The sequence below is a fragment of the Mirounga angustirostris genome, unplaced genomic scaffold (genome assembly GCF_029215605.1).
Source record: "Mirounga angustirostris isolate CCGP_5_RB_7025 unplaced genomic scaffold, mMirAng1.0.hap1 SCAF_17, whole genome shotgun sequence".
Classification (NCBI taxonomy): domain Eukaryota; kingdom Metazoa; phylum Chordata; class Mammalia; order Carnivora; family Phocidae; genus Mirounga; species Mirounga angustirostris.
Window position 1 is genome coordinate 2,962,871 of NW_026991725.1, and position 222,228 is coordinate 3,185,098.

Consider the following 222,228-nt stretch of genomic DNA (forward strand, 5'->3'; position numbering starts at 1 on the left):
GATCTATTTTAGTACCGTAAAAACTGCAAAAGTTTGCCTGGGTTCATACACAGTACTATACTATCTTACAATTTACCTTTAGGTTCTGAGTCGGCAAGCCGGTGAAGACTTTAATTTCACATACTATAAACGTGGCTTTCCAGGGCAATGTTAGTCCCCCATCACCAATTCCACTGACAGCAGCAGCTGGCTGGAGTAGCAGCCCCAGCCTTGCGCTCTCCATCTGGCCAGTCGTCTCCACCTCCCACCACCGTCCCTGATTTTTCTTATACTTGGCTAGCTTCGCTCATTTGTTCACTCATTTGTTGGGTCCCTTCTCTCTCCGCAAAGGTTTAACTGTCAAACAAAACATATACTGCATACATTTACACCACGCTTTCACGTTTATTTACAAAGCACCTTCCGCCATTGACCTCCGTAAGGAATGCTTAGGCTGGAAGGGCAGTGGCGAGGCGCGTGCGCCCCCTGCCGTGGCCCCGGAGCGCTGCAGCCTCGCGGGCGCGCTGCCCCTCCCCCCCGCCCCGCGGCCGGGAGCTCCGCGCAAAGCCTCCTGGGAAATGCGTGGCCTACAGCTCCCTGTCCCCACCGCGCTGCAGCCCCGAGGAAGAGGGCGCTTTCTGGTGACTCTGACTCTTGATGCTGCACGAGCCTGATTCGGCATTCACAAGAGGCTTTTGGGGGAACATCTCTCTTTCGCTGGATGCACGAACGGACTTTGCTGTCGCGGTTTACTGGACTTGTTCGTTGTGGCGAATCTGCCGTTGCGGCGCGGTGGCTAGGCGCGCAGGGCCCTGACGTGAGGCTCGCGGAATCTGCTGCGGGAGGAAGAACGCCAGGGTTTCTCGGGCAACTGCAGTCATGGCGGCCACGGCCCCCAGTGCGGGCGCCTCCGCGCCTGAGGCGGCGGCTTCCGCCGAGGCCCCGCTGCAGTACAGCCTTCTCCTGCAATACCTGGTGGGCGACAAGCGTCAGCCCCGGCTCCTGGAGCCCGGCAGCCTGGGCGGGATCCCGAGCCCGACCAAGAGTGAGGAACAGAAGATGGTCGAGAAGGTGATGGAAAGCTGTGCCTTCAAGGCAGCGCTGGCCTGCGTGGGAGGTGAGGCGCGACTCGGGGGGCCGTTGGGAGGCTGAGGGCTTGGACGGCCGCGGGGTCCTCTGCCCAGAAGACCACGCGCCTGGCAGGCGAGGAGCCTGTGGACCTCGATCTTGACCTCACCCCTGCCTCGACCCGTGAACTCGAGTAACCCTTCTCTAGGCCCTGAGGTTAGTTTTCGCCTCCGGAAATTGGATCAGAGAATCGGTACTGTACGGGTCGGGGCCTGGAGGTTGTTATAAAATGGTTGACTTCATTCATTCGTTGACTCGCTTTTAAATAAGCACTCTTTGAACAGATTGTTACAAGTAGCCATCACGTGCTCGGCAGTGGAGGGACGGGGTAAGAGACCAGAGCCTGGTTCTCGTGAAACTAACATTTTAATATATGTAGAAGCAACAGTGTTGGGAGGGAGCCTGGCAGGAGAGTGGAACATAGGGGAACAGCAAGTGCGAAGGTCTGCCAGGAACCGGCTTCAGGTTTGGAAAACAAAGGCCAGTGTGGCCAATGTGATCAGATGGCGGTGAACAAGGGGGAAAGAAGTCTGGAGCACCCCCCCCCCTTTAAACCTTTTGAAGGCTTAAATGTATGAATGTATGGTGTCCCTCCTGTAAAGAGGTTGGCCGCATTTGCAGATGAGTTGAAATCTCAATGAGAATGAAAGACAATCAAGAAACAAATATAGTGAGTGCAGATGTGAAGTATAGTAGAAAGGAAAGAGAGGTATTTTTTTTTTGGTTTGGGGAAGGCTACAAGAGGTGGGACTGCAGCTGTATCTTGAAGGATTGAGAGAATGGGGTAGAAAAGAGGATGGGAAATGCCCTTTCAAGTTGGGGGTGGAGTTGCGGATTTGGGCTTTTTGCCTTTAGGCATTAGGGCAGTAATTGATGCCCATGATGAACCAGCATGGAGTGTGGGAAAGGAAGAAGTCTGTGGATAGGGAGACGGTACAGGGATTTTGCTAAACCGAACCTCGGTGAGGCCTGGCCTGGGTCTTTGTTCATCATTGTGTCTGACCCTAATAAATCACTTACATATTTGATGAAATGATGAATAGGTCTTTGTAATGCTTCAGAGTGGAAGTGATAAAGGTCCTAGACTAGGATAATTGTGAACATAGGGTTGTGGCGCGGGGAAGCAAAGCAGCAGTCAGAAATGCCCTTGAGGTTTGGAGCTGGAGTGACTAGAAAGAAGGAGCCATAAGTAAGAAAGTCTGGAGGGGAGGTGTCCACGATTTCATTAAACATATATTGACCTTGAGGTGGTGAGAGGGCATCTATATGGAAATGTCCAGCAGGCTCAGGAAGTTGGGGACAGCAGTGTGTGGTTTGCCATTTGGTAGCTTTGTGACCTTAGGGAAGTTACTTAACCTCCCTGAGCCTCAGCTGCTTCAGCTACAGAATGGAGACGATAATAGTATCAACCTCACAGGACTATTATGAAGAATAAAAGAAGCTGTGACTATAACGCGTCAGAGTAATTGGCACATGGCACTCACTAAATGACAATTATGAATGTCACCATCGTCAAGGGAGTGATTTGCAAAGTTGATAGCTGAATATATGAGTATAGACAGAGAGCAGAAGGTTAAAGATTGAATCTTGAGGAATGTTAGAAAATAAAAGGAGGCGAGGCGCCTGGGTGGCTCAGTCGGTGAAGTAAGTGTCTGTCTTCTGCTGAGGTCATGATCCCAGGGTCCTGGGATCGAGCCCTACATCGGGCTCCCTGCTCAGCGGGAAGCCTGCTTCTCCCTCTCGTCCCCTGCTTGTACTCTCTATCGCTATCTTTGTCTCTCAAATAAATACATAAAATCTTAAAAAAAAGAAAAGAAAAGGAAGAAATCCAAAGGAAGACAGAGAAACTGTCAACAAGGTCTGGCTTGTGTGATGTGGAAACCAGCTAACTGGAGGGTCTGAGTGGCAAGGTGGAGTGGCGGGGGTAGGTAGGGAGTGTCCTCTTTGCTGGTGGCCATCCAAAATGTGTATTTGAGTATGATGACCTCATTACAGTAACCTAGAAAACATGCCAAAGAAATCTTCATTTCTGTGTTTGTTTTTAGGATTTGTCTTGGGAGGTGCGTTTGGGGTGTTCACTGCCGGCATTGATACCAATGTGGGCTTTGACCCTAAGGATCCTTACCGTACGCCGACAGCAAAGGAAGTTCTTAAAGACATGGGACAGAGAGGAATGTCCTACGCCAAAAATTTTGCCATTGTGGGCGCCATGTTTTCTTGCACTGAGTGTTTGGTAGAATCTGTAAGTGTCTCTGCCTTCTGAAAAAGCCCTGCCTGTACCACCTTATGACTTCCTTTTTTTTTTGAAGATTTTATTTATTTGACATAGAGATAGAGAACAAGCAGGGGAATGGCAGAGGGAGAGGAAGAAGGAGAAGAAGGCTCCCTGCTGAGCAGAGAGCCTGACTTGGGGCTTGATCCCAGGATCCCGGGATCATGACCTGAGCCGAAGGTAGTCGCTTAACTGACTGAGCCACCCAGCCCCCTCCCCCTCCATCTTCCGACTTCTAAAGAGAAATGTTGATTAGAAAGCAGATCAGAAATGTCTGATACTTGGTAGATTCAATTTTCATTAAGTAGTCCCTAATGTAGGGGCGCCTGGGTGGCTCCGTCATTAAACATCTGCCTTCGGCTCAGGTCATGATCCCGGGGTCGTGGGATCAAGCCCCGCATCGGGCTCCCTGCTCAGCGGGAGGCCTGCTTCTCCCTCTCCCACTCCCCCTGCTTTTGTTCCCTCTCTCTCTCTGTCTCTCTCTCTGTCAAATAAATAAATAAAATCTTAAAAAATAAAAATAGTTCCTAATTAAACTTTTTGGGCATTTATTGCATTTATTTAGGCTTGCATTATTTTTTCTCCTTGTAGGCTAGAAGTTGGTTAATGATTTTATTTTTTAAGTTTTTTAAAATTTTAGTTAGCATACAGTGTTATATTAGTTTCAGGTGTACAATATAGTGATTCCACACTTCCCTACAACACTTGGTGCTCATCACAAGTGCACTCCTTAATCCCCATCACCTATTTCACCCATCCCCCCACCTACCTCCCTTCTGGTCGCCATCAGTGTGTTCTCTATAGTTAAGAGTCTGTTTCTTGGTTTGCCCTTCTCTCTCTCTCTCTTTTCCCTTTGCCTGTTTGTTTTGTTTCTTATATTCCACATGAATGAAATAATATGGTATTTGTTTTTCTGTGACTGACTGACTTTGCTTAGCATAATACTCCCTGGCTCCATCCATGATGTTTCAAATGGCAAGATTTCATTCTTTTTTATGGCTGAGTAACATTCCATTGTGTGTATATATCTTTATCACATCTTTATCCATTCGTCAATAGATGGACACTTGGGCTGTTTTCATAATTTGGCTATTGTAGATAATGCTGCTATAAACATCAGGATGCATGCATCCCTTTGAATTGGTATTTTTGTATTCTTTGGGTAGATACCTAGCAGTGCGATTGCTGAATTGTATGGTAGAGTTCTTTTTTTTTTTAAGATTTTATTTTTGAGTAATCTCTACACCAAACATGGGGCTTGAACTCATAACCGTGAGCTCAAGAGAGACACATGCTCCAATGACTGAGCCAGCCAGGCACCCCAAGAGTTCTATTTTTAACTTTCTGAGGAACCTCCATACTGTTTTCCAGAGTGATTGCACTAGTTCACATTCCCACCAGCAGTGCAAGGCGTTCCCCTTTCTCCATGTCCTCGCCAACACCTGTTGTTTATTGTGTTTTTAGCCATTCTGACGGGTGTGAGGTGATATCTCATTTAGTTTTGATTTGCATTTCCCTGGTGATGAGATGTTGAGCATGTTTTCATGTGTCTGTTAGAAGTTGGTTAATGATTTTAACCGTGAGACTTGTTGGGGAACCAGAGAAGAGATTTTGATTACTCCTCAAATGGCGCACTTGGTTTCAGCGCTCTGGTACCACCTGCAGGAAGCATCTATGAACACATTCAAATTTTAGGAACTATATTTTGGAAAGTGAAAAGGATTAGGTTTCCTTTGGGGAGGGACTAAATTAGCCAGCTAGAAACCCTGTGTTTTTTTCCCTTAAACATCTTGTCTGGCTTGTTTCTTTGGCTCTGAACTGCGTTTCTCCACCCACAGCACCGGGGAAGGTCAGATGGGAGGAACAGCGTCATTAGTGGCTGCATCACGGGGGGAGCCATCGGTTTCAGAGGTTAGTAAACAGCTCCTGCTTGGTTTGCTTTGTGGCCTTGGACAACGTGCTGTAGTTGACATTCCCAAACACATGCGTGTTCCAGGGACAGCCCAAGGCATATGTGGACACTTGATACTCTTCTCTTCTGAAAAGTAAATCAGGTTTACTTTTGCATTAACATACTTTTGGAAACTTCTAGTATCTAGATCGGGGTTTTTCATCTTTGGCACCGTTGGCATTTTGAACCACATAAATCTTTGCTGGATGGAGAGTGGGGCTGTCCCGTGCATTGTAGGATGTTAGCAGTATCCCTGGCCCTCTACCCACTAGAAGCTAGTAGCATCCCTTAGTTGTAACAGCTGAAAGTGTCTCTCGACATTGCCACATTCCCCCAGGGGATGAAATCACCCATGGCTGAGAACCACAAAAAAATCAAATTTTACTTATTTTTTATTTTTTTTAAAATATTTTATTTAGTCATTTGACAGAGACAGACACAGCGAAAGAGGGAACACAAGCAGGGGGAGTGGGAGAGGGAGAAGCTGGCCTCCCGCTGAGCAGGGAGTCCGATGCGGGGCTCGATCCCAGGACCCGAGCCAAAGGCTGGGATCATGACCCGAGCCAAAGGCAGACCCTCAACTGACTGAGGCACCGAGGTGTTCCCCTTCTTTCCTTTATTAAAAGATTTATCTATTTTTTTTAAGATTGTATTTATTTATTGGAGAGGGAGGGAGAGAGTGAGAGCACAAGAATAGGGGAAGGGAGAAGCAGACTCCCTGCTGAGCAGGGAGCCTGATGCGGGGCTCAATCCCAGGACCCCGGGATCATGACATGAGCCGAAGGCAGACACTTAACGACTGAGCCACCAGGCGCCCCAGATCTAGATTTTAGAAAAAAGAACTGCCCTCACATTGAAAAGATGGGAAGAACTTCCTCCCAGTAAGGAATTCCTGAAGTGTATTGATCTGTAGGATAGGACAGAAGCACGACTAGGTCTTGTTCAGCCCTGGAGAGCCCATTGATCCAAATGGCAGGCGCTGCTGAACTTTCAGGTCCGTGCATTTCAAGTAGTTCAGACATCTTTCTTAATACCATACAATTGTCAGTTTTAATATTGTGTGTAAGTTATATAGTAATGTTTTTCTGCAGTTGAAGATTCTTAGTGTTCTACCGATTGAAAGCCAGACAGGGGTATTCTGGAAATGTGGGTTATCCGCAAGAAACAACAAAGAAAACAGTTCTCTGCACTTCTGTCAGTGTGCCCATCAGGAGTGCGGTGTGGGGGGTCAGTGACCTGACTCCTCCGAGGGGCCATTGCTGGGCCACTCGCCCTCTTCCGTGCCTGATTTGCCCAAAACAAAAAGCCTGTTTTCTCCTTCTCGGAGAAGCAGGATGATTTGCCATCATTAAAAGCTGCTTCTGCTCCTCAGACAGCCATTTGTGATTTATAGAGTAACTTTTCCTTTGGTCTTCCCATCGCTCAGCTCTGTCAGGGACGTTGAGAAGCTCAGCTCCCTCCAGGATTGCTTTGATCACCTTCCCAGGAATTTAGTTCATAAACAAGTCAGGGTAACAGGCCATATGCTTTCACTTGCTTCCAAGGGCTGATTCTCTTAACCAGCTTCCTGCCTGAGGGGCTGTTTCGTGAAACTGGAAATCATAATTTTTTGGAATGAGAAAAGTTGAACATACAGCTAGATAAAGCACACTGGGGTAGATTGTGGACTTCCTGGAAGTCTTAGAGATCCGACGGGTCGGTTGGACGACAGAGTGTCGACACCGGTTTCTTCGCCGCCGTGGCTAGGCAGACTTCTGAAGGCAGCCTGACTCGGTGTCTGTCACCCCAGGTAATGTCATTTCTGCTTGCTTTACAGCTGGCTTAAAGGCCGGGGTCATTGGGTGTGGAGGTTTTGCTGCTTTCTCTGCTGCCATTGATTATTACCTACGGTGAGAGTTCCTGCCTCCAGGGAAGGACGCTGCCAGCCCAGCATCAGAGCTGCTCTGTGGAGGCCAGTTTTGTCCCACTGCAGGGCCCTCGCTTCAGAGACCGCAGACCCTTGTTTTCCCTCCTACCGTTGGTGTCGTGAGGGAGCCACCTGGCTGCCGCCTGCCTCCACCTCTGAGGAGCCACATTCTCTGCTCCTGGGTTCCCGCCACGCTGTGTGGGGGATGTGCCATGCATGCCAGCCTCTCTCGGGCAGATCAGGAGTGTGGTGGCTGGTAGGAATGAAGTTCCCTAAGGGTTCCGTCCCGACCACGGCTGGCCCTCCGGTGGTTCTGTGCGGTGGGACCAGAGGTGACTGGACACGTACCAGGAAGCTCGTGTACTTCGGAACTCCACGCGGTCGTCCGTCCCACATGGCAGGGCAGAGTAAATGTAGACTGGCCAGCCCATCATGTCATTTTGTTTAGTGTTCTGCGATCTTTGTTTAAAAAGTTAGATTATAGTTTAAAAGGTTGGTTGGTTTTTCGGGGGGAGGAACAGTGACAGCGTGGTCCCATCCCCTCCTCCTCCACTTCCCATTACGAACAATAAAGGCTTTTCATACCATAAAATAAATGAATAAATAAAAGGTTGGTTTATTTTTATTTTCAAATTCCATGAGTCCCCAAAATGGTGCCAGGTGGCCCAGAGATTGGACATCCAGAGGGGGAGTGAGAAAGTTCCTGAGAAGTGTGGGAATGTTCGATTCTCAGGGTTTGCAGAATAGCGTTCTGAGATTGTTACTTCAGCCAGGGCCTGCCCTCCAAGACGCCCAGCCCAGCCGTGTCCTAGGATACACTGAAATTCCATGCTTAAGCCCTGGCCTCTTCTAAAAACCCTCCTGTGGGCTGGCTGATGGGAATGCCTGCGGTCCGGGCCACACTGGCTTTAGGCTCTGACCGCTGGACCAGGCCCAGCTCAAGGACACGCTGTGTGAAGAGTCCTGCTGTGGTCCTCCTGATGAGTCCATCAGCAGCGGCTGGTGAAGATCGGACGGCGTTGAGGGGCCGTTCTCCACTACCCTTGTTCTCTGGTACCAGGTTTTTTTGTTTGTGTTTTTTTTAAAGATTTTATTTATTTATTTGACAGCGAGAGAGGGAACACAAGCAGGGGGAGTGGGAGAGGGAGAAGCAGGCCTCCTGCTGAGCAGGGAGCCCGATGTGGGTCTCGATCCCAGGACCCTGGGATCATGACCTGAGCCGAAGGCAGACGCTTAACGACTGAGCCACCCAGGCGTCCCTGTTTGTTTTGACACATTAGTGTTTTTTGACCTAAATGGTCTTTTTCTGACAAAAGACTCAGCCTATTGTGTGCCCTGGAGCAAAAAAATAGGCTTTTATGGTTGGGATCTGCTGTGAGTGCTTCTTCACTCTGGTCCTTTGGTGAGGACACGAAGGGAATGAGCTCAGGCTTTCCCACGTGGGGAAATCATAGGCTTGGTGGGACCGTGTAATTCCAGCCACCTTCAGCCAGCGGTAATGTCTCCTGTTCTGCACACTGACTCCTTCACCTTGTTTTGCTTTCTCCCCTTTTTTCTGCTGTCTTCTAGCTTACGCCGCCCCCCCAACCAGAATTCAGACTTGGCTGAGACGTCCAGATGTCCAGGGGTGTGTGTGTATGTGAGTGAGGACGTCAAACTCAGCCAGTAACCCCTTCCTCTGGCCAGGCCTGCTGCTTCCTCGGCAGTGGACGGGAGCTGACGCGCAGGGCTTATGTCCTTGTGTGGTGGAGTCTTGTAATATCCAGCCCAGTCTCACAGGTCTGAGGCTTCACTGCTCCTCAGCTAGCTGGAGTATCCTCAGAGGCCTGGGGACAAAGTCAGGAGTGTTTCCTATACTGTCCTAGGTAAGTCACTTCTAAGCCCTTGGAGGGCAAGAGCAGACGCTCCTAGCTGGCAGCTGGCAAAGCGCCTGGATGCCTGGCGTCTTCCACCCGCCGGCCTAGCAGGGAGGGTCCCAGCAGGGAGGGTCCCGTGTGCTGAGCGAGGCCCGGAAATGCTGCCTCTCTGACTGCCTCGGAGCAGATGAGCCCTCGGGCTGTCAGTAGCCATCATTTCAATAAGCCAAGCGTCCACATGGACTATTCAGTCAAGAAAGGAGATGAATAGTTTCCTGTTTTAGATGGCTAAGGAGTCAGTATGAGCTCATAAACCAAACACCAATTTTCAGAGACATCTGTTCCTGATCTCCAGAATAAACATAGTGTCCAATGGCTTAGGCTGGTGGGAACCTCTATCAACCCCACTGGCTCTCCTAAAGGGAGGCCGGGCCCCCCAGGGGATCCAGCCTCTCCAACAATCAGACTGGGCCAAAAGGCTGCCCCAAAGACGCCCACTTCCGATGAAACTGTAGAGAAAAGTTTGCATAAAATAAGAAGCCTCCACTTGGATCGACACCTTTCTGCCATCTCTCGGAGGGATACTGATGGCCAGGTCTTTGGTGGGGCGTTTGTCCTTCATGAAAGGAATCTCGCTGGTGACCGACTTGGAGGCCCCTGTGAAGCACAGGCCGAAGGGAAGCTCAGGGGACGTTAACTAGGGGCATAGCTTTCTGGAAACTCACATCTGGAGACAGCTGGAAGAGTTAAATATTTAGATTGGTGGTCTTCCTTGGACTACTGAGTATACAAATGTCCACACCACAGGGCTGAGTTGTGTGCAAATGTTGGGGCTTTGCATTTTTTTTTATTAACATTTTCCTCTCACGTGGTTTACATCAATTTATAATAATCTACATAAGTTGAAACAGAACATAGACCAAAAAAAAAAAAAATACATCCTTACCAACTTATTAAAGTCAGATATTAATGAAGGTTCCCACCCTACTTGTATCAGCAAAAATTGGCAGCCCACAGCCGTTGCCAGCAGGGACAGGTGTCCCCGTGTCCCCATGGCCTGTCTGCTGGGCTCCTGTCAGCACAGCCTGCCCTGCTGGGCACAGTGGTCGGGGGTTCTGGGCTGCACGGTCCCTGACTTTTGGGACAACCCCATGGGCTCCTTCCTTGGTGCAGCTTAGTCCATGTCTGGTACCTGCCCCTCCCCACCCTGGGGGTAGAATTCATAAATATTCTGAGCCGTTTGCATTTCTCAGCCCCTCCAGCCTTCCTCCCTAAGCCAGCTTGGGGGCTGCGGTAGCTACCTGATGCCGAGAAGCAAACTTCTTGTTTCGGGGAGGTGGGAGACACCCATCTGGGGCTGTAACTAGCTCTAGCTGGGCCTCCAGTTCACTACCATCAATGGCTTTGGAAGCAAGAACCTTCCATGCCACCCACCAACTCCTGAGTGCTGAGCAGAGACTCCAGGGATGATCACAGGCTGGGATCTTTAGACTCAAGTGGTGGTCTTTCTCCACCTCCTGTCCCAGGCCGCAGGGCTCCTTGCTAAGCTGCCAGCAGACGGCTACGTGGTCAGAATCATTTCCCTCCTCTTAGGCATTTCTTTCCTCGGATGTGCACAGAATGTGCACCATTCTGCCCAAGACTGGGCCACAGGTGTAAACACCTTGGGAAAGCGCCCTGCCTCTCACGGAGCTGGTGCTACGGCTTTAGGGCCAGCAAACCCTTCTTTAGAACTTAGCCCCGAGCACAAGCTGAAGGAGCTGTTCTCTCCGACCCGGAGGGCCTAGAATCTGCTCTCTGCCACCTAGGAGAACCAGAAAGCCGTGTGCTCAAGCCCCCGCCACCCGGGAGCCCTTGCCCTCCCAGGCCAGCGGCTCAGATGGGAGGAAACTGCGCTTGGGGGATACTTCTCATTCCTCTCTGGCACGGAGAGGTGGGCCTCAGAGTTGGGACTAGAACCTGCTGATCTCTCCTCTGGAGCAGGGTGTCGACAAGGAATGTCCCCAGCAAAACCCAGTCCCAAGAGAGGCAGGTGTTCGTGACTCCCCAACGCCTGGAGTTTCCGAGAGTTCACCCTAGAGGCCGCGTCTGGAAGCTGTGGGCGGGGAGGCAGCACCATGGTGGCTGGCTACCAGGGCCCGCGCCGGTCTTTGCCAGGCCCCGGAGCACATGTGGCCGTGGCGGCCGTCCCGTGGCAGTGCGTGGCTGTGGAGGACTGTACAGTCTAAGGCGAAGGCACCGCAGGATCCGCGTGGTGCCGGGAAGGGCTGCCTCCTGGGCGGAGCCTGCCTGTTTCCCGACACCTGCTTCAGCCATCTCGCTGCCCTCCTAGAGACCGGACTCCCCTAGAAAAGCCACTATAACGCCTTGCTGCCGAGAGCCGCTTTCCCCCAACTTCGGGCCGCAGTGCTCCGTGGCGCTCCTCCGCATGTCCCACCTGTCTTGTTTGCTCAGTGGCCCGACTCGCCCACCTCCCCCCGTTCGTGACCCTCTGGCTCTCTTGATATCAGGTCACTTGTGAGTCTTGACACTCAAAGGAAACAGAACACCAGGGGAAAAGGAACTGAAAAGCAGAAGAAACAGTCAAAGATGCCTCACTAGGAGGCAGGAGATAGAACAGATAAACCCCAGAAATGGAGATTGTCAGGTGGAAATTCCGGGTCGGCTCTGTAGCTCTGCGCTAAGCTGAGGATTAGTGTGAGGCTGTCTCCCTGTCCAACGTGGGCACAGGCAGCAAGGCCAAGCAGGTGTGCTTCCACAGGCGGCGGATGGGGTGGGGGGGCCGGGGGGGGCAGCAGGCACAGCCTCGGACGGGCCACCGCCGCCGCCGCCCAGGGCCTCCTCAGCTTCCAGTGATAGAGCAAAAACCAAGGCTGCACATGCATGTGGGCAGGCCGGGAGGAGGGGAGGGTGGAGGCAAACCGAGGGGACGCTGCCCGGAGACTGCAGTCTGGGAGCAGGGCCAAGAGAGGATCAGCCGGCCACAGTGACAGAGCGCAAAATAAAAGCCCTTGGACTGGACCGGGTGGGGCGGGGGGGAGAAAGTGTCGGAGGGACCGAAAGAACAAAGCAGGCTGTCCGTATGCCCATACTGGGCCGGTCCCTGCCATTTCTGCAGGACAGACAGACAGGAACCCGTTCCCCAACGGCACGGGGCATGAGACACAACGCGAGGGACAGAATGCAGGGCCCAGGGCGCGGCGCTGAGGCTGGGGGCTGGGGCGGCTGCTTTGTACAGGGCGGCATGGGAGATGCACGGATTCCAGTTCGGGGAAATCGGTGTCCCTTGGAGGCTGGAGCACTGGGGTTGGGAGTTTTCGATGGGAGTCTTTCAAGTCTGTGTTGGGCCCCCGGCTGGAGAGGCCGGCCTGGCTCGCCGCCCGCCCCCAGCGGCTCCCGCCTTGGGCTACACGTCGGTGGAGAAGTACAGTGTGTTCCGCTTCAGTTCTGCGAAGGAAATGGGGGGGTGCTGCAGGTAGTAGAGGAGGACCTGGACCTGTGGGGGGGACAGGGGAGACTCAGGCTGGGCTCCTTGGCCTCCTGGCCCTCCTCCCATCTGCCCAGAAGAAGCGGTCGCCGGGGTCCCCTCTGTGCCACCCTGTCCCTGCCCCCAGGCCGTCTCAGGCCGCTGCCCCCCCCGCCCCCCGCCAGCCCGGGGGTGTGTGCCCATTGGCAGCAGTAGACGGCACCTCGGGGCAGAGGCTGGGGAGCCTGCGGCCACCTCCCCAACCTCAGTCGGAAGCTTCCGACCCGCTCCAGAGGTTGGCTTTGGCTGGGCAGCCCTGCCTCCGGACCGGACTCTGACCTGGATCTTGTAGGGACTCCAGAGACGTTTCCGCACGCTGGAAGCAATCCTAGAGCTTCCACACGGGAGGACAAGGCCCCCAGAGGTCTCCTCGGCCCTGAGCCTGCCGTCCGAGACTGCGGCACTCCCACCCAGGACTGCAGTCAGCGCCGGGGGCCCCTGGTCCGGGCTCACGCTTCTTTTTTTTTTGTTTTGGTCTCGGAGGCGGGACTGTCCGGAGCCCTGCCTCCCCGGTGACATCCTACAGACCATCCACCCAGCAGCTCAGCAGGGATGGGCCGTGGGACTCCGAGCTGCTCTCTCTCCGCCCCGCGGGGAAGCCCGTTGCGCGACCCGAGCAGCCCAGGCCGTGCTGGTGGTACCTGGGCCATGACATCATGGGACCAGATGTCTGCAGCCGACGTGAGGTGTGCTTTGCTCTCCACTTCCGACGGTCTCAGTAACGTGGGGCCAAACACAGTAGCCAGGTTGTGAAGGGACATTTTGTTGATAGGTTCCTTCTCAGCAACCCTGAAAGGGGTGGCGGGGGGAGAGAGGGAAAAAAAAGGCATTTCTCAGCAGCCACTCGGAGCTCCAGACGCTTGGCCTGAGCTATAAGAACTCCTGGGACGATTCCCAGAAGGTGGGTACTAGCCGCCCTCTCCTGAGGGTAGAGACCTCTTGGTCAGGAGAGACTAAGCCAGCGGACCACGTCTCCAGCTCTGTCCCAGGACGTTCCTGTATTGGATTCCTAGCTCCCGGGGCCACCCCTTGACGGTGAACTGCCAAAGCCAGAAGGACCTGCTCCAACTCCTTCCCCTCGAGGAGGATGATGTTCCTGACTCGAGAACCTTCTCTGTCCCGCTCATCACAGCCCCGTAAGACCAAGACTCGAAGTACAGAGGTGGGACGTGACTTGCCCGAGGTCACACGGCTAGCCAGTGGCAGAGCTGGGGTCTGACCCCACGCTGTCTGCCTCCAGAGCCTGTGCTCTACCCAGGGTCAGCCGAGCTGCCGTGAGTGGCCTCGGGGGGTGGGGGTCCCAGAGGAGGGGGCCGCGGCTCCAGCAGCAGTCACGAACTAGACCCCGGGCTCTGCTGAGGCAAGACAGCTCTGATTGCAGATGGAGCCCGGGGGCTGTTCTCCTGTGCCTTTCCAGAAGGGTCTTCCTCGCGAGACCCCAGAGTTGCCTCCCTTTGGATCTTTCTCTGCTTTTCTTGCGCAACAGGCCCCATGCTCAGTAGATATTTCCCTGGAGTGACAGTGGGGGCTGCCATCTGGCTGGCATCCAGGCAGACCCAGTACCACCCAACACTATCACAGAGGCCCTGGGCCTCCATTAGGCCCAGGAATGTTTCTGGGGCTGAGACCACTCACCCCGAGCAGTGCCCCCCACTCCGACTGCTTTGGAAACGGGCAAACACTTGCATGCCAGGAGGTAGCTGTGCAGCCAGCCCAGCCCCCCTACACACACACACAGCCAGCTCAGCCCCCCTACACACACACACACACACACACCACCCCCCCACCCCCAGCCGGGGGCCCAGATGTGGGAACAGAGAGTGCCCGGTTCCCAGGTTGGAAAACCTAATGAACTCGCCCTTCCCAATCCTCCTCTGTGCATCCTCCCCACAGCGCTCGCCAAACTATGGGAACTGGTTGTGGCTCCAGTTCCAGCCAAACCAGAGGGAAAATGTCTCATGATGGGTGAAATAGGACCGCGGCCGCAGGCATTGCCAGGTCTCCACTGGCCCTCGAGAGCTGGCCTGGCTGAGCCACAGCCCGCAGCATGGGCCCGAGGCCTGGAACTGAGCTCAGGGAGGGGCAGGCCCCAGCTCAGGGGGCTCCCTGGTCCCAGGTGGCAAGTGGATTGAAGGGACACCAGGAGCTTTCCCTCCCCACTTACACCTGGATCGGGGCTGGGCTCAAAAGCGAGAGGCGAGGACACCGTGGGGGCTGGCTTCAGTTTAGCAGCTCGAGCAGCTCTCGGTCAGACCCCATGACAGAAGGGGTGGGGGAGAAGGCAGGAGGGGACTTAGCTTAGGACTTGGGACATGTGCCTTCCAAGGACAGAGCCGTTGCCAACACCAAGCAAAGCCCTGCTGGGCTGGGGCTCAGTTTCCCTGTCTGTTAGATGAGGTGCAGGTTGAGACCAGCGGGTTGCAAACTTTGGACTGTGACCCACAGCAAACACATTTTATGTTATAACCCAGGACACGCGACTGCGTGTAACCGAACCGAACGACACGCACGCTACGGCTCGCAGTGGCCCCTAGGCCGTCCGTTCCCGTCCGTTTCGAACTGTGAAGTGGACTGAAGGACCACGGACTGCAAGATCCACCCACAGTCCATGGCCCTGGCACTGCCTTCTAAGCAGCGTATGGCTGATATGTGAGGCTGCTATTAGGACCCAAATATTTCTCAAAACAGAAGAATTTGAAGGCAAGAATTTGAAAAGCAAACTCTTACCCTGTGATGGATGACCCAGCAGAGGCGAGCACCCACGAGGAAGAGCCGAGGGGCTGGGACACTGGGCGATGTGTCCTCCCCTGCCGGGGCCTGCGCTGGGCTCCCTGCCCCCCTCCCCCCGGCTGGGCCCCAGCTCATTACCTTTTCAAGTGTTCCAGCAGGAAGAGGAAGGTGATGAGGTTGGGGTCGGGCAGGGTGCGGAGCAGGTGCATCATGCAGTTTTCCTTGGCAGCAGGGTCTGACAGGGCTGTGGGGAGAGCGGGGCTAGGGCGGGGCTTGGCTCCCAGGTGGGGAGGCCCGAGCCAGCGCCCCCATGGTCAGGAGGCTAAGGGACACCGAGGGAGAGCCCAGGCTGCAGGGGTGAGGGAAGCAGACCCTGCAGGGAAGGAAGGGCCTGGTATCTTCCCAAGGGTGGGCTACGAACAGCTGGTTCCTGTAGAAGCCCCCACCCGTGACCTGCAGCTCAATCAGGAGGCAGGCTGGCGGGGAGCGGGCACCCTCCCGCCCCTCCCGCCTTGCCATGCCCCCCCCCGGCCGGGGTCTAGGGGGCAAAGCTTAGGGCAATGAGGACACTGCTTTGAATGCTTCCTCTCTTTCAAATGCCTGTGATGCTAGAGCAGGCAGTGAACAGCCTTCCAAGGGGCTCCTCACTCCCTGTGGTGGCTGAAGCCCTGATCTGCCCTGGGAGGAGGTGGGGGGGAAGGAGGCGGGGGGGGGCGTGAGGAGGCAGGGGGGAGGCAGGAGGGAGGTGCCCAGAGCCCCGCCAGCAGAGACCCTCAGCTTCAGCGCCCCTAGGGCACCCGTGAGAGTGGGAGGGCGCTGCTCTGGAAGGCTGGGCGCCGGCCACCTGCAGCGCATTCCCGCCAGGCTCGGCTGGCTCTGGGACGCTGGCCCTGACCACCCCCCTCAGGGCACATTTCCCCGGACGCCCGGCTTTCCAGGCAAGAAGGCCGGTATTCGAGGAGGAAGCACAGAGAGCAGCCCACGGGGCTAAGAGGGGAGCGAGGCAGGCGACAGAGGGTCCAGCCTCTGGCTCAGGCCCCAGCGGGTCACACCCCACCCTCTGGGCCACTCGGCCACGCCGCCCCAGAGCACTGGGCGGCTCCACAAGCCAGGGAAGCCACGGGTCTCCTGCCCTTCACTGTCAGGGAGGCCCGGCTCGGCCCGGCCCTCAGTCCCCCAAAGCCTCACCGATGCCTTCCATGAAGGCTGGGTAGAGTCGGTCTGTGAGGAGGGGCTCGGGCAGCTCCCGGAAGTAGAGCTTCAGGGTGCCGGCAATGGCGTTGATGTCCGTGTCACTCAGCATCAGCAGGATGTCCTTGTTATCTGCGGGGGAGGTGCGCGATGGGGACTGGGCCCGCCTGAGCCCCCTCCTTCCACACAGTCCTCAGCCAGGCGGGGGGCGGGGGGGGGCGCTCCATCCCTCACGACCCAGCCACAGCCGGGGAAGCCCCCTCCCACCCCCTCTCCGCTCTGGCCTCCCCAGGAGAGGCAGGATGTAGGCGGCGGCCACAGGTGGTCGGTGACTCAGCCCCACGGGGGAGGGGAGCCCCGTGCGCCAGTCCAGAGTTCTGCAGCCACACTCCCACCACACGTCACACCCCCTCTCTGGAATCTCCCCGCTGCCAAGCCTCTCTCTGGAAGGCCCTGCACACTTTTTTCCACGTAAAATCCGGTTCCGACAAAGCCTCGGCTTCCAGGTTGCACAGAGGCGCCGTCCCCAGCCCCGCGCCCCAGGCTTCCCGAACACAGGCCCTGCCTCGGCTCCCATGGAGTCAGCCCTGCCCAGCCAGTTCAGGCCTCCTGGCTCCTGCAGCCTGACCCAGCCAGAGGGGGAGAGAAGCACGGGGAAGGGCAGGCCCCCCCACGGAGGGGTTTACAGAGCTAGACCGCAATGCCCCTCCCGAAGGGCGCTCAGGGCTCTGGAGGCAGCAGAGGGGAGCCCACGAGTCAGCCCAGGTTCGAAGCCCTTCAGTCTCCTCACCGCCCCCCAGGCACCAGGGAGCTAGCGAGAAAGCCAGCAACACTGGAGTAAGAAAGATCGGAGTTGAAAGAAGGCGCAAAGCCTACAAGCTGGGCAATCCTGAGCAAGGGACGTGGCCTCTCTGAGCCTCAGTTCCTTATCTGGACCAGTGGGTAAGGGACTGGAGGGGAGGGGGTTCCACGAGCGAACAAGGCAGGTTCCTTGCATCAGAGGCTCAGAGACGGCCCAGCGCATGCGACACTGGACCGCCGTTCACAGAACAAGGCCCCTCTGCCAGAGGTGACTTGGGGCCTCTCCGGAGAAGGCCTCTGGTGCTCCCGGGCTCCCGGGAGGGGGGCACCCTCTCCCCACCGCTGCCCCGGCGGGGCCTCCCTCACTCACTGGCATCGAAGACGGCCTTCAGCGCCTGGATGTCCGTGGCTACCCCCGATATCCGGTAGATGCCGACCTCCTCGATGCCTCTCTTCTCCACCTCCTCCACACACTGCCGCACGATATAGGGCACCTTGGAGCGCTCGCGCCTGGGGGGGAGGGGCTGTGAGGGGGGGGCGGAGGGCCTCCCCTCCCCGCGACCCGGAGGCCTCCCCTACCCCCCCCCCCCCCGGCCGGCTGCAGGACAGAGGGGACAAAGGCAGGAGGAGGTTTGGGAGACAAGCCCAAAGACTCTGAGACAAGAATGTTCCTGAGAACACAGAGCTCAGCTTCAGATGCTTATGCAGGACCTACACATGGTCGCCTGAGGCAGGTGGCTGAGGTCCTGGAGGCAAGAGCAGTGGAGAGGGCAGTGGGGAGCGGAAGGGGACAGCCCCCCCAGATTCCCGCCTGCTGTGGCCAAGCCTCAATGTGGGCCTGCGTCCCCAGAGTTTCGCATTTACTCTAAGACACTGCCCATCCGGATGCTCACGGGCCATCTCCCGGCGATTAAGTGCTGGCTTGTTTACTTCTGAAGCATGTGTGAGACGGAGCCCTACCTCTGCGGGCCACTTCTGGCCTCCGAACAGGCCGCCCCTGACTCCCGAGCTGGGGGGTGACTGCTGAGGGGCCAGGCGGGCAGGGAGGGCTGGGCGGCAGGGGGCTGGCCAGGGCTCTGGGTGCTAAGACCACCACTCCAGCGCCAGGGGGGCACCTACTTAGTCACCACGCTTATCTTGACGCCAAAGACGCCAGTCTGCTTTTTGGACGGGGTCCTCTTCAGGCTCATATCCCGGCTGGTGAACTTCATGGAGAACTCCACTTTGATCTGGTTGGGGGTGAGGCAGGCACAGGTCCCCCAGGGTATGAGTGCCTGAGGAGAGCCTCCAAAACATGGGTCCCCTCCCCAGGACGGCCGCCGAGGGCTGCCTCTACCACCCAGGGCTCCCTGAAACACCTACGGGGAGGGGGGAGTGGGAAGGGCGTGGGCACAGGGGAGGGGAGAGGGACTGGGCTGAGGGGACAGGGGGCAAGACAGCCCCCCGAGGACAGCAGCCTGGGGCCCACCCACTGTGCGGACATTTCCTGTCTTTCCCGGCTCACCCCATTCATCTCAATCACATCCGTGTGCCAGTTCTTGGTTTCTACGGTCTGTGGATCCAACTGCAGAGAAAGGAAGAAAGAGGACGTGAGCGCGAGGGATGGAGATGGCAGCTCGGGATGGGGGGGGCCTAGAGCCGACGGCTGCTCATAGCGGGCTCAGTGGTCAGGAAGGCAGAACTGGGGCCCGAGGCTTCTCTGGAAATCAGCCCTTCAGGGTGGCGCCAGCCCCCAGCCCCTCCTGTCCTGGCTGGTAAAGGATGCCTGACTCCGTGAAGGAGCTGGGGCTCTGGCCCACCCCCCTCTGAGATGGGTATTCTCACCCACTTCACAGATGCACACACTGAGGCTCACAAACAGGCGGCCACTGGCTCAACCACCAGGATTGGAGTCGCCAGGGGGCGCTGTGGCCAGTGCGTTCGGAGGTGCTGAATGGGGGCCAGCAGAGGTCAGGGGCCTGTCTCAGGAGTCAGGCTGCCTGGGTCCGAATCCCAGCACTGCCGCTGCCAGGTGTGACCTTGGGAAGTTCTGACCGTGGCTCAGCCTCCCCTGTGTCTTCTGCTTCCCGCAGCCAGTAGCAGAAGCTGCCCGGCCGGAAGGCGCCCCGAGATAACTGGGGGTGAGCAGCTGGCCTCCAAGGAGTAAAACACTCTGGGGGGGAGGCCCCCGGATCGGGCGGGAGCCCCAGGAAGTGGGGAGAGCAGGGGAGGCTCAGAGGCATCCCTCACAGGGGACCGGACGGGACTCCGCTCCTCTGACTCAGGGGCCTTCAGACTGTTTTTCCTTGTGCACCCACATAATGATTTTGAAAAATTATGCACTCCCCAGCACATTTGCAACTCGACATCTGAATATTTCCAAAGCAAGTTTAAATAGTTGCAAGGAATATAACTTCCAGGATAATGTAAATATTTACATCTTAAAATAAAACTGTGACATCATTCTTTTCAATATATTCCGTGGGATCCAATTACCACAGCGATCTGCTACCCACCATCGTTCATGAGGAAAATACAAGCTCTCCTTTCCCTTGTAGACACCCTGCATTGTTTCTTTTTTCTCCCAAAGAATTTTGTCCTACTTTGTACTTTTCTGTCCTAAAGTCTTTTATTCATCACCCTATTATATTTTGCCTCAACAAAAATATCTGTAAGGGGCGCCTGGGTGGCTCAGTCGTTAAGCGTCTGCCTTCGGCTCAGGTCATGGTCCCAGGGTCCTGGGATCGAGCCCCGCATCGGGCTCCCTGCTCAGCAGGAGGCCTGCTTCTCCCTCTTTCACTCCCCCTGCTTGTGTTCCAGCTCTCGCTACCTCTCTCTCTCTAATAAATAAAATCTCTAAAAAAAAAAAAAAAATCTTAAAAAAAAAAAAAGAATCTGCCTATCCTCCCAAGCAGACTGAAAAAAAAAGCCTTAAAAAAAAACCTGTAGAAATGGCAATAAAGTACTTCCTGAGACCACAAGGCTCCAAATATCCAAGACGTGTTCAAGATTAGTTACTCCAGTGATTGGCAGCACACAATAAAAACACTAACCAGCACGTTACAAATAAGTATTAATATTCAGTAGCAAGGTACCATCTTGGTGGACTCATGTCTCTTCACGACACAGAGAAAGTAGAACACTTTTTCTGTTTTAATTCATGTATTTTTTTGCTAGGGGAACTGGGTGCAGTCTCAATATGCTTGTGTGTGTGTGTGTGTTTTTTAAGTTGGTTATTTTTTTAGTAATATCCACACCTGATGTGGGGCTTGAACTCACAACCCTGAGTCGCAGGCTCCACTGACCGAGCCAGCTGGGCGCCCCTGGTTTTGCTTTTAAACAGTATAGGGTGAAACATCTTGTTCATATAAGTAACTAGGTGGGGCTGAAAATAGTTTTATTATAGCAATGTTATATGATTCTTTAAACTCTTTCCTCTTCGTTTGCCTTAAATTGCATATATACCTATTAGCAAAATTTATCTTATTTTTATTATTTTTAAAAAAGATTTTATTTATTTATCTGACAGAGAGAGAGAGAGCAGAAGCAGGGGGAGCGGTGGGCAGAGGGAGAAGCAGACTCCCCGCTGAGCAGGGAGCCCGATGCGGGGCTCGATCCCAGGACCCTGGGATCATGACCTGAGCAGAAGGCAGACACTGAACGGACTGAGCCACCCAGGCACCCCTGTTAAAATTTATTTTAAATGATCTCTCAGCTGACAATGTCCACCAGTTCTGTGGCGAGCAAAGAACTGGAAAGCACCTGACTCGTGAACGGATTTGGAACTCGGCCAGTGGGGCCTTCTACTTTCTGCACACCTACACCCGCCTTTCATGAGGCGCCGCTGTCAGCCACCCAGGGGGCCTAGGCGCCCCGGGCCGTGCCCCGCAGCGAGCCCTGGGCTCCCTGGCAGGGGAATGGAGCTGAAGGCGGAAAGCCCTTCTCAGGCACATGGCTTTTTGGCAGCAGCACCTATGGGGGCTGAGAGTCCACAGACTGATTCTCTGAAAACTCTCCCTGCCCACGTACGCCCTGGAAGGCCTCTGTGCGCACCCCCAAGAGCGTGTGCACCACAGTGTGAAGAGCACTGTTCCAGCAGGCCCACAGTGTGAAGGAAAACGGTCGGGTCAGCCCAGGGTGGCTGGGCCCTGGGGCTTCCTACAGCTTGAGCTAAGTCCTTCCGCACCTTCTATCGTCCGCACACCAGCTGGGCGCGGGTGGCAGGGGGCCTGGGGTTTGCATGTGGCCCAGCCTCCCGCAGTCCGTTCCCTGCCCAGATGAGGGGTGGAATTAAGAAGGGGCCGAGGGAGGGCCGTGTGGACAGACCCCAGCAACCCCCATGCTCCCCACCCTGCCCCGGCACCTCCTCCAACACCCAAGGGAAGCACGCGGGACTCACCAGCCTGGCTGTGGCCCAGCTCCATACTCCAGAAGCCTTGGGGCCAAGCGTCCCACTGGGTCCCAAAGGAAGCCCCTGAAATGTCCCTCTCCCAAAATTTTTCTGTCCCAAACCCTCGCCAGGTCTGTGGCACAGGCCGCCCCTTAGGTGTCCTTGCACCTAACGCCCCTCCTGGGCCCTGGCACCTCCTGGCAGCCACCACGGACTGAGCCAGGGGGTCCCTCCCTGGGTCCTGGAGTGGCGTCTGGGCACAGCCAAGTGGGGAAGGGCAAGGATTGAGAGTCAGGCCTGCCTAGGTCCAAATGTCCACTCTTCCACTCAACTGTGTGAATTCGGGCAAGTCACTTAAACTTCCCTGAACCTCAACTTCCTCACTGGGGCATCCATACCACCTCAGAGGATGGTTCTGGAAAATCATCACAGAACTAATGTATTCTGAGCATTTCCCAGGAGTCTGGCATGAAGACAAACCTTCACATACAGAATCTCAATCGTCATAACAAGGCTGTGAGGTTTAGCCTTTTTATTCTCCCATTTTATGGACGAGAATACTGAGGCTTAACGAGACTAAGGAACTTGCCCAATGCCACACATCTAGGAAGTGAGAGCTGGGGCCCAAGACTGAGTCTCCCTGACCCGCCCACTCTGCTAACCCTGCAAGAGAAGGTGTAATGCACCTTGCCTGGTGTCTGCGCCTCTCAGTGACAAGGCATCTGCTCTTTCTGGTATTTATTTAGAAAGGAGACATCAGGGTCGCCTCCAGTATAACTCTGCCACTCCTTCCCTCCCCACTGCTTCCGTCCTAGCTGCCGAGCAGCAACCTTACACTTTCCTGGGGGCACGTGAGATACAGGAAAAGCAACTCCTGGTGCTAAGGCCCGGTCCTCGGCCTGCTTCTTCCAGGAAGGCTTCCTTGGAGAACTCCAGGCCTCAGGCCTTTGGTTCTCCTCAGCCTTCCTGCCGCAAGGATGCTGTCCCTCTGCAGCTGGCTGGCGCCCTCCCACCTGTCTGGGGCCAGGGCTGAGTCAGGTGGCACGTCTGTGTTTTACTGTGAGACCCCACCACTGCCATCTCCCGGATCCCCTTGGCAGGTGCGGCCCTGGTGCGCTGGAGGGAGGCCTGCCTAGCCCCTCAGTGCCCCGACCATGAAGTTCTGTCTCCCAGCAGACCAGCAGCCTCCAGAAACCAAGGCTATTTTCAGGATGTCACTTAAATACAGAGAAGGGAGGGTGAGGAGTGGAGAGGGACATGGCACATTTTCCAGAGAAATGATGCTGCCTGAGCTGCTGTGGCTATTTATAACCCCTGGGAAATGTGGACTCTGCTATTTCCTGATTAGATTAGCGCTGGGGGCAGAAGAGTCAGCCCCCAGGATGTCCGTGGACAGAACACCTGACCGCTGACCCTCCAGTCCCAGCAGATAGGTGCCACCCCCCCGCCTTGGGCAGCGGGTAACGAGGCAATGCCAGATTGCCCGAGGGAGGGAGATGGGGCTGCGAAGGGCCAGGCTGGGGGAGACCCCCTAGGGGGCCCCTCCTTCACCCCACGGGTAAGACACACACAGTTGGGGCTCCCCCAAGGTGGGGCACGGGCAATAGACAGAAAAGAGCCATAGGACATCCTAGAGAAAGTTCTGGGTGCGCCACACACCGCCGCGGGGAGCGGCTCAGTTATGTTCTGTTTGCTTGTGTCTTTAGACTCGGTCAGGTCATGGCTGCCAAGAGGACACGGCTGACCTTGGGGACTGATGTCCACAAGAGAACTGCCAGGTCGTCTGCAACAAAATCCTGAGCTCACGTAAGGAGACGGAGACGCATGTTCTCAGAGGGAATCTGGCAGGTGGTTGGGGAGCTGCTTCCCCAGCCTTGAACCTAAGACAGGAAAGCCCAATGGCCTCGAGGGGGCGCTGGGAGGATCCGAGGACAGGAGGGCAGGGGAGGATGCTCTGTGCTCCCCCTGGGCATCCTCTGGTTGGTGGGTGCACCTTGCTCCTGCAGGAACATCCTTATGGGCCTTTAGGCCTAAGCCCTTCCTCCCAGCCTGTTGGTTGCAGGCGCATCTCCTTCCCTCTGGCTCAAGGGCTGTTCGTCACCACCTGCCAGTGCCTGGGGTTTCAGCGGCACCAGTGAGTTTGGGGTCCCTGTTCTCACTCCCCTGGGTAGATGACACGGTCCATGGTCAAACCTGGGTCCTTCTGATGGTGGGGCCACAGCCTTCCCGCTATACTGCACTCCTGCAGCCACACAGCTTGCCCCAAAGTCTTCTGGTGATTTCTGCCACGGCCCCTTCCCACACGCCCTCCCGTGGGGCCTGTGGTCGTACCGCACCGTCTGGGCTGCGAGGCAGAGAGCAGTCCTCAGCATGCTACTTCGAGCCCTCCGCTTCCCCTCCCGCCCAGAAGCCTCTTGGCGTTGGGCCCCTGCCCTCAGAACCTCACTGTGTCACCTCCCCAGCGCAGGCCTGAGGCCCCGAGGAGCCCACTGATCCCTGACCTCCTGTCCCCGCGGGCCTGGCTTCCTGCTTTCTGTCGCTCCTCCGAGGCCCTTCCCTTGGCTTTCTGAGTCCGGGGCCTGGCGTCCTGGGCCTGACCGGGGAGGTGGCACGGACTTGTCTCGAAGCCAGAGCCGTTTCTAGGGCTAATGAAAACGAAGTGCTCCTTTAACAATAAGGGCAATAAATCCAGTCTGCTGGAGCCGAGGCCCTCAGAGGTGAGCGGGGCTCTGAAGGGAAGGCAGAGATGGCTGGCCGTGTTTCCGGGGGTGCCTGCCAGAGGCTGAGTGCTGGGCAGTGGAGAGCAGGCCCCGAGCCTGGTGTCCCGTGGCTCCCAGGCCGGTGGCCATGGTGGCGGTCCTGGGCCGGCCTTTTCCTGCCCTCCCGAGTGTGTCCACATACTCTGGGCTGGGTCCCCTTGGGACACCAAAGCCAGTCTGTCATTGGGACAGACCACAGGCGTGAGAGGCACGGCAGGGCTGGCAACAGGGGGCCTGGGGAGCGGCCGAGGCCTGCCTCTCCTCCTTCTTGGGAAGGGTACGGGAGGATTCCGTCGACGTGGCTGCTCTGAAGCTCCCAGAGAGGCAGGGGTGGAGTGGGGCGGGGAGGGGGGTGCCAGGGCCTACAGCCTGGCTTCCAGCACAGCAGCTGGGCCAGGGGAGCGCACGGTCAGGCTCGGTGAACTCACGCCAGCCCAGAGGCTGGCTCCCGCACCATTAGGCCAAGCGAGCTGGGCCCCCCCAGCCCTCACCCTACAGGGCCAGGTACCCTCTCCCAGGGCAGCCACACGACCCCAGGCTTGTGCTGACTCTGCAGGCAAAGCACCCGGATCTTGCCTCCCCTCCCCCCGCCCCCCTGGACTTTGAAGTTCTCAGAGGCCCACATATGGAAAGGGTTTAGCAGCTCTGAATGAGGCTTTTATTGAAGCCAGGTTAGCCTCATAGCACCCACTGCGACCTGCCTTCCCCAGCACTCAGCATTCCAGAACCCAGTCTGCCCTGTGCCTGCCCCATTTTTAGTCCCTGGGCTGGGCACGGCTGCAGGGAGCACTCAAACCTGGGCTGCTTTGGGAGGCCCCCCAACGCTGGGCGCATCTCTCCCCGAGCCCGGGGGCCCTGTCCTCCTCGGGGCCGGCCCACGCCCCACTGCCTTCCCTGTTCCTCAGAGCCTGGACACTTCACCCCAGAGCCAGGCCTCAGACAAACAGCCCGGAGGCTGCCTCGCCTCAGCTCAGGGCCACGCTGGGGGCACCAGGGTAATGAAGGGAGGGTCACTCTGGCTGCGGCCCGGGGCAGCCTCGTCTCCCAAGTCGGGAGTGACAGGCTGAGGTCCTGAGCAGGAAGCTTCCTGCTAATTGCCACGGGAAGGCTAAGGGCCGGCCTGTGGGACCACGGTGGGCTCAGCGGCCCACTACTTTGGTGAGCCCTGTGAAAGTCCTCCTCTGAAGCTGACCTCATCCTCCCTGCCCAGGCCAGGAACGCGGTCTGGGCACACAGCCTGTTCCTGAGAATGAGCGGCCCCTGCGAGTCCGCTGCCCGTGCCCGCTCTGAGGGGCTTCTCGGCGGGCTCCTGCCCGGCCCCACACTCACTAGATAGCACCAGAAGGAACTGCTCATGTCTCTGAACAGCGTGCTGGGCTGGGTGCTCCAGGCAGGAAGGCACCCCAGGCAGGGCACCCCGCCCCGCCCCCGACAGGCTCCATGAGCACCCAGAAAACCCGGCAGCTGAGGGGCCGCCCCAGGCCCCCATGGGGCTCTGGCTCCCCACCCCGGCAGGGCGGCCCGCTGGCTGTCACTCTGGGTCACTCTCGGAGCCTCAGTTTCCACATGTGAAATGGAGTAGATAACAATAGCCCCTCAGAGTTTATTGCACAGCACGGGCTAAGAATGACGTCTGGTCCTCAGCCAGGGCTCAAAACGCGACAGCATGGCTCAAACCGGGCTTACGCTCCCCCGCGGCTTCCTGCTGCACTTAAATTAAAGGCTGAACTCTTTGCTGGGGCCTGCAACGTCCTATCCCAGCTGGCCACGGCCTGCTCCGTCCAGGGTGCCCTCTTACCCTGTCCCGAGCCTCTGCTTCTGAAGATGCCACGGCCACCCCACCAGCCGCAGGGTTTTCACCTTGCCAGTTCCTCTGCCTGGAATGGCACTGTCTTGGATCTTTCCAGAATCTTTTTTTTTTTTTTTAATTATTAATTTATTTAAGAGAGAATGAGAGCGTGCAGGGGCGGGCAGAGGGGGAGAGAAAGAGAGTCTAAAGCAGACTCTGCACCATGCACAGAGCCCAACACAGGGCTCGATCTCACCACCCTGAGATCTGGACCCAAGCTGAAACCAAGAATCGGACACCCAACCAACTGGGTCAGATGCCCAACCAACAGGCGCCCCCAGAATCCTTCTTGTCACTTAAATCTTAGCTCAAAATTACCTCTTCCAGCATGGCCTCTCCCTCCCCATCACTCTCTAGTCCATTACCCAATTTTATGTTCTTCCCAGCACTTGTCCAGCCTGAAACAATCTTATTTATTGCCTGACCCCTTCTGTAGACAGAAAGTTCCATGAGATTAAGGGCTCTCTGACTCCCGCCTCTGGAGTGCCCGGTACATGGAAGGTGCCCATCAATATTCAGGGACCAAATGAATGAAACGGAATGTGGGGGATGGAGAGAGCAAAGCCTTCCCACCGAGGCTCCTTTGGGACAGGGGTCAAGAAGCCCTACATTCCTGCTCACCTCTCTTCTCCTGTGTCCAGTGACTGGCTGGCCGTGGCCCAGAGGCAGCCCTGTGACCTAACCCCCCAGACTTTCCCAGTGTGTTGAGAGTTTAAGGCTTAGGAACAGCAATCTTGAGACATGGCCAACATCATCATATGAGCTGGATCTAGGAGATCATCCTGTTCAGCAACTTCATGATACTGATGCCAGAGAATTAGAAAGGTGAAGAGATTTGCCCAAGGTCACACAGCCAGTAAAGACAGCAGACTTGGGGTTAGAAAGATAAGGCCTCTTGACTGCTACTAGCCTGGCGGAGTCTCCAGCACCCTACGCCGCATGAGCCCGAGGGGCAGGGTGCTCTAAGGAGGAGGCCAGGGCACGGAGAAGGCTTCAGGCGTGTGATGCAAGGTGGGCTGTGGCTGTCACTGCTCGGGCGGGGCCCATCCGGGGCACCAACCTTGGCAGGGATCACTGTCCAGGACAGAGATGGTTCTAGCTCCTGGCTGAGGGATCAGTTCCACAGTCTCTCAGCCAAAGCAGAGCTGAGATCACCGCGGGGTTCCGGTGCCCTCCCAGCCTCTCTGCAGAAGAATCCCAAGGGCAGCTCTCATGGTGGCCTCCCATCTCTCTCGGCTCACCCTGGGGACAAAGGACAATGAGGCCTTGATCTAAGGCTTGCTGGGATTCTGGACTGACTCTGGTTCCTCCCGGGGATCAGGCATGCACGTTCCAGACGTGGGGGCATGTATGTTCCTCTAGGGGCTCAGGAGCGGGCAGAACACACATATTCTTCCCGTCCCCAGCACGATAGGGAAAAGGAAGCCAAAACAGTACCTGCCGACCAGCTCCCAACAATCTGGGCAGCTAGCAAGGCCACTCGGCAGAGGGCTGGGCCTTTCCAGACTGGTGCTCCCTCATCAATGCCTGGGAACTCCCCCAAACCAGCACCTGCAGAAGTTTCTGGGCTCTTTCCAAAATGTCTGCCCTCCTGGGGCCTCACTGCCTCTGGAAACTCTTGCAGCACTGGGCTCCCCCAGCTCTGGCCTTTCGGAAACCACCTTGGTTGGCAGGCTTAGCTTCCCCTGGTCTGGGGCCATCTAAAAGCTGGGGCACTAAGCCCAGCATGGCTGCCTGCCCAAGCCGCCTGTGGGCCACAGAGATGTCAGAGAGGGCCAAGGCCCTTTCTAACCTCCCCAGGTGCAAAGAAACAGCACTCTGCCAAGTGCACTTAGAGTAGGGGTTCCTACCTTGGGATCTGTGACCCTATCTAAAATGGCACACCATTTGTGCATATGGGTGGCTCTGCGTCTGCATGGGGGCTCTGTGACCTCCATCAGGTTCTCAGAGTTGAGGTTTCCTGCTTTGTGGAATCAAACAGGCCTCTTGGGAGTCAGCTTAGTAGAGAAATAGGGGCACTGGCAGTCAGGAGACCACCCACGTGGCACCAGGAGTAAGGTCCTCTCCCTCTAGGGAGTGAGCTAGTGCTGGGACAAGCTTTGTGGCTGTGGGAATGCAGGGAGGTCACTCTGCTCCCCCTCCCAACTCTCCAGCCAGCCTGGTCACAGTCCTGGCTCTCACAGAGGACCAGGGGGAAATGGGCCGGCTGCAGAGGTCTCTGGCCCAAGAGAGAGGCACTACTGTCCCTTTCCTAGAGCTGAGGGATCGCTATAGGGGCACGAGTGGGCATGTGGATGGTTAAGACACGGACAAGGGTCCCTTCCCTCCAGCAGATAAGGCAGACAGGGGCGGGGCAGGGGGAAAGGGGCAATGCAGAGTGCGGGCAGCCAGGGCAGGACAGATGTCTCCTGCGCAAGGTTTCAAGATCCTTCTTGATGCCCAGAGCCAGATTATGAAATAAAGTTAATGAGCCCAAGACATATCTACGTCTGGTAGCCTAGCACCTTTGTACCCTCAACGCCTAGAACAGCCAGTGAATGGCTGTGTGAGCCTGGCGGGGGGGCGGAGGGGGTACACACGGTTTGCGTACCTGGTGCTACCTGTTAGGGAGAACGGTCAAGTTCAACGACAGACTCTGGGAGGGGCTAGGAGCTGTCCTGCGGTCGCAATCAAGATGGCAAAGAAAGGGACCTTCCCAAGCCCTAAGGTTCCCCAGACAAGTGGCCCAAAAGGGGCTTCCCACCCTCTCCGTCCTCAGTAACACCTCTGACTGTCCCCAGAGCCAGAGGAAAGCAAACCCCATCATCACAAGGCAGCGGAGTCACTGCGGTTCACTTGCATTCACCTTGCTGGCCTCTAGCTCCCGGACAGAAGTTCTTTTGAGGCAGGGAATTCTCAGCCCCACGTGGCAACCCCTCAAGCAGAGACAAGGTCATCAAGAACTGTCCTCCACTGTCCCCCACTCCTCTGGGCCCTGCCAGTCCAGCCTGAGTTCCCACCTCCGGGCACCTCCCACCCCAAATGCTGCTGGCTTGGCCTCTGCCTCACGGCAGTCCTGCTACCCTCTCCGTGGCTCCCCAAGTGATCCCATTACAACCTTGGGATACTTCAGGGGGTGGGGGATGGGACTCCTCCTTGAGCCTCTCAAGTGCAACCTCAGGATCTAGAAGCAGGTGGGAAGGCCGGAAGAGCAGGCACCGAGCCTAGCCTCTGTGAGTGTGATCTGAAGCAAAAAGTTAAAACATAAAAACTAAAGGAAAAGGAAAGCAGAAATGTGTAATGCCAAGAGCGCTGGCAGAACCCGCAAACCCCAGTGCCACGTGTCTCCTCTGCTAAATGCTTGCACAACAAACCAACTGCCAAGTCGGAGGCCGGAAGGAGGCTTCAGCCCCAGAACTCTCCTTGGGGACAAGAACCACCCCAAGCACAGCTCCCTGAGACCCGAAGGAGAGCCCCTTTAAGCAACTGCAGACCGCTGGGGCCAGGGACCCCCCAGGTTCATACGAGGACTCTTCCATCGGAACAGCTTCTCCCGCCCCAGCATGGGGTCCCCAGATGAGTCACACACGCCCCCCTGGCAGCCTTCAGTGAATCTTTAGTGAAATGGGAGGAGGGCCACAGGTGTCTTGGCATCCACAGCATCAGATCCTCAGGGCAAAGCTGGGGAGGAGCTCACGGGCGACCCCTCCCGCCAGGCTGGGCGGTACCTGGCACCCTTCCCCCACGCCACCTAAGCTGCTGCCTGGTCCCAGCCCCCTGGCTGGCAGGGAGCCTGCAGCACTGACAAAAAATAGGTTACTGCAGCTGGGGAAAGAAGGGAAGTGGGCAGCGGGCCTGGGCCCGCAAGTCCGCCCGCTCACCCGCTAGCAGGGCGCGTGAACGTGCCAGCGTGCAGACCCTTGTATTGGTGACACGGACATAATGTGTCACACAGCAGGAGCTCGGGGACCCCGCTGCCAGAGCCACCCTGCAGCTGCCCTCAGCAGGCCAGCACCTGGCCGGCCCACCGCCCTTGCCCAGAGGGCACCATCAGACTTGGAGAAGCAAGAGACCAGTGGAGGTACGGCTGGCTCAAGAATTCCTGAAGTGGATTCTTGGATGTGCCGGTCACAAACGCACGGGGAAAGAACACAAAGTCTGGGATTTGGGGGTTTAAAAATTGTCCCCTACTTGCCAGGCCCCTCCCCAAAGGGACAGGTAAATTGGAAAGCTTTGCTTGCCTGATACCGGGCCAGGAACCCGTGGGGTCAGTTTCTCGGCAGCCTTGAGGTTTGGGAATGGACAATGAGCCTGGGGCTGGTGTCTGCTGGTCTCAGCAGGGGCTGGGGGGGAGGGGGGTGTGGGGAAGGGCCGGCTCCGTGCTGCCGGGCACAGACAGCTGCCTCAGCACAGAGGGGCTCCAGTAGCAGCTGAGGCCAGCAGGGCCCTGCGAGCTGGGTCCCCGGAGATGCTGAAGGTGACCTGGGGGCCAGGGCAGGACAGCTCAAGTTGCTGCCCTGCCCGGCACTTTCCAGGACTGATGTCACCTCTGGGAGGTCAAGTATGCCCCATTGGCAGGGGGTGAAACGAGACAAGGAGCCAACGGGCCCGAGATCGCTTCCTCCTGGCAGGTGCTGGCTGGCACCGAGGACTTGCACAGAGGGATCCCCCTCTTCTGAGCTGCAGGATGGCTTGCAAATCTCCATCAGCCCCATGGAGTAGCCAAAGCCTCCGTTGAGGGATGGACACGGCCCCCTGCCAGCCAGGACAGGCCCTCTGTGACATCTTGCTCGGGTGGCGAGTTCAGGCTGCAGTTATCAAGCGCTTACTGTGTTCTAGGTGCCAGGCCTGGTTCTTCCTCGGACACCCGATGCCAGGGCCCGAAGCCAGCCCCAAGGCAGCCTGCCCAGCTGCAGGACAGTCAGCTTCTATCTCAGATTTTCATCCCCACCAAGGTCTGGGGCTGCAGGCAGGACAGCCAGTCTGCCCTGGCACGGCTTGGGGGCTGAGCTGCCTGCTGGGTCAGGAAACCCCTGGCACACTGGTGCCTCCCTGGCATGGGGCCAGCCGTCACCTGGGTGGTCCCCGACGAGGCAGCCCCCTGGAGGTTGGAGCCCCCAGCCTCAGCAGCACCACCACCTCCACACGACCCCCACCTTCCTCCCTGGTGGGGCAGGAGGCCCGCAGCCCACACAAAGAAGTATTCCATGGCCAGTGGTGTTGAGGTGCTTCTGCCAGTGTCCCCCCCCCCCCATAAAGGGGCAGCTAGCAATGTCCACTGGGTTTGGGAAGGGGGCTCAGTCGGGGCTGGGCACCCTGGGTGGGGGTGACTGAGACCCAGGAGACCCCTTTCCCAAACTACTCGCATTCCTGCCTGTATAGACTCAGAAAGGAGCCGGGCAGTCCTCTCCCACAGGAGACAACCCCCTTTTTCCTGAGACAGGGACAGATGCAGAGAAAGCCGCTGGGGTCAGGAGTGGGGGTGGCAACAGCATTAATCATCAAATTAAGGCCACTTAGAGCAGACCCACACACATACCCCAGCCTCTGTCCTAGGACTCCATGATCAGGCAGGAACTGGAATGGATCTCCAAGGGAGGGTGGGGGAAACGGAGCGGCGGCAGTCCCCAGCCCTCCCACCCACTAGGGTCCCCCCGCCCCCCGCCCCCCCACCGCTAGCACCTTTTGGCGGAGCAGCTTGCTGCGCACCCGGCCCCAGAGCCGAGCGCCGGTGTTGGGGGGCCGCCTGCTCCCCGGCTCCTCCAGCCGATCCAGGCAGCAGCGCTCCAGGGGCTCGCACACCGCCTTCAGGCTGCAGTCGGGCTGAGGCAGAATGTCGGTCATGCCGGCGGCGGCAGAGCCCTGCCCGGACTACCACCGGCCTGCGGTGCCGGCTCCGGGGACGGGGACGCGGGAGAGGCCGCCGGAGCTCGGCGGGAGCGGCGAAGACCCAGGGAGCGTGCGGAGTGCTCGGCGCCCAGGCCGGCCGGACTGTTACTCGAGCCGGGCAGGGAAGCGCATGGCGGGAGGCTCCGCTTTCTCCTCCCCTCCTCGGAGACAGCCTCCCAGAGGAGCGCACGGTGGCAGCCGCGGGGGCCTCTCTCTCCTCCGCCTGCTGGTCCCAGTTCGGCTCGCAGGGACGCCCCAGTGCGTGCGCCACGGACCGCCCGAGACGGCACGGGGACCCGCCCCCACCGAAGGAAGTGACTCAAAGAAGGCACTGGAGGCTGCCCCTCCAAAAAACCCAACCTCCGGGTTTTAACTCTTGGCAGGCTGGGGCTCCCGCTCACCGACCCTCAGCCCAAGTACTAAATAAAGTTTGACAAGCAGCTAAACACAATCCAGTCCCTTCCCCTCTAGATCCCCGGTTAACCCCTTCACCACCAGGCCGCTCCCTGGCGGCCCGGGGTGTCTAAGGGAGGCCTGGGAGGAAGCCAGAAGGGGTCTGCAGGGGCAGGAGCCGCGTTTTGGCCCTGGACAACCGCCCTTGTCCCAGGCAAAGGACCCACGCCGCCCTGGAGTTCTGCTCCCCCCACTCCTGACTCCTGCCCCAAGGCCCCTCCCTGCATGCCAGTTTGGTGACAGGGCCAGACACGTGTGGAATGGAACTCACAAACCTCCTCTTGGGAACATAAAGAATAAAGAAGATCCCCAGTGGGGCAGGCTCCTGGGCTTCAGTGGACCGGGAGGACCTGGCCGCTATGGGCTGTCTCCAGGGACGTGAGCAGAAAGCCAAGAACGACACTGGTTACAAACACCCAGCAAGAGGTGCCTCTCCCCCAGCCACTTTTAACCGTGGCCCCGTGCACCTCACCAGAAAAGCCCAATATAGGTTGTGCCACCAGGGGCAGAGGACATCCAATGGCAAAGGGGCAATCAGCCACCCTGTCTGGGCTGGGTGTGGCTCAGAAGATAGAGAAGAAAGACCTTGCTCTTGATGCTCAAGTTGGTAAACATTCTAACCAGAGTGAGAAATGAAGCATCCAGTTAGAGTCTGGTGTCTGGGGAAAAGAGAAAGGCCTGAACCCCAGACGGTTAGGGTACACAAACCCCAGAGGCACCCAGGACGTCACGTTACGCATTGCTAGGCTCAGAGTAAGGAAGGACATCAACATTTTCATGGTACCATCCATGAACCAGGTCCCATACAGAGAGCTTTCAGATATCCGATTGCATTTAAGACTCACAACTTTTGTGATACTTGGGTTATGTCTCTGGGCTCAGGGAGGTAAAGTTCTCTCCTGAGGTCAGGCCACTGCAGCCGGGGAGTGACAGGTCTCTTCCACAGCTGCTGGTGCTCACGCCCGCTCAAGTGTGGCTGGTTCTTCAGAGTCAGGAAAAGGCGCTGGGTCTGCACATTTCTTGGATGACCCCAGGGCCGTGGGTCAGGGCACAGAACCAGCCCTTGGCATCTGGAATTCTCCTGCTGGATCCCCACCAATATGTAGGTCTTGCGGCTTAACATCAGAGACCCTCTGTGTTTTGTTGAGCGAAGGGGAGCTTCACTACAAAGTAGCCGAGACCTGATCATAGTAAGAGCCGCCCTTAATGAGCCCATAATACCTTGCCCAATACTCCCTGAGGGGGAGGGAAGGAGACCCACAGAGGCAGGGACACACGTGTGTCCCCTGCCCAGTCAAGGCCTGAGCCACCCTTCCTGACCTATTCCCCACCTGCCTCTCCCAGGGCACCGGGTGCTACCTCTGAAGGGAGTCTCCCTCCAGTCCCCTGAGGGGCCAGGCAGCCTCCTCACCCTGGCTGTCACAAAACCCCTTTTCTCCAGGAAGGCTTTGCTTGCTCCTGCAGCCTTCACTTCTCCAACTCATTCGTTTCATTCAAGAGGCACTGACTGAGGGCCTGGCTCTGTGTCTGACCCTGGGTGGGGGCTGAGGAATCACAGCCATGTATCAAAAGCCTGACAGCCCAAGAAGAGAGCAAGACGTGGGCTTAAACACATCTTAACAGTAAACAGAAAAACATTCGTGCACTTGGCACATAGCAAGTGGGCACCTACCATGTGCATACCCAGATGGACAAAGCATCGTCTCTGCTCTCAAGAAACCCAGTCTTAAGCCATAAGAACATACAGATAAAGTACAATGACAGCTGAGAGAAAGGAGAGAAAATTTCTATCCAGAGGAACCATGGAAGGCTTCCTGGAGGAGGAGGGGTTGGCATGGGCCTTAAGAGCTGTGGAAAAAGGCCATCCACCCTGGCTTTCTTCTGCATTCCTCTGGCTAATGTGCAATTGCTGGTTGTGTAACTGGCTGGTAAGGGGTCATTATAATTGCTGACCATGTCAGTGCGCTTGGCACGACCAGCTGGTTAACTTCAAAACGGGCCCCTTGCTGGCTTTCTAAGGTTCTCTCCCTTCTATCTGGATCATACACCACAGGGTGCAGGTTGGGGGAATGCACTGCAAGGTGTGCCCCCCACACACACACCGGGTGTGTGGGAGAAGGAGGACAGTACAGATCCTGTTCCCAAAGGCCCGTGCTTGTCTGTCTTAGGAACCCCAGGCTCAATACTTGTCTGGGTAAAGCAAGCTCCGATTGGGTGAAAGCTGGCCAACTGGTCTCCATGGTGACATAAGCGCCTTAGCAGATGGGTAGCTGAGTTGGGAGGCTCTTCCCTTGAGATGTTCATCTTTCCCTGCCTCCCTGTGGGCTGGGGGCTCTCTCTGGGACAGCACAGATTTGCCTTCTCTTCCCTCAGCCTGACTCACTCCTTCCTGGAATCAATGGTCTAGGAGCAGGCTGGGGGGGGGGAGGGGGGAGGAGGGGGGTTGGGTTGTGCAAGACAAATGTTCCCAGTCAGTTCCTCAAAAGCAAAGGTCCGAATTCTGGTCCCTCCAGCCCACCATGGACCCTTCCACATCTTCGCTGGATGGGCTAGGCTCAGGCTGTCCTGACCACCCAGGAAGGGACCGCATCCCCTCCTCCCTCGGTTCATCCCTTCCATCCAGCCACACCTGGCAGAACCCGCCTCTGAGGACAGGCAAGAGCCCCCTGTCTGGATAAACAGAGCCTGGGCGGAAAGGCCCACAGGAACAGATGTCGCTGTCTTTGGAATTAAAAACATTCCTAGTAGACTGTCCTGTCCTCCCTCATTCCCGCTCCCCCCACCCCAACCCTGGCTCTCTGCAGGAGGAATGAGAAGGGCCATCCTCGGGGAGATGCATGGTCCCGGGTTCTACCTAGGGAGGGGTATATACCCGGGCCGGCTGGGACTGGGCACCAGCCACAGCTGGGGCTGAGGCACAATCAGGTAAGTGATCAGCAGCAGCACAGAAGGAAAAAAGGTCAACAGGGAATATATGCAGCCTGAGGTGTGTGGGCGGGAGATGCAGGGACGGCCACCAGGGCTGCCTTGACGACAGCTGGGGGTGGGGCTAGCTTCCAGGCAAATCCTCCAGCCTGTGAACACGAGGAAGAAGGTTCTTTCTCAGAACTTTTGAGATGTTGCTACCACTTTCTGGAGTGACCTCCTTTTTCCCCCTGGAATGACTTCTGCCTTCTCCCCAGCCCAGACGGGAACCCTGATTCCCTTTCCCTGTCCTCTAGCCAAATGACCCTAAGTCAGGAAAGGGCGTTTCTGTGCAGCCAGCTAGACCAAGGCCACAGGCACTGCGGTGCACAGCCTGGGAGCGAGGAGTGGAGGGGAGAGCCCCACGAGGCTACCCAGAGAGTCCGGGTGCAAGAGCTGGGAGCATGAGAGGAGCCTAGGATTTCGCTGAGGATGGAGGCCAGGAGGTCTGCCAAGAATGCTCCTTCTCAGCCCCAGAGGAGCACAGCATGGGGCAGGCCCCACAGGAGCAAAGCTGGGGGGCAAGGTGGTGGTGGAGAGCAAGGTGGGGTCTGAAGCTGGAGGCTGCAGAAAGGAAGCTCACAGCAGTCCCTGCCCAAAGACAGGCACGGGAGTCAGGCTGAGAGGACCAGCAGGGCCAGCAGGGCCGGGGAGCCCAGAGAGATTGGGGCCCTCGTACAGGCTGTGCAAACTGGTGGTGGGGGGGTGGCACGTTGCAGGGCAGCTGTGAGAAAGGAGGATGGGAGACTCCCCTTAAGATTCCTGGCTCCATAGTCCCTGCATCCCTAATGCATGTTCTCACCTCTTCTGGTACTTATCCTAACCCAGACCTGTGCATTGGAGGGGCAGAGATCTCCAGAGGATGAGAAAGTGAGACCCATTTATGCTTTCCTATCTATCCATCCATCTTTCCAAATATCTGCTATGTTCAAGGCCTGCATTAGGCCCAGGGACAGAAACACTTTGCTCAAAGTCACAGAACAGCCAACGGCAGAGTTGAGCCTAGATGCTATATTTTCACTCACTGACTCATTCATTCATTTATCATTGAATAGATACCCCCCCCACACACACACACAATGCCAGGCGGGGAGGACCTTGAACAGGTCCCAGTCTAACAGCCACCCCTGCGAGGAGGTAACAGCAATCGGGACTCTTTCAGGCAGTCCAGGCCAGAACTCCCTGGGGCCTGGGCCCAACTCACTGACCAGCCGTGCATGGGGCTGCAGGCTTCCAGTTCTGGAACCCCAGCCTCCAGGCCCGCCCCAGGTGTGGCACGGTCCTCCCATGTCCCAGGGCCCGCGCCGATTGGCAGCACAGGACAAAACATGCATTGCTCCCCACACAGCCTCGTTCCCCACTCTGCCTGGCTACCCTGGGCTGGTGTCTTGAGGGCGCTTGGTGGCTCTAGGTAGGCTGGAGAAGCTGAAATAACCACAGAGCTTGTCCACGGCAGAAGAACTATCCTGATGGCACATCCCTGGCAACCCCTAGTGATTCTCACAGCATATTTGGTCATGGAAACGGCTGGAAAATCCACTTGAGTCTTTGGGAACATCTTGCTTATCTAAAACAAAACCCACCCAGGGACAGAGTGGGCAGAGCACACCCACCACATGTCCTTCCATTCCTTCCCCATAAAACTCATGGCCAGACCAATACCCAGACTCCCTTGGCCTCTTGCCTGCTCCTTCTCACAGAAAGGAGGTGTATGGCCAGGGTCTCCCAGCACAGTGGAAGGACGGGGGCGGGGGGCAAGCAGAGGACCAAAGGGGGCCCCCCAGGCCTCATGCTGAAGACATTAACAGCCTCAGACAAGAAGATTTGAAAGTAGGTCAGGGTCCACTGAGCCCCCATGCCTTTCTTCTCCTTCTCTATTACCCAACTCTTTTTCCACCCAACTCTGAGCTCCAAGTGAATAGGAGAAAGCTCCTGGGAGCCAGGGAACCTGGGTGAGAGTCCTGCCTGGTCACTGGAGACTGAGGAGCCACTTTCTCCCTCTGGGCTCAGTTTCCACACCTGTCAAAACAGGAGCCTGGACCAGACAAAAGGTCATCAATGAATTTTTTTTTTTAAGCAGAGGACACTCTCTTTCTTTCCAAATGAAATGTTATGCCAAAGTCTCCCTGCCCCCCAATCAGATAAAAGCAGAAGCAGAGGCCCCTGGTTGAAGGTGCCCTCCCAGCAATCCCCAAGCTCTGTGGGCAGAACCCGGAGCCCCCGAGCCTCCTTCTAGGAGACGGTTCTCATGAGAACTGCTGTTTCTCTTGACCACAACCACAGGCCCCCGCTCGCCCTCAGGGTGCAGAGATGTGGAGGCCAGGGAGATTAGGGGCTTTTTAAGGAAACTTCCGGGTCAGAGTCCTGGATCTGAAACTTGTGCCTTATCTCTACTTTTCCCTCTGTTTTGGGAAAACCGTGGGCCTCTGCTTTGCTGGTGTGGGTTCCCTTCAGAGGTCTTACAACTAGGGATAATGCTTATCGAGTCGTTCAGGCTGGTGTTTTCTGGGTCACCTTGGCCCTGACGCCAGCATGGCTCAGTCCTTGCCTGTAAGGGTAGGCGCAGGCTGTGCCCCGAGGTGAGACCCTCACCGCGGGCCACCACTGCTCACCCCCTCCATGCCATGGCAGAAGCTGGGCTGCAGTGAGGGGCCGCGGTGGGGTCTGCAGCACCTGTGGTGAGGAAGGCTGGCAGAGCCCAGGCGAGGTGCCCCCTCACAGCATTCACATCCGTCTCAGCCCCCCACTTAGGGATGTCCCTGGCAATTCTTCTACTAAGTCCTTTTCTCAGAGGTTTAAAAAAAAATCAAAAGTGAGACCGCCCTAGGGACTGGTGTTTTGGATTTCTAGGAGGATACAGTTGCAGCCTCCCCCTGCAGGGAGCTTAGCGGTTCCTGAGAGTGTGCAATATGCCGGGTAAGGTCACCTCTGTAATCTCATTTGATATTGACACGGGTTCAAGAGGGAGCACTCCGAGAGGTCACTGGGGCCACTTGCTATCTGGTGGTGGAGCTGGGGTCAAATTCGGCTCTTCCGCCTGAGTCTAGGCGCCCCCCAGAGCTGGGAAGAGCGCACCCCCCTTTTGGTTGGTTGAGAAGCTGGGTATTCTCAGGCACTGAATGAGTCAGTCCCCAGGGTCCTCTCCGGATCGGCGTCTCTGCTCAACACCCACCCCTGAGAGGTGGGCCTAGGGAGTGGGCAGCCAGCCTGCCCCTCAAGGGGGCATTCCCAAATGGGCCGGGAGAGCAAGAGGGAGACTTGAGCATCCAGCTGCTGCTTCTTGAATGCTTCCTGTCTCCAGAATCCACTGGGCAGGGTCGGCCTCCCCAGCTCAGGAACACCTGGGTGGCCGGAGGCTGAGCAAGGGTGGGGAGAGAGAGGTTGTACAAGTATGGGGAAGTCCTCGGGCAGCAGGGCGGCCCTCTCGAGGGGTCCTGCCTCTGGCTTCCCCCCATCATGCTGCCTGCTCTCCAAGTGTCACCGCGGCATCTGGACCTGTCTTGCAGAGGACGAACAGCGATCCAGCGGTGGGGGGACAGGCCAACGGCTCCAGTCCCAAGGCCCCCGGGAGGAAGTAATGTCGGAGGCAGGGAGAGGAGCCATCCTGGCGCTCACCCTCCCCTGGCCTCATGTGCCCCTGGGTTGGCACAGTGGTGATGGCAGCGCTGAGAACAGAAGGCAGCAGGGATAGGAAGCACAGACTCCAGAAGCAGACGCTTCCCCTGGTCACACACATCAGGCCCGGGCTGGTGGGGGGGGGGGGGGCGCGGCGCTGGAGAGCCACACCCCGCCATGGCCACCACCACGTCCCAGGGTAGGGGGCTGCCTACGGCTGTGAGGTGCCAGGCCAGGGGGGTTGGGGCTGGGGTGATGGAATGAAAGGGAGAAGCCAGCCCCCAGGCTTTCTCACAGCTGCCCCCACCCCATCTAGTCAAAACCAGGCCATTCCCAGGACCCAGCGGCTCAGCTGTGGTCACTGTGGCCTGAAGGACATTGGGAGAAGGTGTTAAGGACCCACATGAATGCCCCTCTGTCATCCCACCCAGGGAGGGACCCGGCACCTCCTGGTACCAGCCATGAAGAATCAGAGTGGGCAAGAAGTAAAAGTGTTTTGGGTCGACCAGAAAAATGCCCCAGAGCCCAGGCTCCCAGAGCAATAAAGCTGGCATGCTGGACCCCCCAGCAGGGTCAAACAGGGACAACAGACCCCTTGGGGGCCAGAGAGAGGGATGTGGGGTGGGGAGCCCTTGACTCCTGCCCTAGCAGGCTCCTGACCCACGCTTACTCTGAATTTCCTCCTGCTCTGAAGAGTAATTGAAAGCAGAAATGACTCCGGGCCAACAATGGCCCCTTGTTCCTGGCTCCTCACTCACTTTGTGCTCGGGCCTGACCACACCATGCCAAGCTGAGAGCTGCACCAAGGGGGAAGAGCCCAGAGCTGCTCAAGCCAGGGTTAAGGCAGGGAAATCTTGGCTGGCAGGTGGTGAGGGCCCTAACCTTGACCACCAGTCTACTTTGAGGTCAGTTCATCCAAGCTGGATCTGACTTCACCAGCCTAAGAAAACAGATGTGGCCTCAGCCAGCCTAAGGCCCATACACAGGGGTCTCTTGCAGGTGACGGCCTTTGGGGCGGGGGGCTGCTTGACAAGCTACACTGGAGTCTCACAGGAAGGTGGAGGACAGTATACCTGGACCTGCCAGTTTGAGCAAAGGACTGTCATCGTTAGATGAGTACGGACTCTGTGCCGCCCTGTGCCAAGGGCTTCATGGACTTTCACATTCAAGTCTCATGAGGACCCATTCTATGAGTGAGGAAACCGAGGCTCAGAAAGTAAAGTAACTTACTCTGTTCTCTCAACTAATGAATGGAGAAAGGTGGACTGACCCCCAGATCTGTTTGGCCTCAAAGGCCCATCGGCACTGATGAATCCAAATTCTCTTCTGTCTTCTTTCCTACATGGTGAGGTCCTGTTCATTCTTTGTATCCATGGCACAGTGCCCAACACTTAGACGGTGCTCAGCATGTAGGAATGCATGAATAAGCCGGTGACAGGATGAATGTGCACATCATAGTTCTGACTGGGACATTCTGTCTTTTGAGCCTCACAACAAGCTGGTGATGAAGGTTGAGTGGGGATAATTATCCCCATTTCACAGATAAAGAAACTGAGGTTCCCAGAGATCAAAGGACTCAGATGGTGATCTTCTGACCCCCTTCTGACCTTCTGACTCCCTCCACACTCGATATATATAAACCATAACCAAGGGGAAAGCAGAAGAGATCTGAGGAAATATGGTCAAGGAGACAGGGATGCCTAACTTGGGAGAGAGAAAGCCAGGAGGCAACTGTTTTAACCCAAAGAAGCTAATAGTGACCAGTTGTGTCCTCTGCTCATGAAGCCCTGCTCTCTGGTCATAGCTGGAGACCGATGAGCAACTGGGTGGGGGTGGGGAACCTTGGGTTTGGAGAGAAGGAGGCTATGAAATCTCCATCCTCAAAGACCAGGCTTTTTCTCACTTAAAAGGAAGAAAGTCTAGAAAACAACCGAAACGTCCATTGGTGCATGAATGGATCAACAAAATGTTGATGAGTAACATACAGTGTTACTCAGCTTTAAGCAAGGAAATTCTGACACGTGCTACAGCGTGGATAAACCTCTAAGACATTATGCTAGGTGAAGTCACAGAAGGACAAATATTGTAGGATTCCTCTTCCATTACGTCCCTGGAATGGAATAGTCAAAATCATAGACAGAAAGTCTATGGTGGTTGCCTGGGGAATTACTGTTTTTTTTTTTTTTTAAAGTAAACTCTATGCCCAACGTGGGGTTTGAACTCAATACCCTGAAATCAAGAGTTGTGTGCTCTACCGACTGAGCCAGCCAGATGCCCCTGGAGAGTTACTGTTTAATGGATATGGTCAGTTAGGACGATGAGAAAGTTCTGGGGGGAAAAAAAAAGAGAAGAAAGAAAGAAAGTTCTGGAGATGGATGGTGGTGATGGTTGCACAACAATGTGAATGTACTTAATGCCTCTGGATGGTACACCTATATTAAAGTGATACATCTTATGGTATGTATTTCTTACCACCATTGAACAAAAAAGTAAGGATCTAGGGATGCCTGGGTGGCTCAGTCGGTTAAGTGGCTGCCTTCAGCTCAGGTCATGACCCCAGGGAACTGGGATCCAGCCCCGCATTGGACTCCCTGCTCTGCAGGGAGTCTGCTTCTCTCTCTGCCCCTCCTCCCACTCATTCTTTCTCTCTCTCAAATAAAATCTTTAAAAAAAGGGACTGGCCTTCATGACCTCCTCCTGAGTGTCATTTATAATAGTTCTGAACCCTCAACAAGCTTCCAAGAGGCCAGGTCAAGACTGTTACAGAAATCCCCCCTTTCCCCTTCAGACATGGGCTCTGAGCTTCAGAAGGGAGGAGGATGGAGGCGAGGCATCCCATTAGGCCTGAACTTTGCAATTGGGGGTGCAGGGCCCCGGGATGGCTGGAGTTTCCTTTCTGGCCTGGGACCCTGCCCCTTCCCACGCCAGTCTTGAGCACTCCCAAAGTGAAGCTGCCTCCTACTCCGGGGTATGTGAGGGGGACAGAGCCGAGGGTAGGGGTTGTCCCCAGGCTCGTGGCTGAACTGGGGAATGGCAGGGAGCAGGGGCATGGAGGGGTTCCTCTGGTTTAGGTGGCTTCTAGGTCTCAGACTCCTCTTTAGTCTGGTGTCAGTGGCAGGAACTGAGCTGTGGGGTCCTCAGGGAGAGCTCTCCCCTCTGGCCCAGCCAGTCAACAAGGGCTGGGCCCTGGGAATATGCTAATCAGCCAGTGGGTAGGTCCCAGTTGGGGATAGCACATCTAGAGCTGGGAGCAGCATGGTTGGAAATAGACTGGGATAAATATATGGGAGTCCCCTGGGGCCAGGGAGCCAAGGCAGACAAAGGGGGGGGGGGTCTCCTGGCTGAGAGGTTCCCGGGCTAGGTGGGGGGTGGGGCGGCAAGAAGGAGGCGGGCAGTGGGGGTGGCCTGGATGGAGAATGTGGAGATACTGGCCCCTTGGGGGAGGAGGGAGGATGACAAAGGGAGGAACTCCAGAGCCTAGAAGAGGAGAAACACATCCAGCTGGGGGCGGGGAGGGGAAGGAGGACTCCACTGAATTTGTAATGACAAAGGGCAGACCCCTGAGGGTCACAGACTGACTTTCAAGTCTGCCCCTGCCCCACCTAGGAGCATTTTCTTTTACTCATTTGTCCAGCAGCCAACCAAAGATCACCAACCTGGAACTGGAACCAGAAGCAGGGCGGGAAGCAGGACTAGAACTAGGACCAGAACCAGGACCGAAAGCAGGGCTAGAAGCAGGACCAGAAGCAGGGCTGGAAGCAGACCCAGGCCTTGTCCTCTACAGAACATTGGCCATGGTTCTCTACAGAATAAGATGGAAAAGGGGATGCTGGGGTGGAACATCACCCTGCCTCTTTCTCCTGAATTTAGAACCCTTGCTCAACCACTGTGGCACGTCACTTACCCTTTCTGGTCTTAGTTTCCTTCTCGCCCAAAACAAGATTGGATTAAATGGCCTCTAGGATTTCCTCTGGCCCTCTGACCCTACTGATCCTCTTCTTTCATTCATTCCATCAACCTACCTCTTACTTGTGTGACTCACAATTCCTCCTGCTCAGGGCAGGCAGGCTCCTTAATTTCCTGGGACACTCCCGGCACGTTCCTGCCTCCCTGCATGGCCATGAAGGCCCTTTCCCCTGAGTGCCCACCCTGCTCCTTTTTGCTGATCCAGAGCCTGCCCACCTTGCTAGAATAACACAGAGCCTTAAAATGGCAATTAATGGCTGGCCATTATGTAAAATGATTTTTATGAGGTATAAGAAATACTTTTGATAATGTAACAAAAAAGGTCATTATAAAGACTACATACAGCCCTAGAAAAAAGGGAGGTTTATGATACTATTACGTGAAAATAGAAAAAATACAAAATACACACTTGTGATTAAAACTATATAAAATTTCTATGCCTGAAGAAGGAAAAAGGCACAAAATCAAATGGCTGTTTCAGAGGAGTGGGAGTAGGAATAGTTAGTGATTATGTTTCAAGTCTCTTTACTATAATTGCCATTTTCCTTCTAATGTAAACATTGCATTTGGAATTTAAAAAACCCAGTGCTCTCAAATCCCTCTCCCTCCATCTCCTCCCAGGAGCCTCCCTAACTCCAGCCCATGATGATCTTGCCTTCTTTGAATTCCTCCTGCACACTTTTCCATCTTATTCTGTAGAGAACCATGGCCAATGTTCTGTAGAGGACAAGGCCTGGGTCTGCTTCCAGCCCTGCTTCTGGTCCTGCTTCTAGCCCTGCTTTCGGTCCTGGTTCTGGTCCTAGTTCTAGTCCTGCTTCCCGCCCTGCTTCTGGTCCTGGTTCTGGTCCTAGTTCTAGTCCTGCTTCCGGTCCTAGTTCTAGTCCTGCTTCCAGTCCTGCTTCCAGCCCTGGTTCTAGTCCTGCTTCCAGCCCTGGTTCTGGTCCTGATTCTAGGCCTGGTTCCAGTCTTACTTCTGGTCCTGCTTCTGGTCTTGGTTCTAGTCTTACTTCCAGTCCTATTTCCGGTTCTGCTTCGGTCCTGGTTCCAGTCTTACTTCCGGTCCCGGCTCCCTCCCCACAGGCTGCCTGGCCTTGGACAGGTTACTCACCCCTTTGGTGCCTCAGCTTTCTCATCTAATTGTGATCACTTTCCTCCCCCACAGCGCACGGGAGGACGCCCAAGATAACGGCTGTGAGCATCAGCCCAGTGCTGGGCTCCCAGGAAGCTCTCGGGCATTGTCATCATCGTTACTGGCATCTTGTTGTGCTTTCTAGTGGCTTGGCCTGTCTTGATACACTTGTCTCATCCTGAAGCCAGGCGCCTATGGCCCTTGGAGTGGCCAGTGCGTGATGGGTACACTGCAGAGGGAAGGTAGGTCTCCCTCCCCTGGCTCACTCCCGTGCATGCAGGCTCATTCTGCTGCCCTCCAGGTGCACCAGGCCGTAAATATCCCCCCCACCCCAGGGTAAGAGGACTCCAGACTAAAGAAGGCTCAGGCTCACTTACACCATAAAATGGGATGCTGGGGTGGAACATCACCCTGCCTCTTTCTCCAGGCCGCTAGCCATGCCAGGGCCTTGTACCCGGGCTGAGAGAGTCCCTGACGGAGGCCTGGGGCATAGGCATACAACACAGGAGAGAGGGCATGGCTTCCCTGCAAACGGTCAGCAGAGGCAGCGGCCTCAGTGTCCTCGTGGGGAGGATGTGATTGTCATTTTCCTTGCAGGGCCACGGCGAGGATCAGAGATGACGTTTGGGAATGTGCCTCCAAGAGACAAGCGCCGCACACACATGTTGCTGATTAATGCTGCCACTTGCCTGCCCCTAAGTGCGCCCCCCACCCCCAGCCTGCGGCTCCAGATTCCCTGCCCCCACTGCCACATCAGGCAAACCCAGAGAGAGACTCATTCTGGAGCAAACACCTGCAGCTCAGGAAATGGGGTCCCGTGCTGTTCTCTAGATGGGCTAAGTGACAAGGGGCTTAGATGGGGACAGAGGTGGGCCTTCTTCCCCCTGCCTCTCCTCCAGCCCACCCCAATGTCAGCAAGGATGGCGCCTACTGCAAGGCCACCTTACGCTCCATCCTCGGCGCCTGCTTTAGGGGAGCAGAACCAAGTGCCAGAGGCTCGTGCCAATTCCCTTCCTTGGACACGTGGCAGAAAGGGAGGTGGGAGCAAGCTGTGGGAACAGACCGTTCCGTGGCTCCGGTGGGCCTGGCCACATGGGAATGGCTCAGTGCAGGCTTCCCACCCAGGCTGGTCATCCTCAGGGGCTCCGAGGCGCGTCGCAGGGCAAGCCGACTTCATGAGGGTCGGCACACCCCTCGCGGGACACCCCCATCCCTCCCTGACCCACAGGAAGGCAGGCAAGATGGCTCCACAGCTGAGGGCCAAGGGCTGCACCAGGGCTGTGCCCTGCGGAGGGCAGGGCTGGGAGCTTCGGAGTCCTCTGGAGAATGCGGGCCCCGAGCTGGCCACTCATGGCCCAGGTCAGCTGGCAGCAGGAAGGTCTGTGTTTCTTTTAATATCAACTCCCAGGCATTTAACATTCCTCGAAGCTTAAACACAGAAACATTTTCCTTACCAGACTGTGCTTTCTGCTCTGCCAAACATAACCTGGCTTCCTCCCCTTCCCCCAAAGCCTCCATCTGCTCCTGCCTCCAAGATGTAATGATTTATGGTGTGTTTCCCCTGGGGCTTGTGCGGCTGACAGAAAGGAGGAGGGAAGCAATGGGGCTGGAAGTCCAGGTGGGGAACGGTGCCACGGGGCCCTGGCATCTGTGTTCTGGAGGAGTCAGGGCCCATGGTGCTCCCTGAGCGGGCTGCTAACTCGTCCATTCTATGGCCACCAGTGGCCCAGGGAGCATGGCAGTCACACACGTTTCTTGGCCGGATATCCCCCCGGGGCTGGGCGGGCAGCACCCCTTCCCTGCCTGGCCCTCTGGCCAGCCCAGCATGTGGAGACAGGGCTCCCACCCCTCATCCCTGCAGGAAGTAGGGTCCCAGGACTGACTTTACAGACCTCTCTCTTCTAAATGACGAAGGGCTGGCTTAGGGTTGCCTGGCAGCACCGTCTCCCTAGCGACAGTGCTCAAAAGAGCTGGTCCCGCAGCATTAGGAAGGGACGGGCACAGGAACAAGGGTGACACAAGGCAGACGGCTGGGCGCCCAGCAAACGATGCCATTCCCCTGTTCAAACACTCAGGTGAAACAGGCGGGGAGAGGAGGAGGCCCACACGGGTCCCCGAAGGGCATTACCACCAAGAACCCTGAGCCAAAAGCCAGATACCAAACTCCGCAGCCTCCACAGGGCATCAGAGAACAAACACTTCCTTCAAAAAAGTGCTGTTCAGCTCCCCTGACTCCCCCCACCCCCCCAGCCAGATCATATCTGGACAACTGTTAAGAAGCGCAGAACACCGAAGGCTCATGGGCTCAGTCCCAGTGCCAGTTTCCCTTGATTTCAGGGTCACAGAATTCACCCCCAATGAGGCCACTTGTGTCCCAAGGACGAGGCCACACCTGTGTCAGATGGAGTGTGGATAGCTCCATGCTGAATGTCAGCCCCCCAGACCTGCATCCTCTTGATAGGTAAATGAAGAGTAGTCATCTTCAAAATTGGCAGAATGTTCCAGAGACACAGGCTACAAACAAGGGCTTCCAAGAAACACAGCCGAGGCATGTATACTTTTAACCTGACTCAGGACCTGGTTCTACCAATACCTTAAGTCAACGAACTCTCGGCTGAGTAAGGCCCAGCAGCCCTAGCAACAAGTCAGAGACCAGCCCCCAGCAAGCCAGCTGGATCCTAAGCCCTTCCAGTCCAGTGGCAAATGCTCAAGGCCTCACTCCTCCAACGCCAGACATTGCTAACCAAACAGGGCATTCATGGATATATCCTCAGAATCCTTCTTAACACAATGTTCCTGGGAAAAGCCCCCAGTAGACCAGAGTTGGGATGTGAAAACAAAGGTAGTCGTCATCCCTCCCATCCATCATGCAGGAGTGTGCATGATGCACCTGAACCAGCCACGGAAGATGGAGGAAGCAGCGCACATGGGCTTCTGGAGCTAGAATAAGACACCACCTCCAGCAGGAGAGAACCACCACCTTGGGGAACTTTTCTCAAACCAGTTTTGAACCCAAGTCACAAAAGGCCAAGCACCTTAACCAAGAAGGCAGGTGAGAAGGACTCCTTCCCAGTAGTACCACCTCCTGGCAGCTCCCAGAGGCCGGCCTTGGTGCCCCAGCTGCGTCTGGACCCTTACCTGGATCTGCCCTTTGCCCATGATCTTGTCCACAATCTCGTTGTTGTCCTTGTTGACCTTGGTCTTGTCATAGCACTTCTCGTAGCACAGGATCCTCAGGGACTGGGAGCCCTCTAGCTCAATCTCAAACTCCTGGGGAAAGACGGTACAACGATCCTGAACCTCCAAAGCTGAGACACATAGCTTCCTGGTGAGTGTGGGCCCCAAGTTTGCAAGGGGGTGACAAAGGCCCAAGAGAAACACGTCATAAGGCATGGAGGAACTTCCTCCCTTGCTGGAGCCCCAGAGGCCTCCGAGTTGCTGGCATAGTGGAGTCTAGGCCTGAGCTGAAAACCCCACACCTAAATGAGCAGGGAGTGGAGGGCAGAGGGGTTAGGGAGACAGAATTCACCTAGCCAGCAGGCTCGGCCATCCCCAGTCAACAGCAAGTGAGCACAGGGAGTGGGGTGGGTACACTTGGTGACAAGCTCAGAGGTCCCTGTGGGGACGCCAGCCGCCTCCACTCACCTCATCCCACTTGGGCTCTGTCGTGTCCCGGAACACCCTGGTTTTGGCTTTGCTGACAAAATAGCCAAAGGAATCCACCTCCAGGGTACAGTACAGGTCTGCAGCGGGGACAGGCAGAGACACACTGAGTGAGGCCCGAGGCTCGGGACCTCAGGAGGGAAAGGGGGATAAATGCCTCTGTCCCCCCAACATCCCTGCAGGACACCCTCCGTGTTCTCCTTCCCACAGCCCTACATGCTCTGGCTCCTTCCCACTTCTCTGCCCTCTTCTCAGCTGGCTCTGCCCCCTCTGCCTCATTCACCGCCCTCCAGCTACACTGGCCTCCTCCCTCTGACCTGCCCCACTGCTCCCACCTGAGGGCCCTGTAAGGCCTTGCAGTCCCTCCATCCCTGGTCCTTGCCTGGCTGCCTCCTCACCACTGAAGCCTCAGGCCAAGTCTTCACTGGCCACGCTGGCTAAAGAAGTTTTGCTCTCCCCCTTCCCTTCTCCCACCGATCCCAGGTTCCTCAGCAGGGTGTCTGGCATCTGAGGTGGAAGTCTCTGGAGGGCATCTGGCCTCTGAGTGCTGAAAATCTGGAGTAACCCCTGCTCACTGTGACAACCAAAAATGCTCCCTGCATTCCAAAAGCTTGGTTTGCTGTTTTCCTCATAGCACTTGACTTTAACTCAAGTTCTCTTTTCTGCCTGGTTTCCCCTCACCACATCAACACCACATAGGTTCTTGTGGTGTTCTTAGCTCCTTAGTTCTTAGGTCCACTTGTGTTCTTAGCTCCTGGTGAGACCCAGCTGACGTGGCCACAGCCCTGGGTGGCCACCCCAGGTGCTCTGCAAACCCACACCCTCCCTCTGGGGCTCAGACCCTGACACCTGCCCCCCTCCACGGGAGTGGCCGGGGTTGCATCCCAGTGCAATGGTGCATGGGAGGTGCCTTGAGGGTATCAGAGCCAATCCTCTGCAGTGTGGATCAAGGGGCAGAGGTCAGAGGGTGGACATCCATGCCCCTCCGAGGCCCCGTTAGAGGGCTCTCCTCAGTGAGAAGGGAGAGTGGATGGAGCAGCCCCCGAGCTGTCTCGGGCTGGGCAGGACACAGACCAGACAGAGCTGGGTATCAGGGCACTCTGGGAGGTGGGCACAGATTAACAGGCAAACAACACCAGAGGCCTTAAGCACCCAGGCCTCTGCCAGATCAGAAAGCAGGTCTGGGTGGCGGAGAGATGGAGGGCATGCGTGCCATCCCCATTTATTGATTTTTGTGTGAGTGAGCGCTGTCAGGGGTTAGGGGAAAGTTCATGAGATAGAAGGAGGGCTTTGAGTCTGTCTGGGTTCAAATCCCAGCTCTGCACAAATCACTGAATCTTTCTGCCTTAGTGCTTTCATCTGTAAAGCAGGACTAACAATGGTGCCTACACCCCAGGCCTGACTGTGCAGATGTAATGAACGTATTAGGACAAAGAACCATGGTTGAAGATTCACGGGGCCTAAGCCCGCTGAGTCAGAGTGAACATGTGAATGGCGCTGGAGGCCGGTGGAGGGAGGAGGTGAGGACCATACGGAGGTCAGGAGAGATTTTTGTAGTAGCAGCTCACCTCATGTCTAACCCCCCTGACCCAGTTTGGGAGGCAGAACACCTGCTCTGAGAGAGGGGGCCATGCCACCCCCACGGCTCTGCTCCCTGAGGCCCATCCCAGCCAACAGGGAGCAGGTAAGGAGGGTAAGGCATCTGGGCATGGTGGGCCATGGACTCAGGTATGTGGAATAGCCTTCTAGAACTTACCAACCAGGAATATTCCTAGGCAGTGCCCACTAGGAAGGGGTTCTGTGTGTCTGGGGAGGGTCCAGGAGGCTGCCCCGTGTGTATGAGCAGCACGGCCTGAGTGGTAAGCACAGAGCTCCTGGCCATACTGAGAGAAACGCTGCTGTAAAGCGAAAGGGATGGGCTTTGGCAAATGGGAGTGATAACAGGGACCTGTTATGCCAGGAGGGATGCCAGGGGGATCAGAGCAGAAGATGCACTTGAAAAGGCTCTGAAACAGGCCAAGGCATCATCCACACGCTGGCCACGTTTGAGCTTTCTCCAGCACCTAGTAAGGTACCCAGGCACCCAGCAGTAAGGTACCCCATGAACTTCACAGTCAATGTTTGTCGAATGGCTGCTGGCGAGTCGATACCATGTTCTCTGCGTGGTGCAGTGCAGGTAGAGGGGCCCAGGGCAGACCTCGCCCCCCAGAGACAAAGAGGAGGGAGTGGGAAGGGGCAGGCGGAGAGAGGAGTCAGGAACCCCGGGTTTCTGGTGCTCTGTGAGGTTCAGTCCCTTTATGTGTCTGTGACTCAGTTTTCTCATCTGGCAAATGGGAAGATAAATTCCTACGGGGGAAAATTAGATAAAAAAGTGTAATCGTATCTTGTCAGATGCTAAGAACTGCACGGATTTGGGAGACGGTGAAGAAGCAGAAGGAGGGAAATGTGCGGCCATGTGCTGGCAGAGCACATAACTCAGTCATCGCCAAGCCTGCTCTTAGGTCAGTATTAACAAGGGTGTTCGCTTTTTACGGAGAAAGAAGCTGAGGCTCCGAGAGGTTAAGAGATTTACCCGAGGTCACATAGCTTGTCACTGGCAGATGTGGGGTTAGAGTCCAGGATTTCAGACACCCAGGAGTTGGGGAGGGCTTGGGGAAGACCAGACCTCGGAGACACAAGGCAGGAATGATCCTCCTGCCAAGAGGAGCTGGTTCCTGACCGTTGGGGGAATGGCCACCCACATGTCAGGGCACCCGGCAGGGCCCCAGCCTGGGCAGACCACAGCAGACTTGGTGGACCGTGGGAGGCCCCATGCAATGGGTTCATAGGGTCTTCCTGTGAAGGGATGAACCATGGCTCCCGCTCTTCCTAGGGTTGGGGGTCCGGGGCACTTACTGGCTGACTGCTTGAACCCCTTGGCAGAGTGGACGATGACATGGAGGAAGCCATAGAGTCCTGGAGACTCGTCATCTGTAAGAGAGGAAAGCCCCCCGGGTAGGGGTTGGCGAGAGGCCGGCTTCAGCCCCTTCTCACCCCAGGCTCGCAGGAAGGCCAAAAGGGTGGGAGGACACAGTCTGAGCCTTGGTCTCGCAGCACCACCTGGTGGCTGGAGGAAGAAGTTTCCAGAGCCCTCTGCTTCCTGGAATGTGAGCTGGTGCCCCTTCTCCCTCCACTCAGCCTGGAAGGCCAATCCACACCTTCCCTACTGGGCCGGGGATTTCATACCATTCCCCCAGGGGCACTTTTCCTCCCCCTCTGAATCCTGCCTATCCCTTGGCTGTCTTCCTCAGTGTAGCCTTTCAAAGTGAAAATTAACCAATACATGTCTGCCTCCTTTTGGGACAGGAGGCAGATAACCCCATATGGGGAGGAGAGCCTGCCTTCAAAACCCCTTCCCAACACCCACGAGCAACCAGATTCTACCCATTCTGGACCAGCCCTGATCACAGTTCTCCGCTGCTCACAAACCTCCCATAGGCTCCTTGGCTTGAACAAACTCCTTTGCTTGGCATTCCAAGATCTGATCCCTGGAAACTTCTAGCCTTATTTCTCATACGCTTCCAGCTACCCTTTCCCCCTCCACCACCACCATGCCCCATGCTTCGGTCTTCCGCTTCCATTATCTGACTACCTCACGAACATATTAACAGCATGATTCCAGGGCACGAGGGTGCCAGATTCTTCTCTCAAGCCAGAGGGGGCCGGGGAGGAGTTGGGACCATCTGGGAACTCAGTGGAGAACAACCCCTATTCAAGCTCTCTGTGTACCTGGCAACTGAGTTGTTACAACCATGTGTCTGGCTAGGTCCTTATGGAAGGTTCCAGCAATGCCCTGGGGGCTTGGGCCCGCTGATTAGACAACCTTGGGTTCCAGATCTTACCGTCTTTATTGCTGGTGACGGGAATGTTGTGTACAGTCCTAAGTTTGAAACAGGATCCCGTGAGCACCTGGAGCTCCACACTGCTCAGGACAAAGGCCTGGAGATCTGTAGGAGGAGCCGAGAGAGGAAAATGTCATCACAGATCCACTAGGACCTGCTACTCTTCTCTGGGGGCTACTGCAGGAAACAAAGCTTAGCTCTAGGGGCAGAGTTGGTCACGGGAAGGGAGGGAAAGATTTGTAGGGACATGGGGACAGTCACAGGTGGCTTCCAACTGTGTGTGTGCAACACGGAGAGCAAGAGAGAGACAGACAAGCCTGGGCTCTGGGCCCAGGCCTATCGCTAATTTATTCTGTGCCATATGCAAATCACTTAAATTCTTTGGGCCTCAAGTTAAAGTAACATGAGTTCAATGCCACCCGCCTTGGCACCTTACAGAGTGACCGGGAGGGCCGAAGAGAAGACCGTGGACATCAAAGTGCATGGAAACGCAAAAGGCCACTCTTGCCACGGACACCCTCAGAGCAGTGTAGAGGGGGGCGGGACTTTACCCTTCTTCTGTAGCTTCTGAATGGCTTCTCTCCACTCTGACCTCTCATAGTCCGAGGACAGTAGGAACAGGTAGCTCTGAAGAGAGGAGAAGAGAATTCAGTGGGGTGACCGTGTGGCCAAGCACATCCCTGGCTCCTTCTTACCCAGGCGCTCGGAGGCTTGGCCAAGGTGGGAGCTGGGGAGAGCCTCCTTCCCTGGAAGTCCAGGCACCGGGGTGGCAGTGCCGGTGATGGCCAGCAGGGGGCACTGGCTCCACACCAGCAGGGAGAGGGAGTCCGGGGAAGGAGCTGGGGCAGCATCCTCGAGAACTGGGCCCGAGTCCCTGATTCCCCCAGATCATGGACAGGAGCCCTAGAGAACGAGCAGCCCTGGACTGAAGAAGGGGGCCGCCTCTGTCCCATCACCACCCCTTTCTGACCTTTCCATTCCGATTGTGGATCCGAAATGGGATCGTGGGGGAGTTGAGCAGCAGCAAGAACTCATTCTCAAACATCTTCTTTTTCAGGCGCTCGATGGCCCGGCTCTGTCCTTTGTTGGCTTTCTGTGGGGGCCGGAGGGCACAGGTGGTTTCCCTCACCCACTCCACTCCTCACTCGGCAGCTCAAGCACAGCACTTCTTGTGCATTCATCGTGTCTTTTTCTTTTTTTATATTTTATGATGCTTTGACATCTCGGGGGTGCCTAGCTGGCCAGGGAGAAGGCTACCCCTTCCCAGGGCAAGCTGACCCCTAAGCTGGTACATACGTTCCTGTGCACATACCTTTCATATACAAACCAACCAGGCCTGAGTTCATAGCCCCATTCACCAAGCCAATATTCCTCTGCCCGAAATAACCCAGGGCCAGGTAGCAGACAGCTAGGGACCACCCGATAGCCCAGAGTCTGCTGACGTTTTTCTTTTTTTCTTTTTTTTTTTTAAAGATTTTATTTATTTATTTGAGACAGAGAACATGAGAGGGAGGACGGTCAGAGGGAGAAGCAGACTCCCTGCCGAGCAGGGAGCCCGATGCAGGACTCGATCCAGGGACTCCAGGATCATGACCTGAGCCGAAGGCAGTCGCTTAACCAACTGAGCCACCCAGGCGCCCCTGCTGACATTTTTCAAACTCCCAGTCCTAAGCAGTTGCCTCTGCCCTGCTTTCCTTTCCTGCAGGAAACACAATGCAGGCTCTGAGCCATGCTTTCCCCCTGTGCATTCAGCATCCTGACCAAACCTGGTGCTTCCCCTGTGGTCCTGTGTAGGATGATGCACCCCTTCCTCTTGGAAACGGCATTAGCCTAAGCGTGTCATCACTCAGTCAATTCTATAAATCAGATCCTGGGTACCATCAAAATACCTGCTTAAAAACCTCAGACACCTTTCAGCAAAAAGGCCTAAATGCTGGCCTGGCACAAGGGGCCTCCCAAGGCTGGGGCTGGCCTCCGTGCCCAGCCAACTATCCTACCATGCCCCACCCTGCACCCTCCACCTCAGCTGCACCGTATTACTCCTTGTTCTGAAACAAACCCTTAGGTCTCAACCCATGTCCCCCTTCTCCAATTTTTTCAAGTTTATATTTTGTGAAAGATCCCTTCCCTTTTAGTAACTGCTATTATGCTTCAAGTTTCAGTTCCAGCGCCAACTTCAAGCTCCTCGATTAGAATTCATCTCTACTGCATTTTTTTACCTACTAGACTAGCAAAATGGTAACAAGTGCTCACAGCCAGTGCTGTGACAGTGTGGGGGAACACTGACTCTCTCACGCTGCTGGGGTGACAGCGTGGGGGAACAGTGACGCTCTCACTGCTGGTGCGGGGGGGTATATAATTGGACACGACCTTTCCAGAAGTAAATCTGGCAATTAGAGCAAGCCCTCTGCCCCAGCCATCCCACTTGTAGGGAAGCTACCAGAGAGAAATAGGAACACAGTCAGGTGTACTGCAGTCTTGCCTGTTAAGAGTAAAGAACCAGAAACAATCTAAATATCTCGTACATCATTGCGCAGCGAAGTGACAGAATAGGACGCAGCTGTTAGAAAGAATCTGATAGATCCAAAGAACTCTAAAATGCACCATTAAGTGAAAAGCTTAAGTTGCAAAATGGCACATATAGTCTAATCTCATTAAAACAAAACAAAAAAATACACACCAGTATAAGCATAGAAGAGTCTAGAAGAATACACGTCAAACTGTTAACAATGGGGGGTGGGTGATAATTTGTAACACTCTGTATGCTTTGGTATTATATTTCTTGTGATAACAAGCCAGTGTTAGGTTGGTGATGAGAACAAAAATAAGCTTTAAAAAAGTATTATTAAAAAAAATCAATCACTGCTTCTTCTGTGACTCAGAGAACAACAATGTGCCTCCCCGGTGACCCTCCTCACATCGTACCACATGCTGAGGTCAGTCATGGGCAAGACAAGGGACTCCTTGAGGTGTCTGGCACACCCCTGCAGTGAGCAGCCAATGGAGCCCAGGAACCGTGGGCTGGACTGAGCAGAAGGCCATGTGTGCACAGCTGGGGCAGGAGGGAGGGGACGAAGTCCACCAGCAACCAGGACCGGGAGAAACAGGCAGGCAGGATGCCCTGGGGTGGGGCCAGTAGAGCTGGGGAGACAGGCTCCATTAAAAGCAGGGTGGGGTGATGCCAGTCAGGAGGAGGACACCTGCGCCCCTCTGGGCAGATGTGCCCCCAGGGAGACCCTCAGTCCTCGGTCATCTCCCTGCCCCAGACACCCTTGGGGTCATTCCTGTGGTCTTCCTCTCCTTCAAAGAGGGATGTCTAAGCTGAAAGGATTCTTAGAAGCCATCTGGTCATGGATTCCTCAACAACTGCTTATAAAGCACCTACTATGTGCCGAGTCCTAGGGACATAGAACTGAGGAAAACAGCATGGTTACTAGAGTTCAAATTCAAGTGGGGAAAAGAGAAAGTGGACTGTGCAATTACAATTCAGGACCAATAACGCAAAGAAAGAGCGGACCCCAGGACTGGAAAGCAGGGTGCCCAACCCAGACGCAGTGGGTACACAGCAGGGAAGGCTCCCAGGGAGGTGAGGCCTAAGCTGAGCCCTTTGTGACATGCGTGGGGAAGCCACCTCCTGGGGGGGCTTTCCTCTAGCCACTGTTTTCAAATATATGAATTTAAGGCTATACATTTTCCTCTAAAGAGTGCTTTGGCCACACCTACGGGTTTTGATATGAGTGCTCTCATTTTCATGCAGTTCTAAATAGTCTGTAGTTTCCATTAGGATTTCCTCTTTACCTTGCAAGTTTTAATTTTCAAGGCATATACTTAACTATACTCCAGTTGTTGATTTCTGATTTCATTGCACTGTGGTCTGTGAACATAACCAGTATGCTATCAATTTTTTTTAGGGGCGGCTGGCTGGCTCAGTTAGTAGAGCGTGTGACTCTTGATCTCAGGGTCATGAGTTCAAGCCCCACGTTCAGTAGAGCTTATTTAAAAAAAAAAAAATTACCAAAGAAGTGTTTTTTAAACTTCCAATTTCCTTCTCAGCTTAATACATGATAAATGTGTGTAAATGTTGCCTATGGGCACAAGCTTCTGTGCATTTTCAGATCGAGCAGGAACATGTTAACTGTATTATTCAAAGCCCCTCTCCCCTTATTTGCCTAGTTGATCTGTCAGCTTCTGAGAGGCCCCTCAAGCTCCTTCTCTTGCACTCATCCTGCTTTTCCTTAAGAAGGCCTTCTTCTCTTGCTTTCCTTTTCTGTGGTGCTTGACATACACTAGGAAGCTCCCCGTGACTAACCCTACTAAATTCTGAACATGGACTTCTTGGCCCTCCTTCCATCTGCTTAGTGCTAATGTGCCACCGCCACTCTTTCCCCGAGCATGTACTTGAGGCCTCCTACGCCTACATCCTGTCTCCCTTATCAGACTCTCAAGCCTAGCACCTTCCCCTCCTTCTGCCATCCTGCCACACCTGGTTCAAACGGCCCCAAGGGAAAGGGCCACCCCACCCCCCATCTCAGCTCAGATACCAGGCTCTACTCACCTCCTTCTGGATTTCACTCTTGAGGGCAGAGATCTTCATTTTCATGTCCTCCAGCTCGTGGTCTGGGAAGGGATGCACCTGGGGGCTGGCCTCAGACTCCTCGGGGGATGGAAACACTAGGTCGGCCAGGGGGATGTACCATTTGCAGTCATATTGCTGGTGCTTCCTGCAAACAAGCCAGAGAGAGACATGAGCGAGAGAGAACTTGGCTCTTCAAGCCTGAACTGCCAGAACCAGAAGAACAAACACCTGAGAGGGATTTTTAAAAGAACTTGTCACAGGCAAAAATGATCCGTGTCCTTGAGGAGTCTGAACGGGAAACCCACATGTGGAGAAATGACAGTCAGGGTCTAGGGTCAGGTGGCAGTGAGGGCTCTGGGCCTTGGCCTTGCCAATATTCAGGCCCAGCGGGACTGATGTTTTTAACACTCCAAACCTCTAACACTTTCCTATTCCCCATCCCATGCTCTCCCCTCCCCCTAGCTGATCTATACTTAGCTCATAGTCATTGTCCTTTGGGATGGAGATGGAATACACATGTTATTTTTAACCCTGATCAATAGAGGTCACGTGGGGGTACTGGGTGGAAGATTATAAAGCCACATCCAAGCCCGGTGGGTACTAGTGCCGTGGGTCGCTAGTAATGTCTGTCATGGGCAGAGGACTAAAGGCATAGATGTGTTTGCTCATTATGACTGCCATCTGTGCTCTAGAACGATCTCATTTGTGATCTCGTTCCAGGGAGTCTCCTCCTTTACTGAAGCGCATACTAACCTCTCCTTCCCTCACCTTCCCCCAGGACGTGGGTTCACCCCTCTCACGCTGGCCTCTTAGTGCTGAGGTGAGCATGAGGCTTGTCCCCCCGGTCAGTGTACTTGGCACACGATAGTCGATAAGGAAATGGAGGTGGAACAATGCGGGAATGAGTACCGCATGATCTTTTCTGCTCGTGGCACAGGGCGGACCCCACTCGCCGGGGGCAGGGACGGAGGTGGAAAGCAGCACTCAGGTCTGACTACGGTTCAGATCCCATCTTCTCTACCTCTAGTCATGCGACCTTGGGCAACTGATTTAACTTTTCTAAGTCTTTCCTCTCCTCTGTGAGTTTTGGGGAAGACTGGAAATCATAGAGTCAAAGCATTTGTCATGGCATCTGGAATGGTGTAAGCACTCAGTAATGACAGCAGATTTAATGAATAGTCACAGAATCGCAGCTAGCAAAAATTTAGAGATGTCTAATAAAAGGAGAGTGCTTAAGTAAATTATGGCATATCCACTTGTAACATCACGCAGGAAAGTAAAAGGATGATTACAAAGATTAGGCAGAGCCTGGGAAAATGCTTATGACGTGAAATGGAAAAAGCAGAGACCAAAATTGGGCATTCACTCTGATTACAAGTACATGAAAAAACATAAGAACATTTAAAAAAACTGGAAGGAAATATAGCAGCAGGAGACCGATGCTTATGTTCAGGTGGGTGATGGGTTTTTCCCCCTATAATTTGGTTATATTATCTTTATAATTAAAAACATGATTTATTTTTAGAAAAAGGATATGTAGTAAAATGAAATTAATTAATCGATTTTTTAAAAGGAAAAACTAAATGCCGATTGCCCCCCATGATAGGAGGCTCCTCAGGGGGCAGAGTCTAGCTCCCTCCCACCCCGCCCCCTGGACTCACCCTGCAGATGTCTTCTTGAGCTTGGCACACAGTAGGACATCTGTAAAGAGGAAGACGTGCCGCAGCTTCCGGGAGCTCTCCGACACTTCCACCAGGAAGCCGTCCTTCACCAGCTGCCGCGTCTGAGGGAGATGGCACACCCACCCCCACCTGCTCAGGGAGAGTCAGTCAGCCCAGGGCCCAGCCTGCACTGGGGGCACCATCCAGCTGGGAGGGGCTGCAGGGAGGGGCCGTGGCACCTGGTGCTTAAGGTCACACAGACACGAGCTTTCTGGTTGTAATCTTGGGCAAGTTCCCTGACCTCTCTGAGTCTCAGTCTTACCATCTGTAAAATGGGGATAATGATGGCTGCCCTGTAATGTCAGATTCATCAAGATGGTATATGTAAAAGAGCCCAATGCCTGGCACACAATATGTGATCAATAAATGGTAGATTTAAGGGTGCCTGGGTGGCTCAGTCGGTTAAGCGTCTGCCTTCGGCTCAGGTCATGATCCCAGGGTCCTGGAATCGAGCCCCGCATCGGGCTCCCTGCTCAGCAGGGGAGTCTGCTTCTCCCTCTCCCTCTGCCCCCGCTCCTGTACTCTCTCTTCCTCATTCTGTCTCTCAAATAATTAAATAAAATCTAAAATAGTAACAATAAAAAAAATTTAAAAAACGGTAGCTTTCTATTTTCCTGCAGTGGTCAACAGCTCTCACCTGGATAGACCCTAGTCCAGAATGACTTGGTTCGTCCACGCTGGGCCATGACCACCGCCCCCACCCACCCCGGGGAATCCCCCCAACCCTGCCTAAGAAGTTGATCTTGTTTCAGTTCAACCTTGACCCATAGGCCCTCTCGGTCTGTTTCAGCGGCCCCTGAGTGGATTCTACAGCTGCCCTCAGGTGGATGGGAGACACGGGCTACCTTTGGTGGGGCTGTAGCAGCTGCTGGAGGACCCTGCAGCCATCTCTAACCTGGGTCCTAGATGGATAAGAGCATTCTGCTCCATGCAGAACCTCCAGAGTTTCTGCCCTGACACCCTCACAGCCAGCAGGCTTCTCGGGGGCTGTCACGATCCGTGTCAGCCTTCCCTGTATTATATGTCTTGTGACCTACATATGCTGCAATATGTAGGTGAGCATGGTGGAAGTATCCAGTTAACATGATCTGAAACTGACAGTGCTCTAAACCCTTCGGAGATCTTTCAGATATCCTCGAGTCAAACAAACCAGTGACATTCCAGGCCTTGCCAACCAGGGCTGGGAGTTGCATACGGGGACAGCTCTCTGTGCCCCATTCGTCATGCTCCAGACCCCGTCCCTCATTACTTCCCTCCCCAGGAGACACTGGAGGCTCATAAATGTAATAAAGGAGCATAAACCCAGCCAGTCTTCACTCCTAAATGCCACTTAATTACCTTTCCTGGACAGGAAGCACTGTATAAGCGCCAGGCTGCTGACCCATGTGAGTAACTGTCCCTCCAATTCTTCAAATCGCTTCCCCTCTCTGAGGTACCCCCACCCTTCCACCAAGAAGGGCCCCCAAGGAACTGGAGCTGCTGTACCACATCTGCACCTGGGACATTTCAGCAACCTGGCAGCCTTAGCCACCTCCCGTTGCAGCCTTAGCCACCTCCCGTTCCAGCCTTTCTTACTGTTGGGCTCACTCCCTAGCTCTTACCCCACCTGTTCATGCAGGCTCAGAGCTCCCGCTCTCAGATTCCCTGAGCTCCCTCAGGCTGAGCCATTATCTTCCAGGGGACCCTGAGGGCATCATACCGCCCACAGTGGGGGTTTGCATTCAATAACGCCATAGCCACAGCCCCTGGTTTCCCTGGTCTGGGGGACAATGCACGAGGCCTGCAGACAGATAACCCCAGCTAAAGAATCCAGTTCCAACACGTATGGCCAAGAGACCTTGTGTCAGATCTGCAGAGACTCTAGGCCTCAGTGGATTATATGAAGATTAACGGGACACTGAACGTAAAGCTCCCAGGGCCTGAAGACCTTCTCTTGGCTGGGCATGGGAGATGAGGGTTGGAGAGGCACCGAGGACGGGACAGTGGTGCCCATCTGAGCAGGAGAGCAGGGATGGGTGATGTGGCCTGCTGCGCCCTTCTCAGCCTGGGTGAGAGGCGGGTCTGGGTCCTGAGCTCACCTCCCCCTTGGGAGTTGTGACCGCGGTCCGTCGGGGGTCAATGTCCTCATTGATGCTGGACAGGAAGTTCTGGGAGATGCGGAGGGCATCCTGGAGCAGCGGGTAGTCTGGGTGGTCCACAGGTGTGTGCTTCAGCAGGTCCTGGGAAGGGGTGGGGTGGTGAGTTGGGGGCAGCAGTTCTGGGGCTCAATGAGAAGACAGTGGGGACTCAATCTTCACCAGAGGAATTCCAAGGCGGGGCACTAAGGGACCCATGCTCTAATCTGGTCACCTCTGTGAAATCTGAACTCAAAAGCAGGGGTGAGGGTGAGGGTAGTGGTGCCCCTTTATTACTACTGAGTCATTACTCTTCCCCTGGCGGAGGGAGCCAGGTGGGGTCTCATCTCCCCAGGCAGCTGGGAGAGACACCACTCCACCCACCCACACAGCTACTCCAAGGACCCTGGAGACCATGAGTCTCCACGGCAGCATCTGGCCAAATGTGTGTCGAGCTTCATAGCCAAGCTACACTGGGGCCCTGGCCCGCCAGCATGGTTACCGAGGCCAGGGAGGTGCAGTCAGGGCCCAGGGCCACTCTGCCCAGCTCCCCGAGTGGGCGGTTCTCAGTGACTCCAGTGCCCCCACCCTGGGCTCAGTCTCCCACTGAACTCCTAGCCCCGCTCTGGCCATTCAGGGGCTGACACTTACATGGAGGACCAGGGTGCTCCTGGTGACGCGGTCAATGGGCTTGTAGAGCAGAGCTGTTGGCAAAGGCAGGGAGAAGGACACAGGACAGATGAAATACAGGGAGCAGCTTGACACCTCAGGGATGAGCCTCATCTCTCCACCTGCCTCACTGCCCCAGCACTGGGATGCCAGGTGCAGGCAGCCACAGACCCGTTCTTCCCCAGGGCGGGCCGGACGGCAGCCACATGCAGATATGCAGCACTGGCAGCCCAGGTCCCCTCCCGCCTGCCTCATCTCATCTCCCACCAGACGTGACTTCTCGAAGGGCCATACCACAGGCCTCTCCTTGTCTGACCAGGCTCAGAGCGGATGAAGATGCTCCTCCGTACCCTTAGCCCTGCATCATACAGCTATACCTCGCCTCGCCCCACAGAGCTCTGGCACACTTTGGTCACGCCTGGCACCCCAGAATGCGGGAAGGAGACATGACGCTTTTCCGGGGAAGGTGGCTCCCGCACACCCAATCATTCTTATACTCCTCTGGCCCAAGGTCTGGCATCGCCAGCTGGGACCCGCAGGCTTTGTTCTGACTCACACGGGCGACCTCATCTCCATGAGAAGACCCCCCTCCATGCCGTCAAACTCCCCAACAAAACAGGACAAGCTGAGGGCTAGGGAGGCAGGCCAGCTCCTCAGACAAAGCCTCTGCTCTCAAGCAAGTGGCAGCTGAGGGAGCAAAGATTTCCCGAAGGAATTCAGGTGGGGCCTCTGGGAGTGCTGAAGAAGCTGGGGAAAAAAAAAAAGCAGATTCGGGGGGGGGGGCATTCCCCATATCCCTTGGCCAACCAGGACAGCAAAGGAGGACTGCTGGGGTTCAGTGGGGACAGGTGGAGCAGCAACTGGCTGACCACACTTCCAAACAAAGCTTCCTGCAAGCAGCTGTGCCTTGCCCCTCCAAACATAGGTGGTTCAGCCTTGGTCCTACCCCTGGATGCCTCTGTCCGCAGGGTCGTGACCTCCATTCTCCTGCCACAGGGGCAGGAAGAGGCAGGATGCTGGTTGTGACAGTCGCAGAGCCGACACTCATGCCCTAGCCAGTCCCCAAACCAAAGAGTCCCCTGAAGCCCTAGATATAAATACCCCATGCATTGCTAAGCAGACACTTCGGGGAACGATCTGCTGGCTCCGGAGAAGATAGAGTCTCAGTGGTAGGCCATGAGCCTTATCTGCAGTCTTTGCTTGGCTGCCCTTTAGAATCACTGGGGGAGCTCTTAAAAGAAACAGCTGCCTGTCCCCCTCTCCCCACCTCATCAATTAAATCCCAATCTCTGCTGGGTGGAACCTGGGTATCAGCATTTTTAAAAAGCTTCTTTGCAGATTCTGATATGTAGCCATGGTTGAAAACCACTGCCTTATGCCAACACACTTCCCATGACTTATCTGTAGCCCCTTCTTAACGTGACAATTGCTAGAGACCCTCCCCATGGTCTATGGGAGCTCAAAGGAACAGGACCAGCCTTGGGGTATCCTGGGGCAGTGAGGGTAGAGCCCAGGGCGTGGGGGAGGGGGCCCGTACTGACATTATTTAGAGCACCCACCTGTGGCTTAGCTCATGTTCAGGGAACCCGAGAACCCCAAAGACCCAGGAGAAAGTGCAAGTTCAGCAGGCTCCTTCCAGGGTGGGCCCCGGAGTTCCAGCTCAGGGCAAAGCTGATACTGCAGTGTCAGCTCCCTCTGTCCCTCTCTCAAGTCCCAGGAGGAAGAGGTTTCTGACTAAGCTCAGCGGTCTGCACAAATGGTGGGTAGGGTTTCAGACGGGTTACTGATACGCCTGCGGTCACCTCGAGTCTACCTGACTGGGGATGTGGAATGAGAGCCCACGTTGGGGGAGAACAGCTAGGAGGAAAGGTAGGGGGGAGGGGAACTCAGGGAGAGGGCTCTGGGGCCACAGTCAGATAGGCAGGGAAGAAGGGGAGGAAGAGCCACCCCAATTGTTCCGTCGGGTCCCCCGGACAACGCAGGGTGAGGAGCCCACCCTTCCCCCTTCATCTGTCCCACGGCTCCAGCAGTCCGGGCTGCTTCCTGCCCCCTGCTTCCCCTACCCTCCCTTCTCCTCACCATGCCATTCCTGTTCTGGGAGACAGACACCATTCACCAAGTTGCAACACCTGTCTCCCCACCTCCTCCAGGAAGGCTTCCTGCAAACAATACCCACAGTGCCTGAAAGTCAGGCCACTGACATGAGCAAGCTGGCCTCTCTGTAGTTTGCTGGGTACTTAGTCTGTGTCCAGTGGCACTAATATGTGCTATTTCCTCTGATTAAAAAGAGAAGCAATTATCACTAGCCCCATTTTACAGATGAGGAAACCTCTCTAAGGCACAGAGAAGTTACATAACTTGCTCACAATAAAAAAGCTGTAAATGGCGGCTGGGTTTTGAATGTAGGCCTACCCGTGCTCTTAACTTTGAGCTGTCTTCTTTGGTATGGGAGGGCAGCATCTGCAAAAGCTCAGTGACTCTTGGGAGGATCCTTGGAAAGATTCACCATGAAGAAGTGGGTAAGCTGGCCTCTTTTGCTACCAAGGTGAGCCCCCTCCTTGGGGGCCTGGATCACACAAGACTTCCTTTTGCATGCCACCCCCAGCATCTGGCTCAGAGACCTGCAGAGTGGGTGCTCAGCAAATAACCATTAAGCCAGAGTGAGCCCCAAGTACAGAATCCCCCACCCTGGGGCCCCCAGAAGCAGCATCCCTTGGAGGGGCTGAGAAGATTCTAAACAGTGTGGTTGGTAAGGGCTTGTTCTCTCCTCCCTCCCCACTTTGAAGCTGACTTCAAAGACAGTATCACAGGGACCAAAGAAACACTAAACTCCAGTCCCAGGTCTGTTTCACTAATACTAAACTCCCTTTTGGGAAGGGAAGAGGAAGCCAAGGGCCAACCGCACTTCTTTTTTAAGGAGGCAGAGTTGAGACCTGACCCACTCCTAGGCCAGACCAAAAAGAGCATTTCTCCTCTGATCTTCGAACAGGCCCATTTCAAGTCCATCTCTCCTCTTGAGCCCGGCCTGTCAGAATCTGAGCCGACAGGTGGGGGCACAGGCCAGCTTCTGGCCAGTAACTAGAGTTCCCACAGCTGTCCTGCTGGGGCAGCTGGAGAGGGGCTGCCTCAGGGGTTCCTCCATTAAGAGCGATCCTCGACCTGGGAGGGCCTGAGCAGGTAAGCAGACAACAGCCCCTCCTGCACAGTGGCCTCTGAGAAAGAGCCTAGGAAACCTCATCATTTCTTCTCCAGCAAACTGCCACCCCCCTCCGTTCAGCCTTCACCAAGGAGCTCCAGGTTACCACGGAGATGTGAAGGCAAAGTGACTGAGAGGGTGCAGACAAAACGCCTGGTGGGAGGGAAGAAGGTCCTAAAACCAGCCGCCTGCCACTCCAACACACCGGGGCCCAGGGCAGCCGGCCCCTGGAGGCAACACTTGACCCTCCGCCTCTGCCAAAGACAGCTTGGGTCATCCCTAAAGCACTTCTTGCCTCAGAGGGCAGGGTCCGCTTCCAGACACCTCCTTGCTTAGGTATGCTTCGGCCCCCGCTGAGCTAGAGCCCGGCCGACAGCACGCACCTGTCCCAGGTCCCCCTTGCTGAGGTTGCTGCACAGAGGCCGCCCCAGGTCCCTTCCACTGACCGGTGGGTGTGTGACCTTCACAAAGCAGTGGCCTGCCACGCCCCCCTCTCCCACCAGCATGCACCAAATGCCGGGACCTTAGCTTGAGGGTCTCCTGTGGCTACAAACAACCCCCTGGGAGCAGCCCAGTTCCGTCCTGCTCCCCCAACCTCGGCCACCTCGGTTCTGAGGAGAGAATGTCTCGAAGGCACAATACCCTGGCGGCTCAAGCTCCTCTCCTCTCTCCGGAAACAAAGAAACTCCCAACTTGTCCCTCCAGCAGGGGCTAGCGCCCCCCTGGGCCGAGACCCCGCTGCCCAGACCAGATGCCCTGGTCTGACCGGCCCCTGCTGACCCCCCTCCAGCCCCAGGGCTGCCATGCCTGCAGGCACAGCCTTGTCACTTTCTCTCCTTAACAGCATCTCCAGGAAGTTGCCCACTGCCTCCCAAGCTAAGCCTTGGGGAGGGGGTGCCTGGACGCTTGCAGCCTGGCCCTTCCATTTCCAAGCCACCCTGCCCCCGGCGGCCCCAGACTTCAACTCCAGGCCGGAAGCTGGCCAGAACAGGGGCAAACACAGGTCCAGCCACTTGCACCCCCTCCCTTCCCTGCCGCCCCCCCCGCTCCGCCCCACCTTGCCGGCCACATGCCAGCCTACTCCAGCCAGCCCCCAGAGGTGGGAAGCTCTGGGAAGCTACACCACCTCCCGGGAGAGGGGGCCTGGGTTACCATAGGTGCAGTTACAGCAGAAGCGAACGATGAGGAGAATTTCCATGGCAGCCTCCGTCCCAGCGGCTGGAGCTTGTGGCCATCGCTCGGTGGCTCCCATCAGCAGCCCGGCCACTCAGCCACCTTGCCCGCTGCTGCACAGCCTGAACCAAGCAGCCGCACAGCCTGAACCAAGCAGCCGCTTCAGAGCGCTCCTCTAGCAGGGGGAGGGGCGGGGAGGGGAGGCGCGCGGGGAGAGGAGGAGGGGAGCGCGCTGCCTGCTGGCATCCTAAGGAGGAGCACGTTTGTAGCTGGCCGGCTGCCTAGGGACAGAGGCTGGATTCCTCGCGTTTGTGCACACCACACACACACACACACACACACTCTGCCATGCACATGCTCACACAAGCAGGGCACCATAGTCTACAAAGCAGACAAAGGAAGGTGACGATTATCCAGCCCGCTCCCCAGAGTACCTTCCATAGTGACTGACGTGTGGCTGTCCTTGGAGTCCTTGGGACCTTTCACTTTGAGTTCCTGCCGAGCAGAGGGGAGGAATCACTATATGGCCCGTCCCTGGAACGTCCCCATCGCCCATTGCCCATCACCCATCGTAGGCAGAGCAGGAAGAAGCGCTCTGAAACCCAGGGTGCAAACAGGAGGACAAAGACCAAAGCACAGGTCTCCCCCTGACTCACTGACTCCAGACTCCCTGTGCCACACCCATGATCTCCTGGACCCCCTGCAGTACTGAGGAGGCTGGGGGTAGGCGGGAAGGAGGGGCTCTGGGTACCAGAGAGGTCTGGAGCAATGGTGCTCCTCGGACACACCCCCTAACGCCCCTCCCTGGTGACTCCAAGGGCCTTAGAGAGAGGTGGCAAGAGCGGGATCCCCCAGCAGCAGCCAGTATTTAGGGGTCTGTCCACCATCAGCCCGGGGTACATGGGATTTCAGAGGACAAACAGCAGGTGTACCAGCACCTTATGGTGTGAGCAGCCCTGGAGATAAGGAGCAAGGGGTCCTGCGCACCTGGGGCAGAGACTGAGCTCCACAGGGCAGTCCCACCTAGATCCTACCCCGATTGAGAGGGATTCACCCAGCCCCCAACCCCACCTGCCACCCCCACCCATAGCCTGTGCTAGCCTGTGCTAGCTAGCATCAGGGAGGAAACTGCAAGCGAGGAAGAGGCCACACCCCTCCTGGTCCCCAAGCAAAGTGACCCGGAGTGAGCACCGGAAAGGGACTCTAGAGATTGCTTATCTGATCCTCTTTTCTCTGTCTTTAGAGAGGTTCCAGCTCTAGCCCTGTCCACAGACCCACCACTAGGGCCCGCAACTGGAGCTCTAACGCAACCCCCACTTGCAGGGCAGAGTGCACGGAGGGGGCCTCCAAGTGGGGCGTCAGCAGGGAGGCCAGGGTGAGGGGAGGCCAAGGTCAGGAACCCAGGGGATGTTGCCTGCTCTGCCTGGGAGGGGGGACATGCCCAGGCAGCAGGAGCTCCACATTTCCTACTCCTGCCTCAAGCTGTTTCTGGACAGAGAAAACCCTAGGGACTGAGCTTGGGGGTTGGGGTGGGGAGAAGGGTCCCTGGCGGGTGTGTCCCTGGTGGGTGTCTGGATTCCTGGCTTCAGGAAACTTGCCTCCGTGCCCCCCTCCAGTGTAGCCTAGAGGTATGACATCGCTCCGGCTGCAGAGAAGGGCCCTAATTGCAGTAATTAAGTAGAAATGCCAGAATGAAGCGACAGCGTCAGCACATGAGTCAGGGTGAGAAGCCACCTGGCAGCAGGCCAGGGGGCCAGCTCTGCCGCTGGGGCCAGCAGGCTGGGAGAGGGACTTGGGAGGAGTGCAGGGGTTTCTGCCGACCAGAGAATGGGCAGTCAGCCTAGGCTAAGAGGAGGCTCACCACTCTCTGGACCAGACATGACCCTGGGCAGCCTTGGACACATACTAAGCGGATCCAGTTTGTTCCCAGGGAGGCCTGGGAGCCAGGAGGGGAAGCACCATTTCTCCGCCCTTGTGACTCCACGTAGAGGGAACTTCCCCACCCACCTCCGTCCGTCCTCCCAGGCACAGGGTGACTCACCTGATGGCTGCAGCTGGGAGAAGAAGAAACAGAGCTTAACTCCCTGTTTCCATCCCCGGTAGATGTGTTTCATTGTGGAGGGCAAGTGTTAGCAAGCCCAGTGTGCCTACAGATCCAAGTCCACATTTTTCCAACCTGGCTTTTACTAGTAAGCGAGCTGACATTTTCATCTCCCTCTGTCCAACTCATGTGCTGCCTCTCAGCTGATTCCAAACTGGAGCAGAACCCATAACCCCAGGAGTCTCACCAACACTACCCTGCATCCCACCAACTTTTCTAGCATCAGAGCGGAGATGGGAAAGCAAAGGGTCCGGAGAGGCCCGTAAGGCCAAATTTCCAAAGCTGCACAAGGAGCCCTCCCTGCCCTGGAACCAGAGGTTCTCTTGCCCCAAGCTTGGAGCTGGGTCTGTGACTGCCAAGGCCAGCAGCTTGGGGAGCTCACGGAGATGCTTTCGGCCAGGACGGAGGCTGGGCTGTGCTCCTGGAGGAGATTAGAGCTCCTCCCTGCCACTTCCTGAAGAGGCAATGGCAGCCAATGACACAGCTTTGCCCTGCAGAGGAGCACGGGGAGGAAGGCTTGGCTGCACCAGCAGGGACAGGCAAGCTTCCAGCCAGAGAGTGTAGGGCTGCTTCTCCCAAACGGCCCTGGTCCTCTCTCCGTCGTGCAATTGTAAGGATCTTAAACGACCACCTAGTCCAGACCTCTTCCAATCTTTCTGATCATAAAAATCACCCGGGAAGGTTGTTAAAAATATAAACTCCTGGGTCCCACCCCAAACTCTCTGAATTAAAGCTCCAAGGAAGGTGTCTGGAGATCTGCATTTTAAACAGTGCCCCTGGTGGTTCTTATCAAGCAAGCTGGGGGTGAGCTGAAGAATCCAGATACCCCACTTGACAGAAGAGGATATAAGGCCACGAGAAGGGAAGTGACTGGCTCAAGGTCACCACAGTGTGTGAGAATACTGCTTTTTTTCTTTTTTGTCTCCTCTGTTCTAATACAGAATAACCTAAATAGAATAACAAAATCAAACACATTGTTATTCTTATATTAAGAGGGAAAATATCAAGGGGCGCCTGGGTGGCTCAGTTGGTTGGGCGACTGCCTTCGGCTCGGGTCATGGTCCTGGAGTCCTGGGATCGAGTCCCGCATCAGGCTCCCTGCTCGGCGGGGAGTCTGCTTCTCCCTCTGACCCTCCTCCCTCTCATGCTCTCTGTCTCTCATTCTCTCTGTCTCAAATAAATAAATAAAATCTTTAAAAAAAAAAAAAAAAGAGGGAAAATATCAAGTGTGAGAAAGCAAATGTCAGTCTAGGTTGTTACCCTCAGGGGAACCATTTCCCTAACCGGCAACAGGCCTGGAGGCTGGAAGGCAGGGGCTGTGCAGGGAGCTGCCCACCTCAGAGATCTTCTGGAACTGGTTATTGGATTGGCTGCACTTCTCAGCTGTCTCCAGAGCGACTTTGTAGTTATCCACAAACGCTTTGTACACGCCAAGCTGGCTGGCCTGCAGGGAGAAGAGGAGAGAGAAGGGAGGGCAGTGGGATGGGAGAGAGGATTAATGAATGGATGAAAGCGTAAGCAGGGCACCTGGAGCTCCCTTAGCACTTGGAACCTCTAACTTTGCTCCAAAGGGCTACGCTGGAACAGAGGGGAAAGGCAGGATGAACATACTACAGTATCCCTTTGAACTTGACAGTTTCCATGGAAACCAGCTCAGCCAATAAGGTTAACAAGAGGGTACTGGGGGTTGGGGGGAGCAGGGGGGCAGGGCCTTTGTTGGCACGCTAGAAATTCAACAGCATTTGGCTTTATTTAGCATCATAAAGGTCTCCCAGGGTTTGAAGCCCCTTAAGGCCTCACACGTCTTTCACATCCTGGACTTAGCTGGAGCAGGGAGGGCACACGTGGCCTGCTCAGTACCCCACTCCCCGTGCTGAGTGTAAGGCACAGCATTTAAAGGTGCAGTCCCGGGGGCACCTGGCTGGTTCAGGCAGTGGAGCATGCGACTCTCGATCTCGGGGTTGTGGGCTCGAGCCCCACGCTGGGTGTACAGATTACTTAAAAAAGAGGTGCAGTCCCCACTTCCCTTGGCCTCTCTCAGTTCCTGTCCCCTCATCCTCAGCCTCTTAAGGAGCCAGAGACCCTACCTGCCTCAGTACACATTTACATGTCGCTCTGAACCTAACCCAAATTTAATTCCTCAAATATTTATGGAAAGTCTTCCTGTGCTTTGCATATGCATTTCCTCTTGAGAGAGTAAAGGGTGGAAATGTGAATTAAAAGCACAGTGAGATACTATTTCATCCCCATCAATCTGGCCCAAATTTAAAAGTCTAATGATATCAAGGGTTGGCAAGAATGCAGGGGAAATTAGAGCTTTTATAGACCGCTTACGGGGATGTGAGGCCTGTTATTTGGACAGTAATTTGTCAATAAGTGATAAAGCCGAAAATATGCACAGCTTGGCCTACTCCTTAGCAAATCCACTTCTACATACAAACCCCAGAGCTCTGGGGTCCCGTTCAGGAGTCAATCACTACCTGTGGCAGGTGAGCACCTGAAATGTGGCTAGTCCAAATTGCGATGGGGGGGTGGGGGTGGTGTGTGTGTGTGTGTGTGTGTGTGTGTGTGTGTGTGTGCGCGCGCACGCGTGCGCTTTAGAGAGGGAGATGGGGCAGAGGGAGAGGGAAAGGGAAAGAGAGACTCTTAAGCAGTCTCCACGCCCAGCTCGGAGCCGGACACAGGGCTCAATCTCACAACCCCAAAATCATGACCTGAGCCGAAATCAAAAGTTGGACGCTTAACCGACTCAGCACCCAGGCACCCCGAGTTGTGCTCTAAGTATAAATACACACTGGATTTCAAGGGCTTAGTATGTAAAAGAGAATGTAAATTATCTTATTAATTTTTAAATATTGATTACGTGTTGAAATGACAGCATTTTGGATCTCTTGGGCTAAATACACATTTTTTAGAAATACATTTCTAGGGCGCCTGGGTGGCTCAGTTGGTTAAGTGACTGCCTTCGGCTCAGGTCATGATCCTGGAGTCCCGGGATCGAGTCCCACATCGGGCTCCCTGCTCGGCGGGAGTCTGCTTCTCCCTCTAACCCTACCCCCTCTTGCGCTCTCTCTCTAAAAAAAAAAAATAAATAAAATAAATAAAATAAAAAATAAAAATACATTTCTAAAATTAATTTCATGTACTTATTTTTACTTTTAAGTATAAGGCTACTAGAAAATTTAAAATTATATATGTGGCTCACATTATAGTTCTGCTGGAAGCACTTCTCTAGAGAAACTTGCATATGTATGTACCCAAGGAGATGTGAGCAAGGGAATTCACTGCTTCACTCTTCCTCCTGTGGAAAGACTGGTAACAGATGCTCACAAAGAGGGGAATTCATACTCACACAGTTAAATGAATGAACGAGATCTATGAGTAGTAATACTGACCAGTTCCTAAGCAAATGTTGATCGAATTGCAAAATACATAAAATACATACATTTAAAAAGTACATGTAATGCCATAAAAAGATACAGATACATAATAAAAATACAAACTGCAGCCCAAGAAGGCAACACACCAAATTCATTCCAGTAGCTGCTTCCGGGCTAAGCAGAAGGGCACAGGGAAGGGAGAGAGACTTCATCTATAATGCTTTGTTTCTTGATTAAAAAGTCTTTCTATCTTCAGAACTTAACAACCCTTAATTCCGGGAGAGGAGGGCACAGTTGTTTGCTACATGTATTCTCTAGAATTTCTGGTTTAAATATTTTGCAATGAAGCAGCAAAGGAGGTTCAGCTGCTATTGGGCTTCCTCCGGGGATTCCACCACAGTGCTGGGGAAAGCAGGCTGCCCGTGAGACCCACCCTGGACCACTCTGCTTTTTGCAGAATCCTTGTGCTCCTCCAGATCCCAAAGAGGTGGGGCAGGTGGAAGATGGCAGGCAGGAAGGTGGCAGGTGGGGGGCCAGGAAGGCCAGAGAGGAAAATGAGAACTGGGATGCTTGCAGAAAAGCCAAGGCCAGAGCTGTGCAGATCTCAGCCCCAGATGGGCCAGACTTGGCAAAGATGAAAAATCTGGGGGGAAGTGCAGGAAGGGATGAATTCAATTGCTTTTCCAGGGGGAGTACTGGCCCCCCGGTGTCCCAAGCTACAGGGGAGGTGCTAGACAGTTGCTTCCTAAACCAAAATAAAAATCATTGCTTTTCTTCTTCTGGGGATGTGCTCTCCTTGTCCCCCTTTCGCATAAGAACATAAGGGCTGGCTGCCCAGGTTGGAACACTATCTCCCATCCCACGGCCCAAGGGGGTAGCAGGAGGGGAGTCAGCGCAGGAGCCACCTCTGCAGAAGGCCCGTGCACAGGGTCACTGACCATCCCAGGCGCTGCCATCTCCGCGGCGTAGCCCCATCTGTAGAGCCTGAGGCCCGGCCTGCCACGGCCATTAACTGCCAAGTGGAGGTTGCTTGGAAAACAGCAGCCTGGCACTGGGGTGATCTCATAAAACAAATAGCAGAGATGCTAATTCCCTTCCCTCAGTAATGGAGACCAGCTGAAAATAAACTACCTCCAGATGCCTGGACCGCCTAGGCTCCTCCCCGGCCCTCCTAGGCCTGCAGTTCCAGGGGCTGCGGGTAGCAGTTCACGCTGCTGGGGGGAGGGAAGGGAGGTAGCAAATTCACGACCCGGGGCCTGCGTAGCTGAATGGGGGACCCTGGTGACAGCAGGGTCCGAGTGACCAAGATAAACTGGACAGCCAGTGGAAAAATCCACTGTGCTCTGGCCTATGCGCCCCACCCCCGCCTCTGGTTTGCTCCCTTATGCCCTCCCGAGGGCTGATCAGCTCAGGCTCCTGGGACCAGGCCGGGAGTGATGACTGGGTATGCACGGTCCCTGAACTGGGGCAGGTACTCCGGGGCTGCTGGACCCAGGAGCGTGGGGTTCCCCTGCAATACCACCTTCTGGGGTGCCTCTTGCTAACCACAGCAACAACGACGACGATCGTGGCAGTAGTGATGGAAATAACAGTAATGCTAATGGCTGACTATTGAGTATTTACTAAATGACTCTGTTCTGGGCCCGATTCCAAGCACTTTCCAGGTATTAACTCACATAGTCCTCACAACAGTTCAATGAGGTAACTACTATTATTATCCTCTTTTTTTACAGATGAGGAAGCTGAGTCACAGAGAGGTTGTGCCCAAAGTCACAGGTTTAATCTGTGGCAGAGCCAGGATTCAGTCAGCTGTGGCCGGGGCGCCTGGATGGCGCAGTCGGTTAAGTGTCTGACTCTTGCTTTTGGCTCAGGTCATGATCTCAGGGTTGTGAGATGGGAGCCCCGCTTTAAGCCCCACATCGGGCTCCGCACTCGGCGCAGAGTCTACTTGGGAGTCTCTCTCCCTCTCCCTCTGCCCCTCCCCACCTCCGTGTGTGCGCTCCATCTCTCTCTCTCTCTCTCAAATAAATAAATAAATCTTAAAAAACAAACAAACAAAAACCCCAAAGTCAGCTGTGGCTCTAGAAGCTATATTTGTCCCTACAACACTGCTGGCCTCTTGGGACACAGACCTCAGGCCCTGTGATGTCCCCCTCAATGCCTTCCAATTTCTCCCTAGTCACAGTGGTCAAGGTCATGGTGCGTTCGTTCATTCGTTCGTTCGTTCATGTATTGACTGCGGGGCTGGTTCTGGGGTCTACTGATGAAGAAAATACAGTCTGTTCTCCCAGAGCTTATGGTTTTAGGGACACAGGAGGTTACTGGGTTCACTGAGGGGATAAGCATAGGGGCTGCATTTGAAGGTTGGGGGAAGGCTTCTCCAAGGAAGTCACTTCTAAACTGGAAGCAGTTGGGGAAGGACATTTCAGGCAGCCAGAGCTGCAAGAACAGAGAGGTCAAGAGTGTCTGCTCCATGAACTGAGAATAGAAAGTTCAGGGTCAGGAAGCACAAGGACAGGGGAAGCAGTAGCTAGAGGCAGCCAGAGGCCTGGACAGAGGCCAGCATGCAAAAGGTCTCATAAGCCATTCCTGGCATTTATCCAACAGGCAAGGGGGAGCCACTGAAGGGATTTAAGTAGGGGACAAGCAAGGTCTGGTCAAGGGTTCGGATAACTCTCTTCTGCTGCTAGGTAGAGGTCGGGGGCTGATGGGGATGAGGGCCTGGAGGTAGAAGCCACTCCTGAGGTGAAGGCACCAGAGGCGGCGGGGAGAGGTAGACAGCAGTGAGCATCCTCTGGAAGTGGGGATGGGGAAGGGGGTGGGGCAGGGGAGGTGCCAAGGACTAGTCCAAGGGAGTCATGGATGGACGGGGGTTGGGACGGTGGCAGCACCCACAGACACAGAGGCAGGAAGAAGAGCAAAGAACTTCCAAGACAATAAGTTCAGTTCTGAACATGCTGTGAGCTTGAGGGCCTAGGAGTGAGTATCCAAGCAAGAGTTTTCTCCAGTGTAAGGAAAGTACAGGCCTGTCCATTCAACCAGTCCCACCACTGCAGAGGAGCTAAAGGAGAGGGGCTGCTCCCTGCCCACCACCATCCACACCCAGAGAACAAAGACCACGGACCGGCAGTCTCCTTGCTGCCTCCTGGGCTGGCAGAAGTTATGGGCAGGGAAAGATCAGGGAAGAGTGGAGTTGGGGGCGCCATGGGTCTGACCTAGGGGGTCCTCCAGGGGACACAGCCAGAGACAGTCTCAGAGCTAGGCCTAGGGCCCCACAGAGCAGAGGCCCAGGCTTTCCCCCAGGACTCAGAAATGACCCAGGCCTTCAAGGAGGCCAAGAAGGCTGGGGATGCCTGGACGTCTCCCAACACCACCAGCTCCACGGAGGCACCGGATAAGGACCGTCCGTCGACGGAAGACTCACCAGCTTCTGGAAGAGGTGGCCCATGGTGACCTGGCTGTCCCACTGCTGCACCTTGGGGCAGAGGTTGTCATAGAACTCCTTGTGGATCTCGTAGATGTCCTGGATCTTGTAGAAGATGGTCTCGATCTGTTGGATGGTGAGCACGGGCTGGGAGGTGGTGGCTGTGGCCTTCAGGGGTTTCATGGGCTGGGAACCAGGAAGGAGAAAAGAGAAGGTGAGGGGCAAGAAACCAGATGGGCCACTGATTCGCCCTTCCCGCGGCTGGAGTGGTGCCCAGACAAGGCCATGGAGGGCAGGGCACCTGAAGTGTGGTTTGCATCGAGTTGCTGCTGTCATAGGCTCCAACGAGCCATGCCCTACTGCAAGGAGGGGGACCCTGACACCCAGGGCCTGGTCCGGCCGCCCTCCCAGGCCCATGGGTTAATGCCAGGACACGTTGCCCCCACGCCTGTGTCGCCCAAGGGGTCCCTGGCCCCCAGCCTGTACTGGGTCCGCTTATTGGTTTAACAGGATCCATGCCTTTCTTCCATGGTGGCCTCATGTCCTTAGTTACGAGCTCTCTTGTCACACGTCCGTGGAAGGAAGGGTTGACTGGGAACTCGAGCCCTAAGCTATTTCCTTCCAAGAAACAGAACATGATTCTAGGATTTGGCGGCAGAGCCTCAAAGAAACTCAAGACCAATCTCAGCTACAATGACATTTCAAGTTCCCATCCCAGTATAGGGAGAGCGAGCAGGCGGCACGGATGCCACCGTCCTACCTCCTGCACCCACAGCAGACATTACTAGTCAATCACAGTGCTCTTTCTCACTGAGCTTATCTCCACCAAGATGCTCCAGGGGCTGCAGGTGGAGTGGATGCAGTGACAAGCAGTAACTCAGGACCACTCCCTAACGCTGGCGGGGAGCTGCAGTTGTCCTCTTTTTTTTTAAATCTTTTTTTTTTTTTAAGATTTTATTTATTTATTTGAGAGTGAGAGAATGAGAGACAGAGAGCAAGAGAGGGAGGAGGGTCAGAGGGAGAAGTAGACTCCCTGCCAAGCAGGGAGCCCGATGCGGGACTCGATCCTGGGACTCCAGGATCATGACCTGAGCCAAAGGCAGTTGCTTAACCAACTGAGCCACCCAGGTGCCCCTGCAGTTGTCCTCTTAATGCCCAACAGGATTGTAGGAGACTGTAGGAGAATGGGACCTGGGTGCATTTTCTTCAGTGTGATTTTCTGTATTTTCTAAATCACCTAAAATGAGTAAATCTTAATTTTATAATCAGGGGGAAAAAAGCTATTAAAATTCATAGTTGAAGCAAAAAAACATCCTGATGTCAAAAGATGAGGAACTCTTCCTTGACTGGCCTTCCCTCAGCCCCAAAGCCCCCCGAAGATGCCTAGACTGCCCTCTAGAGGCCCTTCAGTGGACAGGGTCTGGACACCTGCCACTTAGAGAAAGTGTGGGACGGGCAGGCACATTTACGCAGAAGAGAGAAGCCTGAGTCAGACATGGTTAATGTTCTTCCTCTAGCTGAAGGGCTGTGTGGAAAGAGGCCTTTGACTTAGTCTGAGTCACTCTGGAAACCCAGGAACAGCCAGGAGAAGTCATGGGGGCAGGTGTGGACTCACTAGAGCTGACCCTCATTACCTCATGGGATTGGTTCCAGCCAGAGAAGCATTCTAGCCGATAATGGGTGACTCGGTACTGGACTGGATGGAACAGTGACATTAACAGAGGCCAGAGTTATATCCCTGGCTCAGTCTGAGAGAGGACCAGCAGCTCAAGCCACCACAGCAGCCAACTTCCAGCCACGCTTCCTGCTCTCCTCTCTGCTGGTGGCAGGGCCTCGTCTGTCCGTAAGAGGAAGTCCATCTACTCAAATACCCAGATGATACTCTGACTTCCAGCTCCTGTGTCCTCCCAGCTCTATAAAGTCCAGAAGTGAGGATAAAGGCAGGGAAAAGCAGAGCACTCCTTCTGACCCTCTTAGTGCTGGAACCAACTAACCCTAACGTCCAGGCTTTGCTAGGGCAGTAGGATGAGGTTTTCCTTGGTGCAGGCCAAGAGGTGTGGGTTTGAGTCTCAGCTCTGCCACTTAATAGCTGTGGGCATGTCACTTAGCATCTGGGCCTCCGCAGCCTCATTTGTAAAACTGGGATAATATTACCTTCTCAAGAACACTGATGGGAAGATCAAAAGCCATATTTATATAAAATATCAAGTATGTGCCTGGGACCCAGAAGGCAGCCAATCATGTTAGCTGCTACCATTATTATTATTCGCCCCACAAATAATGTACCAAGTGCCTAATCTGAGGCCAGACCAGGTATTCAGTGATTCACCACACACGTCCAGTCCCTGCCCTGTGGAGCCTCCCATCCAGTAGGCGAGACAGACAAAACACAAGGAAACTGTCAAACACATTATTTCCACCTAAGTGCAATGAAAATAATAAGAAGGAGACCTCCTGAGCCAGGGTGGGGAAGGACAGCTTCTCCCAGAAGGGAACATTTACTGTGAAATGGAAGCCTGGGGGCTCAGAGGACAGTATTCCTCAACGCCGGTCCCAAGGTGGGCATGGGCTTGGTGAGAGAGAGGAGCTGGAGAAAGCCAGGGAGCCCAGGTAAAGTGGGCAAGGGGCAAGGGGCAAGGGGCAAGGGGGAGGAGCGGGGCCAAGGCAGGGCTGGAGGACCAGGCAGGGGCCAGACCAGGCAGGGGGAAGGAATGTCGCTTTTAAGCCCTTGTAATGACCCAGCTTTCCCTGAAGGGATTTAGGCAGGGGAGTGATGGGGGGCCAATTCTCTTTTCAGGAGATTATTTTTCTGACTCATGATCCTTGCTCTGGAGAACATTATGATCCATTTGGGTAAACTGGACCAACGCAAATGAAATGATGTAGTGCACAAAGCCAGATAGGGCATTACCCATCTTGGGCTGTAAATACCAACCAAGTGGTCCCAAGGTTGTGCTGGTACAGCTCAGGGGGCTTCACAGAGGAAGTGACAGGAACAGGGCCTCGAAGGTTGGGAAGGTCTGAGCAGGTGGAGGGTGGGGTGTGAGTAAGCACACCAGGCCAGGAAACAGAAGGAACCAGGAGCCAGAGGAAGGGCACACTGTTCTCCCAACCCCACGTGGGTGGCCCCACTCAGCTTCAGGGCTCCCAACATTCTGTGAAGGATACGGAGCTGTTCCTCAAGATCGCTGTCCTAGTTTATCCTTTTTTCCTCCCCCCCCACTACCCCAGCCCCGGAGCCAGCAGAGGAACAAGTCAGCACAGGGTCCCAGAACCTCTCCTCCTTGCTCCTGCCTGGGTGCAATCCCCATGCAGAGGGGAATAAAGTACCTAGGGCGGGAACAGCCCTGGGAAGATGAAGGGTCAGGACTTCTCAGAGGCTGTTGGGGAAGTACTCATCGGCCACCTAGGTGAAGACAAGACCCAATTGCTCTGCTTCCTCCTCAACTTCCCACTCTGTCTACAAAAAAGGAAGAAATGGGTGCTCACCAGCAGCGGGTCACGTGGATGGGGCCTGCACTCGGGCTGTCAGAGGGTTCTCTGGACAAGGTTGGGGACCTTTGGTCTCAGCCCTGATTTTGCTTGGGGGTAAGGGAAAGTGGGGGGCGTGTGTGAGCCCCAGCTGGCCAGAGACCCTTGAAGGCAGTTACTTTTATCTGGTGAAGCCCTGAATCCAGGCCTCAGGGCCGGATGGCTATAAGGCAAAAGCAACTCAACACTGAGCTCGGATCCAACACTGTTCTTCAGCCCAAGGGCTGGCATACTTCTACCTCCTCCCAGAATCCTGCTGCAGAAAGCAAGGCTAGCCCCTGGCTCTCCATTTCATCAGGGGAGAAATGGATTCTTAAAAAAAAAAAAAAAAAAAAAAGAGGATCACTGAGTGACCTGGGGGTCGAGCCTGGCTCTCCATTTCCCACAAAGGGCTTCTCAGGAAGAAGGGCCAGGTGGGTTCTGACTCATAGTGGGACTTCACAGAGCCGTCTGTTGGCTCTGTCCCCCAGCAACCTGCTTTTGAAATGGGAAAGAAATCAGCCCACTTCCTCCACCTCTTATCCCAGAAGGCCTGGAGGCTGCTAACGTATCTCCTCAGTTACTCCTCCTCCCGAAACCCAGGGAGGGAAGGAAGCATCATTAACCTATTTTAGCGATAAGGAACCTGAGAACCCCAAAGCAAACTGCCAGAATGACAGGCTGAGAAAGGAGGGCCAGTGGGGCCCAGCGATGGGAAGTCCTGTAGCAATGGCCAGAGGCAGCCCCTGAGCTCACTTCCCACATTCCCCGTGGTAGGTGAGATGCAGAATGACACGCATTCGGGTTTGTCTCCCTTCCTCCATGCCCCACTTCGGCCCACTCTGTAATCTGAGCCAACCAGGAACCCGGAGGTTTCCATATTACCAAACCTTGCCCCAGCCAACAACCCAGGGGGCAGGAACAGAGGCTCTTGTGTGGGTTCCAGCTGTGCCTGTGCGTGCACAGTCTTGGGTACACACACCACACACACCCAGCCACCTGCATATCAGGAAGTGTTAAGTGAGAACAGTCTAACACAAACATGGTAGGAGCAGAGCCGGGGAGGGGGGGGATGAGTAGGAGATCTGGGAGTGGGCCACGGAGGGGAGAGATTTTCTTCCCCAGGGCCCCTTGGTCAGATCACCCCCCAAAGAGCAAAGGGCTCTAGCAACCAGGCAGCTGTGAGGGGAGGGCTCCCAGCTCAAGGAGGGGGGTGGGGAGGCTTGATTCCTTATCTCTGAGGTTCATTATCTGAGGGTGTGGCTGTGGAGGGTCCTGCCCCCTCTTCCTGGGGCCCAACAGCGCCAGCGCAGACCAGGCCTCCCAGCTGGCCTCTCCCCTCCCTCCTCCTGCCTCTGTTCAAGGAAGAACCAATCAGGGGCCCGCAATGAACAGGCTGGGGGCGGGGGGAGCAGAGGGAGGTGTCCTGGGTGACCTCAGGACTGTGGCCCCAGCCTCACAGGTTTTGCCTTTGAGTCCTGAGCTGTTAGGAAGGAGAGGCAGGAAGGCAGTGTCTTGGGCCCTACTTCTGTTATCTTTGCCCGGACACACGGAAACTCACATTAGGCCCAATGACTGACGAGAAGGCACCTTGGAATCTATGAGGGGCTGGCCTCCTCCGAGGACGCGCCTCCCCTTCCTTCGGGGAAAGGCTGTGTTGACAGAAATAGGCTCCAACCTGCGTCTCTCTCAGCACTGGTCAAAATAAGAGCAGCAGCTAATGCTTTAGTCTCTGTTCTAAGAGCTTCACATACAAACTCATTTTGTCCCCACAACAACCCCATGAACAGAGTACTAGTATCAGGACCCGCAGTTTGCAGATGGAGAAAATGGGCCACGAGGGTTCATGAACGCGCTGAAGGGCTCAAGCGAGACCGGTCAAGCAGGGATTCTGACAGGCGGTTTGGGTCCTCTGTTGCAACTCCTCTCAAATGCGCATCCTTTTAGTAATGACAATGATGCCCCCTCCATTCGCTGTGGCAAATTCACCATTTCTGCGGTGTCCTTCACATGTGTCTGATGGGTCCTCTGCTTGTCCTCAGTTAATCTGAGTGCCTGGGTCCCCAAAAGGATCACCTGATCCTCTCAACCCCGTGAAGAAGACAGAGAAGGTCATGGGATTAGTCTCATCTTCAGATGAGGAAGATGAGGCTCAAGGAGGTTACTCATGGCTTGCCCAAAGCCAGTGGTTTTCCAAAACGACAGTACCCATGAGAAAGAATGTGGCCCAGTACATACGTATACATACACATATACAGACAACAAACCCAAAGTTAGGTGAAATAGTACTTATTCTTACTATGTGTGATGCACACTGCTATTTTCTTTCTCATTTAATAAAAAAATGCCGGTTCAACCTACGTTGATTTCATAATTTACTAATGGGTTCAGATGCAGGTATGAAAAACAGAGCCATGAGTCTATGATTAATGGCAGGTCAGGTCTCGCCCTAGTTCTGGCCCCAGATTTCAGTCCTCGCCTATCTGCCACCCTGTCCATCACTTGAAAAACATTGCTGTGCCTACCGATAAACTCCCAGTGACATCTACCACAAACTGAGCCCAGGCTGTCACAAAGTATCTGCACATTTCTTTTCTTTTTCTTCTTTCTTTTTTTTTTTTTTTTTAAGATTTTTATTTACTTATTTGAGAGAGAGAAAGAGAGAGCGTGAGCAGGGGGAGGAGCAGAGGGAAAGGGACAAGCAGATGTGAGGCTCGATCCCACGACCCTGAGATCATGACCTGAGTCGAAATCAAGAGTCAGATGCTTAACCCACTGAGCCACCGGGTGCTCCGAAGTATCTGCACATTTAGATAGTTATTCCTTGGGTAATAAATGCCAAGGTCTCTGGGACCCTGGGTGACAACATCTCACACCACAGCAAGTACATAAATGTGTACTTTACAATTCCTGTGAGGATGAGTTTCTACTCATCTACATCTACATTTCTTATTCCCCATGTCTCAGGCTGCAAAACACCCAGGGGGAAGAACTTTACATTCCCTACTTACTCTGCATAAGATCTAGCCACATCTAATGAGCACTTTCTTCAAAGGCAAAAACGCCTTACATCTTCTGCCTAATATTCTACATCTACTTCTACATCTTACGTACTTCTGCCTAATATTAATAGTACTTCCCTCCCAGTCTGAGTCTCACAATGCCTCCATCTTGGGAGGAAACTGAGGCACCTTCCCCAAGGGCTGGGGCTGGTCTAATGCTTAAATGCCTCAGAAACACCATGGCTATGGTGTTTCTCAAACAACACAGAAACCCTTCCACCTCACACTTCCTGCCACGGGGCCTGGGGATGGCCACGGCTCACTACTCCTGGGAGGGGGAAGGACTGGGACCAGGAAATGACAGAGAGGACTCAGCTTGATTGACTGGTAGAGACTGCCCAGAGCACAGTGTGGAGGCGGAGGCTGGGCCCCCACCCGGACTCCCACCTGGACAGAGTACTGTCACTGATTAAAAAAGCCTGTGCATGGTCATGGGCCATGGGAATGTTCGCCATCTCCAACCTGGTTGTGCTTCTCCCGCCTTTCCCAGGGCAGCTCATGGAGGGCTGGGGCTGAGAGGCACTGGCCCCTTTCCGGCAATGACCCCGGCCCAATGCAAACGGTCAGCAGAGCAGTACAGATTCTGCCCGCAGGGAAGGACTGGTCCAGGTCCCCCTTCTTCTCCAACTCCAAATGGAGTTTTCGAGCGTGACACTGACCAGCAAGCCAGAGAGTATATACTCACCAGCAGCAAGGCTTCCAGCTGGTTAATGTAGATCTCTTCGCTGGCCAGGAACCCCGAGAGAACCAGCTTCCTCATCTCCAGGCCTTTCCCTGCTTCCACCTGTAGGAAAGCAAACCAAGAGCCAACAGTTCATGAGAAAGGAGGCTAACATCCTGAGTGACCTGTTTTCTTGCCTTTTTCTTCCTCTTTCATTAACACTTTTGTAGGGAATAGAAGCCAAATATATTTATTATAATTTGGAAAATACAGAATAAAAAAAGGAAAAACAATCACCCATATTTCTGCTGCTAACATATTGCTTTCTCTCCCACATTCTTTTTCCCACATTTCCTTATTTGTCGTCCACCCATCCATCTATTCCATCTTGTAATAGTGGGCAGGATAATAAAGGACCTGGCCTCACGTGTAGGGGAAGTTTAATGGGGGAATATAGACAAGGGAAATCAGAGGGACGCCTGGGTGGCTCAGTCATTTAAGCAGTGGACTCCTGATTTTAGCTCAGATCTTGATCTTGGGGTTGTGAGTTCAATCCCAGAGTTGAGCTCCACGCTGGGTGTGGAGCCTACTTAAAAAAAAAAAGAAGAAAGAAGGGAAATCACAGCCATGACTGAGGCAGGGCATGGTCACATGGGAGGACCCAACAGGGGCTGGAAGAGGTTCCTGGAGGAGTATAAACTGAGAAGAGGGATAGAGAGGATGAGATGAAGTGGCCATGGGAGCCCCATCTTGTGGGGACTCTGGCTATACCTCTGGCTATATCTTTCTGTCCCCGAGGGCTCAACCCCACAACAGAAGGTGCTAGCTGTGGGGTCCTCAGCCTCACCCCTGTCCTCCCACCATTTCCTAACTGCCTCATTGTGCAAGGCACATATCCTAACTGGCCTCCTCCCCACTCCAGAATTTCTTCTCCTCTATGGCGATCATGCGCCATTTAGCCTTGAAAGTCCATCTTGCTAATCTCTTACAAGGACTGTGTTCCACCCCTCCCTTCTGCTGTGGACCTTGGCTCTGCAGCCCAGATTCTTCTAACTGACCTCCGCCTCTCTCTCCTCCCTTCACACCACACACCAGAGCCAGGTTAACCTTCTGAGAACACCACCTTACACCTGATGCCTATCAGGAACTTAATATCAATACTGTAAAACCTTGCCATTTCCAATGACATGCACGGATCTAGAGAGTGTAAAGCAAACTGAAATAAGTCAGTTGGAGAAAGACAAATACCGTATGATTTCACTTGTATGTGGAATTTAGGAAACAAAACAAAGAGAAAGAGACAAACAAAAAACCAGACACTTAACTATAGAGAACAAACTGATAGTGGCCAGAGGGGAGATGGGGGTGGGGGGAGTGCAGTGGGCGAAGGGGATTAAGATAGTACACTTTTCATGATTGAGTAATGTAGACAATTGTTGAATCACTATATCGTACACCTGAAACTAATAGAACACTATGTTAACTATACTGGAATTAAAAAAATAGAAACAAAAATATCAACACTGCAAAAACTGATTATTTGGGGATTCAATTAGATCATTCATTCATTTATTTATTTGTTCAACAAATATTTACTAAATGCCCACCAGACTCTGTAGATACACCGGGAAGCAAACATACAATAATCCCTACTCTTATGTGGTTTATAATCTAGAGGAAAGACAGTAAAAACAAAAAACAAGGAAATATAAACATATAACGATGCACTGTGATATGGGGTCTGGCTTATTCTTGGCTTAAATAACCTTTGCTGGCTCCTAGCACTTCTCCCGACTGTGCCGACCTCCCCCTGCCCACCTCCCCTGCAGCCGGCAGATCTCTGGGTCTTCCCAACCTGCTGGGAGTGTTGGGGCCTCTGCACTTTGGTTCCTGCTACCCAAGATGCCTGTCCCGCCCTGGCTCTTCTCTGCAGCACAGACCCTCCGGCTTGATGCGGTGAGCTCTCTTGTGAACTGGCGGAGATTCGGCGGGGGGGGGGGGGGGGCCTCACCTCTGAAGCAATGACATCACACTCCTCTGCACATCCCTGAAGGCCGGCACCACACAATACCCCTAGCACGTGGGCACCCCACATTTACTAAGCCTTGTAAGTTCTTTTCACGCGCCTTTAGCCCTCCTTTACCTCACTGGGCTGGGTACTGTATTTCTCCTGTATGCAAATGGAAGCAAACAGCACTTGGAAGAGCGAAGGGACGAGCCCAGGGTCACACAAGCCAGGAAGTGGCCGACCTGGGATTCCGTCCTAGTCCTTGAATACCAGATTCCAGGCTCTCCCACCGCTTTAATGACTTCCTCGCTCTCACTTTCTTTTTCAAGCAACGGTGCTTAACGTAGAACCACAGAACCCTCTCTGGGCACCAGATGCATACCTTTTCTTAATTTAGCACAGGCTGGGAGAGTATATGAAGCTATCAGAAATTTCTGAAGTCCAGAGAAGAGTGGCTTTCCCCCAGCTGCATGACCTGCCCCACAGTGTTCCCACAGCTTTCCCACCCTTCCCCAGGTGAGGGCCTGAATCCTTGGCCTTCCATCAGCAGCCCAGGTATTGGATCTGTGCCAGCCAGAGGCTGCTGCCCCCCAAGTGTCTGAAATGTTACCTGACCCTGTGATAGAAAAACAGGGTCACACATCCCAGTGCCCCAAACCTATCAATACGTCACCTTACATGGAAAAAGGGATTTTGCAGGTATGATTGAGCTAAGGATTTTTTGATGGAGAGATGACACTGGATTACGTAATCTAATCACAAGGGACTTTATGAGGGGTGGCAAGAGGATCAGAGTCAGAAAAAGCAATGTGACCAGAGAAGGGGAGCAGGGGGAGGGAAAAAGACTGCAAGACTGGCTAGCTTTCAGGACCAGGATGGGGCCATGGGCTAAGGAGTACAGGGAGCCTCTAGAAGCTGGAAAAGGCCTGGGAATGGATTCTCGCCCCAGAGCTTCCAGAAGGAATGCAGCCCTGCTGACCCTTTAAGACTTGTGTGTAAGAGAATAAATCTGTGTTTTAAACCACGAAATGGGTGGTCACTTGTTTCAGCAGCATTAGGAAACCAGCGTGGACACTAAGCTTTAGGGAAGGACGATAGTTCTGTATCAACGGCTTCACACGTACCAGGCACCAGGCGCTGTTCTAAGAGCTTTCCAGGGATTAGCTCACGACCATCCCACACTCTGGAAGGTGTTGTCATTACCCCCTGAGGCACAGAGTGGAAACTCCCAGCTGCCTGGAGCGGTTGGCCTTCAGGCAGGAAGCACACCCTTCAAGGGACAAGGTCCGAGCCTGGAGCAGGGCCGCAGCCCCGGCCCCTCCTGGTCAGACCTGAGGCGGCCTCCCTGCACGTCGCAGCAGCTGGACCAATGGGAACTCGCCGTCCATGCTGGGGGCCAGTGTGCCCCTATGGCACCCCACCCCCCTCCTGTTCCCTGCCAACAGAAGATTCACCTGAGGGCCTGGCAAACATCTTGTAAAGGAAGTCACTTGAGGGACACTGTGAGCTTAAGTGGAGGGCTGGCTGGCCTAGGACCGGGACGAAGACCTGGTCACCGCAGCTCCCGCCACTCTGTCCCCCACCTTGGCGTGAGCACAGAGCCCATGACAGTCCCTGCGACAGCCCAGTTCAGCAAGACCTCTCCTCAAGAAACTCCCACCTTAGGGTCCAATCTTGAAAGAGCTCCCCAAAAGTCAATAGTCACCCCCAAGAGTCCCACTCTGGGCTACTCTCCCTCCGAAGTTTTGGCTGGCATGGGGGTGGAGGTGGTAGAGAGCTTAAGCATGTGAAATTAAGTTCTGCTCATGTTACCAACAGGAGGCCTGTTCTTAGTTACCACCAAAAACCTCTTCCTTTTTCTCTCTTTTTTTTTTTTTGCTTTCCTCATACCCCCATGTTCCTGGCTTAGAATTATCTGGAAATTCACAATTTTTTCTTCAATCCTGTGGGGCTATTCTTGTTTCATAAAACACGAGGGCTGGACATTCATTCATTCCTTCATTCAGCACTATGTGCCAGGCACTGGGAATACAAATACAAAGAAAAGGCGAAAGAGACAGTCTCTGCCCCCAGAGAGCCCTCCAGAGGTGGTGCCCACATGCAAGAATCCTCAGGGCCAGTTCCCCGAAGAGTTCAGGGCCCCCACAGTCTGTGCCATACTGCCTGTCGGTCCCCGAACACAGGGAAGCTACCTTCTGAGTGACACTCAGACTGTCTCCACTTCCTCCCCAAGTGGGGCTCATGAAATGGCAGCCCCTGCGGGCTGGTTCACTCCCAGAAGTTCACACAATCTGCTAGGCTGAAAGTCTGTCAGCTCGAGGCCCCCAAATCCAAGAGCCCCTCTGATAGGGACGGTACCTACAAGGTCAGGTTAGCTAGCTCTGGCCTGATCTACAGAGTGCAGAGACTAAATATAACACTTCTAAAGGTTTGGGCCTAGGCCAAACCAAGATACGATCTGTCCAGGAACTGTGACCTCCTCCAAGACAATAGCGAGGACTGAACGGGCAGGGCCACCTGCTGTTCAGAGCCTCCGGCCAAGTGGATCTGCACCCGGCTCACGGGCCACACCACTTTCCAGGGAGCACCTGGCAGAATCTGTGCAGAGTAGATGCCACCGGGTCTAGGGGCTGTGCCCATGCCAAGCATCAGCATCAGGACAGGTGGCCCCTCTCTGAGCCAAGACAACGTGGAGACATCCAGCCATTCCTCCTCGTCCTAGCGCTAGGTACTGGGGAGCTCTCCTTCAGCTATTTCCTTAGCAGAATTTGGAGGGGGGGCAAAGCCCACTCTCCCGTAGGCTGGATCCCTGTATTCCAGGCTCCCTGCTGTCTGAGGCTTTAGGCAGGTCCAGCAGTGTTTCCAAAGGCCAGGTGTTCATATCCCACCTTTACAGTTCTGTCATTCATACCACTTACACTACTGTCTACTTAATATCGTTCTTTACAACTGACTTCTTAAAAAGCCCAGCCTCCCAAGCATTATATTTGAAATCATAAGATATACAAGTCATATTTTTCCTAATACACGTTAAAATATAAACCTATTAAAGTGCGAAGAATACACCTAGATGCCACCTAAAATCACATCACATCTCAAATCATCCTAAGTAGGGCCCACACTCCAGGAAACACCCGGACACAGGTGGGGGCACACAGGCGTGGCCATCACGGCCCCCACATGCTGGGGGCCGAAGACACTGGGGCCGTTGAAACAAATGTGGGCGTTGCCGACTATCCATTAAAAACTGGCACAGAGGGGCGCCTGGGTGGCTCAGTTGGTTGAGCGACTGCCTTCAGCTCAGGTCATGATCCTGGAGTCCCGGGTTCGAGTCCCACATCGGGCTCCCTGCTCGGCGGGGAGTCTGCTTCTCCCTCTGACCCTCCCCCCTCTCATGTGTTCTCTCTCTCAAATAAATAAATAAAATCTTAAAAAAAAAAAATAAAAAATAAATAAAATGTTTAAAAAAAAAAAACTGGCACAGAATAACACCTGATGGGCTAATCTGCATTACAAAAGGACTTTCATTACTGACAAAGGAGTTCCTTTAAATAGCAGCTTTTAGATAGCAAGGCCGCAATCAGCCTTTCGTACCTTTAAATAGAATTGTATGAAAGATTTTTGGAAAGCATACAACACTTAAAGGCCAGGAGGTGGTGTTGCTATCGGTATTAACGTGATTATTAGTTAATAGAGAATTAACTCCTCAAAAGGAAGTCTGGGTTGAAAGACACAGCAAGCTCCAGCCCCAGCTCTGGAGGAAACCACTGTCCTATCCACCTCTGTCCCCCAGGAAGATGAAGCATCTCAGAAATTACACTGCAAGCAGGATTGATTTATAGGACACATGCTCAGGGACACAGCCACTGTTGAAGGTAAGTACTCCTGAAGTAAAGTAATAGCCAAGAGAGAACTACCTTGGATTCCCACCAGCGGCTGAGAAGAGGCTATCGTGCAAGACTGCCAAGACCATCCAGGACAGGAACGCACCCTCCAGAAGTGCCCCTTGACCTCGCACATGCATACACACACATGCTCATACGCATGTGCACTAGGTCCAGCTCTGAGCCAAACAGAAGTGGTCTCTCCTCCGAAGTTCTTACCCGTTTATCGGAACCCTGAGGACATTCTCGTTCTATTCCTATTATCTGTGCACTTGTCCCCTTGCCCTGAACTGTGAACTCTTTGTGAGAAAGGACCATGCCACCATGCCATGTTCATCCTGTCTCTTCCTCAGTGCCAGGCAGAGTGCTTTGACTAGAACACAACCTGACAGTGTTTGTTGAATGACTCAATGAGGTTCCTCCCCACCCCTCTGCAGCCACCCTGCTTGCCTGCTCCCTCTACAGCTGACCAAGCTTGGTAGAGAGTGAGGTCATCCTGGAGGTGTTCAGAATGAGACGAGGGGCCTGGAATTCGCCAACACTGTCCCCCAGGAAGATGAAGCATCTCAGAAATTACACTGCAAGCAGGATTGATTTATAGGACACATGCTCAGGGACACAGCCACTGTTGAAGGTAAGTACTCCTGAAGTAAAGTAATAGCCAAGAGAGAGGGCCCCTTCCCCCATGCTGAGAGAAGTCCAGGAAAACTAAGGCAGCAAAGAGGGGAAGACTCCACCTAGGCGCTCACAGGGATCTGGGAGGATCAGGGTTTTTAGGTGTGATGTGTGCCTGGGCCTCCTTGGCATTGGTGTGCTCCCTCCTTGGAACACCTCTGAGTAGGAGAACAAGGCCGGGAACATGGTACCCCCCTTTGCAGGCTCCACGGAGCCTCGCTCACTCCACAAATTCACTGCAGACCAGCCACGTCCCAAGCTGTGCAGTGTTTAGCAGTGACTACAACATGGTCCTTGCCCTGGAGGAAAATAGGACATAAGTGAGGAGGCAGATTGTCTAGAGTTCTGAGCAGACTGAAAGACGAGCTAAGACCCAGGTATAAGCCAGAGTCTAGAGTAAGGGTGGATCCATAAGGCAGCATATGAACAGGACCCCATCTCTGCTGGGGAGGGGTTCTCAGAGAAGGCCCATTAGGGACCCCTACACCTCCCATCCCACACACTACTTAGCTCCCAGCCGGTGCTCTTGGTTCATTACCAGACCTTTCCCCATCCTGTTCCTGGTGGGGAGGTTACTCAGACCCTAACTACAGGGACCTCTGCAGGCTTAGTGGAGATGTGACTTAACCCCAGTGGTCTGAGCTAGCACCAGATGAGAGAACCAGGGGTGGGATGCTAGCCACCGCCGGCCTCCCATTACATCTCCTCTCTCCTCCGCACCCAGGCCCACAGCTAGAGCTCCACCCAGACACCGCACATCAGCCATCTCCTGTGGGTCTGTAGTCTGTTTTTCACCTCCATTAGCTCGCCCTCGGAACCACACTGTAGCATGGGTGTGGCAGGGCTGCAATCCCCATCTTACAGGAGGGACCAAGAGGCCAGAGAGGCTCAGTGGCAGCCTCCTGCCCACAGCAATGCTCCGTGCACCACGCCCTCTGGGGTGCAGACAGGCCCGGCAGGGAGGGGGGCACAGATGGACACTCTGCTAGGCAGCCTGGCTTGCAGTCTGCAAACTCCCTGCCATACATTCCCACCGGCCTTCCCTTCTGGCCACAGAACAGAGAGGAGGTGAGCAAAAGGCTGAGGTTAGGGCTCTCAGGAGGGGGCCGACGACGTGAAAGCAAGGAAGAAGGAAAGGCTGGACAGCACTGGTCCCAGGGGAGGAGACGAAGAGAAGGAAAGGGGATTGATGCACAGACTCCTGCTCCGCCTTCAAGGCAATTCCTATGACAGGACCGGCGCATTGCTGGGGAGAGGGTTCACAGCCCCAGAGTGGGTGGGCTGGGGCCCGGCAGATGCTTCTTGCCTACGCCCACCTTGGGAAAAGTGCCTACCCACCTGGCTCCTGCCTGGAAGCCAACTGTTATCATCCCCTTTTCAGCTGATCCAATTCTTTTCCTTCAAGGAAGCTCAGTGACCTCTGGCTCCCAATCTCTCCCCAGGTTCTCTCGCCTTAGGCCAGACTGATGAAGTCTCCTGGCGAGGAAGCGAGTGGCCCCTTTGGCCCGAACTTCCCAAGTGCACTTATCCTACTGTTGCCATGGAAACACTGAATTATGGCCTCCCGGTTTCAAGTCGGCCAGCTCCTCTGGGGCAGCAGGCTCACACCACTGCCGTGCCCACCAGGTGACTCATGTCACTGCCAGAGAAAGCCCCCAGCACAGCTGGCCCGGGGAAAACCAGCAGCCACTCGCGCGGAGGACAACTGGCCCAGGGGGAGGAGGCAGGCACTGCCCCTCTCCCCCAGGAGCAGCTGTCAGAGGGCTCGGCCCCTCGCACCCCCTTGCAGGCAGGCGCCCGCCCCTCGGGCCGGAGCGCGGTGCTTCCACCCAGCCGTGAGGTTTGTGCACAAACCAGCCATTTCTGCCCGCACACAGCTTGGGCAGTCAGAGCGGCTCGCCCTGCCCCTCCCCCGACAAGCATCCAGGGCGTGTCACATTCCCACCTTCACCGCCACCAAGAAGGGGGACCCTGAGCCGGGGCTGGTCGGGCTTCCCAGCTCGCACTCCTCCAGGAGAAACACATCTTCATCCTCCAGAACCTTGTCCAAAAAGCCTATAGCCTCCTCTTCCTCTTCCATGGCAGCCAGAGGCGCGGAGGGCAAACAGGAAGCGGGGTCCACGCAGCAGCCGCCGCCGTTGCCGCCGCCGCCCCGGAGGGAGGCAGGCGGGCAGGGAGGGGAAGAGCGTGCAGGGCAGGCCTAAACCAGCATGCTGGCCTCCCCGGAGTCAGTCCTGGCACCCGGCCACCGGCTCCCGATGAAAGGCTCCATTATGAACCTTTTCCTGCTGCCGCTTCCCGGCCCTCCCGCGCGCCGGGGCTGCGGGCCGCCTCGCGCGCGTCCCCAGCCGGGGAGTGGGGAAGCGGCGCTCCGGCCGCCCCGCCGCCGCCGCCGCCGCCGCGAGCGCAGGGCTGTGACTGGAGGGACCGCGCGGCGCGCCGGCGGAGCAGGAGGAGGCGCCCCCGCCGGCCGCCGCAGCCCTTCCTGCCGTGCGTGCCGGCCCGGGCGCAGGCGGGGCCCCGCGCTCCCCGGCCGCCGCTCCCGAGCTCCGGCCGGCCGCCCCGCCGCCCCGCCGCCGCCGCCGCCGGCCCCACAGATCCCGCCCTTTCTGGGCTCGGAGGCTCGCGTTTGCTATTAATACGCAGGAAATGCACGACTTGACTTGCGAGGTGGAGCCGTTCCCTCTCTGCGGTCACCGGCCGGCGGCTGGCGGAGGCTTCTGGAGCGCGGAGGAGGGGCGAGGAGGCCGCAGACGGGCCGGGCGCGGGGGGAGGTCTGCTTCCCAGAGACAGGCTTTATTTACGGCCCCTCGCCAGAGCCCGAGCAGGCAGGGGGAGGAGCGGAGAGCAGCTGCCCGCACGGCCTCCGGGAGGACCGGGCAAACCTCGCTGTCACCTTGGGATGGCCACAAGCTGAGCCCCCCTTCTCATCTCTGCCTCACGTTCTGACACCTTTGCGCAGGGGAGGCCAGGGCCTGGTGAGAAAACAGTTTCTATCACCACTGCGGCTGGGAGAACAAGGCTTTGTGCAAACGAGGCCTCAGCCGCCTCACCACAACAGAACCAAAAAGTGCCAGCCAGGCTCTGCAGCAGGCCCACCTTGGACGCCGCGGGTGCCCCATCTCCTACTCACAGATGCTGCTGGGATGAGCACTCCCACCTCCTTGGGCTCTTTTGCCTCAAGAGGGGCCTCGGCCCAGTGGAGCCCGCCCGACGGCAGAGGGTGCGAGTAACACCAGCAGCCCTTCCTGCTCCCAGCCTGCTTCCCTTGGCTTCCTCATCGGCGGCAGAAGCCAAATCTACCCAGACAGAGAAGTCCACATTGTGACTGTGTAGGCCCCAGCCAGAGAGGGGCATGCTCTTACTCTCCCCGGGGAGGAGGTCAGGGGCAACCCCTGGGAAAAGCTCTTCCACCACACAACACCTAGGGCAAAGGTTGCAGACTCCAGCAGCCACGAGGGTGCAGGTAAGATCAGTGGAAGCGAGCCAGGTAGGCACCGGGTGGAGGGAAAAAGCCACCACTCAGCTCCAGCTGATGGCTGCTGGGGCAACGCTGCCCCATCTCAGGCTGCCCCATCTCAGATTGTCCTAGAGACGTTGGCAATGTGGATTCTTAGCTGATCTCTCTCCATTTAAAAACAGTGGCAGATCAATGACATTATAACAAAATGAAACATGGTGCAGTCTGAATGAAACACACCTGTGAACTGAATTAGGCCCACAGACAAGGTTGCTGCCTTCTTGCAGCTGGTTGTTTCTTTGAGGGAAGTTGTTGGGGGGCGGGGGTGGTGGTTTTCCCTGAATATCCCCTCTGTCCCATTTCCTCACCAGAACTGGCATCTTGGAAACCAATTCAGCGTCACCCACTAGCAACCCACCACTTCCCTTTGTAGACCTGAACAATCAGGGCCACCACCTGGGTAGATCAAGTGGAAATTCAGGACTCTGGGTGGTGAGCCCTGAAGCTTCAGCCCCACTCAAGCCAACCCCCTCAATCTCCGACCAGCCCCTCAACAATGTCTCCAGCCAGGGATTCCCTTGAAATCTTCCTGATGCTTCTAGCTCACAATTCTCTTCCCTAATACACAGTTGCCAGGACCAGTCAGAGTGGCTCTCGGTGATGCAGTGTCTGAGCTGCCCATCAGTGTGTGTATCTACCACCAGCCTCCTTAGGCACGCGTCATATCCCCAGTCAGGTGGTAACGGCCACAGCGGGGAGGACTCAAACTCTTTGGAAATGAGTTCCAGGGGCTCCTGGGTGGCTCAGTTGTTAAGTGGCTGCCTTCAGCTCAGGTCATGATCCCAGGATCCTGGGGTCGAGCCCCGCATGGGGCTCCCTGCTCAGCAGGAAGCCTGCTTCTCCCTCTCCAACTCCCCACGGCTTGTGTTCCTTCTCTTGCTGTGTCTCTGTCAGATAAATAAATAAAATCTTAAAAAAAAAAAATGAGTTCCAAAGGAAGGTCAACTGTGCACCATCCTGGGTCCACCTGGTGTCATTGCCTCTCCTTTCCACTGGGCACCTCAACTGAGAACAGGACCCCTGACTGAGCCTCCAAGCTGGGTGGAGGGTTGACGAGAGAGGAGGGAAATAGAGAAGAATGGAAATGGTTTACCCCAACCCCCCAGAAAACTCTGTGCAAGCTTTGAGTTTGAGATGGGGCTCCTGCCATTCTGTTAGAGCAGAGAATCTGTCCTCACCACTGACTCCCTGTCACCAAAGCTGAAATACAGACTGAGGGATTTGGGGTAGGCTCTTGGGCCCCAGGGCTGACAGGGTTCCACAGAGGCACACCCCACTTTACACTCCGCCCCCTCCCTCAGTCCCTGGTTTTTCCCTGTCTGCCTGGGCTGGGTTATAAATAGCCAGAGCACATCTGAAGGGCCCTTTCAGCCACAATTCCTCATTTGGTTTGGGCGGGCAAGGCTGCTCCCAGGGCTTGGGAACAACCGGGCCTGGCATTCCCCAGGGCACAAGTGTGCCAGCCCAGGGCTCTCTGCCAGCGTTTCTGTCTCCTACCCTGCAAGCTTCAAGTGCATGGCAGGACTGCCCCCACCGGTCAGACAAGCAGGTGGAACGGGAGAAGGGCCTAAAAGCCCAAGGGTCCCTCCTATGTCCCTTCCCCCACCCAAGGGAGCATGAAGTACCCTTGGATGTCTCCTGGAGTATCCCCATCTTCATTCCCCACGCCCCTAACTGGCAAAGCCAGATCAACACCTACTTCTTCCCCAAACCCTGAAACCTCTCAGAAGCTGCTCCCTAAACATCCAAGGCATCTCTGCTCCACCCCACCCCAGCCGGCTGGAAATTCCAGTGAGTAACTAGAATGCCCTTCCATCACCATCGGGCACACAGACCACTCCGAGGCCCTCCGTCCTCCCCCTGGGGGGAGGGGGGAAGTGACTCACAAGTCCCAGCAATGCTCCCTCCCTTTCCCCCACAAGTGCCCTGAGCCAGCCTTGGACCTGAGCTTCCTCTCTGCATCCTTCATACTCTGCTGCTTCAGCCTGGTTCCTGCTCCTCCTTCCAGAGAAGCAGCCTGCTCCAAAGGTCTCCAAACAGCCTTATTCCAAAGCCTCCCTCTCCTACTCCGCAGCCTCTGCAGTCTGGACTTTCTCAAAGCCCTCAGGTCCCATGAGCACGCCAATGCTGCTCTTACTGCTCTGGCCTTTCTTTCTCCTGCCTCCTGTAAACTGGAGTCACCCACTCAAGACCCCGGCCTCAGCCCGCTGCTCTCTACCCTTGACGGCCTCCTCCCTTCTGGCTTCCAGGCCAATGGCAGCCCGTCACCATGTGTAGCTCCAACATCTTGCTCAGCTCCAAGCGTGACATCTCCACGGTCGGCTGGGTCTCCTCACTTGGAAGTCCCGCCAACAGCCCCTCAACTCCACATATCCAGACCAAATGACCCCTCCCCCTCCCTAAGCCAGCTTCCCCTTCTGGCTTCATCCACTTCTGTTGGCAGGGCCACCATCTTGTGACTCTTCCTTCCCTCACGCCCCACATCCCTTTTACCGAGTCCCTTTGGTTCTTCCTTCTTTTCCTCTTGTAAAGCCACCACCCCAGCCAAAGTTTGCAACATCTTGCCCCTACACACAGTCACGATCATGTTCCATTTTGAGTCCTGATCTTGCCTATCCATCTATCTGTTCACTCGTTTGCTCCCTCACACCCAGAGAAGGCCTGGCATTACAAACACAAATCTGGGAGACACAGCCATTAGAGTGCTCTCAACCTATAGGAAGTGAAGGACACAGGAACAAAAGAGACAGTGCCTCAGTGATCAACACAGTGGGAACATAGGACAAAGGCACTATCCCTGCCTCAGAGGAAAAGCTTCACAGGAGAGTGGCTTCTGAGCAGCGGCTGGAAAAGGGGAAGAGTTTGCAGGCAAAGGGAGGAAGGCCAGAAAGGAGAACTTCTGGTAAGTAAACACAGAGGGAGGACAGAGTAAAAAAGGGGCAGGAGGTGAACTTGGAGAAGTAGGCTGGAACCACACTATAGAGGGTGAGGGGCACAGACTGAGCTTTTCTTTTCTTTTCAAGAGAGGGAGGTGGGGAGGAGCAAAGGGAGAGGGAGAGAGAGAATCTTAAGCAGGCTCCACACCCAGCAAGGAGCCAGACGTGGGGCTCGACCTCACAACCCTGAGATCATGACCTGAGCCGAAATCAAAAGTCAGACGCTTAACCAACTGAGATTTCTGACACTTGCCAAGTGCGCACTCACAAAGTCACCCATAGTTTCCTCTCCCCAAACTCAATGGCCTCCCCTCACACTTATTCTCCATCCTCATTCTCTTAGCCACTAAATCAATAAGTATTTATTAACTGCCTACTGTGCACTGGGCATTCATAATGCAGCCACAAATGGGATACTATGTCTACTTCCATGGAGCTGACAGGCTTGGGGACAGACTGACCATTGTGAGCCAAGGCAGTGCCAGGAGTGGGGTACAATTTCAGAACTATGGGGCTGAGGTACAACTCTCCCAGAAAGGAAACATGGAAATATCTATTGTGATTTTAAAGGTTCACACCCTCTAACCCAGCAACTCCACTTTAAGGGATTTTTTTCTGCAAAAACATTTCTACAGGGGCATTTCTACAAGATCTATGTAGAAAGATATTCACTTCAGTGATGTTTATACCAGTGCAAGACTAGAAACAGTCCAAATGTCTAGCAGAAAGGGATGGTTAAGTGACTTATGGCACATTCGTAAAGTGAAATATGCATGCAGTCATAAAGAAAGAAGAATGAGGTAGATCTTCACTTACTGATGTGCAAAATGTCCAAGACTTATTAAGTAAAATAAAGAAAGTGAATTGCATAACAGTACCAGTATGATTTAAGAAAAAAAAAAAAGCATATATCTAATATGTCACATGGAAAAATAAAGAGAAGTATACAACCAACTCTTAACAGAAGTTCTGTCTATAGGATGAGACTTTAGGAGACTTTCACTTTCTACCTTACATATTTCTGTAAAGTTAGAATTTTCAGTGATATAATCAGGGAAAATAAAGAAGTTAAAAAAAGAAGTGTGGCAAGTGCTACGACTGGGAAAGTAGACTGAGCTCTGTGGGCACAAGAGAGGTGCAGCTGATGCAGCAAAGGGGGAGTCATAGAAGGTTCTCTGGAGGAGGCGACATTGAAACTCATGCCTAAAAATGTCCGGGGGTTAGCCCGCCAGTGGGGGCAGCGGGGGAGGACAGACAGGACTGTGTGAGCACAAGGAAAAGAGTTCAGTCTGGGTGGCGAGTGCGCATTCAATCATTCAACCAACATTGACTGAGCATCTACTATGAGCCACGCACAGTTCTAGGCACTAGAGTTTTCCATGAACAAACACTGGTTACAAAACTGACAAAGCTCCATTTTGGAGTTCACATTCTAGTTGAGAGGTTGGTAATGAGGCCGTAGAAGTAGGCGGGGATCAAGTGGTCAGATCAGGCAGGGCCTTGGCAGCATTGCTGAAGGTTGGATTTTACCACTAGGAGAAAGGGAAGGCACTGGAGGGTTTTAAGCAGGGAATGACGTGACCATTGTTTAATAGTCATACCTCCCACTGACATCAGATTATTCTTTCTAAAACATTGCTCACTCTGTGCCCACAGGTAGCCACCAAGTCAGCCCAAACAAGGGCAGTGGGGCCCTTGTGGTGACTCAACCAATCCAACTGTTGACAACAGTCCCCTTAATGGGCCAGGTACCTTCTCACCTCCAGGCCTCATCCTGGGCTGGAAGCCTCTTCTCCCTCCTCTCTGACAATCCCTGGCCCTCTCAACTTTTTGGCAAAAGCTGAAGCTCCACCTCCAGATTTGCTGGAGCCCAGGAGACTCTGGGCCAATAAGAACTGACCCCAAGGGGCAGTGCCAGGAGCAGGCAAAGTCTACTAAAGCCACAGACGGAATCAGATGCATCATCCTCCTGATAACTGTGCTCCTCCCTCCGCCTTTCCTCTTCTATTATAGAAGTCATTCCAAAAATCATATACAGAGTTTAATTACATAAAGCAAATGTTGGGTATCAGCCAGTACATGACACTGTTTATGCAGTAAAACAAACAAAAACAAAAAGAACTCCCCTAGATTCTGGATTTGAATCCTCACTCTGCCTCTTGCCATTTGTGTGACCCTGAGCAAGTGATTCAAACTTCCAGGACCTCAGTTTCCGCATCTGTAAAATGGGGTTATAGCACCAACTCCAGGGTCGCAGTGAGGACTAGTACATGTAGGGCAGTGCCTGGCAAGTGTCTGCCCTTGTCAGGCACCAGCTATTCTCCTTTTCTTTGGCAGGGGTGGTGGGGTGTGGGGAGCACAGAAGTGGGGGGCCCTAGCTCACTCCCTGCTTCACCTCCCACCTCTTCTATTGAACCCAATGCCCGGCAGACCATTATCCTTTTCTCTAACTTCCAGAGGTTTCCCCACATTTCAGAACTTACACAGCCCTTTTTATCTAGAATGTTCTTCCTGACCAGTGCCCAGGCAGAACACTACCCACTATCTGAGGCCGCCTCCCACGGACTCCCCTCTCTGAGGTCACAATGACTCCTCCCTTGGGATGCTGGACATCTCTGAAGGCTGTTGCACAGATAGCCTTGAAATAGAGTGTGTGTGTATGTGTCGCGGGGGGGTGGGGACAACCCCTGTGCATGCTAATTCCCATAGCAGTTGGAACAATATCTTGTAAAAAGTGGCTGCTCTGAAAATACTTAGTGAGTGGACATGGAAACTTACAGGGCAAGACAAAGGGTCTCCCAAGAAGATAAATCAAGGGGTTCAGATTGGATGGATGGTTCCTATGGAAAGTGGTCGTATGATGTGAGCTCTAGGGCTGAAGGAAGCACAGTCCTACCAAAGGAAACCAGGCTGAGGAGGGAGGAAGGGTGAGTATCCACCATTGCCAAATGCAGCGGGCCAAGCGTGGCTTTATCTCGATTTCCCAGCACTTCCCTCCTTCCTTAGCTCACAAACTCCTGGCAGTGGCTTGGTGTCTAGCAAGGTGGGCTTACGGGGAACACCCTCCCAGTGGGGTCTGGGGAGAAGGCAAGGCAGATTGTGGCCAAGTGAGAAATAGCCCAAGACCAGTGTCACCTCCTTCCCAGCAGCTGGGCTCTCCTCTTTGTGCCTCTCTTCCCCCTGAATCCTCCACAGTGGTACCCCCCCCCCCCCCCACCGCAGGGGCCTTCACCAGGCAGGAATTCCACTGGGAGCTGAGCCACTGCTGCCAGGATCAGAGCTGGGGCCTTCTGGAGAATGGGGTTCACATCCCAGGAGAGATTCAAATTCCACTCCCACCTCGGGAGCGACCGGGTCCTCTGTGTGGCTGGCAGGAGGTGGTTTTAAGGGACTATGTCACTTGGTTCTCGCAGCAGTCCTTCCAGATAGGAGGCATTTATCCTCATTTACAGCTGAGGGTACCAAGACCCTGCAAGTCGCCAAAGCCACACAGGCAGAAAGAGACAAAACAGGCACGAAGGCTCCTGCTCGGGGGAGGTAACAGATGGCGGCCACGACGGGACCCTACCACTTACCAGCTGTGGGACCCTGGGTAGGTGGTGTAACCTCTCCGCACCCGAGTTTCCATAGCTGTAACACAGGGCAATCGTGGTGGCTTCCTCACAGGGTCGTGGTGAGGGAAGTGAGCGAGTGTTTATAAAGTGCTGTAACAGCCCACATTTAGTAAGTGCTATGAAAGTGTTTCTACGCGTTCTCTTCGTTTCTGCCACATGGGCAGGGCAGGACAGTGAGGCGTCTGGGGGCCCTCGAGAAGCAACCAGTCCACAGCCCTGAGGGCGGACGGCTCGCCGGGGCATCATCCGTGGGAAGGAAAGCGCTAGGAAACACTAGTGGAGAGGCTCAGCGCAAGGATAAGCAGCTGCGAGGGGGGATGGGGAGGGGGTGGGGGAGACGAGGAGGACAAAGGTGGACAAAGGTGATCGGTTCAACGCTCTGCCACCCTTACATTGGATTCTCCTGCTAGCTAAAGTCTGAACCCCTCAATTCAGCCTTTTATTCGAAACCTCTGAACTGCCTCTGGCTGCTCCAGGAACTACAGAATGAGTTTGACACTGAGCAGTCCCACCCACACGTGTACAAACTTTAGGCAAAGTGCTCTGCCTAACACTGTCTCATGGAAACCTCACGATGGCTGTGTGAGGTCAGGAAGAAGGAAATCCTCAGTATCTTCCCTTTACAGACCAGTAAACTGGAGCCCAGGCAGGATGAGTGACATCCCTCAAGTCACACAGCTAGAAAGTGCTAGCACTGAGAGGACACCCAGATCTTTGCCTTGTTTCCACTTTTTACAGCGTCTCCCAAGAGGGGAGACAGGAGTCTGAAGCTTTTCTGTAAGACCATGGTCCCGGCAGAGGAAAGTGTGCCCCCACTTGTTAGCTGAGATCAAGAGTCCCTGCCCTTCCTTCCCAAGGTGAAAGCAGGCACACTCAGCTGAATGGAGCCAGCAGGGGTATGGGGCCCTGGCCCTACGAAGGAGCTCTGCTCGGCTTGGGCTTGAGGAGCGTGAGGGGTCTGCAGGGCAGAGCCTCAGCTTTCACCCCGATGCCTGTGGGCTGCACAGCTGGGGCATATCTACGACAAGGGCAGCAGAGTAAGGCCGTAGGGGTGTGTTGGGGAGTGAGGAGTATGTGTCTATCCTGCCAACCCTATAGGTACCTGGCTGCATCTGGGTTACCATACCTACCAACCCCAGAAAGGAGGTTGCAAAAAGCAGATTCAGTTGTTGTCTAGCAAATATCATCAGCCTAGGTCCTTGCAATGGTCTTGGCTTCAAAAGCTGTCAAGAAAAGTCTTGTGGGTCCCAGTCACTAAGGACTGAGCATCAGGATGAGCCAGACCCAATGCTGCGGGCTTTACCTGAGCTATCTCAGTCCCTCTTCTCAACAAGCCTTCGGGGGGCGCCTGGGTGGCTCAGATGGTTAAGCGTCTGCCTTCGGCTCGGGTCATGATCCCAGGGTCCTGGGATTGAGCCCCGCATCGGGCTCCCTGCTCCTTGGGAGCCTGCTTCTCCCTCTGCCTCTCTCTCTCTCTCTGTCTCTCATGAATAAATAAATAAAATCTTAAAAAAAAAAAAAAAATTAAAAAAAAAAAAACAAGCCTTCGGGTCGTTGGTCCTATTTAAAGATGAGCAAGGGGCACCTGGGTGGCTCAGTCAGTTACGCGTCCGACTCTTGATTTTGGCTCAGGTTATTTTCTCAGGGTCGTGAGATCGAGTCCCACATTGGGCTCCATGCTCAGCATGGAATCTGCATGAGATTCTCTCCATCTCCCTCTGCCCCACCCTTCACACTCTCTCAAATAAATAAAATCTTAAAATAAAATTAAAAAATAAAGATGAGGAAAGTGAGGCTCAGAGGGGTTATGACACTTGTTCAGTGTCTCACAACTAGAGAGTAGCAGGTATTCATCTAGTCAAAGCTCATGTTCCTTCCATTCTCTGGGCACTGATTAAGACTGTTACAATGGTTACACTTATGTGTCAACCTGACTGGGCCATGGGTACCCGGATATTTGGTCAAAATTATTCTGGGTGTGTCAGTGAGCGCATTTCTGAGTGAAATTAACATTTGAATCAGGTGACTGGGTAAAGCCCATTACTCTCCCTAATATGGGTGGTGGGCCTCATCTAATCCACTGAAGACCCAAATAGAACAAAAAGGCTGAATAAGAGGGAACTCATCCTGCCAGTTGAGCTGAGACATGAGTCTCTTCCAGGCTTTAGACGCAGCCTGAAACACTGACTCTTCTTGGGTTTTGAGCCTGCTGGCTTCAGACTGCAACTTACACCATCAGGCTCTGCTGTTCTCAGGCCTTTAGGCTCAACCTAGAGCTAACTATATATCATTCCTGTGTGTCTAGCTTGCTGTCTGCAGGTCTTGGGACTTCCTGGCCTCCATAATGAAGTGCGCCAATTCCTTTTTTTTTTTTTTTTAAAGATTTTATTTATTTGACAGAGAGACAAAATGAGAGAGGGAACACAAGCAGGGGGAGTGGGAGAGGGAGAAGCAGGCCTCCTGCCGAGCAGGGAGCCCGATGTGGGGCTTGGTCCCAGCACCCTGGGATCATGACCCGAGCTGAAGGCAGATGCTTAACGACTGAGCCACCCAGGCGCCCCGAAGTGTGCCAATTCCTTATCATAAATCTCTCTATAGATCTAAATCTAGATGCAGGTGCAGATGCCGATAGGCATCCTATTGGTTCTGTTTCTCTGGAGAGCCCTGACCAAATACAAAGACCAAACCTTAGGCTTACCGGAACAAGTTGGCTGTATATTTGGGTATGAAATGCTCAGCTGCCAGAGGACTGACATCTAAATATCTAGAACAATTGTCTGATTTAGTCCAAAAGTCCCCTTGGTTCCCAAGGCCCCAACAGGAAGCCTGGCAGGGAGGAGCCCTGCCTAGCCAAATGAACAGAGCCAAGTAGCAGAAACCTTGGTTTTCTTTTTTTTTTTTTAACCAAAACAACCCCCAAGTACTCAGGAAGGGGTGTGTCAACTCTCTCCAGCACCCCAATGTAAACAGCAATACTTACAGAGTCCACTAGATGGGGCCAGTGACCCAGCGGAAAGCGGGGGAAATGTAACTGACTCTAGGAGGGGAGGCCTGCAGGCGTGGAGGGGGTGCACGGGGGCGGTGAGGCCCGCAGGCAGGGGGGTGCACGGGGCTGAAATCTTTACCAGGATCCCCAAGTTGGGTAAATGCTCCCCAACCCTAACATGTCTTATAGCGAATGGTGTAAAAAAATCGATTCTGGGGTTCCCAAGCCCCAAGCTCTTTAGTCAGTTGTCACTGTAGCATCTGTGGATTTCAAAGTCCTCAAACCAAGTTATTCCACGTGAGCCACCGAGCAAAATGAGCAGCCACAAAGTGAAAAAAGTCACTGCGCCAAAGCCTCTGCCCTCCAGGCAAGGGGGTGGGGTGGGGTGGGTCTCCCGTTGTGCCTGTTTCACTGGAGAAAGCACCCAACAGGACCTTTCACCAAGGAATCTAAAAACCAATGGACAAGCACTCCAGTAAGGGGGTCATGTGATGAGGGAAGGAACGGGACAGGGAGAAAGAAGGAAGGCAGAGAGGGAGGAAGAAAAGAGCAAAGCTGCTTTTCTTTCCATCAGCAGCTCTATTCGGCCTCACGTTCTCAACTCTTGGCCTGCATTCCTGGCCCTGGGTTGGGTCCTACAGTGAATCTTCCTGCACCTGCTCATAGTGGGTAACAGCTGAGTCCTCCAGGGGTCCTCTGAGCTCTGTTTGGTCAGAGACCCAAAGGCAGAGATGAGAAGCAAGAGTTTTCTCCTTGTTTCCCCTGGTTGGCCTCAGTTCAGGTTCCAGAATACTCCCTCCTTCATCAGTAGAAAAACCCTACCCTGCCTGTCCAAGACGGTGGTCTCTCACCTTCCTTAGGGAGGACAGGACAACATCCCAGAATGTCAGCTGGGGGGCGGGTCCTGAACCTCAGCCGTCCCCTCCACCTCCCACCTGCCCCCACCATCCGTTTCCAAACTCGAAATGCCTGGCAGCCACTAAGCTCTGCCTCGGCCTCTGTTGCCATGGCAACAATGTGGCTTCCCCCAAGTGGGAAGCTGGTTGCCAAGGCCCTTGTTGCCAAAGGCTATAACAACCACCCCAGTGTGCGAAGAGGGGGTGAGAGCTCTGTAGAGGGGTGGAGGGTGGCCAAGGAGGCTGCGAGGGAAAGAAGCAGGGTGTTCTCCAGAAATGCTAGAGTCCAGGCAGCCCTCCTGCTGGAGGGGGGATTGCTGGGCCCTTCAGGAGGGGAACAAGTATCCCAAGGCACCTCAGTGACTGCTCCTCGGGGGTATGAGAGGGATAAAAGGGGACTCCCCAAAACACACCTGGACAAGCCCTCTCCAGAGCAGAGCAGGACCAGGCCCTCCAAGCCCCACCCCCACCCCCACATGGAGGAACGGCTTTGATTCTCTCCAACTCCAGAAAAACAGCCCCCGGAACCCCTCTGTCTCGCTTGCTCCTCTGTCTCAGGTGCTGCGTACAAGCTGGGCACACACAGAGCCGGGCCCTGCGGCCAGAAACAGCATTAATTACAAGGCTTGCAAACCTCCCAGCCTGTCAAAGCACATACTTAATATTCCTTGCAAAATGCTTCTCTTTGGAGCAGAGCTCCCATCAGTCAACAAGAGGAGAGGGGGACACCATTAGGGCTCATTCCCTTCCAGAGTCACCAGAGGAGGGCAGAATGGGGCCCTTGATCTTCGGGGAATGCTGCGGGAGCAGCTCACTCCACCCCGCAGAGAGCACAGAGACCAGCCTTGCTTTGCTGAGCCGGCATCTGGACATCTACAGCCCACGGGTCACGTGTGCAGCCCCTGCCCAGCTCCGGCCCAGAGAGAAGAACCGGTTCCCACCCCCCTCACCAGGCCCCATCCTGCTCGAGAGGGGCTGGAAGAGAAAGCTGAGAGAGGAAGTGAGGGTGTCCAGGGAAGCAGATGGCTGGTAGAGGAGGCAGAGATAGGTGCAGGGGTGGCAGAGAGAGCAGCAGGTGGGGAGGAGGCGGGGAGCCTAGTCTGCGAGGGGCCCAGGACCGGAATGAGATGACGAGGCCACGAAGAACGTCCAGGTCCACGTTTCCCCAGCCCTGCTCCCCCAGGAGCATCCTAAGCAGAGCCTGGCCCATGACCCTCATGCCTGCTTGCCCCCCTCTCCTAGAACCCCCACTTCTCCAGCCCAGAAGGAAAAGCAGGTGTACCTACCCCAGGTGCCAGCCCCTCAGGTGGGGTGGGGGAGATGCTGTCCCCGCCGCCCTGGCCACGGGCACTGAGCTGGGGTGACATGGTGGGCGACTCGTCGATGTATGGCATGGTCTCCGAGCCCTCCGGGGGCCCCTTCTGCTCCTCATTCCCCTCTCCGTCGTAGTCGTCTGTCCCGTAGCTGAAGTCTGAGACAAGGAACAAGAAAGGCCACTGAGAGTCCTCCACGAGGGCTGCCAGGGACTGGTAGCGCAGTGGGCGCCGGCGGCGACCCCCGGCTGCCATGCCCCCCGCCGCCGCATGCACGGCCTGGCCCGGGCGGGGGCTGCACGGGGGGCCCGGGCCTCGTGAGGGGCTGGGGAGCGCCAGCAGGCACCGCGGCTGCAGTTCAGGGGCTGCTGGGAGTCAGGGAGGAGCGGCTCCACTGTTGCCACCCGCTTAATAGCATGTCAGTCGCGGATTTTGAGCCGCTGTTTCCTTTGCCTCCTGCCTAATTCCAAGTCTAAAAATTCACAGAGAGAGCGGGAGGCAGGACGCTTCCAACTCTCCTCTCTGAGTCACCATTTTGCTTTTTATAGGGAATAAGGAGGTGGGGCGGGCCAAGCGATGTCACTTCCTGAGCCCCTCCTCCTTGGGTACCATTTGTACACTGAGCCGATCCCGGGTGTGGGGGGCAGAGCGGGCTTCGGGGTGCAGGGCTTGGGCCCTGCACCCGGGGAGCCCTCGCTCCTCCGAACAAGGCCCCTGCGCACGATGGAGCCCAGGGCTGGCCAAGTGTGGGCGAGAAGGTGGGCCCCGAGACCTGGCAGGGACATGGGTTAACAGCAGACTCAAAAGCTGGCACTTACTTCTGTAATTTCAGTGGAGGCCCCCTTCAGAGGTGAGGGAAGAAAAGGCTGCAGGGAAGTTGAGCTGCCGTGAACCCGACCAGGCTGCAGAGCCCACACACAGATGCCCCTCCTGGGCACGCGGGGCTGGACCCCCGGGGGCATAGCCCCTCAGAAAGGCCCCCTAGCTCCACCAAGGAGGGGTCTCTCCTGCAGCGGCACGAGTGACCCTCTCACGGCCCCTCACCCGCCGGCTGGGCCTCGTCCTATCATCCGCTCAGCTGATACTACTTCCAGGCTGTCCTCCCTGGTGTCTTGGCTCAGAACAACAGCAATGTGGCCTTCTAGTGCCCCTGTTGACCTTGCCCAGTCGTCCCTGTGGCCCTGCGGCGGGAACTGGGTGTCTCAGTCATCGCTGTGCCCAGAACCCACGTGCGGCAGGATCTCGGGAAACGTGTGTGGAGGGAATGAATGAGCAGAGGAATGCACTGTCCCTCTCAGGTCTCAGGCTTGAGCCAAATTCTCCACGGTGCCCTGGCTCCTCGTGTCACAACATACCAGCCCCTGGGCAGCCAGCAGCCTGAGAATGGTGTCAACAGGTCACCAGGGCGCCTGGCCATGGCAATACTCAGTCCAATCTGGCCCTTTGGCAGCCGAGAGCTTCCCCCAGGCTTGCTGCACCTGCTCCCTCTGACTTTCTCTCCAGTCCCTGTGCTGACGGCCCATTGAGCTGTCAGAAGATGTAAGCTATTATTTTTTCCCCCCAGAACAGGCATGCATGTGAAGAACCACAGGATCCAGCCACTGAAATGTGTGTGTGCCATGCACACGGAGATAGGGCCCGCTGACGGGAGGACACAGGGCCTATGCATGAGGTTGGTGGGGGTGAGCCGATTCTGCTATTTCCAGGGGACAGAAGGAAGGAAGAGAAGCTGCGGCATCCAGTCGGCCCAAGTCTGGCACTGTGAGGGGGCCCGGCTGTCTGGTGAGGTCTACTCACTTTGGAGACACGTAAGGAGGGAATGAAACATCACATTAACCTGCCATCTCTCCTCCAGGAGGCTCCAGGCTGGCCTGTTAGGGCCTGGGGTCAAGGCCAGGGGTGTGAGCTATGGTGAACCCCGACCTGGCCGAAAGTTCAGATTCCAGCAGGCCATGCTGACTCTCCTGCACACTGACCTATATTCCCAGAGGTCACAGGACCAGATCTGCATAAGCTCCAATTTATCCTCATCAGAGGGGCAGCCATGGGCCTGCATGTCCCACTCCTCTTAACCTAGCTACATCTGTAAGGCTATTGTTTCCATCCCCAATTTACAGACAAGGTCAGGGAGTCTCAGAAAGATTTGCCCAGAAGGGATCTGAACCCCGGTCTGTCTGTCTGTTTCTGAATGCCATCCTTTTCCCTTTAAGTTTCTAACTTCCAGAGAAGTCTACTTCCACAGCTCTCCTGGTCAGGGGAGGCTGACCAAAGACAGGAGGGAGGGGTGCCGGCCCAGGAGTGGAGGAAAGTGCACACAGAGCTCTCTGCAAATGTTCTTACATACTTTCCCTTTCATTCCACCCTCTGTAAAACGCTAACAGCCCAGGAAGTCAGTCAGAGACCCAGGAGAGCCCTTACCAGGAAAAGGGATACAAAAGCTATAGAAAAGACAGAGAAACCAACCCTCAGAGAAGGAAGGAGCCCTGGGGACTCAGGAGGATGGAAATCTACCAAGTACAGGCTTCAGTTTATGAGAGGCCACAGATACAAAGGCTTGGCTGCCAGGTCTCAAAAGAGAGAAGGCAGAGGAGGCTTTAACAGCCAATATCCGTTTCCCCTCCTAGTAACAGAAATATAATTGTATTTGGAGTGGCAGTGTGCCCAGTGGCTAACTAAAAGACTACTTTCCCTAGCGGTGTGGACCACGTGATTAAGTTCCAGCCAATGACATGTTAAGTGGATATGTGTGAAACTTTGAGGAAGGCTGCTAAAAAGGATTGATTTAGTTGGAAGGTACGCCACTCCTCGCCCCACCCCCATGTTTTCTCCTTCTATTGCCAGTTTGGAAAGCAGATGGAATGGCTGGAGCTCCAGCAGCCATATTAAGCCATGAGGTGACATTGAGGATTGAAGCCAGTGCTGAAGCTAGCTGAGCAGAAAGCTGGGAGCCTGGGGTGGTGATGGCATGATGAGCTGCCATACCACTCCAGGACTGTCTACCTCCAGACTTCTTTTTTTTTTTTTAAGATTGTATTTATTTCACAGAGAGAGAGAGAGAGAGAGAGAGAGCATGAGTGGGGGAGGGGGTGGAGAAGCAGAGGGAGAGGAAGAAACAGGCTCTCTGCTGAGCAGGGAGCCCGACACGGGGCTTGATCCCATGACCCCGGGATCATGACCTGAGCCAAAGGTATATGCTTAACAAACTGAGCCAGGTGCCCCCAGACTTCTTTTACATGAGAAAAAAAAATGTTCATGTGATTTAAGCCACTGTTATTTAGCTTTTATGTTGCATGTACTCAAACTTAATTGTAACTGATCCAGATGATTTTCCTTGACATTCTGTCTAGGTGCTTTTCCTACTGCCTTCACTGTTCCTTCTAAGTCTCCTTGGTCTCTAAGTCTCTGCCCACCCCTTGAAAATGGGTATTCTTTAAATATCCTTACAATAGAATACTGCTCACCAGTAAAAAGGGACAAACTACTGATACATGCAATAACAGAAATAACTCTTTCAGGCATTATGCCAAGTAAAAGAAGTCAGACACCAAGGAGCATATCCTGTATGGCTCCACATACATGAAGTTCTAGAACAGACAAAACTACTCTATGGTTAAAAATAAAAAAGAAAACAGTGGTTACCTCTGGGGTTGGAATAGAGATAGTAGCTGATTGTAAGGGGCACAGGGAACTTTCAAAATGATAGAAATGTTCTATATCCTGGGGGGCCTGGGTAGCTCAGTTGGTTAAGCATCTGACTCTTGATTTCGGCTCAGGTCATGATCTCAGAGTCATGGGATCAAGCCCTGCGTCGGGCTCTGTGCTCATTGAGAAGTCTGCTTGAGGACTCTCTCCCTCTGTCTCTCCCCCTCTTGTGTGTGAACTCTCTCTCTCTCTCTCTCTCAAATAAATAAATAAATCTTTAAAAAATGTTCTGTATCTTGAAAGGGATTTGGAGTACATAGGTGGATGCATTCATTACCTTCGTGAAATACACTTAAGATTTGTGCATTTCACTAAACACTGAACTCTATCTAGTTAATGACATTCATGCTTAAGTGTTGAAGTGAAGTGTACTGCTATCTGAAACACATAAAAAACAAGATGGATTGATGATGCTCAAAGGAATGGAGAGAGGTATGATGAAGCAAGTGTAGAAAACAGAAAACATCCAAAAAGTATAGATAATTATAGACTCTAGATGGTGGGTACATGGGTATTCACTGAACAATTCTTTTTTTTTTTTTCAATTTTAAGTAGGCTCCATGCCCAACTCCATGGCATGAACTCATGAACTCATGACCCTGAGATTAAGAGTCAGCCAGGCGCTCCCCACTGTATAATTCTTTACACTTTTATGTATGTTTGAAAATTTTAAAAATAAAATGATAGGGAAAAACTGGTGTTCTCCAAGCTTCTGTCATCCCTGCTTTGCTCCCTCTCCCAAATTTTATTTACATGCCAGGGAGAGGTCTGGGCTGTAGACCCATCTCTTTGATTGGTTTCTGGACATCTCCATCCTCAGGAACCTCAAATCCACCCTTTTCTTGACGGTAATATGCTAGATTGCTCAAGTTGGAAGCCTAGGGACCATTCTAGATCCCTCCTTCTTCCTACTCCTCATCTTCTAAAACCTGAACTATCTCCACTCCTGAACCACTTCCCCACCCTCGCCAGCTCTTACAAAGACAATTCCAACACTACCTCCCCATGAGCCAGACTGAAAATCTGATAGTGTTTCTTCCCTGTTTGAAATTCAACAGTTCTCGGGGCGCCTGGGTGGCTCAGATGGTTAAGCGTCTGCCTTCGGCTCAGGTCATGATCTCAGGGTCCTGGGATCGAGTCCCACATCGGGCTCCCTGCTCCGCGGGAAGCCTGCTTCTCCCTCTGCCTCTCTCTCTCTGTCTCTAATGAATAAATAAATAAAATCTTTAAAAAAAAAAAAAAGAAATTCAACAGTTCTCCATTCACTTAAAGGGTAAATCTCAAATGCCCCAGCTCAAGGCCCTTTATGGCCAGCATCCGAATCTACCTTTACAGGCTCATACTCTGCTGCCGAGTAATATCGGACATCTTCCTGGTCCCTGCAGTGGGTTCTATAGGAGCTCTCAAATATATATAAATATTCAAATCTTAACCTCAGTCCCTGTGAATGTGACCTTATTTGGAAAGAGGGTATTTGCAGATGTCATTAAGTTGAAGATCTCGAGATGAGATTTTCCTAGATTAATTGAGTGGGTCCTAAGTCTGATGATGTGTCCTTATGGGAGACAGAAGGAGAGAGGATGCAGATGCACAGAAGGCCATGTGAAGACGGAGACAGAGATTAGGAGTTAGGTTGCCAAAAGCCGAGGAATGCCTGGAATCACCAGAGATGGGAAGAAGCAAGCAAGAATTCACCCCCTACAATCTCAGCAAGGAGCGCTGCCCTGCCAACACCTTGATTTTGGATTCTGGTCTCCAGACTGCAAGAAAATAAATTTCTGTTGTTTTAAGCCACCAAGTTTGTGGTAACTTTTTTTATGGCACCCCTGTGAAATTAATATAGTCCCCAGACACACGGCACTGTTTTTCCCTCTGGACCTTCACACATGCTGTTCCTAGACCTAGAACACCTAGACCTCCTCACCCCTTGTCCACCCCGTGAAATCCTATTTAGCCTTCAAATCCATCTCAGCTGCACCCTTCTCCCAGGAACTTCCTCGTCTCCTGAATATATGAAGCACTTTTGCAAACTTCTGCAAAATGAGAAAAAGGTGAATACTTTGACTTTCTAAATGTTAGAAAAATGAAGAGAAAATTAAGTGGGGAACTACACATTCTCAACGTATATATACATTTAAAATGTAATCAAAGAAAATGCAAGTGCACACACACACACACATATATATGTATGTATATATATTTGCAATTTTTCTATCAAATCAGCAAGGTTAAAAAATACTCAAAGTTGTCAGGAAAGAGGCAGCCTCAGAAACTCCTGGAGGGTATGAGGACACTTGGCTGGCTCAGTCAGTAGACGGTGCGACTCTTGATCTCAGGGTTGTGAGTTTGAGCCCCATGTCGGGTGTAGAGATTACTTAAAATAAAACCTTTAAAAAAGAAAAAAAGAAACTCTTGGAGGGTATGGTACAACTTGTTTGAAGTCAGTTTGGTAACTTGTTTCAAAAGCTTTGATAGTTGGCACAGCTTTTAACCCAGCATAACCCAAGACTATGTCCTAAGAAATTAATTAGAAGTGTATCCAGGGGCGCCTGGGTGGCTCAGTCGGTTAAGCGCCTGCCTTTGGCTCAGGTCATGATCTCAGGGTCCTGGGATCGAGCCCTGCATTGGGCTCCCTGCTCAGCGGGAAGTCTGCTTCTCCCTCTCACTCTCCCTCTGTGCTCTCTCTCTCTCAAATAAATAAAATATTTTTAAAAAGAGAAGTGTATCTAAAAATAAGGTTGCAAGGTTATTAATCACGGGGCTGTCTATGATTGTGAAATATTAAAAACAAGCTGAATGATTATAGGGAACTCATTAAGTATAGTATTTCTCCAAGATGGACTACTACGTAGCCATTAAAATTATACGGATGGTGTAGATAATTTTATTAACTGAAAAGGAAATAGTAGTGTGTACAGTATGATACTATGTTTGAAAAAATAAAAGTGTCTGTATGTGCATAGAATAAATGCAAGGCAACAGCACAAAACAATCATAAAGCACTCAGGTTCTAAGAATTTGAGAGAAATTAATACATGATCTCTGCTCTTTAGGACACTGGCACATACTGCTGGTCTCCTACCCAATATCCATCTTCCCTTCATCCCTGCTTACCTTACCCTGGTTTTAAATGAGGTGGCAAAGGACCCAGTCCCAGGCAGGATGCTTGCTTTTTCTGACTCTCTCACAACTAGGAGTGGCCATTTGACATCGTTCTGGTCCATGAGACCCAAGTAAAGTATGATGGGGCCTCCGGGAAGGCCTTTGCTTTGGTGATTAAAAAGGGACTTCTTGCCTTGAACTCAAGTGTGATGACCGGAGCTACAGTGGCCATATTGCCACCTGAGGAAATGATCAAGAAAGATCATTCCATCGTTCCCTTGATGCTGTTGAGCTACTGAGCCACACCAGAAAGAGCTCACCTCATTTTTTATTGAAAGGAAAAATATAAGCCCCTAAATGTTGGGTTTTCTGCCACTTAAAATAGACACATTCCTAAGTGATACCCCTACAGCCCAGCAGAGGAAGGCTGTCCAATGAGCAAGACGACATCCTCGGTGCCATGACGGAAGGACTTCACAGGTGAGGCAGAGAGGAGGGAGGAGGCAACAGTGTGGGTGAGGGGATGGCTAGAAGAGCTGAGCTGGTACTCAAAGGGAGGTGGTTTATTACTGTGCCTAAGAGCAAGACCCTGGGGTCCCCCAGCTTAGGTTCCAACTCTGGCTCTATCACTTCCTAATCTTTCTCTGTGCTCAGAAGAGTGCCTGATACAGGGCAGATACCTCTGAATGGATATTGGTTAACCCAGTGAATGTGAAAGAGGATGACGAAGGGGCCAAGTGCCCAGGGCTGCTTTGAGGATGAACTGGAATAACGCACACAAAGCACTTAGCACATAGTAAGTACCCTATAAATCTTAGTGGCTATTATTAATATTATTAATTGAATCTTGAAGGATGTGTGGGTGCTTGCCAGGCGGAGGGGGATGGGAGCAGAGTTCTAGGCAACGAGAAGAGGCTTGGCAAAGGCACAAAATGTAAAACAGCAGGGCCCCTCAAGGCGACTATAAATAGCCCAGCATGGCTAGAACACCGAGTGAGCAGGGGGGTGAGGTGGCAGAAAACACTGGAGAAGTGGGCACAGACCAGCACATGGAGGGCCTCGTGAACCAGGCTAAGAGTTAGGCAGGACCCAGTGGAGACAGCTGATCTGGACCATTCCCTAATGTGGGGTCTTGCCAGCCACATCATTGCCAAATATCGCTAACTTTAGATAATTCTGCCCGATGCCTATATTCCTCTCTTGCGTTACAATGCAGGCAGAATCCTGGGACCCCCAGATCTCCTAGGAGTCATCCAGATTGGGACCACATGGGAACATAGGGTTACCTACTCCAAGCCTGTAATGGAGCCTGGTCAGATGACAGGACAGCAGCCAACCAGTGACAGACCACAGAGACCTCAGACTTGCTCTTTTGGGGCAAGGTGGAGAGCTGGGTCTGTTGGGGGTAGGTTCAAACCCAAATGACCAGCCCTCATTTCCACCATCCTAAGCTCTGGTAGGTGCAAGGCGGGGAGGAAGGGGTGCCCCAACGGCTGGAGGCACACAGGCGTCAAGCTGTTTACAACCTTCCCCTGAGGCTGTCCAGCACACGTGTTGGAGGTACACAACCAAACATATGTCCTGGTACACCTAACCTCCAAAACACAGGCTGAGGGCAGTTTCGGGGATCTTTCCAACCTCTTCTTGGCCACTCTAAGAACCTGTGGGTGCAGGATCAAGTTAAGTTCTAGGTGTGGAACAGCCTTGCCCCCCCAGCAGGGGTGCTAGGAAGGCTCATATTAGGTGATAAGCTTATTACCTGCTCTCGAGCTCACAGAGGATGAATGGGGAAGGGCAACCTGGGGACAATAGCTGAGGGCAGCCCATTCCTGAGCACCATTCCCACCAAAGCAGCATCAAAGGTCTTCAGAGAACATCAGAAGTCCCTGTGAGTCACACGCTGCATCCGGTGGACACAGAGCCCAGGGGCACAGACTGCGTTCCCGCCCTCTGGGATCTCCCGTTGGGGTCCTACGCAGGCTCACTGTCATTTGTGACTGTGCTGGGCCCTGGGCCGCGCATAGCCTGATCTTCCAAGCCACCCAGCGATGGAGAAATCTTACAAACATGCCGAACAAAAGAAACCAGACACGAAGGAGTGCACACACAGGATTCCATTCATATGAAGTGCTCCTCTATCATCGGTGATAAGAATTCTCGTTCGTGGCTCCCTGGGGGCGGGCTGTGGGAGGCAATGGGTGTTGACTGGCAAAGGGCAGGAGGGAACTTTCTGGGGTGCCTGGAAACGTTCTCCATCTTGATCTGGGGGGTGGTTACGCAAGTAGCCACATGTAAAATTTAAAACCAAGCAAGCAGTACCATTATGATTCTCATTTACAATTGAGGAAGGGAGGGCACAGGGAGTGAAGTCACTTGCCCAAGGTTTAACGGCTGGCCCGTGGAAGACGGGGCTGAACACAGCTAGTCTGACCCCAGGACTGGTGCTTTAACCATTATAACATGTACGACCGGAACGGCGAGAAAAGATCATGCGGGCAGGTTGCTGTCAGGGCCCACAAGTGGAAGAAACAATGAGTGTCAAACTCTGGGGAGGGAAGAGATCCATTTGGAGGAGGGTCTGAGTGTCCCTTGATATAATCAGTAACTATCATTACTACATTGGTCCTCTTTCTGCGCAGTGAGTGCCCTCAGGGATCTCCTAGTCCTTGAAAAACAAAAAACAGAACCAGGGCTTTGGAAACAGACCCCTGGGCTAGGCTCCCATCGGCGGGCCGGCCCAACTGTTCCTCCATCAGCCTATGTTCAGGAGGCTCGGCTTCGAGCAAGGCATCCAGGCCATCAAAACAGTGCAAATCTTCAAATTTAAGACACCAGTTCCAAACTTCACTGTGCACTGGAATTCCCTGAAAAGTTTGGAAACTACTCATATTTGGCTCCCACTCCAGAGATCCATATGAATGGGGGGGCGCTGCTGAGCATCAGGGCTGTTATAAGCTCCCCCGATGATTCTAATGTATTCTAAGGCTGAGAACCACCCGATTAAGACAAGGACCCCGCGTCGAATGAAACCGAACTCTGAAACAGCCCTGGGAAGCCATTGGCCGCGTGGAAAGGTTACTCGCAAGAGGCGGGGTTTGAATTAAGTCATGAAGGACTGGGAGGGGGAATGGACTGGGAAGAGGCGAAGGAGGCGGACATAAAGGGCTTTACTCAGCTTGTACACTGGGGGCGGGCTGGGTAGCCCCTGTCCCATTCACACAGGGCCTGCAACTAGTCACCTGGACTAGCCACATCCTCACCCGGAGGCCTTCACGTAGGCCTGGAGCAGGGGCACTAACCCAGGAAGGGGCAGAGGCGATGGGGCAGCTGGTTCCTGGAGGTGCCCAGGAGAGCTGGAGTTGGAGTACTCGGTTCTGGCTCGGCCTCGCTGCTGGGAACAGACTCCCTGTCCCCCGTGGGGGTGCAGCTTGGCCTCTCGGGTTGCCATGGAGATTCGATCAGATCCTCTACCTCCAGGCTCCCTTGGGGAGGGAGGCAGAGACGGGGGCCACCTGGAGAAGCCAGGGCCCCAAAGCCTGAGACAAAGGAATCCTAGGCCGTGGGGTTCAGTGGCTGGGGCAGAAGAAGCGGGGCGGGGGGCGGGGCCTGCCGACAGCCCTGGGCAGAGAAGAGAGGGCGGCTTCAGCAGTATCCAGGCTCAGAGAGATCGAAGAGAAACACTATTATCTGCACCGTGTTTTATAGCCTACAGAGCAACCCCGCAGCCGAGATCTCACAATACGCGGGTGTTGTCAGGGTGGATATTACTCCCCCATTTTACATAGGGGGAAACTGAGGCTCAAAGAGGTTCTGGGTCTTGTCCAGGGCTACCTGGCTAATAATCAACTGACCCTCAAATTGAAGTCTGCTCTTTGGACCAAGTCTCCCACCCAGGCACAGGGACCTAGAATTTCTAATTGCTCTATAGAAAAAGCAGTTATATGCCCACCAAACATATAGGAATACTGATGCAGAATGGTTAGATGACCTTGCCATCATGGAGGAAATCTTTCTGTGTAAATGAGCAATAGTCATTCAACAAACATCTCCTGCGTTATGTGCCAAATGCAGTGAAATGAACGGACCCTGAGCAGGACTGGGCACCCCCCGCCCATGCTACTACCAGTCAGAGGCTTACACTGAGTCAAGCCTGGGGCCAGAAGTCAGGCAAATCTGGATTCTGGTCCCAGCTCTTCTGGACTTGCAGCAAATTGCTCATTCTTCGGGAGCCTCCGCTTTCTCACTGTGAAATGGGATGACACAGCTGTCCTGCCCATTCCATGGGGCTGCTCTGAAGAGCATTATCAGAAACAAAAAAAGTATTTCACAAATAGTATAGCATTCAATCAATCAGACAAAAAATATTCCTCTACAAAGAAAGTCAAATTCCCATTCCTTTGGCCTTTGGTTTATTCCGCCTTCCCCCACTAGGTGGCAGGAGTCTGGAGAGCACTCACCTAGCAGAGGAGGGGTAACCAACCACCAACGGGCTGATTCCGTTCGCTGAAACTCCTCTGAATCTCCTCCCATAACAACCAATTCAATTATTTAGGGTCTGGGGCAGGGAGGTCCCTCTGACAAATCCTACAGGAGTTCTAACCCTTGTTAGAGTTAACAGCTTTAACTTGTCTCCAGCTTCCCCTCTGAACTATCATGATTGATGACTAGTAATGATCCTGGACTGATTTGATTTAAGGCTCTGCTCTTCTTCCCCTCTGCCCGCATGCTGGTGGCAAACGCTACTTGGCCCCAAAGTGGCAGAAGGGGGAATGGATAGGAGGCAGTTAAGAGGGAGAATCAAAGGACCATTATGACAATGACTTTCGAATCCAATCCCACTTATCACCGCCTGGGATGGCCTCCTCAGAGACCCCTCTCCCATATACGGTTTCATGAGTCCCTAGAGTATTTATGAAAAATTAAATGACTCTCAATCTAGTGCTGAGAAGTAGGAAGGGACAGTTCAGGAAACAGATAAGTAATGTAAGGTCCAGAGGGGTCAGTGAGACCCCTAGAGCAGCCTTGTACTTTGGCGGCGCCCAGGATCAGAATCTAAGAGCCCTGCCCTCCACCGCAGGGGTTCCCTTCAATCCCAAGGGCCACGTGGCCCCAGGCTCCCACCCTTCTCTACAGAAGTCAGCCAAGACATTCCCAGCTTGCACATGCTTGCACACCCTCCCACATACATCCACAGAAACACCGCACATCTCTGTCCCACGGCTGCCAGGAGGCCAGACTCGCCAGCATTCAGCTCAAGCTGCTGGCTCTCCACAGAGCTTCCCTGGACCTTAAAAATCATTCTATTATTGGACAGGGCCTTATGAGGGTGCCTCAAAATTCATGCCCTTCTCTGCCCCCTCAGCTCCAGAGTGTTAGTGGTTTTGCCTGTTCCAACTTCCTTTTGTCATCCACTGAGAGGAGATGAGAGGACCTCCCCAAGTCAATGGCCTCTTCCTGAACCACCAAATCACCTTTCCTCTGGAGCGGTACAAAGCCAGGTGAGGGCTGAGCTGGGGAAGGGCACTGCGGTTCGCCCAGCCAGCTTGTTTCTGCTCTTTGCCCACACGCACACACCTATTCGCACATGCACACACACACACATACGCACACACAGATACAGACACACATCCACATCAAGGCCCTGATGCCTTCCGACTCTCTCTGCTCTGGTCACCCTTCATGCAAAATCCTCCGTTCTCCTTCTCCTGCTGCAGTGACTTGGAGGCCGTGGGTTTAGAAGGGGCAGCCTCCATTTGGCTGGATCCCTGAGTGACCATGTGGAGCAGAGGCCCTTGCCTACCAGTGATGCACTGGTGTGAGCAAGCAGTAAACCGTGCTTGTGTTAAGTCACGGGGATTTGGGGACTGAGTTGGTTCTGTGGCATAACCAGCGACCCTAAAACATCTCCAACTACTCCATGTAAGGTTGGCTAGCCAGCCCCAGTCTCAAAGAAGCTCCACATGCACGTCCCAGTACCCAACAGTTCCTTTCTCCTAACACCACCCTATGCCAGGCTCATGGTGAACCACGGCCACCCTCCTCCAATTCAGGAGAGAACCAGGAACCCAGCACCTCTTCTGAGGGTAGAGGGGAAGGAAATCTGGAATGTCCTCAGGCAAGTGGGTTGGTGCCAGGAGCATCAAGAGCTTAGTGTTTGGTAGAAGCCGGCACCAGAGGGCCAAGCCTTCCCACCAACTTGGTGACCCACCCATTCTCCCAGGAAAAGGTCAGCGAGCCCATCCTGACCAAGCCCCAAGGACGGCCTATTGCTGATGTGTGAAGTAAGCCCCAAAGGAGACAGGGCAACACCCATAGTCACTGTAGCATTATTCACAACAGCCAAAAGGTAGAAGAAACCCAAGTCTCTAAAGATGGATAAATGGATTACCGAAAGGTAAATGTGGTAATATACACATGATGGAATACTAGCCAGCCTTAAAAGGGAAAAGAAATTCTGACACACGCTACAGTGTGAATGAATCTTGAGGACATCATGCTGAGTGAAAGGAGCCAGTCACAAAAAGACAAATACTGTATGATTCCACTTATACGAGGTACTTAGAGTAGTCAAATTCACAGAGACAGGAAGTGGAATGATGGTTGCCAGGGCCTCGGTCGGGGTGCAGAGTTTCAGTTTTGCAAGATGACGAGAGTGCTGATGATGGATGGTGGGGACGATTGCACAACAGCGTGAGTGTACTTCATGCCACCGAGCTGCATACCTAAAAATGATTACGATGGTAAATTTTGTTTTATGTATTTTATCACAATTTAAAAATAGAATAAAACGTAATTTAAACAAAAAAAGCAGACAGGACGGAGCAGAAGGAGTAGAACCAGAGACAGAAACTCTTTTGTGGGGATTAGCAGGGGGCAAGGGGACTAAACCAGGCCTGCAGTCCGCTTAATTTCCAAAGAGGGCTTTGGAGGCTGTTTCTGAGTTACACAGGCAGGTTCCACGTCCACAGTTCATCTCTGTTTTGCTGCCAACTTCCTGGCACCCGACAAGCCTGGCTCTGCCCTAGGCAGGGGCTGCCAGACATCTGTCGGCTCCAATCTCAATCCTCCCTCTCCCATCAGACAGCACCTGGGCACCCATTACAGCGTTCAACCTGCCTTAGCGACGTCCTGGAGAACACACAGAATGACCCAGGGGTCACAGCTGGAAATGCAACTCCCCCCCAGGTCACCACTGCCCCTGGCTCTGCCCCCACCCCTCTGCCACCTCCCAAGTCCTTCACTCAGATCCACACGGCTCCATCCTACCCCCTGGCCGCGAGAGATGCCAGCCTTACCCCCCGCAGGAAGGAAATCTCCTCCAAGAATCAAGCTCAGGATCAGACATGGCCCAGGGGCTGACGCGGGATGTGGGAGGGAAAGGAAAAAGAGATGTTTCAACTTGGCTCTCATGACAAGTGTGGCTATAGACCACAGGCCAGAGAGGACAAGCCAAGAGAGACAGGTGCCAGGGTCCACAGGGCCGGCAGGACCTGCCTGGCCCCAGGTGTCTACACTGGATCGTCTGAGTGCAGGCAGACTGGTGGGATGGGGCTGGAGCAGCAATGGCCAAGGTCAATTACCTCTGCTCCTAGGAGAGCTCCTGGAAATGTCCCTTCCACACCTGGGCATGTGAGCATGAGAGGAGAGAAGGGCACAATACCCACAAAACCCAGGGCTTGGCTGGCAGAGACTGCATCTCATACACAGGACCTCCAGGCAGGCAAGTGGGCATATCCCAGTCTCCCAGGAAAATGAGAGCAAGATTCTGAATTGGGGGCAAGAGAAGGGTTGTAGGGTCTGGAGGCTTCCTCTGGGAGCCATGAAAGGGCAGAATAGTGAACAGTGCTTTGATAGTACTGGCCCTGGAGCTAGGCTATCTAAATTCAAATCCCAGTTATAGCTGTGTGACCTTGGGCAACTTGCTTAACCTCTCTGTTCTTGAGTTTCCTCCTTTATAAAATGACAATAAAATAATAATACCACTATTTCACAGAGCTCTGTGACAGTTAAATGAGTTAGTTAGCTCAAGTAAAGGACTAAGAACAGTGCCTGGCATGTAGTAATGTTAGGGGTTGTTATTGTTGATGATATTATTATTATTATTTATCCCCCAAATCCTGGCCCTTGGAAAGACACTAAGAGGTCGCTGCCTGCTCCTCCTGGGGCCACGGTCCACTCTCAGCCCTAGATCCAAGCTCCTTCCTGGGAGCCGGGGGCCCTTCAACAGGATGAGGTAAGCAATCCAGATGCGCAGTCTGCAGCAATATGTTCCAGATCACTACATCAGAGGCGGCAGAGCACACAGCCTCCTGGGAACCACAAAGGCAGGAAGGGAAGAAGGAAGGGGCCCTCGTGCACACAAATACAGGTCTCCCTGAGCTCCCACAAATGCACAGGCCACAGCCATAACACACAGAAGCTCAGAAGTGCAGTCCTGAGCCTTCCCTCCCATTGCCGGTATATTAGGGTGTGTGTGTGTGTGTGTATGTACCCACATACATGTACACACACACTCCCCAGGGTGGGCCACACAAGCTAACTTCCTATCATCTATCCAGAAGGTAAGAGCAGACACCATAGTCAAGAGCTTATGCTCCGGAGCTAGACTACCCGGGCTTGAATCCCAACTCTACCTCTTACCAGCTGTGTGACCTCGGGCAAGTCACTTAACATCTCTGTGCTTCTGTTTCATGTTCAAAATAGAATAGTAGCAGCCAAACTCCCAGGGCTTCTGTGAGGATGAAATGAGTAACTACATCTAAAGTGCACTTAGAAAAGTGTCAGCACCACCTAAGTCCTAACTACTATCACTCATAAACTCGACACGTCAGATCGGATTGCCAGGCTGTGGTTCTCCTGGTTCTCCATCTTACCCTGGACCAGGTCACCAGACCCCTCTCTGCTGAGAATTCATCTGACAATTAGTCTTCACCCCTACAGGGTCCCAGGCAGAAATCCCAAGCTCTGTCAATGAGCCAAGTCTGGGCTTTGTCAGTGCCCTGCGCTGATATTACCTCACTGCTTCCTGGGTTTTCCTCTGTCCGCAGGCAACACCCACATCTCTCAGTCTTCCCGTTCTGATGTCAGAAACAGCTCCGGTCCACTGTGCCCCACACAGAACATGTGGTTTTCTCTGCGGAGAGACTGCCATGGTTTTCCCACCAGAAGACAGACCGCGTGTTTCGTTACTAGACATCCTAAGAATTCCCGATTCTAGCAGGATCTGGAATCCAAAAGAACACTGGACATGAAGTCCGGAGATTTAGGTTTAACTCTTTGGGCAAGTCACCTGAAACTCTCTGGGTCCCTGAGCCTGCTCCTCTGCAAAATGGGGACAGCATCACCTACTCCCAGCGTAGAGGTAAGGAGATGTAAAGTGACGAGGCAATATTTAGTGCAGTACCTGGCACACAGCAAGTGCTTGATGCGGCTGGAATGTGGACTTTCCCCCTCCTTTCCCATTATAGGCAAAACGTGAGAGAAGAGATCGGAACCAAGGTACTGTGCTGGTTTGGCTAGGCTGTCTATTGATCGTTAGCAAGATGAGCTCTGTCAGGTGGTTTAGAAAAAAAATCACGACACAGCCTGGGCCGGTTTTATTGGCTGGGATGCAGAGCTGCCCTCTGTCCTGCGTGGCAGGCTCCATCCTGGATCCCTTCCTTCCCCCAGAAGCTGGTTTGCTTGGTCAAGTCACCCTCGGTTTCCAGAGCGGCAGGAGGGCTAAGGGAGCCACCCGCGTCTTCCAGCCACGCACTCCAGACCTGGTCACTGCCCACGCGGCTTTGGAGCACCTGTCCCCATCCTGCCCACCTGAGCAGATGACACATCTCCCCGTGGAAGAGAAGACACGGACCCACAGGCCCATGTGCCTGTCACATGACGGCATCGCGAGGCAAGACGGCCCCACCCGGCGACTAACTCAGCCTTCCCACTGGCTTGAAGCCTCGTGGTCACCACAGCAACAGGCTCCCGCTCCAGCCCGCCGGGCGGGCCTGATGCAATTCTCAGGCAGTGAGCAGCCCCAACCGGGCTCACACACGGCTCTGTCCCCACTTGGGGGCGGGCGAGCGCGGGGAACAAACGAAGGAGGAGGAGGTGGGCGCACACTCCACGGAAAACTCTGCTCTTCCCCCAGTTCTGTCCAAGGACTGGAGATAAGGTGGGCCCTGAAGCAAGCTGTAGGTTCCCCTCTGGTGCGCCTAACAAATACGGTGTCACCGCAGTGGCTGCCGCTTCTAGAAGATTCGTCTCTAAGGCCTTAGGAGATCTGGAGGAGGGGCAGACAGACTGCCCCATGGGCCTCTCCACCACCACGCGGCCCCTTCCTTGCCTTCTGAGCCAGCACCCCACCAGCAAAAGCACCCCCGCTTCCCTCAGCCCACAGGCAGCCCAGCAACGCAGAATTCAACAGGTGACGCTTTACAGTTCTCTGCTCTGTTGTGTTCCCTGCCTGTGCTGCACGAAAGTACCCCGGAGTCTGGAACTCCCCCGCAGCTAAAATGTCCCCATGATACCACCGATCCCCAGCCTCCCGGCTCCCAATCCCACTCCACAAAAGTCTTTTTTACTGGCTGGAGTCGGTGTGAGGCAATGGCCTACACGGAGGACATTCTGGACAAGAGCCCCCCAACCTCTTAAAGCATCCTAGTCCCCCAATCTCATGGAATAAGAACTTGGAAAGGAGGGGGATCAAGTCACACATTCACTGCTACACACACACACACACACTCTCAAGAAACAGGGAAGGAAGCCATGTTAGGACCAGAGCTTGGCAACACTACCAGACCTTCCTAGCCTCCCAGTGCCTACCCATGGATGCAGGGTTCTCCTCCCAAGGCTGTTGTCCTGGTGAAGATGCCTCTAGTGCCAGGAATGCTTCCCTCCTGCAGGCCCCACTCCTGTCTCCATCCCAAGAGCCCCTTCCCGCCCTACGGTCCCTCCTACCTGGCCCGCATCAAGGGCATCCGCCCAATCAGATGCTGGGCTTTGGCACAAACAGGCCCTGCTCTGGGACCTCTCACCCCGAGCTGGGAGGTGTGCAGGCATGCAGGGAGGGGGAGGGAAAGCATGCTTCCACAGCACCCTCCCACATGTGCTTTCAGGGGCCGGTCACATTGGGCCCTCCCAGGGGTCGCCCTGACAGATGCGGGAAGTGCTTAAGTCCAGGGGCCACTTGGGAGAGGGTGTTCAGCTACGGATGTCCTGGTAACACGTCTTGCCGGAGCCTCCAGGTCGGCTGAGAGCAGGCGGACAGAGACGGTAAACACTCAGAGCTACATATAGAGATGTACGGCTTGCCGCATATAGAGGTCAACGGAGTAGATTTGAGATGCCAGACATAAACACATCTATGTATGGTCAACTGATTTTCCACAAGGGTGCCAAGACCATTTGATAGTTTTTCAACAAACGGTGCTGAGACAACCGGGTATCTGCCTACAAAAGAATGAACTTAGACCCTTATTTCATACTTTATTGCATATACGAAAATTAACTCAAAATGGATTGAAGACCTACATGTAAGAGCTAAAACTATAAACTTCTTAGAAGAAAACATAGGGGTAAAGCTCATGACCTTGGATTTGGCGAAGGACACCAAAAGCAAGAAGAGAAAATGTAGATAAATGGCGAACATCATCAAAATCAAAAGCTTTTATGCTTCAAAGGATACTATCAAGACAGTGAAACAGCAACCCATTAGAAGGGGAGAAAATATTTGCAAATCATGTATCTGATAAGGGACTTGTGGCTAGAATATATAAAGAAATCTTACAACTCAACAATAAGACGACACATAACCCAACTAAAAAATAGGCAACGGATCCAAATAGACATTTCTCCAAGGAGAGTAAAGGCGGCTTTCCTCCATTTTATTGGCGGATATCCAACATGGACCTACTATGCCCCAGGCACTGTGTCCAGCGATGGGTACGCAAGAGGGAGGCAAAGCAGAGTCAGCCTCTGCCTTCGTGAGGCTTACATCCAGTGGACAGGTAGTACATACTGACTATGCGTGTGGTGCATGTAGTAACTCCCTTAAATTCTCACAATGAGGTAGACACTCTGAGAGCTCCTGGCATGATGTTGAGTATTATCAGGAGTCCTGCTCCTTAGCATAAAGTAGCATAGCCTTCCAGGCCTCTGTGGCCCAGCCTGCTGGCTTCTTGAGCCACAGCACTGGTCCCACCCCTCACCTTGCATTTATACCTAATGCTCTAGTACCTCTGACTCCCCCCAAATTTCCCAAACTCGGCATTGATTCTTGCCTCTGTGCCTCTGCCAAGTCTCCTTCCTTCCCCATTTGCTTGCCTAAAGAAGAGATTCAAACCCAGTTCACCATCACGTCCCTCAAACAGCTCTCTCTGACTCCCAGTAGAATGAATCACTTCTGATAATACTCAATATCACGTACTTGTTCAGGAGAGAAGACTGGAGAGGAGATTGCCCTGAGGTTGGAATCTCAGCCCCACCACTTATTAGCTGTGTGCTCTTGTGCCAGTTACCTAACCTCTCTGTGCCTCAGTTTCCTCACGTCAGGAAGGTTAAATCACTTTCTCATGGCTACATGGCTAGTTAGTGGTGGAGCTGGGATCTGAATACAGGCAGCCTGGGTCCAGAACCAGCTCTTCCATCCACCTCCAACTTCTTTTATTTTTTATTTTTTAAAGATTTTATTTATGTATTTGTCAGAGAGAGAGCGTGCACACAAACAGGGGGAGGGGCAGAGGGAGAGGGAGAAACAGGCTCACCGCTGAGCAGGGAGCCCGATGTGGGACTCGATCCCAGGACCCTGGGATCATGACCTGAGCCCAAGGCAGACGCTTAACTGGCTAAGCCACCCAGGCGTTCCAGCCTCCAGCTTCTTTTAACTGAGTGTTTTGACCTCTCCCCAACATAGCCATTGTGTCCAGAGATATTAGCAAAGAATTAGATATCAGGCCCTGACACACAATTGGGCTCAGGAACAATAATAAGAGCCCATACTTATGCAAACAATTAACTCACTTTATCTTCGCATCACCCCATGAGGTAGGTACTACTAATATCCCCCATTTTGCAGATGAGGAAACTGAGGCACAGAGAGGCCACAGGTCTTCCCCAAGCTCACATAGCTGCTGAGTGGCCAAGCTTGGAACCGAGGCAGTCTGGTCCCAGACACTACCCTCTCTCTTGCTACCTGACTAAATCAGTAATGCACACACTTCTAACATGCCCAGGGATCTGGCCTCTCAGGCCACAGCCCAGGAGATGTGCTACAAGGGCGAGGCCACAGGTAGATGATGTCCAATAGGAGGGGGGAGATGCCAACAGTCATAACAGATGGCAGAGTGGGAACCAGCAGGCCCGGGGTCTCATGCCAGTGGGTGCATGCGCAGACAGCCCTGGTGAGAGAAGCAGAGCCATGCCCTGTGCCCACCTGCTGGGCACAGAACCCCAGGGCCATCAAGCCGGACGTACGAGGGGGCACATTCAGCCATTGCTAATTGACCCGTTAGTGCATTATGCAATCAGTATGGCAGGTCACCTTTTGGAATGGATTAAAAAGGAGCATCTCACAGACTAAGAGTAAGTATTATTTTGTGAAGCTTGTTTCAGATATATCTATATATCTATATAGTATATATATAGTTTGTATGTGTGTGTGTGCTGTGTTGCAGTGTAAAATGATTTTCCTACTGTGGATTTTTTTTAAAGATTTTATTTATTTTTTGACAGAGAGAGAGACAGCGAGAGAAGAACACAAGCAGGGGGAGTGGGAGAGGGAGAAGCAGGCTTCCCGTGGAGCATGGAGCCCGACGCGGGGCTCGATCCCAGGACCCCGGGGCCATGACCTGAGCCAAAGGCAGACGCCCAACGACTGAGCCACCTAGGCGCCCCCCTACTATGGATTTTGTCCAAAAATATAGGAGTATCATTATTACTACTAAGTAAGTTGTAGTTTATTCATAGAATGGAATTCTATGCAACTTTGACAATGAATAATCTAAAGCCATAGACAAGAACAAAGATGAATCTCAAAAACATAATTTTAAGCAGAAAAAGGCAAGCCACAAAAAATACTTATACTGTGATTCTATTTATATAAATTGCTGGCCAACCTGCACAGTTATATTATTTAGGAATATATACCTATGCAGTAAAACTCTGAAGAAAAGGAGGGAATGATTAACAAAAAATTCAGGGCGGTGTTACCTCTGTCTGCATTGGGGGTGGGGGGACAGTGAAAATGAGTGTGATGGGATGAATTGTGTCCCCCCAAAAAGAGATGTTGGAGTCTTAATCCCCAGGACCTCAGAATGTGACTCATTTGGAAATATGGTCTTTATAGAGCTAATTGAGTTAAAAGAGGTCTTTAGGGTGGGTCTCAATCCAACACGACTATTTTCTTTATACAAAGGGGAAACCTGGATGCAGAGACACAGGGAGAATGCCACGTGAAGAGGGAAGGCAGAGGTCAATCGGGGTGATGCATCTACAAGCCACGAAACATCAAGGATTGCCAGCCAGCCAGCAGACGCTAGGAGACACAGAACAGACTCTCCCTCAGAAGGAGTCAATGCTGCTGGCACCTTGATGTTGGACTTCTGGTCTCCAGGAGTGTGAGCCAACACAGCTCTATTGTTTAAACACCCCAGTCTGCGGGGCTTTATATTAGCAAACGAACACAGTGAGGGCCGTTTCTCAGGCCTGGCAAAGGTCTTTTTAAGCTTCATGGAGGACAAATGGATACTTGTCTTGTAAGGCCTTATTAAGCCAAACCTAGACATTTTATATACTCTTTTGTATATATGCTATATATTTCCATATAGAAAATGGAAATAAAAATCATGCAGGGATAGTCCAACCATTACATTTTATGCTTGAGGACACTGAGAACCTGCCTGAGGTCACATGGCCAGGGAGCAGCCAGGCTTGAAGAAGAGCCCAGGTCTCCTGCCTCCCAGTTCAGTGAAGGTCATTGTCATAGCCACGGCCCAGGGTTACCCAGAGAAGGCTGAATTCTGTTCAGAATCCAGGGAACCTGGAACTTGCAGGAAATGAGCAGGGACCCTTCACTCTTTTGTGCCACAGACCCATGGCCGTCTGGCGAAGTGCATGGACACTTTTCTGAAGAATGCTTTGAAATGCATAAAGTACATAGGACTACCAGGGGAATCAGTTGCTCTGAAATGCTATGCTAGCCTCGGGGACTCTGGTGACTCCAAGAGAATGAACTGCTCAGTGCCTGTGCACAGTAAGGACTCAGTATAAGTCAGCGATGGTTACTGTCAATATTAGGAGTTGCTTCCATGGCCTTGGGCCTGGGTCATTGAGGCAAAGGAGAGAGACTGGAGACCCACACCTTGGAGCCTGGGGACTACTGTAGGGCCTGGATTCAGTGGAAGGAGGAGGGATGCTACCCCTGAAGTGCAGGCCCCTGTGAGTGATGGCACCCCCAGGGAGGGGGCTGCTGTCTGGAGTGAATAGGTCCCTTAGGATTGAGAGGAGAGGGACCCACAGTAGGTCTTGCCTGGAGACAGGAAGGCCGGCTCTATAGTAAAGCACAAACATAGCCAGGAACAGAGCCCTGAGGGCCTGTGTCCACAATGCCTGTGGTCTCGTGTATTGCAGAAAGTGACACTCAACAGGTGCACCTATGGGCCCAGCATCTCCACGCATTATGTAACCGAATTTCATCATATGTCAGCACCATATGTGTGAATCATACCGCGAATTCACAGATAAGGAAACCAAGGGTTAAAGATGTAACTACGTCACAGAACCCACATTCACATCCAAGGCTCTCAGGTTATAAGGAGAACTGTCAGTGCAGACTAACAATCATGCATTCATGTGTTCATTCATTCATTCACTCAACAAATCTTCAGTTATATGAAGTCTCCCAGGGTGGGACACTTATCCAGTGGAGACACTGTCACTTGATGGAGTTGTTGTTCTTGACCCTTTCAGCCTCTAGGGAGTGCTGCTGACAAGTCTCTGGCCAAGAGAAGTGGGCAGGTGGCAGCCAGCCCTCACTGCCTGCTAGAAAACCCTGCAGACCCCCAGCCCATGGACACCACAAAGGCTGAGACCCTCAGCTCCCATCTTGGGCCTTTCAGAAAGCCCTACCCCTCTGGAAGTTAAATCTTTCCTACTGGGTCAAGGTCGCCTGTCTTCTAACCTACCCACCCCCTCAAGGCTGGCTGGTAGTGACAACAGCAACCATGCTCCTCTGAACCCCAAACTGGCTCAAGGAGGTACTTTCACTGCAGACAGGCTCATTGACAACTTGCCCAATGCCACACAAACATTTTAAACAGGGCTCTGGGATTCACATCCAGGCTTTTGCAATTTTGCAACTGCTGTCTCCTTTACCCACATATCCTTTGGAGATTGGAGGATCCCCAGCAGAAGTGAGAATGTGGAAGCCTCATTTCACGGGGGGTACCCAGTAGGTGCTTATCAATGACAACAATCACCCCCTACTCTGGTATAAAGCAGTATGATAACACATGTCGTCACCATTCATTGCCTTAGCTGATTTTTCCAGTGACCTCACAACATACACGGGGCAGGTTTTATAACCCTCACTCCGCAAGTGGGGAAAGATTCAGAGAGAATGATTTTAGTGAATCATAGGCTAGTGTCTTGGAGTATGCCCCTCCAGGTCCATTCTCCCTGCTTCTCCACTCTGGTTTCTGCCCCAGAGAAATCAGAGGAAGGGAGGGAATGAAGGGGGGATTTCTCTCCCCGGCCCCTCCCTGTGGGCCACCCAGGCTGTGTGCTTCCCCTGAAGGTTGCAGCTCCTGCCAAGCCTCACACGTGGCCTCTGTGCCTCCAGGTGTGGGAACCAGACCCTCCCCTCACCCTGCTCATGTTTTGGTCATAGTCCCATTTAAGCTCTCCCCAAACTCCCCAGCCTGAGTGCATGCACCACCTGTTTCCTGCTGAACCCTGATGGATGCGGCAGTAAGTAACTGGTTGGGAACTCTGGTCTCCAGATGGCTGAGCGGGTCTCTTGGAACCCGCCAGCAAACACTTACTGAACAGTCCCTTGGGGACCTGGGGGGCGGAGACTCAGAGAAAAGGAAGAAGATGGCAGAGAACTGGAAAGAACTAGTAGCAGGGAGAGCAGACAAAGCACTTGGTCTCAGACTTCTCTTTGAATTAACTGGAGTTAACCTTTGGAAAATGAGGAAAGACCACAACACTGAGAAACTGGGCCTGGGGGAGGCACATGGTGGAAAAAGAGGTGGGGGAGACTTGGATCTGGGCTTCCAGCCAAACAGAGCTGCTAATGCTCCCTACGTGAGCGTTCTGGAAACTGGTCTCTAGTCACAAGCTGGGATAGGGCCCGGGGACAAGCTGGGATAGCAGCAGGCACCTCCACACTGTGTTCCCAGGATGGGCTGGGGTGAGGACGGGTGGGTGCGTGATGGCCTGGAGAGGGAAGCTGTGGGCCCCTGATCCTCACCTGTCTGAAAGAGCCCGCTGGAGAAGGGGAGCTGCCACCTGTTGGTTTCCAGATCCTCTTTCCTTGGCACAAGCATCCAGGGTTGGTGCTGGGACATGGGGCTGTAAGGGGTCTCTTGTCATGCCCTGGCCTCCAGCCTCACCTCAGCCGGGAGCACACAGTTGGGCTGGGTGCCCAGACCCGAGGCGACAAAGAAGAGCAAAGATGGAAAGCTCTTCTCAGGGGGTAGGACAGTGGAACATGGATTTTCTCCCTTCTATTTTTAGGCATTTTTCTCATCTTCAATAACTGCATGCAATCCTTTTATAAAGAGAAAAAATTCTATCCTGGAGAATCATGAAGATTTTCAAGGAGAAGGAAGACATCACATTGTGACACAATTATTTGTGAATTAATTAATCTGAAAAGGACCTGGAATTAGGATTTACAGGCATGGACCTCAGACAGGCCTGGAGCCCGGGCCAGTTAGGGACACTCACTTTCTACAACCTCTCAGCAAATACACAAAGATGCATGGTGTATCTTGTACCTTGTGACAGGCTGGCACGTGGCCAGTGTCTCCACAACATTCAGGGGGGTGGTGGGCAGGTGGGTATAGACCCTAGTGTGAGCCCCTCACACCTGCCCGAACCCTCTCTCCATTCAGAGATCTCCAGGGAAACCATGAAGTCACACCTCCCTCTGGGAGCAGGCTGTGTTATCACCTGCTCTGTGAAACCATCCCTGGAGGTTTCCATGTCCTTGACCTTAAAGAAACTTTACATCTTTAACTGTGGCCATTGGTAGGCAAGATGTAGCACTCACGTCCTGCTAAAGAGCAAGAACACAGGGGTCCCACTGCGTGGGTTCATATCCCAGCTCATCACTTACTAGCTATGTGTCTTTGAGCAAGTTACTTGTCTATTTTGTGCATCTGTGTTCTCATTTGTAAAGTGGAGATAAGTGTCTTCTTCATAGGACTCCTGTCAAGAAGAAGAGAATTTATATACATCAAGTGCTTAGAATAATGTAGGACATATAGCAAGTGCTAGGTAAGTGATAGCTGTTATCACTGGCATTTTCCCATGCATCATATCATTATTCTTTTGTGTCAAGTCTATAAAAACAGTCTTAATATTTCTGCATCAAATCCACAGGAGTTTCTCATCAGCTTAGCCTCTAGGGGTCAGGAGAAGAAGGGGGGCGGCCAGGGGGTAGGAGGTCCTGAGGAGGGCTGCAGGCAGCCAGGGCAGCACCCCCAGCCCTTCCGGAAGCTGCCCCTGCCTGAAGCTGGAACCTGGAGGCAAAAAGCCCAGGGGAAAACTCCGGAAGCACCACACCGAAGGAAACCCCTCCCCAAGTCCTGAAATATTTCCACAGCCCAGAGAGAAACTTTTAAAGTGACAGCAACCCTAAGAATACTGACAGGAGGGCCAGGCTGGCCTCTCAGCGTCCAGGGCATGACCACAGTGCCCCGGCAGCCCTGGCCCAGGCCACGAGGCCCCCTCCCCAGAGCCCCCACGCCTTCCCAGGGAGGGGCCCCATCCCTGCCCTCCTGGACTCCAAGGCAGGTTTCACTTTGGTCATTTTCAGCTCTATTTTTACTCAAAGTGGCAACAAACAATGAATGTTCGAAGCAGGACAATTAAGTCACCTGATTCCAAGGCCAGGGACCACAGCTGACCTTCACTGGGATCAGGGACAGGGAAGGGTTCTAGAAACCTCTCAGGGACTTCTCTCCAGGGCTAGAAGCTTAGATCTAGAGCCCACTCTCCAGGCAATGACTTTCCAAGGAAGTGACTGACATTCAGCCTCATCCTCATCTAGTTAAGAAAGGCCAACGAGTGCTCCTCTAGGCAAAGGAACAGCCTGTGCAGAAAATACCAAACTATGACTGGGCATGGTGTGTCTGAGGAACTGTGAAGAGTTCAGTTTGCCTGGGAGCACCAGGAGGTGAGGCTGTAGGTGGGCTGGAGACAGTCTCTGAAAAGGCTCCCGTGCCATGCTAAGGAGTTTAGATTTTATCCTGTAGAAAGGACGGAGGTGGGAAGACGCTAGACTGGCAAGTGACTGAATCACATCCTCCAGAAGGGCTTGGAGGAATCTAGGCTCTTCCTACCCAGGGCATCACCTGAGGGCTTACTAGAAATGCCAAATGGGGGGCGCCTGGGTGGCTCAGTCAGTTAAGCGTCTGCCTTCAGCTCAGGTCATGATTTCAGGGTCCTGGGATCGAGGCCCACATGGGGCTCCCTGCTCACTGAGGAGTCTGCTTCTCCCTCTCCCTTGGCTCCTCCCCCTGCTTGTGCTCGCTTGTTCTCTCTCAAATAATAATATTTTTTTAAAAAAATGCCAAATGGGAGGCCCTGCCCTAGACTTGCTGGATCAGAATCTCTATTTTCACAAGATGCCCCCACTGATTAATATGCCCTGAGCTGAGTGAGGCCCTGAGTTACGGGTGGGGCCGAGAGAGGGTCACCGGCTTGGTCTCTCCAATATCCTTCTCTGAGTGCCCTTCTGCCCTCCTCAGGCCCAGCCCTAGTGCCTCCTTGCATCTCCCCTGCACCATGATTCTCTTAGGTGGCCCTTGGACGATGGATCTGGACCCCCGCAGAACACTCTCTTTCTTCCTACCCTCTCCACCAATCACAAAGCATTTCCAAGCTCCCATATGTGCAAGGGCACAGCTGGGTGTGCGGGAAAGGGAGAAGCATGCAGTGGGTAAGAGCCAGTCCCCAGACTGGCCGGGGTGTGCAGAGGAGTTTCTCAAACACACAGTTCTCATTCAGAGGGCCCTGACACTTGGGCCCTTCTGGTGAACACCGCAGGCTGGGGCATCCACACAGATCTGGGTTTGTTTGTTTGTTTGTTTGTTTGTTTGTTTCAGATCTGGGTTTAGAACTCAGCTCAGCCCTTTATAGGAAAGCTGTTTAATGTCTCTAGAATCTTAAAAAAAAAAAAAAAAGTTTCCTCATCTATAAAACTGGATAAAAATAGTTGGGACCTCCACAGGAGGTTGAAGATGAAATGGAACATTGTTTGTAAAGTGCTTAAGGACAGTGTCTGACACTCTATAAACGGCAGCCTTTGTTATTCGTCTTCACGCCGCTAAGGAGTTTAGAGTCTGGCAGAGAAGAAATGACAACAGCCTGGAAACTGTATAGGTAAACACTACAAAATAATAGGTAAGAAAGCGCCCCACGATGGGGCCCAGAGCAGGCAGGGTTCTGAGCTGGGGCCCGCACTGAGGCGAGCACTATCATCAGGCATGGGGGCTTCCTGGAGTTGGCAGGAGCCCAGCTGAGGCTTGAGGGTGGATGGGAGTTCAGTTCACGGAGGTTGGCTGCGGCGTGCTGGGAAACCCGAATGGATAGTGTGAGGATCCCCCAGCATAGGGGAGCTTGAAGGCAGTTTGGATCTCACGTGGAAATAAAATGCCCCACGGAAGGTTTCTGGGCAAAGGAGTGGCAGATGGAAGCTACGGCCACATGGGAAGGGGGTGGCATCAGGAGGCATCAGAGAAGGGGCCCGAAGGTGCTCAGGTGTCCGCTGCAAGGGCCTGGCTATGGCGGCGGTGATCAGCCAAGACAGGGCGCCCAGGCCAGAAACGGCATCTCAGACATCAAATTTGTGTCCCATTCTTCCTTTCCAGGGAGCGGGAGACAGAACCTGCTCCTGCTTCTGGTCTCTATAGGTTCTACACCCAAAGATAGCACACAGCACCCACAGACACATCGAGGTAGGCACCATCCAGGCCCAAAAGGGGAACGTTTAGTCAGGAGCTGCCATGGGGTCTGCAAAGTGTTTGCCCACCTAAATCAGGGGGAAATGGTGCTTCCACATGGCTGAGTGGCACACCAGCTGGTCCTTCATTAACCCTCTCAATAATGCACTAGAAAATGAACAGCCAAGTCATTCTGCTCCATTAACACTGAAATTGGCCCTTCAGGGGGAAAGGGGATGGGGAGGACACTGGTTTTGTCTAGACAGAGGCACTCACAAAGGCAGATGCTTGAGCTTCTGCCACTCAGGGAGGAGGTGAACATCGAGGCCTGGTGTGCACCCCCCCCCTTTGAGAAATCCCCAGCAGAGGCCAACCACAATGGCAGCTCTCTCTTCTCGTCCTTAGCATGAGGGTAATAACCTTTCACAGGTTTTACTGTGAGGATTAAATGAGATCATGAATGTGAGAACACTAGCTCAAGTCTGGTACCCATTAGATGTCCAATCAATTGCTTTGTTCTTTTTGTTTTTATTGAGAAGTGGGCTCAAAAGAGATATAAGTCATGGGTTGCTTTTCATCTGGCTAGAATCCAGTTACAGAGGGGCACCTGGGTGGCTCAGTTGGTTAAGCAACTGCCTTTGGCTCAGGTCATGATCCTGGAGTCCCGGGATCGAGTCCCGCATCGGACTCCCTGCTCAGCGGGGAGTCTGCTTCTCCCTCTGATCCTCCCCCTCTCATGCTCTCTGTCTCCCATTCTCTCTCAGATAAAAAAAAAAAAAAAAAAAATCTTAGAATCCAGTTACAGAAGGGTCTGATTTGGTTCACGGTCTGCAGTCAGTCTCCTAGGGATGGGAATAAAGGACCCTGAGCTCTGCTTCCCAAACTGTGGTCCCTAGACCTTCAGCAGCATTGACATTACCTGGGAGCTTGCTAGAATGCAGAACCCTGGGCCTCAGACCTACTGAATGAGAATCTGCATCTTAACAAGAGCCCTAGGTAATTCAAATGCACGACAGAGTTTGAGACTCTGCTCTACTATGTTTGTTCCTAAGAGAAAACCATCTTTTCTCCTCTCCTCTCCCACCACAGGAAATACGGGACCCAGGACTCTGGGTAGATAGAAGTAGAGAATGCCAGCAAAAAAGGGCCCTTTGATTAGCATGTGTTTGTTAGCCACACTGCATTAAAGCACACTCAAGCACATGTTGAGAAAATTATTCCCTTCTTGATTCCTTTCAATCTCCCTGTTACTGAAGAAGAAAGACTCTGTTTGATCCTAGTATGTCTTTAACATCTCTCTGTCTTCTGTTCCTTTTGCTTTAAACAAGGACACAGGAGGCTCAGACCTAGATCCTTCCAAGGGCAACAGTGTATAATTAGAATTAATACATTGTTTAGTTTTTAGTGCATTTATTTGTAAGGTAACTTTCGGTTTATTGCAAGTGGTATAGATTTTCCACTAGTTCCCTTTCTTCTAAGTTATATTTTAAACAATGAACCAAACTGAAGAAAAACATTAAGTCCATAGGAACAGAATTGTGGGAATCTGGCAAAAATCACAACAAAGGTATATAAATCACCACAGTTCGGTAAGTTATTATTCCTTACAGTTCATAAAAGCCCTTTTGAGATCATCTTGCCCACGGTTTTCATACTGTAGGTCATGAAATCAATGTAGTAGGTCATGACCAGCACTTTCTGGGTTTGCTTTGAATGCAACAAAATGGCATGGAATAGAAGGGCATAAAAATATAAGTGCATTGCAAACGTTATAGAAAGGGTAAGTACTGTCCAATGAAACTTTTATTTTACTTTGTGTATGTACTGGCTTATAACATAAAATATATGTATTATGTTTAGATTACAAGAGTTAGCAGGCCACTCATCTAGCCCAGTCTCCCTTTGGTAGGTGTCCCCAGCCACTGCTAAGTTAATTCCAGTGGTGAGGAGCTGACTCCTTTGGCCACACCCTGGAGGTCCCCACCTTAGCTCTCTGGCTCCTCTCTCACGACACAGAGCTGACAATAGTAGCTACAGCAGCAGGTGATGAAACGGGCACACCCCAGCCCTGCTCAGGTGAGGGAGGGCTTGGGCAGCTTGCACTGAGGCATTGTTTCAACCTGCCCAGAAAGAATTGTGGAGAAGCACTAGAGGGAAGCCATGTCCTTTTTGGAGGGGCAGGATCCTCATCACCAGGAAGTGCTCTCCCCGGCCCTCTCAATTCTTGGGCTTGGGCAGCCCCATTTCAACAGTCTTCCCTGAGTGGCATCTCTTCCCTTGAAAGGCTGGGGGGAAGGGCAGGAAGAACAAGAAGAACAGGAGAAAGGTGGGGGTGAGGAGGCAGCGTGGGGGGAGGGGGTACCCAGAGGTTGGACCTGGTCAAGGTTGAGCCTCTGGTCTGGCTGCATCCTGGAACCACAGGGAGGGCAGTAGCAACTAAAGCCTTAGGGGCAACTGAAATTCTTTATTTGCCCCTCTACAAACAGAGGAGCCCGGGGGGGGGGGGGGGAGGGTCATGGGTCCCTATACCCAACCAAACAGGGATTCCTAAAAATACCTGTGGACTCATGAAGGAAGTAAGCTGACAGTGAAATCTGGGGCAGGGAAGAGAAAGGAAGAGAATGGTGTTGTGAAGTGCCCCTTCCCTTGTCCCCACTTACAGCTTCAGGTTCTCAGCTCAGGGTAGGCAATCCTCTGTTTTATCACATCCAGAACACTTACCACACACAGTCTGCAACAACCTTGGAAGAGGGGTCTGCTAGGATGCAAGTTGCAGCAGACTGACCCCTTGGCAGGGGACTCTGGGCTCTGGGGCCCTGGGGGTATGAGGAGAGGGGCTGGAGGGTCTGCACGGAACCACCCCATCATTAGCATGCTGCGCATGGGTGATTTCAAACGCAGAAGCTGGATCTGCAGCCCAACTGGCCCTGGGCTTTGGCAAAGGACCTTGGTGTGCAGTGGCCTGATTTAGGGCTGAGGGCCCTTTATTCTCCTTTGGAAACTGTGGAGATGAATTTTAAAAGGCCGAAGAGTGAGGCCAGCACACCTAGGCTCTGCCAAGTCCCCTCCTCCTCCAGTGCCCATCTTCTTGCCCCTGCCCTTGCTCTGCTCTAGAAACTGGGCACTAGCTGTACGTCATCTCTACCCCCAAAGTCTGTTTTCTCTCTGTCCTTTAAAACTCTTTGTGGTTGTTGTTGTTAACCATCAGTGTTCCTTGTCAATGATCCCAGGGAGAAGGTAATGCTGAGATATGGGCTCCAAGCGGCCATGGGGAGATCTCCCTGGGATCATTCCTTCGGAAGAGGTAGTCCAGTTGGTAGGCACTTACAGGCCACCTGGAGGCTGAGAGCTACCTGAACACCATGGGGGAGCCAAGACAGTTTTTACAGTTGTCATTTTAGCTAAAGAGGTGAGCAGATCAAGCAACTTCCATGAACTACCAAGGGACCTTCACTGGCACTGCTGTGAAATGCGAGGAGTGTGGGAGAAAGCAGGGGTTTAGAACCCAGCCAACCTTGTGCTCAAAGCCTGGCTTGTCCTCTAGCTCTAGAACCTTGTCTGAGCCTGCTTCCTCTCTACAAAATAGAGATAGTAACTCCTGCCTCATAAAGTAGGGCCTGATGAGGATTGGTATGTCATTAAAGATGAGGATTGGTGACAACACAGGGTTAATGCCTAAGACCGTGTTGACACATTGTAGGTACTCCACAGCATTGGCTATAATCATGATTGCTATTGGAAGGCTACACAGAGAGTCAGGGCAATCTGAAATCTGATCCAGTTCAAACTGGAGAACTTTGGCAATAACCTAACCCCTCAGGGGCCTCTATTCTCTTGTTTTAGGATAATGTATGGGAAGTATGTAGCACAGCACATCATCTGGCACATAGTAGGACTGGTTATATGTCATGTCCATTCTTCCCAGACCAAATGTAAAACCTAATTTCTACAAACTCAGCAGGACTGACGAGCTTTCTTTTCTTTTCTTTTCTTTTTTAAAGATTCTATTTATTTGAAACAGAGAGAGAGAGAGCATGAGCAAGGGGTAGAGAGGCAGAGAGAGAAGGAGAAGCAGGCTTCCTGCTGAGCAGGGAGCCTGACACAGGGCTCAATCCCAGGACCCTGGGATCATGACCCAAGCCAAAGGCAGATGCTTAACCAACTGAGCCACTGGGTGCCCCAAGCTTTCTTTTCATTGGGCCCGGTGAGAGACCCAAGGGTGAGATTTCTTTTTTTTTTTTTTTTAAGATTTTATTTATTTGACAGAGAGAGCACAAGCAGAGGGAGAGAGAGGGAGAAGCAGGTTCCCTGCTGAGCAAGGAGCCCGATGTGGGACTCGATCCCAGGACCCTGGGATCATGACCTGGGCCGAAGGCAGCCGCTTAACCAACTGAGCCACCCAGGTGTCCCCCCAAGGGTGAGATTTCTATGTACCTTTGTGGAACCCAGACACATTTCCCAAAGAAGTCCCCATTGTACAACTCCAAGGTGTGCCATCATATGGAACACACTGCCACTCTGACCCCAAAACTCTCAGAAAGGGTTTTTTCTCCTAAAATTTCACCTTCAAGGGAGAAACTCAATCACAAAGATGGCCCCTAGGCTCTTTAGGCCCAGTGTAACTTGCAGCTGAACAGGGTGACCACAAGTGAGGAAATCAATTGTTGCTGTGGAAATAGATGTCTCCCAGGTAAGGAAATAACTGGGCTTAATTACACAACATCTTTGGTCTCCATAATCTTGATCCATTAAACCCTTGCTGCTGGCCAGGAGGTAATGCCCAGGAGGAAGGGGTTAGCCCGTCGCACTAATAGGATCAACCCTTCAATCCCATAAAGGTAATTATGGCCACATCCTTTCCCAACAGCCCTGAGTAAACCCACAGATCCCTTGTCAATATGGGGCTTTTCTAAGCAGCACCAACTCTGCCAACACACCAGAGAGGCCAACAGCCAGGTCTCCCGGAGTGACAAGGACTCTGAGCTCCATCAGCACTGGTCCACCCAAGGCCTTCTAGCCACCCAACCCTTCCTGGAGACCTTCCTCATCTGAGGCAAGATGCCTGACCACATCTTCCATGTCTACCTGTGGTCTAGAGGGTTATGTAGGCATCAGAAGTGAGGGTGGAGAGAAATGGCACCTGATCAATTAGATCACTGCAGAGCCCACCCCATCTGCCCCATCTCCTGAAGACCACACTGACTGTAGTTTCTATATAGCTAGTAAACCCATATTCATTTTTCATTCTGGTGGGTGGCGGGGAAGGAAGGGCAGAAGAGAAGACAGGAAAAAAGCGTAGGTGCAGAAAACTGAGTGAGAGGCCCAAATAAGGTCTGAATCTGGGGACAGAGAACATTATTCTTCATCCAGTCAGTCATGGTACCAGTATCTTGAAGGGCTCTTTGCCAAATGCCTTGGGCAGGAGGTTGGATTGGGCATCTATCTCCAATCCCCATATGGGGGCGTTTCCACAGTCTGCCTATTGCTCTGATTTCTTTCTTCCCATTTACAGGGTCTGGACAGGTTCTCCCCAAGCTTCAGGAACAAGCAGAACACTCCCACTACCAGTCAGGAGTATCCATGGCTCCAACTGACCCTATCTTGCCCAAAGAAATGCAAACTAAGGCACAGCAAGGCCACAAATCAAAATCTGTCTCTCCTATCCTGCTCTGGAGACAGGTAAGCTGCAGGCCTCTTCCTACTGGTACTCAGTGGAAAGTGCTAAGACCCCATAGGTAGAAAGTGATGGGTACTGGAGCCCCATGGATTGCCTCCACCTACCACAGCCAGGGGCCTGGCAGAGGCAAACAAGGATAGACGTGGAGTTGACCGTGAAGCTGCCTAGTTCCCAGCTTGCCCCCAAAGGGCTCAAGCTGAGCCAAACAGCTGAAGCACCAACCCTGGCAGGGAAGTCTTCCAATTGCACAATCACAAGCCCTAGCAACACATGGGACTCCCTTGGGGGGTCTCCGACTCCAGTACAAACTACTACAATTAACCAAATTCACACTGCTGGAAACTTGTGAATGGGCCAATGAATGGGCTTCTGGGATTTCTGGTGGAGTAAGGAGTTAAAGGAGCCAAGAACCCAGGAGTTTTCTTTTCCCTCTCATACTCATGCTACCAAAAATCACTGAAGGCTTATTACCCATGAGGAGCTGGCCTAGGCACCACCTAAGAACCGGGTCCAGCACTCTGCACCTGCCATCCCCCTCACCCCCTTCGCAGCCCCTTCCCACTCATCAGCAAGCCTCTCATGGGCCCCTGTTCGTGATGAGGACCATGACAAGCTGGACAGCTGAGCAACAATCCCACAGCACTCCTCACCTTCAAAGCACCTTATAAACATTAATGAATCCACGTGGCATCTACAAGAGACATCATGGCCTCGCATTACAGAGGAGTATGCACGGGGTCCCCAGGAGCCAGACCACACCTCAGACAACAGCCCAAGTCTTCCAAGCCACCTGCAAGAGTGAGGCAGAATGGGTTTTCTCGCTATTCCCCTGTCTCCTACCCACTTAGCTAATTCTTCACAAATGTTCCTGTCATTTCTTCTGTTTTCCAAAGAACAACAGCAACAATCACAATAACAAAAAATATTCTCCCAGTAGATGATTTCATTCTGCCAGCCCCACCTCTGAGACTCCAGCAGCCATGACAATAATGGACTAGTGTCAACAAGAAGGAATAAATGCAGGGGCTTTTCAGAGGATAAGAAAGCATCCATCTGCAGGTGTTCACTAGCACATCTGGGGTGGTCTGATGCGGCCTGGGTAAGACAGCTGCTCTGATCAGACCCACAGTCTGTCAGGCCAGTGGCCTGCTCCTTGGTGCGGCTAATACAGGAGTAAGATGGGAAACTGAGGCTGGTTCATGATGATCTGGAGACGGGTTTGTATACCCACAGCCCCAAATGCTTTCTGGGCTCTTGGATAAGGTACTGAGTCTACAAGTCTACAAAGGAAATATCACAAGTGACTGAAATATCTCTTGGAAATATTGCCTGGGGTAAAAGAAGAAAGACTTTCCATTTGAAGAGGTGCCAACTCATTGCCTGCTTGGGGCACATCCATGTCTCAGTTCAGCTCTGTTTGGAGGGTGGTATCTACTCAGAGGGGTAGGCTCAGAGCACCCCCCACTTTGTTATTCCACGGAACTTAATTTCTTTCTTTTTTTTTTTTTTTAAAGATTTTATTTATTTATTTGACAGAGAGAGACACAGCGAGAGTGGGAACACAAGTAGGGGGAGTGGGAGAGGGAGAAGCAAGCTTCCTGAGGAGCAGGGAGCCCGATGCGGGGCTCGATCGCAGGACCCTGGGACCATGACCTGAGCCGAAGGCAGACGCTTAACGACTGAGCCACCCCGGCGCCCCTCCACAGAACTTAATTTAATCCAACCTAATCCCATGGTAAAGAAGAAAACCAAGAGAGAGCGGTAAGTGCTCAGTGGAGAAGGTGATGAGAGACAGACACCACGGAGAAGATAAAAGGAAGAACGCAGCCCTACAGAAAGAATCACGCCAGCTCTGGGGAGAGAGTCGAGGCAAGGCCCTGAGGGGCAAAGCTGACATTATTACATTAACGTAGGAAAATGAGTGGTACAGCGACAAGAAGAGGGGTGTCTGGAAGCCTCATGTGGCAGCCACTCTGGCTCGTCGGGAGCGAAGACCCTGCTCCAATCAGCCCCATATCACATTGGTAGCTGGGAGTCAACCCATCTCCTCAAGTTGGACAAATCCTATCACAGCAGCCCTTCAGTACTACCATAGGGGAGAAAGGGGCTCTGCTGTCTACCTCTTATCAAACGACCATCAACCTGCAACGAAAATGCACACACTCCTCCTGGCATCGATGCTGAAGCCAGGAAGAATGAGCTGACAGTTCCAAAGGCAAGACGTTAAGTCAGAGGAGGGGCCGCTTGGCAGTCTGGCACCTTAGGAGTAGAGAATCACCAACCTCAGTGAGTTCAGAGCCTCAACCACCCCCACCGTGGCTCCAGGACCAGCCCCCAGTTCCTGCAAGAGGCACATGGACCGCTTGGGCTCAGAATCATTGAGGCCACTTATCCTGCTGGACCATTTCAGGAAGAATCCTGTGAAAACAGAGGACCAAAAAGAGAGATGCCCCCCCCCCCCTTCCATGACATCCCAAGGCCTTGGGTAAGCTCAGACACATCTAGGTGGCGCTCAGAGTCTTCCTCACCAACATAGGGTATGCTCTGAATTCTAGCTTTGTCACTTACCGGTTATGTGACTTTGGATAATGATTTGAGCTTACCACACCTCTCTTGCTGCGAAACGGAGATCAGACTACGTGTCTTGCACAGTTGTGTGGTCTGGATAGGATGGCCAGAGAGAAACTAGCATAGTGCCCGGCATATGCACGCTCCTCAGGATATGCTATTAATCACTGTTACCTGGAGCAGCACTTAGGAAGGGCCTCTGTCATGGGGTCAGTCACATCTCCAAGACAGACACGGGCTACCCTGTGCCCTGGGGACATCCCCTTTACAATTCCTGTTGGATTTAGCTTTTGTGGGGGACTTGCCACCCCAGGACTGTGAGCCTTGTAAGCAAACAGCTTTCTGAGAGGCAGAGGAACTTCCTCTGGGAACCACAAAACCGTGCTGCCAGGCAAATGACAGTCCGGGTATTTGTTTTAATTTAGGCTCTTGTCAAGAGGAAACTTCATGGCTAACAGCCCAAACATGACTGCACAGCACCTCCCCAGGAAGCCTCATTCTATGGCTCTCGAATAAGCCATTTTGAGGAGGGAGGCAGGGACTCCTCACACTGCTGCCAAGTCAGCGCCTCCCCCCACCCCCAGCCAGGCTGCCCCAGGAGCCCAGGAGCCCAGGGGCCAGGGCAGCAAGCAGCACGGCAAACAGCTCAGATGCCAAACTACTTCAGTCAGGGCTGGTTAACAGGCACCCCCAGAGAAGGCCTCAGTCTAATTCCCTCTCCTCTGGTCAGAAATGTTCAAGGAGACCTCAGACAACTTCCCTGCTCCAAGAGGCGGGGGGAGGGAGAGGTAGGAAACTTGGAAATAATTAGGTTGAGGAGTCTTCGTCAGGGCAATAGAGAGAAAGCCAGAGACAGATTTCCATAGGATTCTATGCTTTGAGAAATACGGAAATCACCACTGGGTTTTGCAAAGGGCCAGAAATATTCAGGAACGTAAGTAGCATGTGAATATGAGGCATTGTTTTTACTGTGATTTGCAGGAGCGCAGCTAAGAGGTCACTAATCCTTCCTTCGGGTCAGGAGCTGATCTGCAGCAGGCCTCTGAACAGATGTGTGCCCCCATTCACGCAGACACGTGTACACACACGCCACACAGCCACGGGCCCTGACCTTCACCCAAAGATGCTGGCCTCTGCGGGGGGGGGGGGGGGGGGGGGGAGAAGGAGCAGATGGAGTGGCTGGGCTCAGTGGAAGACTGACACCCAGGGGATCCGGCTTTGCCTCTTTGATGTTGAAAAACCAAAGCAGAATGAACCATCACAAGGAGTGCTCCTGCGGGGGGCGGGGAGGAAGGAAATAAGGATGGAGGGGGAGGAGGAAGGAGAAGGTAGGGGGAATGATAGGGACCCAAGGGGATACAGAGGTCAGAGGCCGGATGCTGAGTACCAAGGAGCCTCCAGGGCAAGGCCTTGGGGTTCAAGGCACCGTCCTTGTCCATTCCTCTCTTCCCACATATAACCGTCACCAAGAAATTTGAGCCAGGTTAACCCTTAAAAATGTCCTTGTCCCATGGCATCCAGTGTCCAGAAACCGAACTTGGCACCATCTGCCTCCTGGAAGCCCTGCCCCCTGCCTCAGGACTCTGGGCTAGGAGACACAGCAAGAGAGTGGGAGGGTCCCACCGAAGTGCTCAGAGGGCAAAATCCACTTACTAGCTTCTTCAGGGGCCAGCAGGACCCTCTTTCTACCTCACTGAAAGCTTCCGGAAGGTGCTTCAAAGGAAAGGTGGAGAGAAGTGCAGGGCTTTAGTCACCTCAGCAAGGCAAGGGTGTAAGGTGGGGGCGCTCACCGCTCCGCACGAACCCCCAGAATGTACGAGTGATCAGTTACACATCCCCAGCGGCAGTGCAAGAGCAATCACATGATCGAGGCAGATTTGGGAGCGAGGGGGTGGAGAAGCCGAGGTGTTTTTTTTTTTTTTCTTTTTTGGGGGCTGGTGAAGGTGGAGGTGGTGATGAGGCTGGCAGGAAAGACTGCTGAGCCGGAGGTTTCCAGTTCCTTCAATCCAGATGCTCCCCACGGAGATCTGCACCTACAGTCCCTTCCACCCGACCCACCTCCACCCCATAACACACAACTGCCCCAGGATGTCCCTGAGGTGACAAACTCAGGCGCCAAGGACTTTGCCAAAATGTCCTTTCTGCTTCAGCTCGGACAGAAGGAGCAGTCAGCGGGAAGCGGAGGGAGCACCCTACAAGGGCTCTCCTTCCTGAGGGCTGGGGAGTGCTCAGTTACACAACAGGTGGGAAAGGGGTGACACAGCTCTCCTGGTCCTGTCGGGCCACTGCCCCCCCCCCCGCTCTTAGTCCGCTCTGGGGACCCCATCTGCGGCCGATCTCTCCCCCCACCTCCCGGCCCCCTGGCGCCTGGCCGGCGGTGCCCACAACCCCCAGCCCCGCGCGGGGCTCCCCAGACAAGCCGGGCAGATCGGGGCCCCGGGGGCCGTCGGGGCCCCGAGGCCCGTTCCCGCCCGGCCTCCCCGGCCCGAGAGCACACGTACTGCTGTAGAGGGTGTCGATCCAGGAGAGACGCGGCAGGCCCCGGTGGCTGAGCGGCTCCATGCCCGCGGCTCGGCGCGGCGGCGGCGGCTCCGTCAGATCGGAAACCCGACCCTCATCGCACAACAAAGGAGGGAGGGCGCGGGCGGCGGGCGGGCGGGCCGGCGGGGAGCCGGGAGGGGCGGCCAGCCCCGGAGGCCGAAGTTGCCGGGCGCGGAGTGGAGGCGGGGGGAGGCAGGGAAACAGGTAGCAGGGAGGAGCGAGCCGGAGATGCCGGGAGAGGAGGGGAGGGCGGGCGAGGGCAGGCAAGCGCCCCCGGCCACTGCGGCCCCGGCGGGCCCCGCTGCGGACCCCCGAGTGGCGGCCCCGCAGCTCGCCCGCAGACTAGCAACTTCCCCCGGGGCTGCGCGGCGGCCAGGGGCGGGGGGCGGGGGCCGCGACCAATCGGCGCGAGGCTCCCGCGCCCCCTCCCCCGCCGCAGCAGGCCTCCAGACCCGGTCGGGGGGTGTGGGGAGCAGCCCCAGTCCTCCCGGACGCCTGGGCGAGAGGGGCTCCAGCCCGTGACGGAGGAGTGGTCCCGCGGGGGGTCTCCGGGCTGCGGCGCAGGCCCAGGCTCCTCTTCCTCCCCTCGCTGGGCTCAGCCGAATTCTGGCAACCCGCAGACTAAGTGCCGCGGGGAGACCTATGGGCCCCGCAGGGGTGACATCACCTGCCACCCCAGGATCTCAAAGCGCAGTTTCTGGGGCCGGTGCGGCCGTCAGGCCCCTCCCCTAGGCAAGCCTGGGGGGCGGTGCTGACGGGGTTAAGGTCCTGGTGCCGGAGGAAAGCCTTGGCCGCCGGGGCACTCTTTCTTTCCAAACCTTAAAACCTCATCTGTTTAAACACCCTTGCCCTAAAAGCGGGGCAGTTCTGCCCAGAGGGCGGCGGCTGGAGAAAGGCAGGGGGCTGGGGGTCGAGGAGGGGCAATGGAGGACAAACTGGAGACAGGAGAGACTCCAGGATCTTCACTGAGTTCCCCAGGAGACTTCTTTGGGGATCCACAGTTGTAGCCCAGGAGGCATACCTTGCATGCGTAATCACATGTAAGTTGAGGGAAGTCTGAGGTCAAGATGCCTCTGCGAACAGAACCTTTAGAAATAAAACTCCTGGTAAGACCTCCCAACAGCAGTGAAGAGGTTGTTGGGAGGGGGGCTTTATGCCTGTCTCCTGGGACGCAAGGCAACTTTGCTGCAGATTTGGTCCTGTAGGCCTCCTCTGGCCAAAGGGCTCTGAAGGGCCTCCGGCCAGGGTGGACAAGGGCAGGGGGCGCTGAAGTTCCTCTCCTGAACCCAAGAGAAGGGAAGCAGAAGCCTTCCTGGAACTCAGAAGCCTCTCCTGAGCTCTACTGGGACCCACCCACATGGGGGCAGGGCTCCTCATCCTTCCAAACAACCACAGATCCAGTTCTTCTTGAGGAGAGGAGCAGACCCTCACCCATAATGCTGAAAGGAAGCCCCTGCAGCTGCTTGGATAGAGGCCTCCAACTCACAGTAGGTCGGGTGAACCCCTGGGAGGTGCAGGGGAAGGGTGTGGAAAGCCCCCACAGGTGGCTACCGTGGGTGTTTTTCAACTGTGAGGTAACACTGGCCCCTCCCAGCATCCACTCCCCTCTCCCACATCCCAACTCTCTGGGCTCAGACTCTGGCTCTGTCTCTTTGGCCCCTCCCTGCTCAGCTGTCACCCTCCCACCATCCCTGACTTGCACACAAGCCTGGGAGGACCAAGCAGGCACCTGGAGCTTGGCAGAGAGGGGGGTGTGCATCTCCAATGAGATGCTCCAGAAATAGAGCCAGAATGGGAGAGGAAGCAAATGGGCTCTCAGAGGAACCAGAGGGAGGATGGTGAGGGTGGAGGAGCAGAGAGGGGCCCAGAGCCTCTCTTCTTCCCACGTGGAACTCTCAGGAGGCACAGAACCCAGAAGAAAGGTGGAAACAGGAGCGCAGCCAGGAAGGCAGCAGCACTGCCCCCTCCCCAATAACCACCACCTCCACCAGGGCAGCCTGGACCCTCTCTGTATGCTGCAGGGATTTTCCTGATGGCCACATCCCGGCACTGACTGTGAGGAGGCCAGAGATGTATGTTTCTGCGTGAGACACATACATTTGCATACATTTTACATTTTTATCTACAAAGGCTTGAACATGCTATTTTCAGCATTTTCAAGCTAAAATGTTACAGTTGCTCTCCTTAGCATTGCCACAGTTTGCTTTTTTTTTTTCTTCATTCTGTCCAATCCCATCCTGGACCTCCCACTCCAGAACACAATATAGGGTACAGGGAGAGAATAGTCTTGGAGGCAATAAGGAGGAACACTTGTAGTAATTAACGGAGAACGTCTGCAGTGCACCTGGCTTGGACCCTAGTGCTTTGCTTACAGGATCATTTCCCTGCGAACCTCACCGCCATCTCAGCTCCCTGCATTTTCTAGATGAGAAAACAGAGGCACTGAGTAGCCCTCCCAGCCCTCCTCCATCTCCACACACCCATCTCCCGAACACTCGTCCCAGGAAAGGGCAGTTATTTCAAGATGCCCTTGATGCCATTGCTGGTGGCTTCCAGTAGATAGGTAACACCACACAGCCTGACTCTAATCTGGGCTTGGAGACAAGTGTGTGGCCCTTTGAGAACCAGGGTGATTTGAGACTGGAACAGAAGCCTCCAGATTCCTGGCACCGAGGGTGGGGAGGAGTTTGGGGAGACCCAATACCACATTCGAGGAAGGAAGGAGTTAAGGAATCATCCTCATCTGCATTTTGCCAAAGGTTAAGTGCTCTGCCAGCAACCCCAATCTCTCCGAGCCGGGGAGGGGCTCTCCTGTGGACAGACCGCCCTGATTCAGCTAAGTGCAGAGCTGCCTTTGAACCCCAAGGCACTGAATCAGCACCCAACACACTTCATCCTCCAGGCCCACACTAACCGTTCTCTGTCCAGGCTTTTGGGTGAACACTCTCCACCTTGCCAGCCATCCCTCTGGCCTGTGCACATAGGCCAGCCTTGATGACCACCCTGCTCCTGCCTTACCACCACCCATTTAAGGGGGACTGAAGGGCTGGTTGCCTTGCCCGTAGCACTGGGTGGATGATGAGAGGCTGAGTGCGAAGGAGATATATCCCATTCTGAAGGTCAGCGGCCTTGCCCTTAACTCCCAGGTGCCTTCCCAACAACTCTTGCTTCTACCAGCCACTTAGCCAGATGGAAAAAGGGTAACTGTGCTTACAACCAAAACTCAGTATCGCCACTTTTCTTCCCTCCTCACTGTTAGCAACCCAGCTCCACTGTGCACAAGAGGGAGGCCGGGGAGTCCCTGCTTCCTTGATCACCTGGAGGTCACGGAGGTCACGGCTGGTGAAAAGGATGTCCGTTCACTTCTCCCCATGCTGGGGCTGGCAGGGGGCACTAGTGTGCAGAAGCTGGAGGTATAGGTGGGGGTGGAGGGCCTCCGCATTCAAATTAAAAAACAAAAAACAAAAACCAGACTATGATAGCCAAAAAACCAAGACTTTGTACCCTTCCTGCCAGATCTGTTCTTTAAAAGCTGGAACTGCATTTTTTTTTTCCACTGGGGTATCTTATCCATAGCACCCAGCCCAGTGGATGACTGAGGCTCAGGCAGACTAAAGCGGCCATAACCACATTGTGCCCCCAGACTGGCCGGACTCTCTGCCCAAAGCCCGACAGACTGGCATTCAACAATACAGGTTGAATATGTAAAATGAATGACAGCTGACATTTGCCGAGTGCTTATTAGGTGTGGGACACTGCTCTATGGGCTTCAGGTAGATTATCTCCCTTAATCCTCATAATAAGCTAACGAGATAGGCACTGCTCTTCTCTCCATTTCCCAGAAGCAGTCAGGCTAAGCATCGGCCAGCTAGCCGCTGGTGACACTTGGAAATGAACTGAGGTGTGTATAATCACTGTATTGGGCTGCAATGAGTGAAAAAATGAATGAACAGAATGAAGTTAAACTCAGGGAGAAAGACGCTGGAGCCACAGCAGGAATGCAAGGCAGTGTAATTCCCCATGATTAAGCAAAAGGAGAACTGGTTCTCAAAGCCACATTTACCACCACAGGGCAGACGACTCTGGACACAAGCTGGATGCAATCAATCCAGTGACCATTTCCTGAACTCCAGTCCCCGCTGAACCCCACTGCTTCTATGCCTTGGGCCAATCTCTAGGCTTTCCCAGCTCAGTTTTCAAATTTGTAGGTGGGTACCCTCGTAGATCAGGTGGACGAATTCCAGGCTTCCTATCTGCCTTCGTAGACCATAAACTCTGCTTCCTAGCAAACCTTGTGGGGCCTGTTTCTGGCTCCTTGCTTCATTTCCTTTACCTTGGTACAGTGAAGTAGCACTTACTAAATTCTGATGCTCACCCTGAAATAGCACTTACTAAATTCTGATGCTCACCCTCCCCCCTTGGGCCTGGAAAGTAGGAAATTCCCTAGGCCTCTGCTGGGTCACCTCTCAGGGAGCAGGCTTGGCTCGACAGTTCTATCCTTTGTCCTCTCCCTACCTGTCTCTTTCCAGCCTCCTTACTTTTCCAGAGACAGCCAGATCTACAGACAGCACAGATGAACTCAAAGCCTTCCCAGATTACTGATTTCTCTACCAAAGTTTTGTGTCAGCTTGAGTCATAAATATCTGCAGCCCTGGCAAGATGTAAACCAGAGAACTGCATTCACGTCCTTGTTCCCCCTCTCAGCACCGTGGCCGTGGCCGGGACAGGCACAGTGCCATCCAAGTCTCTGCAGCTGCGAAGCTCCCCCCACATCCCCACACAGTTTCCAGAGGCTCTAGTGAAGCCCAGTTCCCCCGGCCACTAGCCGTAGTGAGTTCAGCTTCCTGGGCAGAGTAGCTGCCTTGGATTATACTAGGGAAGGTGCAATTTCAGGAGGGTCTCGTGCCAAGCCCCTACAGTGGCTCTCGCCCAACTTGGCTCAGATTGTACCCCCCAGGGGTCAATGTGAGAGGTTTCCTAGAGAGTGGATCAGAGGGCTCAACAGTAGGGGGTAGAGCCCCCTTCCTAATTTACTCACCACAGCATCCCTGTCAGCATCTGGAAAGAGGCCAGCAGAAGAGACGGAAGGATTCTCTAAGTCCCAAAAGCCCAGAGACCAAGTTCAGCAGTTCCAAGCTTCTCAGGTCCGAGTGCAGCAGAGGCCTGCCCCCCTGGGGTCAGAGCTCACAGGCTGGCCCCCTGCCCTCCTGCGGCCGCCATTCCCCTGAAGCTGGCTGTGCGGCTTGTTCTTTCAGCCAGACTTCTGCAGAGGCACCCCAGCCTTGTGCTGCTCTGCCAGGAGCTGTGACGCCACCAGCCAGAGCTGGCCCCGTCCCTGTCGGGCCCAGGAATGGCCGCAGGGGCTGAGGATAGGCTGTCAAGGAGACTGGCTGCAAGAGCTGGCAGCTCAACATTCAGGAAGGCAAGGACAAAGGAGCATCAGAGCCTAGGCAGTGGTGCTTGTCATCAGTGGAGTCTTGTTTTGGGGTGAACCATGCAAGTTTGCGGTGTGTGGCCATGTCTCTTTAAGGACCAGGCCTCTTTAAAGCAAGTTCCCTCTGCAGTCACTCCTGCCACCAGCAGTCCTGCGGCGGACTGCGTGCGGGGTTGGGTGGTGGTGGTGGGGAGTGTCTCCTGAGTGCCATCTGGTGGCCCAACAGAGCAGCTACTCAGCCACCAGAAGGGGTCCTGCCAACTTTGGCCACAGTCCAGCCAAGAGGCCTGGAAATGCCTGTACTAAAATCTCAGCTTCGTCCACCAGATTCTGCACAGAGCTGCAGGTGACCATTGTGAGTAACCAGGCTAGGGAAGGCAGGAGGAACTCCATGTTGGGTCAGGAGACATCAGGAGCCCCATGAGTAGCCTGGGAAGAATAACCATCCCACTGGACAAAAGCTTCTCTAGGATATTCTCAAACAGGGGGATTTTTCCAGTGTCCCAGCTTGCCAGCTTCAGGACCTAAAGCACAGGTGTGCATATCCTGTGCCTGTAAACATGGGAACAGTGGTTCTCAATCAGGGAAGGGGTAGTTGGTACCGCCCCACAGGAAGTGTTTGCAATGTGTAGGAGCATGTTATTTATGTATTTATTTTTGTAGGAGCATTTTAAAGCCAGAGATGTTAAAGCATCCTGCAAAATGCAGAACTGTCCCCAAGTGTCAACAGTGCTGAGAACACTAGTTGGTTAGGCGGAAATGAGGATGGTTCTTTGGCAAGCTCACACCCCCTGTTCTTTTCCCTGGTATTCTGCCTTTGATGTCCTCTCTAAATTTCATCTTTATAATCTTAAGAGGTGGAGAGAGGAAGCGGTCTGGCCTAGGCCACCTTCACAAGGGATGCCCCTACCCAGAAGCTGGGTACACACCTGTACGCACCTTGCGTTGGTGGTCATGACCCTTGGAAGGGGGAGGCAGCAGCCGGGTGGGTGGCCTAGCGCAGACACTTAGAAACGGCAGACAATGTCTGAGAAGAATCACAGAAGACGAGTCACCCCCTGCCCCCAAGGGACCACCCCACCAATCTTCCCGCATGGATGATTCAACCTAAGCGCTGGCTTTCTCTCCCCAAACTGTCCCAGGACACCAATCTTTTACATAAGGCACTTTCAGGTTCTAGTCATGAAACATTGTGGCTCCTAATTTCCCCCTTCCCCAAGCTCACTGCACTCTGCCCTGGGCTGGTCAGCTTAGTCTCATGAACACAGCCCGGGGCCAGCAGCTGACATAGGAAACCAACACATATGACATGTATTCTAATGAAGGGCGAGTGGAAAAGAACGGAACTCTGGCGGCCGAAGAAAGCCGCGCAGTGGTCACATCCGACCTGAGTCTGTTGGTTTGAGCAGTCCCAGGCCCACGAGGCTGACGTCATCACGCGATGATCCAGTTAGAGGAAGCACTTTCCCAGCGTCCCACGGCAACTAGAACACTACCCACTGCTGTCGGAATGAAGACCCACATCCTTTTGGTGGCAGACAAGGCCCTGTGGCCTGGTTCCTTACTTCTTTTCAGCCTCATCTGGCACAGTCTCCTTGCTCTCTTTTGCATTTTCAGAACTTTTACACAGGATGATAGTTCCAGCTAAAATGTCCAGACATCTCTTGGTCTTCCCTCCGATCTTAACTTGAATATCACCTCTGCTAGGAAGCTTTCCTTAACCACCAGACCAGGGAGGCCTGCATTCAGATTACTCGGTGCTTTTGTAAATGCCTCAATGCCTGTCTCTCCTGCTAGACTGAGCCCCCCACAAGGATTCAAACCACACCTCTCTTGTTCACCACTGTAACCCCAGCACCTTGAAATAGTGGTTTCAGTGAATGAATGAGTACATGAATGAATGGATGACTGAATATGTTCCTGGTCACAAAGACCCTGGAATGAGGGAGTATAGACACTTCAGCCAGCCCAGGTCCTCCAGCTGGGAAAAAAAAAAAACCTGTCTGGGCTGGTTGGGATGTCGTGACAGGAGGGGTCACGCTCTCTGGACAGACTCAGAAAAAACAACAGTATCCTAGAAGCAGATTTGGGGCAAGAGGATTGCTGCTCTAATTAATTCCTAACTGTTCACATGAAATCCCAACTAAAAAACTCCCCAATGCACAGGGCTCCCTCGCCAAGCAGCCAGCATTTAATGCTGTACTCTTTTTTACCCAATCAGACTCCAACATGGAAATGGAATAGAAACCAGGAAATGGTTCAGCCCACTAAGGGAACTTTGGTCTCAGTTCTCAGAGTCCTTCTCCTGGGCCCGTCCCAAATCTGCAATTACATTTGTTTTTAGAGGAGGGAGGCAAATTGTAGTGCTCCTCTGGGAAAAAGCAGTCCCTGGGTGCACACCTGTCCGGTCTCTCCTCCCGTGGTCTGACAGGGGACAGAATTTGGGAGTCTGAGAAATGAGATGCTGCTGGCCTGCAGCGATGCTGAACTCCCCAGTCCCAGGGGCTGTCAGCTGAAGCTGTCACTCACTGGGTTCCAGTGATGACTTTGCTGCACCTCCAACCAGAAAGATGGGAAAACTTGCTTTCAGCTCAGGGATGGGAGGAGTACCTGGAAATTGATTCTGGGCACCCTGTCTTCCCCAGGACCTAGCTTGAGAGGGTCTTGGTAGACCCCTGGGCAGGCCAGGTACCTACAAAAAGGGAAGAAGATTCCTTTTCATTTTCCCTTCCCTGAAAGAAAGAGACAAAACACCCAATTTTTAGTCAAGGTCTGATCTGCTGGGCCGTGGGTCTATGATGGTCCAGAAAAATCACCCTAGGCCGCTAGGGTCAGTAAACCAGATGGTTAGTCCTCTAAAGCTACCCACCAGCTTCTCCCCTGCTGCCTAGGAAGGATGTTCTGGCATAGTTAATACTCCCAGGTTTCTTCTCTCCCCTGAAATGACCTGGTGGGAAGAGGTAGTAGTTGTCAATGATGGGCAGAGGAATCACAACAAAGGTGATAGCAACGAACACTTATATTATGATTCCTGGGCTAGGGCTGATCTAAGGACTCTGCATGTATTAAATCACTGAATTATCAAAGTAACCCCTGACAGCCCCAGAATTTATATCTTTGCCCCTCAATACTCCACTGCCTCCCCAACACAAGGGAAAGAGCACTAAACTGAGCACACCATGAGTCCAGGCCCTGGCTCTGCCACTAACTTGCTGTGTGACCTTGAGGATCCCCCTTTCACTCTCTGGACCTTGGTTTCCTTACCTTGACATGCAGGGATGAAAGCTGTCCTGCCTATGATTCCTTGAGAATCTATCGATGACCAGGAAATGGTTTATAAGAGAGGGGAAAAACTTTCTTCTTTCCCACCCCTCAGCTCCCCAATTTTTCAGGATGTCCCATAGGTTTTAAGGGCTAGAAAAGTTATTCATTAGCCTATCGAATATTCCCTGAGCTCTATATAAGACTGGGTTCCTTTGCTCAGGATACTTGTGATAGTGGATTTGAGACATGTCTAGAAGTCCCCAAGAGGCAAGGCAGTGTCTGGTGGGTCCAGAGAGTGATGTGGACAGTATGTTATGGAGGAGATGGAGGGGTCACCACTTTGAAAGGGGCTGACTAACTAAGTGTTTCTTGGAGGAAGTGTCATTTGAACCAGGGCCTGGAAGGACACCTTATATTTCATTGGCAACAATGGTGGGGTGGGGAGACAGGGCATTCTGGGGGGAAGGAAAAGTATAAGCAATTATGCAGAAATATAATTAGGCAGAAATGGGGGTGAAGAGGGGAACTAGAATGAATACCTAGAAGAGAAGGTTCTTTGGGGAACTGGGGGAGAATATAGGCAGTTGCTAATACCATGTGTGGCCTCAGCATGAATTCAGGGACACAACAGAATTTGCAGCTTTCTTAGGCCTGTCTTTATAAACAAGGGACACCTCTTGCTGCAACACCAACAACAAAAGTTTAGGACTCACCTCCTGTCCCTGTGAGTTTGTGGGCAGAGGCACCCAGTTACTGAAAGCCCTCAGTCAATGTGTCTCTGGCTTCACCAATATTTATGTTCGAGGCGCTGTGTTAGGCACATTACTTTCACCCTTTTATCCTCCCAGGCTTATTAAGGTATAACTGACAAATAACACTGGGTGAGTTTAAGGTGTACAATGATGATTTACTGTATGTATTGTGAAATGAACACAACAAGGTAGAGAAAACAGAGGTGTCAGCTGTACGTCCTGCCCATCCAATGTTCACGTCTCCACTGCCCTGGCCCTAAGGAAGAGGACCAGTCTGCTGGGAATGTTCTCAAAAATCCTTTGTGCTTTGAACAAAGCTAGAGACCCTGGGGGAAGATAGCACCACATGGTGAGGTATGAGAGGCGCACAATTCCTAAGGAAGGATGTTGTATTTCTGAGAAACCTTTCCACAGAACCTCAAAGGGCAAGGGCTCTGAGGAACTTCTAGGCTGGCAGGTTGTCCCTCTGCCTCCTGACCCCTTGGAAGTCTCATGCTCTAGAGACCTCCTTAGATTCTTAGCCATGACTCAGATGAAACCTGCTTCCTCACTCTGCCACCAACCCCCCTCATGGCCCAAAGTCTTCTAGATAAGTCATTGCCTAATCCCTTAATTGCCCCACTGAGTTATTTTCCAGATTCCTATTTCTATCTGATTGTGCAAGTTTCTTTCCTCCAGGAAGCCACATGCTCATCACATGAGGGTAGCCACAGGTCACCAGCAAATGGGAGAAGGGTGCTGGAAGGGCCCCTTTCCTGGACCCCAGAGCTGTGGGTGGTGGTTCCCCACTCTTTCCCAGGGGCCTGGGACCACCGGAGGGAGACCAGTGCAGGCCCAGATAAGCTCATGTCTTGGTTTTCAGTTTCACCAGAGAGCAGTCCCCGAGACGGGGCCCTGCACCCAGGCTCTATGCCAGGCAGCCTAAACAGAAGACAGTAGCCACCACTCCGTATGGGCGAGGAACGACACGGTACCTCCCCTTAGCACCAGCTGGACCTGGCTCCGGGCCTGCTCTGTCCCTCAGATCCCTGGCTCTTGGGGCAAATGTACCCTACTGACCGTTGGAGCAGAGCCATGCTAGAGGCTGCTGAGATTGGAGCTTTTGCCGTTCCTGGCTGGCCAGAGCCTCCACATTGGAGGTTCGTTTTCAGGAGGCCCTTAGGGAAGCTGAGCTGGGTTTTTTGTTTTTTGTTTTTTTTTTCTGGAGGTAAAAGGACTGCTTTTGTAAAAGAAATCCCATTTGACTCCCACCATGACTAACCACAGATGAGGAAGCAGTCACAGAGACGTTCTGGCCCCTGCAGCCCATGGTTTCCTGCTGTTCTTTTTCTTGGAGACCACACATGGAGCTGTACACGCAAGCAGGCTGCATTTCCTTCCAGGCCTACAAGGAACCTTGACTTCCTACAAAGACCACTAACGCCAACGTTAGTACACGTGGCAGCACTTCTGCCAATTTCAAAAGGAAGAGGTCTGTCTGGCTGAGAAGAACATGGCCCGAGACACCGACAGATGTTGACTTCCCAGCTGGCCTGCCTGCTCCTGCAAGCAAAGATGCCTCATTCCAGCGCCAGTGCTCTGTCTCCCGTGAAGACCCTCGTTCTCGGGGAGCTGGTGAAGGTGTGGAAGCTTTGCTCGGATATGGTCGGGGTCACAGACACTTGGGCAAACAAGTTCTTTCTAGGTCTGCAGGAGGCAGGGAAGAATGGGGAAACATGAACTGTGGCCAGGTCCTGCCCCGAACACCCACGCTGCCGGCTCAGAAGCCACAGTGCATTAGCACCTGTCATTTGCTCACTTGTATGCATCCCACATGTCATCAAAAGACTATGTAGCAGGTGTGAAGCATATAGGCTGGGTTTTGGGTTTTTTTTTTTAAGATTTATTTATTTGAGAGAGAGCGAGAGCAAGTGGCAGGGGAGGGGCAGAGGGAGAGGAAGAGAGAAATTCAAGCGGACGCCGCACTGAGTGCAGAGCCCCACACAAGGCTCGATCTCACAACCCTGAGGTCAGACCTGAGCTGAAACCAAGAGTCAGACGCTTTCACTGACTGTGCTACCCAGGTGCTCCTAGGCTGTTTTTCTTAACTAGTGAGTTTATTCCACTTTTTTACGCCCCTGTTCTAAAAGTAATAAAGCCACAAACACATTTTTTTGACAATAAAAGTAAAATGTGCATTAGCATTTTCCAGCCTTTTTTGGGTATGCGTATATACAGTGGGGGTCTTTGCGTAGTTATAATCAAAGCAGCTCTCCAGACTGTACTCAGGAATTTCTCAGCCACTGATCCGTGGCCAGTCCAGCTTTCATTCTCTCTGTGTCCAGCAAGGCAAGTTTTACCTAGATGAACTATAGCCTCACTTTGCTCAGGGCCACCTTGGCCCTAAACACGAAGATGAGCCCCCCAGGGGGAAACTCTAGTTCATCATCCACCTTTGGTCCCTGTACAAGTGAGATGTCTCTGATTCCTTGGGGGAGGGAGGTCTATCACCTGCTAGTCAGCACTGCCCAGGAATACTAGAAACAAAGTCTCATCAGTAGAATCTGCTCCCGACAGGGCCTGGGGACTCTTCCTTCCTTGGGACTGGGAAGTCTTGGGATTGGCCAGGGCTCTGTTAGTGACATCAGGCCTTTAGCAATGGAAACTGAGGAGGAGTGGGGCAGGGGGGAGGGAGGTGCAAGGAGAATTGTAGAGAAAAAGTTGGATTTGAATTCGCCACCCAAACCCCAACCTTGATAGGGACAAAGGAAGTTGGGTTTGCTCTTGCAATCTCAGGAGAACAGGAGAGAGATGTACTTATCAACCTTTCTCACATCATGCCACAGGCAGGAAATGCCTGTGTCTGCACAGCATGCTAGGGCAAGCAGCCCAAGAGTCTGAAACATCAGCATTTCCTCACACCTTCAACACATTCTAGGAACACCGGTTGGGACGCTCTGGGAGAGGGAATAGGGAGAGAAGGCCCTTCTACTTTCAACAAACCTCCCAAGTGGCCACAGGCTTCCTAAGCATTTCTGACTTTAGAAGCCCCCACACTGCCAAGATAAAATCAATGAAACTCCCTCTAAGGCAGCGATCCTGGTCCCCACAGCCAATGAAAGGAGGCAGTGCCTGGGTGATTTCCCCTGTATACTCCATGGGACTGAGGCATGCTTCCCAGGACACCTATCTGCTGGGCATGGCTGCTGATAAAACAGAATTGATAGCCTAGAGGAGAATGCCCTGGCTTGGGCCAGGCATTAGTTTTGCCAATCTTGTCAAAAGGTTTCTGTTTCCTGGCTCAGGAGTTTGCAGGCCTACCGGCCAAGGCAGAAACTGATAATTACTTAAGAAAAGCAGAATGGCCAACACGAGAGTGGCTCTTCTCTGGGCTGGGTTAGCCCATCCTCCCATCCCAGGTGCAGGGGAAGCGGGGGGGAGGGACATCTGCTAACTCCCCTGGGCACTGCTGCAGAAAGCTCCAGTCCCTTGCATGCAGCAGCATCCCCCAAGGCCGCTCACATCAGCAATAGCTTCATGGGGTCAGCTTCTGGGGCGCTGCTGTTCCGGATGCAGAGTTTAATGGTCAGGATGTGGGTTCCAGAGACAGAACAGACCTGGGTTTAAGACCTGGTGTCCTTAATTCAATCTTTCTGGCCATCAGTTTCTTTCATTGTAAAATGAGGATAGTAATGGTAACTGCCTTATCGGAGGTGGCTGAAATGGGAGAACAGATGTTAAGACACCTGGCCGGGTGCTGGCTCCATCTACCCACTCAGCACTGTTAGCTATCACCATTATGCTGCTTGAGCTTTGCACGTGCATGCGCACACACGCACACACACGGTACACCTCTCTCCTGAGGGCCAAAGCAAGGCTAAAAGTGAAACAGCCCCCCACCCCCGCCAACATTACAGCAAACCTAGTAAAGAGATACTGTGAGATGTACTGAGGTTACCAAAGCCAAACCACACCCTTTGTTTTCCGTAGGTGTCTCATCTTCATTGCAGAGTTAACTCATTCGCATTTTGTAAAGAGTCAAAGCAACCCTATTCCCTATTCAGAAGTGTGAACCACCCATACTTTGCTATTCAACAGCTGCTAGAGCAAGAAGAGGAAGATCCATCTAGAAAAATATAATCCCTTCGCTGTAAAGTCAGGGCTGTCAGGCTTGAGAGAGCCAGGGGCTTCTAGATGGGTAAAGGTCCCTGAAAGACCTCCAAAACGATGGAAGCTGAAAAATTCAGTTCAGGATAGACTTTCTTGACAAACGGAATTTTCTCCAGGACACCAAGTAGAGCACCCTCCTTTGGCAAAAGGGAAACAGGTCTGAAGTATCTAAGTGTGTTCAAAGAAAATAAGATATGTGGGTAATTTTATGTTAGAATTGTAAACCTTGTGGAGTGCCTGGGTGGCTCAGTCAGTTAAGCATCTGCCTTCAGCTCTGGTCATGATCTCAGGGTCCTGGGATTGAGCCCAACACCGGGCTCCCAGCTCAGCAGGGGAGTCTCCTCCCTCTCCCTCTGCCCCTGCTTCTGTGCTCGCTCTCTCACTCACTCTCTCAAATAAAATCTTTTTTTAAAAAAATTGTAAACCTTGGATTATCCAGAGTAAACACTAATACCAGAATGTTGAACTAAGAAAAAAAATTTCTTAGAAATTAATATATAGCAATACACACACACACAAATAATGAGGCCACATTTAAGGGCATTTCCCTCTGGACAAAGAGCCCAACTTCCCAACCCTCTTCTGAAGGACCTCCGGCTATGATGTGCCCATCAGAGTGTATAACACCGTCTTCATGTTTCACATATTAGTCCTTGGTAAATGTTGCATGAAATTTGATGATCCTGCTAGGAAAAGGAAGATGATTCATAATCATCTATTCCTAATCCACAGACCCTTGATGAAAGCCTGCTAGGTTTAGGGTTTGAAACACTGGGGCTGGAAACAGTTGGTTTGAAGACAAATGGCCCTCTTATTTAAACGAGGAGGTTCCAGACGCCTGCAGAAATGGTAAATTCAGCTCTTCCTTGACCCCTACTAGTTCCTCCATTAGTCTGTGTGTGTAGCGGGTCCTGGTGAGGCCCCCTTGGGTGGGGCTTCTGACCGCAACTGGGGTTCCCAGACAGCTCCCGGGGGCGGGGCTGGATAGGGGTGGGGCCGTAGGCTCCTGGTCTCGAGACAGGGCGCTGCAGCATTTAAATGTGAAACGGAGCACCGGGGCTAAACCTCGCATGTGACCAGAGCTGCCTTCACCAGCACGCATGATTAATCCAGCATCAAATCAGAAGTCCCGTGGCTGCCCGCTGCTCGAGGACCCCGGCGGGGGAGGCGGCCTCGGTTTCTGAGGTTTACGCAGTTATTGAGATGCAAATGTATTCAGGGCTGGGGCCTCGTTTCTCTAACTCGCGCGGGAAGGCAGATGCCGAAACCCTCCGGGATCTGCCTACACCCTCCGCACCTTGCGGGGTGAAGGGAGGCCCAGACTCTCCCTGCTGCGGGGGGAAGGGACCGGCCGGGGAGTGTGGCATTCGCGTGGGTCCCGCCGCGCTGCAGCCGAACAACTAGCCGCGAGCCCGGACCTTCCCGGAGGGGCTGGCTGTAGTGGGAGGAGCTAGCTCCAGGCTTTTTTTCAGGCTTTGAAACAAAACAAATAGATCAGAGTTTCCGTTTCCTGGCCTCGGTGTCAGATCCACTGGGGAAATCCCTGGAGCAGAGGGGGAATGAGCGAGAAAGCTCAGGCGCACCTGTCTTAGGTGCCAGGCCAGCCTACTTCCTCTCGGCGTCAAGGCAGGAGCCGCTGTCAGGGTCTCCGGGATTTCCCCCAGGGGCACTTGGGGGAACTGTGAGAGTCCAGAGCACCTGAAAACCTTTCTTGGAAGCACTTCAACGATATCTTTTCACAGGGCTTAAAACGTCCTAGCAAAATGGAAGATCTGAAATCCAGATGAGGGTCACCTGAAATTCAAATTATCAGGCAAGGGCTTGCTCCCCCAGGTCTCCAAAAGGACCTTTAGCAGTTTGCTAAAGGAGAATGTAGCTGAATGGGAGATCCCAGTGTCCTTTAGACTCCTTCAGACCGGTTTGGATTTGTAAGAAATACACCACTGAGCAAGGCTCATTCATTTATTTTTTTTCAAGACTGGTGCCTCCATCTTCTGAGAAAGAGGCACTGGCTCTTTTCAAAATGAGAAACATGGGTTCAAACTAATTAGCTGTGGGCCCCTTGGCACATTACCCTACTTTCTTAGGCCTCGGTTTTGTCATCCATAAAATGGGTTAATAATACCAACCTCTTACGGTTGTGAGAACAAATGAAACAATGCACAAATGAGATACAGTATTTGTATGTGTTCCATAAAAGGGCTGGAAAAATATATTATCTACGACAAACTGTTGACTGCAGGTTCTTTCTGGAGAGAGGAGTGAAAGTGGTGGGGATAGGTGCCTGGAACTGATATGTTTTCTTCCAAAGACTTCAGTACTGTTTTCAACTTTTATATTAAAAATACCTTTATGCATAATACAGGCACTGCCTCATGGTAGATACTCATGTTAATTTTTAAAGCTGAGATCTCAATTCTAACTTAATTTTCCTTTGGGGCTTCTGGTTCAAGGTGGAAGAATGAGCACATGGAGGTTTTTTGTATGTTTTACACCATTATAATAAACTTGTCGTATGCCTCCCGCTCTTAGCCCAAATCTCTAGACATGATCTAAATCATGTATTAACACAAAACCTATAACAAGGTACCCTGACACAGGGTACTCTCAAAGACCATGAATTCTAAGTAATCCCTGAAAGAAGGGGATAGGAGTATCAGATGGAAAGAAGAAACCACATGCCCAGGAGGGGACTGCTGCCAAAACAGTGGGTAAGGTGGGGTCCAGGGAAGAAGTAGATCCTGGAGCAGGAAAGCATCAGGGGAGCTATCTGGGAGACCAGTAGAGACAAGATAGGAGGAGCACGCAGGCAGTTTAGCACCCCCATGCCCCTCTAGTCCCATCCTCCCTTCCCCAAGACCCAGAGCCCAACAGGCTCTGGCTTCAGCTGCCTTTCTCACACTGTGGCTTTTATCCCATTTCTGACTCATAGAAATGTATATCTCATTTTTGGGCATAGCTATACCTTTTGAATTAAAAAAAAAATGTTTTATCTACATCTTTGTTTAGAGTGGAGGGATAAGCTTAAAGCATGGATTCACAGCAAGAACTTGATCTAAGTTTGAAATGATTGATTTTCATTTAAGTCCAAATATTGGTTTGAGAAGAAAACTGGAACAAATTACTAACCTTAAAAAAAAAAAAAAGGTTGGGATGCCTGGGTGGCTCAGGTCACCATCTCAGGGTCCTGGGGTTGAGCCCCACCTCAGGCTCTGTGCTCAGCGCAGGGTCTGCTTGAGATTCTTTCCCCCTCCACCTCTGCTCCTCCCCCCACGCACGTACTCTTTCTCTCTCTCTCAAATAAATAAATAAATAAATAAATAAAATCTTTTAAAAAACTGGACAAGTATGCAAAGATCTAGATATGAGACTCCGTTGGCTATAAAGGTAGGGGCTTCTAAACCTCTACAAATAGAAAATGCTCATGTTCTATAAACTGTTCTAGGTCATAGAAACAGATGGGAAACTACCCAACTAATTTCATGATACTACCATAATTCTGACACTAAAACTGGATAAGGGTAGCAAAAGAAGAAAACTATAGGTCAATATTTCCTATGCCATTGATACAAATGATCTTAACTTGTAAGTAGCATATTGACTCTAGCAATGCTGTTTTTTTTTTTTTTTTTTTAAGAAACAAGTATTTTTTTAAAACAAAAAAAAAACAGAAAAACAAACGTTTTTTTAAAACACAAGTCGGGGCACTATGCTTGGTTGTGCAGGATGTACACTGCACAACTTGCTGAGGTGTGAATGAGTTGTTTAGTGCACCACTGAGCAGCCCTCAACCCTGTATATCAGACCAAACAGGATTTAATCCCAGGAATATAGGCCTAGTTCAACATTAGAAAATCTATTTGTGTAATTCACTATATTAATAGATTAAGGAAGAAAAAAGTATAGGATTATCTTAACATATGTGAGAAAAGCATTAGTTAAAACTTAACACCCATTTCTGCTTAAAAAGAACTGAAAAAATACTCCCAGAAACTAGAAATACAAAGAACAGCAGGAGCTCTGAGAGTCCTAAATTCTTCCTGGGTTGGTGAAGATTCCACATACAAATTCTTTGAGGTTATCCTCATTGATCCATTCCATAAAGCTATCAAAAGAAATCCTGACACCCAGGTCACCAGACCAACCCACCAGCACAGGTTTATGCCAGGGCTGACATCTGCAGGCTGCAAGAGCCATGACCTTAGAAAGGGTCACAAGTTCCACCACAATATGGGTGGTTCTCACCATGCAGCTTGGAGAAGACACAATACTGTCCAGCTTCACCCTTACCAGTAATGTAAATAACTATTGTAAAATTCTTACCTAATAAACAATTTAGGACAGTCAAAAAAAAAAAAAAAAGAACAGCACATTTCTTAAGTAAATCTATAATTAGCATGCTGTTCAATGGTAAACTGTTAAATGTATTCATATTAGATCTTTAAAAAATGGCTAAAGGATATCACAAAGAAGAGGAAATAGGAATTGTCAAAGAATATAAGAAAAGATACTGTACCTTATTAGTAATTGGGGCCATATGTATATTGAGATGCCATTTCCGTCCATGAGATTGGCCCAAATGAAAAATAGTAACAAGTGTTGGGGAGGGAGTAAACAGGTTCCCCCAAAAAGTATGGCAAAGAGTCTAAGCTGGAACAGCATTTTTGGAGGACAATTTGACAATATCGATTAATATTTAAAATGCACATGGTTTTCAACTTCGCGAGTCCATGTCTAGATCTTCTCTAGAGAAATATTCACACATATGCACACATGGGTTGTGTATATGGTTTTAATTGTGGTATTGGTTGGAATAGCAGAAATTGGGACACCGTGCCAGGGATTAGATTTATCCCCTTTGCCTTTTCTCTAGAAAAGAGAAGTGCCCTCCCCCAAAAAATGCTCTTAGAGTCACAGACCTTATAGCCTTATAATTCCTTGGGCATTCTGTCTTAAATCAACCACTTTGGAACACTGACATCAGAAGAGCCTGTTTGCTGCAATCTAGGAAAGATGGTGTAAGAAGACCCCCTGAGTCCAGAGGGCTTAAAAAGAGAAGTTCTCCAGTCCCCCAAGATGGGTCCCCCAGGGAAAGGAAATAGTGGTGATGCTAGAACTTGTCCTCCTGGCCTTCCTGGGCAAATGAACACACGGGAAGCCACTCTGTCGATAGCTTAAAGGAACTAGGTATCAGGAGCAGGTGTCCTCCGAGGAGCTTAGCACTGAGGAATTAACTTTTTCCTGTCCCAAGGACGGGCTGTGCTGTGCATTCCCATACCACCTCTGTGTCCCAGGGTCACCTGTTGGCCTGTGCGGTGAGAAGTCTTTCCTGCTAATGAGACTCTAGTTCTCTGCCAATTGGGGTGTAGTAAAACTGACCACTGCCCCCTCTTTGACTCTAAGGGAAAGCCTCAAGAGGGAGCTGCTGGGATGTTCGCTGGTATGCATGTGGGCACTGGAGCTGAAGAAACAGAGAAAAACGTCAAAGGATGTGAAGATTGTGAAGCAGGTATGACGACTTCTGTAACCATTGGTCAACCTGCGAAGATGTGGTTGTTACTGTTCGGTGTTTGAACACAGTGGTTACCGACAGTTTTATAAAACCCTTCTTTGTGTCTTGGGAGACAGTTAAAGATGGCAAGCGCTTAGCCTGGGTCTCTATTATATTCACATTCCTGTAGTGAAAACCTGTTGGCTAGCCCGCTCCCACAGTGCAACTGAAGGGTCTTAAATCAGAGGTCTGAACCCTTTCCCCAGACGCATGTTTGGCACAATGCAGGTGTCAATGAAGTTGCTTTAATGGTGGCCACATCCCTTTGTCCTGGAGAGAAGGGGTTTATGGTAGCCCAGGATTGATCTCGCACGGTCATGAAACCAGACATACAATGATTTGCTCTCTGAAACCTGCTTTGAAGTGGATGATGTTTTGTTTTGTTTTTTACAGATTTATTTATTTATTTATTTTTAGAGAGAGGTGGGCAAGGGGGAGAGAGAGAGAGAGAATCTCAAGCAGACTCCCAGCTGAGTGCAGAGCCTGACGCGGGGCTTGATCTCACAACCCCGAGATCATAACCTGAGCCAAAACCAAGACTCAGGCGCCTAACCAACTGAGCCACCAACGCGCTCCATGGATGATGTTTTATTGTCCAAATCCTTCTCTTTTAACTCTCTAATACTTGGTAATTTAGATACTCCATAAACATTGAGAATTATGGTAGAGGTATTTGTTGACCTTTTTTATTGATCAGTTTGGAGGTTAATAAGCACTCCATGTTATCTGACTTTAAAATCCGAGAAAAAGTTCCGTTTATTAAAGCCCAGCAGGTTTGCTTAACTATTTACAAACTCAGCAGATTTATAAATTGCAGTGAAGTGGTTGTCTTAACTCCACATTAATCTCTGCTCCCAAAGAGAAAACACACACAGGTATTTCATGCCACCCACCTCTAAACCAGTGAAGGCTGATCTCTTTGAGACAGGGAGAAAGTAGAGGCAGAAAGTAATGAAATTCAGAGAGGTAGAAGCTCAGCCCATGTTGGGACTTTCAGGCTGCCACTTGTAACCTGGGTTGAAAGATGTGACCCCACCCCACTGCCCTCCTCCCCCGAAGCTCAGCAGGGGGAATGAATGTGGGTGAGCATTCCAACTTGGAACCCGACACCTTCAAACACCATGATCACTATCTGGGGGCAGCAAGAGGGTGACCTACATGATTCAAACCACAACCAGCCAAGTGTTTTGAAATAGTAGATCACAATGGACTTCTCTGTAACACCATCCAAGTGTTGCTCAGCTTGCTGATGCTGTGTTTGTTCTCAGGCCAAAGGTCACCCTGGGCTGCTTCTTCCCTCTGACGGCTTACTGGCTCCTAACACAAATGGATTACTTTATCAACTGTCTGGCAACTCCTTATCTACTCACACACAAACTCAAAAGGCTTTTCCCTCCACATTTTGCTTAGGAGCACCTAAAGTTCTTAAGTAAACGGGACTTTTTTTTATGGCTTCCTTTTAATGTTAACCTTTGGGGCTGTATGGACAGAAAGGGTCTTACCAGACATGTTCCAGCAATTCCACTTCTGGGTATTTACCCGAAAGAACGGAAAGTGGAGTCTCAAAAATATATTTGTACTCTACGTTTGTAGCAGCATTATTCATGATAGCTAAAATGTGGAAGCAACCCAAGTGTCCATCGATGGATGAATGGATAAGCAAAATGTGGTATAGACATACAGTGAAATATTATTCAGCCTTTAAAAAGAAGGAAATTCTGGGGCACCTGGGTGCCTCAGTTGGTTAAACATCTGACTTTGGCTCAGGTCATGGTCCCTGGGTCCTGGGATCCAGTCCTGCATCGGGCTCCCTGCTCAGTGGGGAGTCTGCTTGTCCCCCTACCCCTAGTGTTCTTTCTCTCTCTCTCAATCGCTCTCAAATAAATAAAAAAAAAATCTTTTAAAAAAATTAAAATAAGGGCGCCTGGGTGGCTCAGATGGTTAAGCGTCTGCCTTCGGCTCAGGTCATGATCCCAGGGCCCTGGGATCGAGTCCCGCATCGGGCTCCCTGCTAGGCGGGGAGCCTGCTTCTCCCTCTGCCTCTGCCTCTCTCTCTCTCTGACTCTCATGAATAAATTTAAAAAAAAATTAAAATAAAATAAAAAGAAGGAAATTCTGACATGCTACAGCATGGATGAAACTTGAGGACATCATGCTAAGTGAAATGAGCCAGTCACAAAAAGACAAACACTGTGTAATTCCAGTTACATGAGGTACTTACAGAGTAATCACATTCAGAGACAAAAAGAATGGTGGTTGCCAGAGGCAGTGGGGAAGTGGGGGTTGAGAGCTATTGTTTTATGGATATAGTTTCAGTTTCTCAAGATGAAAAGAGTTATGGAGATGATGGTGATGATGGTTGTACAGCATTATAAATGTATTTAATACCACTGAACTGTACACTTAAAAATGGTTAAGATGATAAACTTTGTTATGTGTATTTCACTGCAATAAAAATTTTTGGAAAAAAAAGGGGATGTAATGTAAATAGCCTCACCCTGTTTTCCATATTTGATGGCAATTATAGTAAAATTTCCTTTTTGATAAAAGAAACTATAAAAGTGCACATGAGGGGCACCTGGCTGGCTCAGTCAGTGGAGTGATCGACTCTTGATCTCAGGGTTGTGGGTTCAAGCCCCACGCTGGGTGTAGAAATTACTTAAAAATAAAATCTCTTAAAAAAAAAAAAGTAAAAGAAAGTGCACATGAAAAACAATATAATAGTAACAACAACAACAACAAAAAACCCCAGACATTGACCACTACCTCACATCAAGCACTTAACAAAGCCTGCTTAACTTCAGGGTGCTGGGCTAGCTGCCACGAATCCCCAGGACTGGCTAAAAATATAGATTCCAGGTTGTGCCCAGATCCACTGGGATTCCACTTCAGTGGGCCTGGGCACCAGGAATCTGTCTTTTTACAGTGCTCCTGCAAAAGACTCTGACTTGCAGTCAGTTCCTTACCTAGACTATTCTAGAAGTAGAAGAAGAATAATTTAGTAACTTCCCCAATCATTCTTTCAGGCTAATCAGTACACATTTGTCAAACACGTAAGACACATAAGGCTCAATGGCAGATGCTAGGAAAACAGAGGGTAAATAAGAATATGAGTTATTATTTACTAAGTGCTCACTATGCATCAGGCTAAGTACTTACCATGGATTATTTCACTTAATTCTTTTTTTAAGATTTTCTTCATTTATTTGAGAGAGAGAGTACATGAGGAAGGAGAAGGGCGTGTAAGGGTGAGGGGCAGAGGGAGAGGGACAAGCAGGCTTCCTGCTGAGCTATTGATCCCAGGACCCTGAGATCATGACCTGAGCTGAAGTCACATGCTTAACCCACTGAGCCACCCAGGCGTCCCACTTCATTTAATTCTTAACAACATTCCAGGAGGTATATGCTATTAACACATCCATTTTACAGATGAGAAAATTGAGGCACAGAGAGGTTAAATAACTTTTTAAAGTCCTCATAGCTAGTAGTAAATGTGGCTCCGGGGTCTGCACTCTTGACCACCATAAGCCAGTCCCTGCTTCCAGCAAGCCTTGTGAAATGGGGGTAACAAGGAAATTACCATAATAAGAGACAGAATGAAACACATGTGAAATTGAGACACAAAGACAAGTGCTGGGAGAGGAGCCATAGCCGGCATGACAGGTTTGGACTCAAGAGGTTTTTTTACCCTTTTGCCAGTCAGCTGAAGTAGTGTGAAATTCCCCAGCAAATACTTGAATGGAGCCACAAAGAATCAGTAAGAGTCAACTCATCTGACCACAAGCAGAGATCCAGAGTTTGTTCTAACACACATTTTTCTTTGAGGTATGACACTAAACAAGCTCTATCTAGCCCAGGGACCAAGGAAGAGAGCTGGCTATTTCCACCTCTCAGTTTCTAAAACCCCTTGCTTTTGTAACGTGCTCGGGGTGTGAGTCAGGTCAGCCTGCGAAGCGGTCAGACAAAACCTGCCGATTCTGTGTTTTCTTTCCATTCTGTGACTACAGCTGATTCACCTCAAGACTGATTGGCAGGGACCAAGAAAGATGTCAGTCAATCGGGGAGCCAGGGAGCAAACTAATTAAGTCTGAATGAAGGTCACTGAGGTCACTGTCCTAGGTCATAAAAGTTCTGTGCTGGCTTCTTGGAGATTGTCCGCCAATTGCGGCAAAGACGCCGTCTGAACCCCACAGTGATCTCACTTCTTCAAAGATGTGACAGGCCCTGTGGTTCCAAAGAAACAAACTGGTTAAAAGAAGGCAGTGTGTGGCAATTTCTATTTTGAGGCGATGTGAAGTGCTGTATAGGACATCTTTTTGTTTCTTTTTTCCTTAATCCTAAAGATTAGCTTTTAAAGGGTCCCTCCTAAAAATGTACTTTGGCTTTCATCAATTTTTAAAAATTTATGATACATACATTGGATTGTATTATATATACATACACCTCCTCCACGAGGAACTGCTGTAACAAGCTTAAATTACCTACTTTAACCCAACTTAAAAGAAGTAAAAAAAGAGAGATTTAAGATTTGAATATAAAAATTCTGATTGTAAATGTCTTTTTCCTCTAAGTTGGCCTGCTCTCTCAATGAATATATAAGCACCATGATTAAGTTGCCTGTCTCTCCAAATAAGTAACTCAGATGAAATGTTACTGCCCAAATCTAATTTTGATACCCTAAATCAATGCTCTTATGGTATATAGGAATTTGAAGCGTGAAATTAAAAATAAAAAGGTTGGGGGCGCCTGGGTGGCTCAGTCGTTAAACGTCTGCCTTCGGCTCAGGTCATGATCTCAGGGTCCTGGGATCGAGCCCCTGCATCGGGCTCCCTGCTCCACGGGAAGCCTGCTTCTCCCTCTCCCACTCCCCCTGCTTGTGTTCCCTCTCTTGCTGTGTTTCTGTCAAATAAATTTAAAAAATCTTAAAAAAAATAAACTAAAATAAAAATAAAAAGGTTGTTTCCCTCCTTGTTCCCACAGTAAACCAAACAAAAAACAAAAAGGCAGTCACCCTCCCTGAGCTAAAAGTAGCAACAAAGAAATAAGCCCGGGGAGATGTTGATTTGGGGCGTCTTTACTATGACTGTGGTGGCAAAGGCAGCTGAGGGTCCACCAAAGATTCCCGCCCCAGCCCCCTTCCCAGAGCCTGGCTGTCGCAGGGAAGCAGCTGCCTGTTAGGGGCCACACTTGCCAGGACCCCTGAGTCTAAGAGGGGACACAGGCCTTGTCTCTGCCAATGCAATGCGAGTGAAAGAAATGGGTATCACTTCTGGGTTAAGAAGAGTTAAGAAGCACATGTGTCTTCCCTCTCTTGTTTGCCCAGTACCCTCTGGAAGCTGAGAACTACCAGGACCTAGAGGAGGGCCCATGCACAAGAGCCTGGGAACCTGTGTTCTAAGTGGACCACGGGAAGCAAACCTGCGCATCAGGAACGCCTGCACCCACTGTCATGAGAACCAGAAGAAACTTCAGCTGTTTAAACCACTGACATGTTGGAGTTGCTTTGTTACACAGGGTAGCACTATTCTGATGGCTTACTCCAAGGTGCTGAGATTAGGGGCTGGAGGAGGGAGGAAAGACTTATTAGTGAGTGAAGACGCACACTAGGAAAGAAATAACATTTTCTTCTTCCATGGAAAACTCTTTAAGACAAGGACTATAATCTCAGATGCCGAAAACACTAGGCCAGTAGCTATCAACACCTAAGCAGCGCTTATGATGTGACAGGCAGCTCTAAGTGCTTACACTAACTCACTTGGTTCTCACCCATTTATTGGGCAAGCTATTAATATAACCCCCAATTTGCAGATGAGGAAACCGGGGCCCACAGGAGTTAAGCAATTTGCTTAAGGTTATACAGCTTGTACGTGGCAGAGGCAGCAGGCCAGGCAGGCAGTCCAGCTCCAGAGTCTTGCTTGTTCGCTGCAGGATACACACACCCCTCACAATGTGAGTGGGAAACAGGACCAGACGAGAGCTGAGGCGATTAGCAAAATCATGCCCGGTCTGAAGGGGTCAGCTGTTCAGCACAACCTGATGATTTCCACAGGTACCTGAGATCTTCTCATCTTTCAAGAAAAGCCGGAAATCCAGATTTTTATGGAAAGTTTCCGGATTTCAAATTGTTTCCCTTTTGTTTTAAGCTTCTGCAGCCCCAACAAATTGCCCGGGCAGACCGCATGTGACCCAGGGCTGGCCACCTGCCTACCCGGCTCTCAGGGTAGCTGCCTCCCAGGGCTGTGCCGTCTCCTGCTTGCTCAAAGGCCCTGGGGAGTTCTGAGTCTGGCAGCCAGAAGGGGAGTCAGCTCTGCAAACAGCAGCTCCTTCAGGCCCATGGATATGAATAATTAATTTCTGTTTTCTCACTGCTGGCCCACAAAGGTTACCAACGAGCCCAGCATTCAAGGAAGCAGCTCCATCCCCTTCTGAGACAATGAGGACAGGCATGAGGATCCTGGGGGTATTCAGGGAGCCCCCTAATGAAGTCCGGAGTGGCGGCTGGGGCTCAAAGGGAGCCGGCGGCTAGCGGCCAGCGGCCAGGGCCTGTGTGCGTGCTCCCTGCCTGGCTGCCTTGGTAGGGCCATCAGAGCATCCGAGGCTCATTAGAGACGGACACTCTGGGGCTTTCACTGCTATCAGCGGGAGGGGGGCTCTGAATTCCTCAAGATGCTTTATAATGAAACAAAAAGGCACAATTATGCAGCCAAACTGAAGACAAGGCAGCTGCATACAAAGCAGGGCTTCCTCCATAATAGGACCAACCTCAGCGAGACAGTGCCGAGGCCTCACCTTCCTCCCTGGGCTGCAGCTGTGAGGCATCCGTAATTGGATGCTCCGCTGCTCCAGTTCTTGGATTATTCAAACTGCAGGATTTCCAGAAGCCTTGGGTTTCAGTTAAGGATATGCCCAGGCAACAAGAGGAGCCACGTACCATTTTTCACCCTTACTATTTCAGCAATATGTATGGCCAAACCAGTAATAACTGTGATGATAACAGTAAAATTAACCAGCACACATTGTATACTGTGTGTCAGGTGCTTTTCTAAGAGCTTTATATATTATTTAATCTTTACACCAACTTAATTTGATATTGATACCATGTTATTATCACTCTGTCTACAGATACGGAAACTGAGGCACAAAAAAATTAACAGTGAAGTGGCAGAGCTGGGCTTTGAACCCAGGCACTGTGGTCCTAGACAGTACACTCTTGACCATCATACCAGTGGCTGTTTGCTTTTACACAGAGCTTACTGGATGCCAGGCGCTGTGTCACATATTTTCTGTACATTATTTCATTTAGTCTTTACAACACCAGGTGAAGTATAATCATCTCCATTGTACAGAATAGAAAATAGGTTTATAGAAGGGTGAAGTGACTTGGTTAAGGGCACAAATAACAAGTGGCCTACATAGTATATCCAAACCCAGATTTCTCTGATGCAAAGCCAGGCTCTTAACTATTACTTGGTCCAGGGGCGCCTGGGTGGCTCAGTTGGTTAAGCGACTGCCTTCGGCTCAGGTCATGATCCTGGAGTCACTGGATCGAGTCCCGCATCGGGCTCCCTGCTCGGCAGGGAGTCTGCTTTGCCCTCTGACCCTATCCCCTCTCACATGTTCTCTCTCTCTCATTCTCCCTCTCTCAAATAAATAAATAAAATCTAAAAAAAAAAAAAAAAAAAAACACAAAACTATTACTTGGTCCAGACTACCAGTTCATCTAACTTACTGGCTCATAAAGGTTAGGCCGGGAAAACCTCTAGTCTAATCACCTTTTTTATTTTACAGGTGAGGAGATGTAGCCTAGAGAGATTAAGAGTTAGTAGTAGGGGGGCGCCTGGCTGGCTTGGTTGGTAAAGCATGTGACTCTTGATCTCGGGGTTGGAAGTTGGGGCCCCATGGTGGGTTATAGCGTTCACTCAAAATAAAATAAAATAAAATAAAAAGAGGAGCGCTTGAGTGGCACAGTCGGTTAAGCGTCTGCCCTCAACTCAGGTCATGATCCCAGGATCCTGGGATGGAGCCCCATGTTGGGCTCCCTGCTCAGAGGGAAGCCTGCTTCTCCCTCTGCCTCTCCCCTGCTCATGCTCTCTCTCTCTCAAATAAATAAATAAAATCTTAAAAAGAAAAAAAAAAGAGTTAGTGGTGGGTTGTACTAGAGTAATTTTGGCCCCAGAAAGAGCTGGGTTCCAATCCTAGCTCTGTCCTTTATTAGCTGTGTGATTTGGGCAAGTGACTCAATGTTTCTAGACTTATTAGTAGAGAATGGGAATAATAATACTCAGTTTCGGGCGCCTGGGTGGCTCAGTTGGTTAAGCGACTGCCTTCGGCTCAGGTCATGATCCTGGAGTCCCGGGATCGAGTACCGCATCGGGCTCCCTGCTCGGCAGGGAATCTGCTTCTCCCTCTGACCCTCCTCCCTCTCATGCTCTCTGTCTCTCATTCTCTGTCTCTCAAATAAATAAATAAAATCTTTAAAAAAATAATAATAATACTCAGTTTCATGGGCGATAAAGTATGTGTGCAATCTATATTCTAATAAACACTCAGCATGGCAAAACCATTTCATAATGTCAGGTGGTCCCCAAATTACAGATGGTCAAACTTCTGCTTACAAATCTGCCTTTGAAATAATGTGTAAGTGGTGAGTAGGTGGCCAGTATTGGCCCCCAAAGTCTAATTAACAAAGACCTTGAAAAATTGCACTGCACTTCTGAAACTTTTCTGAGCAGCACCCTCATTGTGCAAAATCCCCAAGGAAATCACATTTATCAGAGATCTCAGCACTCAGACGTTTAGGCCTTCTACCCTCACAAATAGAGTGAAGGGGCGCCTGGGTGGCTCAGATGGTTAAGTGTCTGCCTTCGGCTCAGGTCATGATCCCGGAGTCCCGGGATCGAGTCCCACATCGGGCTCCCAGCTCAGCGGGGAGCCTGCTTCTCCCTCTGACCCTCTCCCCTCTCATACTGTTTCTCTCTCGCTCGCTCTCTAAAAAATAAATAAAATCTTTAAAAAACAAAAACAAAAACAAAAAAAAACAAATAGAGTGAATATACTACCAGATCAATGACATTGTGGACAAGATAGGTTTCCATGGTTTTTAATTCTAGTATCCTTTTCACGATGTTAGTGATTTCATGATTTTGCACCTGGAACAGTGGACCATGCTGTGATGGCGTGTTTGGTCCTCTGGTACAAACATCAAGATTGGTGATTGTACATTTGGTTTCATTTTGGGGTTCCTATTTTTGGTTGCCAAGGCTGGTTATTTATCAGGATATGCTCATGTGACCAGCACCCAAAATAGTCTCAAACCCTAAGACTCAAACAGACTCCCTACAGACTCCCTAAAACAACTCCCCATTCATTGAGAGTAGATATTCCACCTATGTCTTTGAGTTTGCTTTTAGAGAGAGGGCACTCCCACACGGCCTCAGGCAAGGAAGGACATCAAAGCCTATGCTGGACCTCTCTTGTGTCCGTCCATACATATATTTTTCTTGCTGCTCTTGTTCTGTATCCTCTGTGGAAAAAAATCTTAGCCATGAGTATAATCTGCTATTGAGTCTTATAAATCCTTCTAGCAAATCACCGAATAAAACAATGGTGAAACAATTTAGCCATTTCTAACATTGTTTTTCACATTTTTGAGACCCACCCTCTGATATATACCCACAAACAGCTATGGTTACCCCTTGGTCTTAGTGACCAACTCAGAGGTTTGTTTTGTTTTGTTTTGTTTTAAAGAGGTTCAGGGTGGAGCCTGAGATTCTGCATTTCTTTCTTTCTTTTCTTTCTTTTTTTAAAAAATAGGCTCCATGCCCAATGTGGGGCTTGAACTCATGACCCTGACATTAAAAGTCACATGCTCTACTGACTGAGCCAGCCAGGTGCCCCAGGAGCTTAGAGGTTTTGAGGAAAATACTTTGATTTCTGAAGTTCCAAAGAGCCATTCTTCTTTATGAATGTAAGTCAGATATTTGTATCAGTCAGGACAAACTAGGTAATGCTGTAGTAACAAAGAGCACCAAACATTTCAGTGGCTTACAACGACAGTGGTTTATTTTTCACTCTAGTGCATGTCCACTGAGGATTGACTGGGAGTTCTGCTCTGTACTGCCCTCCCTCTAGGACCCAGGCTGACTGAACAGTCACCATCTGTACATTCGAGTAGCATAGGGAAAAGCGGTCTCATACCAGCATTAAATGCTCTGCGGCAGAAGTTGCACACATCACTTCCATTCAAACTCACTGGTTAGAACTAAGCAACGGTCTCTACCCAATCTCAAGGGAACCAGGAATGTAATCCTACCTACCATGCTCCTGGAAACCAAGAGGGAATCAAAATATTTAGTTTACAGTCCTAACGACTAGCACAGGTCTCCATGAGTTGGTCAGGTTTGGAGTATTATCTTTTTCCTGTATTGTCCACCTTCAGGAAACAACAACCTCCCACAGCAGATTCTGAACTGGTGGGCAGGCAGACAGGGTAGTAAGGTAGAAATGCACACGTCAAAATCTCCTCGGGGGCATATGAAGTTTGAAAATGGCTTCAGGAAGAAAAACCACCCCCCTTGAGAATAATGGTTCTAGAATGTGTCTTATCAGCTGGTCCTACTGGCCCCCCAAAAAAGAGAAGGGGGAGGAAGAGATAAAGATAAAAGCAAAGAAGGGGTGCCTGGGTGGCTCAGTAGGTTAAGTGTCTGACTCTTGATTTTGGCTCAGGTTGTGATCTGAGGGTCATGAGATGGAACTCTGCTTTGTGGGGCTCTGCACTCAGTGGGGAGTCTTCTTGAGATTCTTTCCCTCTCCCTCTGCCCCTCCCCCCAACTTGCACACATTCTCTCTCTCTCTCAAAATAAATAAATAAATCTCAAAGCAAAGAGGAGGAAGAGGAGGAGAAAAAAGTAAAAGGTCTTTAAATGCTTAGAGACCCCAACAGTCTGCCCAGATGGTCCAAATCCCACAAAATTCTTGAAAAAACACAATCATTCTTTTATTTGTTTAACAAATACACCAGGGCCCCCGGGTGGCTCTGCCTTCGGCTCAGGTCATGATCCCAACAGGGAGTCTGCTCTCTCTACCCCCCCCACTCGTTCTCTCTCTCTCTCAAATAAATAAAATCTTTAAAACAAACAAACAAACAAACAAACAAACAAACAAACAAACAAAAAACCTCCAAATACAATACATCAGCGTTGTGCTAGGGGCAAGGAGACTAGAATTTTAAATAGTCCTTTTCTAACACACGTAAGCTTTAAGGGTTTAGAATCCAGTGGGGGGAGACAGAGAGGCAAACGTTTTTAAACCGTATTATAATTGCTCAAATGAGTAAATGTACAAAGTGCAAGGAAGAAGCTGGTTTTCCAAAAGCCAATCACAATCTCCTTCTCTCCTTAATGTTCTTTACAACAGAGGCTGAAGAGCTGAAACCCCTGGTCCCCCTAGCCCTCCCTGCAGCTGATTATGGCCCTGTGATGTTGGGCGTGAAAGCAGCAGTTGCTGGGTAGGGTTTGAGGGAAAGCTTTTTAAAGGGACATCCAGTATGATCACTACAGTCCTCTGCACCCTACTCCCTCTCTGAAACCTGAGCACACATCTGGTGATGCAGCAGATTTTTTTTAACCCTGAGGCAACAGGCAAGAGGACAAACACCTTTCTGCTACATAATGGGGAAAGTCTGGGGTCCTGACTACACTGCTAAGCCATCCCAGAAAGCCTGCCTCTGGAGTTCTTAGGACTGGAGGAAAACAAATCCCTATCTGGTCAAGTCATTGTATTAGTTTCTATTGCCGTTAACAAATTATCACAAGTTTTGCGGCTTAAAACAATACCAATGTATTATCTATAGGGGAGAAGTCCGACAGGGTCTGACACTGGGCTAAAATCAAGGTGCTGGCAGGGCTGGGTTCCTTTCCAGAGGCTCTAGAAGGTAATTAGTTCCCTTGCCTTTTCCAGCTTCTAGAGGCTGCTCACACTGCTTGGCTCAAGGCCCCCTTCCTTCCTCTTCAAAGCTAGCAACAGTGAGTTGAGTCCTTAGCACATTGCATCACTGTGACCTCTTCTACCTCCTTCTTCCATTTTTAAGACCTTCATTACTACATTGGGCCCACCTGGATAATCCAGAATTATTTCTCCATGTCAAGGTCCTTAATTTTTTTTTTTTTTTGGAGACAGAGTGTGCCCAAGTGGTGGGAGGGGCAGAGGGAGAGAGAGAATCTCAAGCAGACTCCATGCTGAGTGCGGACGTGGGGCTTGATCATATGACCCTGAGATCATGACCTGAGCTGAAATCAAGAGTCAGACACTTAACCAAGTGAGCCACTCCAGGGCCTCTCAAGGTCCTTAATTTGATCACGCCTGCAAAGTTCCTTTTGCCCTGTAAGGTAACATACTCATAGGTTTCAGGGATTGGGACCTGAACATATTTGGGGGCCATTATTCTGCATACCACAGTCATTATGGCAGTTTTCTCTTACCTGCAGCCAGGTGCACGCCTAACTGACCCCCAGCTCTCAGGTCTACCCAGAAAAGCAGGGGAGGCTTTATGGATGAAGTAGCCTCCTAGCTGAGACTGGAGGGATGAACAGTCATTTGTCCTATGGGCAAATATGGAAAGGGCATTCCAGGGAAAGGGTGTAGCACACACAGGGGAACAAGTATGCAAGGTATGTTTGGAAACTACAAGCAGTTCAGTATTGCTAGAGCGTCAAGCGTCTGACTGTATGGGGTGGGGGAGGGCGAAGATGAGGGTGGACCAGATCACAAATGGCTGGGTACATTTGCATCTAAGAAGCTCCAATTCTACTTGTAGGTGGCAGAGAGTCATTGAGGAACGCAAGCAGGGGGTGCATAATCAGATTTAGGGGCAAGAGCAATCCTGTTGGCTTTCATGTGGAAGCCATGGGGAGGGGGGCTGGAGGAGAAAGGCTGAGGCCAGAGGCAGAACAAGACGTTATTGCACTGGTTTACATCAGGGGCAATGAAATCCAAGTCTAGATATTCATGAACATTGTTGGAGCACATCCTATATGTGCTGTGACGTTCTGGGGCTACAAAGGCAAATAAGACACAGGTCAGAGCAAGGGCGCCTACTCACCCTGCCAACCACAACCCCAGGGCAGGAATGACAGGTGTTCATGGAACTCAAGTTGGGGGTGTTCTGCCCCCCTACCCAAAGTCCAGGAAACACAGACAGGGTGGGGTGCGGCCCGGGAGGGAACTCAAAGGGGCACCAGGGCCTTCGCAATGACGGGAAAGCAACTGAAGAAGCGATGGCCCTTTCCTGCCCCATCTCACCCAAACGCGCCCTGATGTCCCCCCAGATCGGGCCTAGTTATTTTAAGTCACTGCATGGGGTGAGTTAGAAGAGGAACTGGTGTGGTTACAGGAGAAGCCTAGGACTCAAACACTGTCCTCCCACGAGCCGGATGGAAATGGTCGGCATTAGAGACGAGGGATGGTCGCACAACTTTGTGACTTTACTAAAAACTCACAACTGTACACTTTAAAGGGGTGAGTTATAGACGATGTGAATTATCTCCCAATAAGAATAACTAATTAATTTTTTAAACAGGAGAAAGAAACAACCCCACCCCTGAGCCCTAAGGCAACCTGGGCTTGTGAGGTCACTGGTCAGAGCCTCAGTTTCCTCCTCTGCCAAATGAGAACAGTGGTAAAGAACAGTAGACTGTTACATGTGATCATATATTCTCACATATATTATATGTGATCATGCAAGTTAAACACTTAACATAGCGCCTCGCAGGTAGTAGTTGCTAAACATATTCAGGTTCTTCTCCTCCTAAGTGGCCAATGAAATTTTTAAAACAATCATTTTCTCAGCAGCCACAAGATGTGACATAAGCTCTAGGCAAGCTCCCTTCAGACAGCCTCGTCTCAGGCAGACTAGAGCAAGGCTCAAACGGGAAGACAGCAACAGGAACCAAAGCCCACACTCACTGCAGAAAGATTGAAGGTTCCGTCTGCAGCTATGCGGTGCAGAGATATTGAGCAAGACTAGCGTGGTGTAAATACAGCTGCACAGAGTGGTGGTAAAGAAAATCAGGTGGGCACAGAGATTTCTGCTTGTAATTCTAGTTTGGTATACAAACTCGTCCGGTTTCCAAAATAGCCAAGCCCTTCCCCACACCTGGACAAGTCCATGTGTCTATGCAGCGCAGCCCTGATGTTTAGAGATGACCCGTGCCCCATGCTCCCCAAAACCACAATGAGCCAGAAACAAGTCTTACACAACCAGAATTTTCCAGCCTAGTGCCGAGGCAGGCGATTTATTTTTTCACCAAACTTCCCATTTGTGATATTCCAAAATCAACCAGGTACTTATCAAGTGCCTGTCCTGTGCCCAGCCCCGTGAAGGATACTGTGAGGGAGGAAAAAAGAGGCATAAGCTGGGGTCCTGCTCTCAAGCAGCCAAGCTAACCTCTGAGTTGGAAAGCAACACTTCACAGTAAACATATAAAAGGCATTGTGCCTTGCACAGAGCAGTGGATCAGTCATCATTTGTTCGTTGGGTCAATGAATTAATAGAGGGCAAAATAATAAGACAATTGTGTGAGTGTGGGGCTCACTCTAAGAACCACAAGATGGGCTGGAGTAGTTGGAAAAGGCTTGTGCCAGAGGATGCTAGCTGCCTACTCAATATCAATTCTTCCATTTTTCCTTGTAACAGAGCCCCTATTTTATTTGAGGTGGCCGTATGCCCAGATAAAATACTACATTTCCCAGCTTCCCTTGTAGCTAGAGGTGGCTAATGAGATCTAAACAGAAATTGTTAGGAGAGGCTACCAGGAAAGTGCCTTAAAAGGCAGACCAACAGCTGCCACTCACTCATGTGTCCTTCCTCCCTTTCTTCTAATTCTCATCTGAAACATGAGTGTGATGGCTGGATTTCCAGCAGCTATTTTGGACCATGAGGCAACCTTGAGAGAGAAAAGCATGAATACAAAAAAGCCCAAATTCCTGATGATCATGGAGTCACCATACTCTCCCTGGACTGCTTGCTTCTGGCATTCTTTTACTTGAAAGGGAAATAAACCTCTATTTTGCTTAAACTATTTTTGTGGGTTTTGTCATATGCAGCAAACCCGTATCTTAACTAACACAAGTTTCCACGGAAAAGCCAGGCTTTAAAGGAAAGGTGGGTGGGGATGGAAGGGCATCTCAAATGCCAGAAAGAGCAAAGGGGAAGACACTGGCAGGAATGAGCCCTGGCTGAAATCAAGTGGGTAGAGAGTAGGAAATAAAGAGAAGCCAGATGATGGTTTTGTAGATGTCAGGGAAAACAGGGATTGACTGGGGAAGGACCAGGGACCACAAAGCAATAAGAAAGCTTGGGGTGCCTGGGGAGCTCAGTCGGTTGGGCATCCAACTCTTGGTTCCAGCTCGGGTCATGATCTCGGGGTTGTGAGATGGAGCCCCATGGCATGGCAGGCTCTGTGCTCACCAGGGAGTCTGCTTCTCTCCCTTTCCCGATCCCTCTGCCCCTCCCCACACGCACGCTCTCCCTCTTTCTCTCCAAAATAAATAGATAAATCTTTAAAAAAAGAAAGAAAAAAAGGAAGAAGAAAGCTGTCTCCCTCCAAAGGAGCGAAACACCTGTGGACCTGGAGGGAGAAAGAGGCAGAAGAAGAGGCTGGGGGAACTTCATTACATGAAGAGACAGGAGTATGAGCTGTGGCCTGGACTTAGAACAATAACACCACCACCAAGCTTTATTAAATGCTTATGTGCCTGGCCCTGGGCTATGCACTCTCCACACACTTACCTCATTTATGCTTCATGACACGTCTATGACATAGTCCTATCATTACCTGCATCTGGCAGACAAGGAACCTGGGGCTTAGAGAGAGTCAGTAACTTACCCAATGTAAGCCTCACAACCCTGTAAGCTGGCTCCCAACAACTCCATTTGTCAGATTAGAATTTGTTTGTCCCATTTTTTCATAGCCAGGAAAATTGGTCAAGATCCTGATTTTCAAACATAAAGACCCAGAACCAAGTATAGAGTCAATTGTTTTTGTGAATACTCTCTTAACCAGAAGAAAAACAAATAGATGAGTAAAAGAAAAGTTTTGAGTCTTGGTTGTGTTTACTATGTGTAGAGGAGGAAGGACTTGTTAAACAAACCCACCCATACTCCCTGGCTGGCTGGTCGAGTGCTCCTGAGGTGTAGATAGTGCTAAGATGGTGGGGGTGAGGGGCGGATGGAAGTAAGCATTGAGAAACCAAGCAAACAATGACAAAATGTCAACTCCAGTGATAAATGAATCATAGCCAACCAGCGGCTCATGTGTCTCAGAGAGTGTTTTAATATCTCTCCGCACCAGGGAATGGAAAAAAAAAAAACTCTATCACAGCTAAGGCCAAAAACTCAATACTTTGAATTAAGTTATTCAGATACAACCACTGAACACAAGGAATTCTTCCTGGAGCTAAAATCTCATCAGTCACTCGAGGGAAGGGGGAAAAAACCCATCCGGTTACAAATGATTTAGGTAACATGAGTACCTAATAGGAAGTGCACTGCACATGCAGATTAAAAATAAAAAAATCTCCTTTGGCAGCCTGGCAGAATCTGATGGCAGGGTCTCCCAAGTTCAGAAATCTAGAATTCTAGAGCTGGCTGAGGACAGCACTACATGTTGGAAGTTAAAGAGTGTGATTTTTTGTTAAGACTGCCCTGAGTTCAAGCTGATTCCATCACGAGCTGTTTGACTCTGGGTACATTTCTTTACCTCTCCTAGCTTCAGTGCCTTACTTATAAAATAGCACTAGTAATTTCCACCCCCTGAGATGGCTAGGAGGCTAAAGGAGGTGGTCTACTGTTCCTGTCACCATGACTTTGACAGAACTTATGTCTTTAGAGTCCTCTGCTTCAAATTCTAAGAAAGAAAAGGCCACAGGACAATGGAAAGAGCCTCGTCCTGGCTCATGAGCCCAGCCTTGAGGGTCATAAGCGTGTGACCTTGAGGTTACTTTTAGGTCTCAGGGGCTCTGTCTGGAGAGGGGCAGGAGTAGATGTACTCTAAGATCTCTTCCTCTTCTAGACTCTTGAATGTCACTAAGATCCAGATGAACAGTCCTTAGTCATTCATTTTAGGATGTACCAAGTTACCTGATGGAAAGCTGTTTCTTTATCTACCCCAGGAGCCAAAGAGTTAGTGAGAACCATAAAGGCAGGTCACCGACTTTTGCAGTCTTGGGCCTTAACAGAGACCTGGCATGAAGTAAGACCTTGATAAATTCTTGTTGAGTGGAACAGATGAATGAACAAATGAAGGATTTCAAGGGCCAGCCAAAACAGAGACCACTTGCCCTTCACAGAGCAGAGTTTAAGGCAAGAAGAAAATGCTGCCAATTTAAAATACTAATGATATTTACTTTGTCATCCGAACTACAACCAGAATATCAGATGAATTGTTTGCCAGTCAAGAGGATGCCTGACGCTGAAAAGCCACCTTTGGGCTTTGCTAGAAGAGTGTACTTTGGTGCAAAAGGAGTACAGATGTGGCACAGGGGAGGCCACAGGCTCCAGAAGAGAGGCAGAAGTCCTGAGAAGGAAATGTCGACCAACCTCTATGGCAGGAGGGGTAAGGAAGCATGTCACCACGTGGCCTCCGCATGTGGACATGCAGTTGTGTCTGCCCAAGAGTGCCCTGCTGAAGAGGGGAGATCTAAAATACAGCAGGTGGTCTGCTCCCCTGTGAGGCCAAGTCCACCCAGGAGCCCCATGGATGGGTAGCAGCCCTGAGGGTTAACCCCAGCAGCAGATGGACAGGGGTCTGCTGGGGACTTCAGCAATGAAGCAAATCATAATAATGCACACAGGGGCGCCTGGGTGGCTCAGTCGATTTTGTCTGCCTTCGGCTCAGGTCATGATCCCAGGGTCCTGGGATCGAGCCCCGAGTTGGACTCCCTGCTCAGTGGAGAGCCTGCTTCTCCCTCTCCCTCTCCCTCTGCTGCTCCTGTTGCTTGTGCTCTCTCTTGTGCGCGCGCGCTCTCTCTCTGTCAAATAAATAAAATCTTTAAAAAAAAAAGATTAAAAAAAAAAGAACTGGCATTCTAACTTATACTCAGGGTTGGCTACTATGGGTAGAAACAGATCCAAATGTGTCTTTGGATGGGAATCTACCTCTCATAAGAGAAAATAGACCTTTTCCAAAGAGGGGGGCATCTCTCCCTCTGGGCCTTTTTATGTGCCTCTCACGTGGCTCTCTCTCCTTAAGACCTTGAGACTGAATGGCCCGATGAAACCCAACCTTCAGTTGAGGATCTCTGAATACAAATAATGGGCATGATTGCCAGTGAAGGAGAAACATGAGGGCCAAGCCAGAAAGAGAGCGTCATGAGCCAAGACTTGGCCCTGGGTCCTGCCCTGCTCCTGGAAGTTTCTAGAAAGAGCCAGAGCCAAGCTAGGAAAACAACACATGCCTCATAGAAAACCAAACCACCTGTGATTCGGAATGGTCTGGGAATGAGAATCTTTGAAGCATCAACTCAAAGAAAATGACCTGTAGTCATGGTTAGTTAACACTGTGGGTACCTACTACGTGTCAAGACGTGTTCAAAGCCCTTTAGAAACAAAATCCCATTTATTACTCCTATCAACGGTATGATGTAAGCAGTGCTTATTAGTCTCATTTTACAGATGAGGAAACCGAGACACAGAAAATTCAAATAACTTCTTCCAAGTTCACATGAGCAGTCTAGCTACAAAGCCCAAAGTCTTTATCAGCATTTTCAAACCTTTTTGTCCAATCCACAGCAAGAAATAGATTCTACATCAGGACCCAATATACACTCACACATTTATACATAAATGAAACAAAGTTTTAAAACAGAAAATACTCACCATTACAACGGGCAACCATTCACTCCCATGTTTTCTCTTCTATTCCATCCTATTAAAAAATATATCACTTGGGCACCTGGTGGCTCAGTCGGTTAAGCATCTGCCTTCAGCTTAGGTCACAAGCTCAGGGTCCTGGGATTGAGCCCTGCATGGGGCTCCCTGCTCAGTAGGGAGTCTACTTCTCCCTCTGGCCCCCCCCCCCCCGTTGTGCTTTTTCTCTCTCTCTCAAAAATAAACAAATAAAATCTTTAAAAAAATATATCACTCAACAAATATTTATGGAATACCTAATATGTGTTAGACACTGTTCTAGGCTTTGGGGCTATGTCAGTGGATGAAAAAGATAAAAATCCTTGCCCTCTTGGACCTTGCATTTTACTGCATAGAGTGAATAAGATCAACATGCAAAATTGTAGCATCTGAAGCGGTAATCTGGTGAGTGCTATGGAGAAAAATAAAGCACGATGGCCAAGAGTTGCTGAGGAAAGCCTCTCGATGCTTTCATTCCCCACTACACTGATTTCAGTGGGCTGCCACCCACAGGGTGAAAAGCCCTGCCCTTAGTCCATCCACTCTAGTGACTTTCTGTATGTCTGACGACTCTTTCTCCAAGACCGTGTGCACATGCACGCATGTACGTGATTGGGTGCACATGTGTATACGCGTGTAGGCGTGCACGTACGTGTGTGCATGCAGGTATGCATGTGCATGTCCGCTCCAGCCACTTCCTCATGGGGAGGCTTTGGAGGCAGGGCCCCGACAACAGCTGTCCAGGGGGTTCTATCCACAAGCCTGCCCTGCAGCGGGGTCCCGGAGTGAGGCCTAAAATACAGCCCAGGCACCACTAGCCAAAGCCACAGAAATGCCAGACATGTGACTGGGCCAGAGTCTTTAATCCAGAGGGATGAGAATCTTTTTATCATTGGTCCACCCAGAGCAGGCACCTTTTGTAATTCGTGAGGCCAGAGGGAATGCTAATTCCTAATCTGCATCAAGATGCTCTTTGTGCTAGAATGCCCTTAGGGAGAGAAGAGACGGGCGCACAGAAATAAAAATAACTCCCTGGGGAAAATCCAGTGCATTGGGCATACCTGAAGGGGTGATTGATGTGGGTCTCTGGGAAGATGGGATTGGAGCCAGCTCTGAAGCAGCACTGGGCCACTTGGGTAGCTGCCACTCAGTATTTGGAACTTGGCACTAGAGTGAAATCTTCAGACTCTTCCCTTAAGTTAAAGGGGCACATAAAAATGTTACTAGCATGGGCAGCAAAAGCATTACCTATGGGAAAAGCAGCCAGTCTCTGCTAATGAATAAGTGTAATTGATCACAACAGATGACTTGATGGACCTTCCAAATGTGCTTTTAGCAAAGTGGACAGTTTTTCATTCAAATGCAAACTCACCCAGATAAGATCTAATAATGGAGATTTTGGAACAATCCCAGCATCAGTGATTTCTTTCTTTTTTTTTTTTTTTTCCTCTTTCACCGAGCAGGAAGGCATCTTAAGTTCCTGATCACGATTTGACCCAGCCAGACATCAATTTATGCTTTCCCTAGGACTGAGGAGATTCTGACGGTTCCAGGGGCAGCAAAGGAGCAGTCACAGGCCATCCTCACATCCCTATCTGTCCTTTCCTCCTCAGCCCCATTCCCACTCCCTGACCTATGAGGAGCTGGGTGGCTGGGAGACATGCAGTTCCACGCAGTCATCCATTTATTCAAGAAATATTTAGTGAGCACTTACTATGCGCAAGGCACCATACTGACTGCCACAAGGGGATTCAAAGATGGCTAGGACCAGGTCCTGTCCTCAAAATAGAGGGCAGATGTCAGGGGAAACAACAAATGACAGAAGCCCCAAGTGGGGCTCTCAACTCACTTCAACAAGCACTTAATCTTTCTGAGCTTCAGCTTTCTCCTTTGTCAAAGGAAGATATTGCACAAGACATGATCTCTGGGCACCAGGCCAGCTTGAAAACTATGATTCTATGCCCTCCCCTTCCCACTCAGGCCCCTGGAAGCTGACAGATCAGGTGCAGCCTTCTAGGAAGGGGGCAGCCAGCAAAGGGAGGGGGCAGTGAGGATTATGTACCTTTCCCTGAGTGACAGGATGTTTCAGTTTGGCCAGAACACAAGACAGAGGCTGGGAAAGATGAGGGAGAAGTTCAGAGAATTACGTGCAAGATTTAAACTTTCACATCAAGGAATCTGGGGGAAATGGGGAGCCACTGTATTTTGTGTAGAGAAAGGTACTATCCTGTGGTGCAAAGGAATCTGACCGACCTGTGGAAGATGAGTTGGAGGGAGGGAGGGCGGGCGGTGATGTTACCATAGTCAGAGCATAAGGGCTGAGGCCCGAAGTGAAAGATGTCTCCCGTGGCGTAGCCAAGCACACCATTCCATTACCCCCTGGCATCGCCAAACTGCTTATTTTCACAAACTCGCCCAAGGCGAAATCATGTTGCACAATCTTTTTTTTTTTTTTTCTCTTCCAGTTCTACAAGTGGTTTCAAGCTAAACAGATAAATTTTATCTCCCTCCTTCCCAAGCGCCTGAGGTTAAACAGGACCAACAAGGTGTGCCAGGAAGGGGTGCAGGAAGGGGCCAGGAGCCCCCGGGATGCGCGAGGGTGCGCCTACCTGCAGAGAAGCCGTCCTCGTGGTCCGAGCTGTTGTGGCTGCAGTCACTGCCCCTCTCGGGAGAGCTGTGGCTGGGCGAGTCCCGCTCCGGCACCCGCAGGAACCTCTTGCGCCGCCACGGGGGGAGGTGCTCGCGAGCCCCGCGCCGGGGGTGCTCCTCCGCCGCCAGGGGCGAGCTCCGCCCGTCCTTGGCCTCCGCCTCCAGCTGCTCCAGGTCGCGGCTCCGGAGCTGGGGCCGCCAGCCCCCGGGGATCAGGTGCATCCAGCGATGGGGGCTGCCCGCCCGCGCCGGCTTTTCGGCCTCATCGCGGGCCCCGAGCCGGCAGGGGGCCACGAGTAAGTGGCCGAGGACGAATTTCTCGTTCAAATCCACCATCTCGAAGTCGTGGTCACTGCTGTTGTCCCCATCATCTGCGACCGAGGCGTCCGGCTCTCCCTCCTCCGAGCCCCGCCCCGCTTGGGTCCCGGAGGACGACTCCTCTCCCTGGGCGCTGGGGGCTGTGTCATCGTGGCCGGGGGGCGCGTGGTCCTCCTGGGGCCTTAAGAGGAGGCGAGGCTGCAGCAGCTGCTGGTGGATGGCGGCGGTCAAGCTGCGCACCGCGCCCCCGGCCCCCGCCGGCCCGGGCCAGGTGGGAAGGTCCCGGCACGCGGAGGGAGGAGTCTCGGCCTTCGCGGCCACCCCCGGGGTCGACCCACTGGGGCCTGGGGGGTCTCCGCCGCCGCCCGCCGCGACCTCCTTCTCGCGCGGTGGCGGCGCCCGCTCCCGCCCGGCCGGCGCCGGCTCCTCTGCCCAAGCTCCCGGGCTGTCGCCGTCTCCGCCCTCCAAGCGCCCGCAGCCGAGGTCCCGCTTCTCCCCGGCCAGGGCCGCCTGCAGGTAGGAGACTTTGAACTTCTCCTCAGCCAACACCTGTTGCAGCCGCTTCAGGTTGAGTTTGCAGCGCTCCAGCTCCCGCTCCATGTCCAGCACCGAGTCCAGCCGCATGACTGGCGCCTCCTCCCCGGGGAACTCGGCCTGCCAGTGGCGCTCGAAGTCCTGAGGGTCCCACATGGCGGCCGCCCCTTCGGGCCTCCCGGGCCCGGCTCTGCCGCGCGCCCCCGGCTGGGGTCGCGCCGGGCTTTCCCCGGAAGCCCGCGCTGGCGCAGTCGCCTGCCCTTCACTTCAGCCCCAGAAGAAAATAGGAAAAAAAATAAAAGTTTTTCCCCTTCCGCCCTTGTGCCTTTTTCCCCCTTCTTCTGGGTTTCGCCTCCCTGACGTAAGCGGCCACCCGCGGCGGAGGCGGGCGTCTGGGGGCCCTGGGCCCGCCCTGGGCCGGACGCGCCGAGCCGGCGGTCTGCACCTCCTGCCGCCGGACCGGGCGCCTCGCGGGCTGGGGGCCGCGGGCGAGCCGCGGCGGGGGCGGAGCCTCGGTGGCGCCCGGCCGGGACCCCGCCGGCGCGCCCCGGGGCAGCGCCCGCGACGCGCGGAGCTGACCGCTGTAGGCCGGGCTCGCACCTTCCCCGCCGCCTCGGCGGCGCCGCTCCCGCAGCCGCGCGCTGTCCGCGCCGGCTCCCTGCATCCGAGCGCGGGGCCGCGCGGCCGGGGGAGGCGGGAGCCCCGGGGAGGGAGCGCGCGGCGGCGCCCCGGGCTCCCAGCCAACCTCCCGCCGCCCGGCTCTCCGCAGCCTCGTCTGCCCAGAGCCCGCGCGGCGCCTTGGACGGGGAAGGAGAAGGGGGGGGGAAGGCGAGGTGGCGCGGCTGCGAGGGCAGGTGTCAAAGGGGGCGGTCTACCGACCGACGGGGTTACCCCTACCCAGGATTTATTGAGCGCCTTGAACTAACGTGTCCGAGATCACAGAGCTGTTTAAACCAAAACCGGGGAGTGAACTTTGGTTTTTGCGAGTCCCTTTAAAGCACTCTCTCCAATGCTCCCTTAGAGCTTTTCCAGGGGAGAAATGGGCAAGGGTTAAAAGCTCCAAGTGGCTCTGCTAGAGGCCCCTGTGACTTCAAAGCTGAGAGTACTCCCGCCTGACCGAATCAAACCATGGCAGCAGGAGCCTTAGACACTTGGGCATCTAAGAAGGCCCTCCATTTCACCTCCTCTTTGTGGCCTCACACACTTCCCCTAGGGAGGAATAGAAAGGAGGGGCTAGGGACAGGTGCCTGGGCACTCGCGGTGGAGTGGATGGGGGGCTCCCGCTTCTTTTCCCCTCTGCACGTGGCTGCAGAGCACTTTGCCCTTCCTCTTTCCAGGGTTTCCGGTGAGGCCCCAGTGTCTGCAGAGCAAGGTCCTGAAAAACTGTCTCGTGCTTGCTGCAACGGGGGACCTTATTGGTGATTCACGTTTCCTTCATTTTAAGGATGAGGAAATTGATATTCTAAGAGACTAGTGACTTGGCAGCTGGAAATTCGTCCTGCCCTTTGTGGCCTAGATAAGCTCAGCAACCCTTTCCCTCTAGCCACCTGCCACTTGCCTCTCACCTGAACTGTCTGAACAAGCTATCCTACTCCCACTCTTCAATCCCTTTCAGCCCATCCTTCAAGGCTGGCTATTGCTAAGATACCAGGAAGATATTTTTTAGCCATGAATGAGATAGTGCCATGCTTTTACTCAAAATCCTCCAGTGGCTCCTCATTACTGACAGGCGGGTGCCTAGACTCTGCACACAGGAGGTCCTCCCACACATAGTCCCAGCCCACCTCTCTGCCTTCCTCCTATGCTATAGAATTGTCAACTCCACTCTGTCCTCAAAGACGTCTCCCTCTTTACGAGTGACTTTTCCTCCTACTCCCATCCCTACACACAGGCATAATTCCCTGCTGCCTAGGGCATTCCAACGCCTTTAAGACTCAGCTAAGGGATCCCCACCTCTGAGGAGACATTTCTGGGTTTGTGCCACCACTGCATCTCCTCCATGTCTTTATCTTTGCCTTTGCTCCAATTTATTATAACTATTAGTGATATTTTTTGTTTCCTCTACTTTTAGAGACCTCAAGGGTAGGGTTTGTGTCTTTTCCACTTTTGTATTCTTGCTGCTTCTTGCAGAGAGTGGTAGAGAGATAACTGATCATTGTTGAATGAAAGAAATGAATGCATGAATGAATGAGCAGGCAGCTGAATGAATCTCCACCTTGTAGCTCCTGCTCAGCTTCTCCAGTTGTGAATCACTCCAGACTAGGAGCAGATGTGCTTCCCACAGAGGCTTCTCAACTCTGGAATTTTCTTCCTGACAAAGTCTGTGTTTACTCATTTTCCCAATATCCTTTCTTCTTTCTCTCTCTCTCTTAAAAAAAAAAAAAATTGGTGTGCTAGTGGCATGACTCATCATAGTGTTTGTCTTGTGCCAAACTGAAGGAATGGATAAGTTTTAAAATACATTAATTGAGTATTCCCCAGTTTGTGTGATTTCTCAGTCCTTCACCTAGTTCCTCAAGCTGCTTTCTCTCCCACCTTAGCTTCATAGTCTCTCCCTGCCTCCCCAGAGGCTGCCACAATCTCTTCTGTCTACTGGGAAGGACTGAGGAGCTCCCAATGCCTACTGAGAGCCAGGGCAGGGGTATTCCATCAAATGGAGTCCACAAGCATATTTCAGAGTCCACAAGTCAAATTTCAGAATGGGAGAGAAATGCAGCACAGCAAGGATGGATGACCCTAGTCAACAGCATATTGATTGGAAGATGTTTCGATATGTACATTTAAATGCACAAAGGAAAAAAAAAAAAAACCCTGTAAGTTACTACAAACATCAATTTCTGAATTTGTAAATTCCCTAGGAGGATAGTTTCAACTCTGTCCTTTAATTAAAACAGCAGCATGATTCCCTTTTGGTCCAAGGAAGTTGTTACTAATACCACTAATTTTTTCCACGAGGACTAATATAGCTGGAAATGCCAGCATACATCTTCTGTAAACAGATCCCAGGAGCAACCTTCATTGTCTCTAGCTGGTGGATAGTTCAGCTTTATTACTTGACTTTGGGTCATCATGGGGGCAGGGGTAGAGTGGCTGACATTTATTGAATCCATACTTCTAGTTGCCATACATCTTTGATCTCATCTAATTCCTCACAACAACCCCATAAAAAGGTATTATTGTTGCTACTTCAGAAAGAGAAAGAGAGAGAGAAATAGAAGATCAAAGAGGTTAGAAGTCACACAGCTAATCTACTGGATTCTAAAGCCCAGTAGATTTGCAAGGGTTTGGTCCAGGTGCATCTGTCATTAGCATTCATTCATTCAATAAATATCTACTGAGCCCCTGTAGGGGCATCTGGGTGATACACTTCGTTAAGCATCCAACTCTTGGTTTCAGCTTAAGTCATGATCTTGGGGTCGTGAGATAGAGCCCAGCATGGGGCTCCGCATTCGGGGGGGGAGTCTGCTTAAGACTCTCTCTCCTCTACTCTGCCCCCTACCCCACCTACCCACTCACTCTAAAATAAATAAATAAATAAATAAATAAATAAATAAATAAATAAATAAATCTTTTAAGAACTATATTTATTGAGCACCTGTTAGGTGCCAGGGTCTGGCAAATAAAGTTTAAACTTTGTAACCTGGCATATAAGACTCTTCACAACGGATCCTCTGACCCTCAGCCTACTTTTCCAACCCCATTTCTTGAATTTTTTCTTCCACTGGCTGCACCCATTCAGTCCCTTAATCTGAGTCTCCCTATGAGCTTTTGGGTCCCATGCCATCTCCCTTTGGTCCATCTTAGATTTCTGCTGCAGCTGCAGCGGACCCTTCCAATGGGCTGCTGTGGTCTCACCTCAAGCACCCCCACCCCTACGATTCTCCCACTTTCTGCCCTGGTTTTTTTTTTTTTCCCAAAGTTTCAAGGCTCTCAAGGGCATCCCAGATGGAAGCTTCTAAGGGGGATGTTAATATCCCCACAGGCATCCCAGGGACAGTAGAAATGAGAGCTGCTTAATAAATGCCCCAGGCTCCTTCTTTGGAGGGCATTTCTGACTCAGTGGTCCAACAGGAATGAGCCCCAGTGGTTCACAGTGGTAACCAATCCATAATGAACTCTCTATTGACTTTCCCTTCTTGTCTGTCTCTCTCACTTCCGCTTTCTGGGATAATCTCCTGACTAAACTATTTGCCCCAGGTCCTTGTGTCCTTCCCTGCTTTCCATCTCTGTTCTCCCCACGAAGACACCCTCCAGCAGTCAATCCCTTTTCTTGGCTCCCAGGCCCCCTGTGACAGCCACGCCAGGTGTGTCATTATTCCCCCAGTTACTCCTTGGTCTCTCATGTCTTCTTTCGCCAGGCTGCTTCCTCCTCTACCCGGTGAGATCCTTTTTCACCTAGCAAAGCCCAGCTCCCCTGTGACTTTCTCTCTAAAGCCTTCCCTACCGTGGGTCCAGTGAGACATACTGACCTGCAGAGGGATTTCCCTTGGTTCCAGCACTGGTCACACCACACTGTAATTAATTCCATGGCTCCTTGAGGAAATCCTGGCTCTAGCCTGGTGGCAATTCTTCTCCCTTTAACTGCCACAGTACCTGACCTAGTGACAAACTGCCAGAACCTAGTACACGTCTGCTGAGGAATGATGAATGATGAATGAATGAATGATTAGGACTCCACCTGGACCCTTGAACCTCTACCCTATGCCATCTTTTTTTTTTTTTTTTAAGATTTTTATTTTTAAGTGATCTCTATACCCAACATAGGACTCGAACTCACAACCCCGAGTCACAAGCTCTACGACTGAGCCAGCCAGGAGCCCCTAAAATGTTCCCTCTTGCTCTTTTGCAGTCAATCCCTTTTCTTGGCTCCCAGTCCCAAATGACCAGTTTTCTGTCATTTCTGTCACTATAGTTTTGCCTTCTCTGGAGTTTTCTATGAATGACCACAGTTTGTGGTGTTTGGCTGAGTGCTGAAACTTAGCATAATGTTTTTGAGTCTCATCTATGTTAAGTGTATTTATATTTCATTCCTCCCTTCCCTCTTCCCCCCAGGGTTGAGAGTAGGCATTTTAATGTACTTTATCAGTTTCAACCTCTATCATAAATGCTGTGACAGAAATATTATCATCATCTTGCAGATAAATGGATTATGGTTTGATGAGATTAAGAGAGTTGGTAAAGTTTAAAGATTTTATTTATTTATTTGTTTGAGGGAGAGAATGAGAGAGAGAGAGAGCATGAGAGGGGGGAGGGTCAGAGGGAGAAGCAGACTCCCCGATGAGCAGGGAACCTGATGTGGGACTCGATCCTGGGACTCCAGGATCATGACGTGAGCCGAAGGCAGTCGCTTAACCAACTGAGCCACCCAGGCACCCGAGAGTTGGTAAAGTTTAGATCATTCCTTCCTTTTTACTGCTGAGTCATATTCCATACTATGAAAACACCCCTATTTGTTCATCCATTTTCCAGTTGATGGACATTTGGGTTGTCTTTGTGTGGACATACATATTCATCTCTCTCAGGGGAAAAAAAAGCACACACACAGGAATGGGATTGTTGGGTTGTATGACAACTGTATGTTTAACTTGATAAGAGGTGCCTGGGTGGCTCAGTTGGTTGGGCATCTGCCTTCGGCTCAGGTCATGATCCCAGGGTCCTGGGATCGAGTCCCACGTCTGGCTCCCTGCCAAGCAAGGAGCCTGCTTCTCCCTCTCCCCCTGCCTGCCGCTCTGCCTACTTCTCTCTCTGTCAAATAGATTAATAAAATCTTAAAAAAAAAAAGAAAAAAAACCATTCTGCTTCCAAAAGTGGTCATACCATTTTCTGCTACCACCAGCAAGGTATGAGGGTCCCATTGCTCTACATTCTCTTCAACACTTAATATTGTCAGTCTTTTCATTTTAGCCATTTTAGTTTATGTTGCTTTGATGACTAGTGATGTGTAGCATATTTTCATGTGCTTGTTAGCCATTAATACGTGTTCTTCGTGAAGTGTCTGGCCATATCTTTTTGTTCATTTTATATTGGATGCTTGTCTTCTTATAATTGAGTTGTAATCGTTCTTTATATTCTCTATTCCAGCCTTTTGTCGGATGTAATTATTTTGCAAATAATTGTCTCCTAGTCTGTGGCTTGCCTTTTCCTTTTTCTTTGGTGAACGTTTTTTTAATTTTGATGAAGTAGAGTTTATTAATTTTTTACAGTTTATATTAAATTGTATAGTTTGTATATATCTATGTATATAAAATTTACAGTTTATAAATTTTTTTGCACTTTTTGTGTCCTGTTAAAGAAATCTTTGCCTAACCCAACATCACAAAGATTTCTCCAATGTTTTCTCCTAGAAGCTTAATAGTGTTAGGGCTAGTGTTTCAGTCTCTAATCCACTTTTAGTTAATTTAGGGGTGTGATAGAGGGTCAGGGCAGAGGCTCTTTCTTTCCATGTGAATATCCAATTGTTGAAGCTCCATTTAGTAAGAGGACTCTTTTCCGTACCTAATTGCTTTGGCAGCTTTGTAAAAAGTCAATTGACCATGTAAGTGTGGATCTATTTCTAGACTCCATTTTGTTGTGTGTTGATGTATATGTCTATTTTCACAGCAATATCGCTGTTTTGTTACCACAGTTTTATAATAGGTCTTGAATCAGGTAGTGAAAGCCCTCCAACAGCCCTTTTAAAAGTTTGTCTTGGCTATTTCTAGGTCCTTTGACTTTTGGTATAAATCTTAAAAATCAGCTTGTCGACTTCTCAGAAAAGACTATTTGGATTGTGTTTGAGATTTCACTGAATGTGCAGATACATTTGTGGAGAACTGCCATCTTAACAATGCTAAGTCTTCCAAACCATGAACTCGGTGTATCTCCCCATACATTAAGGTCTTCTTCAATTGCCCTTAGCAATGTTTCATGTTTTCAGTGTGTAGGTTTATAATTGGTTTTTGTATATTGACCTTGTATCCTGAGACCTTGCTAAACATATGCATTAGTTCTAGTAATTTTTTATTGTAGATTCATTATGGGCTTTTATTTTTTTGTTTTGATTTTTTATTGAGATACCATTCACGTGCTATAAATCTTGCCATTTTAAAGTGAAGAGTTCAGTGGTTTTTAGATATTTTCTCACTTGTATAACCATCACCATTATTTATTTCCAGAATCCTTTCATCACCCTAAAAAGAAGTCCCGTGCCCATTACCAGTCACTCCCTATATTCCCTACAACCCACTAGCCACTAGCCCTCTTCTGGGCTTTTCTGACTTATTTCACTTAACATAATGTTTTCTAGGTTCATCCATGTTATAGCACGTATTAGTAAGAAACGTGTGAAGGCAAGTATCTCTTCCAGATGGTAATTTCATTTACTTTGGATATATACCCAGAAGTGGGATTACTGGATCATATGGTAATTCTTTTTTTAATTTTTTGAGGAACACCCATACTGTTTTCCATAGTGGCTGCCCCAGTTTACATTCCTAACAACAGCACTTGGGATTTCCTTTTCTCCACATCCTTACCAACACTTGTTATCTCTTATCTTTTTGATAATAGACATCCTAACAGGTGTGAGCTGATGTCTCTGTTGTGGTTTTGATTTGCATTTCCCTAATGCTTAGTGATGCTGAGCACCTTTTCATATGCCTATTGGTCATTTGAATGTCTTCTTTGGAAAAATGTCATCATTTCGGTTCATGTCTCTTCTTGTGAAGTTAGCAGCCATTGCTGATGATTGCAAATGGTGTTAAACTATCATTCCTTCTTCATTTAGTAGCTTCATTTAGTAGCCCTTATTCCCAATTTTTTAAAGTAATGAGGGGCGTCTGGGTGGCTCAGTCAGTTAAGCGTCTGCCTTTGGCTCAGGTCATGATCCCAGAGTCCTGGGATCGAACCCCATGTCGGGCTCTCTGCTTAGCGGGAAGCCTGCTTCTCCCTCTCCCGCTCCCCCTTCTTGTGTTCCCTCTCCACTGTATCTCTCTCTCTCTGTCAAAATAAATAAATAAAATCTTTAAAAATAAATAAATAAAGTAATGAGTTGGTTTAGGGGTGCCTGGCTGTCTCAGTCAGTGGACCATGCAACTTTTAATCTCAGGGTTGTGGGTTCGAGCCCTACGTTGGGTGTAGAGACTACTTAAAAATAAGATCTTAAAAAAATAATAAAATGGGTTGGTTTACTAGTGTCCTAGAGGTGACAATGAGGTTTTATTTTGTTTTGAATTGTTTTTAGTATAATAATTCATTTGGGGCTTTAAATATGCTCATGTGTTTTGTTCTGCTTTCGCTGTTGTCTTTACTAATGCTCCAATTGTCCCATCTTTGGCCAGCAGGAGCCTCTTCAAGCTGGGGCCTTTCTAGGCTTTTTGACCTCAGTCTAGTGGTCTTGGATAGCTTTGTTGTTTTCTTGTTTGACAAGATGTTCCAGGCTTATCTTGTCTGTTGTATTTCCTGTCCCAGGCATAAAATCAGCCGTTTCTCCGAAGAGCCCAGTTTCCTTTTAGTGGAAAATGGCATTTGGAGACGTCAGTTAAGGTATTCGAGGTGTTTATTTCTATTGCATCAGTCATTATTTATAGGTCTTTTCAGTGGAAAAAACTAGGAAATATTTATATTTAAACTACATCATGAATGTAGAGGCGGCTTTTAGGCAGCAGGTGTGAGCCCTGGAAGCCGAGTGGGGTAGAAGGGCTATGCGGGGAGCAAGGATCACCCGCGAGGACAGACCTCTCAGGCTCTATCGGCGGTGACCGCCGGGCTGAGTGCAGACACAGTCGTCCGCCGAGCGGCCTCCCAACAGCCGCGAGCCCTAGCTCACCAACGGGCCCCTTGCGACCGCGTCCCGGTACCAAAAATGGAAAATTCCACACATTCCCATACCTCCTCACTCCCCACCCGAGCCACAGCCCCCCAGCACTGCCTCCTGGCAGACAGTCTCTCCCTCGCTGTCCTGCCCAGCTGCTTCCTTGTATTCAATAAACTTCTGTGTCCTTTGTGCTGCCTGGGGTGAATTCTTCCACTGCTGGCGCCCCCGGCCTCCACCCGCTCGGGTCGCCCCACAGTGAATTTATCGTCACTTTTCCAATTAATATTCTGGATGACAGAATTTCTACTTACTCTTCTCCTCTTGCTATCTCAAAAAAAGAGCTCCTGTTCTCAAGAACACCAACCTGATCACTCGTGCAACAGCCCCACAGGAGACTTATCATGAGTTTGCTTGTCATCTGTACCAGGGACCATGCCAATCCTCCGGGTCGTTCTAAATCTAGTATATGCGCCGCCAAAGTGAGAATGCATGATCTTCATAACCCTTACCAATCCCAAAGGTGAAAAACTGTATCTCATTCTAATTTGAGTTTGCATTTCTTTGGTAATTAATGAGGCTGAGGGTGTGTGTTGTCATTATAGGGAAGTCCCTGGTTTAAGCCTCTATAAAATTGCTGGTATTCTCCACAACAGCATTTCCCAAACTTCGGTCATCTGCATAGTATGTTTTTCCCGATTAACAAATGCCCCATGCTACTGTTTACTGACTGAATTTTTAGTTACGGAGCCCCCTCTTAAGCAGTCATATACAGGCATGACACACATGAATAGATTTGGCGCCTCCTTGTATACTTCCCCAGTGCACAGAAGCATAAGCACATTACTCTTAAAATAAACAAGCGGGGTGCCACCTGAAATCATCTCGTGGACCACCCACCTGGGGGTGAGCGCCACCCTCGGGGAATCCCTGCCCTACAGGCATTCTGAGACCAAGACAGAGTGAGAGATGTCAGTCATTGCCCCGTGTCCACATCTCTTCCGTAGGAAAGACCATGTTCTAAGAAAAGCCAGACCCCATGCCCACCCTCACTTGGTGCCAGGGGCCACTGCACCCTAATGATGATGTGTTTCACCATCTGGGTGGGAAAGATGACCCGGGGCTGGACTTGCAGTGCTGCAGTGAGCCAGCTGGTGTCTTGGGGAGACCACGTCACCCCGCTAGCCCTCAGTTTCCTCATCTGGTGGTGGGTGGTCCCCGCCTGTACCAGCAAGCCCTCTCTGTGGTGTCACTGACAGAGGACTAACACCTAAGGCGCTTACAAGCTCCTATGCACAGGGAGCACCAAAGGGTACTGAAGAGTTAGAGAAGCCCTGCCCAGATCTGGAGGAGCCGAGGTTAGGGCAATTGGGGCTATGTGATCATCACAAGAGGATGCTATCAGGTCACCCCTGGGCATGGGCAGAGCCCAGCAGGAGAGGGCGTTGTGAAGTCCAGGAGAGACAATGCCCAGAACCCAGAAGCCCAGATCGCGCCCTGCTTCCAGCAGCTGGGTCCGGATCAGTGAAGGATCAGGAGAGCGTGTGCGTGTGGTGTGTGGAGTCTGGAGAAGCAGAAAAGCACAGCGGTTTTGGACCAGAGAGCCTGGGCTTGACTACCACGCTGGCCCCTTCCTAGCTGTGTGGCCTCGGACAAGTCACTTAATGACCTCTGCCTTAGTTCCCTCATCTGTAAAATAAGGATCATAGTATTACCAACTTCATAAGATAGTGTCAAGGCTTAAAAGGGTTAACACATGAAAAATGGCCTGGTCATAAGCTTTAGTTTCTGTGTCTAAGAGAGAGAGGAAAACAGGAAGAGGGTGAAAGAGAAAGGGCAAGTTAATCAAGGCTACTTCTCCAGTGAGGTGGGGGTGAGGGGGGTAGGGGATCTCCAGCCCTGAGTTCCGGGAAGAAAATGGGATACACAAGGGTGGGCTTCTCTCATGGAGCTAAGGGGAAAAACAAACAGAAAAACTGCCTAGAGGTATTTTGTTACTCAGATAGGGCCCAGAACTGAGGCCCCTGGCTTCAGCCAACAATGTGTGTCTTGCTAAGAAAAATGATACATCGTTCAGTGCCATGTGCGCCCGATGTTATCTGTTTGAGGAAGACGCTGAGTTGCCAGATTCTTCTGTGGAGACCAACATGCAGCTCAGAGGGGTGCAAATTGCACTTAATCTTAGGGACAGTCATAGTGACTGACTGTGGGCTGTACCACCTGGAAGAGCAACAGATAAACCTGTGGAGCGTGCCATTTGCTCAGACAGTTACGTGTGCAGAGAAAACCATAAATCGCTCTGGGCGGTGGGTCAGGTAACCTGCTTGCGGCATTAAGCTCAGTTCCAAATGCTTAGTACTGGGGCCACCCAAGAGTCCCGAGATCAACTGATACTTAGGACCCTGGTGTTGATAATCCTTTCCAGATACCATGCCCACTAAAAATGCCACCCCCAAAGGAAGTAGTTTCTTCTTCACACCAGGGCAGAACCTGAGATCTATTGCAATATTTACTTTTTTTTTTTTTTTTAGATTTTATTTATTTATCTGAGAGAGAAAGAGAGAGAATGAGAGAGAGAGAGCATGAGAGGGAGGAGGGTCAGAGGGAGAAGCAGACTCCCTGCCGAGCAGGGAGCCCGATGCGGGACTCGATCCCGGGACTCCAGGATCATGACCTGAGCCGAAGGCAGTCGCTCAACCAGCTGAGCCACCCAGGCGCCCAATATTTACCTTTTTTTAATACTTAAAAACAAAACACTCTGGTAATTTCCTTGAAGCGGTGTGTGCGTATGTGTGTGTATGTGTATGTGATGTCTAAAGAGACAACCTCCCTTTTGGCCCCTTTCCTAGAATGCCAGAGAAGGTTTGAGTCCTGTCCAATCTTCAACTATTCCACTGGGACTTTTCCCTGCCCTGGAGCATTCTCCTCAGAGACTGGTCACTGTCCTCAGCATGAAAGCTCACATGGCCCCTGAGCCAGCAGGATAGACTCAGGGGCATTGAGGCGTTCCTTCATACCTCCTCAATATTTCCCCTACGTGCTGCCTGGTGACTGAAATTCCTTCAACTAGTTCAGGCCTCACGTTCTAATCAAGAGACAGCGAGCTATTCCGTAAAGGTTCAGAAGTAAAGATTTGGGGCTTTTGGCCTTACAGTCCCTGTTCCAGCTGCTCAACTCTCCTCATCCAGCTAGAAAGCAGCCATAGATAATACACAGTGAAAGAGCATAGCTGTGTTCCAATAAAGCTTTATTTACAAAAGCCAGACTTCCTGCACTGCTAGCTGGAAGTTGCCGACCCCTTGTCCCACATTTACAGAGAAGGGCAGTGGGATGGGGTAAGGAGAGCTGACATTTACAGGGTGGATACCACATGCCAGGCACTGTGTTAGCACTTTCATATCTGGGATTTCATTTAGTCCTCACAAAAGTCACTATATAGAAGGTACAATCAATATCCCCATTTTATTTTTTTAAATCTAATTTATTTTATTTTTAAGTAAGCTCTACCCAACGTGGAACTTGAACACATGACCCCTAGATCAAGAGTCACATGCTCTACTGACTGAGCCAGTCAGGTGCCCCTCAATATCCCCATTTTATAGCAAAGGAAATCGAGGCTCAGAGAGGTTAAGTAACTCAATTGAGGTTGCTCAGCTGATGCCAGCAGAATCTGAACTCGGGTATGTGAAGTTCCAGAACCTGTGTTCTTTGTACAGAAACAAAGATGCACAGATTGCTAGAGCCAGATAGGCCTCAGAGCTCACCAAATCCAACATCCTCATTTTATAGGGAGGAAATAGGGGTAGTAGGGGGAGATAAGACTAAGATAGACTTGTCTTCTTTCTCCAATTTGTACAGGAGTGGCCCTAATGCCCTAATACTGTCACCTGGGCATAGCGTCTCTTCTCATGAATAAGTGGTTGTCAGCAGGGTCTCTCTCCCTCAGGGCAATACCAAACTCCCTCTTTCCATGCTCCTGCCCTATTCTCTGCTGAACATTTAGTAATATGTCATAGAAACAGCTAACAATTTTTTTTTTCTCACTGGAAGAACTATATTTATGTAGCATTGGTTTTGGAGATTTGAATTAGCTGGACAACTTTATGTTATGAATAACGGAAACTCAACTCAAATTGGCTTAAAAAATAAAAGTCATTTATTGGCTCACATAACCTTGTTTCAAGATGGGGCTAACTTCAGGTGGGGCTTGATACAGGCTCAAACAATGTGCCAGGACCCAACCTCTCTGTAGGTTTCTCATCATCCTTAGTATTGGTTTTATTTATTTATTTTTTTAAAAGATTTTATTTATTTATTTGACAGAGAGAGACATAGCAAGAGAGGGAACACAGCAGGGGGAATGGGAGAGGGAGAAGCAGGCTTCCCGCGGAGCAGAGAGCCTGATGCGGGGCTCGATCCCAGGACGCTGGGATCATGACCTGAGCCGAAAGCAGACGCTCAACAACTGAGCCACCCAGGTGCCCCCTTAGTATTGGTTTTAATCCCAGGCGCGGTCTCCCTCATGGTGGCAAAATGGCTGCCAGGAACTCCCAAGGTTATGTCTTCCCTTATTTGCATGCTTCCCCCAAAGAAGGGGGCTCTTCTTTGCCAGAAACCCCAGCAATCATGTCCTTGCATCTTATTGGCTTGGGCTAACTACATCATTGCCTCCAGGGATTGGGATGCTCTGTCTTAAGCTAATCAGAATCCATCCCTGGAACTGGGGGTGGGATTAATTATACCTAAACCACATGGCTGACAACCAGGGAGAGGTTAATTTCCCATGACAAGTCAGGGTGATGTTGGCAGGAGAAGAGGCGTTGGCCAACAAAAATGTCTGCTCCGGGTTGAACTCAGGGTCCTCAAAAAGGTCTTCCATTACCAAGAATTCACTATTCCATTCCATTTCTTCTTGGAGATAAGGGTGAGCCTCCTTGGGCCATCTGCCTGGCACCCAGGCCATGAGAGGATGGCTCACAGGGTGAATATGGGGCAGCTGTGTTCCTCATGGGCACTTCTCAGTGGCCAAGCCCATGTCCAAAAGCCCCAGCACTTGACCCACGGGAGAAGGGGTTTGAAATATTTTAAGTAGAGGAAGCAGCTTTGAAAATAGGCACTCACCCACTCTCCGGGGCGAGTACAAACTGATGCCAGAGAAGTGAGCAGGGCAGAGTGCTTATTTCACGAATTTAGTGGTGTTTTGGCACAGTTTTAATGCTTTTTGGGGTGTCCCTGCCCAGAAGCCCTCTCAGAGGCCGTCAGGAGGAGGCAATCAGCAAATTACTAAGCTTGCAGCCTTTTTCAGAGTTCTCATTAGCAAGTGATAGATTAGCGTCACCACAGGCCATCTTTGCTGACTGCCAAAAAAACTGTGATAGTTAGAGGCATGGCCCTGCTTCCAGTTTACGAGGAGCAGATAGAAGCTGCTGACCCATCTGTCCTTCCTGTGGAGGGGTGCCGGGCATCTCTTGGATTCCTTATGGTCCGAGGATGAAGACCCACACAAGATACCAACACAACTGTGGATCGTCTGTGGAAACAGAGGGGAGGTATTAGAGCCTGTGGCTTCACATTCCTGGGAGAAGGCCATTTGGTGGTGATGCATTTATATTGGCTGTCTTACACTATTTAACTCTTTGTATTCTAACTCACAGTCGAGGTTCTTTTTTTTTTTCCCTCAAGGTTTTATTTATTTATTTGAGAGAGAGAGAGATAGCAACAGAGAGCACAAGCGGGGAGGAGAGGGAGATGCAGGCTCCCCGCTGGCCTGGGAGCCCGACCCAGGGCTCGATCCCAAGACCCTGGGATCCTGACCTGAGCCAAAGGCAGACGCTTAACCGACTGAGCCACCCAGGCATCCCTCACAGTCAGTGTTCTTAACATCTATTTAATCTTAATCACAGGAGTGTTGCTCTGGCAAGCTCAGTTGGTTAAAAGCCAAAATTAGGGCAATTCCACTCCCAGATGTTTATTCCCAGAACTGAAAGCAGGGATTCGAACAGATACTTGGACACCAACGTTCATAGTAGCATTATTCACAATAGCCAAAAAGTGGAAACAGCCCAAATATCCACCAACAGAAGAATGTATAAATAAAATGCGGTCTATCCATGCAATGGAATGTTATTCAGTCATTAAAAAGAAAGAGATTCTGGGGCGCCTGGGTGGCTCAGATGGTTGAGCGTCTGCCTTCGGCTCAGGTCATGATCCCAGAGTCCTGGGATCGAGTCGCGCATCGGGCTCTCTGCTCCTTGGGAGCCTGCTTCTCCCTCTGCCTCTCTCTCTCTCTCTGTCTCTCATGAATAAATAAATAAAAATCTTTAATAAAAAAAAAAAAGAAAGAAAGAGATTCTGGTACATGCTGCCACATGGATGAACATTGAAAAGATTAGGCTAAATGAAATACACCAGACTCAAAAGGACAAATATTGTATGGTTCCACTTATATGAGTTATCTAGAATAGGCAAATTTATAGAGACAGGAAAGAGAAAAGAAGGTCCCTGGGACTAGGGAAAGGGAATAGGGAGGAATTATTGTTTAATGGGTACAGAGTTTCTGTTTGGGATCGTGCAAAAGTTCTGGAGATGGATGGTGGTGATGATTGCACAACATTGTGAATGTACTTAATGCCACTGAATTGTACACTTGAAATGGTTAAAATGACAAATTTTATATTATGTATGTTGTACTACAATCAAAAAAAAAATTAGGTCAAAGTTAGGGACAAAATCTAAGTAGGGGCCTGTTAGCTCCATTCTATCTCATAAATCACCTCAGCTCCATCCCAAACCCAATTGGTATTTAGAAATCAGTGTCTTTGGGGGCACCTGGGTGGCTCAGTAGGTTAAGCGTCCAACTCTTGATTTTAGCTCCAGTCATGATCTTGGGGTTGTGAGATAGAGACCTGCGCTGAGCTCTGTGCTGGGTATGGAGCTGCCTTGGGAGTCTCTCTCCTTCTGCCCTTCCCCCTTCCTCCCTCTCTCAAAAAAAAAAAAAAAAAGAATTTCAGTATAGTTGACATACAGTATTATATTAGTTTCAGGAGTACAATATAGTGACTCAGCAATTTTGTACCTCACCCAGTGCTCAACATAAACGTGCACTCCTTAATCCCCATCACCTATTTCCCTCATTCCCCCCACCCACCTCCCCTCTGGTAACCATCAAGTTTGTTCTCTATAGTTAAGGGTCTGTTTCTTGGTTTGTCTCTCTCTCTTTTTCCTTTGCTTATTTGTTTTGTTTCTTAAATTCCACATATGATTGAAATCATATGATATTTATCTTCCTCTGACTGACTTATTTTGCTTAGCATTATACTCTCTAGCTCCATCCATGTCATTGCAAATGACAAGATTTTATTCTTTTTCTGGCTGAATAATATTCCATTACATGTATTATATATTAAATGTGTATATACACATTACATCTTCTTTATCCACTCATCTATCGATGGGCACTAGGGCTGCTTCCTTAGTTTGGCTATTGTAAATAATGCTGCAACAAACATGGGGTGCATGTATCCCTTTGAATTAGTGTTTTTGTATTCTTTGGGCAAATACCCAGTATTGCAATTGCTGGATCATAGGGTAGTTCTATTTTTAATTTTTTGAGGAAACTCCATACTGTTTTCCACAGTGGCTGCACAAACAATGCAAGAGGGTTCCTTTTTATCCACATCCTCGCCAACACCTGTTGTTTCTTGGGTTGTTGATTTTAGCCATTCTGACAGGGGTGAAGTGATATCTCATTGTAGTTTTGATTTGCATTTCCCTGATGATCAGTGATGTTGAACATCTTTTCATATGTCTGTTGGCCATCTGAATGTCTTCTTTGGAGAAATGTCTGTTTATGTCTTCTGCTCATTTTTTAATTGGATTATTTGGTTTTGGGGTGTTGAGTTGTATGGGTTCTTGATATATTTTGGATACTAAGCCCTTATCAGATCTGTCATTTGCAAATATCTTCTCCCATCCTGTAGGTTGCCTGTTAGTTTTATTGATTGTTTCCTTTGCCATGCAGAAGCTTTTTACTTTGATGTAGTCCCTGTAGTTTATTTTTACTTTTATTTCCCTTGCCTTAGAACACCTATCTAGAAAGATGTTGCTACAGCTGATGTCAGAGAAATTACTGCCTGTGCTCTCTTCTAGGATTTTTATGGTTTCAGGTCTCACATTTTGCTCTTTAATCCATTTTGAGTTTATTTTTATGTATGCTGTAAGAAAGTGGTCCAGTTTCATTCTTTTGCATGTTGCTGTCCGGTTTTCCCAACACCACTTGTTGAAGAGACTGTCTTTTTCTCATTGCATATTCTTTCCTCCTTCGTCAAAGATTAATTGATCATATAATTGTGGGTTTATTTCTGGGTTTTCTATTCTATTCCATTGATCTATGTGTCTATTTTTCTGCCAGTTTCATACTGTTTTGATTACTACAGTTTTGGAATATAACTTGAAGTCTGGAATTGTGATGCCTCCAGCTTTGTTTTTCTTTATTAAGACTGCTTTGGCTATTCGGGGTCTCTTTTGGTTCTATACAAATTTTAGGACGGTTTGTTCTAGTTCTGTGAAAAATGCTGTTGGTATTTTGATAGGGATTGCATTAAATCTATAGATGGCTTTGGGTAGCATAGACATTTTAACAATATTTGTTTTTCCAATCCATGAGCATGGGATGTCTTTCCATTTCTTTGTCATCTTCAATTTTTTTCATCATTGGTTTGCAGTTTTCAGAGTACAGGTCTTTCATCTCTTTGGTTAAGTTTATTCCTAGGTTTTTTTTTTTTTTTTTGGTGCAATTGTAAACGGGATTGTTTTCTTAATTTCCCTTTTTGTTGTTTTATTCTTAGCGTATAGAAATGTAACAGATTTCTGTACATTGATTTTGGATCCTGGGACTTTACTGAATTCATTTATCAGTTCCAGTAGTTTTTTGGTGGAGTTTTTATAGTTTCCCTCTTTTTTTTCACAAATGGTAACATGCTGTTCTGAACCTTGCCTTTTTTTTTTAGGATGTATCTTGTTGAACTTTCCATAAAATACATAAGGAGATTCCTTTACAGCTGTATAATATTCCAGTATATGAAGGTACCATCCTTTATTTAACCAATCCTTTGTCATTGAACATTTAGCTGTTTCTGATCTTTTGCCATTACAAGTATAATGAAAAACCTGATATGAAGTCATTTTGTACTCACGTAAGGATATCTGTAGAAAAGAATTCTGGAAGCGGGTACTGGATCAGAGGGTATATGCATCTGTAATTTTGATAAATACTAACAAATTGTCTTTGAAACAGCGTGTCAATTTACCAGCAAGGTATGAGAATGTTTGTTTGCTAGTGCACACAGTGTGATACCAAATTTTGGGATTTTTATTAGGATAATGAGTGAAAGATGATATCTCAATGTGGTTTTTTTTTTTTTTTTTTAAGATTTTATTTATTTGTTTGAGAGAGAGAGAGAGAGAGAACAAGCAGGGAAGAGAAGCTGAGCAGGGAGCCGGAGGTGGGGCTCCATTCCAGGACCCTGGGATCGTGACCTGAGCAGAAGGCAGACCCTTAACAGACTAAGCCACCCAGGCACTCCCTCAATGTGATTTTAATTTGCATTTATCATGACTGGGGTTGAGCATCTTTTCATAATAAAAGCCATGTTTCTTTTCTGTGAACCATCTGTTTATATCTTTTGCCCATTTTTCTCTGGGGCTATTAATCTTTTTCTCATCAATTTTCAGGGGCTCTCTAAGGAAATTAACCCTTTGCCTATAATATAAGTTGAAAATATTTTTCCAGGGCGCCTGAGTGGCTCAGCCGTTAAGTGTCTGCCTTCGGCTCAGGTCATGATCCCAGGGTCCTGGGATCGAGCCCCGCATGGGCTCCCTGCTCTGTGGGGGGCCTGCTTCTCCCTCTCCCACTCCCCCTGCTTGTGTTCCCTCTCTCGCTGTGTCTCTCTCTGTCAAATAAATGAATAAAATCTTAAAAAAAAAAAAAGAACAAAAGAAAATATTTTTCCAAGTTTGTCATTTGTCTTACAACTTTATGTTATTTGCCTTGCAGATTTTTTTATGTTGCCAAATTTATCAATGTATTTTTAGTAGCTTTTAGATTTTGTGATACAATGAGAAAAGCCTTACTGCCTTCAGAGTTATGAGAATCCTCTCCTACTTTCTTCTATTACTTTCATGGTTTCATTTTTTCCCCATTTTAAACTTCGATCCAATTGGAATTTATCCTTATATGAAGTGTAAAGTATGGACCCACCTTTGTTCTTCCAGTGGCTAACCAGTTGTTCCAATACTGTATATTGAGAAATGAATCTACTCCCCCAGAGGTTTTAGATCCTATCTGAATTAAACACCATGGGATTAGGGCACCTGGGTGGCTCAGTCGGTTAGGTGTCTGCCTTCAGCTCAGGTCATGTTGTCGGGGTTCTGGGATCAAGCCCTGTGTCGGGCTCCCTGCTTAGTGAAGTCTGCTTCTCCCTCTCCCTCTGCCCTTCCCCCCTTCATGCTCATGCTCTCTCTCTATCTCAGATAAATAAATAAAATCTTTTAAAACATTAAAAAATAAAATAAACACTATGTGATGGAGTAGTTTACCAGAGTGCCTACCTTACGTGGATTCTATCTTTTATCCCCCATCCCTGTTGGACTGCCCAAAGTACATCATAGACTCTCAGCAAATGTTTCTGGAAAAAGTGACCCCAGTGCTTTGCTCAGCAATCTGCATTCCCAGCTTCTCGCAGATCTCATCCAGTAATTGATCCCTATCTTGTTAACTCTTTGATGCTTTTTAAAAATTTTGTTGTATTTTGTCTAGCTTAGAACTTTTTCTTTGTGGAGAAGATTGTTCTAAATTACCCAGTCTACCACTACCAGAAGAGGAAATTCTGGATTTTGGTAGTAGAGTTTGTATGCTGAACCAGTCCTGAATTCCTGGAATAAACCCCATATGGTCATGATATACTAATTTAATATGCTATATTTTATTTACTAATATTGCATTTGGACTTTTTGCACTAACATTATTGAGAAATATTTATCTATTTCGTGAAGTCTTTTGCTGGTTTGGTATCAGTCCTGTGATCATATTTTTTTTTAAGATTTTGGAGATTTTTCTTCTTTTTCTATAGTATGTAACAATTTGAACAGCTCTGTGATTGTCTTCTCTTTAAAGGTTTGGTAGAATTCCCCTGTGAAACCATGTAGTGCAGTGGTTTTAATTGTGGTCATCGGGACCCTTGCTGAGGGGCAGTGGAGGGGACAAGTGTAATCTAAATGACAGACAGTATTTGATCCACACCAGGGCACACAGCTGGAGCCGGAGCAATTATATGATTTAAAACATTTTAATTCTAGTAAATTTTTAATACCATGAAATTATAAAGATTAACTCTTGGTTTTTGTTGTTGCAAGAGTCAAAAAGCTTTAAAGTTTTTTTCTTTTACTCATTTCATGCTCTAGTCTTTTTCAGGGATCAAAATGTGTTGGACCACTTCCCAAACATGTATTCTGCCTTTCTTGGCTCTCAGAGCTCTAAAGATGTGTCTGGTTGCTCCAGGCCATAGTGATAACCCTCCCTCCAATCCCCAAAGTTAATCTCCTATAAAATTTGACATTTGCTCATCAAACATAATTCCTATTTCTGGGCTGCTTATCTGTGCTGTTCTCTCCCAAAGGGAGAGGGTTTCATCTCTTTGATTAATCCTATAAGTGGAGTAAATGTGATCATTAGGAATAAAGATGAAAGCAAGATGGGGAGGCGGAGCATCAAATTTACACTCCAAAGCTTAAAATTAAAGCAAAACAGACAAACAAAATTCCAATAACAGCAACAGCCCAAAACTCTTTCAGGAAACAATGTGCTATTTATTAATAGGCTTTTTTCTCATTTCCCCTTCTGAGGGAAAAATCACGCAGAGAGACCCTGATGCACAGACAAAGGACCTCAGGTCGAAAGTGACCTTTCTGAGGTGGACTGGTTTCAAAGGAAGTATGGGGTGTAGAGTGTAATTTGGGGCTTCAAAGTAACAGGAGACTGAGGGCATCTGAATTGGAATCCTACCCTGCCCTCACAAGCCTGAAAAGAAGGTGGGAGTCAAGTTCACTGCCAAGATCAGAAGTGCTTGAATTTCAGGATATTGCCAGTATGTACCTCTACTATGGGACTGATGTGATTTTGCTGGCTAATGAAGTTAGTTAGCCATTAATTAGTGGAAGCTACAAATTCTAGTTGCCCACATTTGTGTCTATCTCATGTGCATATTGTAATCTCCTTGAGGATGGGTATTATATTTTTATTTATTTTATTTTTTAAAAGATTTATTTGAGAGAAGGGGGGGGAGAGAGCGAAAGAGAGCACGAGCAGGGGGAGGGGCAAAGGGAGAGGGAGAAGCAGGCTCCCTGCTGAGCAGGGAGCCCTAGGGGTCTTAATCCCAGGACCCTGAGATCATGACCTGAGCTGAAGGCAGACGCTTAACTAAGCCACCCAGGAGCCCCGAGGATGGGTATTATATTTTTAATCTTCGATTTCTCAATGCCTGGCACAGAGTACATGCTCAGTACATGAAAGAAAGAATAAAATAATTAAAATAATGGTTTACATGAATCCTTCCTTTCCTTCTCCCTTCCTCTCTTTCATTCATTCATTCATTCATTCATTCATTCATTCATTCTTTCTTTCTTCCTTTCTTTTTCTTTCTTTCTTTCGTATGTGGGTTAGGCCCTATGCTGGGTGCTGGTAATAGATCAGAGGACTTCCCTGGTCTCCGCCCTAATGGGTTTGTGGTCCAACGGCACAAGATGTTCAAACGCCAGAGATGGTCAGAGGAGGGACGGTGGATGTGGGCTCAACCCACGCCTAGAGAGGCTTCCCACTCGCTGTCCGTGGGACCTGCAGAGCGCAGAGCAAAAGAGTCTTGGGAGAGATGACTCAGATTCTGGGGGCCTCTCACTGCCTCTGCCCTTGTGCAGTGAGTACTGATGCTCTCCTTGAGTAAGAAGAAAGCCAGGGCGCCCAGCTCGACCGCCGCTCACAGCCCCAGGCCCTGTGAGCAGGGATTGTAATCTGCACCCCGGCTGTTACAGGAGAAGGACGACCAACAGAGACTGGAGGAAAAACTCCCGGCTTGCGCAGATGGTGGGGGTGTGGTTTCCCGAGGCAAGAGCTCCAAATCAGGCGGCGGCGGCGCGCCCCCTGCTGGATCCAAGGCCGTTCTGCAACTAGCGCCGCATCAACCAAGCCAGGTGGGAAGAAGGCCCCCAGACTCTAAAGTCAGAACAAGAACTTTCCTTGTTCCTTCTAAAAGTAGAAAACAAATCCCCAAGGGGAGAAAATCTACCAAGGCAGATTCAGGGACCCCTATATCCCGTACCTCCTGGGGGAATCAGGAAGGAATCAGGAATGGATAAGTGGTAAACAGAACTCCATCTTGTAGCCCTGGCTACCCACTCTACTGACCCAACTCACTACCCCCTTCGATTCCCATTTTGGGCTGACCCTGAGAAAAGTTACATGAATTATAAAACATCCGTCTCCCTCTTTTTTCTGCAAATAAAAGGACCCTCGGTGTGGGTAATAATACAAATAGCATCACCTGTAAGAGGTATGTCTAGCTTACTGGCATCTCCCTTCTCCCACTCCTACAACAGCATATAATTTGAGGATTTTCTTAAAAGAAAGACTTTAACGCCCCCAGCTAATCTTTTCCAAACAGCGATAATTATAAATTCCAAACAAAACTTCGAGGCATGTGAGCCTCTCTCAGGCTTTTCATTTCAATAGATCTGCTAATTAAAAGCTATAATTTAACAAATAATGACCTAACCATCTCACTTTGAAACCAAACAAAAACCTACCACTAAAACGTTGGACTAGATAAAGATAATGAATCCAGGCGCAATTCAGACTCCTGCTGGGCCCATGCTGGCTCCCTTCCAGCAACAGGCCTGACGCCTTTGATTAGAAGCAATAGTTTTCCAAACCATTTGGAGCAAACTCACTACAGGGAGGATAAGTGAGCAATTTGTGAGGCTAAGTGTTTTTTTGGACCCACTCCCACAGCTGATGGAGCAGGATGGAATATTTATCCCTTCCTTGCCCTCATTCATTGTCACTTGGTCAATTTCATTTTCTCCCTGACCCTTCTTGGGCCCTCGGGGGAGAAAGTTGTTTCTGAGTAACAAGCAGGAAGGAATTGCGAAAAGGAAAACTAGCGATGAAATGGAGTGAGGCTCACTGCATACAGCATCCTCAGTGGTTAATAAAATAATAAACGATGAGAGCAAGATTACTCCCTACCTACCACGCCCCCTCCCTGAGCTGGGAATTGGGCATATGTGCCAGCCTAAAAATAGCCTAGTGTTCTGGAACCTCCCCCGCAGCTCAAGCGCACACCAGTCGCCAGTGTGTGCCATCCGTCCGCTCTGGGGAGCGCTCGTTCTCCATGGCAGGAGGGCTGCAAACACTGGCCCAGTCCTGGAGTCCTGGAAAGGGGAGCGAATTGGGTACATCCAAAAGGCAAAGGGCTCCCCGTGGAGCTGAGACAGGAGGAGTGGGTACTGGGTGAGACCCCAGGGGAACACAAAGCTTGGACACTGTATCTATCTGCAGATGTAAGGAGGCAGGACCTGCCAGGTGTATGCACGTCATACTCCCAGATCATCCTGGACTGTTACCTCCCTCGGAACTGCTCCTGCTTTGAAACCTTAAACCCTAAGGTCCCTCTCTCTTGAGCACAACTCCTGTCCATTATCTTCCTCTCCCCATTGTTCTACCTGTAACCTGTTCCTCAGCCTTAAGTAGACCTGATAACAGTTGTCACCCCCACCTCCTCCTACTCCACGCTACCATTGAATGCTTACTATGTGCCCAGCACTTATGCTAAGTACCATACGTGGATTGATTCAATTAATTCTGCAGCAACCCTAAAGCAATAGTAACAGTTTTTTGTTTTTTTTTTTTATCCCTTGTTCCTTCATTTTCTTCCTCTATTCTCTTTCTGTCCAAACCAACTTTACTGCATGAATCAAACAGTTCTGCATGTCCGCTACCGCCAGAGTCCTTCTCTGAGGAATGTGGTTACTTTCTGGGGGTTTCTTGCTTTGCCCTGGGTTATGTGACTGAACGATTCTTCTGGCGCTAACAGTTTAGTTCCGGAAATGGGTCCCAAGCCCAAAGTGGCTCTGGACCGGTTGGACACAGACCAACCAACCACCCACATACGAGCCTGTGAGAGTCTGTCCAATAGGGATGCTCCATATTGGATAGTGACAACATCAGCCAATCAGATTTTCTCTGGAGGTTCCAAGGCCAGGTGCACGCTGGGACAAGGGAAGAGATGACAAATAAGAACCACAGTAACTGTGTGCACCCGGGTGCATGCTTACCTAACGCCAGGGGCTCTGCCCAGCGCTTCTCAAGTTTTACCTAATTTAATCTTCCAGCAGTCTTACCACATAGATATTATTCACAACCCCAACTTTAAGATGAGAAAACAGAGGCTTGAGCAGGTTAATCAACTGCTGGATCACCCAGCCATGGTAGGGAGGAGATCCAAACCCAGGCAGTGTGACTTAAGAAACTGTCTTCCATATTTAAAATTAAAAAAGATAACAGATGGTTGCTAAGGGTTGGGGGGCAGGGGTTGAATAGGCAGAGCACAGAGGATGTTTAGGGCAATGAGATTGCTCTGTATGGTACTGTAATGGTGGATACATGTCATTTTACATTTGTCCAAACCCATGAACTATACAACATCGAGAAACACTAACGTAAACTGTGAACTTTGGGTGATTATGCTGTGTCAGCAAGGTGCCTTGGCTGCAACAAATGTATCACTTTAGTGGAGGATGCTGATAATGGGGGAGGCCATGCATACATATGCGGGGCGGGGCATATGGAAAATCTCTGTACCTTCAGCTCAATTTTGCTGTGAATCTAAAACTGCCCTAAGAAATAAAGTCTGTTAAAAAAAAAAAGATAATAGAGTCACATGATCCAAGTGGTTTTTTATTTTTATTTTTCTAAAGATTTAAAAAAATTTATTCATTTGAGAAGGAGAGAGAGCACAAGCAGGGGGAGGGGCTGAGGGAGAGGGAGAAGCAAATTCCATACTGAGCGAGGAGCCCGACAAGGGGCTTGATCCCAGGACCCGGGGATCATGACCTGAGCCGAAGGCAGACACTCACCCAACCACTAAGTGCCACCCAGGTGCCCCAATCCAAATGTTTTTTAAAAAAGCATAAACAAGTATTCAGTAAAAAGTTTGCTTCCTACTACTGTTCTCCATCCTTCCAGCCCTATCCCATCCCTGCCTCTGAAACCACTCATATTAATTTCTCATGTATCTTTAGAGAATTTCTTTATGCAAATGCAAGTATGTGCAAATATATATCCTTATTTTCCACCTTTTACACAAAAGGTACATATTCCATGCCCCGTTCTGTTCTGTGCCTTGCTGTTTTCACTTAACAAAGTGTCTTAGAGAAACTGCCTTGTTGGTTCGGTCCTTTTCTTTTTTTAAAGCTGCATACTATTCCACTGGCAGATGTGTGCAGGAATGTCTGTAGAATAAATTCCATAAAGCAGGATTGCTGGGTTAAAGGGACTATACCTGCATTATTTTAATAGCTATTACCAAATTGCCTTTCATAAGAGTGATGCCAGTTTCCCTCTCAGTAGCATGTGTGAGAGGGCCTGGCCCCCTGCAGAGAGGGCATGTCTTCTTAACCCTCTGCTAGATTGCTTTATCTACTGGAGCTTCTTCCATGGCTAGAATCCAATGAGCCATTGTTCTAGTTCTCCTTGAGTCCCTGGGTCACCATGTGGCTGCCAAGAAGGTGTCCTTGCTGCCTCACTTCCCTGCGGATGGTAATGCCAAAGTTGCTGTTTCCTTCTTTCTTTTTTTTTTTTTTAAGATTTTATTTATTCATTTATTTGAGAGAGGGATTGAGAGAGGGCAAGAGAGCACAAGCAGGGGAATCAGCAGAGGGAGAAGGAGAAGCAGACTCCCCAGTGAGCGGAGAGTCCCACGTGGAGCTCAATCCCAGGACCTCAGGGATCATGACCTGAGCCAAAGGCAGACACTTAACCAACTGAGTCACCCAGGTGCCCCAAAGTTGGTGTTTCTTACAGTGTGGCCTGGAACAGCTGCATCAGCATCACTGGGAACTTGTTAGAAATGCACATTCTCAGGCCCTGCCCCAGACTTACTGAACCAGAAACTCTGGGAACCAGTCCCAGAACCTCTTTTTTTTTTTTTTTTTTTTTTTTTAAGATTTTATTTATTTATTTGACAGGGAGACATAGCGAGAGAGGGAACACAAGCAGGGGGAGTGGGAGAGGGAAAGCAGGCTTCCTGCTGAGCAGGGAGCCCGATGCGGGGCTCGATCCCAGAACCCTGGGATCATGACCTGAGCCGAAGGCAGACGCTTAATGACTGAGCCATCCAGGCACCCCCAGAACCATGTTTTAAACAAGCCCTCTGTGTGATTCTGATGCATGCTCAGGTTTGAGAACCACTGTCCTAAGGTAAATTGAGAAGTCCCTTCCTTGTATCCTGGAAGAACCTCATAATGCAGCCAGTACCATAATCCAGTCATCAAGATGGTTGATCATCTTCTTCAGAGTCTTTGGTTCATGACTGTGCCCGCCTTCTTGAAACGTTCTCCTCGCTGGTTTCTGTGAGTCTTCTCTCGTGGTTTCTCTCCCACGCCTCTGGCCTCCTCCTTCAGCTTCCTTTGAGGGCTCCTCTTTATCACCCACCTCCACTTCGCTGTTCTTTTTTTTTTAATGTTATGTTAGTCACCGTACATTACATCATTAGTTTTTGATGTAGTGTTCCATGATTCATTGTTTGCGTATAACACTTAGTGCTCCATGCAGAATGTGCCCTCCTTATTGACTTTGCTGTTCTTTTTTTTTTTTTTTTTAAGATTTTATTTATTTATTTGACAGAGAGAGAGGGAACACAAGCAGAGGGAGTGGGAGAGGGAGAAGCAGGCTCCCCGCCGAGCAAGGAGCCCAATGCGGGGCTCGATCCCAGGACCCTGAGATCATGACCTGAGCCGAAGGCAGACGCTTAACGACTGAGCCACCCAGGCGCCCCGACTTTGCTGTTCTTAATGATCTTTCTGAGGCCCACTGCTCTCCTCATTCTACATGTTGCCTCAGGCAATTTCATCCTCTCACCTGGCGTTAGCAGCCAATATTGCTGCGGGCTCCCCAGTCTCTACCTCCCTGCTAACCTAGCCTCAAGCTTCATGTTTGTATAAACTTTGCCACGTGGAGCTCCCACAGCCACCACAGACTCAATTTTTCAAAAACTTGAGTTCCTTGTCTTCTCAAGACGTGCTCCTCCTCCAGAGGACTGGAAATTCCAAAACTCTAATCCTATGGTTGGTTCCCCCTGGCAACCAGACCCCATCCTTAGAGAGGGTCCGAAAGTCACCTCATTAATTCAACAAAGGACACCTTTATTGCTCTCATCACTTAGGAAGATCCAAGGATTTTTGGAGCTCTGTGCCAGGAACAGGGTTGTTTCAATGAGTGGTACTCTGTGATGCTTATAGAGAACAGTTAAAAACACATCTTACGTGGGGGAGGTGGTGGGGGGATGGGCCAATTGGGGGATGGGCATTAAGGAAGGCATTTGTAATGAGCACTGGGTATTATATGCAACTGATGAATCACCAACTCTACCCCTGAGGGGCACCTGGGTGGCTCAGTCGGTTAAGCATGTGACTTCTGGTTTAGGCTCAGGTCATGATCTCACGGTCCTGAGATCATGCCCTGCATCAGGCTCCCCGCTCAGTGGGGAGTCTGCTTCAGATTCTTTCTCCCTCTCCCTCTCTCTCCCCCTCTGACCCTCCCTGCTCCCACATGCTCTCTCTCTCTCTCTAAAATGAATAAATCAAATCTTTAAAAAAAAAACAAAACCTACATCTTACAAGATTTTTCTTTTCTTTTCTTTTCTTTTAAGATTTTATTTATTTATTTCACAGAGAGAGACAGCGAGAGAGGGAACACAAGCAGGGAGAGTGGGAGAGGGAGAAGCAGGCTCCCCACCCAGCAGGGAGCGCGATGTGGGGCTCGATCCCACATGACCTGAGCCAAAGGCAGATGCTTAACAACTGAGCCACCCAGGCATTCCCACAGATTTTTCTAAGAATTATTTGAAAGAGGCTTTCAGCAAAGTGTGATTTCAGTGAGTGGAACATACGTTCACTCGGTCTGCTTATATTGATGTATTTAAGAACACTTTTTACAAGATGTTTCTGAGAAGCGATCTGAAAGATGCATTCAGCACAATGTCGTTTCAGTGAGTGGATGTTCTCTGATGCTTATACAGATATGTTTAAAAAGACTTCTTACAAGGTTTTTTAAGGATTATTTAAAAGATGATTTCAGGGGCGCCTGACTGGCTCAGCCAGTAGAGCATGAGACTCTTAATCTCAGGGTTGAGTTCGAGCCCCACATTGGGTGTAGAGATTACTTAAAAATAAAATCTTAAAAATAAAAAAAAAAGATGATTGTAGCACAGTGTTTGTTCAGTAAGTGGGTAATGCTTATACTGAATGTTTAAGAGCACTTCTTAGAAGATGTTTCTAAGATGCTATTTGAAAGGAAACTGGGTGAAGAATTTATGGGAACTCTGTACTATCCTCTCAACTTTTATGTAAATCTAAAGTCATTTAAAAAAATAGTCTATTTTCAAAAAGTAAAAAAAAGTCCAGGTTTTGTAAGAGATGGAAGGGAAGGGGCTCCTCAGCTCAGCAGCAGGGTTAGCCTCGGCCAGCTGGAGGAAAGGAGACGTGGGCCCCAGATATTTCTGTGAGCTCTGGCAGGAAGTTGAGGGTTCACACCTGAGGGCCTCAATTTCTTCTTGACAGGCAAGGTGAGGTGGGCTCGCTGCTGACAGAACCTATGGAAAAACTGTGGGTTGCATGTGGTGAAATTTGGAAAGCCCCTGAGGGCTGAGGGGAGCAGAGGAAGAAGCTGACCGGAGGACAGAAAAGAGCCATTTCCTGTCGCGTCACAGATTTGTGCCAAGAGCAGGGCCCAGAGTCCCAAGCCTAGAGGCCTAGATTGACGGTCTCCTTGGAGTTTCACGTCTCGACCAGCGGAGGGCGCTGAGACACCACACAATTTTTCTTTCGCTTTCCCACACCCCTGCTTTAGATTTCCCAATTTTCTCTTTCCAAAGTTCCAAAGCCTTCGATTCCAGGAGTTAAAAGTTCTTTTCTGAGCTGGCCATGTTTGCAGGATGAGAAATTCTTTGAAACAGCCCAAAGGGAATACTTTGAAGAGAAAGAATTTGGTTATGCCTCTGGAAGCTTCTTTCTTTTACTTCCCTCAAGGAAGAGCTAGCAGTGTCCACGCAGGCCATTACTGAATACTCAGTGCGTGTCAGGCGATGTTCTAAGTGCTGTCTCATTTAATCCTCAAACCACCTCTGAGTGGTTAATATCACCCCCGTTTTACAGCCAAATAATCAGAGTCGCAGGGAGGTTGAGGAGGTTACCAGATCATTCCTATCGCGCTAAGCTGCATTCCTATTTGGTTTTAACCAGTTCACAGTTATTCAACAGATGTGTGTGCTGGGCAGCATGTCCTGGGAGGCACTCTGTGAGGAAAGGATCCTGTGTCAGTAAATTTGGCAAAGCTGCAAACTATCTCTGTTTCTGCGCATATCAGCACAGTGGAGAGAGAACCCCAGGAGGCAGGCAGCAAAGAAACCTGCTTGGTTTTGTTCAAACCCATCATTTTTCAAATGTCTTTGTCTAGAGAACTTTTGTTGTTGTTATCACCTGTTCACATCTACACAACAAACTTTGTGAAGTGCTGTGGTCAGCTCTGTGGTGGTGGCAGGGAGGGGAGAGATGAGACTCTTTTGGGAAGGGTGTTTGGGTAGCTAGGTGCAGGGAGAGATGAAGCATAGATAGACTGAGGCAAGAAGTTCAGTGAGAGCAGTCTGGGGACTCTTCTACCATGAGGCAGTGGCCATGAGGGTGAAGAGGAGGGGATAGAGCGGAGACAAACCAGGGGGTAAAAGCAACAGGCCCAATGGACCATCGGATTGTGCAGATCTGGGAGGGTAGCAGACAACTGAGGGTGGGAAGTGTGTAGGATGGCTCCTGGGTTGTCAGCTGGAATCGTCTGGAGATCTGACATTTAAGGGGTTGATGGGAGAAGAGGAGCTAACAGAAAAGAAAAAGAGTGGGAAGAGACCCAAAAGAGAGGTGCATACCAGGAAGCAGGGAGCACTATTTCTGGAAGGAGGGAGTAGTCAGCTGCTTCGGAGCTCATTGGCAGAGGAAGCAGTGTGGGAACTGGAGGTGGACATCATATCAGCCATGTAGGAAGTCATTGATGAAGTTTCAGCAGAGTACAGAGAGGCTAATCCAGATTATTATGGGATGCATAATGAAGTGGCAGGGGTGGTGGTGGGTAGTGAGGCAGTGAGAGATTCGTAGGGTGAAGCAGGATCAAGGGAAGGTTTTGTTATATTCTCCTAAATACCATTGCAAGTAATTCCTCTAATCCATGGACACACACGTCACTCCATCTACTGAGAGGCAGAATCTATTTTTCCTCCCTCTGGGCTGGCCTTGAGACTTGCTCTGTGTGTGACCAAAAGAGTTGGCAGAAGCGGCGTCCTGGCTCTTCCCACCAAGCTCAGTCCTTAAGAGAACCAGCAGCTTCCCTTTTTCCGTCTTGGAACCAGCAGCTGTGCTGGGCTATGTTGCTGGAGAGATGGCCCCTGGGGAGGGCGACAGGGGCCTTGTTGGGCACGCCAGCTCCAGAAAAGATCCCAGATGAATGAAGTCATGTCAGTGACCCTAGCTGACTTCACACGAGGCAGAAGAACCACCAGATCAACTCACAGAATCATGAGAAGTAACCGACTGGTATTTCAAGCCACTTGGGGTGGTTTGTCATGCAGCAATAGATAATTGGAATAGCGCCCTATTTCTGGACTGAGGGGAAGGAGCCGGGGGAAGAGACACTGATTCATGACCAAGGAGGAATAACTGATGGAGTGAGTTTGTCCAGGAGGCTGAAGGGATGGCCCTGGGCAGAGGGAGGGCTCCTTCTTCCCCTGACACAAAAGCAAAGGACAGTGTGGACACAGAAGCGTTACAAGGTGGGAAGCTGGGGAGTCCTCTGCCCCGACCCCACGTGACTTCTGCTTTCATTGTGGACACAGAGGGTGGGCCTTGCCAAGAGTGAAGTACCCCGATGAGGTGGGGGTGTAGGTGAGCCCTGGAGGCTTGGCTCAGTGATAAAACCCACCAACAAAAACACGAACCCACACTACACATAGAGCGCCCAGTAGGTCTCAGCTCAACTGCTCTCTGGGGTGAATGGTGCAGGGGACAGAGGGACACTGGACTCTCAGAGACTTTGACTGATTCAAGTCCTGGCTGGTCCTATGATTTGTGGCTCCCCTTTAGGGTATCGGACTAAATTAGTAATTCTTAACCTTTTTTGGGTTATGGATTCCCCTGACACTCTGATAAAAGCCTATAGATGTAACTTTTTTTTCATTTTTTCCCCAAGATTTTATTTATTTATTTGAGAGAGAGGGAGAGACAGCGCATGTACACACAAGAGCAGGGGGAGGGGCAGAAGGAAAGGGAGAAGAAGCAGACTCCCCATCAGAGCACAGAGCCGGACACACTCAATCCTAGGACCCTGAGATCATGACCTGGGCTGAAGCCAGACATTTAACCGACTGAGCCACCCAGGCTTCCCTAGATGTAACATTTTAGATAAACCACATATTATTTATTTGTCTGTCTCCACCCATGAAGACAGGGTTTGTTGTCTGTTTCATTTACTGCTCTCTAGACTAGAACAGTGCCTGACACGTAGTAGATGTTCCGTAAGTACTAATGAATGGATTTGGAGGATGCAGAACCACCCCCACCCCCACACCTGAAGTTAGCCAAGGTTCAGGATCCTGAAAGAAGATGATCATCTTTCTGTCTCAAGATTCTTAGAGTCGGGGCACCTGGGTGGCTCAGTCAGTTAATCGGCTGCCTTCGGCTCAGGTCATGATCCCAGAGTCCTGGGATCGAGTTCCATATCAGGCTCCTTGTTCAGCGGGGAGCCTGCTTCTCCCTCTGCCTGCCGCTCCCCCTGCTTGTGCTCTCTCTCTCTCTCTCTCTGTCAAATAAATAAAATCTTAAAAAAAAAAAAAAAGATTCTTAGAGTCTATGAAATTCCACCTGAGTGCTTCTGATGTAGTGTGTAGCTCACTCAAAAATAAACTGCTAGCCCTGTACCCTGGGAAGAAATATTTGCTATACAGATCCTATGAATAGGAGGCCAGAAGTTGTTTTAAATGCATTTTATGTTTTATCTTATTTAACCTTCACATCACCCAATGAGGAGGATTTTATTTTCCTAATTTTTTAAATGAGGAAACCGAGGCTCAGAGAGGTTAAATAACTTACCTAAGGTGCCCAGCAGATCAAAGGTGGAGCTAGGATCTGAACCTGAGTCTGTCTGGCTCAAAATCAACTGAAAGATCTTTCTTCCAGGTTGCTTAGGTGGCTCAGTTGATTAAGCATCTGCCTTCCACTCAGGTCATGATCTCAGGGTCCTGGGATCAGGCACATCGAACCTCCATCGAGCCCTGCATCGGGTCCCTGCTCAGTGGGGACTCTGCTTCTCCCTCTCCCTCTGTGCTCTCTCTCTCTCAAATAAATAAATAAAATCTTAAAAAAGAAAAAAGAAAGATCTTTCTTCCATGTCCTAACGACCCCTGAGGTAAAGGTTACACTTCTTCCTTCCAGCATAAGTACAGTGGGTAGGGTTGAGGGTCTGTAGATGAAGACAGGCCTCCTATCTCACCAGAGGAGCAGCTGGTGTGTCAGGAATATTCCCAGGAGAGGGAGACCTGGTTGTCCCGTTCATCTGCTGGAGGCCCTGGAGCCAAAGCCCCTTCCCTCACTGAAGCCTCCATGAATCCCTGTGACCACGGCGAATTCAGCTGTGCTCCCATGTGTCCTCACCTAGCCCCACAAAGACAACAGTCCAGATACCTGACCTCCCATGAACTGCTAATCCTCTGAGAGGCCCTGTTTTCACATCTATGAAAGGGACGTAAGGACAGTCACGGCAAAGGGCTGTCCTAAAGCTAAGAGAGACATCTGCAGTGCTTGGAGACTCTGCTCTCTTCTCCCCACCTCAGGCCCCCTCCTCCCCCCTCTCCCCCCCCCCCAAGCAGGTGCCAGCTTTAGGAGGAACTCCATCTCCCTGGGACTCCGTAAAACAGGTAAACAGATACCAGAACACTGCAGGATGTCGTGAGCCAGCCCACAGGATTTACGTGGGTGACCACCGGCCTCCCTCGCCTCTCGCCACCCCGCTCCCTGCACCTCCCGCCAACCTCGTCTTGGCTCGTAAATCTCCTTCACACAGAGCGCGATAAATCAGGGGGCTGTGGGAGACCCCCCAGCTCCCTGCGCCCTCCCTCCCGCTCCTGGAGAGGACCAGGGCGCAGGAAGCCCCAGGGACAGGGTGGGCGGGGCCGCCGCAGACCCGCCCAGTGCGGCATGTTAATTACAGGCCCGGAGCCTACGGGGCCTGATTTATGGCGGGGCGGGCCGCGTCCTGCGGCGGGCGCTGGGCACGTCTAGGGGAGCCTGGAGAGGCAGGGGCAGGACACCTGACAGGCTCCCAAATTCTGAGGGCCTTGTTGAAATGACAATCTTGATCGCAACAAACTGTAGTATGTTTATATATAAATAAAATATAAACAGAATAGCAATAGCAAACATTGATTGAGAGACTGCGCCAAAGCGGGCTAAACTCTTTATTAATTCATTCATCAAATATTTATTGAATGCCTATTCGGTGCCAGGAATTTTGCATATACTATCTCGTGAACATCCCCAAACAGCCCTGCAAGGTAGTCCTTATGGTTCCCATTTTGCAAGTGGAGAAATCCCAGCAAGAAGTGATTAAGTGACTTCTTCAAGGTCACTAAGCTAGTGAGTAGTGGGTCCAGGACTCACACCCCTGGCTATCTGTCCTTGGAGCTTAAACTTTTTTGAGTTGCTCATACTGCATCTTTGCTACCGCTTGCCTCACTGTCTTCCTGATCCACCAGGAGCTGTGTGAGCTTGGGGAAAAAAAATTTTTTTTTTAAGATTTTATTTATTTATTTGAGAGAGAGAGAATGAGAGAGAGCAAGCACATGAGACGGGGGAGGGTCAGAGGGAGAAGCAGACTCCCTGCCGAACAGGGAGCCCGATGCGGGACTCGATCCAGGGACTCCAGGACCATGACCTGAGCCGAAGGCAGTCGCTTAACCAACTGAGCCACCCAGGCGCCCGCTTGGGAAAATATTTTTGCCTTGTTGAGTCTCATTTGTCTTCGATGGCAAAAGAGGAACTCTTCCCTACCTACCTCACAAGGAGTTAGGAGGATCAAACTAAACTGGAGTTTATGGAAATGCTTTTTAAAGTTGTCTGCAGAAGAAAGCAAAAGTGAAGAGAACAGACGAGGAGACAGTGAGAAAGTCTTATCTTGTGTGTGATTGAAGAACCATAAGAAGAGAAAAACAAAAAGCAACAGAGGCAGTATTTGAGAAGATAAAGGTGAGGAATTTTACCAGTCTGAGAAGAGGTAACAAACGACAAATTCAAGAAGCCTAACAGCTAAAAAACACACATTTAAATGTGTCCTAGTGGGGCGCCTGGGTGGCTCAGTTGGTTAAGCGACTGCCTTCGGCTCAGGTCGTGATCCTGGAGTCCCGGGATCGAGTCCCGGGATCGAGTCCCGCATCGGGCTCCCTGCTCGGCAGGGAGTCTGCTTCTCCCTCTGACCCTCCCCCCTCTCATGTGCTCTCTCTCAAATAAATAAATAAAATCTTTAATAAATAAATAAATAAATGTGTCCTAGTGAACAATCAAAACAATCAAAACCACCAAGAACAATGCAAAGCTTTCAAAACCAATCTGGGAAAAAGATTACCTTCCAAGGAGCAACGGTTACTCTGAAGCTGGCATCTCTCATCAATAGCAATGGAAGTAAAAAGACAACATCATATCTTCAAAGCAATTTTCTTTTTAAGATTTTATTTATTTATTCGACAGAGAGAGAGACACAGCGAGAGAGGGAACACAAGCAGGGGGAGTGGGAGAGGGAGAAGCAGGCTTCCCGCTGAGCAGGGAGCCGGATGTGGGGCTCGATCCCAGGACCCTGTGATCATGACCCGAGCCGAAGGCAGACGCTTAACGACTGAGCCACCCAGGTGACCCTCAAAGTGATTTTCTAAAAATGTAATCGTCAACCAAGACTTGTATAGGAGAACCAAAGCTGAGAGAGCCATCACCAGCAGGCTTTCAGTAGAGAAAACTCTAAAGACTGTCATTGAGGCAGAAATAAATGGCTCCAAATGGAATGTCTGAGATGTAGGAGGTAGGCAGAGCAAAGAAATTCGTGAATATATGAGCAAATTTAAGTGAACATTGATTGTATTTTTTAAAAATCTGTAAAACACTGTATGAAAAGTATATTGGTTGGGGCACCTGGGTGGCTCAGAAGGTAAGCGTCTGCCTACAGCTCAGGTCATGATCCCAGGGTCCTGGGATCGAGCCCACGTTGGGCTCCTGGCTCAGCGGGGAGCCTGCTTCTCCCTCTCCCTCTGCTTCTCCCCCTGCTCATGTGATCTCTCTCTCTCTGTATCTCTGGGTCTCAAATGAATAATAAAATCTTAAAAAAAAAAAAAAAAAAAGAAAAGTATATTGGTTAAGGTGATGTTCGATGCAGCTCTGCTCCAGACAGGAAGAAGGGCCCAGGCTTCTTTTCCTTTTTGACTCCTCATCTTTAGCTTGTGGCTCGCATGGCTGCCATCTGTCTTCAAGCCAAGAGGAAGGGGAGGGAGTATGGAGGCTGCATATGAGAAGTTATTATGAACAGGACTGGGAGTGACCTACATCACTTCTGCTCACATTCACAGGAGAACCCAGCCAACTGCAGGAAAGGCTGGGAAATGGTGCAGCCGCTGTATTCATGATCTATTGCTGCATAACAAACTACCTCAAGACTTATTGGCTGAAAACAACAATGAACATTAATTATTTCACAGTTTCTATGGGTCAGGATTTGAGGAGCTGCCTAAGTGGTAGATTTCTTCTCTTTTTTTTTTACATGATGGAGTATGCATGTGACTCCTAGAACTCCTGCAGCTATTTTTCAGGATGAGGGAAGCCACCTTGAGAAAGAAACATACAAAGAAGAGATATAAAAGAATCACAGAAGAATAATCAGAGGGCTGATTAAACTAGACAAAAGGATTCTAAAATTCCCATGGAAGTGTAAAGAGCCAAGAACATCCAAAACAATTCTGAAAACAAATAAGGATCAGTGTGCCTGGGTGGCTCAGTCGGTTAAGCGTCTGCCTTCGGTTCAGTTCATGATCTCAGGGGTCCTGGGATTGAGCCCCGCATCGGGCTCCCTGCTCTGCAGGGAGTCTGCTTCTCCCTCTCCCTCTGCCTGCCTGTCTGCCTACTTGTGACCTCTCTCTCTGTCAAATAAATAAATAAAATCTTAAAAAAAAAAAGAAAATAATCAAGGAGGCCAAGGGAGTGCCAGATCACAGAAGGATTAAACAGAAATGGCTGGGAGTGGCATTATAGAGATGCGGCATTACGAATCACTAGAAACAGAATAAGCTATTTACCAAATGGAGTTGGAAAATTTGGCATCTGGGTTCTAATAATAAGAAGAATAGAAATCCAATAATAATGAAAGCAATAACAATAACAATAGGGCGCCTGGATGGCTCAGTTGGTTAAGCGACTGCCTTCGGCTCAGGTCATGATCCTGGAGTCCCTGGACCGAGTCCCGCATCGGGCTCCCTGCTCGGCAGGGAGTCTGCTTCGTCCTCTGACCCTCCCCCCTCTCATGTGCTCTCTCTCATTCTCTCTCTCTCAAATAAATAAATAAAATCTTAAAAAAAACCAATAACAATAATGACTACTATTTATTGATACCTACAAAGTTGTAGAAATATACATTCAATTTATCTCCTATCCTCACACCAACCTCTCAAGGTAGGTTATCATTTAGTGACAGATGAGAACACTGAACTTCAGGAGGGCAGAGATGGCTCCTTGAGACCACACCTGGCTCTCAGCCTCCTGGGTGCTGGGGGTGGGGGGAACCCTGTTTCTCTGCCCCAATAGCAGTGCCTTGTCCTAAGAATTCCAGGTCAGGGCAGTGGCTGCCTCCCCGGGAGACAGGGAGACAGAGTCCTCAGTCTACACCGAGCTTGGCTCCCGGACCCAGAATGCCTACCTCACCCCTGGCTGACCCTGGGGCAGATCTATGGCTGATTAGAACCAGGCTAAAATCACAGAGGCCCTTTGTCATTGCTTTAATGAGAAGCCAATCACCGGGTCATTAGTGGGTGGAGGTGATAAGGAGTTTGGTACTGGGGTGGAAGGGAGGAGGATGCTCTTAGTTCCTGGATGATTTACAGCTCTAGTGGCCAGACTGGCTGGGGAAGGGAGCAGGGTGGTGGCAGGAGGAGAAAGTTAACATTCGTAGAACACCTCAGAGGAGCCAAGCCCTGTGCTGAAAGCATAATATGCTGTTTCATTTAATCTTCACTACCAATCTGATGAAGCAGTACTATTACATGTCCCCACTTTACAGACACGGAAACTGAGGCACAGAGCGGTTAATTAAGCATCTTGCCCAAGGCTATACAGCTAATAAATGATGGTCTTATCCCAGAGCCCAAACAACCACTCTGCTGTTAAGTGTTATAGGCACAGAGGTGAGGGTAGGTCAAGAAATATCTAGCTTTAGAACAAGAAGGAACAAGCTATTGGGATGTGCTTGATGGAGGGAAGTTATTCTGTGGGCTGGGCGTTTTGGGGTAGGGTAGAGGGCCCTATGCCTGCATGAGCTTAGAAGAAAGAACTTCTGGGTGGTCAGTCTGCCAGAAAGAGGATAACTATCATAATAACAAAATTGTATTAAGTATCTGTGTGCCAGGCACAGCACTAAGGGTTTTCTGTGCATGGTGTCATTTACTTACCATAATCTGCATAGGAGGCAGTTAGCAATCCATTTTAGAGATGAGGAAACTGAGGCTAAGAGAAGCTAAGTCACCTGGCCCAGGTCTCAAAGCTGGTACATGTTAGGTACCAGGATTGGCTTGGGAGTCTGTGCTGTCAGGATTCTTGGTTGTAAACAACAAAACCCGATCTGGCTCACTTAAGCAGAAGAGGAACTTATTGGGTAGCTCTGAGGAAGCTCGCAGCATCAATGGAAAGAAAGGCTGGGGATCATGTCTGGGAAACTCATGGGAATTAAGGAAACTGGGTGGCTGGACCCAGGCCTAGGCAGTAACCTCCTGTGGATGCCCCCGCAGGACACTGGAGGCTCCTGGCCCAGGGACTGGCAGAGAAATTTCTCCTGTCTTGCCTGTTTCTATGAGACACCTGCTCCACATTCAAGCCAAGACTCTAGTCTGTCCCAGCTGGGAGGAACGCCTCCCACCCGGAGCCCCACCAGGGAGGCCCCTCCCCCCAGGTAAGAACACTATTGGATGCTACTTAGCAAACAACAACAATGACAACAAAAAACAGGTACGGAATGCCCCAGTGCCCCAGGTCTTCCCACCACCACCCTCCCCGCCCCGTCCCAGGTGACCATAATGCCATCAGCTCTCTGCCCTACCTGAGCCTTCTTGTCCACAGTTGGACCCTAGTTCAGAGAGCCCATCACTAGGAGCTGCTCAGAAATCCCCGGCTTCCGGTTCTTGAAGGAGGATGGGGAGATGATAGCACTTTCCTTTTCATCATCTGCCACATCCAGTTGGTTGCCCCCATGTACCA

General features: G+C 51.3%; 2 protein-coding genes across 5 annotated transcripts; one reads left to right on the forward strand and one right to left on the reverse strand.

Annotated features, from left to right (window-relative positions):
- Positions 1-565: 565 nt before the first annotated feature.
- On the forward strand, positions 566-9,762 carry TIMM22 (translocase of inner mitochondrial membrane 22). Its single transcript, XM_045889566.3, has 4 exons — positions 566-1,096; positions 3,153-3,349; positions 5,218-5,290; positions 7,147-9,762. The coding sequence occupies exons 1-4, from the start codon at positions 859-861 to the stop codon at positions 7,221-7,223; spliced, it is 585 nt and encodes a 194-aa protein (XP_045745522.1). The 5' UTR covers positions 566-858; the 3' UTR covers positions 7,224-9,762.
- Positions 9,763-9,906: 144 nt separating this feature from the next.
- On the reverse strand, positions 9,907-183,930 carry ABR (ABR activator of RhoGEF and GTPase). 4 transcript variants are annotated; one of them, XM_045889562.3, is made up of 23 exons: positions 182,684-183,930; positions 103,249-103,433; positions 81,468-81,566; positions 74,211-74,396; positions 68,743-68,850; positions 65,740-65,800; positions 60,919-60,971; positions 60,232-60,372; positions 58,094-58,215; positions 56,412-56,577; positions 52,827-52,949; positions 52,408-52,483; positions 51,857-51,961; positions 50,871-50,945; positions 47,958-48,055; positions 47,451-47,582; positions 18,845-18,904; positions 18,460-18,569; positions 17,711-17,850; positions 16,537-16,671; positions 15,487-15,592; positions 13,260-13,407; positions 9,907-12,588 (listed from the first exon to the last, which is right to left on the reverse strand). In XM_045889562.3, exons 1-23 carry the CDS (start codon positions 183,729-183,731, stop codon positions 12,499-12,501), a joined length of 3,567 nt encoding a protein of 1,188 aa, XP_045745518.1. In that variant the 5' UTR covers positions 183,732-183,930; the 3' UTR covers positions 9,907-12,498. The 4 variants fall into 4 exon arrangements, with proteins under 4 accessions (XP_045745518.1, XP_045745519.1, XP_045745520.1 ...); XM_045889563.3 differs by lacking the exon at positions 182,684-183,930 and adding an exon at positions 141,981-142,135; XM_045889564.3 differs by lacking the exons at positions 103,249-103,433; positions 182,684-183,930 and adding an exon at positions 89,956-90,494.
- Positions 183,931-222,228: the final 38,298 nt, after the last annotated feature.

Coding starts and splice junctions, on each gene's coding strand:
- TIMM22 (XM_045889566.3), top strand. CDS start 859: ATGGCGGCCACGGCCCCCAGTGCGGGCGCCTCCGCGCCTGAGGCGGCG. Junction 1,097..3,152: donor AGCGCTGGCCTGCGTGGGAG/GTGAGGCGCGAC, acceptor GTTTGTTTTTAG/GATTTGTCTTGGGAGGTGCG. Junction 3,350..5,217: donor CTGAGTGTTTGGTAGAATCT/GTAAGTGTCTCT, acceptor CTCCACCCACAG/CACCGGGGAAGGTCAGATGG.
- ABR (XM_045889562.3), bottom strand. CDS start 183,731: ATGTGGGACCCTCAGGACTTCGAGCGCCACTGGCAGGCCGAGTTCCCC. Junction 74,397..81,467: donor AGCTGGAAGCCTTGCTGCTG/GTGAGTATATAC, acceptor CCTGGTTCCCAG/CCCATGAAACCCCTGAAGGC. Junction 17,851..18,459: donor AAGATAAGCGTGGTGACTAA/GTAGGTGCCCCC, acceptor CCTCCCCCCCAG/GCGCGAGCGCTCCAAGGTGC.